Below are 235,381 nucleotides of genomic sequence, written 5' to 3'. Positions count from 1 at the left end.
CTAACCAACTGAGCCACCCAGGCACCTCCCAAGATAGTTTTTTTATGATTAAATTTTCTTGGTATACCTCTGAATGTTGGAAATGAGAATAGAATTTAAAGTATGAAAAAAAAAAGAATTTAAAGTATGCAATTGTATGGGGCGCCTGGGTGGCTCAGCTGGTTTAGCATCTGCCTTAGGCTTGGGTCATGATCCTGAGGTCCCAGGATTGAATCCTGCATTGGGCTTCCTGCTCCACAGGGGACCTGCTTCTCCCTCTCTGTCTGCCTGCCCCTCCCACTGCTTGTGCTCACTGTCTCTGTCAAATAAATAAATAAATAATAAATAAATAAAATTCTTTTAAAAAATCTGCAAGTACTTTTATAATAAAAAATGCTTTAAAACATAAAAATGGATCTGTTTCCATAGTTATCATCTAAGCAGCCTTTCCCTGATGTTTGCTCAGCTCTCTGGCTCTCTATATTCCCTACCCTCTCTGCTTGTGTTTTCTCTTGTGTACACAACACTTTCAGTTAGGGTCCCAATTTGAGTGGCCACTGCCCTCTTTACTAACAAATACATCCTCCCTTTTCATTCACTTCCACACTTTTGTATCCTCCTTCCTTATCTCCTACTCTTCCCTAATCTATTCTTCCTACTCCAAAGACAATTCTAGTCACCAAATTCAATAGCTGTTTCCCCAGCCCCAGATTCTTCTTCTTCTCCTTCTCCTCCTCCTCCTCCTCCTCCTCCTCCTCCTCCTCCTCCTCCTCCTCCTCCTCCTCCTCCTCCTCCTCCTTGTATTTATTAGCCCCAGACTCCTTGATGATTCTGTAGATTTGGCATTGCCAATCAATTTCTTCTTCTCTCTGTTCTGAGAGAGAAGAAGAAATTCTTCTGGCTCCTGCTCCTTATCTGGTCCTACCTGTAACTTTTCTCTACCTACCAGCCATGTGTTTTCCTCCCCAGAGCCTGCCTTAGCTCCATACTTTTCCTTTCTGCAATAGCTGGTTATGGAGGATTCCCCACGATTTCAAAGATCTCCTCTCTGTGGATGACTCTCAGATCTGTAGCTCAGACCTCTGAAATTTCATTTGGGGCTTTTGCTGGAGGCAATTACATGGGCCTCCCCTTGTAGTCTAGGCTTACTCACGGAACCGTGACCTCAGGCTATTTGGATTTATTATCTGGCAGCTACTTGCTTCCAAAGAGACTGTTTTAGCAAACAAGGTAGAAGCTCTATCACCTTTGTGATCTAGCATAGGAAGTCACCTCCTTTCATTTTTGACTTGTTCTATCAGATATAACAGTTTCCTGGGGACTTTGCCTTTAGAAAGGGCAGTGGCAAAGTTCTAGAGGAGTATGTCGGCTGGACAATATTGGTGTTGCCATTTTTAGAAAAATACAATTTGTGGCAGTGTATCAACCAGTATTTGTTACATACTAAACTTGTTTCTGGCTAAATTCCTTCCTCCTTCCTCCCCTCAATGATGTTACCATCAACTTCAATGTTTCTATCAATGATACAATAAAGGTGAAACTTTGTTATTACGCCTGGGTAGAGTAGGCCTTCCTCTACTGTTGTAACTTTAAAACCAGTATTTAATGAAACATTGGAAAGAGAGGGTGAATGCAGGAGAAGGGGAAGACACCCTTCCTGTGGAGTAGATAATCAAGAATTGATTTGATCCTGTAGGTATTTACCAAGTGTCTACTGTGTGCCAAGACAACACCAACTGCTGAGGATGTAAAGTCAAATACTCCTTCCTCCTCCTCTTTTCTTCTTCCCTTAGATTTGGTTCCTACTCTCTACAAGCTTATACTTTGGGCCTAAAAATGTGGCTAAGGCGCTCTGAAACACAGTTTCATAGTTACTGATAAAGTTACAAATATCATCAATTCCATTATGAGTTATTTACCCAGGTGAAATAAAAACCTATATTTACACAAATACCTGCTTGTGAATATTTATAATGGCTTTATTAATAATCTCCCTGGCTGGAAACAACTCAAATGTCCCTTAGTGGGGGGAATGGATAAGCATATACATAGAATGAAATACTACTCATGAAAAGACGAAGGAGGAAGGGGAAGGAGGAGGAGGAGGAGAAGGGAGGGGAGGTGGAAGTACTTAAGGAGGCAACAGTATGGCTGAATCTCAAGTGTATTACGCTAAGTGAAAGAAGTCAGCCTCAGAACGCTACATACTTTATGTTTTTATTTATATGATATTATAAGCCAAAACTATAAGGACAGCGTTATTGAGGGATATTATTGAGTGCATGGTGGGACTATTTTGTACTTCAATCTTGTAGTATTACACACATCTGTATGCATTTGTCAAAAGCTGCAGAATAGCCACTAAAATGCTAAATTTTACTGTATATAAATTAGACCTTAATTATATATATATTTAAATAATATCTTACATATTTAATTTTATGTATATAGATAAAATTACAGGCACAGATGGCATAGCATCAGAGAGATGGAGGTAGCATGGCAAACTGGTTAGGCACTTGGGCTCAGTAATCACTCGGCCTGGGCTATAAGGTCACGGCTGAGATTTAGAGAAGGCACTTCTTCCAGGTGCCTGGTTGGCTTTCTTAGTGCTCCAAAATACCATTGCCAGGATTACAAGAGAATGAAAGCAAAGCCCTTAATGAGGTGGTTAGTACGTAACAAGTATTAGCATTACTTTTTTTCTTAAAAGTAACAGTTTAGGAGGTAAGGTCTGTGGTCTAAGGGAGGGGATTAGAAACAGCTTCACAGAGCAGTAACATATGATTTAGGTATTTATTTATTTATTTATTATTTATTTATTTATTTATTTATTTATTTAAGGTTTTATTTATTTGACACAGAGAGAGAGAGAGAGAGAGAGAGAGAGAGAGAGGTGGAGAGAGTACAAGCAGGGGGAGCAGCAGAGGGAAAAGGAGAAGCAGATTCCCTGTTGAGCAGGGAGCCCAATGTGGGGCTCGATTCCAGGACCTTAGGATCATGACCTGAACTGAGGGCAGACATTTAACCAATTGAGCCACCCAGGTGCCCCTGCTTTAGGCTTTTAATGATGAGCAGGAGTTATGCAGGTTGGTAAGAAGTGGGCCAAGTGTTAGGAAAGACATTGTAACAGGAGGGAAGAGCATCTGCAGAGGCCAAAACAGAATGGCATATTTGAGGACCTGTATTTTAATTTTTAAAAGGTTTTATTTATTTATTTGAGAGGGGAGGGGAGGGGAGGAGCAGAGGGAGAGGGATGAGCAGACTTGATACTGAACACAGAGCCTGATGAGGGGCTCGACCCCATGACTCTGAGATCATGACCTGAGCTGAAATCAGGAATGGGATTCCTAACCATCTGAGCCACTCAGGTGCCCTTGAGGACCTTTAAATATGGGCATATCTGAAGCAATATGTTCAGGGGAAAGAGGAAGGAGAGGGGGACAATGCAAGCCTAGGGTTCAGCAGAATGAGACTGTGAAGGGTCCATTTGAGATTCTGCATTTCTAACAAGCTTCCAAGTGATACTAATGCTACTGGTTCATTGACCACATTATGAGTAGCAAGGACATAAAGATCAAGGGAATAAAGTATTGCAGAAAATAGGGAGTTGTTAATCACACTGAAGATGGGAAAGCACCAAGTCAAGACTGCGACTGAGAAACTAGCTACCAACCTGTAGGTTGGGGATATCTAAGAGCAAGCCCTAGGTGGATGAGTCAAAACAGAAGCCACATTGGAGTGGTTGATGATTGCTTGCCAGGCATGGAAATTGGGCAAGTGAGTAGAAACAACTCTTTTGGCTCTGAAAAGGAGCAGAGAGGTAGGGAGGTGGTTGGAGGCAGAATTGTCATTTTCTACCATTAACTTTTATAGTGGAAGACATTCGAGTATTTTATTTTTTATTTTTTGCTTTTTATAGTAAGCTCTGTGCCCAACATGGGGCTTGAACTCACAACCCAAGATCGAGTTGTATGCTCTACCAATTGAGCCAGCCAGGTGCCCCAACTTTTGAGTATTTTACAAAACTGCTGAGTGGCGCTTGGGTGGTTCAGTGGGTGAAGCAGCCAGACTCTTGATCTCAGCTCAGGTCTCTATCTCAGGGTCATGAGTTCAAGTCCCTCCTGGGGCTCCATGCTGTGTGGAGCCTACATTAAAAAAAAAAAAAAAAAAAAGGCGGTTGAGAGGGATCCTGTAAAAAAAGGAGGCAGTTGGATGCAGAAGGAAAAATGAGATGACTTGGGAAGGGTTGAGTTCTCAGATACAGAAATAAAAATAAAGGACGCCCAGTTAAATCTCAATTTCAGAAAAACGAGTGACTTTTTAGCGTAAAATATGTCCCCAATATTTCTGGGCGTCCTGTATCTTATCGGGAAGCCACATCTCAAGACTCTAGGATGCACTCCCGGGTCTACCAGAACCGTTCCCCAGGAGAGACCCTGCTTTGAGTCTCAGCTTCTGTCATTTCCCCATTGTCTCTGGGACGGCACGGGGGCAGGGAAATGCTGGGTAGGTAGAAAGGTGTGGAAAAGTTCTAGGGCTGAACACCAGCTCGTAAATGATGAAGAGCTTTTTGAACTGCGAACGGGTTCCGGATTGGGCGCACAGCGCGGTGAGTCACAGGGCCCTGGCCGGCGCCCAAGCGCGGACACCAACTCTACTCAACTCAAGGGCAGGCAGGGAGCTCCATCCCGGGGACGCGACCGCGCCTGCGCCCTGCCGCGGCCCCGCCCACTCGCCCAGCCTGACATCCGGGGCTCGCGCAGGGGCGTGGCTAGCGGAGGGGGGCGGGAGGCAGCGGAAAGGAAGGATGTCGTGGGAGGCTGGAGAAGCGGGTAGGGAGGCGAGGCGGGGCGGGGGCGGGGCAAGGGGCGTGACGGAACGAGCGCGCTGTCACGTGACGTGCGTGGCGACGTGTCGGCCATCTTGTGTTGTTGAGGCTGAGGACTGACTTGGGTTCTGAGAGACTCCCTGTCCCGGACCGCAGGTAACCAGCGACTCCGTCTCACTCCCCTGCCCGGCTCCGCTGCGCGCCCCGACTCCGCCGTCTCCCACCACCCCACACGCAGCGTCCCGGGCCCGCCGCCCGTGCTCGCGTCCCCGCCGCTCTGGCCGGACCCGGCCCAGCCGCATGGACACCCACAGGCCGCCCCGGCAGCGGCCGCGGCCGGCTCGGGCGTCAGGCGAGGGGACAGGTCAGGTGCGGGGCTGCAGGGTGTCTCCTCCCCGGCGACGGGCACGGCGGCCGCGGGCGCGTCTCGGCCACCGCGCCGGGGGAGGGGGCCCTCTCCTCCAGGGCCCGTTGGCATCGCTGGGGGAGCCGAGGCAGGGAGGAGGGTGGTGGGGTGGGCAGTGTCAGGCCGACTTGCTCAGGGCCGGAGGGCTCGCCTCCCGCTGCCCGCCCCCCAGGCCGGCCCCCCGCCCCGCCTGAGGTGCCCGGGGCAACAGCTGCTCGGGCCCGACAGCTGCGCCCGGCGTCCCTCCTCCCCACACCTGGCCTACGGGAGGTGCGCCTTTGCCTTCCTCACGGAACATCTGCACCGGGGAGACTCCTTCCGTGGCGAGAGGACTGGGTCTGGACCAGGCCTGAGGCAAGGTGGAGCCATAATCTGAACCTGGGACGGAGGTCGGGAAAGTCGAGCCCGAGGCAGCTCCGGGACCCCGAACACTCACGTCAGGTTGAAATGGGTTGAAATGGGCATTATTAGTCTTTTTTTTTTTTTTTTTAAGTGTCAGCAGTTTCCCACGAAGCACTTTGAATACTTCAGTTTCGTGACAGAAACATAAATCAGGTGTATCTTTCCGAGCACAGAAGGGTGTATGAAAGAAGCAGCTTGTAGGACCGTGTTTGGGAAGCAGTAACGTTGCTTTGCATTCATGTGGCACTGTGGATATTTTTCTTTTTTTTTCCTTTTTTTTCTTTTCTTTCTTTCTTTCTTTCTTTCTTTCTTTCTTTCTTTCTTTCTTTCTTTCTTTCTTTCTTTCTTTCTTTCTTTTTCTTTCTTTCTTTTCTTTCTTCTTCTTCTTTTTTTTTTTCCTCTATCCCTGAAAGTCAAAGCACTTAAAGCACACCTAGTTTTCTCTGTAAAGGAAGGTAAGTATTCCAATTAAACGTAAAAGAAATTGAGGACCGGGCCAGAAGCTGTGAAGTTTCTTATCCAGCGTTAGAGATCTCGGGTTCTAGGCAGTTTGGATTCCCAGTGTTGTGTGCAGGGGAGATACTGTGTCCCTCTCTGGTATTTCCTTGTTTAGATCCTCATGATTTCCTCATGATTTCTTAGATTTAAAACAGTTTTCTCTTGTCAGTCCATTTCTGTGCATTTAACTTTTCATCCATCGAATATTTGGAGCTTTAGCCTCACGGCGTTTGGTTAGAGCACAAAGGTGTTCCTTCGCTCATTCATGGATGGTTTTATGTGTAATTAGGGTACCAGATTTTGGAGTGCCCAAACCGGATGGAATATGTACTTTTTTGTCACATCAGATGTTGACATCCGTAGAGGACACCGGGAAAAAAAATTTAGAAGTGGTGTGTATCTGGGAAAATGTCACACAGTTCTTCTTTACATTTAACACCACGGAGTACACTGGTAATGGTAGTGATTTATTGGGAAAGAAAGGGCTTCACACCTTCTCTCTACTTGATAGAGCGTTTTAGAATTTTGAGACTGAGGCGGCAGAAAGGGACTATGTGCTTTTATTCATTTTATTTATTCATTCATGCATTCATTTATTTGACAACTATTGAGACTCACTACACTGTTGGGTGCTAGAACCAAAACAGACATAAAATTCCTTTTTCAGTGGAGCTCATTTCCAGACAGATAAATAAAAGCTCAGGTAAAATATATAGTGTTGTGGTAAATGATGTGGAAAAAAAAATGAGACAGGGAAATAGGATGATAGGGATTTGAGGGTTAATGGGGGGGGGGGGTTTAGTTGATTTTAAGTGCCCTAGGAAGGCTGCGTAGAGAAGCTTATGTTTGAGGAAGGACCTGACACTGGTAAAGTAGCAAATCCTGTAGCTATATGGAGAAGGAACGCTGCAGGCTAGGGAAGCTAGGGCAAACATACTGAGGCAAAAACTGAGGTGGGAGCAGGTCAGGTGCTGGGAAAAATATGGAGGCTAGTTTAGCCAGAGAGCCACAAGCGAGAGGGAGGCTAGTAGAAAATGTGTATCCTTCTCATTGGTTCTAAGTCGAGAGGGGTAATTCAGTGACTTAGAAGTTTTTTCTACACCTCTTGCAGCTGTAAGAAAGGGAGATGAGATTCTGGAGATTTGGGCCAATATACCCAAGTCCCCTTCCCTCCATATAACACACCCCAGTTTGGAAAAATTCAGGCTGCTCATATAACATATTTTAGGAAGTTGTCATGAAATATCTCTCTTAAAAGTTTTTAAATGAGGTGGATGATAAACTGCCTGAAAGATTTCTCAAAAGGAATGGCTTTCTTTTCTTTTTCTTTTTTTTTTTTTTAAAGATTTTATTTATTTATTCATGAGAGACAGAGAGAGGCGGAGACACTGGCTGAGGGAGAAGCAGGCTTCCTGCAAGGAGCCCGATGTGGGACTCAATCCCAGGATCAGACCCTGGGCCAAAGGCAGATGCTCAACTGCTGAGCCACCCCGGCATCCCCAAAAGGAATTGCTTTCAAAGAAGGGGATATTTGGAATACTTCTGAATATTTGAAAATGTAGGGAAATTCCTTTGAAGTTTAGACACATCATTAAGAAATATAACCTGGAAGAGTGATTGAATCAGCATATTACATTGTTCTTAATCTGATTAGTAATAATTAAATTTCTCTTAATTACTTCTGTCCAGCCTAGTTTTAAATTCTTCAGGGTCTCTTCTCTAATTTGTATGTCTTTTATAACATCTTATATATGTAGAACTTTTTGTACTGAGTTTATTTCTCCACTTTTACCTTTCAGACTAGTTCCCCAATTCTTTGATAATAGGCTTTTTTCTTTGGAAAATTTTTTTTCTATTTCCTTCCAGCTTATCTCCATATGCTTATTACTGAGCTATCAAAAATGTTTTCTTTCATTTTAATTCACCTGAGGAATTTAATATTTTGATTTTGAAATGCTTTTGCTGGTGAGTCAACTTGCACATATGAAAAATAATTTGTCATAGCTTGCTTGAAACTCATGAGAAGAAAGGAATTACAACTTCAAGGTGTGAGTGGAGCTCCTTGGCTAAAAGGAGACATAGCAGTAGTAGGGATGAGGTGGTGTTTTGACAAATTGCCTTTTTCCTTCTTGTTCCTTTGTTGAATTTTTGAAATGACATTTCCATATTCTGTCTTTGATGTCATATCAGCTCATTCGTTCTCATGACTCTGCATTTTAAAACTCCATATGTCTGTTTTGTTGTTGTTGTTGACTTTCACATTGGAAGATGACACTACTGATAGTGATTGCTCCCTGGGAGGACCTTTTTGGTGAAAAGATTATTACTGTCCCTTTTACCCTTACCTTGCTAAAGGATCTTTGATTTGTGCCATTTTCAAAGACTGACTTCATTTGCGGTTCTTCATTATCCCCTGTTGATTAAATTTTCAGTATTCTGTTTTATTGTATTTCTTATAGATAATAGTGGGACCAGTCTCATTAGGTTGAATCTACAGCCTATGTTGGTGTTAATCCGGGTATTTTAGAGGCAAGTTAAATGTCCGTTTTCCTTCAGCAGTTTGAATTGCCTTAATATTATTTGGTCATCATTGTAAAACTCTGAACCTAAGCCTTTGTCCCCCCTGTAACCCTCCTCTAGGATTTTATGCTGATAGAGTTCTAGGATTTCCATTCATTTTTAATGCCATGAAAAGTTACTTTTAAATATAAAAGTATTTTCATTCCATAGGGAATCTTACTTAGAGTTGGAGTCATAATATTTCTTTACCTGATTAGCATTTTTTTAATTTTTTAAGCACTCAGATGACTGAGAAATATAGTAGATTGATTAATTATACAGGAATGCAGAATGATACCTTTGTTAAATTGCCCCCACCTTCCTTTTTTTTTTTTAAATGGTGTTTTTTTTTTTTTAAAGATTTTGTTTATTTATTCATAGAGACACACACACACAAATACACACACACAGAGGCAGAGACACAGGCAGAGGGAGAAGCAGGCTCCATGCAGGAAGCCCAACGTGGCACTCGATCCCGGGTCTCCAGGATCACACTGAAGGCTGCAGGCGGCGCTAAACCGCTGTGCCACCGGGGCTGCCCTTTTGTTTTAAGATTTTATTTACTTATTTGTGATAGACGCAGAGAGGCAGAGACACAGGCAGAGGGAGAAACAGGCTCCCCGAAGGGAGCCCAATGTGGGACTCCATCCCAGGATCCCAGGAACTGAAGGCACTGAGCCACCCAGGCCTCCCGCTCCCCGCCCTTTTTTTTAAAGTAAGCTCTGTGCAGAACTTGGGGCTTGAACTCATGACCCCAACATCAACAGTAGTGTGCTCTACTGACTGAGCCAGCCAGGTACCCTGAATAGCCTATAATTTTTTGGTGAGGTTGAGGGAGGAGAGGGAGGAGGTTTGAAAAACAAAAGAATATTCACTTAATTGGCCACAATTAAGCTTATAAAAATATTTTCAAACTATCGTATACTACCTACTTCAAGTAATTAAAGTATACACTTTTATATTTTCTTGTTGATCATAGTTTCATTATAAGGAAATTGAACTTAATTTATATTTATAATAGATATTCTAGAGCTTGTTCTCTTGAGTTAGGCCCAGAGATGACTTTAATACCTAGTTCTCCCCTTTTCCTTCTGCCTGCCCTTATAGTACATTTCAGTTCATAAAATTGATTGACCTTTTGGACAGTACAATAACATGGCTACTTTTTTGCAAAATTAAATCAAAAGGCAGAAGTGGCTTAAGTTGCTTTCTTGCTGTTAATAAAATTATCAACTTTAATTTGTAATTTTTGGTTTTTGACTTGTAGCATTCAAAACATTGTTTGATTTTAGCTGAGAAACCACTTGAAGCTACTGTGTTCAGTCCACTTCTTGTCATTTGAAATATCACCATCCTGTGAATTTTTAAGATGCTGTCTCAGTAGAGCATTGAAAGTAGGTTGTGATTTTGCATCTGAAAGCACACCTGGAGCTTTGCTCCTTGGGCATTTTGGCAGTGGTTATATTTTTGGGTCACTGATGATTTGCATAGGATACATCCTGTATTACTGTGTTGCTGGCTGTTATTTTTCTATCAGGTATGTTTAAAAATTAATACCAAATCCCCGTAATGTGGTTTTGAATGAAAACTGCAAGTAATCACTTTCCTAAACTCCGTATTTCCTAAATTCTCATTTGTTAGCTTCATCCGATTAGAACTTTTGTTGAAAACATGTATATTTTGGTCCTACTCCAGAGTTACTGAGGGAGACTCTTTAAAAAATGTTAGGGAAGTGGAAGCTAGTTTATAAGCACGCAACATGATTCTAGTATTTTAGCCAGATTTGTAACCATTTCCTTTTAAAACTATTCATGATAAGAAATTATGTTTTTAAAGTTTCCTAAAAGATTGGTTGTTGGGTCAATTATTTTAATACTTTTGTTATTTACAGTGTTAAAAGGACCTGAATAAAGTCTGCTCACACCTCCTGCTGTGAACCATAGCAGAACTTTTGAACAGGTGAGTGTTGAAGGGAAGCAGAGAGCTGACTGCTTATGCAAACAGATAATTTTTGCATTTAAAGTTTCAGGAGTTATTGTCTTGTTTTTTCCCTGAAGTTACAGGTAGTGATAGAAACAACTTCTGAGGTAGTCCTCAGATTCCTTGTGAACCATAAGAATAATCATGCCATTTCTGCATTGATCCTGGTATGGAATTTGTGTCTTAAACTGTTGAAATGATTTTCTGATGGTGTGAAACAGGAAGAGGAATGCTTTGGGGGCAGGAGTTAAGGAGGTATCTTTACAAACCCAAGGGCTATTGGCTTTTGTGAAGGACACAAACTAGAAACTAGGAAGCATTCAGGAGCTGAGACGGTCCAGGTAGTGCTTCCCTCTCTTCCAGATAGTCAGTGTCCTCCCCTGGCCCCTTTTAGTCTCCTCTCCCTCTCCTCCCCCTCCCCCTCCCCCTCTCCCTCTCCTCTCCCTTTTTTCTTTTTTCTTTTTTCTTTTCTTTCTTTCTTTCTTCTAATCTTTTTAGCCTGTTTCAATTGTCTTTTCACAAGCTGGCCTTTTTGCTTTAACACATGGAAGAAAATCACCACTTCATTCCTGGACCCACATAAGAACTCAAGCTCTAGTGTCATTAGCCAACTGGTTACCACCTCATTGTCCACACTTCAGATTCCTGGGAGGGAAGATTTGGTTGGTTTGTCCAGTTCTCTATCATTGGTTCAATTAGTATGGCCATAGGGTTGGAATCTAGAAATACATACATCGTTGAAAGATCCCACTCCTAAGAGTCGGTGCAGGTCTCAGAGAAGGTGTGAAGTTGGCTCTTCAAGGCAGAAACCCACAGAAACTTCTGGATGTTTTTCCTTTCCTAGAAAAATTTCTTATAGATAGCTTGGCAGTTTCAGCTTATATGCCCTGAAGAGTTAAAATATATGTATATCTTTGGTCATTGAGGCCCAGTAGGTTTCACCAAACATCCCTGTTGGAATTTCCTAGTGCAGTGTTTTAACGAAAGTTCTTGATTTAGGGGGTTCAGAGAAATGTCTCCCCCCCCCTTTTTTTTAAGATTTTATTTACTTATTCATGAGAGACACACAGAGAGAGGCAGAGACATAGGTGGAGGGAGAAGCAGCCTCCATGCAGAGAGCCTGATGTCGGACTTGATCCCAGGACTACAGAATTATGACCTGCATCAGTCAAAGGTGGACACTCAACCACTGAGCCATCCAGGTGTCACAGAGAAGTGTCTTTGATAAAGGTTTAGCAAATGAACATAAGTAAGAGGCTTGGTTTGTGGAAAAATTCATTGGTTATTTTTCATTGATTGCTTTCATGAATTTTAATTTCTTGGTACTTTTTTTTTTTAAGTTTCTTGGTACTTTTTATAGTATTAAGCACACTTGAGTATTAGGAAGCCATGGAGAATTTGAAGGGGACTTACCTTTTTTTTTAAGATTTATTTGAGAGGGAGTAAGAGAGCATGAGCAGGGGGGAACAGAGGGAGAGAGAAAAGCAGATTCTCCTCTGAGCAGCAAGCCCAACTCAGGGCCCAGTTCTGGGACTCCAGGGTCATGACCTGAGCCAAAGGCAGATACTCAACTGGCTGAGCCACTCAGGCGCCCCAAGGGGGGAGATTCTATATGTGAACATATATTCACATTATTTGAATGGTAGCAGGGATTTCCACTGTTAAGAAAGAATCAGTGAGATATTGTAAACTTTTATATTAACATGTTTTTGTATTCTAGAATTATTAGGTAACATTGAAGCAAACTTATTTTTAGAGTATTTATTTGACAGTGTGTGCCTGCACATACACACACATAAGCAGGGCGAGTGGCAGGCAGCGGGAGAAGGAGAAGCAGGCTCCTTGTGGAGCAGGGAGCCTGATGCAGGACTCATCCCAGGACCCTGAGATCATGAGGGAGCTGAAGGTAGACACTTAACGAACTGAGCCACCCAGGCACTCTGAAGCAAGTTTTTTTTAATGGAGCATTTTGAAGCCCTGTTTATTATTGTTTATAGCTTGTATGTACTTGGTGACATCTAATTACTTAATTTTTTATGACTTGAATCTTGTTGGTATATTAGCATATTGAGATTTTTGATGCAAAGCCTAGAGATTAGTAATTAAGGGTATTGTAGAGTGATGTATCCAGTGACAGGCCACAGATTTGACTTCCTATAATACTTTTTTTCAGATAGTTTCTTTAGCAGATTGCAGCTGAATTTATTTATTTTAAGATTTTATGTATTTATTCATGAGAGAGAGAGAGACAGAGAGAGGAGCAGAGACACAGGCAGATGGAGAAGCAGGCTCCATGCAGGGAGCCTGGCATGGGACTCGATCCTGGGTCTCCAGGGTCATGCCCTGGGCTAAAGGCAGCGCTAAACTGCTGAGCCACCCGGGCTGCCCTGAATTCATTTTTAATGTAGAATAGCTCTCTTGTATGTTTTCTTTCTTTTTATTTTCAAATATTTTATTTGTTAGAGATCATGAGTAGGGAGGGAGGGCAGAGGGAGAAGCAGACTCCCTGCTGAGCAGGGAACCTGTTTTGGGACCTGATTCCAGGACCCTGGAATTGTGACCTGAGCCAAAGGCAGACGCTTAACTGACTGAGCCACTCAGTGCTCTCTGTATGTTTTCTTTAATCTGGATTTTGAGGTAAAGTATATTCAGGCTTGTTGAGTTAAGGATTTGTGAGGTTTAAAAAGATTTCCACATAATCTGTAAAACTTCTATAGTCTCTGGGGTTCCTTTTCTGGAAAACATTGGCTTGTGATGAAATTATCAAATGACATGATAATGTTTATAGCATTGTAACTTAGAATAGCTCACCGGTTGCTAATATTGTTCTTTCAACAAAAAGGGGGAAAAATAAAAATGTTTATATATTGTTCAGAAGCTGTGAGGAGAATGACAGCTTTTCTTCTTATAGTGATATTGTGGCCAAAGAACATAGTGATATGTTCTTTGGGAACAAAGCTCCTTTTATTCAAGTTGTCCTGGGCCTGGAGGAAGTCTTGGGAACTCTGGTCTCATCAGTATTGGTTCTTTTGTTCCAGATACTGATAGGAATTAGCAGAGGTACTGTCTTGGTACTTTCCAATTGGTAAATCATGGGCTCAGGCTTTCAAGGCATTGTTGGATCGGTGGGCTTTCGTGATTAGCTCCTTGAGAGCTGAAGTGATACTGCCCAAACCACGGCCGATTGAGGGACTGGATGTGAAGTTATCCTGCAAGATCAGTGGGTCAGAGAGCCTTAGTTTATGTTCTGGAATCTGACACACTCTTTAGTCTTTTATACTACTTCCACCATTGTTTTTTTTTTTATTTTTTATTTATTTTATTTTTAATTTTTTTATTTTTTTTAATTTTTATTTATTTATGATAGTCACACACAGAGAGAGAGAGAGAGAAAGAGAGAGAGAGAAAGAGGCAGAGACACAGGCAGAGGGAGAAGCAGGCTCCATGCACCGGGAGCCCGACGTGGGATTCGATCCCGGGTCTCCGGGATTGCGCCCTGGGCCAAAGGCAGGCGCTAAACCGCTGCGCCACCCAGGGATCCCTACTTCCACCATTGTTAATGAAGTTTTTGATAGTGTGTTAGGAGAATCCATTCCTTTCCCTATCCAGATTGCTTACTATATTCTTTTTTTTAAAAGATTTTGTTTATTTATTCATGAGAGACCCAGAGACAGAGAGAAGGAGAGACACAGACAGAGGGAGAAGCAGGCTCCATGCAGGGAGCCTGATATGGGACTTGATCCCAGGACTCCAGGATCACGCCTGAGCCAAAGGCACATGCTCAGCCTTTGAGCCACCCAGGCGTCCCTGCTTACTATATTCTTAATTGATGTGGAAGGGTAGAAGTTTAAGGATAGTGGAATAGAGTGGAAGATTGGGAAAAGGGGTAAAAATGACTTCCACAAAATAAATTCCTCTGAAAATTGCAAGGAAATGAAAAAAGTAAAAGGTAATCAAGCAGTGTTGAGCACTGTATCATGTAGTGAAAAGTTTGTGGCCTTTGAAGTAGTAAAGTTTAGGTTTAATTTTTTTGTTACTAATTACTTGTAACTTTAGGGAAATAAGTTAGCCTCTTGCAGTCTTATTTTTCTTACTTGTAAAGTTTCTCTTTCTTTTCTTTTTTTGTAAAGTATATTTTATAGTGATTGTGGGAATTAAAAATCTACAAATGCCATGTGTAATGCCTGGTACACAGTATATGGGCTCTCAGTAAATGGTAGATTTTATGATTGTTATTGCTATGTAAATAGGTAAATTTTGATTATAGAATTTCATTTTTATAATCTGAATAGAGACATCAATGAGTTTTGTTTGTAAGTCTTTTTGGTTTTGTTCTCAATCCAACAAATGTTTGAATAGGTGCTTTGTGATGAGTCCTGGGCCAGCCATAGTGGTAAGCAAAACACACAAGGACCTATCTTCATGGGCTTTGCAACCTAGTGAGAGTCGATCAAAAAATCCTATAAGTAATCTTCAAAATGGGAAAAGTCTCTCTGTACTTGAAAAAGATACATTTTTAAGACCTGGATACTTTTTAAGTATTTTGGATACTTGATGTTCTTGTTGTCAATGATATTTTATGTTTCTTGATAGGCTTTTCAGGGTATGTATGTTTGTTGTAAGTTAATTTATGTATTTCTTTGGTTGTCATTTTTCCTTTTTCTCTGAGAGAGACATTCTCATCTTTTTGATCTTAGGACTGCTTTATCCTTTAAAAGCTAGAGGACCAACCCCAAAGAGCTTTTGACTTTTTAGTTCTCTGTGTTCTTATTGAGAAATTTAAAATGATTTATTCAGGCAACCCGGGTGGCTCAGTGGTTTAGCGCTGCCTTCAGCCCAGGGTGTGATCCTGGAGACCCGGGATCAAGTCCCATGTCGGGCACCCTGTGTGGAGCCTGCCTCTCCCTCTGCCTGTGTCTCTACCTCTCCTTCTGTGTCTCTCATGAATAAATAAATAAAATCTTTAAAATAAATAAATAAAATGATTTCTTCATTAAAAAATAACAGTAATCTCATTACATGTTAACGTAAATACATTTTTAGTGAAAAACACCTATTTTCTAAAATATTTCTAAAAAATTTGGTTGAGAAGAGTTGCATTGTTTGAGCTCTTCGCAAATTGCTTTTATGTCTTTATGGAAGGCAGCTAGATTCTCATGTTTGCTTCTGCATTCAGTCAGTTGCTGTTTATTAGTTTGGTTGAAATATATGAAGGATATTCATCCTCACAGAGTTATATGTATATTTGGAAAAGGAAGGAGTATTTTAAAAGCTTTTTCAGATAATTGCAGATCTCCTTTGTACACCAAAATTCAACAAGTAATCGTTCTTTTTTTCATGGGACTTGATCCCAGGTCTCCAGGATCATACCCTGGGCTTCAGGCGGCGCTAAACTGCTGCGCCACTGGGGCTGCCCAACAAGTAGTAGTTCTTAAAAGTTAGTTGTAATGTGAAGTCTGAGTTATACCAACACACTTTTTGTATTTTGTTACATTAAAATCCACTGGTCTATCTTGCACCTTAAATGAATATTTTATATAACAGAGTATCAAAAAATTGCATTCATTTAAATCAGTACCCATTGAGAAAGCCTATAATACTGGGAAAGTGTAAATACTGGAAAACCACCAAACTCATGGTGGTGAATAGTTTTCCAAAATTCTAATTTTGCTTGAAAGCTCAAATTTTATTATTGGCAACGAGTACTGATAATTGTTTCTTTTTTTTTTTGAAGTGACAGTGTCAATTTGTTCATTTGGGAAAAAAATGTCTGCTAAATACCCAGGTCTGTGTGTCAGTTACTCTTTCACTGCTTTGCCTGGCCAGTTCAGTGCCAACACTGAAAAGTGTAAATATCTTGGTATTGTTATAGTTTTGACATCATGGATACCATGAAAGACTTTCAGAAGACCTTACTTTGAGAATTGCTACTCCAAGGAGTAGAACAGTTTTCAGTGTTCTATTTACATATGATACATAGGGGTTTTGTATTTGTTTTTGTTTGTTTTTTAAAGCATTAAAAAATAAGGGATTTGAAATAGAAACTGGAATAAATGTATTGAAACTTTTTAGATTTCAGTGAGGGTTTTTAGTGCTGGGTAGATATGGATTTGTTCCTAAGTTGTGATCAGTTTTAAAATAGTTTCAATAGTCCTATAAAAACAGTCTTCACATCAGCACTCTGACAGCTTTCTGCTGTGATGGAAATGTTCTATAAATTTGTACCATCAAATACTGTAGCCATTAGCTGCTTGTGGCTGTTGAGCATCTGAAATGTGATTAGTGTGACAAATCGCATTTTATTTTTTAAGATTTTATTTATTTATTAATGAGAGAGACAGAGACATAGGCAGAGGGAGAAGCAGGCTCCCCACGGGGGACTTGGTATGAGACTTGATCCCAGGACCCTGGGATCACAACCGGAGGCAAAGGCAGAAGCTCAATCACTGAGCCACCCAGGTGCCCCTTCCTTATTTTTGTAGTAGTCTTTTTTTAAAGTCATCTTTATTTTATTCTTAAACATTTATTTAGAATGAGAGAGAGAGAGAGTGACAGAGAGGGGAGGGGCAGAGGGAAGAGAAAGAGAATCCCAAGCAGGCTCCACCCCCAGCATGGAACCCAATGCACAGCTCAGTCCCACAACCTTGAGATCACCACCTGAGCTGAAATCCACTAGTTGAGTGTTCAACCTACTGAGCCACCCAGGCCCCCCTAGTAGTCTTTATTTTTAAGAACAGTTTTAGATTTACAGAGAAAATAGTACAGAGATCTCTCATATATACCACACCCAGTTTCCCCTATGAACATTTTGTATTACTGTTGGTGGATTTGTTACAGTAATGAACCTGTACTACTACATCATTATTAGTTAAAGCTCATAGTTTATTCAGATTTCCTTAGTTTTACTTACTGTGTTGCAGGATCCATCGAGGATACTGTGTTACATTTAGTCATGTATCCATGGCTGTGATAATTTTTCAGACTTCCCTCTTTTTAACAGTCTTGACAGTTTTGAGTTCCTGGTTAAGTGTTATTGTAGAATGTCTCTGTTAGAATTTAGATGTCTTCTTCATGATTAGAGGGGGCTTAAGGGTTTTGGGGAGGAGGTCCATGGAGGTAAAGTGCCACTTTCATTATGTCATTTTAAGAGCACGTACTATCTGTGTGATTTATCACTGTTATTATTACCTTGATATATGATTGACTTTGATTCCTTGTCAGGTTTGTTCACTGTAAAGTCACTCTTCCTTCCCTCCTTGAGGATGTGAATTAAATTTTAATTTTTGCTTCAGGTAGCCACATGTGGCTAATGGATGCTGTTATATAAGATAGCAAGCACAGTTCTAGACAATGCTCCTCTGTTTTAGATTTATTATTTATTTATTTTTAATACTTTATTCATGAGAGACACACACAGAGAGGCAGAGACATAGGCAGGCAGAGGAGGAAGCAGGTTCCATCTGCAGGGAGACTGATGTGGGACTCAATCTAGGGACTCCAGGACGCCCTGAGCCAAAAGCAGGTGCTGAGACCCAGGCGTCCCTAGATTTATTTTTTTTTTAAAGATTTTATTTATTCATTTGAAAGAGAGAGAATGAATAGGGAGGAGAGGCAGAGGGAGAGGGTAAAGCAGATTTCCTGCTGAGCTGGAAACGTGACAAGGGACTTGATCCTGGGACCTAGATAGCATGACCTGAGCTGAAGGCAGATGCTTAAACTATCTGAGCCACTCTGGTGCCTCAGTTTTAAATTTTATCCAAAACTTTATGTAACATTTTATTTTTAAGTAATCTCTACACGCAATGTGGGACTCAACTCAGAACCCTAGGATCAAGAGTTGCATGCTTCACTGAGTTGGTTAGGCACCCCTAACATTTATTTTAATCAATTAAAAAAAGATCATTTAACATATAAAATGTTACTCTTAGAATGCATTACTATCTGAGGGAGGCAGTTTATTTTTAGTAAGCTTAGTCTTTTTTTAAATTCACCTTTTTTTTGAAGTATAATTTACATAGAATAAAATACCTTCATTTTAAGTACACTCATTGTTACATTTTGATGAGTTTTTTTTTTAAAGATTATATTTATTTATTCATGAAAGACACAGAGGCAGAGACCTAGGCAGAGAGAGAAGCAGTTTCCATGCAGGAAGCCTGATGTAGGACTCGATCCCATGACTCCAGTATCAGGCCCTGAGCAAAAGGCAGATGCTCAACTGCTGAGCCACCTAGGTGTCCCAATTTTGATGAGTTTTGATAAATATATATTCTTGAATAACATCACCACAATTAAAATATGTAACATTTTCATCACCCATGGAAGTTTCCTTCTACTTTTTGAAGTCATTCTCCCTCCCCCACCACTGAATCTATTTTCTGTTAGATTTTGCTGCTTCTAGGATTTTACATAAATGGAATTATTCAGTATGTATTCTTTTTGGGCCTGGATTCTTTTGCTCAGCATAATGTCTGATTCATTCATGTTGCTGCATGTATCAGTAATTAGTTTTTTATTGCTGAGAATGTTAGGTATAACTGTTACAGTATTTATCCATTCATCTGTAGATAAACATTTGGGTTGTTTTTGCTTTGGGGCTGTTAGGAATATAGCTGATCTTAGTTTCATGGCATGGGTAGTTATTCAGATTGTGCTGGATTACAATGCTTATCTCAACACTGTAAATTAGAAATCTAAATTTCTTTTAGGATGAGGAGAAAAGCCAGCAGAGAATCTATAATTTTTTTTGAAGATATGCCATACAAAGGGTAATTAATATAGAAATAAATAGTATTTTGCCAGGTTTTCATATATAATATATGGTCCAGATAGATATAGATAATTCTTTTGATTTTTGATGATTTTTCTGGGAAAAAAGTTCTCTGTTCCTTTTCCTGGGGTTAACTGTTTAGTAATAAAATAAATAATTGAAGCCTAATTTTGCTTCATGAAGTTTTGTCATCAATAAATATGTTAACAGATCATATTTTCAAACTTATTAAAAAATGATTGCATGTTGGAGCACCTCAGTGGCTAAGTCAGTTGAGTGCTTGATTTCAACTTAGGTCACGATCTTGGGGTCCTGGGATCAGGCCCAGTGTTGGACTCTGTGCTCAGTGGGGAGTCTGCTTGTCCCTTTCCCTCACCCCGTGCCCTCTCTCTTCTCCTGTCTTCTTTCTCTAATAATAATAATAATAATAATAATAATAATAATAATAATAAATTTGCATGTTAGAGCACCTGGCTGGCTCAGTCAGTAGAGCATCTGACTCTTGCTCTCAGGGTTGGGAGTTCAAGCTCATGTTGGAAAAAAAAAAGTTTGCATGTTTAAAAATGAAGATCAGATAAAGGAAAAAGTGTTTTCTGCTCTAATGGGGAGAAGAGTTTCCTTTTATTTCTGTCAAAAAATGTTTTAAAGTTTGTTTAGTAATCTCTACACCCAAAGTAAGGCTTGAATTGACCACCTTGAGATCAAGAGTTGTATACTTCACCGGCTGAGCCAGCCAGGCACCCTCTTAAAATTGTTTTTAAAACTGAGTTAATAAAAACAAAACAACAACAACAACAACAAAAAAAAACTGTTAATATTCAAAAGGATATTAACTTTCTTTTTCTTTTTTAAGGATTATATTTATTTGAGAGGGAGTGTGTGAGGTTAGCAAGAACGGGGGAGGGGACAGAGGGAAAGGGAGAAGCAGGCACCCTGCTGAGCAGAGAGCCTGATGTGGGGCTCTATCCCAGGATCCTGGATCATGATCTGAGTTGAAGGCAGACGTTTAATCAACTGAGCCACCCAGACACCCCAGTATTAACTAACTTTCTATGACATATATGTTGGGGTTGTAAAAGTATTTCATACAAACCAGGCAGACACTTTTTGTGAGAATTAAGATCTACTTTGTCATAAAAATTATTGAAGAATATTATTGCAGATTATGAAAATAGGGATAAAACCATTAATCTCACCTCACTAGTATCTCTTCGTTGCTGTCTTCTCTTTGTGTTTTAATGACACGAGTAATTACACTCTTGTGTGCAAGAATGTATGTTGCACTGTATTCCATAGAGTGAATGTGCTGCTTTTATGATTGCTTCCTTTCTTTATAAAGATGAGTGATGTGTGTGTGGATCTTCCTTCATGGTTCCTTTTCATTGTCTTATTTAGCTTTTTTTCTGAAGTTAGAAAAAAAAATGCATTCTGAGACCTACATATTTTAGTCTAGTGACTGAATCTTGCTTCATTTTATTTTATTTATTAATTTTTAAAAGTAAGCTCTACCCCCATTATGGGGCTTCAATTTATCATCCCGAGGTCAACAGTTGGATGCTCCAGGCACCTGGGTGACTGAGTAGGTTAAGCCTCCAACTCTTGATAGTGGCTCAGATCTTGATTTCAGGGCTATGAATTTGGGCCCTGTGTTGTGCTCCGTGCTGGGCATGGAGCCTACTAAAAAAAAAAAAAAAAAACCAAAACAAAAAAAGGCACATGGGTGGATCAGTTGGTTGGGTGGTTGACTCTTGATTTCACCTCAGGTTTAATCTCAAGGTCATTGAGTTCAGGCTCCACATTGGACTCCATGTGGGGCGTGGAGCCTGCTTAAAAAAAAAAAAAAGGAGTTGCATGCTCTATGGATTGAGCCAGCCATGAGCCCCCTTTTTCAACCTTTTTAAAATTGAGGTATAAAATATAGTAAATAGTACACAAATCTTAGGTGTGTACTTGGAAAAGTTTCGCATGTGTATATACTTCTGTATTAGATCTGTATAGCGAACATTTCTAGTACCCCATAGCATATTTCTCCTTCCTGGTCATTAGTTCTACTTCCCTATGAACATATTTCTGACTTATGTCACTTTTTGATTAGTTTATCTATTGAACATCTTATCAGAGGAATCACACAGCCTGTGTTCTTTGGTGGCTGGTTTCTTTCATTGAACATGATGTCTGTGGAGATCCATGCAGTATTGTTGTATCAGTAGTTGATTCTTTTCTTTTTATTGCTGAGTGTTTTGTTTTATGAGCAATTTAACTTTTCTTTTTGAAATAATTTCAAATTTACAGAAAAGTTGCTGAAAATTGCTAAGATTTTTTGTGTTCATGTAGTTCAGTCACTAGTTTTTAACATTTTCTGTATTTACTATATTATTCCTTTCTCTTTGTATGTATGTACACATGTAATTCTTAACATAATTTATAATATATCTTTTTAAAATAATACATAACATTTTATGTAAGTTTTTTCTGTTCCATTTGAGAGTATGATACAGACGTCCTGGTTCTTTTCCTGTAAATATTTCAGTGGTAGGTTTTTTTTTTTTTTTTTAATTTTAAATCATTTATAGACTCCTAAGCAGGCTCCACACCCAGCACATGATCCTCATATGGGGCTCGATCTCACAACCCTGAGATCATGACCTGAGCTAAAATCAAGAGTCAGACAGATGCCTAACTGACTGAACTATGAACCACCCAGGTGCCCCTATTATTCTTAAGTAAGCTTTCTGTCCAGTGTGGGGCTTGAATTCAAGACCCTGACATCAAGAATCCCATGCTCTACCAACTGAGCCAGCCAGGTACCCATTTAATGTTATTTTCTTTTTCCTTTTTAAGATTTTATTTATTTGAGAGAGAGAGAATACCCATGTGCATGCATGAGCAGGGGTTGGGGGTGGGGAGGGGCAGAGAGAGAGAGAGAAGCAGGGAGCTTGACTTGGTGCTTTGAACCCAGGACCTCCAGATCATGACTTTGGCAGAAGACAGATGCTTAATAGACTGAACCACCCTGGTACCCCTTCAGTGTTGTTTTCTAAAAATAAGAACATTCTCCTTCATAATCACAGTAAAATTTTCAGTCATAATTAACATTGACATTATACTATTACTTAATCCAGAACTCTTATTATTACAGTTGTCCTTTAAAGTTGGTTCAAGATGAAATTAAGAATCAGAGGCACCTAGGTTTTTTTTTTTTTTCTTTTTCTTTTATTTTTTATTTATTTATGATAGTCACACACAGAGAGAGAGAGAGAGGCAGAGACACAGGCAGAGGGAGAAGCAGGCTCCATGCACCGGGAGCCTGACGTGGGATTCGATCCCGGGTCTCCAGGATCGCGCCCTGGGCCAAAGGCAGGTGCCAAACCGCTGCGCCACCCAGGGATCCCCGGCACCTAGGTTTTTATACCTCTATGTTTCCCTTAATCTGGGATGATTCTTCTGTCTTTTTTTTGGTGTCTTATGACATTGATATTTTTGGAGAGTATAGATGATTGATTTTGTGTATCAATTGAGTATATCTGATGTTTTTTCAGGATGAGCTTCACTTTATGCATTATTGTCAGGAATGTAACAAATATTGCTATGTTCTTCTCAGTGCATCACATCAGGAGGCACATGGTATCAGTTTCTCTTTATTAATGTTACCTAACTTAGTAGCAGCCAGATGGAAGAGATGCATAGGGCAAGGTATATGGGAAGGGGTGCAGAGCTTCAGTGCTCTCTCTGGCATACCACCCTTTCCTTGAAAGCTCCACTAATTGTTATTTATTCATCTGTTGGTAATTTTTTTAAAAAAATATTTTATGTATTTATTCATGAGAGACAACAGAGAGAGGCAGGGACACAGGCAGAGGGAGAAGCCTGCAGGCTCCATGCAGGGAGCTCAACGTGGTACTTGATCCCGGGACTCCAGGATCATGCGCTGGGCTGAAGGCAGGCACTAAACCGCCGAGCCACCCAGGGATCCCCATCTGTTGGTGATTATTTGCCGTGATAAACATAGTAGCCAAATGTCAGTTTTTGGTAATTGTGTATAAAGCTACTATGAATATCTTTGTCTTTTGGTAGATACTTTTCTTGAATATATATTTAGCTGTGTATTATGGGATCATGGGAGGTAGGCATATATTTAGATTTGATAAATATTGCCAAACTATTTTCTGAAGTGGTTGATATAATTCGCACTAATGGAGTTACTAATGTTGTGTTATCTTAATCCAGATCTGGCTCAGGTAAAAATAGTTTGCTGCTGGAATAGGGACAGAAGTCTTCATTTATTTGGGACTGTGTGTGTGAAGAGTGCTGGAAGGGTAGCTCTTTTTCTTTGCCTTTGGGAAAATGGATGTAAAGAAGTGTCAGGGCAGATTCAGGTTCCTAGGTGTTCATTTTGGTATACTATGCATAGTACTGGCTGGACTTCATTCCAGATTTGTCATATTTTTTTTGGGGGGGGTAAGTTTTACATATCCAGGAGATGGAGATTTGCAGCAGCAGATAATTTTTATAAGATTCAGGAGGTTTTATTTATTTATTTTTAAAGATTTATTTATTTATTCATGAGAGATACAGAGAGAGAGGCAGAGACACAGGCAGAGTTGGAGAAGCAGGCTCCATGCAGGGAGCCCGATGTGGGACTTGATCCCGAATCCCAGGATCACACCCTGAGCCAAAGGCAGACGTTCCACCACTGAGCCACCCAGGCGTCCCAGATTTAGGAGGTTTTAAAGGAGTACATATTTTGAGTTATTAGTAGTGGTAGCTAATCACGTCGCAACTTCTGGAAGCAGTATCATGGAACACTTTCAGAGTTGAACTATCAGCTGCTGTTCAGATTCTTTTTTTTTTTTTTAAGATTTTATTTTATTTATTCATGGGAGACAGAGAGAGAGAGGGAGGCAGAGACACAGGCAGAGGGAGAAGCAGGCTCCATGCAGGGAGCCCGACATGGGACTCGATCCCAGGTCTCCAGGATCACACCCTGGGCTGAAGGTGGCGCTAAACCACTGAGCCATCCAGGGATCCCCCTGCTGTTCAGATTCTGATTCTACTTTGGCTTCTTCCTGCTGTGTTTCTCCAATTAGGACTTAGACTACATAGATCTGTAGCTCCTTCCATGTTCATAGTGATTGTATGTGTCCAGAAGTTATCTGGCTTCTTGACACTGCTAGGTTGTGACAAAATGAAGCACTTTGGGCAGCCTGGGTGGCTCAGAGGTTTAGCACTGCCTTCAGTCCAGGGCCTGATCCTGGAGACCTGGGATCGAGTCCCATGTCAGGCTCCCTGCATGGAGCCTGCTTCTCCATCTGCTTGTGTCTCTGCCTCTCTTTCTCTCTCTCTGTCATGATAAATAAATAAAATCTTAAAAAAAAAAAAACACTTTATGTCATTGTGTACACTTTATGTCCTTTTCCAACTACTTTCTCAGAGGTTTGGATGCTTCTATATTTCAGAGATGATAGGACCAGGACTTGTTCTCAGAATTCTTGAAGCTTGCTAACTCCACTGTGCCATGTGTTACTGTCATCACTGGTCATGAGATGAATGAAAGTCTATGTGGTTATTTATCCTTTTTGTCTCATTTTCATAACCACTGAGTTTTTTCTCTGTTGACCCAATCTCATGGTTTTGTTCCTTTCCAAGAACTTTTACTGAGATTTCTGAAGTGTCATTTTTGTGTGTTAAACCTTTCATATGTTAAATTGTTCGTAGGATGTTTTCCAGTGTTATTAAGGTAACTGAAGCCCACTCTGCCCTGATAATTTTGCTGTCTCTTTAGCCCTCTGAGGTTACTAGTACATTTCCCTGCATAAAAGTAGCAGTGTCAGTAGGCAGAATCAGAAACTTTATTCTCTTCCATTCATGGCCTGTTCTGTTTCTTTGCTAGAGTGATGACCATTTAGCCTGGTTTACTCCTATTGTCTCTATGTAATTACTACTCTGCTTGAACACACATTTTCTGATGTATGTATGTATATAAACTGTACCCCTAATGTGGGGGTTGAACTCACAGCCCTGACATCAAGAGTCCCATGTTCTACCAACTGAGCCAGCCAGGTGCCTCCTCTCACCACATTTCTCTAACTACTCTACAAATCACCAGTGACTTCATTGGTAGGAGACAATCTTTATCTTTTTTGCTTTCAGTGTTTGAAACTTTTAAATTCTATAGAAAAAGAATTGTGCCAGTTCTTTATTGTATACATAGATTAGAAACTTACTAGGAAAATAATTATCTATAATTCCACTGTTCAGAAGTAAATATTAACATTTTGGGGCATATTTATATATATCCACTAAGGATATATTTTAGAATGTGTTGAATGTTATATTCTCTGTAGTCTGTAACCTGCCTTGAACACTTAATATGTTGTTGACGTCTTTTTATGTCAGTGAATATAGTTACTATTTGTTGTCATCAGCACTCTATAGGTACGTAGGTCTGGCTTTCACAATATCTGCTCTATTTCTAACACCTCACCTTTCCTTTTAGCTCTTGATAATTCATTCTCCTCTTGGCACCTTGATCTTCCTAAAATACAAGTTTTATCCTAGACATTTTCTTGCCCTAATCTTTTTATAGCCTTTCATTGCCCCTGGGATATAATATACTAAGTCTTCTATAATATGGCCACTGATTTACCAGTCTTCACTTTAGTTTTTAGCCCTTTTGAACTGATAGATAATCTCCCCAGAGACCCTGGCTCTTTCTCCCATCTGTTAGAGTCAGTGAACATGGAGAAAGTGAGAGTCCATGATAGGGTGAAAGATTAGTGCTGGAGATCTCTAACTATGTGGTCTTTCTCTTCTTGCCAGTATCGTCCTGCATTGTGTTTGCTGGGCTTTGTTCTTATCCCTTGAGCTTGTCCCCACTTGGCTTCTACTTAGGGATAGTTTCATTCAGTTTTTGGTTACAGTTATGTAGATTTACTTCCAAATCTGTTTTCTCATCCCCATCCTCACTCTGTAGTGGAATTCAAGGTCTATAATAATGGTCTTTGGGGTGTTTCCTCAGGTGTGTTGATTTTGACCAAAACCATGAGTGTTTTTCTCTCAAATTTTATTTCTTTTCAATTTTCTTTTTACTTTCAAGCTTTATATACAGATTCAAAAAGCACTGTTCGTTGATATTGACTCCCGTAGTTTCCATTCCACTTCTGCATCCTCTGTGTAGATTTTCCTTTCCAGAGGGACCAGAGCTGCTTCTACTTACAAAATGGAGTAGATACTTGAATGGATCTTTGGTTTTATGCAGGTCATTGTAAGGGAGGGAGGGCAAGGCAGTCCTTCCAGGGCAAAGGATTGGCACAGAAAAAGAAGGAGAATGCAGTGGAGAGTATAAAGTTCTCATTTGGCCTTGAGTTCGGAGGTGAATTGAGAAAGTAGGGATTATCAGATTGGTGGGGACCTGAAATACCAAGAATTTTGACCATACATGGTAGGTTTAATTGACCATTTTACAGAGGGGTAAGCATGACCAGAATAGTATGTTAGGAAGATTGATCTTGTTGGATGTGAGTACTTAGTGATTTAGGGAAACATAAATTTCATTGTAATAATCCAAACGTGAGTTAACAAAGGCTTAACTGTAATGAAAGAATGCAAGAGAAATCTTGAAAAGGAAATTGACCAAATTTGAGACAAAAATGACAGGATATAAGGAAGCAATGAGGAAGGAGTTGCATATGATTCTGTGCTTTTGAGGCTGGCTGATTACTGAACTATGAGAACAATGGTACCTTGATCAGTTTTTGTTGAGGTAGATATCTAGGTGGAACAGGCAGCTGGAAATAGCATCTGGGTCATGGGAGAAAAAAATCAAATCTGTATCATAGTGTGGGTGTGTGTGGGGAGGGGCTTCCCTAGGGAATAGCAACTAAATAGGAAGGAAATGAAGATAGGAAAAAACAGTACCAGTGCAATGCTGGTCATGGAGGAGAGTTTCAAGAAAAGGCAATCTAGAGAGGTAGAGCACAGCATCCAGAGTCTGGTTCAAATCCTGACTTGCTGTGAAAATTCAGGGCTGTTTTCTGATGGTGACAACATGTAGCTCAAGGTGAACCCTATGCATTTCAGGACCTCACTGCATCCTTAGAAAGGACAATTGAGAAATACACCCAGTTTCCATTCTAATTTATAATGCAGAGGTATTGAGTAAGATAGTCTATCTAGTACATATGTAAATACATTAGAACTGGGCTCATTTAAATGGATGTGGATGGGGCAGTCTGAGGTGGAGAATTCAGAATTAGAGATTATAGTACTATAAGCTTTTGAATTAGATTTCTTCAATGGTTGTGACTCTTAGGTTTCCTTTTTTAATTTATAAAGGAGAACAAGTAGAAGACCATTCTGAGTAATGTAGTTGTCTTCAGTTGATAATTAAGTCACGTAGATTATTATTCTTAGGTCCTCAAGAGCTCTTCAGAAATCTTAATAGAAACCATGTTATAAATGGTAGTTAGGTTTCCAGCCTAGGACTTTAAAAAGAATAGCTTTTCATGTTTGCACTACCTGAAAGGTTTATAGGTGGAATGGTAAAGAGGACCAGAACAGGATTTCCTTGCTTGTTCCTTACAGTCTAAGTCTAGTCTAAGGCTTCTCCTGTAATTCAAGACTGCTCCCTGCAGTTGGGAAGGTTAGGTGTTACACAACTCTAAGGACTCCGTTGGCATTCTTTGTAGTAATGGTGCCCACACAGTTTTGTGCTTCCAAGACTTGTGTGGTGGCCTTAAGGTAGTAATTGAAAGGGGGAATTAAGAAAAATTTTTTTAAATACAACTATCAAATAATTCAGTTTTTAATTGAGAGTCATTTGCCTTGTAAGTTCAGTCTGGTTCAAATCTTGACTTGCTTTATAAATTCAGCATAAATATAAAACTGACTGTTTTCCAGCAAAGTTCCACAGGGTTTGAGTATAAAACATTTGGCTAGATGGGGTTTAAAATGGTAGTAAAAACACTCCTTCAGGATGTTTTGTATTACAATAAAGCCTCATAGTTGATGTAGGTCCACATACTTTTTAAAAGCACACTGAATTGATTTATGCCAAATATGGTCACAGGGCTAATTTGTAAGCCTTATACCTGTATTGATTTACAGTGGGTACTTACTTGGAGTCTGATCAACAGTCTCTTGACAAGTCATTTCAGTTGGAATGTACCATAATTTAATTGAATCTAGTGTGCATCGGTTGTGAGATTGTTAAAAAACATTTTAAAAAAGATTTTATTTATTTGAGAGAAAGAGAAAGTGAGAAAGTGCGCATGTGAGCACAAAGGGAGAGGGAGAAGCAGACTCCCCACTGATCAGAGAACCCAAAGCAGGGCTTCTTCCCAGAACCCTGGGGTCATGACCTGAGCTGAAGGCAGACAACTAACTGAGCTGCCTGAGCACACCAGTGAGTGTCTTCATGTATTATTAAGGAAGAAATCATACTGTGAAGTAAGCTCTGCCACAGTTTTTTAATTACTTAAAATTTTTATTTTACATTTTTTCCCTTCAGTCTGGTAGTCTATGACAGCTCTTATTTGACATTTTTTAGATTCAGAAAACATTTTTCATAAATTGTTATTTTTTTAAAGTAATATCTACATCCAAGATGGAGCTTGAACTCATGACCATGATCAGGAGCTACATGTTCTTTTTTTTTTAAGATTTTATTCATGGGGTGGCTGGGTGGTTGAGCATCTGCCTTTGGCTCAGGGGTGATCCTGAGGTCCTGGGATTGAGTCCCGTATTGGGCTCCCTGCAGGTAGCCCGCTTCTTCCTCTTTCTCTCTCCTTGTCTCTCATGAATGAATAAATAAAATCTTAAAAAAAAAATAAGTTTTATTTGTGAGAGAGAGAGCATGTGCGCACATACAAGTGTGTGCATGAGTGAGCAAGCATGAGCTGATTGAGGGGTAGAAGGAGAAGGAGAAGCAGACTCCCTGCTGAGCAGGGAACCTGATGCAGCACTGGATCCCAAGACCCTGAGATCATGAGCTGAGCCGTAGTCTGACGCTTCACCCAGATGCTCCATGAGTCACATACTCTTCTGACTGAGCCAGTCAGGTGCCCATTATTTTACATTTTTAAAAAAGTTCCTTTAAACTTATTTAGCAAATAAGTCTAATAGATTTTATTATATGATATATATTTTATATATATGTTACAGAGAAAATAGAAGTGAAATAAATTGTTAAGATATTCCTCAGATTCCGACATATTATGTCTGACTCTTCTACATCATGAAGAATCTAGGATTATGGAAATTTCTTTCCTCCTTCCTCTCCCTATCAGTGTAGGGTCATGTCATTAAGGGTATTAATGATGAAATGTTTCTTGGGGGAATGCTCCATTGTTTTCTCATCAATTTAAAATTCAAGATTTGGTGCTTCTGAAATTTTCAAAAGCAGTCTAAATTGTTTAATTTTTCCCTCTTAAGTACTTGGGGCTACTGCATGTGGCCACATGTGGGTTGTGCATTGTCCAGTCTCAGCAGGAAACTCTAACAAAGTTTATCTGCATTTGGTTCTTTTCCTCAAGTTCTGTAAAGCACTTAGAATCATTTATTTGATGATGAAAACTTACTTCACTAATATCCCATTGCTGTATTTTCTTTCTTTTCTATTATATATATTACATATCATTTCAATTTAGAATTATTTTATAATCTTTTTGAAGACATTTTAAGCAGCAGTTTTAAAAATCAGATACTAGCAACAATACAGCTGAAAGGATGATAATATGAATGGTTATGATGACCAAATTTATTCCAGACAATGACAACTTCCTTTGAGCTAAGAGCAGTTGTAACAGGATACTAATTAAGATGTATTCTAATTTCAGAGAGGTTAAAATGTGCAAAACCATGTGTCTTAAGTGTTTTTTTTTTTTTTTTTTTTTTTTTTTGAATCACCAGTTGCTTAAGAGGTGGGGAGGGCACTAAGATCTCAGCTCTAGTCTGGTGTACAATCTTGAGGGGTCAGGTAGCAGAGAATCAGGGTTAAATTAGAGTATGGGCGTCTCCCTAGGATTGAATAACCTCCCTCAGGGTTGAAATAGGGCTAGAAATACCTTCCAGGAATGGGGACAGATAAATTATTTTTTATTTACTTTTATTTTTTCTGCACCCTGCTGAGTTTTTCTCCTTTTTCTCCTCCCCTCCCAGGGTAGACAAAATAATAGCTGATTATGGGCATTAACATATTTTTATTTTGCCTTTTCTGCATTTTTGACTAATTTCTGGTTAATATTTTTATGCAATCTCTACACCCACAACCGCAAGATCAAGAGTTGAATGCTCTACCAACTGAGCCAGCTAGGCACCCTGAAGCATTTTTTTTTTCTAGTTAATTATTTTTAGATCTTCTAAATAGAAATAAGAGTCAGGGTAATGTGACTTTATCTTGGAGATATTTACAATATATTTATAATATTTATAGTATTTCTCATTTTTAAGCTCTGATGTCTTTTCCCCCCCAGCTTTACTGAGATATAATTGACACATTATATTGTCTAGGTTTAAAACATGTAGTGTGTTGGTTTGATATGTTTATATTTTGCAAAATGATTACCAGCATAGCATAAAACTAATACCTCATTCCATCACATACTATTTCTTTCTTGTGAGAATATTTAAGATCTAATCTCTTAGCAGCTTTCAAGTGTATAATATGGTATTATGAGTTGTAATCACCTTGCTGTACATTAGATCCCCAGAAGTGGAACTTTGTATCCTTGGACCACATATCTCCCTATTTTTATTTTCCCTGCCTCCCAGCCCTTGGTGACTGCCACTCTGTACTCTATTTCTCTGAGTATGGTGTTTTTAGATTCCATATAGAAGTAATACCCTACACTATTTGTCTTTTCCTGTCTGACTTATTTCGCTTTAAGCTCTGATATATATTTTTTTTAATATTTTATTTATTTATGATAGACATAGAGAGAGAGAGAGAGGCAGAGACACAGGCAGAGGGAGAGACAGGCTCCATGCCGGGAGCCTGATGTGGGACTTGATCCCGGGGCTCCAGGTTCCCGCCCTGGGCCAAAGACAGGCGCTAAACTGCTGAGCCACCCAGGGATCCCCTAAGCTCTGATATTTTAAAATGGCTTTTGAAAGGTCACTTAGGAAATTTATTACTGAGTTATTTTAACTTGATGGTTCAAGATAAATTTTTTTTAAAAGAATCACTAGTGTGTAAACATGCTAAACAAAGTGGGGAGAGTTGTAGCAGAAACTATAAGATAGAAAGGGAGGATGCCTATTTTAAGAATCTTTCATATACCTCCTGGTGATTAGAGAGCCATTGCAAGGGAATAATATAAATTAAAATGTAAATCTGTTACTCTTCATTTACTCCCTATTGCTCAATGGCTAATGAAGAAGATCCTTAATTTGGTCCCTGGTGCCCTGCATGGTGTGTTCCCACCTATCTGATCAGCTTCATCTTAGACCATGCCCCCTTTCCCCAGATAAACATAAGAAGACGGTGAATTGAAATGTAAGGTGGATTTATAAATTTCACTTTGCCTGTTACACCGTTATGAACAGGGATTAAAAAATCCCATTCTGGTGGCTCTAGTTAAGAGGAGCCAGGGAATAAGTAAAAAAACTCTAGCTAGACTTTCTGGATCGGAATTCTGCATTTACTCTTGATTAATTGTATGGAGATATTTTTCTCTTTAACAGGTTTCTCCACATATAAAAATCTATTGTAAAAATACGGAAAATAATGGCAGCGGAAACACAGACACTGAACTTTGGGCCTGAATGGTGAGTTTTCACAATCTCATCCTGTTTAATATTGGATATAGTACTAGTATAGTAGTAAGGTATTTGTACAGATGTTGGGTGGTTTATAAATGTACATGTTTTTGAGACTTTGATTTATCCTAGTTGAAAACAGTGTAGCTTGTCTAGGAATAAATTACATTTGGTTAATGACTGCATTCTGTTTTTAAAACTTTCTTGATCTGGCCATGTAATGATAATGGGATTTTCTTGGTCTGGTTTTGCAATGATAATGGACTCCTTGCAGTCCCACCACCCTAGCAAATTATTTGCTTTTTCTTTTGAGCCCTTGTCTAGGTGCATATAAAATTTTTCATAAAATTGTAACATTTTTATCTGTATTTGTTTTCTGCTACAATACTGTTTTGTGAGTGCTGTTCATAGACTTGTTTGAAAACATAGTTTTTATTGAATTACTATTTGAGTTTTATTTTATTGATGGGCCAGGGAGGTGGTCCAGAATTATACTGGCTATTAACTGTAGCCCATCTAAGATTGATATAGCATTTGCCATAATAACAATTAATTGACCTTTGAGTCTCTTACAGATGTGTTTGGACCCTGAATATGGAATTCTCATGGAATTTTGAGATCCATCACATTGTAGTGTGACTTTCCCCCCCTCTTCTTTTCCCCCCAATGTTGGTGATTGAAGATCCTCTCATCAGTGGCATGAATAGTTGTTTTTTCTATTCAAATCTTGAGCCAGAGGCAGTGTATATAAAGTGGATAAATTGGAATGGTATCGTAAACATTCTTGATTGTTCAGGTGAAATATGATTCAGACTTCTGTAGTAACTCACTGCTTGAGGACACTTACTAACTTATTTTATGCATTTATTTTTATATGTAATTCCTAAATTTTCTTGGCCCCTTATAGCTAGCATTTGGAGACTGAGGAGAAATCACTACTTGAAGTTCTAAGAACTGATGCAGCTTCTCTACTTTGAGAATTTATTTTGGAAACATTGACTTAATTAATGCTGTACTTATTTGAGGTCTTAGTTTGTATTTTAAAAACAATTTTATTACCATATCTATATATGTTTCTAAAGAAATTAAGAGATTACAAGTAAGCCAGAGGAAGGTAACATCACCATAATTTTACAGTCCATGATAACCACTGTAAATAGGTTAGTTTATTTTTCCAGGTGGTTTTATGTATGCTTATTTGTATATATGTACATTATTTTCACAAAAACGGGATCATACTGTACATTCAGCTTTGTAACCGGCTTTTAAAGAATAACCACATGAAAAGTATCTTTTTTTAATCAATAAATGTTTTCTATTATCTGAAATGGTGGCATTGTATGATGTACCATTGTTTATTTAACTAGTCTAGATGTAGCATATATAGGCTGTTTTCAGCTTTTCATTATAATGAAAATATTTTTGATGAAATTCTTTATTCACAACTTAATAACTTTCTTTATAAGGTGGTTTTAAATCCATATAGCTCACTTTGTAAATCATTTTGTGTGTAACTCTTCTGCCTTTATCTAGAATTTGTAACTGCTTCTTTTGTATTTACACACTTTCTTTCATTGTAAAAAACATGATTAAAATTGTCAGCTAATTTAAAGAAGTTGCCCCCTTCCCCCACCTCACCCTTTAAGAAAAAGAGACAACACCAGGAACTTAGCTTGAACCAAAAAAAAAAAAAAAAAAAAAAAAAAAAAAAAAAAAAACACAAAAAACCCTGCTGGAGATGTTCTAGAGTCAGAACACATTTAGCTTGATGTCCTATACCATAGATTGGTAAACTGTGACCCGTGGGACTATAAATAAAGTTTTTATAAGTGCAATTTTATTGAACACAGCCACACCCATTTTTTCCCCATATTACCTGGCTGCTTTCATACTATAGTGGCAAGGGAGTAGTTACAACAGAGGCCATCTGGCTCAAAAAGCTTAAATATTTACTCTCTGGCCTTCTACAGAGAAGTTTTTTGGCCCCTGCCCTAAACCATGGGTTCCCAGTCATTTCAGTGTGTCAATGACCCAGTCTATCAATAGCGCCGTACATTTTTTCATTGGTACGCTGAAGTTTTTTGTTTGATCAGTCCAAGTTTTGTACAAAATTTGAATTGGAGTAACTTTATTAGAGAACATTTACTAGTCCCATGCTTAAACAAAACAGTAGCTTTACCTAATTCTTACCAACTTCAGGCATTTTTAGAGCTTAGGAGCCTTCCCATGGTCATCTGAAGTGCCGTTAAACTGAGGAGTGGAGGTCTAAGTAGGCACACTATCTGTTTGGTATCATCTATCAAATTTTTTTCTGGCAAAGGGAATATATGAGACCTTTAAGTAATTCAGATAATCCTGAACTAGAAAGCTGCAGTGTGAATAGAAGCTGCTGTATTTCTCTGCATGTAACATTACATTCATTGTGGAGCTTGAGGTAAGGGACTGTGTCTGGAATACTTGAGAATCAAAGTTTAGAGTGATTGCATTCCGTCAGGGTGTAACTCTGAACCATAGAGAAACATTTAGTGATACTTTATTCTATTTATTAAGATCATTATTTTTATTATGATGTTAGACAAATGTTCAATAAGAGATGAATGGAATGAAGAGATTTACTGGTACTTGGGACAGTAGTAAAGTTGGGAGAGTGTTGAAAATTGTGGTAAAGACAGACCATGAATGACCATATAAGTGGACTTTTTAAGGTAGGTCTGTGAAAGCATTAGATCTTAGCTCATTTCTATGTTTAGAATAAAGAAATGTATTATATAATCACCAATTTTAAAAAGTGTGATAGATTTAACAGAGGAGTAAATAGTTTTTAGGAATAAGACAATAGTTTGTTTTTTTTTAAAGATTTTATTTATTCATGAGATACACAGAGAGAGAGAGAGAGAGGCAGAGACATACACAGAGGGAGAAGTGGGCTCCATGCAGGGAGCCCAATGTGGGACTCCATCCCTGGACTCCAGGATCATGCCCTGAGAGGAAGGCAGATGCTTAACCGCTGAGCCACCCAGGTGTCCCCAAAGCAATAGTCTTTACTCAAATGTTACCATCTTACACCTCTCTTGACTATCTATACAATACCTTCCCCTTATTCCCTGCCTCCCTTCTCTGATTAATTTTTTCATCATGGTCTATATCCAAATAGAACATGGCATTTGAACATGGCACATATCCAATAGAACATTTTACTCACTTATTCTCTTTATTATTTCTATCCCATCCTCCAGTTCCCACTAGACTGTGAGCTCCACTGAGGGCAGGTCCTTTGGTCTCGATTTTTGTACAATTTATTCACTGCTGTATCTCCAGTTCCTTCATTATAGTAGGTACTCAATAAATATTTGTTCAATGAGTGAATGAATTTTTGGAAAGTAAAGTTGATTTTAATGTTTTGTTGTTATAAATATGTGTGTACATCCTTGAACCGTTTTGTTTGTACTGCTGTTTATTTATTTTGGAATAATTCCTTGGAAGTGGAGTTATTAAATCAAAAATTTCATTTTTAAGTCTTTGGATGATGTATGTTATGGACAGATTGACTACCAGAAGGATTGTGTGAATTTAATTCCCATTCCCTGCCTGTTTACCTCACCCTTGACAAAACACTAAGTACTACCTTAAGAAAAACAATTTTTGTTTTGTTTTGTTTTAAATCTGGTAGATTCAGGTTTTTTGGAATTTTTTATTTCACTAACAGAGTAATTCATACTTATTCTGGGAAACCTTGGAGGAAACAGTAGTACAAAAAGAAAAATATCTAAGTTATCCTTAATTTTACCATCCAAAGAACCATTGCTAACATTTTGGGTTGTATCCTCCTATTCTTTTCTTTTTTTTGCAAATGTTTGTATGTATATTTAAAGACATTTTGAAAAAACCAAGTTCATTATTACAGTTTTATTTGGGGATTTTTTTTTCTTTGAGGATTATAAACGGATAAATGTAGATGATAAAGGAATTTGGCATAGGGGGAATAATTGCAGATATTTACCTGGCTTTATGGGGAAGGAACCAACGAATCTCCTTTAGCTTTTCTTCTATCCCATCTCCATGGCCTTAGGGAAGTTTTCTCAGGTCTTTACTGGCAAGAAAGTGAGGCACCTCTTTACCCCAAAGCACTTTGTTTATACTTATGTGAAAGTAGCTACATCTTTGTGTTGTGTGTCTGTGTTTACTCAGAAAAGAACAAAAGAAAGGCATTGTATTTCTCAATTTTGGTAAGCCCATTGTTTACCTTAGCTTGCCGAACATAGGCACTTAGTAGTAAATGTTGGATGAAGGCATTTGAGTCTTATGGGGTGGGCGAAATGAGGGCAAAGAAGGAAAACTTGACATTGCTAGATTACTAGTATCATCTTTGTGGGCTTGTGGGTAAAATGAGCAAAATTCTGGAGAATGGAATGCATTATTCATCCCAGTTTTCAAAAAGAGTGAAAGACATCTGTGTGGTCTGGAGGGATAAATAATTCAATATTATTGAGAGGTATATTTTAGAAGAGAGTATTAAGATTTGCTTAGAAAACATTTCTCATGTGCCTCCTATGTTCTGTGTCTTGTGTTAGGTTCTGAGGCAACAAGGTTGAAATGACCTGGTACCTGCTTTTGAATGATGTAGTGAGGAAGCTGACACTAAATAATTTCACTATAATATCAATGTGTAAAGGAAGTGTAGTGAAGTATAGGATATTGAGCTACTTATTTGATGTCTGTAGATCTCTCATCCTTCATACTTTTCCAAAACTGAGCTCATGAGTTTTACTGTTTTTATTAATTTATTCATTCATGAGAGACACAGAGAGAGGCAGAGACTTAGGCAGAGGGGGAGAAGCAGGCTCCCCATAGGGAGCCTGATACAGGACTGGATCCTCTATCCCAGGACCACGCCCTGAGCCGAAGGCAGACACTCAACAGCTGAGCCACCCAGGCGTCCCGAGTTTTACTGTTTTAAATTTCTTCTTTTGTTTAATATTAAATACCACAGTCTGCCATTAGCTCAAGCTCGAAGTCTTGGAGTTACCCTGGGTATTTCTTTTACTTCTATATCTCTACATCTAGTCCATCACAGTGCTGTGTCAGCTTCATCTCCAACATATCTCTTGAATCTGTTAATTTCTCTCCACCTGCATTGCTGTCACCCTAATATAAGTATGATTACAGGAGTGGCCTAATGTTTTCTGGCTTCCATTCTTCTCATTGTTCTTCCTATAGTAATCTTAAAATATAAATTGGGTCAGGTTTTTCTCCAAAATCCTTTAGTAACTGTATGTCTGTACTGTTTATTAGCTTTTTCTTCCCCTAGCCAGTTAACTCCGTTAAGGCTCAGCAGGTACTTGTGTGTAGCCAAGATCTTGAGGATTTCTCTTTCTCCTCTTTTCCCCTTATTCTCTTTCCAGCTACGCCCCATCCTCCTCATTCTGACTCTTCCTTCTCCTTCCACTTAACCTCTCTGCTCCCACAGCAGCCTTCCCCTCTCCCAAGTGAAAATGGCTTGAAAAAATATTCCTGATAGCAGAAAGGACATGTATAAAGACAAAGGGGTAAGAAATGGCAAGTTTAAGAGAGGAATTCTGAGACATTGTCTTTAGTGTGAAATGTGTGAGAGATGAGCTTGGAGGCAGCTTTTTTTGCGTTAAGAAGCTCTTGATTTATTTGATTGTTATATGCCAATAAACAATTGTTAATCAGGGAACACCTTATTCAGGCTTGCATTTGAAATATGTTTGTAGTAGTGTGGAGGATGAACAGTGACTAGCTTATATCACTTAGGATGCTGTTGTAGCAGTCCAGGTAAGAAAGAAAAGTGTGGACAATAATGGGTTAGTTGATCCAGGGGATGGCTTAAGAAATTTAGGATCTAAAACTGGTAGGATGTGGTAATTGGGTATGGAAGATGGTAGAAGGTGAGGAGTAAAGGATGATTCCCAGATTTTTTTTTTTTAAGATTTTATTTATTTATTTATTCATAAGAGACAGAGGCAGAAACATAGGCAGAGGGAGAAGCAAGCTCCCTCTGGGGAGCCTGATGCAAAACTCGATCCCAGGATCCCAGGATTATGACCTCTGGTCAACCACTGAGCCACCCTGGTGTCCTTGATTCCAGACTTTTAATTCTGAGGTTGAGCAGATGGTGGTCTCCTTATTACCCACCTTAAGTTGATAAGGGGGGTTGGGATGAGTCAGCTGATGAGTAGGGTTTGGGACATGTTAAAGCTAAAGCTGTGGGGTCTCTAGGTGGTTGAATGTGGAAGTCTTAAACTCTAGGGAAGTCAGAGCTGGAATTGAGAATCAGGAGCTTACCCAGAAATGGTTTTTGACCCCTACATCTTCACATATCTACATTGACATTCCAAATTGCTTTCATAAGCTAAGTTTGGATTTGGGACAGTAATTAATATGTGAAGACCTTGGGGTATCATGGAGTTTTAGAAGGTCCTGCTAATGCTACCTGTCAGTTACTACTACTCATACTAGACCTAGGCCTCTTGTGTTAAACAGATCTCAGTATGACCATAAAGGTGAAGGTGACAAGGATAGGAAGCTGCCCCTTGGATTTGTGTGGGTTATTGATGAACTCTACTGGAGCAGTGGAGTTGTAGGGGAGAAGCCAGATTATGCTGGTGTGGTTTTGTTTGTTTCTTTTTTTTGCACTGGGTTTTGAAGTGACCTTGAAGTGCAGATGTGGAGATGGTTCTGAAATGAAGAGGAAAGATGAGCAATGATGCATAACTAGGGGGAATGCTGCATTACAGGAGTTTTAAACATATCACTATTAGATGTATTTAGAGACTAAGGGGAAAGCAAATAGGGATTGAATTTCTAGAAGAGAGAGTTGTATGGAGCAAGATCCAGGAGAGGTTAAAAATCACTGGTGGGAAAAAAAAATCACTGGTGGGTTTTTAGGGAGGGATATTACCCAAGTATGTTTTTAGCTTTTCCAGATATCTGTAGGTGGGGAGGGACTTGAAACAGGATTTGTCGATTATTGAGTAGAGCACAGTTCTCCTTATTCAGCCTATCTTAGTTTGAATTACTCTCAGTTTTCCTTGGTCTGTTCTTTTCACAATATCTGGAGGAATCTCTTGAGAATGCACTCCGGTTACGTTACTCTTAATAGATCTGGTGCCTATAAGAAGTATTTGGTGCTTGACATTGGACATTCAATCCTTGGGCAGCAGGACGTGGGGGTCCATTGGAAGGGAATCAGGGTCATGAGTGGATTTGAAACCTTATGAGGAACAGATGAAGAAATTAGTAATGTTGTGCCATGAGAAGGAAAAGTTATGAGACAGTGTGACTATTTGCCAGTACCCAAGTGATTTTCATTCCAAAAAGCACCTAGTTGTGCCCTCTAGTGGTAGAAACTATTGGCGAGCATATTGGTTTAGTTATAAGAAAGATATTTTAACAGAATTTTTTTCTAAAGATTTTATTTTTTAATTTATTTTAGACAGCGTGTGAGTAGGGGGGAGGGACAAAAGGAGAGTGAGAATGAGAGCTTCAGGCTGACTCCCCGCTGAGCATGCAACCCAATGTGGAGCTTCATCCTGCAACTCTCCGATCATGACCCCAGCCGAAATCAAGGGTTGGACACAATCAGCTGAACCACCTAAGCACCCCTAAATATTTTTAGTAAAAAACTATATATATTTTAAAATTAATGTTTGGCAGACTAAATGTTGGCTATTTTTTTTTTATTTTATTTATTATAGTCACACAGAGAGAGAGAGAAAGAGAGAGAGAGAGGCAGAGACACAGGCAGAGGGAGAAGCAGGCTCCATGCACCGGGAGCCTGATGTGGGATTCGATCCCGGGTCTCCAGGATCGCGCCCTGGGCCAAAGGCAGGCGCTGCCACTCAGGGATCCCAATGTTGGCTATTTTAAATAAAAATTTGAGATTTTATTCTTTTTAGTCATGAAAACTTAGGTTTGAGTCTTTGTTTTGCTGGCTGTAAATGCGGGCAAGTTGTGTAACCCTCGTCTGTTAATTGGGGTTGTTGTGAAGCTGAAATAAAATGAGGTACTGCATGTGTAAAATTCACAACCTCAGTTCTCAGTGGATATTAATTCCACTTCTTCAGGAAAAAAAGCCCAACTTTACATGAATTTGATGGAAAGCAGTTTCCTGGAAGGTTCATCAGCAGTGGTTGGATCACTTCTTCACGGGCATGTTTATTTGGTTGTCCCAACCTGTCTTACAGGACTTGAACTAAATGACTTCCAAGTCCAGGAATAACTGAAAAGAAAACAAAGATCAGTTATTAGCAATAAGCACTCCCAGCACCCAGATTATACTTTTAATATGCATTAGAGAGAATCAGGCTCCCTGGAGAAATGGCTAATTCCAAATCTGAAGCAAGAAATAATACAGGTTATGCCTGGAACATACTGATATATCAGGTAGAAAAGAAGCTGTTAAAGACCCTTAGGGTTGTGTCAGAAGGATTTAGGAGAGCCAGTCTGAATAGTCTCCCATTGGTCAAAGGTAAGACAATTTGCAGGGTACCTGGCCTGCTTGCTCAGTCAGTGGAGCATTTGACTCTTGATCTCAGGGTTGTGAGTTAGGTGTGGAGCCTACTTAAAAAAAAAAAAGAATTTGAATATTGTTAAGAATAATTGTTAAGAATAATTAGTTAAGAATAATTTAACTTTAATTAAAAATAATTTGTTACCATTGGAAGGTGCTAGTAAATTAAGTCCCTATTTTGAAAACCAATTGAAAAGAATCAAGACTTTTTTCTTTTTTCCTATATTAACTATACTATTGGGGAACAATACCAAAAAGTATAAGAGAGAAGCTTCTCCTTGTAGAAATACTCCAGCTAATAAATAAGGAATGATAGAATATAGTCACTTTGTAACCTTGTATTTATTAATGAATAAATTTAGGGACCTAGGCCTTGGTTATCAGAGACTGCTAGACTCAAAAAACCAATGAGGCAGTCTGTGCTTCCTGATGGCAAAACATAGAAGTCTTTCCAAATCTGATCAGGTCTTTATATCCAGTCACCAATGTCATTAATGCAGAGAGCAGAGAAACATGTTACACTATATAGCACAGAGATAAGAATCAGCAAAATCCAGACTAGAAAAAAATCCGTTATCTTTTAGAACATTCTGAAATATTTAAAAATGAAAAACGTTTCTTTAAAAATTCCCTCAAAAAATCTTGAAAGCAATTTCCTTCAAAAAATCTTTGAAAGCATATGATTTCCTTTGAAATAGAATCAGAGTAGGGTTAGATGGAGTGGTAGAAGTAGCAGGGTTGGCCATGGGTTATTGATTTGGGGGCTGGGTGAACAGTATGTGGAAGTTTGTTATGTAATTCTTGGTATTTTTATATATGTTCAAAATTGTCCATAAATGTTAAAAAAAAAAAGTGAGTAGAAAGATAAGATAGAAACACTGAAAAAAGACCCTATAGTCTTTTACTAATATGTCCTCCCGCCTTTTCTGGAATTCTGTTGTACATGTAAACACATTTTTATATTCATGTGTATATAATTTTTGGATAATATGCAAGTAATGCTCTTTTATTAGTTCATATTTTTAAAAGTGTATAGTGTAGATCATTCCCTTTTTTGCTTATGTGAATAAAGCTTAGCAATTTGGGGAATATATTTTATTTATTTATTTTTTAAAGATTTTATTTATTCATGAGAGACAGAGAGAGAGAGAGAGAGAGAGAGAGAGAGAGAGAGGGGCAGAGACACAGGCAGAGGGAGAACCAGGCTCCATACAGGGAGCCTGACCTGTGACTTGATCTGGGGACTCCAGGATCAGGCCCTGGGCCAAAGGCGGCGCTAAACCGCTGAGCCACCCAGGCTGCCTGGAGAGTGTATTTTAATGCTTCCGTTGAATTTTCCTTTAGGCTAAATCTGAAGTAAAGTATCTTAGTGCCTTTTATTCTTGATACTTACTATAGAACTTCAGGCAGCCCTCAGATAAGGAGTTATTGCTGATAGTTTTGCTATCTGCTGTTTGACACAGTGCTGCAGTGGGATCTTATTTTTGCCATTTTTTGCTGAGGTTGCCCTACCCTTTTTTTTTTTTTTTTAAATAAAAGCATCTTACAAATATTTCCCTTTCCCAAGTTCCATTCCTCTTGGAGTATATTTTTATTTTTTCCTAGCAGTAAATATGGCTCAAATTTTTTTCTTACACTTTCACCCTTCACTGCATTTTCAAATTCAGTACACTGATTCTTAGTTGCTTTCAGTAAAAATCATGAAATACTATAGGCATATAAAACTATAAAATTGTAGCATTTCTATACAGCATGAATGAGAAAATAAAACATTGCATTTAAAACACCCTTTATACTCTCCTTCCCTTTGCAGATAGAACCTTATCTTGAATTTTATATTTGTCAATTCATGTTTGTTTTTATACTTTTGCTATGCTTTATAGTGTTTTTAAACAGTATAAATTTATTTGCAGGTTTACATGTATATCTTTTTATAGGCTTCTATGTTTGCTTTTTCTTTTATTTAGAATACTTTGTTATTTAACAAATATTAATGTTTTATTAAATGTTAGCAGATCATTCTTTGAAGTGGTTGTTTCATTGCAATCCTACAGAAACTGCTTGAAAATTTCCATTGTTTTACATCCTTAACAACAATTGGTATTCCACATTTGTTAATTGGTACCGTCAGATTCATTAGTTCTTATTAATATGTGTGAAGTGATTCTTCAGTTTCGTTTTAATCATGTTACTTTTATGATTTCGAAAAAGTGTCCCCTCTTCACTCCCAGACTTCTCAGGAACATGCCATCATATTTTTTAAGTAAGGAATTGCCACAGGGTTGACACTTCATTTTTATATTTTATGTTTCTCCTATTCTAGGCTCCGAGCTCTATCCAGTGGTGGGAGTATCACGTCCCCTCCTCTTTCTCCAGCTTTGCCGAAGTATAAGTTAGCAGACTATCGTTATGGTCGAGAAGAAATGTTAGCACTTTTCCTTAAAGATAACAAGGTAAAAAAACAAAGTAAAGAATTTAGAATTATGAATGAGATTTCAGGATATGTATGGTGATGTATTGATAGATGAGGTACCTATAATTTTTCTCTTTTTCTTGGCTTTGAAACCTGCAGTAGTTGACAGAATCTTCTAAGTGTAAGGAGCTCTGTATTTCTTAGAGAAGACCTAAGATTTTGTTACAAGAGTGGAAAGCTTCATGGAAACAGGAAAATCTTCAGCACTTAATACTTTGTCTAATTTCCTCCTAATGTCTCCTTCATGTCTAGTTCTATCCCAGTTTGCTGGCTGAGAAATGCCATCACCTTGCACCTCTTACTCTTCAATTGGAAGTTAGGAGTGAGAAGAGGAGCTGTTTCTCTTCTTCCCCTTTTTGTGTTAACTATAAACAATTTTTAGTGGAGAGAACATGTTAAAATATATCACAGTTGTGTCACTTCTAAATGATCGAAACCAAAACAGTGTGTAAAGTACACTTACTATCTGACTAGTGAGAGATAATATTTTCCATTTTTTAAATATACTTTGTTTTTACTATTATTAATGGATTGGGGATCTCAAATTTTAATGATGATTGCTAAGGACAAATTGTGAAACTCTTTAGTACCTTGTTCCTTGAATTAAATATGGGGATTTTTACTCTTCCACTGTGCACTCTGGAATACCAGAGTTAGTGCTGTATATCAAATCTGAATGTGGTGATCTGATGGGAGGAAGAGGAAGTGACTGGGGTTTTTAATACTTGACCCTCTGAGAATATGTAAGTACTGCTGAAGGTAATTGTGGTTGACAAAGCTTTACTCCATATTTATAATAAACAGCAAGAGATAAACCAGACAGTATTTTTTCTTGGTTTATAGTTTTTGTGATTAGAGGGACAGCATTAATTTCATGGTCATATGTTTGGTCATACAGATACCTTCAGACCTTCTGGATAAAGAATTTCTGCCTATTCTACAGGAGGAGCCCCTGCCTCCGTTGGCTCTTGTACCCTTTACAGAAGAAGAACAGGTTTGTGACTAGCTTTGAGCCTTAGGTCAAAACCTTATTGCTTTCCATTGAGTCATGAAAATAGGAAGTTACTAGTTAGGCCCTAAGGCCCTCCATCCCCACTGGTCTGCTTCCTTCTTTCTGTTTTTGTGAAAGTGTGGATGCCTGTCTTAGTTGATGAGATTCTTTTTTAGTGTTTTATAGAGGTGAGGAAATGTTTCTAGATCCTTGAGGATGGGAACCTTATAATTTATTTGAGTAGAGAGCTATTTTTTGGGGGAGATAGGGGTTTCTTTTCAGAAAAATGTAGTTTTTCAGAAGTAATTAGCAACCTGGATTCCCTTGAATGCATTCTACCACTGAAGGAAAATATAGATCTTCAGCCCAAAATGTGCTTAATAATGGGTTCTCTGTCACCAATTTTTGTTTATGATGTGAGAAAGTTAGATTTTGGGGCTGGAAAGTAGATTTTGTGTTGTCTTTATTTATGGTGTGTTGTTTCCAAACATAAATAAGAGTTTCTGATTTTAAGGAACTTATGGTAATTGTTGTAAAACGGAAAAATAAGAACTTTATTGGAATGCTGGAAGGCCATTTTATTAATTCATTTATCTTTTAGAGATTTATTTATTTATTTTAAAGAGAGTGTGTGCTTGCACAAGGGTGGGGAGGGGCAGAGGGAGAAGAAGTTAATCCCAAGCAGAGTGCATGCTGAGTGTGGAGCCTGGCATGGGGCTTGATCCCACTACCGTGAGATCGTGGCTTGAGCTGAAACCAAGAGTCAGACGCTCAACCAACTGAGCCACCCAGGCATCCACGGAATGCCACTTTATGTTTATTTATTTATTTTATTTATTAGAGACAGAACAAGAGTATGAGCTGGATGAGGAGCAGAGGGAAAAGCAGACTCACAGCTGAGCAGGGAACCTGGGGAGGGCTTGATCCCACGACCCTGCGATCATGACCTGAACTGAAGGCAGACACTTAACTGACTGAGCCACCCAGGAACCCTGGAATGCCACATTAAATGAAGAATCCTAATTTCTTTTCTTTTCTTTCTTTTTTTTTTTTTTTAAACAGATTTCTTGAGGGGCACCTGGGTGGCTCAGTCAGTCAGTTAAGCATCTGCCTTCAGCGCAGGTCATGATCTCAGGGATCTGGGATCCAGCCTGTGTCAGGCTCTCTGCTCAGTGGAGAGTCTTCCTCTCCCTTTCCTTTTACCCCTTCCCCACTCCCTGCTCTTGCGTGCTCTCTCTCTCAAATAAATACATAAATAAAATCTTTAAAAAAACAAAAATACAGCTTTCTTTTTTTTTTTTTTTTTTTAAATATTTTTTTTAAATTTTTTTTATTTATTTATGATAGGCACACAGTGAGAGAGAGAGAGGCAGAGACACAGGCAGAGGGAGAAGCAGGCTCCATGCACCGGGAGCCTGACGTGGGATTCGATCCCGGGTCTCCAGGATCCCGCCCTGGGCCAAAGGCAGGCGCTAAACCGCTGTGCCACCCAGGGATCCCAAAATACAGCTTTCTTGGGACAAAATTCGTATATCATAATGTTCACTCTTTTAAACTATACAGTTTGTTGGGTTGTATAACCATGAGTTATATAACCATCACAACTGTCTTATTCCAGAACATTTCATCATTACTTTTTACAATAACCCTGGATGTTTCCTTTACACTCTTGCCATAGTTTGCAGGAGGAAATCACTCTATTAAGAAAGAGATGCTTATTAGAAGCTCTCTGTTACAACTATGCTAAGTTCTAAGAAAGGTGTGATATTAATCTTTGGTGATTTTCATTGCCAGTGTCATAAACAGTTTTTGTTTTGTTTATAACTTCTTCTGAACTAGGTTAGTTTTGTCTTTATTCATGAAACCCAGTATCCTTTAGTATCATCAGTGGATATTTTCATTGTCAAAAGTTGTTTGTTTATTGCTATAAAAAGTACACAAGAAAAGGATACTGTGGCCAGTGATGGCTGAAAATTTCCTTTTCAAAATTGGGGCCAGTTTCCTTTTCCTTTTTTTTTTTTTTTTTTAAATTTTTATTTATTTATGATAGTCACAGAGAGAGAGAGAGAGAGAGAGAGAGAGAGAGAGAGAGGCAGAGACACAGGCAGAGGGAGAAGCAGGCTCCATGCACCGGGAGCCCGATGTGGGACTCAATCCCGGGTCTCCAGGATCGCGCCCTGGGCCAAAGGCAGGCGCTAAACCGCTGCGCCACCCAGGGATCCCCCTTTTCCTTTTTTTTTTTTTTTATGATTTTATTTATCCGAGAGAGAGAGAGAGAGAGAGAGAGAGGCAAAGACACAGTCAGAGGGAGAAGCAGGCTCCATGCAGGGAGCCCGATGCAGGACTTGATCCCAGGACTCCAAGATTATGCCCTGGGCTGAAGGCAGGCACTAAACCACTGAGCCACCCAGGGATCCCTAGTTCCCTTTTCAAAAAGATTTGACATATGGCAATATTTTGGTTTAATTTTTCTTAAAAATATTTTTACTATGAAGTCTTTCAAGTAGATAAGTATAGAGAATATTATCACAAATACCATTATGTTTATAATTGAGATAGAGAAATCTTAAAATTATTATGTATTTGTGGGGTTTTTTTTTTGTTTTAAAAATAAGATTTCTCATATTGTGGCTGTATTCCACCCTTCCTTCTTTCCCAGATATTACTTTGAATTGGATAATTTTTCTCATTCATGTTTTAATATTTTCATTACATGTTTGTATATCCATATGCCATAAAAATTTCATTTTACAGGGTTATACATTTTATTTTATTTTATTTTATTTTATTTTATTTTATTTTATTTTATTTTATTTTATTTATTTATTTATTTATTTATGATAGTCACAGAGAGAGAGGCGCAGAGACATAGGCAGAGGGAGAAGCAGGCTCCAGGCACCGGGAGCCCGACGTGGGACTCGATCCCGGGTCTCCAGGATCGCGCCCTGGGCCAAAGGCAGGCGCCAAACCGCTGCGCCACCCAGGGATCCCCAGGGTTATACATTTTTAAAAAAGTTTTTAGTATCGTTTTTATTTATTTGACAGAGAGAGCGCACAAGTAGGACAAGAGGCAGAGAGAGGGAGAAGCAGGCTCCCCTCGGAGCAAGAAGCCCAATGTGGGACTTGATCTGAGGACTGTGGGATCATGACCTGAGCTAAAGGCAGATGCTTAACCTACTGAGCTACTTAGGCGCCCATATTGTTATTTTTTAAAGATTTTACTGTTTTTACTTATTTATTTCTAAAGATTTTTATTCACTTGAGAGAGAAAGAGAGAGAGAGAGAGAACATGCACACACATGAGCAGGATGAAGTACAGAGAGAGAAGCAGACCGTCCAGTGAGCAAGGAGACCGATGCAGGGCTCCATCCTAGAACTCCAGGATCATGACCTAAGCCAAAGGCAGATGCTTAACTGACTGAGGCACCCCAGGTGCCCCAAAGATTTTATCTTTTTAAATCTCTACACCTGCTGTGGGACTTGAACCTACAATCCTGAGATCACACGCTCTACTGGCTCAGCCAGCCAGGTGTCTCTAATGATTTTATTTTTTTATTATTTATTTGTTTATTTATTTATTTGATTATATTTATTTATTCATGATAGATGTAGAGAGAGAAGAGACACTGGCAGAGGGAGAAGCAGGCTCCATGCTGTGAGCCTGACGTGCGACTTGATCACGGGACTCCAGGATCGCGCCCTGGGCCAAAGGCAGGCGCTAAACCACTGAGCCACCCAGGGATCCCCATAATTTTATTTTTAAGTAATCTCTGCATCCAACATGGAGCTTGAATCTCTAACCCCGAAATCAAGAGTCACTCACTCCACTGACTGAACCAGCCAGGTGCTTTTAAAGGGTTATGAATTTTATTATTTTATTATTTTTTATTTTTTGAAAGATTTTATTTATTCACGAGACACAAAGAGAGAGAGAGAGAGAGGCAGAGACACAGGCAGAGGGAGAAGCAGGCTCCATGCAGGGAGCCTGACATGGCACTTGATCCCGGGTCTCCAGGATCACGCCCTGGGCTGAAGGCGGTGCTAAACCACGGAGCCATCCTGGTTGCCCAGGTTATGAATTTTATATTGAAGATGGCATACAGTAGTTTTTATTCTGTAGTTTGATTTTTTCTTTCAATAATGAATTTTAGATTTATCTGTGTTGATACACATAGCTTTAGTTAATTCATCCCTTCTGTTTAGTATTCCATGTGTAAGAAAATCCAGAGTTTTTTCCAGTCTCCTCTGGTTAGAGATTTAGGTTGCTTTGAAATTTTGCTGTTGAAAATTATGCTGCAGTAATTATTCTTAGAACCTGTGTTTTAAAATTGAAATGGTTAGATTTGGTTCTTTTGTGTGTGTGTGTTTTTAAAGGTTTTATTTATTTTAAGAGAGAGCACTAGTGACTGGAAAGGGGCTTGAGGGAGAGAGAATCTTGAGCAGACCCCATGCTGACCCCAGTGTGGGGCTTGATTCCAGGATCCCGAGATCATAACCTGAGCTGAAACCATCATCAGAGGCTCAACAGATTGAGCCACCCAGGCACCCTAGTTCTGTGTGTGTGTGTGTTTAAGAATTTTATTTAGTTACTTGAGAGAGACAGACAAAGATAGTGGCAGAGAGTACCAGTGGGGAGGAGAGAGAGAAGCAGACTCCTTGCTGAGCAGGGAGCCTGGCTTGGTACTCCATCCCAGGACCCTGGGATTGTGACGTGGACTGAAGGCAGACACTTAACTGACTGAGCCACCCACATACCCTTTTTGGTGTCTCTTTAAACACACAGATGTGGGTGATATAATGTGAGTAATGCTACATTAGTTTCTATAGTAATTTAAGCGATTTTGCACTGTTACCAGCTGCATATGTGAGGTCTCATTTTTTTATGTAACCCTCTAGCTCTTGATTTTTACAGTTTGGCCAAAACAGTGGCTGTGATAGTTGTTTGTGGCTTTTTTTTTTTTTTTTTTTTTGTATTTCACTAGTCACTACCAGCTTGAGTACCATTTCATATCCCTGTGGTTTTTGATTTGGTTGTGTTCTTTGTCCATTGTTTTACTGGGTTGTCTTTCTTGTTGATTTTACAATTTCCTTATATTTTCTTTAACATCAACAAAATCTGTTTTTTTAATCTTATTTTTTTTAATAAAAGGTACTCAGGGGTACCTGGGTGGTATAGTTGGTTAAGCAGCTGACTCTTGATTTTGCTTTAGATCATGGTCTCAGGGTCCTGGGTTCAAGCCCTGCGTTAGGCTCTGTGCTCAGTGAGGAGTCTACTTGAGGTTCTCTCTCCCTCTCCCTCTGCCCCTCCCACTCAACGCTTGCTCTCTCTCAAATGAATATTTATATTATATTTATAAAAAAAATAAAAGTTACTCATATTTACTGTAAGAAATACAGAAAGGTATATAGGAGAAAAATCTCACCATGTAGAGATTCTTTTAACATTTAGTATGTTTTATTGTAGTCTCTTTCCCTTGTGTATCTTTAGTTGTGAAAATATACCAATACAGACTGAATCCAACAGCATATTAAAAGGATTATACAACCTGACCAAGTGGTACTTATCCCTGGAGTGTAAGGGTGGTGCAACTAACACTAATAAAATGAAGGAAAAACACTTGATTTTCTAAATTGACACAGAAAAAGTTTTTGACAAAATTCATCACCTTTCCTTTTTTTTTTCTCTTTCTTTTTTTTTTTTTTTTTTTTTTTAAGTTTTTATTTAGTCATGAGTAACACAGAGAGGCAGAGACATAGACAGAGGGAGAAAGAAGCAGGCTCCATTCAGGGAGCCTGATGTAGGATTCGATCCCAGGACCCCAGGATCACAATCTAAGCTGAAGGCAGACACAACCGCTGAGCCACGCAAATTCATCACCTTTCTTGATAAAACTCTCAACTCTTGTTGAACTTACTCTTGTTGAACTCACTCTTGTTCTCAGTGAACAAGAAATAGAAGGGACCTTCATCAATATGATTAAGGGCATTTATGAAAAACCCACAGCTAACATCATTCTCAGTTGTGAAAGACTGAAAGCTTTTCCCCTAAGATTGGGAACAAGACCAGCTTACTTGCCTTTACTACTGATATCCAACATTGTGCTAGAAGTTCTAGCCAGAGCAGTTAGATGAGAAAAAGAAATAAGAGGCATCCAAATAGGAGAAGTTAAACTGTCTATTTTTAGGTGACATGATGCTATAAATAGAAAATCCTAAACACAATCCCACATACAAAAAACTATTAGCACTAGTAGATGAATTCACAGTTGTAGGGTACGGGATCAGCACCTCAAAATAAGTTATTTCTATATGCTAACAATAACAATCTGCAAAAGGAATTATGAAAAGAGTTTGATTTACACAATAGCATTATAAACAGTAAAATACGTAGTAATGAATTTAACCAAGGAGATGTAAAACTTTTTACATAAAAACTCTAAAATACTTTTGAAAGAAATTAAAGAAGACCTAACTGAGAAGGCATCAGTATTCATTAAGCCTTGGAAGACTTAATATGGCTAATCAGTTTATTGTTTCTGCAGTTCCCACTGAAACCCCAGTGGCTTTTGGGGTAGAAATTGATAAGCTGGTCCTAAAATTCATATGGAATTACAAAGGACCCCAATAGTCAAAATGATTATAAACAAGAACAAAATTGGAAGGGGCAGCCCGGGTGGCTCAGCGGTTTAGCGCCGCCTTCAGCCCGGGGTGTGATCCTGGAGACCCGGGATCAAGTCCCATGTCGGGCTCCCTGCATGGGGCCTGCTTCTCCCTCTGCCTGTGTCTGTGCCTCTCTATGTGTATCTCTTGTGAATAAATAAATAAAATCTTAAAAAAAAAAATTGGAAGACTCATACTTGATTGCAGATTTTTCCACAAAGCTACAGTGAGCAAAACTGCAGTATATAAAAAAACAAGCAAACAAAACTGAAAAAACTACAGTGTAAGGATAGACATATAGGTCAGTGGAGTAGAAGTACAGAAATAAACCAAATTTTTCCATACACTAAATTGCTTTCAAGAAGCTTTGTATGAGGATATCTCTTCTGTTTCACTGATCCATAACTATAGCATTTTACTACTACTTTTGCCATGTTCAGCATTTTTATTTTTCCAGATTTATTTTTTGAATAAGGAATAAATTATGTGGTTTGAAAATAAAAATTTACAGAACAGTATGCAATAGGAAATCGCTTTCCCATCCCTTCCTTTAGCCACAAGTGCCCCTTTCCTAAAGGCAGCAAATGTTAGTAGTTCATTGTGTATTTTTCCGAGGAAATATTAAATACGTCTTCCGCCTTTTATACAAGTGATGGTGTACATTAAGCATTGTTCTGAACTTTCAATATTGAGTATTTGTTTTGAAAAAACTCTACAAACTTGGCAAAATATTTTTATTGTTTTAGTTTGCATTTCTTTCCCAGTGTAAAGTTTTTCAAATGTTTATATTTAAGTTTTTGTTTTTGTCTTTGTTGATTTTTCTTTGAAGAGTAGTCTTTTTCTAGTTTATACTATTTATGTGAGCTAGCCCTAATCCAACCCTGTTTTCTAAATTTTAAAATTGCACTTAATGCTTTAGTATACCAATTTTAATCTTTTGTGAGTATCTTGGAATTTTTCAGGTATTTATACATATTTTTAACAATTTCTTTTTTTCTTTTTTTTTTAAGATTTTTATTCACATGAGAGAGAGAGAAAAAAAGCACGAGTTGAGGGAGGCACAGAGGGACAAGCAGATTCCCCACTGAGCAGGGAGCCTGACATGGGGCTTGATCCCAGGACCCTAAGATCATGACCTGAACCAAAGTCAGACACTTAACTGACTGAGTGACCCAGGAAGCTCCTAAAGTATTTTTTCATGGAGGCCTGGTTTGCATAGATAGCCTGCCAGGGGCCACAGTGTTTTTTGAGCTTTTCAGTGTTTTTTGAGCTTTTCAGTGTTTTTTTTGTTTTGTTTTTGTTTAACCTAATCTCTACACTCAGTGTGGGGCTTGAAATCATGACCCTGAAATCAAGAGTCCCTGCACTCAACCCACTGAGCCAGCCAGGTGCCCATCTTTTTATTTTTCTTTTAATTATTTTCTATATTTCTTAGAGTTTAAATGAGCCAGAAATGCTTTTTAATAAGTAGGGAGGAAGACTTGCTTCTAGTTACCAAAACATAATATACTTTTAATCAACAGAATGAATAATTTGATCATCCAGAAATACCGTGTAACACTTTAAGAAGTTAGTAAGTTTCAAATAAGTTTTTTGAAAAATCAAAGATTATTCAACAAAGTGCTGCTGGGAACTTGGTTAACAATTTGAAAAAGAGTCAAGTTAAGTTTGCACTATACCTATACAATGAAAGTAGCCCTGGAATGGTAAAGTAATAAATCTTCATTCTGCTTTTATAGTGGAAAAACTTATTTTAAGGTGCTAATAAGGTCTGGATAGGTATTATAATTATGGTGGTCACAGAAGATCATCAGGATCTATCTTTGAACTCCTTTAAAGTTCAAAGGATATCCTGATACTATTTGGTATCTTTTGTTTATAAAATATGCTGGAATAGGAGTGCCTGGGTGGTTCAGTCAGTTAAGCCTCAGACTCATGATTTCGGATCAGGTCATGATCTCATTGGTGGTAAGATTGAGCCCCATGTTTGGCTCCATGCCCAGTGGGGTCTGCTTGAAATTTTCTCCCTCTTCTCTTCCCACTTGCATGCATGCATCTTATACTCCCTTTCTCTCATTTTTTTTTTTTTTTTTTAATGCTAGAGTAGGACAGTGCTTAAAGCTGGCAAAAGATTCATTAGCATTTTGATGTTGTCCTTTGGATGACCAGGCACCCCCTTTAGGGATTGTTTAGATATTTGAAGACTAGAATTTTACATACTTTTTTCACCCCATGACCCTTAGGAGGGGAGATGAATACTTCTAATAACCCAAAATAGCTTCCTGGGATGCCTGGGTGGCTCAGCGGTTGAGCTCCTGCCTTCGGCCCAGGGCGTGATCCTGGGGTCCCAGAATCGAGTCCTGCATTGGGCTCCTTGCATGGAGCCTGCTTCTCTCTCTACCTATGTCTCTACCTCTGTCTTTGTGTCTCTCATGGATAAATAAAATCTTTAAAAAACCAAAATAAGAGCTTCTTGCTGCATATATTAAATTTAAATATTAAATTTCCCAAAGTTATCTTTTTTTTTTTTTTAAGATTTTATTTATTTACTCATGAGAGGCACAGAGAGAAAGAGAAGCAGAGACACAGGCAGAGAGAGAAACAGGCTCCACGCAAGGAGCCCGATGTGGGACTCGATCCCAGGACTCCAGGATCATGCCCTGGGCGGAAGGCAGGCACCAAACCACCAAGTCACCCAGGGATCCCTCCCAAAGTTATCTGAAGTAGGTACTTAATCTTTAAAATGCAAGTTAAGGGACACCTGGGTGTCTCAATTTGTTAAGCATCTGCTTTCTGCTCGGGTTGTGATCTCAGTGTCCTGGGATCGAGTCCCACATTGGGCTCTCTGCTCAGTAGAGTCTGCTTCTCCTTTTCACTCTCCCTCTGTACTCTCCTCCGACCTCAAATAAATAAAATCTTTTAAAAAATAAAATGCAAGTTAATTTTGTGCTCTTTCTATATATGCGTGTGCTTGCATGTATGTATAAAACAGACTAGGAAAAAGGTGTTTTGTTTTTTTTTTAAAGTTTATTTAAGTAATCTCTACACCCAACGTGAGGCTCAAACTCACAACCCCAAGATCAAGAGTTGCACATTTTTCTGATTGAGCCATCTAGGTGCCCTGGAAAAAAGTTTTCTTTTTTCTTTTTTTTGGAAAAAAGTTTTCTTAAAGCAAATTTGTTGCTTAAACATCTCGTGAATTGTTTTGGTTTGGGATTTCCCTTGTAGGTATTTTGAGAAGCATGACTCTTTACATAGCTGCTACCTACTTTATTTTTTTTTTTTTTAATTTTTATTTATTTATGATAGTCACAGAGAGAGAGAGAGAGGCAGAGACACAGGCAGAGGGAGAAGCAGGCTCCATGCACCGGGAGCCCGACGTGGGATTCGATCCCGGGTCTCCAGGATCGCGCCCTGGGCCAAAGGCAGGCGCTAAACCGCTGCGCCACCCAGGGATCCCTGCTACCTACTTTAGATTGTTGTATTTTATTTATTTGACATCAAATTACTTTATGCATTTTGGATAGATAATACATTTTATTAAAAAAAATTCAAGAAGCACATATAGTGAAAAGCAGTTGTGTAAGTCACCTATTGTTATTCTAACTAACTGTTGTTCCTCAGGAATAGCCACTGTTTCCATTTTCTTGTGTTTCCTCCCAGGGATAGTTAATAAGTCTGCAACTACTTATATATTTATTCCTATAAACAAGCATGAACATAAATGGCAGTATGTTGTGTACATAGTTCTACACTTCACTGTTTTCACCTAAACATCTATTGAGGAGATACCAAATACTCCTTTAGCTTTTAATGTGTCAGACACTGTTCTAAGCACTTGTCATGTCATGTGTTAAGTGCTGGCAGCAACCCATGAAGTAGACGTAAATATTGTTTCTATCCACTTTATCTAGATGAGGAAAATTGGCACAGAGAAGTGGGGCAAAGGAACCACAATTCAGTTTCAGGCAATCTGGCCTTTCTGTACTCCTTATTATAGCTATGCTTTTATATCTTTATGCATTTGGTTGATGATATGGAATTTGCAGTTTTTGTGGATCAGGATTGATTAGTGAGTTCATATGGTTCAACCTAATAAATAGAATTGCCTCATTTTTTTAAGCAATTGCACTGAATTCCACATGTAGATGGCCATTCTTTTTTTTTTTGGGGGGGGGGTCAGGTCTGTGCCCAATGTGGGGCTTGAACTCATGACCCCAAGATCAAGAGTAGCATGCTCTAATGGACTGAGCCAGCCAGGTGCCTCAATGATTTTTAAGTTGATACTTAGGTGGATCCCAATTTTGATTTTACAAACAGTACTGCAGTTAAAGATCTTTCTGTTTTTGTGATTTTTTTACATGTTATAAGAGAAGTGTGTCAAAGGGTATAGACATTTAAATCTACTTTTGAGAAATTGCCTTTCAGAGATGATAGAAATTTGCACTTTCAGTTGTAGTATGTGAAGATGTAGGAAAGAATATGCAAGTTTCTTGTACCATATTGACAGGTACATAAGAGTTTCATACGTGTTTGGTAATGTGTTCAACTGCATGGGATCTTGGCATACATGATGATTTAGCTCTGAGCTCTGTTTTTTTTTTTTTTTTTTTTAAAGATTTTATTTATTTATTCATGAGAAACAGAGAGAGAGAGAAGTAGAGACACAGGCAGAGGGAGAATCAAGCTCCATGCAGGGAGCCTGATGTGGGACTCAATCCCAGGACTCCAGGATCATGCCCCAGGCTGAAGGCGGTGTTAAACTGCTGAGCCACCCAGGCTGCCCAGAGCTCCGTTTTTCTAGTGTTAGAATATATGAGTAGATTTTGGGACTTCATAGTCTTGCTTATGACCCTGAGATCATGACCTAAGGTGAAATCAAGAGTCAGACACTTAACTGCCTGAGCCACCCAGGCGCCCGTCAACCCAACTCTTAAGCCTCACTTCTTGCCCCTCTGCCAGGAGGGCCCTTAGCTATAGCTGTGCACAAGTTGCATTTTCTTCATTGTACCACACCTCTGCATTTTTGCACAAATGTCTGTTAGGTTCTAAGTGTAGACAGTATTCAAGTAAGGCTATATTCCATCATTTTCTGAGTTTAAAACTCTATTGCAAAATTCTCCTTCAAATACTCAGGATGTTTATATTTTGTAAATCATTTTCAAGATTTTAAAATTGCTTCTTGCTGAATTTTTCCTAAGACCTATGTATTCCATTTATCCAGGAGTGTCAACTAAACGTATTTTTGGCTCCCAGGCTTCCTGTGTTCTTGAGTCTTCCTCTTCATGTTTGAAGGTTTCCCACTCACTACTGTCTTACTATATTTGACCCTACCCAGATTGGCTGTGGATGCAAGTTCAGGCTTATGACTGAGAGATTGGGGTTTTGTTTTTTTCAACCTTTCCTTTCTTTTCCCCATTAAGATGGTTAACCATTAAGATGGTTAATCTTATTTATGTAGATTCTTAGCTGGCCCTTATTTATTTATAATTCTTGTTATTCTATTAAATGCTACTTGGAGTTGCTAATTCACAGTAGTGAGCAGAATGAAGCAAAAATGATTATTTCCACCTTATGCTATTCTTTGTGACCATCTTGTTTCCACCTTTCACTAAAGAATCCTTTCAAACTGGATTTATTTTCTTTTTTTAAAATTTTATTTATTTATTCATGAGAGAAACAAAGAGAGGGAGACACAGAGACACAGGCAGAGGGAGAAGCAGGCTCCATGCAGGGAGCCTGACGTGGGACTCGATCCCGGGTCTCCAGGATTACGCCCTGGACTGAAGGCGGCACTAAACCGCTGAACCACCACCCGGGCTGCCCTCAAACTGGATTTCTTTACCAAGTTTTCTCTATTTACTGTAATGCATATTTATCTCATCTGCTTCTGGATACATTTAGCACTTAGAGATTATCTAATATTTCCACATATTATAGTAAATATAACACATTGGTGGTCAGCATTTGTTGATCTGCAATGTTAATTTGAGATTTATAGGTAAAATCAAGTTTTAGATCATCTTAGGATGTGGTGTAGTTATGGTTAATGAGATGCCATGTCATAGATGAAGTGTGAGACAGGGAAGAGCAACATACAGTTTTATCCGTTTCATCCATTTTTTCTTTTTTCTTTTTTTGGCAGAGAAACTTTTCCATGTCTGTAAATAGTGCTGCTGTCCTGAGATTGACAGGACGAGGAGGAGGAGGAACAGTGGTGGGGGCTCCTAGAGGTCGAAGTTCTTCAAGAGGGCGAGGTGAGCTTTCACGTGGAAGACGTAATAACAGAGGGAGAGAGAAGTCACTTTAAACATATTTTTATTCTTGATTTTTAAAAAACAGTTCTTTGACATTAACTGTATACTAAGTGTGCTGAACCTTTGTTTTCTGAACCATTTCTCAGTGTATCTGTTCCACACTGCCTGATTTGGAACAGAGGAGGATAATTCGTAAGTGTGAAGGATTCTAGATGGTCCTAGTTAACTTTGGCAAAACCTCATGCATATTCCTCATGCCCAGGGAGCCTTGCGTTTTGCTATAGTGCCCTAAAGTGCCTCGGCTGCTGGAGCATCACTGAAGTCCCTGCAGGCCTCTGTAACAGAGTTTTTATATAAGGCAGTGTACCAGGAGTTATCCCCAGCCAGAGAGAATCTTGAGTAAAAGCTGTCTCATCAGTACGAGGGGTATTTTAGAGGTAGAGCAAAAGATAATAAGCAGTCACTTATTTAACCTGTAGTTTTATAGATTTGTGTCTCAGAATAATTATTATTTTGATATTACTTGTTTTTTTTTTTTTTTTCTATTTGCTCCACTTTGTGTTCATTGATTTTCTGCAACATAAGGGCATTCTGGATGTTTGTAATATATGTATTCAGCATTTAACTCTTAAGATGGTTAAATCATAGCAGTAGCCTAAACATATGCTGTAAGTTTTTGAAGAGGTGCTTTAGAAGTGGAAGAATTGGATATCTACAAAGCCAGAGGCTGTTGTCTCCACATACCGTACCACCCAGATTGTCGTGATTGAGTGTGGAATATCTAAATTCTTTTTTCTTAAAGCTATGCCTTATGAATAGTTATTTACACCCAGTCTTTACAGAGACTGTGCTTTCCTGTGAAGAGGTTGCTTTCATTTATTCAAAATGTGGGAATAATGAAGAAGCTAACTAAATTCTCTACTTGTAGACCAGGTACATTACTAAGGTATACGTGGTTTTTCCTTCTGAATTTGTCAGTTTCTGGAACAGCAGTTTTTAACCTGCGGAATTGTGAGAAGTACCTCTGCAACAGAATACTGGGTGGTGAAATTTAGGCATGTGTGTGCTTCAAAAGCTCCATAGGTCATGGAGATTCCCACATGTAATTAGGTTCCATTGGTCCAGAATTCATTTGAAATTTTGCATCTGGGTGGTGTAGTAATGTTTTGGAGATGGCTCTGGTCCTCTCCTTGGGTGTTACTTGTGTTTTTCTCCGGTAAGCTGGCAGCAGGGAGAGGTTACACTCAGGCAACTTTGCCTATTGTGCTCTTTAGAGTAAGTCCTACAGAGGTTAATACTCAAGAAGTGTGGCCCATAAGCAAGCTGTTTCATTAGCCTCAAGTCATCACCAACTTTGTGTGCCGCAAATACCAGTTTTCCCTAAACAGTTGTTAAAAAAATTCCACATCAAGAAATAAGTGAAGAATTGCCAAATTCTCCCTTTCTTTGAACTGGAGGATTATCATATATCCCACATTCAGGATTTAAAGAGGGTATGCGCAAAAGATAGATACTGTGAGAGAAGTGGTGACTTAACGCTGATGTGAACAAATGGCATGAAACTATTCATATAAATGAACTGACTTGGAAAAATAGTTCCAACAGCATTGTCCCAACTGTGATTTCCAATAATTTCATAACACCATTTATCTGGTTCTGTTTTTTTCACTTAGTACTTAATTTTGACTTACGCTTTAAGTAATGGTTATTATGGCTTTGTTTTACACGGGCAGAGCTAATATTAGATGATTATTTGGCTCTTTTTAGCTTGAGGAACCTTTGATGTGAAAATCGACTGACTTCTAGATTTCTAAATATCATGAACTAGTAAAATTTAAAACAAATGGGTGGGGAAACAATAAAATTATCATCTTTCTATTTTATCTGGTTAATCTGTTTAACAGTACAGCAGATCCACACAATGGTCAACCACCTGGCTTTGTCATCATTAAATGGAAGTATGTGTGTATGTGTGTGTATATATACACACATATATATATTTTTTAAAGCAAGTATATTTTATTCTCCCAAAATAATTAGGTGAAATCTCAGACAGGGCAGTTCTTTAACTATTTAGCTGTGTAAAAGATTCATCATGTTATATATACTTCTTATATGAGAATTATTTTTTTTTGAGAACTATATATATGATTTTGGTCTTTGTACTTTGAAGATCGTTCCTTATGTTTTACAAACTGGAGAGCTCTAGAACCTGATTCTTTTTATGTGTCCACTCATGAATCTTAAGTCTGATAAGGAGGACCAGTACCAATGCTGGTTATAACTGGCAGAAAATACTTTGTGGTGTGCTTATTTTTCTGGTAACCTGAAGGCTATTGTTTATATTTAGATTTCCAAAATAAAACTCACTTTCAAGATGTTATGTACTTAATGTACTTAATGGTACTTAATTTGTTCTCTTCAGAAGAGAAGACTTTCACCCTATAAAATCATCATTGTGGGAGATTATCCCAGTGTTACGAAACAGTTTGTGTTATATTGTTTTAGGATTTTAGATAAAATGTATACATTTCCTAAGGAGAGAGGTACTGAAACTGGGAGTTGACATAAAGTTAAATTGACAGAACTAGAAGGTAATTTAAGATTATTATAGTTTATACCTAGTCCTCACTTCCATTTTATAGATGAAGAAATGGATTACCTGGACTAGTTAAAAGGGTGCCCATTGTTTCCTAAAATTACCCACATGTAATTGTGTGCATTTCATAATAAGATTGTATAAAGTACAAGTATATTCTGAGTCAGGTTTTGATAAATTATAAGCAAGAAGTGGAAATCCTTTGTGGATATTTGCAATAATTATTTAACTCAATTGTATTTAGCTTGGAATGCATTCAAACTTTTGTTCGAGTTTCATCATCATTTTTCTTTGGGTGCCTTTACACTGGTAAAGAAGTTGAGCTACGGATGATGGCTAAGATTTCACCTAAGTACAGCCATAGACTCCTCTCCCTTTTCTAGTTTTCTGACCTGTGTGTTGAATACACGTGGTGCACAATAGTTGAGAAGACCTCACTTTGCACAGAAGGTATAAAGCTAAAAGTTCATATGGTTTTCTGTCACCAGACCAGCAATTGGATGTATACTCTTCCTGACCCTAACTGTGCAGCTTTATCATTTATATAAGTGGAGTTATTTTTATAAGTATTATTCTTTGGCATGCTTTTGTCATTCAACGAGATAATGTAGATTTCTTATGTCAGCATTTTATCTTCTGTGGCTTCATAGTGTTCTATCAAATTATTTTATCAGAATTTATTGGCCGATCCTTTATTGATTAGGTTGTTTCCGGTGTTTAAGGTTGCAATGAACACCTTTATACATATGTATTTGTGTGTTTCTGTTAGGATAAATTGTAGTTAGAATCATTGAGTCAAATTTTGATAGATTAACCTCATTGCCTTCAATAAAGGCCAGTTTACACTTGAAGGCCTAGAGCCTCTTAATCCCTGCATTCGGCACATTTTCACCACCAGCCCACTGTTTCAAATTCAGTCTGGATGCTTTTCTTACTTGAAGACTTGAGCAAAGGGGAAAGAGTGCCTTTGTTGCTGAGGAATATGCTTTAAGAAGTTAGTTCTCAAAATTAATAGAGTTTGACCCTATTAAATTATTCTTTCTTTGGAGTTAGATAAATTATTTTAACATTTGTGCTTGGCTTTTATACGTTATCTGTTCTCAAGCTCTCCAAATCTTTCATTTTTGTTGGAAATAATCCAATAAAAGGTCCTATTTGTAGTAATAGTTTATTGATCTTAGAATTTTACTGTTGAACTTTGGTATTAAAGAAATGAATGTTGATACTGTTTCTTGTTTGGGACTGGGACTCTTCCATCTGTTTCTAACTTGTTTCTTTCAACTTCCTGTGGTCTAGCCTCTTCAGTGCCAGTTTTGGTCTTTCAGGTAAAGATCCATCAGATCTTGCTAAATGTTTAAATGTAGACCTCCTCTTTATGGAGAGACAGAACTTCAAGATTAATCTTTGGTGTTGAGTATTTTCCAAAGTTGACATCTGAGTATCATTTTTTTCTGTTTTCTTATTTTCAGGCAGAGGCAGAGGTGAATGTGGTTTCTACCAAAGAAGCTTTGATGAAGTAGAGGGTGTGTTTGGTCGAGGAGGTGGCAGGGAAATGCATAGGTCACAGAGCTGGGAGGAAAGGTAACTAAAAGATCCAGATCTTGGTATAAAGGTTTCTTGGTGTAAAAAACATTTTTTTCTGCTTTATGCAGAGGAGATACTTTTGTATATAGTTTCTAAGATTTCATTTAAAAAATGCTGTTAATTGAGTATCAATCTGTAAGAATTTTTTAACAGATCCTTATTTAAAGGATGAAACATTCTAAATAAATAGGTTCATATGTTAGTGCCAGCATGGGTATTTCATAGTTTATCACATTTGCTATTTGATTAGCGTTCAGTGGGAGGCATTAACAATTGACATTTTATTGTTTGTTGCTATTAGTCAAAGCATCTTCTCTGTTATTTGTGAGTTTTTGTGATGTTTGTTGATGAGGGAGGGCAGTTGCACAAAGTTGTATGTGCAAAGATGTCCACTGTGATGATTATAATAAGAAAAAGCCAAACAGCTTAATATCGCTGTGGTTTCTTATATAATGATATACCCACACAATAGAATATTATATAACCGTTAAAGTTAGGATGATTTTGAAAATATTTAATGATGTGGGAAAACACATTCTAAAAATATAACTATAGCATATATGTAAAATTATGTATCTAATTTAAAAAAGAACATTTTTTCTGGGTAAATAGAAGCTAGTTAGATTTTGGTAAGTTAGATAGTGGATATTTTTGTTTTTATCTTTGTGCTATTTTGTATTTTCCAAATGCTACAATAATTATGCATTTGTTTTATTTTATTTTTTTTTTTGCATTTGTTTTATAATTTGAAAAAGAAAGCATGGTATTAGAGAAAGGGCAGTGGGTGTCACAGATGGAAAGTCTATATATTACTCTCAAGTCGTGTTTGAAACTTATTTTATCTTTTCTAGAGGTGACAGACGTTTTGAAAAACCAGGACGAAAAGATGTAGGTAAGGCTTGCTTACTGTTTTGAAGTATTTTTATCTAGACTTCCATGATAATAGTTCGTGACAAGGCTCAAGGATACATTTATTAAAAATTAACTCATTACCTGTACCTCTCCAGTAGATGGAGTTGTAGCATTGCTTGCATTAATAATTCCATGGGAGGGCTCTGTTGCATGAAACTAGGGGTGGTGAACACAACCATTAGGATTTACTTGGATTAGCTTTTTAGGTTTGTGTGTTCTTGGGAAGGCATATATTCTTTATTAAGGCTACCTTGTGAACTGAAATTTCAGTCTGTTAACTCCCTTTTCCAATGTAGATACATCTCAAGGGTGAGAAGAAATAGGAAAAATGCTAGAATGCTTGTTTTCATGTCAGAGGGCAAGTGCTAAAACTTTGAATGTTTTTACTTTAGTCTTTTGTTCATCTGGTCTTTTTGATGTATAATCTTTCTTTTTTCTTGTTTTGAGATGAGAGCCCTCAAAATAAATTATAGTTAAGGTAGCCACTGAATTAGAAGGTATGTAGTAAGGGAATAAGATTTCCATGTTTGTGCTCAATTAATCATAGTTTATATTAAAAAAATCTATAATGTTAAGATGGGCTTTCTGACTGATTAAAGGTACTACCTTCCAAACTGCCAGTGGGTAGTAATGTCTGAGAGGAAAAAGAAATGCCGATTCACAGTAATATTGGAGTTATGAAAATCACCATGCAAGATCCAAATTCCTACAAGTACCAGAAAAGGTCTACAGAGTGTGATTATATCTGACAAGAGTAAATATTTCTCAAAGATATGTTAAATATGTAAATATCACTCACAGGCTGATTTGCAGATTTTTTTTTTTAACACTAAGTAGTTATGGTAGTCAACTTTGCATCACTGTTTTCATATCAAATTCATTTTTTCAGTTATTTAAACTTCTTATTTACTAACATGGCATCAGGAATAATCAGTTGTATTTATATTAATGAAAAGTTGTTAAATGAGTAACACAAAGAAATTTAGAAGACTAGGTAAGTTATTGCTATTGAAAGGCTTTACTTGTGTCATAGACTATTGGATAAATACTATCTTGGGGCATTTGTTTAGGACTTTTGCTTCTATCCTTTTCTGATTCAGTACTTCTCCCAGTGAATATGGAAAGATAATGAGGGGTAGTTTGGAGTACAGGGTTTTGAGTCAAAGATCACCAGTAATCTAAGTTCTCAGACATTCAGTAGTTTCATAGTAAATGAAGGTAAGAATGCCTTACAAAATTTTTGGGATTAAATAAAAGTATACGGACCCATTTATTTGTTTAATAGTTATTGAGTTCCTACTCCTTTGATAGGCCCTGATAGGCCCTGTGTTAGGTGCTATGTAAATAGTCCCTTTTTTTGGATGACATTGTTGGTATGTGACCAGATTTTCAAACTATACGGTTTTTAGAGGGATAGCTATAGAGTAGAACTGCTGGGACTTGAGATAATTATTAAGATGGAACAGAGATCAGATCTAATCAAATGGAAGTTTAACAGAAAATGCCAAGCAAGTCTTGCATAAACTCTAGAATTGAAGATATGGAGTAATGGCATAATAGCATCCTGCTAGGGAAAGGCACAGCCTTCTCAGCTGACTGCGGGATCAGTGTTAACCAGCAGCGGGATGGTGCCGAGCACAGCATTTACTAGGACTGAAGTGTCCTCATGAGGCAGGCGATAGGGGTGCCTGCTGTCTTTTTTATTGACACAGAACAGCTTAAGTATTGTGTGCAGTGGCCATACCCAGAAGGGATCCATATGTTGGAGTAGGATGCTTAGGGCATTTGAAGCCTTGTGATGGGGAATGCATGAAGGAAACAGGGCTGTTTACACAGCAGACAAGATTGTGGGCAGGACAGGGTGGGGAGGAGGGTTTTTAGGGTTTCTCTCTACAAATATTTGCTTAACAGTCATAAAAGAGGAATTAAATTTGATCTGTATGAGTCTAAAGGCAGATTTAAGGAGGCAGATACTCGACACAATCTTAAAAAGGTCTACTAGAGTTGTCTGAAAAGGGTTTGGGTTGTCTTGGGAAAGCAGTGTGTTCCCTGTTAAGACAATAGCTTGATTTTTAACTGTTTTACACATAGTTATATTTGGTGGTTTGGATAGAGTGTAAAGTTTCTTTTTTATAATTGTTTTAACTCTTAATTCAATCTAGGTTATTTCCCCAACTACTATTAAAAATATAAGTCTTTTTCTTTGTCACCCTATAGGTATATCTGTGAAAAGATGAGTTCCATAAAACTAAGTTGATGTGAAGTTGTTAAGAATATAAAGAAAGTTTTTCCTATTAAAATATCAGGGCAAGTTTCACAAATATATATATATAAATAAATCATAGTGGATTTTACTGAATATTTTTTGATAAGATGCACACTTCAGGTTATATTAACTGCTAATAATTCTGAGCCTTTCTTTTTATAAGCAATCCATTTTTGTTGAAAATATTATAAAGAGATTTGTTCCTAATTGTATCTTGCACTCTTCAAGAATGGCAGTTCTAAACTAGATTGTTGGGATAGAGTGATATATATATATTGGTGAGTTGTGAGATGTTTTATGACCTCAAATTAAGATTTGGAATACTGAAATTTCCAGAATACTAAAGGTTCCAGAATGACTTGTTTTTAAAATTAGTGATGATTTATATCATATATTTGCTGCTTATATGAAGAGAAATGGGTGTGTTTACAGACATCTGGGCAAGAATTGTGCATATTCCCTGTGAACACACCCTTGGGACAATATGGAGGTGGAAAAGGCCTTCAACATTGGAATTACAATTGCTATTCAGTAGGAATTAATTGCTGCAGAGGGAGATCAGTTCCGGTGATGAACTTGTATGATTCTGTGAGGAGGAAATTGAAAGATCATTAAATAAAAATTAATCCAGTTGATACCAATAGGTTCATCTCAATGTGTTACCAATTAGTGGATTTTGGTGTGAAATACTTTAGAGTAGACATAAAAGCCTTTGATTATAAGGCTGCTTCTAGCAGTAGTAGGTATTATGGGCTTATACATATATAAAACCAGACCTTATGATATTTAGTAACTACTTGTCTAATTTGTTGGGATTGTCATGCTGTCTATATTAGCTTCCTAAAGCACTTCTAAAGTGAATTCCATCGTGGTCTTCCTAGTCAGGTATCCAAGATAGCATTACTGGGCTCCCAGGTGCCCCCAGGTTAGTGAGCTGTACAGCCAGAAATTAGAGCTGCTGTTCCCACCTCCCAGGTCTTTCCCCCTCTGTCCATTTGCACTTCCTTCTCTTGAAAGGATAATGGTATCTTGGCAGAAAACTTAATCCTTAATGTAGAAACTGATTTTCTAAAGTAAGTGAAAGAATCATGAACAGTGCTTTCAGAAGCTTTTCAGCCACCTAGACAGAAGTTTTTGATTGCATTTCTTAGTTGTCTGCTTGTGAAACATTTATTAAATAGCATTAGTATACCAACAGAGTTGTTTTGGGGTATATGTGGAGGAAATCACATCTAGTTTTCAGATGCAGAGCTTATATATACATAGTGTACTTTGAGAGTTCTGTGACTTGAATGGAGAACATGCTGTGTCTGCAGGGAGCCTCATCCCAGATCTTGCTCACTTTTGTCACTTTGGGCACCTTCACTTAATGGGTGGAGTTGTGATCTGTGTAAGTGATGTAGAGCTCTTAGGAAAAAACATATCATGTAAATCTTTGATACTACTTTATTTTCATAGATTATGTGAATCTGGTTACTTTATTATAGAAATAAGAATTCCTACTGTCTGTATGTGTTATGGCAGTCCTGGGTTGGAAAAAAAAAGTCTGTTGGAAAAATTAGCCTTCCAGAATGCCTAAAGTTTCCAAACAGCAGAAGTTTACCATAATTAATTTCTGTGTTCTTGATATTTTCTTAGACCACTACAGAGTTCTTTATTTTCTTTTCCTTTTGGTCAAAGAATAGAAAAATGTGACTTGCTGCTCTGTCCTGCTCTTCAGAACTGATTGCCTTTATAGGCTCGTGTTTATTTTATGGAATGATTCCTGGCTGGGTCATCACCAGTGGGGAGGGGGAGGGTTAATCTTTCACTTTTCCTACTAAGACCTGAGTAAGGGAAGTTATAGAAAAGAAGAGCAGCCACAAATCTACTTGAATTCTGATAAGGGTGACTTTTTTGGGTTTTGTTTACTTTGAGGACAGTTTATTATTTTTTTAAATCAAAATGAAAAGCATGCAGAGAATGGTTTTAAATTAAATTGAAGGTACGGGAAAAGGGTTCATCTAAGTATATGTAAAATAGAAATTGAAGCAGAGAGAGCATAATTTTCATGGAGTATTAGACTTGGTAAGAAATAATAGAGTTTATCTAGTCCAACCTCCTACTGGTGAATAAACACTCATTTTGTGTTTATAGAAAAAACTATTTGAAGTTGGAAACAGGAATTTGGGTTTGAAAATACTTGTTGCCTAATTTTTTGTTTTATCTATTGAAGATGTTTTTCCTATTTGAATTATAAGTAACTGAACTTTTATATCTAAAGCCTTAAATATATTTGCATTTATGAGTTACTTAGGGTGTCCTGTTTTTTTTATACCACTGAATGGATCACAGGTAAGAAGGGAATGTTTTTACTTAGGTCAGAAGTCATTCAAATGAATCGTTAATTATAATTTTTAAATCACTATTTGATTATTATGCAAGCTTACTTTATAGGAGATAGAATTTTGCATCTCCTTACAAAATTACGGGTTGCATTCAGGCTGGAGCTCTTACTTGATCTGATCACTTTCTGCCACAAATACATGAACATGTGCATGTGTTTGAGTGTCATGCTCAAATACTTTTAGAGCTATGTATAAATCTATATACTTTGCTGTTTTGTGTGTGTGTGTGTGTGTGTGTGTGTGTGAGTGTGTGTGAATTTTTGTTTTTAGGTGGTAAAAATTGAGAGGGTAATACTTAACTCCAGTTTTGTTGTATGAAGAACCAGAGGAATGATCTTTGTTGTCTTGCAAAAATAAGAGTTTTAAAATGATGTTCATTAAATATTGTGAAATCATCATTCTACACAGGGAGCTAGGTTTAAGACTAGACTGTTGCTTCACTTGCAGATGAAAACGAGAGATTGTGGTTGATTTTAGAGTTCAGCTGTGTTAAACTTTATTGTCCCATTTTACCTTCATTAGTGATAGCATACCACTTTAATATGAATCCATCAACATTTCTGTATAAATACCTGTTATGTTGAGATGCATTGATTTCAGCAGATAACCGCAGTACAGATTTGTAAGGTAGAATGTTATATTTCCAGAATGTGTATTGTTAGCCTTTTTTATGGGCATAGGCTTGATTACTATGATGTAATCAGATAGATGTAACCAGCATTGAAAAAAAAAGAGAAAACATGAGATATGATGAAGGAGAAGTAGCTGCATAACTGACTGGGTATATTTAATACATTAAAAAATAGGGTGTCATGGAGACGTCTTATTCTGTCAGTCCTGTTTCTGAGATCTGAAAATTGTCCATGCTTTGTCCATTGATATGGATGTCCATGTCAGTCCTATTTGGGCTCTTGGAGACCAGAGGAGTTGGAAGTTCAGGAACGGTCTTGTCAAAATTCTCCATCTTGATTTGATATTCACCTTTGGAACCCCGGGTCAACAGAGACGCAAAACAGTGATGTAACATGATCTCGGAGGGTAGGTAGGACGTCCTCCTTTGGCATATTTCTCCAGTGCCTTCCTGCATTGCTGAGAGGAACACAACTAATTCAAAGTGGGGAGGATTTTCATGCTGGAGCAGAGTAGCAAGAGGACTTGATGGTATAATGGAGTGATAGTAGGTTAGTGGAAAGATAAAGAATGGACATTCCTCAGAACTGATGCCATCAAGGTGGAAGTCCACACTGGTCTGGTTGAGTTCACCATTTTCCCTTTCCTGATAGAGTACAGCTGAGACTCGGACACTAGTCAGAGGACTAGGTCGAGTGTTGGCCACTTGGAAAATTAGATTAGGTTTGCCATCTATGTGAGCTACTACTGCTAAGTCCGTAAAGCGAATTGAAAAAGCTCGATTTTTTGGCCGGGCAATCTTCGCCACAAAGGCACCTAAATTAGAAATCAGTGAATTTTTTTTAGAATGAACACTTGAAATATGAATACTATTTCCGAATGAGAAGGGTGTATCAAATAGTTATACGCTTCTACTCCAAGTGAGTTACGAATTGATGAATACATTGTTAATTTGGATAGTCTCATTTGCCTGAAGAATTTTCAACATGTACATACATCCTTATTTTAAAACTATGATTTCAGGAGGCTTAAACAGAATTCATTTTGTTACATAGAAATGTAACTTTGTCTTTTCATTTCTTACAAAATCAGAGAATGATCATTTCTTATATTTCTACCCCCAATTAAAAAAAAAGTAACAAAATAAATGAAATTCATCTGTAATTAGATTATTTCAAGTTGAAGTAGAAATTAGATTCAGAGTCGAATGATTTGGGGTGGGAAGGGGACCAGTAGAATGACTGATACATTGAGGAATTTTTTAACTTTGAAACTTATACAACCTCTTCCCTCCCCTTTATTTTATAAGGCTTTGGCTCTAAAGTGTTTTCAGTGTACATTTATTTATTTATTTATTTATTTATTTATTTATTTATTTATTTATTTATTTTTTCAGTGTACCTTTAAAAGTGCATCTTCTGTGCCCCCAAGCTGTAGGTCAGGATTTCTTAACCATTTTTGTGCCACAAATCTTGTTGGCTGCTGGTGAGATCTGTGGTCCTCTTATCATAATTATGCTTTAAATGCATAAAGTAAAAGACATACGAAGGAAACCAAATATATTGAAATCGAGTTGAACATTTAAAAATTTATAGTACTGTATGTGCTTTAAAATGCCTTAAACAGCAAAATATAGTGGCAGGTTTAATAGTATACTTTGGGGAGTATTGTAGTGTGATATGAAAATATCAGTGATTGCTGTTTGAATCAGAGTTATGGGTATGCTGATACTATTGTTTTTGTTGCCTATGTTTATAATGGAAGGAAATGGTAATTTTCAGGTAGGGGCTAGTGACAAAAGAAGTAAGTTTTTCCTAAGTTCATGAATCCCCTAAATTTTATCTAATGGCTGACCAGTTTAAGAACTTGAGTAGGGAAGTTAAGTAATTTGTTACAGGTTACAGAGCCAGTTGGCAGCACACTGGACTTCATTCCAGGTCACGCTTCATTTGGCTCATTACTTACCTTTTCAGATTATTATTGCATAGTATGTTAAGGCCACGTTTTCTTTTTGATTTGTTTTTTGATTTTTAAACTATATATACACACCATTTACAAAAATGACGCCCTACTTAATTACAGGAAAGTTTTATGTGTTACCAGGTTTATAAATAAAATTTCATTAATCTTTGTGGACGTATATTCAGTAAGAATGTGTATACTTGATCTCTAAATATAATGCTGACTTTGGTGCTCTGGGCTTACTGATAATGAGTAAATGTTGAACAGATAAACTCAGAGGAGGAAATTTTAACCTAGTAAAGAAAATCAAATTCTTCTGTTAGGTAAAATGATTGTCAAAATGTGCATTTAACATATTTATCCACTTATATGACAAAAGTATTTAGTTTCTCTGAAAAAAAAATGCCTTTTAGACTTTTTGTTAATATTCTTTTTGTGTAAGATGTTGCTGCAAGTTAGTGTCATTAATAATCCCTTTTTTCTTAAGGAGTCCAAATAGGTAAAGTTTAAGCATAGAGTCAGGGTTCATATAATTTCATCTCTTATTCCCCTAGTCTTTCTTCAGTCTTAGATATTACTGGCTGATAATGCAAATGAATTATTCTATACCACAGTTGCTTATAATTGGCTATCCCTTCTCCAAACCACTTGTAATTTTTTTTTTTTAAAGAACAAAAACAATTACCTGTGATAAAAGCCTCTAGCATGAGGCCTAGGAGCATTTGTATGGCAAGTAGGGCGATTGCACTTGGACAGTCACCACTGGGGAACATGGTACCATAACCAATTGTGAGTTGTGTCTCCAGGGAGAAGGAGAATGCAGCTGTGAAACTGGTGATGTACTTCACACAGATAGTGTGGTTTTCAGGTGGGGCATCATGATCTAGTTCCAGATCACCATTCATCTCAGCTAGAACATACCAGAGCACTGCAAAGACAAGCCAGTGGACAACAAAAGAAGCAGAAAAGACCAACATCATCCAGCGCCAGCGCATGTCCATTAGGATTCCCCAAGCATCTCGCAGATATGCAAGACCTCTTTGAGCACCATCCATTTGAAGTGTGCTGTGGCCATCCTTGGTGACCATCCTCCGGTATCTCTGAGTTAGGAGAGGAGCAATAACTTTGCAATTACTGCCATCCATCTCAGGCTGTAATTTCTGAAACAAAGAATAAATTAGTAAGCTCTTAACTGTTTTACAGTTAATATTAATTCTGAGACCTCATTCACTTTCTCCTTTTTTTGGAGAAAAAAAGGCTACTGGGTAGGCTTTCCCAGTCTAACAGCTCTTTTTCTCTTCACGTAAGAGAAAAGAGACAATGACTTTTTGACTAAGCCATTCATTTGTTACCTAATCATCACTTGCCTTCAGATATCTCTTATTGTTTCCTTGAATGACTGTTAAAATATTGTTTGCTATTTTAATATTTCCAAGTATATTTCAAAATCCTTAAAGCTTGGGGTTATGGTTCATGTCCCTTTGATATCTTTGTCTCTTGCACATAAAGTATTTATTGATTTGACTAAACATTAGTGTAAATAATGTTTTTATAATTAATATAAATAATTCATAATTTAAATGAATAAATTAAATATGTGTGTTCCTTTATGTAAATAACTAGAAATCATTTGGAAATGCAGTGTTACACTGCAAATGTTTTGAAGCTGAATTCCATGCTAGGACAGAACTAAGCTTTTAGATCCATAGTTCTAATGTATGATTTTTAATTAGCCTATTGAAAGTTTTATGAATAGGCTTTGTTTTTGTCACTTTGTGGCCATTTTCATGGATTCTTTCCTTCTTTGTCTAATGCATTGTCATCCTCTGAATATTCTAGATTCTGATTAGATTGTGGAATGGGGAGAACATTATTTTCTTAGATAAGTAAGAAATTCTAGGTAGAGGTTCCTAGGTAATACTAGTTTTGAAAGTAAGTAAACCAGAGAAAAGCTTCAAGTTTTCATTAAACTAAAATACCAATGAACTAAAATAACCATTAAGGCACCACATGGCCATTTTTGAAAGATAATTAATATAATTAGTTTTTAGCTGTAAACAGTTCAACTATAAATCAGTGGGTGTGTTTTTCTCTGGTGAGAAGAAATCTAAGGTATGCTTTCTGTGTGACGATTTCTATGTCTTAAGACTTTTATGTGGATCTCACAGGAACAGACTGGGAAGTGCGGCTTTGCTTTTTCTTTCTTTTTGTCACAATGCAGTGCTAGGAGTTTACGTTTGACTCTTTGCCTACCTGCTTCCCTCAGAAGTAGATGCTGTTGAGAGTATTATATATCCCCTTCCTATGTTTTGTTTTGTTTTGTCCCTTCCTATGTTTTGAATGATGGTGACACTTAAAGGGAGTAGAGGCATTGGAGCTAAGTTGTTGGTTGAGTTTGCTGGATCTTTTCCTGTGTCTAGGGACTTTGGGGCTGTGGAGACTGCCTTCCTGTGATAATTGGAATTAGACATTGGCTAGTTGGGTATGTTATTTCCCTTTCTCCTTGAGGCTAATTTAACAGATATCAGTGATATTAGAGACATTCTCTTGTATTTTCTTCAGATTTGAATTACTGATGGAACACTGGGATAATGGTTAAAATTTATTTAGAGTAATAACCATTTTATTTTATTTTTTTAAAGATTTTATTTATTTATTTATTTTATTTATTCATGAGAGACACAGAGCGAGAGAGAGAGAGGCAGAGGGAGGCAGAGGGAGAAGCAGGCCCCATGCAGGGAGCCTGACGTGGGACTCAATCCCCGGTCTCCAGGATCACGCCCCAGGCTGCAGGTGGCGCTAAACTGCTGCGCCACCGGGGCTGCCCTAACCATTTTAGTTTCATATTATAAACTTAAAGTCTTAGGTCATTAATGCTTTATAATTCATTATTCTGACAAGTAGTCTTTATTATTTAGTGTATTTTTTTTCCCTTAACATAGCTACTTAATGACTCATTTTGCTAGATTCTTTAAATGTTTTAGGAGACCTTATCTCTGTCCTTTTGAAAGTAACAACAGCAATAATTTTCACTGTGCTAGGTATCTTCATATTGCATTATCTCTAATTCCTTGGTATGTCAGCAGGATAGACCTTTCTTTTGGGTTTGTTCTTAAGATTTATTTGTTTATTAGAGGCAGAGAGAATGTGAACAGGGGGAGGGGAAAAGGAAGATAGAATCCTCAAGCAGATCCCCGCCGATCGTGGAACCCTGTGGCAAAAGTGGATCCCAGGATCCCGAGATCATGACCTGAGCCAAAATGAAGAGTCAGACACTTAACTGACTGAATCATCCAAGTGCCCCAGCAAGATAGACATTATTATTCTGTTTCTCAGATGATGTCACCAGGGGTTAGGCAGATGGGGGCCTTAGATTGTTTGTAATATTATCCTCGTCTGGCTAACTTTACAGGTTAATTTTCTTACTACAAGAAGCTAATTTTCTTACTACAAGAAAGTTTGGTGAAAAAAAAATCTTTCCCAAGATGATATATTTATTTATTTACTATATTTACAAGATAGTCTTTGACAGCCATATTTTTAGCTTCTAGTAGATGTTCTTTCAGTCCCCATAACTATCTCAAGTATCTGTCTTAAACTATTGTTGACTTCACAAATGATTCTCATGACAGTAATGATTAATAATATTGGCCAATATATATTGTTTACTATGTGGCAGTAATAATACCAAACACTTTCAAATGCCTAGTGCAGAGTAACTTCCTAGTGTTAGCTACTTTATTATTATTATTAATAGTGTTCCTTAACTTTCCCAGTAGTACCATTGTAATTTCCATTTTACAGATAAGGAAACTGAGGCATAGTGAATTTCCTAGGATCACAAAGGTAGTGTTATTAGTGAATCTCACACCAAGTCCATAGTCCAGAGTCAGTGCTTCAAAAATAGATATTTTGATCCTGGTTAGCCTTTTGTGAAGAATACTACGTTCCATTTGACTAGTTTTGTTTAGGAGTAATTATAGAATATTTGGGTCTTTAGGAATGCTTAGGTTCAGACCTAAGATTTGTGGTCAAGAAATATATTTTCAGTTAAGGAAGACATCTTGTAAAATTTGAAGATCACAATTATTATGTAGTCTAATCTTCTGAATATTATAGACCAGTACAAATTAAAATGTGGAGAGGAAACTTCTTACATAGCATTGCCAAATTTGTATTTTACCAGGTGAGAAAATAATTTCTAGAATATATCATACTAATTTTATAAAAGAAAAGCCATTTTGACCTTAAAAGAGAAAGAAGGATATAATAAATGTTAATTGGATTCCTTCAGAAAGGTTGTGAATCACCACTGTATTGTCCTTAATGGTTTCTTTTTCTTTTCTAATTTTTTTTCTAGTTTTTTTTTGAGGTGAAATTGGTATCCGACATTATATTAGCTTCAACTTGTTGTTTCTTGCTTCCCATCTGTGTGAAAATGCCCATGATGGACCTTGTACTCTAGTGCATATTGTACTTTAGGATCCACTGTCCTGGTGAATGCTACTAATTGCTGATTGTTTAACAATAGTTTTTTGTAGGGAGAACTTTGTGATTCTTGATTTTCACCTTAAGTTATTAAGTTCTAAAACTCATTACCTAGGGAGATAGCCTTTCTGTATATATTATAGCTAACAAAATTATTATTATTTGGGCTTTTTCAGGATTGTTATTACCTACAGCTTTGTAGCACTTACTCTGGGCTTCAACAATTTCATTCTTTTTCTCTTGGAATTAACTAAATATGTGAGGAAAAAAACCTGTGAACAGGGATGTCAAGGCTAATATCAAAACACCTGTGAACAGGGATGTCAAGGCTAATATCAAAACAGTGAAGCAGTCTCCTTTTTATATATAAGGCTTTGCTGGATCTTTTTAAAATTGTGTTGGTAAGTGGAGTATTCTCAGATTTTGATCCCCATTTAACGATTACCCTGAATAAGTCCATCTTTGGATTTATATAAAGAGTATGGTTTAGTATAACTAAAACAAGGTAGGGAATCTAGCTGACCATGCTCTGGCTCTGTTGGTTACATAGCTGTGTCAGCTGGGCAAGCCACCCAGTCCCCTTGGCCAGGCTTCCTTATATTAAAAAAAGAGAGTCAAAAGGAAATTAAATAATACGATCTTTTAAAATTCTACAAGTTTTAAAATTTATTTCTATTTCCCTCAACTGACATAGGTTTTTTTAGATTATTTTTTTTTCTTCTTTCTCTTATGTATTTTACATCTGCTTGTGTGGTATTTGAAAATTACATTATTGTTGCCTGATACATGTAGATTTTTCTCTTCATCAAATTTAAAAGTGACTGACAGGCATCATTATATTTATACTATTATATTTCCAAGTAATTTTCATATCTTTCCAGGTGTACAAATACCCTTTGATTATGTTTGTCTTGGTTTGTATTTATATGATTCTTACTAACTGATCCCAATAGAAAATAGAATTGAAGCTTGAGAAGGTTTGTTTTTTCTCTCTGTGTGTGGGCTGTAAAGTATTTGCTCATTTACAAACTTCGGTGGATAAAAACACTACTTTATAAAAATGATAGTTTGGCTGCTTCGGTGGCTGTCTAAATTATGGATTCGTTTTACTCATTTGGTTTGTAGTACTTAAAATTATATCTTTTTTGTTGCCATGTTGTAAGGTGGTAGTGTAGTTCATATTAAACAGTTAAGATAATAGGCTATAACTACAAATGTTAAATGATCACAATATTACTATGTATTTGTTCACATCTAGTGTAAAAACTGATTGTATAAAGTCTTAAAGTCATCTCTCCTACCCTCTATAATTGGGGCAAACAGTGTGAGTTCTCTCTTATATAAGCTCAGAGAATCTTTTATATTTTAATTTCTTATTTGTAGAAGCACCTACTAATTTTGGTAATTCTATGCTTAAAAAGACATTTAAAACTAGATAGTCATCACTTTTTTCATGGAATAAAAAAATTGTGTGTGCGGAGATTGTTTGTTCTTGTATACTCATTTTGGGTTTTTTACTCCCTTCCAAAAGAAAGATATCTATCTGTCTGTCTGTCTATCTATCTATCTATCTATAATCCAAGGAAGAGAGGTGAAAATAAAAAAGCCCCTGAATTTTTTTAGGGCCTTTCATTTCTGCTTATTTCTGTATTGTAACATGGGATTGGTGTACATTTAATAAAACAAGAAAATTTCTAGTAATGCTTTCAGTAGGGCTATTACTCCATTTCTAAAATTTAAGGAAAAAGAATAAAGAACCTTAATGTATGACCCTGAAGGTAATATCTTTGTTTTAAAAATCTATTGGCAATATCTAGCTCTGTCCCTATTTGCCACTCAATTTCTTTCTGTTCCCCTTAAGGAAAGAAATAAGAATGAATATTATTTCATGTACTCACCAGTACTTTTGCTGGGTCAGTCTGTGTGCACAGGTAGGTCTTGAGGAAACTTGCAGAGTCTGTCCTTTTGATAAGGTAACTTTAATCTACAAGGCTAGCTTGTGGGTTCTCTTCTTGGACTGGATTTACAGTTCACATTCCTCTGTTTATAATGTCGTGGGGGCTAGTTTCAGCTGAAGATGATGTGATTGGTCACTTAGTCCGCAGGGGGGCCAATGAGCTCTGATCATGTGGAAAAGAATGCTGGTTTGTTAGGAGGTCTTTCTTTACCCAACACAAACCTTAACAATTCTGGAGAAAGCCTCCAGAACTGACTTGGAGAAGGGGTGCATTTTTTCCCTCTAATCAGGACCGGTCTTTAGTAAGTTTGCATAATCTTACTTAAGAGTTTATTTGAAAGTTCAAAGGGATAAAATTCCCTGCAAGATTTCCTTTCAGCCGTCTTTCCTTATATAGCATGTTGAAGTGTGAGATACTGCCTTTACTATTCCTTTTTTTCTCCATTTCTATAGGGAAGGTTTCCTTCGATAAGGACTTTTAAAAAAGCATGAATTAATTAATTGATTTTATGAGTTTTCTTTTCATATTCCATCTCACTAGAATGGCTGCCACTAATTCTAAAACTGATAATATAGGTGATTTAGTTACCTGAATTTTTGGAAGGGAGGGACAAGGAGACAGGCCTTTCTTCTTCTTCTTCTTCTTCTTCTTCTTCTTCTTCTTCTTCTTCTTCTTCTTCTTCTTCTTCCTCCTCCTCCTCCTCCTCCTCCTCCTCCTCCTCCTCCTCCTCCTCCTCCTCCTCCACCTCCTCCTCCTTCTTCTTTTTAAGGCTATGTGCAGAGATCTTAAATAAGAATAGATTTAATTGTTTGGTACCTTGCACTTATCTTTAAAAAACACACCTGTGTCAAGGAGCTGAAGAATTATCTTAAGGCATGCTTTAGTAATGAGGATGGTTTCCTGAGAGGTTTATGGGGTTCAGGGTACAGAAAATTTAACTTAACATCTAAATAGTGTTTACCTAGAAAACGCCTGTGATCTAACTTGTAGCAACCTTAAAGTGAGCTGTGGGATGGTTTTGTGTAATGCTTTTACTGAGCAGTACTTCTCTCCACCTCTGTTAGCTGCTGATTTTAAAACTTTGATCAAATGTCACATGTAAGAGGATCTGAGAAACAAAGGCTGTGATTGTTCAAAGTAAAATCATGGAAGGCCTGCTGGGAAAATTATTAATGTAGACCAATATAATGCTACTTAGAAGGTGAAATCCGTCTTTGTAGATTCCTTCCCCTCCCCCACAATTAAAAAGAAAGTATTAATTCCTTCTTTGTTCTGTAATGCCAAACATTTCAATACAAGTTCAGACACAGCATTGGAAACTTTGACCTTCAGAACTAGAGAAGGTAAAAGCATAAAGTAGGGACTTGTGAGGGTGATGCTTATTCCCTGTACACACTGGTAGGGAATTATACTGTATATCAATTGACAGTTGACTGGGGAAGAAAAAGCCTTAGCAAATACAGTGTGACACTGCCTTTTAGAAAGTACAGGAGTGTATCTGCCATGTGTCTCGCATCAACGTTATGATAATTAAGATGGTGAAGGATTTTACCAAACTTAGAAGCTTCTTTCCATAATATACTGTTTCAGAATATATTAAGGCAGAAATGATTTGGCGAGATGATTGTCAAGAAAGAAATGTCTCAAGTGAAGAAGGGTTCTGGTTTCTGAATTTCTGTAATTTAAAAGTCTTGCTGTGGTTTATAGACCATTCCTATTTGCTAATTGTGTGGATAGTAGACCAGCTTTGGAGTGTCCACTCAGGTGCACAGTACTCCCATTTAATAGTCTGAGGAGTACTATTCATTTCTGTTTGAGATTGCCAGGTTAGCTGAGATGAAACTGATCTTGACATAGATGGTATATCAACTTCACCCTAAGACACATGGGCCCATCTACACAGAATTACTGACTTTAGTTAGAGATGGTTCTAAAACATTTCTTTTATGAATGAACATAAGTGGTAAATATCTGTTCTTTGGTTTATTTTTTATTAAAAATTATAATGATTAAGCAAGGTGCCAAGACCAGATACATTGTTCTATATTAAATTCAGATCTCTGTCCCTAAAGGTATTTGATTTTCTTTCTGGCTAAAGTAATCCAGTGTATAGTCCATAACTATACCAACTTGTACTTGAGACTAACAGATGCTTTAGTTGGAGTATAGTGTCCTGCCTATGTACATGGATAATCTTTCAACTTTAAAACTTTAGCCGTGTTCTATGTTCTTTCTTATATAGTATACCTCGCTTTCTTTAGAAGATGCCTAGTCCCTTTTCAGTTCTGCGTTCAAGTCCAGCTGCTGATCGTCTTCTTCCGTAGAGATTTGCGGCAGTGTTAGGGTATATACCATCAGATGACTGAACATGAGGGTTCAGTTAAAAAAATACCACAAGAGGTATTTTTTTTCAAGGAGATTTTGATATGCTGCAGCCCCTCCAATCTGTCTCTTCCGGTCAGGGATTGTGTTTTCAGGACCAGTGTTAATGAGTGGAGCAGATTGTAACCTCTCAGGGGTTAGGATGGGAGAAAAGTTACACATCTTTGGATATAAAACTTAAACTTCTCCATCCTAGCCATCCTGAGTTTTGTTTACAATTAATTGTGGGGAAAAAAAGTAAATACTAACACCTGGATGGGATTTCCTTTCACTATTTTCTCTGGTGTTAGAAAATATTTTTAGTGTTGATCAGAGAATGTATATCTGAATAGAGGAATACAAAGTTTCTTACTAGAAAAATTTGCACATAAACAAGCTTCAAAGTCTGTCCCATAATTCCACTTTTGCTTTTGGAGTTTGGGTACTTGTAAGTTCCAAGTCTCACAGCTGTAGATTTTATTGGCTGAGTGCCTCTTCGCTCCATCTGAAGTTTTCCATAAACACCATTTTTGGCTGTGAGTCAAACATGCACACAGGTGCCCTTTTACTGCTCTTTCTCCTTAGGAAGTCTACTCAATTAGACCAGACTAAAACCAATATTACATTTTAATTTAATTTAATTTTTAGAAAAATCCTATTCATACTTAATACATTAAGTCAGAAACAACTAAGTATTTACTGCCATTGGGAAAATGTTTATATATGTCATACATTTGCATTTTAGCACCTTTTGTACATTCTTAGTTACTGTTGATATAAGATCATAACTTGTATTATATAGATTGTATAGTTTGATTATAAAACAGTCATATTTGCTCTTTTGAATAGAAGAAAATACATTTTAAATTTGTGTTTCTTTATCTTTTGAAGGTCATAGATACCTTTAAGACTCTTACAAAAACCTTACACCTTTTTCCCTGATAAAAGAAAGCATGCCAGCATAATATTTACTTCTCGTTCAAGGATTCATGGCCCCCAAGTTCATTTATGGACTGTAGGTTAAGGAATATTTGGGTCAGCCATTAAATTTGTAAATTATTCAGTTATGTTTACTTTTCAATCTTGTTTACAAGTTTTTCTGTTAAGATTATAAGAAATCAATTAAAATATTTGCTTACTCAACCTTATTATTGTGCTGGTATTATGGAAGGAGGAGGACTTTGGTTTGAAATGCTGAGGAGGGCCTTGTGGGTATCCCTCACTGGCCACTGTGGAATTCTAGACTTTGTAGACATGAAAGGAACTTTATTTTTTTTTTTTTTAATTTTTTTTTAATTTTTATTTATTTATGATAGTCACAGAGAGAGAGAGAGGCAGAGACACAGGCAGAGGGAGAAGCAGGCTCCATGCACCGGAAGCCCCATGTGGGATTCGATTCCGGGTCTCCAGGATCGCGCCCTGGGCCAAAGGCAGGCGCCAAACCACTGCGCCACCCAGGGATCCCTGAAAGGAACTTTAGATAGCATCCTCTAAGTTGCCTGGGAATGGCTTTTAATATTTTGCTTTTTTTTTTTTTTAAAGATTTTATTTATTCATTCATTAGAGACATGGGGACAGACAGAGAGGCAGAGTCACAGGCAGAGGGAGAAGCAGGCCCCATGCAGGGAGCCCGATGCAGGACTGGATTTTGGGTCTCCAGTCATGCCCTGGGCCAAAGGCAGCGCTAAACCGCTGAGCCACCCAGGCTGCCCTAATATTTAGCTTTTATTTTAAATTAGACCAGTAATACACAAATTATATGCGTTTTTTTTTAAGATTTTATTTATTTATTTATGACAGAGAGAGAGGCAGAGGCAGAAGAGAAAGAGAGAGAGGCAGAGGAAGAAGTCAGGCTCCATACAGGGAGCCCAACATGAGACTCGATCCCAAGACTCCAGGATTATACCCCAGGCCAAAGGTGGCGCTAAACTGCTGGGCCACTGGGGCTGCCCTATATGTTTTTTTTTTTTTTTTAAACAAATCATATAGATCAAATTCTCCTTGAGATTTTCACTCTCAACTCAAATCTACACAAATAGAAATATACTGTAATCATTTAAATGGTTAAGGACTTATTTGGATGTTTTAGAGCAATTCTTGAATTCAGTGTAATTTTTAGTTATATTAGTAGTAATTGGAAATTATTGTATTAGATGGTGCTTGAAGTCATTTTTTTCCTCTCAAAAGAATTTCTCAAGCGAAATTTTTATATTGAAGAATGGGTCTTAACATTTCTGAGGGGTATGCTTTTTTTTTTTTTAAGATTTTATTTATTTGAGAGAGAGAAAGCAAGAAGGCAGTGGGAGGGGCAGAGGTACAAGGGACAAGCCGACTGCACGCTGAGCATGAGTCCAGTGTGGGGCTGGATCTCATGACCTGAAGCTATGACCTGAGCCAAAACCAAGAGTCTGTTGCTTAACTGAATGGAGCCACCCAGGTGCCCCAAGGGATATACATTTTGACATAATTTCTGCTGGAAGATTAACACATTTGGTTCCATCTTCCCCTTTTAGAAATGTCAGTAGTCGTTGTCTATATAAGCTGTACCATGCATAGTATGTCTGTTGCCCTTTTAGAGTTTGTTAGACTTTGATCCCAGAGCTTTCTCTTCATTAGTTTTTCTGTAATTTTTTTTGCTTCTTTCAATGGATTAAGTCTGTGAGTAAACCCAGGTTTAGGAGTTTGAACACCTGTGTTCTATGTCTGATTTGGTCACTACTTAGCTCTATGACCTTGGGAAATTCCCCCTATAAGTATCCCTTTCCTCACAGAACAATTGAGGTGATGATGTTTAACTTAACTCTTATGATTGTAATAAGGATTAGTTGAGATAAATGGATGCATTTTGTCAAGGAAAATTTGACAAATTTTAGGTTATTTGTTTACATGTGTGTCCCTGGGCTGTGGACCTGGGGGATTGATGCTATGTATAAGTTTCTTCTTTATTTTTAATCCTTCGTCTTTAATTGTGTTTGTCCATAGAGGAAAGCACTCATAGTGATGTTTGCTAGAGGTTTGAGTAAAACAGGTAAAAATAGGTAAAGTTAGTACTCATTTTTCAGGGATAAGATTTAGTAGTGCTTACTAAAGTTGAATATACCTCATTTCACTCCTGGCAATTTCACTTTTAGGTATAGATCAACAGAAATACAAACATATACTAAATTTCATATTCAAGAATGCTCATAGCAGCACAATTCATATAGCAAAAAACGAAAAACAACTTCAGTCAGCAGCAGAGTCATATATTGTGGTCTATCTACACAATGAGATCCTGTACAGTTGTGCAAAAGAACAAGCTGCTCTTCTCTGTAACAATGTGGATGAATCTCCCATAATTGTTCCTGTAAGAAGCCAGGCATAAAAAAATTTAAACAACAGGCAAATCTAATCTTTGGAGATGAAAGTCAAAAATAGTGCTTGCTTTGGGAAGGGTTGACTGGAGGGACATGAAGATTTTTGAAAGCTCCTGATATTTTCTTTTTTATTTCTATTTCTATTAACTTTTTATATTTTAAGTAGGCTCCATGCCCATTGTGGAGCCCAGTGGCAGGGCTTGAACTCATGATCCTGAAATTAAGACCTGAGCTAAAATAAAAAATTGGACCCTTGGCCAACTGAGCCACCCAGGAACCCCAGATATTTTCTTTTTCTTTCTTTTTTTTTTTAAATTATTTTAAAGGTTTTTTTATTTATTAATGAAAGAGAGAGAGAGGCAGAGACACAGGCAGAGGGAGAAGCAGGCTCCATGCAGGGAGCCCAATGCGGGACTTGATCCCGGGTCTCCAGGATCGCAACCCAGGCTGAAGGCGGCGCTAAACCTCTGAGCCACCCGGGCTGCCCGATATTTTCTTTTTTATTTTATTTATTTATTTTTAGGGTTGTTTGTTTGTTTATGAGAGACAGACAGAGAGAGAGAGAGAGAGAGGCAGAGACACAGGCAGAGGGAGAAGCAGGCTCCATGCAGGGAGCCCCACGTGGGACTCAATCCTGGGTCTCCAGGATCACGCCCTAGGCTGAAGGTGGCGCTAAACCACTGAGCCACCGGGGCTGTCCTGATATTTTCTTTTTAAAATCTTAGTCATGTGGATGTATTTGCTTTATTGAAACTCTTTGAAAGTACATTTGTGATTTATGTACTTTTTGGCAAGAATTGTTATACTTCAATAATAAGTTTTCATAAAGGAAGGAGGAGGAATGGAGTGAAGTCCACTTAAAAGTTCTTGAATTTCTCTCACCTTTCTTTTATGCATATGACAGTGACTCCCAAAGGCGGAACTCCACCTACCTTGCACTTACATGTGGGATGTTTGACATGTCAGAACTATATTATTCTGGCTTTCTTTAGTTTACTGGAGAAGTTGTCATCTTAATCTTTCCATTGAAGACATATCAAAAAATATATTGCAGTTGAGGAAATAAGCACTCAGTAACAGAATTTGAACTCCTTTGTTATAGAATTTTTGAGCTAGAATGGGCTGGTGTTCCTGTAAATTCAGGCAGCCTTCTTAACACATACTTTTAAATTGGGAATTGGGTCTTTTTTTTTTTTTTTTTTTTAAAGTGAAGGTGTATAGATCAGAACTGCAGCCAAAATTTAAAATCACATGTAGTGGGGATCCTTGGGTGGCTCAGTGGTTTGGCACCTGCCTTTGGCCCAGGGTGTGATCCTGGGGTCCTGGGATCGAGTCCCACATCAGGCTTCCTGCATGGGGCCTGCTTCTCTTCTGCCTGTGTCTCTGCCCCTCTCTCTCTCTGTCTCTCATGAATAAATAAATAAAATCTTTAAAAAAATAAAATCAAGTGTAGTGACTACAAGATTTTTATTCTTTATTTAGTACTGTGCTCTTCTTTAATCTTTAAGATACCTGTTCAGATTGGTTTTGGGACAAGGTATGACATAGTCATTCAAAGATTGTGAGGTACAGGTTGAAAATTACAAGATGATTTTCAAGAAGTAGAAAACCCAGATTTTGTTTCTTCCTATATTTCCCCTACTTTTGCCCTATTCTTCTTTTTTTATTTTTAAGTAATCTCTATATCAACGTGGGGATTGAACCTACACCCCAAGATCCAGAGTTGCATGCTCTTCCAACTGAGGTAGCCAGGTGCCCCTGCCCCATACTGTTTTAAAATTTTTTCCTATTCTTAGGTACTAATAGGAAAAATATATGTAGGACTGACAAGTATAAAGGTAAAACAGTTTAGGAAAAAATGTAAACCACACAAAGGGACATAAAGTCAGTAAACAACATGAAAAATCTTTGATACAAAAAATTCATATCTGAGCCATATTAGTGTACCACTTTACAACTATTACAGTAGTAAAAGTTTTTTAAAAAAGGATAGCAGCACTTAGTATCAATAATGTGAAATGGTGTGTTGATTTGACCCTTTTTTTTTTTTGACCCAAAAAGGCAGTGGATGAAGTCTGTCATCTGACTTAGTAATTGCATTCTTTGAAGCTTTTTCGGAAGACATAGTTCAGAAAAGCAGGTATTTCTTGCCTCATTATCTATAGTTCACAAAAAATTGGTTATAAAGTAAATGTCCAGTCAAATAATCTAGTAGATTATGCTGTGGCAGCAAGAGCTACCTGGTATGTACCCATTTGTATAATTAGGAAGATGTATAATCAGAGAGGAGTATTTGCTGTGGATGGAGAGTAGATTACAGAATAGTAGGTATATTGATTGCAACTATGAAAAAATATAAAGTTAGGTAAAAGCCAACAACAGATAGGGTTCTGTTTCTAAAACTGATGGATTACTAGTACTTTTATTTTTAATTTTTTGCAGTGTATCCTCTATTAGAAAAAATTAAAATCATAGTGACCAGTTTTTGATAAGCATTTTGCCATTTGTGCTCTTTTGCTTGCTTTGCTATGTTCATTAGTTTTTCAAGGCTTAGTGTAAAAGTAGGTGAAAGAAAGTAAGTGTTTCATCTAGCACATCCATCATGTGATTACTACTGTATTCCCAAGTCATTGCATGGTACCTGGCACAAACTGCTTGTGACTGATTATATTGGTTTAAAAGCCATTTCCCATCATTTGTCTATATATGTTTCCATTTTATCTATGTATTAGGGATTTTTTTTTTTTTAGATTTATTTCTTTATTTTCAGGGAGAGCATGGTGGGGAGGTACCAAAGGAGAGGGAGGAGAGAATTTCAAGTAGACTCCCTGATGAACATGGAGCTTGATGCAGGGCTCAATCTCATGACTCTGAGACATGACCTGAGACAAAATCAAGAGCCAGGTGCTTGGATGCTTAACCAACTGAGCCACTGAGGTGCCCCTGTATTAGGGGTTTCTTTAAGGTTTTTTTTTTTGTGAGTACAGTTACAATTTTCATCAAGTCATGTAATATATGTGGTACTTTGTAAAATGGGTTGCCCTTCTTATTCTGAATAAGGGAACCTGGGATGCCTCCAAACCCAAGACAGACATGGGATATATCTGTATTTGAATTCATAAAACTTAGCACTGAATGTGCAATAAATATTTGTTGAATGAGTGAGAAGATGAATATTTGAATCCTGTCTATGCCATTTAAATAGTGTGAATTTAGACAGTTCTTTTATGTTATCTTTTTGCTTCTCAGTATTTTTCCAAAAAGTAGGAAAAATAACTTCAAATATTGAGGATTGTTATGAAGAATAAATCAGATGATTGAGTGTTTTGCATTGTTTTGTTTAGATGAGTTTTATCATCTGTGGCCATGTAACAAGATACTTCAAAACTTAGCTGAAAACAACAAACATTATCTCAGTTTTTGTAAGTCAGGAAGGAACAGCATAGTTGCTTGGCTCTGACCTGGGTCTCATGAGTTTGCAAGGCTGCAGTCAAGGTGTCAGCCAGGGATGTAGTCATCTGAAGGCTTGACTGGGTTGGATTCACTTCCATACTCACTCATGTGGCTGTTGGCAGGCCTCAGTTCTGTGCCATGTGAGCTTCTCCACAGGGCCGCCTCATGACATGGCAATTGATTGTCTTGGAGAGAGCATCCTAAGACTGATGGAAGTCAGTAATTTTTAACTTAATATTGATGCTGACATCTTACTGCTTCTGCTGTATTCTGTTTGTTGGGAGCAAGTCAAGTGCAGCTCACACTTTAAGCGAGGGTATTATGCAGAAGTCAGAAGGGAGGGCTTGTTGGGGGCTTAGAGGTTGCCTTCTATAATAAGAAAGCAGGTAGTATTTTGCCTAGCAAATTTCCAGATATTTTATCCTTCAGGAGAATAATATGCGGTAACAACCTAATATAACTGTTGGATAAACAGGATATTGAATCTTAATACATGTGAAATGAAATATAAGAGGATGACCAGAAATGAGAATTCCCTCATTTTCATATGTAACTGTACAACTTTCTTTCATTTTCATGGTGGTTTAGTGAAAAGAATTGAGGTTATCACTGATGTACATGTAACTGTTTAGTTGTTATAAATGGAAGATATCAGTGTATGTTTTGGATTTTCAACTAATTTAATGTGAGATTTTATATAATTTGTTATGAATTATGTAAGCACATGTGGGATGATGACTAAAGAGAGAATTTGTTTGCACAGTTTGGAATTATCTTGTTCTTTGAAAGTACCAATTTAATTTACTTGGTATACCAGGCTCTCTTTCTTAATGGAACTCTTGACTGGCCTTAGGTTACACATAGCTTTGCATTCTGTTCAGAAGCAATTTGTTGTATGCCTATCATGTAATAGATGTTAGAGTAAATGAAAATGAAAAATTATAGTTCATACTGTCTGCTTTTGAGTTTGTTTATTTATTTATTTATTTTTGGCTGAAAGGTAGGTTGAATTTTACAGATATCCTATTTGGGTAGAATTGCTAGTAGAAGTTGATTAAATAAATTAAAATACATCATATAATTAAAAATCTTGTATGACTTTTAAAAAAGCAGTATGTGCTGGTAAGGTAGGTTGGTTCACGTTTCATTGCACCCCCCTTTTTTGGTGCATGTATTTGTTTAAAAAATAATTGTCCCGTCTGTGACTGTTGTACTCTAAGAAATATGTCTAATACTGGATGCATATGTCTGCAGCTCTGTTGCTCAATACTGCCTGAGCAGGCACATCTGCACATAAGTGTGATCTCAGCCGTCCAGTCTGTTTTCAGAATCCTTATTGGCTGAGGCACATGTTTCCTTATTTTCATTACAGGGAGACCAAATTTTGAGGAAGGTGGACCAACATCGGTGGGAAGAAAGCATGAGTTTATACGATCAGAAAGTGAAAACTGGCGTATTTTTAGAGAAGAACAAAACGGAGAAGATGAAGATGGAGGTTGGAGACTAGCTGGACCGAGACGGGATGGAGAGAGGTGGCGTCCCCACAGCCCTGGTAAGGCTCCTGCCGAGGGAGTGCAGAGACCAAAATAAGGGAGTATTTGGTGGAAATTGTGTACCAAGTAAGCAGAAAAGATGAACTAGAAAGAAAAAAAAAGAGAGAGAGAGAGAGAGAGGACTCAATTATTTCTGTCATTACACTTAGTCTTATCACTACAAAAAATACTTCAGCATGAAAATTCCCCAAGTCTCTTCAGTTGATGAAAATCATTTTTATTTTTCTGGAGCAAATAGTGTAGTTTAATGGGAAGCACCTGCCTTTAACTGCAAAAATGTGAGAGGGTCTCCTTTGGTTTTATCTAACATTTAATCTTTGTATTTTTACCAGCATGCTTTAAAACTTAAAATGTGTAATTATGTGTTCATTAAAAATATGTGCTCTTCCTAAAATTGGTATTTTTCCTATATAATAAAAGATGTATTTTTTCAAAAAAAATTTTTTTTATCCTAAGAAAGTGATTTATGCTTATTTGAAGGATAAACTCTAAACCTAGGTCAGAAACATAATCACAAGTTCATTCTTTTGTCCTAACTTTAGAGAAAGGAGAGAGAATAGTAGTGATTAGTGGTTTTGTAAGTTCTTCTGTTTGACTCTTAAGAATGCCTCAAACTGTTCTTCCCTGACATTAGATATGCTCGTAATTGAAGACACTGGTGCTTTGTGTCAAAGTTCATCCCCTACCAAAGTGCTGATTCCATGCCTCATGATAATCAGATGCCACTGTAGTTTGAATTGTGGGGTCATGCAGAACTGAAACGCACAAAGAGTGTATATTTGCCTTATGAATTTCATTTGCCTTATGAATTTCATTATTTTAGCTGTCAGCCATATGCCAGAGCAGCTCACTTTTGTAGAAGAAATCATAATTAAACTGTTTTCATGTACATTTTATTTTATTTATTTTTCTTTAAAGATTTATTTATTCAGAGAGAGAGAGAGGCAGAGACACAGGCAGAGGGTTCAGAAGCAGACTCCAAGCAGGAAGCCTGACGTGGGACTCGATCCCGGGTCTCCAGGCTACACCCCAGGCGGCAGGCGGCGCTAAACTGCTGCACCACCGGGGCTGCCCTTCATGTACATTTTAAAATCAAGTTATTGGGACGCCTGGATAGCCCAGAGGTTGAGCGTCTGCCTTTGGCTCAGGTCCTGATCCCGGAATCCGGGATTGAGTCCCATGTCGGGCTCCTTGCGTGGAGCCTGCTTCTCCCTCTGCCTATGTCTCTGCCTCTATCTCTGTGTCTCTCATGAATAAATAAATAAATAAAATGTTTAAAAAAAAGAAAATCAAGTTATTAGCAAAATCACTAGCCTCAGTCTGAGTAAACATTGTAACAAGCACTCAGAGTGCTTTAGGTAGTTATGGATAGGTAGAAACATGGTGAAGTTAATCTTTGGATAGAGTTTTGATGCTTTTACCCCAACTCCTCATGGTTGCCTCTTGGGTGAGTTTTCTGTCATGAGTGGGCATTGTTTACATCACAGTTATATAGGCAATTCTCATGAGTCTGTGTGCTGGGCAACCAGATGTTATAGTTCTCTTCGAGGCATCACGGCATTTTGTGCTGAGCTTGCCTGTAAGCAAAAGGGTTTGTAGACTATGTTCCCAACAAGCACTCAGTGAAAGAATGGACAGGGTCTGGACTGAGCGAGAAGAGAAATTCCAGCGGATCAAAAACAAACAAGGTGAATGTTTTGGAAGACCGACAGTGTTTGTGAGCCCAAGTGTCTGATGCCGATTTTATTAAAGGGAGTTAGTTAAACAAAGTAAAATTTTAGTGTATTTTCTACCACTGACCCTCTTCACCCCAACAACGTAGATTTTAGATATATATTGTCTTTTTCTTAAATCTTTCTCCCTGATACTCGATTTCCATGTCCAATTTATTTGTCATTAACTTAACAATTTCCCCCAATTTTTTAGTGATACATTTTTAAAAGACAGGGTGAAGTGTATAATATATGGGGCTAAAAAAACACTGGAAATAAGCATTTTTTAAAAAGAAGACTATCTGCTTTTTCAAACCAGCATATTCAAAGTTAAGTCTGATTATATCGGTTGTTATAAATTACCCTTAGCATTTCTTAGATTATATTTATTCTTCTATGATTTGATTAAAAGTTTAGTGATTTGGGATGCCTGGAGTGGCTCAGTGGTTGGGCGTCTGCCTTCGTCTCAGGGCGTGATCCCGGAATCCTGGGAACGAGTCCCACATAAGGCTTCCTGTGGGGAGCCTGCTTCTTTGTGTCTCTATCTGTCTCTATCTCTCTCACTCTTTCTCTCTCTGTCTCATGAATTAAAAAAAATAAAAAATAAAAATAATCTAAAAAAAAAGTTCAGTGATTTTTTTTTTTACTATTTTTTATATTATAAAAATTGTAAAATTTTGGTATTGTAAGACCTTAAAAAGCAGTGGTTAGTCTTCATAAGCTGGGGATGTGTCTTATCTGCTACATTTGGTTAAGTAGGACTCAAAACTGGATATTATGGGAGATGGGACTATTAAGGACAGCAAAGCATCCACTCTGGGAGCTGAACTTAAGAAACTCAGTAAGAGGAAAACATGAGCCAGATGCCTAGAAGGATAGATTCCTATCATGGTGCATACTTAACAGACAGTTTAGAAATGATAGTAATAGAGAGAGTACTCTGGAATTCAACAGTTGATCATGAATACTTCCTTTGAATAATGATTCGAGGTTTGCATTTAAGCAATCTGGATATAAAGTTCTTTAGTTTTCATAGAAGTGTAATAGCTATAAGTAAGTAAAGGATGAGGAGGAGTATGTGAATTCTGTTTTCTTAGCTTTTTTTGTGAATGATTTATAAGTAACTACTACTGGGCATTTTAATGTTTTGCCTTCTCATTTTCAGTTTGAGTTTTAGATTGCTGGTTTTAGCAAATTGGGCCTTAGTAGTAAGAACATTGAACTTTGGCTTTTCTTTCGTGTATCTCCTACAGAGAAAGCAGTCAAAAATAGAAAATTTTAATAGGTTAAAACCTACCTCTCCTTTTAAGACACTCAGACTTATGTTTATCAGATATTAATAACTTTTTTCTTAAAAAATACCATAACTGGCATCTTTTATTCTTAGGCAGTCTTTTTCCTGTTGAAAAGTAGATGTAAAAAAAAAAAAAAAGTAGATGTAATAAACCGTATACTAGGGTGGATTTAGGAATGTCCCTGGGAATGCTATACAGAAATAAAAATTCCCTAGGGAGAGTTAAGAGAGGAGAGTAAATTGTGGATGCTATTGTGGAAAAAGTAGCAGAGGATGCAAAATTAGATTCTAGTTCTGCCTTGCTATTATGCAAGTTACTTCTGTCAGAGTTTTTGTTTCTTAAACTGTAGAATTAGGATAGTGGGCTGTATAAAATCTGTGATATCTATCAGTGCTGTAATTCCATGCCTTTTTCTTGGGAATCAATTACAAATGGGATCTTGGCACTAGCAAGTAGGCATGATGAATTTGATATTAGGAATTGACACAGGGAGTTGTTCTTATACATCAAGAATGATATTTTTGGAATTCCTGGGTGGCTCAGCTGTTGAGCATCTGCCTTTAGCTCAGGGCATTATCCTGGGTCGATCCTGTGGGATCGAGTCCCACATTGGGCTCCCTTTGAGGAGCCTGCTTCTCCCTCTGCCTGTGTCTCTGCCTCTCTCTGTGTCTCTCATGAATAAGTAAATAAAATCTTAAAAAAAACAAAAACAGGGATCCCTGGGTGGCGCAGCGGTTTGGCGCCTGCCTTTGGCCCAGGGCGCGATCCTGGAGACCCGGGATCGAATCCCACATCGGGCTCCCGGTGCATGGAGCCTGCTTCTCCCTCTGCCTGTGTCTCTGCCTCTCTCTCTCACTGTGTGCCTATCATAAATAAATAATAAAAAAAAGCACTTGTTATAAAATAAAATAAAATAAATAAAATAAAATAAACAAAAACAAAAACGATATTTTCAGGAGAAGAAAGAAATGTGTTAAAGCCTGCCAGAGGGAAGGCATGGACTTGAGCCCATGATATCCAGTGGTATAAGCCTGGGCTAGGAGTCTGCCATGTAAACGGCAAATCAGCATTTCAGTCAGATATCTAAAGCTTATCCAAAATGTATACTTTGCATAAAGTGCTTTTTAAAAGTGATTTGTTTTAAATTGATCTTTCAAAGCTTTAGAGTATGTTGTGTGGCTCAGGATTTACTGAAGATAACTACTGTTGTCACTTAGTGATGTCGTGTGTATGCTGAGCTCTGAATTTCATTTAATTTGCTTAAGTTTCTCTGTAGTATGTTGATTATTTAAATGCACAATTGATTATTTCTTTATTTTCTATTCGCAATTTTCTTTTTCAAGAAAATTTTATGCTGTCATAAAATTTTTCTAAGTTTTGTATCCTCCTCCTCATCCCAGATGGCCCTCGTTCTGCAGGGTGGCGAGAACACATGGAACGACGGCGAAGGTTTGAGTTTGATTTTCGAGATCGGGATGATGAACGGGGTTATCGAAGGGTGCGCTCTGGCAGTGGAAGCATAGACGATGACCGGGATAGTTTGCCTGAGTGGTGCTTAGAGGACGCTGAAGAAGAGATGGGCACATTTGACTCCTCTGGAGCATTCCTCTTTCTAAAGGTAAGAAATCTGTTTTAAATGTCACAATAGGCACTGACCTGCCACCAAAGTTCAATGTATTTTGAGCTTTGGCTTCATTTTCTTGATACAGAAAGTACAGAAAGAGCCAATTCCAGAAGAGCAGGAGATGGACTTCCGGCCTGTGGAGGAAGGTGGGGAGTGCTCTGACTCTGAGAGCAGCCATAATGAAGAAGCCAAAGAACCTGATAAGACAAATAGGAAAGAGGGAGAGAAGACAGATAGAGTAGGAGTTGGTAAGGCTCATTGTCGTCTTTTACCTTCTTTTCATCAAACCGAAAGTTTCATAAGTTAATTTAAGAATGCTTCATGTTCCAGAAGCTAGTGAGGAAGCATCCCAGACCTCATCATCATCTGCAAGACCAGGTACTCCTTCAGACCATCAGCCTCAGGAAGCACCGCAATTTGAGAGGAAGGAGGAATCCCAAACTGAGCAGACGGAAAAAGCTGAGGAAGAGGGTCAGACGGAAAATAGCCTGCCAACCAAAGTACCCAGCAGAGGGGATGGTATGTATTTATGAGAGTAGATAAGCTAAAACAGGATTCTACTCAGGCAGGCCAGTGATCATTGATAGGTTTCTGTTTATGCCTCATAGAACTCCCAGTGGTAAATTATTAGAATAGATTATTTTACCAGTAAAGCTAGTCATGTGCTGCTGCCCACCCACATATGTGTCCTTCCCCAAATTCACCAAAGAGAAGAATCAAGAGTGCAACTCAGGAATCTCACTTTCTAGGATGTTAAGATATAGCCATCTTCGTATTAGTTGAGCAGATAGGATTTAGGACCTTCTGCAATAATTTTATTTCCACATCAGACGGGTGACCTTCCTTTTTTCATATAGTGGTTGGGTCTATGTCCCGAAGGCACACCAAATTGCTGCTGTTCCAAATGAGGCCATAAAGAACATGGATGAATCTGGGGAAGTCCTACCACTTTTGCTAGAGAATAAGCTTAAGTATATCCCCTTCTTTAGTGTTACTGTTTTTATTTTAACTTGATAATATATCTTAGTAGGCAGTTTTTTTTTTTTTTAGTAGGCAGTTTTAATGTTCGCTTCCTTGTTTCTTCTTGTGCATATTTAAAAATAACATTGTAATCCTTCATGTTAAAGGGGTAATTGATTGAGTCACAATAAAAAAAAAAAATCACACCTTTACCATGGCCTGCAAGCCTTTGCGTGAGCTAACATCTGCCTGCCTCTACGGTTTCAGTGCCATCTCTATCTCCTTTGTACTCTGTTCCCCAGCCTCACAGCCTACTAGGTCCTGACGTGAGCCTTGCTCTTTTGTCTCCTTGTCTTAGCAAATACTGTTACCTGTCCCTGAAACTCTCGCACCCAAAGTTCTCAAACTAGGTTAGCGATCTTCTCTTGTTTCTTAAACAACCAGCACTATTCCTGACAGAACAATGCAGTAATACAAAAATCTGTGTATTACCTTTTTCCCTAATAGGCTAATATTTTGAGGGTTTAAACCAAGGATATCTTTGCAGTGTTTTATGTCTAGAACAAAGCTTAGTGAGTGGATTCAAGTGCTTGAATCTCTCTCAGGCACTGTGGGACTTGTCCGTTTTGAGACCTGTTTGATATGTAGTTTTTTCAGTTATGGTGTACCCCAAATTACTTGCGGTTCATTCTTGTGAATGTGCATGCCTGGGGCCTTTTTCTTAGGAGATTTTAGGATGGAGTCCAGACATGTGTATTTGAGAAAGCTTCATAGATATGTATTAAGGATTAAAACTCCAGGTTAATATTCTATAAGGGGATAAAACATATGTATGTTAGTCATCTTAGGGCAAAATTCCTATTTAAGAGGGTAAGTAGGGGATCCCTGGGTGGCGCAGCGGTTTGGCGCCTGCCTTTGGCCCAGGGCGCAATCCTGGAGACCCGGGATCGAATCCCACGTCAGGCTCCCGGTGCATGGAGCCTGCTTCTCCCTCTGCCTGTGTCTCTGCCTCTCTCTCTCTCTCTCCCTGTGTGACTATCATAAAAAAAAAAAAAAAAATTAAGAGGGTAAGTAAAGAGTAGCCAGAGAAAAATCTTCAGAGGCAAGAGTGGTCTAGACTAAAGGGACTATGAGGAAGGAAGGAGGTTTAGGATTGGACTGCTGAGGTCAGATGATGAGGACTAGGAAAAGGCATTGGATTTGGGGACTTCGAGGCACTGTTTCTCTTTGGGAGAGAATCTGTATTGGAGGGTGGAAGTGGAAGTCACAGTGCAGCAGGTGTGGGTGATGGTGGTGTATTGGCTGTTCTTTTAAGAAGTTTGGCAGAGAAAGTAAAGAGTTCCTGAGAAGAACAGGAATTTGGAGAAGCTATCTGTAATTGAACAAACAAGGTTTCAAAGGGGAAACTGCAGTTGTATCTAATTACTCCCATCCCCTTTCGCTTCTTAAGAGCCCGCATACTGAGAGGCTAGAAATAGAGACCAACACAACACAGAACCTCTTTTGCAGTCTGTTCTTTTTTTTTTTTTTTTTTTTTTTTTAAGATTTTATTTCTTTCATGAAAGAGAGACAGACAGGCAGAGGGAGAAGCAGGCTCCATGCAGGGAGCCTGATGTGGGACTCAATCCCAGGACTCCAGGATCACGCTCTGGGCTGAAGGCAGGCGCTAAACCTCTGAGCCACCGAGGAATTCTGTTCTTTTTTTTTTAAAGATTTATTTATTTATGATAGACATAGAGAGAGAGAGAGGCAGAGACACAGGAGGAGGGAGAAGCAGGCTCCATGCCGGTAGCCTGACGTGGGACTCCATCCCGGGACTCCAGGATCGTGCCCTGGGCCAAAGGCAGGCGCCAAACCGCTGAGCCACCCAGGGATCCCCAGGAATTCTGTTCTTATTGAGAAGAACTTCCTGCACTGTCCATGTAGACTCCCAAGTGCTCTTTATTATTCTAAAGACTGTAATGTATTGAATTATATTGTCACCTGAAATAGGTATTTATTCAAGATAATTGCAGATGTGTTTAGTCAAAATTGATGAAATACGACATTTTTGAGAAGATTTGCAGTGCTGTTAATGGTCTGCTATATGGAGACATAAGAAGGGATTAGACCAATTCTGTTTGCTTTCAAGAGGGAGACATACAACTAGATGCTCTAGTGACACAGACAGGCACTGTAGAAGGACCTTCTAGATCCCTTTTAATCCTATGTTTTGTCATCCTGTAAAGGTACTTCTGTCATTGTAGGGAGAAATAACTATAATTTTCCATAAGAAGTAGCTGCAGTTGTTCCTGACACGTTCACATTTCTGTTGAGCCCATTTAGCGAGCAGCCTAATTTGAGGATACATTCTTCATAAGAATCTCTAGTTTAAAAGGTTTTCATGTTTCTGTGTTTTTTTTCCTTTAGAAATGGTTTCTGATGTCCAGCAGCCCCTGTCACAGATTCCTTCAGATACAGCCTCTCCTCTTCTCATACTTCCACCGCCTGTTCCCAATCCTAGTCCTGCCCTCCGGCCAGTTGAAACGCCGGTCGTAGGTGCTCCTGGTATGGGCAGTGTTTCCACAGAGCCAGATGATGAAGAGGGTCTCAAGCATTTGGAGCAGGTAAAAATTGTGTCATTATTTTTTTCTCCTCCCAAACTACCATAAAAATTGGAAAGCATTAAATGAATCTTTAGAAATAGAACTTCTGTGCGCTAGATTTTATGTACTGGAAAAGTTGTTTGTAAATCTGGTATTTTTTTGTATGAGTAATTGTCTTTCAAATCATTTCATGCTTATAAGTTTCTGCTATGTAGTAGTCATTGTGTCAGGTTATTTTTTCTCTTCTGAGGTTGCCCTTAGCTGTTTGCTTTTCTTTTTTCTTTTTGGAAATTAATGGAATGCCAAAAATGGCAAATACAAGCAGCTGTGCATGGGCATAGCGTCTTCTGTATTTTTGCCTGAAGTGTAACTGGGAAAATAGTTAAACTCAGGATATTAGCATTTTATTCATGTCTCTAGATTTCCCTAGGATTAGATATAACTTTGTTATATGTGAAGTAAATGGTAGCTTATTTTCTATAGAAGAATTTCTCTTTCTTTGAGATGGAGTGGTTGTTGGTGGCAGGAAATGCTTGAAGAGAGGAAGTAGGGCGATGTCTTAGTAGAATTGTAAAAGATTATATTTGTAATTGATTAATTGGATCTTTATTGTATTAACACCTATGTTTTTATAGGTTTAGTTTATATGCTTCAGGACTGACCAATGGCTTATTAAATAGTAATCTTATTAGTGTGTTGATTAGAAGCCTGGCCTTTGATCCATACCAGTTTGTGTTTTAATCTCAGTTTGGTTTGCTTAATAATTTTGAGACTTTGAGCAAGATTTGGCCTCTCTGAGCCTTAGTTTTCCCCTCCATAAAATGGGGACAGTATATATTTCATGACCTTGTTGGAATAAGTCATGGTTGCCTGCTGTGTTTCTTGCACAGTAGTACCTTTCATAGATCAAGTCATTCATAAAAGGTAGACATTTTTATTACATGTACAAGTATTAATTTGGGATTATTTGTTTCCTTAATCCTTTTTTTAATCCTGTTAGCAAGCTGAGAAGATGGTGGCTTATCTCCAAGACAGTGCACTAGATGATGAGAGACTGGCATCAAAACTGCAAGAGCACAGAGCTAAGGGAGTCTCAATTCCATTGATGCACGAAGCAATGCAGAAGTGGTATTACAAAGATCCTCAGGGAGAAATTCAAGGTAGCTTGTTCCATTCTACTTGAAGCCATTACCTTCAGATTCTGTAAGATGGTCATTATTTAATGTTAATTTTCATAGTAGTAGAAACAATCCATTTTCCAGGTTTTCTTCGTGTGTGTGTGTGTGTGTGTGTGTGTGTCTGTAACATGTATACATACATACGTATAGAAGGCATTTTTATAGGTTCCTCCTATAGTACTTTACTATACTTTCAGTATAGTTTCAGTGGGGGAGGGCAGTCCAAATGAAAATTATTTGAATACAAGGTGGAATGTGATTACTAATAATTTAGGGATGTAAACAAAATACTCAAGACCCCTTCAGTTCTGGCTTCCCAGCTGGTTAACTAGGCAGGTGAATTCCTTATGTTCTTTGTACTTCAGTTTCCCTCCCATAAAAGGGTGATGGCAGCAGTCTTGGAAGACCTTACTTGAATGTTTCACTGAAGTGGGGTTGATATCATAAATGATAAACAGCTGTTAAAAACATGTGAGAAAGGATCGTACTGTATTATAAACTAATCCCTTAAAAGATTTGTACAGTGCACAAGTTAGATTAGAATGGGGAAAGAATGCTGTAAAAGACAATTTGTTGATTCTTCGTTTCTGCTTTTGAAATCTTTGTTTATAACCTGAAATTGGTTGACTATATTAGTGTCCATTTCATGATAGTGTTTTACCAAGTATACCCTGTGACCCCTCTCCAGTGTACTAACTCCTTTTCCATTCGCAGTCTCATTACCCTTTCCCCTTATTCTCCTTCATAGCATCGAGTACTGTCTGGTTCTGTATATATTTGTTCATGATCTGTTTATATTCCTGTAGAATGTAGGTACATTGGAAGCAGGACTGTGCATATGTTTGGTTTTTGTTTTTGTTTTTTTTGTTTTGTTTGTAAAACAATCAAAAGTGTTTATTCAGTGTTTTAGGGATTGCAACTGGAGAGACAGAGTGTGCCCCCAAGTTGAGGACTGTGTGTTTTTATTAAAACACATGGAGGTGTGTTTTAATTAAATTTACCTTGAGACAATTGTAGCTTCACATGCAGTTGTAAGAAATAGTAGAGATTTTATGTTACCCAGTTTCTCACACTGGTAATCTAATGCAAAACTATAGTACAATATCCAGCCAGGATATTGACTTTGATATAGTCAAGATTCAAAATGTTTCTAACGTGGAACTTGAATAGCCGCGTACATTTCCTTCCCACCCTTGCCCACTCCTTAACACTTGGCAACCACTAATCTATTCCCCATTTCTATAGTTTGTCATTTCAAGAATGTTACATAAATGGAATCCATTTCCATCCAATGGAAAAATGTTTTTTTTTTTTTTTTTCCACTCGGCATAATTCTCAGGAGATTGATACAGGTTGTTAAATATATCAGCAGTTTCTCTTTATTTACTGAGTAGTACATCCATGACACGGATATAACATAGTTTAACCATTTCATCCATGAAGGGTGTCTGGGTTCCTGTTTTCGGCTTTTTTTTTTTTTTTAAGATTTATTTATTTTAGAGAGTGCGCATAGTGGGGAGGGGCAGAGGGAGAAAGGGGGGAGAATCTCAATCAGACTCTGTTCTGAGCACAGAGCCTGATGTGGGGCTCGATCTCAGAACTCTGAGATGACTTGAGTCGAAACCAGGAGTCAGATACTTAACTGAGCCACCCAGGTGCCCCTCATTTTTGGCTATTATGATAAAGTTGTTAAATATTTATAGGTAAGCTTTTGTGTTAACACAACTCTTCATTCCTCTGAGATATAAATACCGAGGAGTGCAATTGCTAGATTGTATGGAAATTGCCATACTGTTTTCCAGAAGGGCTGAACCATTTTGTATTCCCGCAGCAATCTATGAGTTACTTGGTTTCTTCATATCCTTGACAGTATATTTTTTTATGTTAGCTGTTTTGACATACTGTGTAGTGATACCTCATTGTAGTTTGGGGTTTTGAGCATCTTTTAATGTGTTTATTGGTTGTTTATTCTCTTTAGTAAACTGTTTCTTCATGGTTTTTTACCCGTGTTCTAATTGTTTGCTTTTTTTTTTAACCTTTGAGTTTTGAGACTTCTTTATATATATAGATACTAGTCCTTTGTTAGATATGTGGTTTGCAGATATTTTCTCCCATCTGTATCTTTTTATCCTCATAACAGAGTCCTTCACAGATCAAAAGTTTTAAATACTGATGAAGTCCAGTTGATCAGTTTTTCCCGTTTATAGATTGTGTTTTTGGTAGTAAGTCTGAGACAAAAGAACTCTTTTCCTGGCTTCAGATCCCAAATTTCCTTTCCAAAATAGTTTATAGTTTTTGTTTTACATTTAATTCTCCAATCTTTTTTTTTTTTTTTAAGATTTATTTATTTGAGAGAGAGAGGAAGCCAGGAAAAGAGGCAGAGGGAGAGAGTCTCAAGCAGACTCCACAATGAGCAGGGAGCCTGATGTGGTGCTTGATCCCACTACCCTGAGATCATGACCTGAGCTGAAACCAAGAGTCAATTGCTCAACTCAGTGTGCCAGCTAGGAGATCCAACTCTATGATCTATTTTGAGTTAATTTTTGTGTAATGAATGGGACTTAGATCAAAGTGGGGTTTTTTTTTTGCTGATGGAAATCTAGTTACTCTGGAACCGTTTGTTGAAAACCATCTTTCCTCTTTCAAATTGCTTTTGTATCTTAGTTAAAATTCAGTTGGGCATATTTATGTTGGTCTGTTTCTGTGTCCTCTATTCTACTGATCTGTGTGTCTGTCTTTCCACCAATATCACAGTCTTGATTATTGTAGCTATATAATACATCTTGAAATTGGATAGACTAATTCTTCCCCTTTTTTTCATCCTAGTTTATTTTTATCAAAATAGTTTTTAGCTTTCCTAGTTTCTATACTTTTCCATATAAATTTTAGAATAATATTATCTATATTTACCATATAAATAGATTAAGAAATCTATATTTAAATATTTTGCTGAGATTTTAATAGGAACTATGTTAAACCTCTGTTATTTTGAAGAAAATTGACATCTTTCTCATGTTAACTTTTCCAGTCTATGAGCTTGTGTAGTTTTTAGAATAGATACACACTCTATTACATTTGCATCTACTTGATTTTTGAGTAATTATAAATTTTATTTCAATGTCTTTGTGTTCATTGTTACTACATAGAATTGAGTTTTGGATGTTTCTCTTTAGTCTGTGACCTTGCTGAGTTCATTTATTAGTTTTAGGAGTTTTTTTGTGGTTAATGTTAGATTCTGTAGGATTTCCTTTGTAGACATTAGTGTCATCTGTAAATAGCAACAGTTTTTTGTTTGTTTGTTTCCAACCTATATCTTTTATTTCCTTTTGTTGCTTTATTGTATATTCCAACACTATGTTGACTGTGATGAGTGGAAGCAGATATACTTGCTTTTTCTTTCCTATGTTCCTATTTTAAGGGGAAGACATTCAGTCTTTAATAATTAAGTGTAATGTTAGTTGCTGGCTTTTTTTTTTTTTAATTTTTATTTATTTATGATAGTCACACAGAGAGAGAGAGGCAGAGACATAGGCAGAGGGAGAAGCAGGCTCCATGCACCGGGAGCCCAAAGTGGGATTCGATCCCGGGTTTCCAGGATCGTGCCCTGGGCCAAAGGCAGGTGCTAAACTGCTACGCCACCCAGGGATCCCCGTGCCACCCAGGGATCCCCAGTTGCTGGCTTTTTATAGATATCCTTTATGAAGTTGAGGAAGGTACTTTATTTTTTGAGAGTTTTTATTACAGTTGGTATCGGATTTTGTCAAATCCTTTTCTGTATCTGTTGATATGTTCCTGTGATCTTTCTTCTTTAACAATTTTAGTATGGTGGATTAAATTGGTTACATTTTGAATATTGAAGAAGCTTTACATCCTTGGAGTAAACCCCTTTTATTCATGGTGTATAACTCTTTTTATATATTGCTAGATCCTGTTTGGTAATGTTTAGTCAAGGATTTTTGTGTTCATGAGGCATGTTGTTTTGTAGGTTTTTTTATATATATATATATTCTCTGTTTTGTAGTTTTTTTATATATATTCTCATTGTCTAATTTTATTATCAGTAATATTAGCTTCATAAAATGAACTGGGAAATTAACTCCCTCTCCTATTTTCTGGAAGATTATTTAGGGTTGGTGTTAATTTTTCTTTAAATGTTTTGTAGAATTCTCTAGTGAAACCATCTGGGGACTTCTCTTTTGGGAATTTAATTTAATTTAAATTTAATTTTAAAATAGGCCCTATGCCAAACATGGGACTTGAACTCACAACCTTGAGATCAAGAGTCATATGACTGAGCCAGCCAGATGCCCTATTTTTGGGGAATCATAAAATTCAATATCCCTAATAGTTACAGGGGCTATTTAAATTATTGATTTAATATGAGTTAATTTGGTAGTTTGTGTTTTTGATAAATTCATCTATTTCATCTATGATGTCAAATTTGTGTGGGTAGAGTTATTTGGAGTATTCCCTTATTTTCTTTTTGATATTTTTAGGTTCTCTAGTGATGGCCCCTGTTTCTATTCCTGATCTTGGTAATTTGTTCATTTCTCTTTTGTCATTGCTAGTCTTGCTAGATATTTGATAATTTTATTGATCTTTTCAAAGAATCAACTTCAATATTTTTCACTATTGTTGTTTTCAATTTCATTGAGTTGTGCTCTTTATTATTTCTTTCTTCCTTTTTAGGGTTTGCTTCTCTTTTTCTAGGGTCTTGAGGGTGGGTGCTTATATTACTGATTTGAGACTTTTCTAATGTAAGCATTTAATACTGTGAATTTCTCTTTCAGCACTTTAACTGAGTACCACAAATTTTTATACATGTATTTTCATTTTCATTCAGTTCAGTGTACTTTTTTTTCTTAAGAGAGAGAGAGGTGTGGGATTGCAGAGGAAGAAGAAGAGAAAATCTTAACCAGGCTCCATGCCTATCATGTGATCCTGACTGGGGGCTTGATCTCAAAACCTTGAAATCATGATATGAGCCAAAATCAAGAGTTGGACGCTTAACTGACTAAGCTACCCAGGTGCCTCCAGTTCGGTGTGTGTGTGTGTGTGTGTGTGTGTGTGTGTGTGTATATATATATATATATATATATATATATTTTATTGCTCTTGAAACCTCCACTTTAAAAAATATATATTTAAGTAATTCCTATACTATATTGAACTCATGATCCTGAGATCAAGAGTCATATACTCTTCAAACTGAGCCATCCAGGCCCTCTTGAGACTTCCACTTTTACTTGTGGATAACTTGGAATGTGTTTAGTTTCCAAGTGTTTGGAGTTTTCCTGTTGTCTTTCTGTTAATGATTTCTGGCTTGATTTTATTGTGGTTGAAAAACACACCGTATATAATTTCAGTTTTTAAAATTTTTTTGAGACTTCTTTATGGCTCAGGATAGTTCATTTTGCTGTATGTTCTATGGGTACTTGAAAAGAATGTTTATTTTGCTCTCTGGAGCATTCTATAAATATCAGTTGGACCTTGTTCATTGATGGTTTTGTTGAGCTCTGTAATCTTGTTGGTTTTCTGTCTAATTATATCAGTCGTTGTGGATATGGTGTTGAGGTCTTCATCTGTAACTGAGGATTTCTCTGTCTTTATAGTTTTATTAGATTTTGCTTCATGTATTTTTGCAGCTTTGTTTGGTGTATACATTTTTATAATTACTATGTCTTTTTGGTGGATTGACCCTTTGTTAATACATAATATCCTCTCTGTCTCTGTTAATTTTCTTTGCTTTGAAGTCTACTTTATCAAATACTAATATAGCTATTCCAGCCTTTTTTCCCCCTTAATTAACACTTGCATGATATATCTTTTTCTATCCTTTTCTTTTTTTCAATTAAAAATGGTTCTGTTTTTATTTTTTATTTTTTGTACATTTTTTTGTTGGAGTTCGATTTGCCAACGTATAGCATAACACCCAGTGCTCATCCTGTCAAGTGCCCCCCTCCCAGTCACCCCATCCCCCTGCCCACCTCCCTTTCCACTACCCCTTGTTCATTTCCCAGAGTTATATCCTTTTATTTTCAACTTGCCTATATTATATTTAAAATTACTTTCTTGTAGGTAGCATATAATTGTGTCATATTTTTAGTTGTATATATTGGGTTATGTTTTTTGTTACTGATGACTTCTCCAAATTTGGGATACATGAGGTAAAATGAAAAGTCAGGGAATTCACCACCACTATATGGTTCGTTAGGCTCCAAGGCTCTAGCAAGTCTGCTTTTTTTCTCTCTACTCTTCAGGGTCTTTTTGTTTCTTTTGTATATAATGTGTAGGGTTTTTTGTTGAATTTAGCAGAAGGAGCAGGGACAAGTACATCTATTCTCTCTTCCCAGAAATGGATGTTCTAGGGCTTTGTTTTATTTACTATTGTATTCCCATGGCCTAGACCCATATAATTGGTGTTCAGTAAATATTTAGTGAATGAATGAATGAATGGATATGAATCAGAGTGCATTTGTTGTTTTTACTATAAAATATTTAATTTTTAATTGTAAAACATCTAGAGAATGTTAACACCACCCTCCACCCCCATGCCCCTGGCCAAATTTAGTCATACCTGGGTAAATAAACTGCAATTTATCTTAATTTAATAAATGGTTGCTTATACTTTGCTTAACCTTTAATAATCTGGCAGAAAATGAAAATTAGAGAAAAGCATATTTAGCCTAACTACATGTTTATATTTATGCCTAAGTAATACGAAATCTAACAAAAACACTCATTTTTATGAATTCTGACAAATGAATTGTAGAGATCAAGTGAAATGGAGATAATTACACTTCTTAAAATAATTAAAGTGCCACAGAGAATTTGGGATGTAAAGACAGAAGTCTTATTTCAAAATCATTTCTGTTGCATTTTATTAGTTAGAAGCCTATTTAACTGCCTCTGGGGATGGATTAAATTAAAATATCATACAAAATATTTGATAGACCTCAAACAAGTTGTATCTTTGGTTAAGGATCAGACTCAGGAAATATTTTTTTCGTCTTCAGTCTGAAAGGATTTTTATTGCCCTTCTGTTTAATTGGTGCTATTATAGGTCCCTTCAATAATCAGGAGATGGCGGAATGGTTTCAGGCGGGTTATTTTACTATGTCTTTATTGGTGAAGAGAGCATGTGATGAAAGCTTCCAACCTCTTGGTGATATCATGAAAATGTGGGGAAGGGTTCCCTTCTCTCCCGGCCCAGCTCCCCCTCCTCATATGGTAAGTACCTTACAGCTCTCTCAGAACACATAAGAGGTGCAGAAACACTTGCTTCTCTTTGTAAACACAATGCAGATGTTGCATCTTACAAGGAAGAAACTGCATTTTTTGAGAGTAATTGAAATGACAATGGACAGTCTGAATTGGGGACTGCATACCTAACTATAGTGATCTTTTTAGAACTCAAATACCTGTGTTCGCCCTCCAATCCCTAAATTCTAAAGGAAAACCTTCAGTAGCTTTCTTCTAGCAGGTGTGGAATAAAGAACATCTTACTCTGTCTTGCCTACCAGGTCCTATGTGTTCTGGCTCCTAATTTTCTAAACTCACTTCAGAGCTTTTAACTTTATGTATTGTGCTTCAATTCTGTTGACTTCTTAGAGTTCCTTTTTGCATCTGGTTAGAATGCGCATTCTCCTCTTTCCCTTCCCTTCTTCCCTCCCCTCTGTTTGCCACTTGGTTGCTGACTCATAAAATTCCTAAATTTTAGGTTTATCTTAAAGCAAATAAATGTTGCTAATAAAAAAATTTAGTGCTTTGGAATATTTTGAAGATTTTTTTCTTTTTTTAAATATTAGTTACTGGTATTGTAACTAAAAATTGATTCATAATGTAACATACCTCGTATACTGGCACTGGAATATCTTTGAAAGGGAAAATTGTACCTCTCTGCAGCTGCTTCTCCCTTCTCCCTGTAGAATTCCTTTTGGAGGGCCTCAAATCTGTGCTTTATGTTTCCTTCTCCAGGTTGGAGTGTTGGGTGGCTGCAGTAGTCAGAAGTGGCCATAGTCAGACACCTTTAGCGGGAACACTGGGTCACTGCAATAACAGTCACCATTGATTTATTCATCAGCTACATAGTGAGGGCCTGTGCTAGGCCTTGTGGTGGGTTCGAGATGAGGGCAAATAGGCCTCAAACTCTATGGTCAAAGGGGTTTATAGGTAAGAACAGTGGCCATCAAACTTGTTTGGCCACAGCCTGTAGGAAAATAAAAGTGAGTTTTACATTACTACTCTTTACATTCATAACCATATGTATATTTTTGTGAAAGAAATTTCACAGAACATTTTGTGCCATGCACATATTTTCTTCCGTCCCTCCCTTCCTTCCTTTCTATATGAATGTTTATCTTGACCTAGTAATCAGTGTCACAATCCACTGATGGGCGAAACCTCCTATAATTTGGAGAGCAGTGACAAGTTCTAGGTGAGGGAGATTATTTCTGACATTTCTGTTGTAAATCCAAAGAAAAATTATTGTATAAACATTTAACTTATATACCAAGTTTGAGCTTTATTTCCCTTTTCTGAATTGGGATGAGTTATTGTGCATGTTTCAGTGCTGAAAATTCATCCCTTGGAGCTTGGCATGGTTGCTCTAGCCCATTTCCTGACTTCCAGGTATAGGAGCTGAGCCTCAATTAGACTTACTTAAGGGGCAGAACCATGGCAAGCTCTGTTTCTGTCAGCTGTTATTGTCATTGCCCTGAATAGCACTGGTAAGAGAGTTCACTTTGATGATGAATATACCTTGAAATGTAGGTTTTTATGTAGACATTTTAGATTAATCTAGTGTAGCTTCCACCTTCCCGTATTTAATGGAAAAGAAAAATGTTCCTGAATTTGAAATGATCTCCACCCCCCCAAATTGTGTATCAAATATTTTATTTCAAAGCCTACTTTCTGTATAATAAAGAGATAAACTGTTCATTAATGACTTGCCTTAGTCTGTTTCACCCTATGTCTTAATTATTTGTTACCTTATACTTCACATTTCATTCTTTCTCCCAATTTTAACTTTTCAGAATTTAAATTTCCAGCTATGTTATTTGAAAATACAAACTAAAAAAACTGTATTTTTTCCAACTCATGATGTATTAATAGTAATAGAAACACCAAATTTTAGGGTTGACAGTTAAAATTTTCAAAGCTCTTTCATATTCCGTTAATTTAAAACTGCTCAGCATCTTTGACAAGACATATATCTACATTGTTCTCTATATTCATTAGGGGCCCTTGTAAAATTCCTACTGTCACATTAACTTCTGTAATTTTACTCCTGTTTTGTCCTATTTCTCTAATTTCTGCGTGATCTCCAAATTTAGAGATCACTTTTAACATTGGGAAATAATATATTTTTTAGTTACAGTAATGACTCTGGAGTACAGTATAATATTTAGCTTCAAGGGTAGGAGGGGAGAACAACTGCTGAAATGAGGACCCCTTTCCCACCATAGGGAATCTCTTAAAAATGCAGACACCACCTCCTTCCACTAGATGGCATTGTTTAGCCTTTAAAGAACTTTGTAAGAAAAGCATTTGGGGCATAAAGAGAGAGTGGCTTGTAAAGATCTGAGATTGACTTTGCTTTCAGATGTATGTAGTAAATGGCTTTTAGGCTCTTTGCAGTTTGTTCAGTGGTATTTCTTTCCCCACCCCTTCACTCCTAGGGAGAGTTGGACCAGGAACGACTGACCAGGCAGCAGGAGCTCACTGCCTTGTACCAAATGCAGCACCTTCAGTACCAGCAGTTCTTAATACAGTAAGAGCAATAATACAGTAGGGTACCCTGCATTATTTAAAGTGCCTTTATTTAAAAAAATTTTTTTTGAAGATTTTATTTATTTGAGAGAGAGTGTGTACACATGAGTTGGGGGGAGGGGCAGAGGGAGAGGGAAAAACAAACTTCCCCCTAAATGCGTAGTGCCATGTGGGCTCCATTTCAGGATCCCAATATCATGACCTGAGCCGAAACCAAGAGTCTGACTCTATTGGCTAAGCCTCCCAGGAGCCCCAAAGTGCCTTTAGATATAATCTCCCATGTTTTACCTTTTATAGCAGAGAACTAAAAGTTTATAAGATACTTCAGTCACCCAGTTAGTGCCATGTTACCACTATATATTTGGAGTTTGGTCTTACCTTTATAAGTACCAGAAATTTACAGAAAGTGACACATTAACTATAATTTTGCAAGCTCGTTAGCTCCTAAAGCAAGAAACAACAAGCATTTTAAGAATTAAATGGCTAAAAAAAAAAAAAAAAAAAAGAATTAAATGGCTCAACTTTGAATGCCAGAGAAAAAACATAATTGAGAGGGCAGAGAAGAAGTAAAAATTTATACTGTACTGTTAGTAGTGATGTGGAATAATGGCAAAATCACTTGAATTATGTGTCCTTTTGGTAGAAGCAGTAAGATTTACTGTCATCTGGTGCAAAGATTGGCAAACCAGCTTGGTCCCTGTTGTCATGAGCAGGTTTTTAATTTTTTAATTTTTTTAATTCATGAGAGACATAGGCAGAGGGAGAAGCAGGCTCCTATGGGGAGCCTAATGTGGGACTCGATCCCAGAACCTTGGGATCACGCCCTGAGCTGAAGGCAGATGCTCAGCCACTGAGTCACCCAGGTGCCCCATAAGTAGGTTTTTTTTTTTTTTTTGTTTTGTTTTTTTTATTTTTTTTTTCATAAGTAGGGTTTTATTTGGAACACAGCTACACACATATGTTGGTGTGTTGTCTATGGCTGCTTTTGCACTGCAGTGGCAGAATTAAATAGTTGCATGTGGCCTGCAAAGCTGAAAATATTTACTGTCTGGCTCTTTACAGAAAAAAATTGTTTACCCCTGATCTAGTGAAAAAAATCTTAACCTAAAATTTTCTAAGCTGAAACATAAATTTTAAGAATCTTTATACAAGTTATTTTTATTTTTGCAAAAGGTGCTTCATGTGGAAATAGTTTGAATCTGTTTTATTTTTCATTTGCTTTCTGACATTAGTTTTGAGGAGTTTGCTAGTTTTTGACATTTTGTAATTTTTCTTTTTTTTTTCTTGCTGTACTCTTTCATCATGTTATCTAGAAGTTCAGTTTTTTGACAGAATGACAGAATTTTCTGTATAACTATCATGAAGAATTGTTAAAATTTATTTGATAGCTATTTCTAGTGGTTTTTTTGGGGGTGGTAGACCAACCTTTGCTTTTCAGTATCTCAGTAAAGTGCACTAAATGCGGATTGACAGGTTACACTTTATTTTACTTTTTGAAGACAGCAGTATGCACAGGTTTTGGCTCAACAACAGAAAGCAGCTTTGTCTTCACAGCAGCAGCAGCAGTTGGCACTTCTTCTCCAACAGTTCCAGGCCCTGAAAATGAGGTTGGTCATCATTCCATGATGTGTTAACATTGTGTGTGTGTGTGTGTGTGTGTGTGTGTGTGTGTGTGTGTGTATTAAAGAGAAGAAAGGAAATGTTGGTATAATGTATGAACTCTGGTATCAAAATACCCACACATGGCACATGTGTGTATTATGTGTAAAAACAGAATATAGCTTTTAAAAATAATAACTAAGCTGGCAATAAACCATTTTTGGTCTTTGTACTAATAGAGGATAAATTTGGAATAAGAATCACAGAATAATGAGAACATTGAAAAAGCAGTATATTCTTAGAGAACCAACAACAAAATTATAGTCTAGAAGTTTAATCTCCTTTTCACCCATGAGAACTCAAGAAAGATATTCACACTGCCATATAGAGTTAAACTCTTCCAGAACCCAAAAGCCATTCAGATAAGTCTGAGGAAAAGGAAATTATGCTAGAAGTCTTAAATTTCTGTAGTTTCAGATTATCATTCAGGGCAATACTTGTATATTTCCTTCAGAGGTATCGATGACCTTCTTAAAAATCTTACTGTCCAATTTGACCAAAACCTTCTACATTTCTCTCTTGAGTCCTAACCCATCTAGTGAGGTAGGCAGGTTAAGCGGTAAGGTGCCAGTTTACGGTTGGATAACTGATACACCAAGAGATGAAAGGACTCAGTTGACATACTACACAGAAGACTTCAAAGGAATAAAACGAAGACATTTTGACTTAGGGTCTATGGATTTTTCATTATAACAAGCTGGCTCTGTTATTCTTACTGACATATTCTGTTTTTGTTTTTTGTTTTTTTTTAAGAATATAGGTATATTCCTTTAGAAATCAACATTTGTTAATACCTTGATTCCGGAAGGGTGATAACTGGGCCTCTATCTTTGTTCTTCTCCTAAATACTTCGGTGGTGTTACATTTTAGTTAAAACAATGAAGGAGTTTTCTGGCTAAATAGATGGGAAAACCTGCCAATAATGTAGAAATTCCTCTTTATTTTTGCAAATGACAAGAACAAGTTAATTTTTTTATTTCCCTTTTGCAGAATATCTGATCAGAACATCATTCCTTCAGTAACTAGGTCTGTGTCGGTGCCAGATACTGGTTCTATCTGGGAGCTTCAACCAACAGCCTCACAGCCTACAGGTAAAAATTTAGATTGGCCTTTAGGGTAGCTCCAAGGATTTAGACTTTTATTTTATAATTCAACTTTTAAAAAATATGTCACTTTTGAACCATTTTATATTGAATATTAACAAAAAGTCTCATTTTTTAATAGATACCAGCAAAGGATTGAAAAATATTATTGAAAATACACTGTTAAGGATTTGCCAGAAGTGTTTAGTAGATAAATTTCATGAATTTGAATCAGCCTCTCTCTTTATGTTGCTCTACCAGTGTGGAAAAGTCTTTTAAGGGATCCCTTTGCCTGTGTCTCTGCCTTTCTGTGTGTGTGTGTCTCTCATGAATAAATAAAATCTTTAAAAAGAAAAGTCTTTTGAAATATTCTTTTTATTTATTTTGCCAGAGTGGGAAAAAAAAAAAGCTTAAGTAAAAACATTTTTTCTTTTGAGTGAAGGATTAATATATATAGCTTAACACTGCAGGCAACCAGAAGTTTTGAGATGAGAAAAGGCTGCTTTAAAGTGAGCACCCTACCTTATTCTCCGATCTTTTTGCATCAAATTAGAAATTTTGGGGCTGGAATTTTTTTTTTTTAAGTCTTGATATTGGTGGAACACTTATGGTTTTTAAGATTTGATAACCACAGATGTGGGTAGTTTGAACCATGGACAGTCCTTACAAGAGGTTATAGTTGGTGTTGACAATTCTCAGGAACCATAGGCATTGATGGATTTTTCCTTTTTTTTTTTTTTTAAGATTTTATTTATTTATTCATGAGAGAGACAGAGAGAGAGAGAGGCAGAGACAGAGGCAGAGGGAGAAGCAGGCCCCATGCAGGGAGCCTGATGTGGGACTCGATCCCGGGACTCCAGGAACACACCCTGGGCCAAAGGTGGCGCTAAACCTCTGAGCCACCAGGGCTGCCCCATTGATGGATTTTTCTTAAAGCCCTTGAGCTTTTCAGGCTGTAGTTCTCTTGCTAATACCGATCCTGGGGATTATAGCAGGAGAAGGACTGATTATCATCCTTCATCAACTTTCCCTACTCTGTGTACCTTATTTTTTTCTTGGTAGCCATTTATAATTATGATGCTAAAATATTCTCCAGTTTTGGGGGAACTGTTTGTAAATACCTTATTAAGCAGTTTCTTTCTTTGGGTGTGGAATGATCAAGGCCTTTTACAAATAGTCCGTTGGTTTTCTACAACCAATAATTTATAGTACAGAAGTAGGGATATAGGGAATAGAGAATGCTGGAAAGTGATGTCAGCAAACCTTTTGCTGGCAATAGGAAAATAGACTCAGAAATCTTTATCTGTTTACTACTACTTCATCTGACCTTGTGCTGTCAGCAGGACCCATTGTCATTTGTGAGATCTTCCCAGCCTTTCCAGAGGCTTCCCTAGCTCCAGCTATACCTCTTTCTCTCTCTTTGAAGTGAAATTTCACTTAGCAGAACATTAACCATTTTTAGATGAGCAATTCAGTGGCATTTAATTCATTCATAATATCGTGCAACTACTTAATGCTCGCTCTCTAGTTTCACAGTTATATACCTCTCTTGACCCCACTCTACTGAGTGTGCAATAAGAGTTTGTATGGCTGCTGGGAATGCTGTGGGCTTTGGGATCATCTAACACACTGGTATTTAAATCCTGGCATGGCCACATGCTTGGTGTGTGTCCTTGGGAATGTTATGGAACTACTCCTGATCCTTAGCTTATTCATCTGTAAAGATGAGGGATATGAACAGATACAGAGTTGGTTTGTTTTAAGAGAGAGGGAGGGGAGGGAGTGGGAGAGGGGCACCAGGAAAGGGAGAGTGGGGGGGGGGGGGAGGAAGGAAAGGAATCACGCCCAATACCGGGCTCGATCTCCTGACCCTGAGATCATGACCTGAACCAAAATCAAGAATCAGATGCTCAACCAAGTGAGCCACTCAGGTGCCCCTCTTACAGGGTTTTTGAAGATGAAATTAGTTTCCTAGCAAATGCCTGGTAATTTATTTCCTTCTAGATGGGCGAAGGATATTGATTTAAACCAGAGTTCAGTGGCAGTTTAGTCTGCCTAAAAGCACTATGATGGAGCTCATTCAGGGACAGGGAAACAGCTTATGCATATATATATATATATATATATATATATATATCTCCACATATATATATGGAGAGTTTATATATGGATATGTGGAGATATATATGGAGAGTTTATATATGGATATGTGGAGATATATATAAAAGCTCTGATATCCCTCACTTTTTTCCTTATTGTTTTACAGTTTGGGAAGGTGGTAGTGTATGGGATCTTCCCCTTGACACCACAACTCCAGGACCAGCCCTTGAACAGCTTCAGCAGATGGAGAAGGCCAAAGCTGCAAAGGTCTGAAACTCATTCTCCCATAGCAGTGCTTGCTTTCCACCTGTAGGACGGCATTTGTTTACTGATGTCTCTCTTGCTAGCTCTACTTTTTCCTGTTAGTTTACTGTTACTTAGTGGAATAAGCACATTCATATTCCATCCTTACCATTCCCTCTTCTCCCAAAAAAGACCTCAAACAATGAAAATTAGCAAACTAAATTAATTGGTTGTTGGTTGACACATTAATGATTATGATCATATGTATACTTTAATTACATTATTTATGGTATAAACACTTGCTAAACACTTTCCTAAGACCTAGGAAAATATGCACTGCATTGCTTATCAGATCTGTGGCTTGAGTTTTCACATTGAATCTTTATAGTGGTGTTAGTTTACATTTCTTACTGTACCCAGACATGTGGTTGAAAAGCTCAACATTAACATTAAATCCTGTGTTCCATTCACGTCTTCTGGAGTAGCAGGAAGTCTTGAATTCTGGTTTTTATTACTTGTCAGCTAAGGATGTCTTACCAACAGTTATTGCTGTTTTAATGATTCTCAGTCCTCATGCCTCTGGGAGAATCTTGTTCCTATTTTATACTTAATGTGTTCTTATCCTCTGAGGTAGTGGCAGTCTCCTTAGAGGGTCCAGAATGTAGAAGGGGTTCATGGTCAGGGTCTGTCTCCATAAATGAGTAAGAGACCATAATTCAGCTACTTCTGGAGAGTGTTCTAGTACTGTAGTGCTTTGTGCTGGGAACATGTAGATGATGAGGGATAGGAGCCTGCAGTCTTTTGTGTCTGGGTGTGTGTGTGTGTGTGTGTGTGTGTGTGTGTGTGTGTGTGTGTGTGTTTTGAAGTGGGTAGAAGGCAATGACACACAGGTAAGTAACACAGTTACAAGGGTGGTCAGGAAAGCATATGGGCTAGCTATTCTCACCTTGTTGGAGAGGTGGGCATCAGGAATTGTGTGACGTTGATGGACAGTACTACCTGCACTGACTTTCACTTGAAGAACAGTAGGATTTAATCCAGTTAAAGGAGCCAGTTCCTGTAAAGGCTCATAAATGCATGAGAACATACTGGCTCAAGAAGCAGCTAAATAATTTGGTCTGGCCTGCTGGGGACATTGTGTGTCTGAGGGATTGATTAGTGGAGAACAAGGAGGCTTAGATAAGACAAGCCAGTCATGAGAGTCCTTACACATGTCCTGTTATAGGGTTAAGGTTTATTTTCAGGGTGAAGGATGGTATTAAATGTAAGCCCTGGAGTGATTTATTTTGATGGAACTTAAGATGTGCTGGGGAATGTGGGCAAAATGGATGCTGGGAAACCAAGTAAGGGACTCTTAGAAATGTGGATGAGAAAGTGAAAGCCTGAACTGGCATGTGGCAGTGAGATTGGAAACTGGGTGCTGGATTGGACTAGTAACTAAGAACTATAAATTATAGAACTAGTTAGGAGATTGATCTTCAAATTTTAAAGAACTGTGTTTTTTTCACATTAGCAGCTTTACAGTGTTGCTAATGAAAACTTGTAGACACACTATTAGATCTTGAATCAGAAAATTCTTTGTAGGGATGAGCACAGAAGTGCCACCCCAAGAGAGTTCTGACATTACTCTCCTGTTGGCCACTTTCTCCTATGTCTAGGCGATGACATGTGGTAGTGTGGAGTGAGGAGGAGAATCCATTCAGTTTAGAAGAGCATGACACTGTTGTACGTACTGCGACACAACAGAGCTGAGTTCTCACAGAGCTAGCTTCATTACTCAGTTGCAGTACAAGCAACAGTGAATGGTGTAGTGTCTGCATCTTCTGGCTTCTCCTAATGGTGCTGGTCAGTGATGTTGGAGTGTTTCTGTGCTTGGCTTCAGGTTTCTTAGAGTGTTTTCTTGTAATCACAGCTAGAACAGGAGAGAAGAGAGGCAGAAATGAGGGCAAAACGGGAAGAGGAGGAACGAAAGAGGCAAGAAGAACTCCGGAGACAACAGGAGGAAATTCTTCGGAGACAGCAGGAGGAGGAAAGGAAGAGGCGGGAGGAAGAAGAGCTCGCCCGAAGGAAACAGGTATACCTTGGAGAACACTGCCCCAGAATTAGCCCTGAACCACATTCTCAGTTCTTGGGAGCTGGTCTCTCAGAGGGAGTTAATGGCAGGATTGGGATTAAAACTTTAGGAGATTCACTCCTTTAGAAGAAATGTCTGTGACCCACTTGTAGCTCCTGGGGGGGGGGGGTAGCTTCAGTCCTGGTACATCACTGAAGTTGATTTCTTTTGAATATTTTTAGTTAAATTGTAACTAAGTCTTTGTTTAAGTATTTATAACCAGTGATGAACAGTTTTCATGCATTTTGGCTGTTTGTATTTCTTTTTTGGGGATTCTCTGTTCCTGTGCTGGATCCCTTTTTCTGTTGGGATTTTTACAGATCCCAGTTGAAATAGTCTGCTCTGTAATAGCCCCAAAGTCCAGCTTTCTCTCACATTTCATACCCATTATCGGCCCCAAGAGGTACTCTGTGAAGAATAGAAGGGTCCATGCTGAGATTAGATTTGAACTAATATTTCTTAGAGTTACACTCTACACTAGCATGTAAGGGCTCTAAGAAGTATTACAGTAAAGAATTCAGTTTAATTCTGTGTTGCTCAGTATTTCGTAAATTATTTTGATGGTGAGACCCTTTTCTTTGTACTTGTATGGGGGACTTTGTTCTTCAGAACACGTTCTAAACTACACAGCTTTATTCAGTAGCTAATGGAGAAAATAGGACTGACTCTTAGTGTAGTGCTATTTAACTACTACTAATTTATCTTATTTATTTATTATTATTATTATTATTTTAAGATTTTATTTATTTATTCATGAGAGACAGAGGGGACGAGGCAGAGAGGTAGAGACACAGGCAGAGGGAGAAGCAGGCTCCCTGCAAGGAGCCTGATGATGCAGGACTCAGTCCCAGGACACCGGGATCACAACCTGATCGTGTTCAACCACTGAGCCACCCAGGTTCCCTTGTTCATTTATTTTTTAGGTAGAAGACCTTGTGTGTGCACTAATATAGGGATGGTGGGGGGAGGGGAAGAGGGAGACATACATACATACATACATACATACATACATACATACATACATTTATTTATTTATGAGGAGGTGGGGAGGGGCAGTGGGAGAGGGAGAGTAAACTCCCTGCAAAGTGCAGAGCCTGACATGGGGCTTGATCCCACAACCCTAAGATTATGACCTGAGCTGAAATCAAGGGTTGGATGCCTAATGGACTGAGCCAGGTGCCTCACTACTAATACTTTAAATACAAACTATTTTAATTGTTGATATGTGTACTTCCCAACTCACATATTTACTTTTTACTCTAGATCCTGGCTGTATTCTTTTTATATTTACTGTTAACAGAGCCTTAGCAACACATAGTCTCTATTCAAATTATACTGGAATATATATATATATATTTTTAAAATTTTTATTTATTTATGATAGTCACAGAGAGAGAGAGGGGGGCAGAGACACAGGCAGAGGGAGAAGCGGGCTCCATGCACCGGGAGCCCGATGTGGGATTTGATCCCGGGTCTCCAGGATCGCGCCCTGGGCCAAAGGCAGGCGCCAAACTGCTGCGCCACCCAGGGATCCCTATAATGGAATATATTGATCAAGATCCAGAGTTTGTTTCTCTCTCTCTCTCATACACACACACACACACACACACACACACACACACACACACACACATCCACCTGCCATTTTTCTTTTTAAATTTAGGAAGAAGCTCTGCGACGCCAAAGGGAGCAAGAAATTGCATTAAGGCGACAGCGAGAAGAGGAAGAAAGACAACAGCAAGAAGAAGCTCTTAGGAGACTGGAGGAGAGGAGGAGAGAAGAGGAAGAAAGACGGAAGCAGGAGGAGTTGTTACGCAAGCAGGTGACAGATGGCTTGCTCTTCTCATTGCTTTTTTGAAGCTAGGCATTTGTGATTAGAAAATGTTTGAAGAAGAGGATAGCCTATTTTACTAAGAGTTATTATAAGAGACCTAATTGACCCTCAACTACTTTACTACTTCTGTAATGACTATCCCACAGGTAATTATGAAAGCTGGATAAAATATCAAAGAACCAGCCCCACCCCCACCCCCATACCAGAGAGAAATCTAAAGAAGTCCCTACCCTTTAAAAAAACCAAAAGAGAGATCTGCACTTTACCCACTTTTGCCTCAGAGTACTCTTGTTTTTTCTAATGTGCTCTATTAAGTGCTGCTTAATATTTTCACAGACTGTGCAACAGTAGGCACTATTCCAGTTTTAGTCCAGCCAGGCCATTCTGCCACTACAGGCAGCCAAAACCACTAAAGCATTTCTTTTTAATGTTTAAGAACTTAGATTTTTTTTTTATTAGTAGACTTTATTATATTAGAACAGTATTAGATTTTCAGAAAAATCTGGATGATAATATAGTGTCCTCTATTATTTTTTATCTTACATTAGTATGGTACATTTGTCACATTAAACCATTATTGTGTTGTTATTAACTAAAGTCCATAGTTGTTTTTTTTTTCCACATTTCTTCAGTTTTTTCCTCATGTCCTTTTTCTTTTCCCAGATCCCAAATCCAAAGTACTACATTTAGTTGTCTCCTCAGCTGCTTCTTCACTTGACAGTTTCTCAGGCTTTCCTTGTTTTTGAGGTCTTTGGCAGTTCTAAGGAATTCATCTGATGTTTTTCTCACAATTCAATTGGATTTAGGGGTGCTTAGAAAGTAGATCACACAGAGGCAAAGCGCCATTTTTTATCACACTCTATCAAGGGTACATATTAATAATGTGACTAATTACTGCTGGGGTAGACTTTAGTGACCTGCCTGCAGCAGTGCCTGATAGGTTTCTGTACTGTAAACATCACTCTTCTCCCCATGCACTGTGCTCTTTGGAAGGAAATCACTATGGACAGTCCACACATACACATTTAGGTCGACACAAGCTGGATGTTACCTGCTTTTGCCTAAGTCCTTAACTGAAGCTCTTTGAGCAACCTAAATTCTATTAGAGGTAGATAGCTTCAAGGATAGATTGTATGTCAGTCGATTCATCATTTGGCTTATTCATGTGACAGTTAACATTTTTAGTTAAAGTAGTTCATGCCAGTTACTGTGCTTGTTTCCCAGTGAGGTATGAAAGTTTTAAAGAAATTGTTTCTGTCCTTAAGCTCATAGGTTATGTTGGTGATGATTATACAGGAAATAAATGCCACAGTTAGGATACTTTCAGCTGCAAAACCAAAATATTCACCTAAAAATAGTTTAAACAACAGATCGCCTGTCAATGGATAAGGTAGTTATACATGACTTCAGTAACTCAGTGTTATCATTAAGGATCCAGGTCTTTTGCAAAGTTGTACTCTAGTGATTTTGGTGGCTTGACTTTTGACTTTAGATTTTTCACCTCATGATTAAGTTTTGGATACCATACCCTTGTACAGCCTGCAAGCGAATGGTCCCTCTCTAATGCTGCTTTTGTTTCAAAAGAATACCTTCTTGGGGATGGTGGCAGGGTCGAGGAAGAAGAAGAATACCTTTTCTAGAAGCCTTCCAGCAGACATCCCTTTGGCCTAAATCATATCACATGGGTGGCCCTAGTTACAGTGGAAGCTTAAAAAGTGAAATCTGGCATTTTAGATATCTGAGGTGACTGATCTTCTGTCTGCAAGGAAGAAGCCTGAAAGGAATCATTTTTGGATAGGAAATAGTTGTTGCCATGGGTGGGCTAGGAGCAAACAGAAAAGGGCAAGGTATAAATGGACATAATGAAATGGCAGAGGGGAAGTCTACCTCCTAAAAGGCAAGGCTAGGGAAGTCCTCATAGAGTGGTCGATATCTGCCCGGAGTTCTGGAGAATAAAGAGAAATGTACTATCTGGATAAAACACATCATTATAGGTACAGTAAGCAGATTCTGTGAAGGAGGACAAGGAGCGTTCCAGAGGGCACATTGCAATGGTTTTTGAAGAAGGAAAGTAGAAGGAAAATGAGCCGAAGTACAGGACAGATAGTAGAGGGATAGACAATAGGTCAAGGAGAGATGTGCTCAAGGACCTGTGGGCTACAGGGGGTGTGAATCAGTGGTGAAATTTAAATGGTCTTATAAGGTTGCTCTGGTTCCAGAGCTGGTTGAGGCTTTCTTGGTAATCTGTCTTTGCAAAGTCCTGGTGACTCTTCAAGCTCAGCACCCTGAAAAGCTAGCTCTGCCTCCGCATAGGAACAGTTTTCAGAAGCCTTTACTGCAGTTGATGGTGATCTCTTAGGTCAGCCTTTTTTTTTTTTTCTTCTTTTTTTTTTTAATTTTTTAATTTTTTTTTAAATTTTATTTATGATAGTCACACACACACACACACAGAGAGAGAGAGAGAGAGAGAGAGAGAGAGAGAGGCAGAGACATAGGCAGAGGGAGAAGCAGGCTTCTTGCAGGGAGCCGATGTGGCTCTCGATCCTGGAACTCCGGGATCATGCCCTGAGCTGAAGGCAGACAGTCAACTGCTGTGCCACCCAGGCATCCCTCTTAGGTCGGTCTTTATCACAAATGTTTGAAGTGACATTCCTTTTATGAAGATATTAGCAAATAAATTAAAAATTTATCCTGTAAACACGCTGAGCCTTTGTAGCTACTGTAAATGTATTTTAAAAGAAAACTGCTTTTTGTCATCATAAAGTTTCTGCTTTCTCTGTTACTTCTATAGCTTTTTAACAGAAACCTTCAAAAATGATTCAGATTTTTTAAAACACAGTTAAATTTTATTCTCTTTTATTTTTCCTTCTTGGAAGGAAGAGGAGGCTGCAAAATGGGCCAGGGAAGAAGAAGAAGCCCAGCGTCGATTAGAGGAGAACCGGCTGCGAATGGAAGAGGAGGCAGCCCGACTCCGGCATGAAGAAGAGGAGCGGAAGAGGAAAGAGTTAGAGCTCCAGCGGCAGAAGGAGTTAATGCGCCAGAGGCAGCAGCAACAAGAGGCTCTCCGGAGGTTGCAGCAGCAACAGCAGCAGCAGCAGCTGGCTCAGATGAAGGTAAAGCCTTGACACCAATCATAGGTGCTAGTTGCTGATATTTTTAAGATACTGGCATATCAGTAGCAGGAAAGGAGTGTGCTTTCTTTAGTATTGAATGTTACTACTATTTTCCCCCCAATGTGGGGCTTGAACTCATGACCCAGAGATCAAGAGTCACATGCTCTACTGACTAAGCAAGCCACGCATCCAGCAAGACTTAGTGATTGTCTGGATCTGAGGGACAAAAAGGCAGAGCTGGGGTGGCTCCTAGATAGTAAGCCTTCAGTAACCCTAAAGTCTTGACATTAATGATGGAATGGGAGTAATTGGGAAGTGAGCAGCTGTATGGCAGGGTCCAGATAACTTTACATGTGATCTGTGGTTAGCAGTATCCTAACTGCTGGTTAGTGTCCCCTATCTTCACCGAGCTCATAGAGAAAGACATATAAATAGGAAATGTGAATAGAGTGTTGAGTGTAGCAGAAGAGGTGGTATCAAGCAGTAGTGTATAAGCACATGGGAATTTGTTAAGAATGCAGAGTCTCTGGTCCCATCCCAGACTTCCTAAATCTGAACTTTTGAGGGGTGAGGCTCAGTAATCTATTTGGAAAAGCCTCCAGGGGATTCTTATGCTTGCTAAAATGTGAGAAGCACTATCTACATGGGAAGCTTGGAAAGGCTTTCTGGAAAAAAGATAACTTTTAAGTTGAGTCATTAGGGAGGGAAAATTAAAAACAAGAAAAACGCCACACAGGCCACTTGGAGAGTGGAAGGGGTTTTTGAGAGAGGAGACATGGTATGAGCACAGGAATGAAATATAGTAATACTGCGGTATGTTTGGGGGAAATTTAAAAAGTGAGTTACTGTTGCTTGTGAGTACAGTACAAGAGAAATGTGGTTAGGGTCCATGTATATTAAAGAATTAAGACTTAAAGATATGTGAAACAGTGGACTACTGAAGTATTTTCAGCTAGGAAATTGCACTGTCAGATTTGCAGGAACAGATATTAGTCACTTTTAGAACTAAATGGAAGATGGATTTAGAAGGAACAGAGCTGGTGTTCGGCAGAGTGGCTGTGAGGGGCTGGTGGGGTTGTCCAGGTACAGAAGAGGAAGGCTGTAGTGGGATTGGAAAGGTGGAGTTGAAGATAACTCTCATTATTGAGTGCTTGCTTTATGTCAAGCACTGGGCCACAGCTTTGCATATGTTATATAGGTTCTTCTTTATATCCACCGTTAAAAGCTTAGGTGTGGATACCTATGTTCTGCCAAAGAGAACATTTTTTGTTCAGGAGCTGAGTTGTTTGTCGTGGGTCCAGCTGGGGGTTGAGCACAGAGCCGTCTATTAGAACCTGTGTGTCTATGGCTCCAGAGCCCTCAAAAGGCTGTCAGAAGACTTTTCTTAAGAGGCCACATCATAGACTGTGGTGACTGATAAGAATATGGGATGAGGGGGAAGACAAAGGCACGGGTAATTCCAGATTCTCAACTTCTCTGGCTGTGTCTTTTGTGTGTATCTGGTTTTGTCCTGTTACCCTCCAATAAATACTAAACATTCTGAATGAAGATAAAGGACTTGAGATGGTTATGAGGAATTGCTTAAAGGTTCTCTTGGGGAAAAAAAAAGGCATTAAAATCGGTACCAAAAAAAAAAAGTTCTTTAAAGATGGCTTTATTGAAATAATACAACTCATGCCATACAATTGAACCAGTTAAAGTATACAATTCTGTAATTTCAGTATGGTCACAGGTATGTGCAACTATCACCACAGTGGATTTTAACATTTTCATTACCATCCTCAGCCCCCGCCCCCCGTCCCGACGAACCCACTGGCTATCACACCCTATGCCCTATTCTCCCCAGCCCAAAGTAACCCTTTAATCTACTTTCTGTCTTTATAGATTTGTCTATCCTAGACATTTCAGTTAAAAAAGAATTGTATGCATTTTGTGACTGGCCTCTTTGAATTAGCATAATGGTTTCAAAGTCCACTCATACTGTAACATGAATCAGCACTTCAATCCTTTTTGTGGCTGAATAATATTCTGATGGACATGCCAGCTTTTGTTATCCATCAGTTGATGGACATTTGAACTGTTTGTAATTTTTGGCCGTTATGAATATTGCTGCTATAGATAAATATTCATGTATATGCTTTTATGTAGATGTGTAATATAAACCTAGGAATGGAATTGCTGGATCATATGAGAACTATGTATTTAATGGTTTGTGAAACTACCAGACTATTTTCCAAAATGGCTGCACCATTTTACATTACCACCAGCAATATATGAGGATTCAAATTTCTCCACATCCTCATTAATCCTTATTATCTGATCTTTTGATTATAGCCGTCCTCATAGGTGTGAAGTGATATCTTGTTGTTTTGGTTTGTGTTTCCCTGGTGACTAATGATGTCAAGTATCTTTTCATGTGTTTATTAGCTATTTATGTGTTTTGGAGAAATGTCTCTTCAAATCCTTGGCCTTTTAATCTAGGTTGTCTTACTGAGTTTATAAGAGTTTTTTATATATTCTAGATAAAAGTCCCGTGTCAGATACATGATTTAAAAATATTTTCTCCTCTTACTTGAGTTGTCTTTGTACTTCCTTGATAGTGTCCTTTGATGCATAAAGTTTTACATTTTGATGAAGTTCAATTTTTTTTCTTTTGTTGTTTGTACTTTTGGTGTCATAACTAAGAAAATACTGCCAAATCTGAGGTCATGTAAATTTATTCCTATGTTTTCTTAAAATATTTTTGTAATTTTAGCTGCCAAAATAAGATCTGTGATCCATTTTGAATTAATTTTTGTTAATTGTATGAGGTAAGGGTTTGACTTCCATTCTTTTGCATGTGACTGACTATCCAGTTGTTCTACACTATTTGTTGAAGACTATACTGAATGGCCTTGACATTTGAGTTGAAAATCAGTTGACCATAGACCTGTGACTTCATTTCTGGATTTTGAATTCTGTTCAGATGATCTATATATATATATATATCTGTCATTATGCTAGTAACACACCCATCTCGATAGTTTATTGCTTTAAGTTTTGAAATCAGGGAGTGTGAGTCCTCCAACTTTGTTCTTTTTCCATATTGTTTTGCTATTTTGAGTCTATTTCGTTCCAAAAGGATCGTAGAATTAGCTTATCAGTTTCCACAAAGAGTCCAGATGGGATTTTGACAGAGATTGCCTTGACTCTGTAGATCAATTTGAGGAGTTTTGCCACCTTAACAATACTGTCTTCTGATCATAAACGTGGGATGATTTTTATTTAGATCTTCTTGAATTTCTTTCAATCTTATAGTTTTTAGAATATAACTTTTGTAGTACTTCTGTTAAACTTATTATTTTGTTCTTGTAAATGGAATTTTCAAAATTTCATTTTCAGATTGTTCATTGTAAGTGTATAGATACGCAATTGATATTTGTATATTGAGCTTGTATCCTGCAATCTTGCTGAACTGCTTTATTAATTGTTTTGTAATGGATTCATTAGGAATTTCTGTACACAGAATTTTGTCATCTGCGAATAGAGATGGTTTTACTTCTTCCTTTCCAGTCTTTTATTTCATTTTCTTACCTAGTTGTCCTGGCTAGAATCTCTAATATAATGTAGAAATGGCAAATCAAGTATCTTTGTATTGTTTCTGATCTTGGAGGAGGAAGCATCCAGTCTCTCACCATTAAATTTAATGTTATCTATGGGTTTTTTATAGATGCCCCTCATCAAGCTGAGGAAGTTTCCTTCCTTCTTTGTTGAGTATTTTTATGCTGAAAGGGTGTCTATTTCCCTCCTCCTCCACCCATGTGTATACTTGTACTTTCTCACTCTCTCAAATAAATAAATAAATAAAATCTTAAAAACAAAACGTTACTATCAGTGAAGGCTTGACAGTGGAGATACAATGTAACATCCATAATATCTAATGTTTTGCAGATAGCAATGTAGGAGATATATATTTTTAATTACCTTTCATTTGAGTGATCTTATTTAAGATATAAATTAATAATTTGGAAGTTCTTAGTCTCCTAAGGAGATTTTCAAATGCACTCAATAGAAATGGTGAATGAGATTTTTAAGAAATATCTTCCATGTCTACATCCTGCTGTAATGTCTGTACCATTTTTTCTTAAAACTGTTTTCCTTTGCCTCCAAGAGGAGTTTGAATAAGATGATGTTTTGCTTGATTTTGATGTCCTGAACTTTATGTAATTATTTTTCTTTAATCTGTTGTTTATTATAAATTTAGCTTTTTGTTTGTTTAATCTTTTCATCTCTCCATCAATAGTTTTATTGCATCAATAGTTTTATTCCATAGCTCTCATATTGGACAGTTCTTTCTACTGTATTTCTACATTTTTCAAATTCAGCTGAATTATCCACTGTAAGCTTTTTACCAGCTCTTTTATGGAATGCTTTAGTCCCCCTGACCTTGTGATGATTGCACCTCTCTTTAAAGTTTTTATGACACTTGAATTTACAGAATCTGAATACCTTGCAATCATTGCAGACATCATGCCATGCTGGGTGTAAATGAGTCCTGAACAGAACTAGCACTTCTCAATACACATGTTGAAACTATGTGGATTCCCACTGACCAAACGCCATTCTTGAACAGAAGTCTGAATGTCTTCTTACAGGTCTATTTAGCTTGTCTATTTCTTCTTGAGTAAGTTTTTGGTAGTTTGTCTCTTCATAGGAATATGTCTCCTTCATCTGGGTTATCTAATTGATCAGCAGACTGTTGGTCATGGTATTCCTTTATATTCCTTTCTGTAAGATCAATAGTGATGTTGCCCTTACTCTCCTGATTGTAGTAATTTGAGTCTTGTCTTTTTCTTGGACAGTCAAGCTAAGTCAATTTTGTTGATCTTTTTAAAGAACAAGCTTTTGGTTTTATTGATCTTTTTCTATTTTATGTTTCATCAGTTGCTTCTAATTTTATTATTTCTTCCTGCTTGCTTTAAGTTTACTTTGCTCTCTTTTTCTAGTATCTTTTTTTTTTTAAGTATTTTGTTTTTTTATTCATGAGAGACACACAGAGAGAGGCATAGGCAGAGGGAGAAGCAGACTCCTCAAGGGGTGCCGGATGTGGGCACTTGATCCTGGGACTCCGGGACCACACCCTGAGCCGAAGGCAGACACTCAACCACTGAGCCACTCAGGCATCCCTTTTTCTAGTATCTTAAGGTAGAAGGTTCATCTTTTGAGATCTTTCTTCTTTCTCAATATTGAGATTTGCAGTTATAAATTTCCCTCTGAGTATTGCTTTAGCTGCCACCCATACGTTTTGCTTTGTTCTTGTATTCATTGGTTATATAGAAGTGTTTTGTTTAATTTCCACTTATTTGTGATTTTCCAAAATTTCTTTGTTACTTCTCTTTCCATTGTGATCACAGAACATACTTTATAATCTTTTTCTTTTCCTTTATTTTTTTTTTTTTAAGTAGGCTCCACATCCAGTGTAGGGCTTGAGCTTGAGTCACATGCTCTACCGAATGAACCAGCTAGGTGCTTCTATTTTTCCTTTTAAATGAATTATTGAAGTTTTTATGTCCCAAATTTTACCTTCTTTAGGTCTGTCCTGGAGAATATTCCATGTTTCTTTGAGAAGAATGTATATTCTGTTGTTGGCTGGCATGTTTATATAGATGTCTTTTAGGTCCAGTTGGTTTATAGTGTTGTTCAAGTCACCTAGATCCTTGTTGATCTCCACCTAATTGCTTTGTCTATTATTGAAAGTGGAGTATTAATGAAGTCTTTAAGTATTATTGTCTAAATATTGTCAAGCTACTGAATTGTTTATATTTCATTTCTGCCATTTCTTGTTTATTTTTGTTTTGGTGCTCTGTTGTATTGCCCATATGTGTTTGTAATTTTTTTATCTTCCTGCTGGATTGATCCTTTATTATAATTAAATGTCTCTATCTCTAATAACTTTTTTTAAAAGTAGGCTCCATGCTCACTGTGTAGCCCAGTATGGGACTTGAACTCACAACCCTGAAATCAAGACCTGAGCTGAGATTAAGAGTCAGCTGCCACTTAACAACTGAGCCATATAGGTGCCCCACCATTTTTTTGGTTTAATTTTAATTTTAATTTTATTTTTTAAAAGATTTTATTTATTTATTCATGAGAGATTGAGAGGCAGAGACTCACAGGCAGGGGGAGAAGCAGGGTCCATGCGGGGAGCCCAGTGTGGGAATCGATCCCAGGACCCCACACCCTGAGCTGAAGGCAGATGCTCAACCACTGAGCCACCCAAGCATCCCATTTTTTTTTGTTTTAAAGTATATTTTGTCTGATAATGATATAGAACTTTCTTGTGTTTGCTGTTTGCCTGATATATCTTTATCTATGCTTTCACTTTCAACCTGTTTTTTATACCTTTGAATATAAAATATCTCTTCAAGACAGTATAGTTGTATCTTATTTTTGTATCCAGTCTGATAATCTCTGCCTTTTGACTTGATTCTTTAATCCATTCACATTTAGTGATATTATTTATCTAATTGGATTTATGCCTGCCATTTTACTTTTTGTCTCTTATGTCTTTTTTCTCTCATCTTCCTTTACTGCTGCTTTTTTTTGCATTAATATTTCCCATTGTAGCATTTTTAATTCTTTAATGATTTAAATCCCTGTATGTTTATTATATAACTTTATTTATCTCTTGTTTTCTTCATTTGTACCTCTGAATTCAAGTTACCATATGGAGTGATTTACTTATTAGCCCAATACAACTTCTTTCCCATTTACCTCCGTCTGCTAGCAAGAAATCCTCTGAATTTACTGGGAATGTCTTTATTTCACCTTTATTTTTGAAAGACCTTTAGTGGATGTAGAATTCCTTGTTGATCATTTTGTTCTGAGGACTTGGGATATCTTATCCCACTGGTTTCTGGATTCCATTGTTTCTGATGATAATAAGTCAGCTATTAATTTTGTGAGATTTCTCTTGTAAATGGCAATTTGTTTTTCTTCTTGCTGCTTTCAAGATTTTTCTCTTTGGCTTTTAGTGTTTTTACCATGATAATGTCTTTTTGTGGATCTCTTTATCTTGTTATAGTTAAGCTTCCTGGATGTGTAAATTGATGTTTTTAAATAAATTTCAGCCATGATTGCTTCAAACATTTTTTCTTTTCCTTTCCTCTCCTGGTACTTGCATTAGGCACATATTGGTGTACTCAGTGGTATGTCACATTTCTCTAAGGCTCTCTTTGTTTCTCTTCATTCTTTCTCCCTGTTTTTTGGATTGTGTAATCTCTATTGATCTGCAAGTTTTACTAATTTCTTTCTTTGGCCAGTTCAGGTATACTTTTAACTCAAGGTTTTTTTTTTTTCATTTTACTTATTAGTGGGCTTCCAAGCTTCAGAATTTCCTTCTGGTGTAAAAATAATCTCAATCTCTCTCTCTCTCTCTCTCTCTCTCTCTCTCTCTCTCTCTCTCTCTCTCTCTCGATATTCTTTATTTGATGTGACATTGTCATCATGCCTTCCTTTACTACTTTAATCATGGTTTTATTTAGTTCTCTGAATATATTTGTAAGACTTTGATGTTTTTGTTCATTCTGACATCTGGTCACCCTCATAGGTGATTGTCGGCTTTTTTCCTGGTGTATAGGCCTTTCTTGTTACTTTACATGTCTCATAATATTTTGTTGGAAACTGAACTTTTTTTTTTTTTAGATTTTATTTATTTATTCATGAGAGAGAGAGAAAGAGAGAGGCAGAGGGAGAAGCAGGCTCCATGCAGGGAGCCCGACGCGGGACTCGACTCCAGGTTCCTAGGACCATGCCCTGGGCGGAAGGCAGGCACTAAACTGTTGAGCCATTCCAGGGATCCCCAAGGAAACTGGACTTTTTTGATATCATTGTCATTAAAGGTCCTACACACCCTATCATTTTTAAATTCTTTTTAAAGATTTTATTTATTTATTAATGAGAGAGAGAGAGAAAGAGAGAGGCAGAGACACAGGCAGAGGGAAAAGCAGGCTCCATGCAGGGAGCCTGACATGGGACTTGATCCGGGATCTCCAGGATCGCGCCCTGGGCTGAAGGTGGTGCTAACCCAGGTTACCCACACACTCCATCATTATTTGTTTTGTGACTGATTGGATTAATTTAGTGAAGTCCTAGTCTCTCTCTACCTAATAGGGTGAAGCCTCTGCTGCTGCTCTTCTGGGAGATGCAGCATTTGGTTTGCCCACAGTCACTCTTGGATCACTGTTTTTGGCAGGACTGTCTTTGATTATCTTTTTCTACATCTGACCTATACTAATTGCTACCTGAATTGCTCTACTGTTGTCAGAAGTGCCCTGGAGCATAGATTGCTTCATAGACTGACCCAGTCAAATTCAGGTTTCTTTGAAGAGAGACTTCCTGAGGTCTGTTTTTGCGATTGTTTCTGACACCGCCCCCCCAACTTCTTTTAGCTCTTTCCTTGGTTCTCTGAGACCAAATAGGGGCCCACAGTTTAATCTGCATCTCCAGTGAATCTACCAGTCTCTGCCTAATTGCCTTTCACCCAGCCTCCACTGTTTTTAAAAGTGTCCTTTGGCTTGGACTCCTCATTCTCCACACTCTGTTACAAATAACAGGAACCATATTCTGATCTTTTTCCCCTTATCTCCACCCCAAGGCAAAAATCTCTGAGTCCCAGCTCGGGCGCTGGCTACAGTAGTGTACTTTACTGAGTGGCACTCATGCTGAGGAATTGAGTCCTTGGGGGAGGAGCAAGAGCCTCAGGTTTTCTTGGCTTCCTTCTCCTAGAGGCATGGTGGCCTTTTGAGCTAGGGCAGTGGCACTCAGGGCCCTGGTAGTACCAGTAGTACTATGCTCAGGATTGTTTCCACCCTACTAGTTGGAGGCTAGGCATAAGAAGAGAGCCCTTACCTTTCAGCTGTACTTGCCTGTAACTTAGCCTTTGCAAGTTAGCTGTAGCCAGGATGGGAAATGCTGGTGTTGTGCTCTTTGCGGGTAGCCGGCCCACTGACTGGTAGCTGATGGGGGAGAGGGAGGCCTATGTTCTTAGTGACATTCATCTGGAGTGGAGTTTCAGTCTGGCTGAACTGGGAGTTGGGAGAGAGTAGATCTTGGTGCAAGTACCACAGACTCTCAGTTCTTATGGAATTTTGGCAGATTTTCTTGAATAAATGTTTCTTCATTTGCTATATTTCCTTATGTTCATTTCCAGAGGCTTTCTTTTAAATGACTTTTTTTTTTTTAAGGTTTTATTTATTCAAGAGAGACAGAGAGAGAGGCAGAGACACAGAGAAGGAAAAGCAGGCTCCCTATGAGGCGCTGATGTGGGACTCGATCCCAGGACCCCAGAATCATGACCTGAGCCAAAGGCAGATGCTCAACCACTGAGCCACCCAGGCGTCCTCCAAAGGCTGTCAATAATTTTCACCAGTTTCGCTGGGGAGAGGGGCCTACAGAACCCTTGCACTCTCATACTAGAAGTATAACAGTTTGAACAGTTGTTTTTAAAAATAAAATAGTGCTAAAAAGTAAGGTAACAATATCAGCAGAAGAAACAGTAAATTTTCTTAAATCACTGAAGGATTTTAGGCATTCAGTGGACACAGAATGTACCAACCTCTCTATTTGTATGATTGATAAACTGCAGTTTTCTTGAGTGGGCAGACAGGATGCTGGTTGAATTGGGAAATGTCCTGAGGCATTGATGGAGTGATGGGCTATTATTTCCTATGGACAAATAAGATTTAAGGAAAATAATAACTATGTGTAGACATTTGTCTGCCATGTAAAGAAGACAGATTTGTTCTGCATTATTCCAAAGGGCAGACCTGTGAGTCATGAGTGTTGAGTACAGTGAAGTATATTTTGGCACAGCAAGTGGGAAGATCTCAGAGGTGCCTGAAAGGGGAGGAGGCCATTTGGCAAGGGGGTACATCTCTTCTGCTGCTGGCTGAGGTTCTTTTTTTTTTTTAAATTAAACTTAATTTTATTTTATTTTATTTTACTATTTATTGATTGATTGATTGATTGATTGATTGCTGGCTGAGGTTCTGAAGAGGACTGGGGAATGTTTCCCGGGGGTATGCTAGGGTGACACATCCGCTGGACTTACAGGCAACGTTGGAAGTTACTGGCCAAATATCTTCATCAGAGTTAGAAAATACACAAATTCTTTGGCTTCACCTTTGGATCATCTGATTCACTGAGTGTGGGGCCAACGCATCTGCATTTTTACAGGTCCTCCTAGATGTTGCTGCCAGGTTTGAGATCTGTTGCAGTATTTGATCTTGATTGTGCCTTCCACTGTGTCATTTCCTGTGGATAATATGAATTCACTTATGCTCGACTTTGCCTACCTACCCTCCAAGTCTTTCTCTCTTAACTTCCCTCCTCCCCTCTCCCCCATTACAGCAGGGGTGCATTTTGAGAGAAAGGTACCTACTACCTATTACATTGGCCCCCAGATGTAAAGGATTGATGATGTTCTGTAGCACTGAAGGTAATATTAGTACTCATTTGGTAATGTCAGTAACAGTTTAAATTGTACCCTTATCCAAACAGCTCTAGGTTTAGAGATTTCTACTGAAGAGCCATTCTCCTTTGGGTTTCTTAAGCATTTTATTGGATCCGTGTTCATGTATTCTTTTTATTAAACATACTTCAAGTCTCATTAGATTTGTGTTTTGTTACTTTGTTAAGAGCCACAAGATATCTCAAAATTTTAGTGTAGCTTTTTCTGGCTTGGAAGATCAGGAGATTCCCTTAGAATATCAGGTGTTTGAGAACATTAAAATATTCAGGACTTGAACATTTATACTCTATTTTAGCCAGTGATTTTAAAGGTACAAAAAATAGAATTATTGATTAAAAACAGCTTGGTGATTATGACTGGAAGCTACAGTCTGGCTAACTGACTTTTTCTTGTAAAAGACTGATTAAGAACTGATTTCATGAGAGAACTGATTAAGATGTTCACCACCTCAGCTTTCCCTTCAGAAATCTTGTCCTTAAACTTTCACTAGAAAGTAGCATATTATGTGCTTTATTTTCTCCTTGGATTAAAAATTTAATGATTCTTCTGTCTACTCCTTTCTCTTTATATATTGCTGTATATGTCAATGCTGGATATAACAAATTTGTAATCCCAAAAGGTAGGTCAAATAAGTATATTGTATATATTTTAAGCTCTAAAATAATCTTAGGTGTGGAATAGTGACAATAATTTTATTTTTTTTAGGAAAGATTTTATTTATATGAATAGTAGCATGAGTGGGTGGAAGGGGCAGAGGGAGAGGGAGAATCAGGCTCCCTGCTGTGCAGGTCTCATCCGGAACTGGAATCCTGACCTGAACTGAAGGCTGACACTCCAAACAATTGAGCCACAGAGGTGCCTCTATTGACAAAAAAGACCAAAAAAAATTTTTTTAAAGCAAACTAAGAGAATTCTAATATGCAAAAGAATCACAGGGGGAAATTTGAATTGAATGTTATAAATGGAGCTGAAGGAAAACATGAATGTATCTTGTACATAAATGTGCAGTATTGCCTCTTGTTTTTGTTTCCTGTGTAAATTTCCTCACAAACTCTTTTGCCTTCCTTTTTTGTTAGCTTCCCTCTTCTTCCACATGGGGCCAGCAGTCCAATACAACAGCATGTCAGTCCCAGGCAACGCTGTCATTGGCTGAAATCCAAAAACTAGAAGAGGAACGAGAACGGCAGCTTCGAGAGGAGGTAAATTTTAGAAGTAAAAGCGGTCTAGTCAAACACTCTTCCAGAATGGCTGGTGTGCGTTATGGGTGAGGTTAGTAAAGATCATAATTATTGTCAGAATTGCTGTGTATCTGAAATGGATGTTCATTATTAAACTCTTTAGCCTATAATAGGAATAACATTAAGATTAGGGAACATGAATGTTCATTTACCTTAAATATTTTGTTGTAGCTCTTGAAGAAGTAGCTCATAAATAAAAATAAATGAGTTTTTCAGAATTATGGCTTTATGCAGATATCCTTCTTATAAATTTGATTTTTAGAATACAGAATACATTTTTTTTCCCTCTAAGGATACTGGGTTTTCTGACTAGCTAGAAAAACTTAAATATGACAGAAAGAAAGTTTCTCTGCTTATAAGTCTATATCCTGAAGCTTATCATTAGGATTAAAAGGATACGAAAGTGTGAAATAAGAGGGAATAAAGGAAGAATACAGGGCAGCCCCGGTGGCTCAGCGGTTTAGTGCCACCTTCAGCCCAGGACAAGATCCTGGAGCCCCGGGATCAAGTCCCACGTTGGGCTCCCTGCATGGAGCCTGCTTCTCCCTCTGTCTGTGTCTCTGCCTCTCTCTTTCTCTATGTCTCTAATGAAGACATAAATAAATAAAATCTTTAAAAAAAAAAAAAGGAAGTTCATATGTATTTCATTTCAGTGCTTAGCCAAAAGTCCTACTTAATTTTTAAGAATTTAAAAAATTGGATTTGGTCTTTTTATTCTCCTCTTGGTGTCTCTGGTAGTTTACATCTTTTTTTTTTTTTTCAGCAAAGTAGCTAACCCTTTCGTGTTTAACTTTGTATAGCTGTTATGTATTTGCATTCCACTTACCATACTAGACAGTAGTAACTAATCTTTTTTGAAGACCAGAATCTTAAGCTAGCTCCTCTTGTGCAATAGCAAAGACGCCAGCAGAGGGAACTGATGAAAGCTCTGCAGCAGCAGCAGCAGCAGCAGCAGCAGAAACTCTCTGGATGGGGGAATGTCAGTAAACCTGCAGGCACTGCGAAGTCTCTCTTGGAGATACAGCAGGAAGAAGCCAGGCAGATGCAGAAGCAGCAGCAGCAGCAGCAGCACCAGCAACCAAACAGAGCCCGGAGTAATACGGTGGGTTCATCTTCTTTTCCTAAGCACTCATTGTATGGTTTGGAAGTTCTGTTTTCTGACTTTTGTGGACTCTGTTTTTCTTATTTTAGTATTGTTAACCACATCATTTGTCTCTTCTTCTTTAACAGCATTCCAACCTGCACACCAGCATTGGGAATTCTGTTTGGGGCTCTATAAATACTGGTCCCCCTAACCAGTGGGCATCTGACCTAGTCAGTAGTATCTGGAGTAATGCTGACACTAAAAACTCCAACATGGGATTCTGGGATGATGCAGTGAAAGAGGTGGGACCTAGGAATTCTACAAATAAAAATAAAAACAACACCAGTCTCAGGTAGGGCTCAAAATAATCAATTCTGTGCTTCTTTGAGGGTTAGGGGATGGGGCGTGTGGGAAGTGGGGTACTGGGTGGACAGGGAAAGATAGTTATTTAGTTTTTGCTTGTTTTCATCTGTGTCCAAGCATGGGAAGTTGTAGTTTGGTGATTGCTTTCTTCCCCATGGAAGCACATCTGAATTTTACTAGGGGCTCTTTGTACTGCTAGGCACTTAGTCCATTGCCTGTCACATGGTAACCACTTAATAAATATTAGGAATAGTATAGTGTGTGTGTGTGTGTGTGTGTGTGTGTGTAACATTTCTCTAAGATACTCTAGATCTTAGCATTTTTCTCTAAATTTATATTTTAAGTTAGCTAAACTATAGTGAGTATTACAAACACCTCTCTAATGACCTTAAACCTATTTATTTTTATGATAGAGTTCCACTTCACCTTTGTCTTTCTTTCCTCAGTATGCAGTGTTATTGAATGAGCATGGGTTTTAATGATAAATATGTGAACTCAGTTCCCAGCACTGCCACTTACTAGCTGTGTGACCTGTGTGACCTTGGGCAAGAGGGAACCTTTTTGAGCCTCAGTTCCCTCATCTGTAAAATGAAGATAATGACTTCATGGGTGTGTAGTTGTACAGATTAAATGAATACATAAGAAGTAGTTAGTGAAGTGCCTGGCACATAGTAACTACTTAATAAATGATAGTGTTGTCAGACTGTTTCTTCTTGTTTGAGGGTCTAATGTATTAAGAATAGGACTCTAAACAACTGTCAGCTTATTGAGCAGCTTTGCCAGGCACTGTACTCTAGGCTTTTGCATACAGTATCTTTATTCTTTGTTGATAATCCAAAGAAATATTAGTACCATTTTACAGATGAGTAAACTGAGGCTTAGCAAAATTTTAAAACTCACCAAAGGGCACATAGGAAGAATTTAATCATTTCTCTGGCAAGAAGCCCTGTCTTCACAAATGAGAATATATTAGCTGAGGCTGCATTATAAGAGGGTACTAAGTCCCTCTGTCCCCAGTCCAAACATTTGAAGGTTTTTTGGTTTTGTTTTGTTTTTTAAAATTCTTTTTGGAACCAAACATTGGATTACTGGACAGCCATCCAGTGTTGGCAAGACGTTATCTGTTTATGGTGTTGTAGTATAATCATATAGTAACAGTTTCTGGGAATATAATATCGCCCTATTGTTTTGCTTTAGTAAATCTGTAGGTGTGTCTAACCGGCAGAATAAGAAAGTAGAAGAAGAAGAAAAGTTGCTGAAGCTCTTTCAGGGAGTAAATAAAGCCCAAGATGGATTTACCCAGTGGTGTGAGCAGATGCTTCATGCCCTTAATACGGCAAATAACTTGGATGGTAAGAATTGGGGAGGGAAACCCAGCATGTGGAATAGCAGAGCAGGACCCACAAAGAGGTTGACAATTTGGAATGATGGGCCAAAACTCAGGAGGTGAAAGCTAATGGAGATCAAATCCTGTATCTACCACAAGAACTCAACTCTCTAATGGTATAATAAGTACTACTTGTGAGAAAAGTCCTGTAATATTGTGCTCAAATAGGTTATCTGTGGTTGCCACAAAGTAAATGCTATCTCAGGCTGTCTAAAAAATGTGCAGGGCAGAGGAGGTCATAGTTCCATATAGGTCATTTAATGGGGGACATTGCCAGGCAGTCCAGCTCCAAAGAAACATAACTTATGGTGGAGACAAAGGTTGTCATGGGCAAGAGAAGGCTGAAGTGATGTGAGATCTTTCCCTTCCTGCCTTTGGGGGATGGGGGTGGGAATCGGGAATCATGTGACAGAGCAAGTAGACTTATTTTATGCACAAGGAAACTAGGACCAATGACTGGAAATGAAAAGGTTTCAGTGCAATTTGAAAAAAACTTGCTAATTATTAGTTGATCACAAAGAGAATTCTTTGCCTGAGATTGAAGTGAGTCCTTGCCCCAACCTCAAAATGTTTGCACCAGAGACCAGTCAGCTTGATGTGGAAGGGATTCCTATAACAGATAGGCTACTTTGAACTCGTCCACCTCCAATGATTTAATTAAAACCAAGAATCTTTTAGAAACAGAACATTAAAGGAATGGAAGAATTCCTTTGCAGCATTGTAACAAAATCTTATGTTCTGGAAGAGCCAGGGAAAAAATAACAAATAATGGCCAGCTACCATTCATTAAGCACCTATCATGTGCTAGGCACTTTCTAGCAGTTAGCATATGTTATGCCAATTATTTAACTTTTGCAGTAATTTCATAAGATACTTACACAATGTAGGTAATATTATCCCCATTTTATAAATTAGGAAACAGAGGCTCAGAATGGTTAAATAACTCATCAAGGTCACACAGCGAGCAAATTTCAGAGTCAGGATTTTAACCCATGTCTGTCTAACTCTTGATACTTGTGCTTTTTCTCCCACACCACACTGCTTGTATGTTCATTTGATTCCTCTCTAAACATAACGTATGTCAGTGAAGTGAAAGTTCCTAGAGGGTATGACTATATTCTTAGTATCTGTCAAGGTGCCTGATACACATCATAGCACTTAATAAATATTGATTGGATTTAAGGAAAGAAAGAATGAATTTCCAGATAACTTCGGTCTTAGGCAAGCAATTGTTGGAGTCAACATAACATTTAGTGAAACTAAACATGCATTAATATGTCTTTGTTTGACTCTGTGCTATTTGAGATAATTTTGGGCATTGCAGTGACAGTGGGCTTTTTTTTTTCTTTTTCCTGCAGAGTAGCTTAAAGAATATTTAACACAGTAGCTATATATGTTTTAAGTTTGCATCATTAGAGTCAGCAGTAGGTGTGACAGTATATTAAAAACTGACACTGATTCTTATACAGGTGATATTTCATTGTTACTCTTTATTTCTTTTCTTCTCTCATGTTGCAGTTCCCACTTTTGTTTCTTTCCTGAAAGAAGTAGAATCTCCTTATGAGGTCCATGATTATATTAGGGCCTATTTAGGAGATACCTCTGAGGCCAAGGAGTTTGCCAAGCAGTTCCTCGAGCGCCGTGCCAAACAGAAAGCCAGCCAGCGGCAGCAGCAGCAGCAGCAGCAACAGCAACAGCAGCAGCAGCAGCAGCAGCAGCAGGTATAAGTCCATGATTAGCGCCATGCCCCTGTGAGCAAGTAGTAATAATGCCTTGAAGCATTGAGCAACCAGAGAAATGAAAACTAAAACAAATGATGCCATTTTTGTACATCAAGTGACCATAGCTTCTTAAAATGAGGTAGACTTGATATTTTCAAATGGCATGTCCAGCTTTGTGAATTTCCCAAATGGCCTACTAGTTCCTTTCTCCTTGGTTCATATATGTGCCTCAGTCAGATTGCAGATTCCAATTTGTCACAGATACATTTTTTGAATAGTTAGAAACATTTCTTTGATAGTTAGAAACCTACAAATCTCCAGTGCTCAAGATGCCCTGTACTCAATATTGACAGCACCTTAGCATGCTGGATATGCCATATATTGTTGATAGGGATGTAAAAGGTATAATCCATTCTCATGATTTGTGGTAGTTTGCTTTATAAAGTTGCCACAAATGCTGAATTAGCGAATACTGAACTTTTGTTCCAGGGAAAACGCCCAGTTAGGTTTCTAGAACTTCTGGACATAGCCTTTTTTGTCAGCTGATCAATACATTACCTTGTTTTATGTGTGTTTCTGTTTGAAGATGCCTTATTTACTATATTGTTGATTCCTTGGACTCAACTCCTGGCCCCCAGCACTACAGCTGCTTACCTAGCACCTGCCTTTTCTCCATAAGCATGTCACAGCCTTTTTGGAACACTTGATAGCACTTAACACTTGGGGGCCATTTTAAACAGTGACAGCACTAACAAGCAAAAATGTGAGCCTCATGACATTACGGAAACTGAAAAAAGATGATCGTTTTTATTGTATGAGAGCGGAGACAAGAAGGTGGAATACTGTCCTGTCCCACCTCAACTGGGAATGTGTTTCCTCAGGCAACTCAGGTTTTTTACTGCTCTGGACATTCACAGTTCAGGAAAACCATAAAAGCACTGCAAGTTTTGATTTTTGGGGTTACGGATAAATTGTAGCCAGTATGTAAATTTGGAAATAGGAATCTGTGAATAATGAGGATCAGTTGTACAAGTTTTCTGAAAGATGAGGTGGCAAGGCTCATGGAGAGCTTAAGAATATTCATATCCTTCAATCCTATAATTCTGCCACAGATAATGTTTGTTACAGCGGTCATTTCTGGGAATATAAAAGATACAGTGAAGTACATTAAAAATCCGTTTGGGTGGATGGGTTAAACAAGGATCAAGGGAAGGAAAGTAAACAGCACTAGGAGGAATAGAGAATCAGAAGGGAAAACATCGTCTTTACATTTGTGAATGACTGCCCCTGTGTGCTGAAATTGGAGGTGGGGGCCCACACAATGTGTGCATATACACATGTAGCCAGGCTCGTCCTTCCATGGTCATTTCTCTACTCTTCCTTCTCATCCCCCACTGCCACTACCTGTTCCTTCAGCTAGCTCACTGAATCTGATCCCAGTTTAAAATGAATTGTTCTAATAAGGGCAACACTAAGTATGAATGGCTGGTAAACTATTTTGTAGTTGAACCAGTTGGTAGAAAGTATATGGATATTTGGGGACCAGAGATCTTCTGGGATTGCCAATGGGAATAAAGTACATAATAATTTTGTTTGGTAACATACTGCCAGCTAGTCTGCAGCCTCTGTCCTCTCTGTCCTGGGGCTCAAGACAGGAACCTTATGTTTTGGTAGGTGAGTGGTGTAAATTGCTTGAGTACAGAGGTCTATTTGTGATTATTTGCTGTATATTTAATTTCATAGTGGCTGGAGGCTCTATGTATACCAGAGAGGTTCTGACAGTTGTGTTGTCACAGTGGGGTGGAAACCTAGAGCTACCAGGATAGGCCTTTTGGAGGCACAGAGCTTAAGTGAGATGTCTGAATCTAAATGAAGGGAAAAGATGGCTCAGTGGACTTCTCTTGGTTTCATTATTACTGGAATCCATGATAGGCTTTCTGTTTTTAATCTCATACTTGATAAGGTGAGGACTAATCAACCATGTTCCTGTCGTGGGCCATACTTGCATCTATTGTGTAACCCCAATTGTGACATCTTCTCTCACAGGACTCTGTGTGGGGAATGAACCACAGTGCACTCCATTCAGTATTTCAGACCAATCAAAGCAACAACCAACAATCCAATTTTGAGGCCGTACAAAGTGGCAAGAAGAAGAAAAAGCAGAAGATGGTCCGAGCAGATCCCAGTTTGTTAGGTGAGCAAAGCCAAAAATCTCAGCTGGGAGTTAGAGGTGTGCAGGTTATAGCAATTTCCTATGTGAATCTCCTGATAGAATGTTTTTCATAAAGGGAAATATTTCTTATACAAAATTAATTTTTTAAGCCACTTCAAAATAAGTAATATTTACTGGGCACGTCAGTGCAAGAATGATGCCTTGTGTGCTATAGGGAATAAGAAAAGTAATGACTTATACTTGTGTGATGCTTTAAAGTTTGAAGCCTTATTTCATATATTCTATTAATTTCCCTAGAAGGCCTTTCAGTGTAGTTGGAAAATAATGCTAATGGAGAAAAGGAAAAGTTGTTAAAACTTAAATGCTGATTTGTATAGAAACTGACCATAAGTCTAATCAGGTATTCAAACAACTAATATTTGCTGATATTCATTATATATGTGTGTATATGTATATATATATATATAGAGAGAGAGAAAGACAGAATATATATATATATATATATATATATATATATATATATATATTCAGAGTCATTCTGCATTATGAGATCATGTTCCACTCTACCAGTGAGTAAACCAAGGCCCTGAGGGTTTAGAACATTTTCCAAAGTCACACCATTATTTAGCAGTGGGGCTGGGATTTCAGAGAAGGCCTGTTTTCTTTCCACTCTTCTGTTAGCCACAACTATTCACGTCTAGCCTTGAGAACCAGAGTCTTCACATAAGACAGCTTCATGGAAACAGTGACACCAGAATTAGGGCTTTGAAAGACTGGCAGGAAGGACAGGCAGTGGTGTTTCTGGAATAATAAACAGTCTAGGCAAGCAGATGCAGACTGCTTGTGTTTCTTAAGTTGGCCAAACAGCTTCACAGACAATGATGAAATTAAAATGATTCTCTGTTTCTGAGTGTCAAATAGACTATTAAGAACTATGTTGTCCAGAGTAGAACGATTATATTGGCAAGATGGCAGGTTGGAGTGTTGGCCCAGGCAGCGGGCTGTGGTATAGACCAGGTAAAAGATCCTGGTGGCCTGGAGAATAGGTAGGGGTTTTGGTAGTAGAGATGGAGAGGAGTTAAAGATGGGTTTCAGAAACTTAGGGAACTGAATTGGCTGACAAGGGGAATGGAAGGCTTTGGGCAGCAGGGTGGGTAGTGCTGCCATTTGCTAAAAGGATGAGCCCTGGAAAAGGGAGCAAGCTTAGGGGGATAACAACACAGTGTTAAAGTGTGTTGTGTGGGTCCAGTGTGGACCCAGTGTGGAATGCCTATGGGACTACAGATGGAGATCCCCTTGTGAAAAAGTAGAGAGCACAGCAGGAAGGAGATTGCCATCCTACCTTGCCCACAGTAGGGTCTCTGCCTTCCCTCAAAGTTCTCCTACAGTGGAGAAAACAAAATGTTAGTAACAGAAACTTAACTTTGAGGATTGCCCTTTGGAACTGGGGCCTGAAAGCTGGCTTGGGAGCAGAGAGAGACCTGGTGAAATTCTGTTTTCTTCTGCCTGTCTCAGAATTGTATTATTAAGTTACTTATTTTACCTGCCTCAGAAATTTATGTTAAGAATGGATGGAACAGTCTAACATTTTACCCAGCTTTGACAGAAGTGGGTGAAAATAGATTTACAAGTGCCTCTGAAATTCTGGGTGTGGCTTCTACCAAGAAGCCCTTGTTGCTGTTTAGCTGTGTGGCACAGGAACCGTGGACTGTCAGGGGGGTGAGGTAAAGTTCTCTGAATTAAATATTCAGTCTGATTCCATCTCCATTACAGATACCAGAAAGAAAGGGACTTAAAACTCTCTTTGGGGGAGTGAGGGTTATTTTAGGAATAGAGTTTAAGGAATACATATTATGTTGAGGAACAGAAAAAAATATATAAGGAAAAGGGAAATAAATATTCAACAAAGTATTGAGAAAACTCACTTGTGTAGGCTTGGACCTTTTTATGAAAATGTCTTCTCAACTGAATCTCTATCTGAAAATTGCTCTGATGATTACTAACTTCTGCCCCTTGCCTACTCATTTCCACTTACTGCTATTTGTTTTATTGATTCACAGATTGAGAAAAATTAACAAATGTCTGTCATTCACAGTTCCCCGTGTACAGAATGAGACAGTTCTAATTTGATCCAAAAGCATCCATTGAGAAAGTAGTCACTAATTAAAAGAGAACTTTGCTTCTAAAACAGACCATCAGGGGATCCCTGGGTGGCTCAGCAGTTTAGCGCCTGCCTTTGGCCCAGGGCATGATCCTGGGGTCCTGGGATCGAGTCCTGCATCGGGCTCCCTGCATGGAGCCTGCTTCTCCATCTGCCTGTGTCTCTGCCTCTCTCTCTCTCTCTCTTGCTCTCTGCCTCTCTCTCTCTCTCTCGCTCTCATTGATGAATGGATAAAATCTTAAAAAAAAAAAAAGATCATCAGAGAGGCCCAACCTCATTTTAATAATCCATCACCTCCATTGTACTCTGTCTTCCTGTAGTTTTTAGAGCTGCCAGATGCCATTGTGAACCAACATCCATTACTTAGATATGATAGATACACACGATGGCTTTTTTTTTTTTTTTTTAGATTTTATTTATTTATTCCTGAGAGACACAGAGAGAGGCAGAGACATAGGCAGAGGGAGAAGCAGGTTCCCTGCAGGGCACCTGATGCGAGACTCGATCCCAGGACTCCGGGATCATGACCTGAGCCAAAGGCAGACACTCAACCACTGAGCCACCCAGGAGTCCCAGTTTGTATTATTACATTTCCACTTTTATCATGTAGCTTGTTTTTATTGCAGTTTATCTTTCTTGAGATACATGTGAAGTCCAAACCCTGCTTCGAAATAGAGTAATAGCTCATTTCATAGGCTGTTTGGTCTTTATGTTTTTATATTTATCTAATTAAATTGTTATTTCCAAGTAGGGACACTAAGCCTTTTGTTATTTTCAAGGAAAAAGTCGTGGGTTGTGGGAACACTGTTGATGAGTAGAACTAAGGCTGGGGTTTGGAGCCCTAGCCTCTCCTAATCTTAGGCCTTGTAAGCAGCTTTTACCACAACTTCCTTGGCTAATAGTCATGTTTACATTTTCAAATCGTGATATTTTGAGTCAAGAATAAAATATAATTAAGCTATTTTTATTATGTAAGACTTTTTTTGTTTAGTACTACACTTAAAATGTGTCTTTGTTTGAAAACTTGAACATTAAAGAACAAAAAGGAGGGAGCAGAACACAATATTAACAACTGCTTTTAGGTAGGAGAACATTGCCTGTTTACTTCTTGATATTCAAATAGCAGCTGAAACAGTTTGAGATTTCATTTAGGGTGGATGAACTGAAAGCTTTTTGAGAGCCACTCATTACAAAGAAGCTCTGTTAAATAATACTTTTTATCAATGTTTGATTATGGAGTTAATAGAAAGCTTACATGTGGTAGATGGAATCAGATTTTCAAAATGTTGGTAGTGTTTGTGAGGACTGCTCATTGCCTTCAGTGGTGGTGCTCATACTGCTTTCTCTAAACCAGATTGCATTTTAGTTAATCAGTATGGCGGACTGAAATTTTTTCCTTTACAAGTCTACTTATAATAGGTTGATTTGAATAAAGTCTATCCTGTGATAGAATATCTAGGGTTGTAAGGATTTGGTAGTGGATCTTCCCTAAAACACCCCCTACCCTTAAATAGCAAAAATTCTTGGCCAAAATTTTGAAAAAACTTTTGACCCAATAAGGGGAAAAAGTATTCCCAGTTGTGAGTGGGACTGAAGTAGTACTACTACCACTTAGATGTCATAGTCATATGGTTAGATAGTTACAAAGTGTTTGATGTGTGTTATTCCTGCCCCCCCCCAGCCCCCATCTCTGTTAAGATTCACCTCCTGAATGAACTTTCCCCACTAGCCAGCCTGTCTTAGCTTTAACACATGCTCACAGCCCAGATTCTTCTCAGGAATCTCTGACGCATTAGTTTGCAATTCTTTTTTTCCTCCCTACTTAAATTACACCAGAACCCTAAGAAATAAATAAAAACAAAGAATCTCTCATCAGAAGAGCAGAAATACCGCTCTCCAACCTTTATCCTTCCTTCTTCTTTTCTTTAGTATCCCTATGGCATACTAAAATGCAAGAGACTTCTATTCTAGCCCACTGTCTGGAATTCATCCCCACGATTGTCTGGGTGTGGTCACTCATTGCCAATTTTTTCCGGCAGGATTTTCAGTCAATGCTTCATCAGAGCGACTCAATATGGGTGAAATCGAGACTTTGGATGACTACTGAGCACCTGCCAGTGGACTGGCCTTCCTTCTCCTCTCCGCTGACCATGGATTCTCCACCTTTGGACACAACACTTACTCACCATTTCCTCTTTATCACTCTGCAACAAATCACAGAACCGATCATCTCAGGCTTTTTCTTCTAGCCCTTTGTGTCCAAGATTCTTTAAACTGTTTTTGTTGGTGAGCATCTCAGACTGTAGATAAGTGGACTGGACCCTGTGTCTTGGGGGTGGCAGTTGGGATTACTCCCCAACAAGGCTGATTTTGGGCAGCACCTGTTTACTGTGCCGTGATTTCATCTACTGTGTCCCAGAAAGTGTGTTGGGATCTGCCAATAGCTATTTACTTTCTTATGTCACCTTTTTCCCTTCTATTTCTTTTCTTCTTCTTTTTAACCCCCTCCCCCACCCAAGGGCAAGGGGTCTAACTGGTGCAATCATGAAGAGAGTTAATGGTAACAGACATTGGCCAGCAGCACCATGCCATGAACTGTGACTTGAGTGTCCAACAAGACAGTCAGAGCACCCCCAGTCTGAAGGTTGCATTGCCACTGCTAACTTTGGGATTGCATCAGAAGAGGCCCTGAGTGGGGTGGAGTTTAGATTGGATTGGTTTGATGTTGCACACCCCTCGCCTGTTCTTTCTGAACATCCTTTCGGAGAAAGGATTCATGTTTTTCTTCATTAGATAGTGACTTCCAAGCAAGCTGACTTCTCCCCTAGCATATGCCAACCTGATTGGACAAAGGAAACCCTATGGCCTGGGAGAAGGACTTATTCTTAATTTTTCCTTTCTTACAAAAACTGATTTTTCCCATAAATATTTTTACTTCAGAGGACTAGGACCAGTTTGTTTTGGGCCTTTCTGCTGAAAATTTGTCTCGTTTAAGAGGCAGCTAGGATCTTTACCATATGTATGAATTTGTATAATTTCACTTTGGATAGGGATAAACTTTTGCTTCTGATAAAAGCCCGGAATTTCATCTGGTTCCTCAGAGCATTGCGTGTGTGTCTTACTGTGGCCCCAAAAGGTTTTGTTTAAAGATTCTGGAGTGGCAAGTTGTTTGCCCTTTCTGAAAAGAAAACATACAAAACCTGACCATCTTTAAGACCTTCATCCATGGGAAACCACTACACAGGAGAATGCAGTGGGATGGAGGGGATGGGAGAGAATGGGAGAGAGAAGCCTGGTCTGGCTTCTGATCATGGCCTCCTAATACCCCTTCACTTCAATTATAAATGTATTCAAGCCCTATTTATAAACAAATACTCTTCCTGCCTCCCCAACCCCGGCAGAACATCACCTGGAATTGCCAGTCACACTTTGGTCTGGAGCCATTGGACCGTCCGTCCCTGTGTGAAAAGTGCTGTGGTTCGGGTGGCTCCTGGTAGAGCACCTTTTCTTTCTGTCATCATTGCCTGAAGAAGGCTGGAGTTGCTCTGAGAGCATTTTGGTTTTGGCTGATTATATTTGGTTTCTATTTTTATTCTTTTGGATCACCATTCTCCCTATCCCTTCTTGCCTCCTTCCCTCCCTCCCTCCCAAACATGTACAATAACTATACAGAGACTGCTACAAACTTGTATATAGTTTTTGGATCAAATAGCATGAGGAGATGGGGAACCATTAAAAGTTGGGACTCCTGCTCTCCTTTGCTTTGTAAATTCAAAAGTGGGGGGTGGGGAAGAGGGATAGTTAAAATGTTTACAAAACTTTAAGCTCCCTCGGAATTTTGCCAGTGTGGAGGAAAATAAAAAAAGAACTTAAATAAAACGTGGTGGTATTCTGTCTGAGTGCCTCTTGTACTCACCTTTGTCAAGGCTAAGTCTTGCACTAAACCGTTCTCTTGGCACCGTGGAGACGCTCCAGACACGTGAGACCCTGAGACATGGAGGCAGCCGTGGCCTTTCCTGCCAGGGTGTGGAACACTGGCTGGTTCTGTATTTGGGAATGTAGAGGTCAAGATAAACATGGTAAGTTTGACCAAAAGTCTTAACTCCTTTCACTGTCCCTTTCTGCTGACTTGTGGATGGTCTCTTGCCCTCATACCACAGACACACCCTCTGAATGTTCCTTCCAGAGCCTACCCACACCTTCCAAACTGGACTCCACTGTGTGCTTGTTCAGGGAAAATAAAAATAAATTAAAAATTAAAACACAAACATTTGGGGTGGGGTAGGCAGATTTGGGGTAGCAAAGTCATTTTTATCACGGAACATTGCATTTACTTCACCAAGAACCTTGCTTCTACTTGAGGAATTTCCCACTTAGTGGAAAGAAACCACCCCTCCTGCTCTTTCTCACATTCTCATCTGTTCACGGACTTCCAACTACCACATTCTGTCCCTTTCAATAAACTTAATTTGCTAATTATCTTAACTCTTAGTTTTAAAGTATTTGTTTTGTACATGGTTTGCTTTTACTTAATTTGGAGGCTTAAAAAAAAGAAGACCATACCCATACCCAGACCAGATAGCTTTATTATGGAGACTTTCCCCTAGGTGGTGTTCTCAATACTGTTGCTGCATTACAAATTACTCCAAACTTACTTAGAACAACCTCTTCCTTTTGCTGGTAACTTTATGAGTCCTTATTTTAGGGAAGGGCTCAGCTGGGGAGTTCTCCTGTGAGGTCTCCTGATTGTGGCCATATGTCAGCCAGGGCTGTGATCTTAGAAAGATTTGATAAGGTTGGCCAAGATGGATCACTCATGTTAGTGGCATTCGATTCTGGCTGTTGGCTGGGAGCTCAGCTAGCTTCATAGCTAGAGGAACTATATATTCCTCTTCAGCGTATCTTCAGAGTAGTTGGACTTAGGTGGCACTTGGCTCCCTGCCAGAGGAGAACCAAGCAGAGACTGCATCACCTTTTCTGCCCTAAACTCAGAAGTCATATAGTGTCACTGTCAAAGTCCTCACACAGCTACTGAGACTCGGGGCTGGAAACATGATACCCTTTCCATCCTGATGGCAGAAGTAAGGTCACATTGTCGGAAGAGCATGTGGGGTGGGAGATGTCCTTGCCATTTTGGGTAATTATCTACATAAAATTAGTTTATGCATATACATCAAGGAACTTTAATTCTCCATTGGCTCTGAGCTGAGGGATTACTTTAAATCCCTCAGGATAGATTAATAGTACTTCTGGTTGCTTTATCTTTTAAGCAACCATTTTATAAATATGTAGTAGTGTATCCTTCTACAAACAGTATTTTTTTAATTGATCAGGTAAAGAATTGGAATTTTTTTTTAAGATTTTTATTTATTCATGAAAGACACAGAGTGGCAGACACAGGCAGAAGGAAAAGTAGGCTCCATGCAGGGAGCCCAGTGTGGGTCTCAATCCTGGGACTCCAGGATCATACCCTGGGCCAAAGGCAGGCGCTAAACCGCTGAGCCACCCAGGAATCCCTGAAATTTATTTTATACAAAGTGCCCTCTCTGCATTATTAATAAAAATAATAAGTCTATATGGCTGACAGAAATGCTACCGTGAAATGAAGCTATTTCTCTCCTGTGCTTCCAGTGTGTGGGAAGTAGAATTTCCTCACAAGAGCATCAGGCATGCACACTCCAGACAGAGTAAGTTCTAACCAAGAGCATATTCCAGATGGAAGCTGGAGCTCCTGGTTGATGGGTTTCATGGAGCAAAAAGAAACAGCCCAGCTCTGGAGATGGAATTGGCCCTGCTTTGAGTATAGGCGGTTCCTAATGAGTCTCCTTGCTGGGAGGGTGGGGAGCCTGGGAACCTCGAAGCAGCCAGATGTGTGATGTTTATTTTAGGGATGTCATTGGATGTCCTGGGAAGGAAGAACCTATACAGCTCTTGGTAGTGCCACTTGTGGACTAGGAACCTGCAAGGGGGGAGTTTCCCTCTGGGGATTAGTCATTGGGAATGTTTTGCAACTAAAACAGCATAGCTATGCTTCACTGTATGGGAGGAACAGCACATAGATGCCAGGAAGCAAGGGGAGAGAAGTGGGCTCTTTCCCTCACTGCTGCACTGTAGCCTAAAATCTATAATTCCCCCCATTTTGTTGCTGGCAAAGGGATGACACCATGAGGATGAAACTCATAATAGCTTCAATACTCAGTTCAGGGACACCTTGGTAGCTCAGTGGTTGAGTGTCTGCCTTCGGCTCAGTGCGTGATCCCAGGTCTGGGGATTGAGTCCCTCATTGGGCTCCCTGTGAGGAGCCTGCTTCTCCCTGTATCTCTGCCTCTCTCTCTGTGGCTCTCATGAATAAACAAAATCTTAAAAATTCAGTTCAGATCTTAAGCAGAGCCATAATTTCTTAAAGATTGTTTCCTTTCTCCTCAAGTGTAGGAGTGGTAGATTAGTGTCCTTTGACTGAAAATTACTTTTTCCTTTGAATTCCTCTTTTAGAGCAAGAAATGGTCCTGAAAATTGTTGGTGGATTAGTATTAGGTTTGGTTGCATATAGAAGGTGAAAAGCAAAGTGACTTAAACAAGATGGTTTATTTCTCAAGTGAAATCTAGAGGCTGGCATGTTGCTCAGGGACCTGGGTTCTTCTGTTTCACCATCCTGATTGTGGCTTCCATACTCATGGTCACTCGTGGTCCAAGGTGACTACTAGAGCAACAGTCATCAAGCCCAGTATTCCAGGCAGGAGGAGGGAGTGGGGTGACGCAAAAGGAGCACTCGTCCCTGCTTAGTCCTCCATAAATAGGAGCTTTTTTGGGAGTCCTTCCCAATGTCTAAAGTCTTATTGGTTAGAACATAAATATGTAACTATAGTTCGTTGCAAGGAAGACTGGAAATTTGGAGATTTTAGTTGACCGCTTTTCCACCCCAAATACCATTGGGGTGCTGTTTCTAAGAACTGGGGAGAATGGATACTGCATTGGTGGTTAGTCTCTAACAATAATTTGCTCTAGTTTTCTGTTTTGAAGTTGGAAAAATTGGGGATCATTTGTACACATTGATCATGGGAAAGGAAATCTAGCAAACTACCCCAGTTTGGTCTGTGGACTGAGAATCTCAGTGTTTTCCAATGAGGAGGTTCTTTTTCCATTCTTGTGCAGATCTGGGGTACCAGAGCAATTTCCAAAGGCCCAGCCTTGCTGTATTTGGCATCTCCTACTTCTGCACAGAGTCTGGATTTGGGGTGGTTTTTTTTTTTTTTTAAGGTATTCTGTGGAGTGAACCTGCAACTGGTTTCATGAATGGAGTTGCTGGAGTCAAACTGTCAGATATGAATGTTGGTCCTACCACCTACTTTGGGCAAGTATTTTTTCCCTATCTGCAAAATGGAAACTATCAAGTGGTTATGATCAATAATTTAAAATGCAGGGGATCCCTGGGTGGCTCAGCGGTTTAGCGCCTGCCTTTGGCCCAGGGCGTGATCGTGGAGTCCCGAGATCGAGTCCCATGTCGGGCTCCTTGCATGGAGCCTGCTTCTCGCTCCTCCTGTGTCTCTGCCTCTCTCTATATATGTATATATATCATCTCTCTCTCTCTCTATCATGAATGAATGAATGAGTAAATAAATAAATAAATCTTAAAAAAAACTTAAAATGCAAGTGCATAGTATAGTGCCCAGTGCATAAAATACTTGATAAATAGTGTTTGTAGGCCATTTTGCCAGAGTGGAGGGAGTTTGTAGGCTCATGTAGGCTCAATACGGTAGACTATTACTAAATAGGGATAAAATTTCTCTTGGACATCTTAATATTAGTGCATAGAAGTAGCCCGCAGGGAGGCAGTGTGGTACAGGTTCTATATGAAGCTGTATGTCAGCTAGCACCAGATCATCTGTGGAACTTGAATCAAAAATCATTCCTTAAGCTCCATGACCAGAGTTTCTAATTTGGAGTGGGACCTAGCATTGGAAATTATTTTGAAGTACAGAATGGGCAGTCTGTGAGTAGAGAAGCGTTGCCTACCTGATACTGCTCTGACCTCCAGAGTTTGTGAGTGCGATCTGTGTGTGCATCTGCACATCTTTGCAGCATACAGCCGACCCACTCTGTTTTCAGATTTAACACTTGTGTTTCAGCATGGGTTCTGGATGATATATGATAATCAACCTTTGCAGTTTTCCTGAAGCAGAGTTAAGTTGAAATGCAAGTATGGTGAGCCTCATATAGGGCTTAGTCACTTACCTAATTTTCTGACTCTCTAGTAACATGAAATTAAGCCTTAGATGGCTCAGGGTCCCATCATAAAACAAATATTCAGTCAAAAGAAATGGAAATATGTTGGTGTTGAAAAGGTTAGTAGCAAAATGGATAAAGGTAAAGTTACTGAAGGATTGATCAGTAGTTGTAGGGAAACCATTAACTGGATCATATTCAGTGATCCCATCAGTCATTCTGTCCATTTCTAGGTGATTCTTTTTTTTTAATAAATTAATTTTTTATTGGTGTTCAATTTACCAACATACAGAATAACACCCAGTGCTCATCCCGTCAAGTGCCCCCCTCAGTGCCTGTCACCCATTCACCCCCACCCCCCGCTCTCCTCCCCTTCCACCACCCCTAGTTCATTTCCCAGAGTTAGGAGTCCTTATGTTCTGTCTCCCTTTCTGATATTTCCCACACATTTCTTCTTCTAATGTCTCTCCAGTTCACTTAACAATCTCACCTGGATACTGTGTGTGTGAACATGAATATAGAAAAATTGGTTTATATATACAAATATATAAAAGAAGCAAGGAGAAGGGCCCCTGGCCGGCTCAGTTGGTGGAGCATGCAGCTCATGATCTCAGGGTGTGAGTTTGAGCCCCATGTGGGGTGTAGAGATTACTAAAAAATAAAATCTTAAAAAAAAAACCCTCTTAAAGAGTAATACCACCTAAAATAGGCAGTGAATAACATATACTTAGCTGCTATAGTTCTTGTCTCTGTACCAGCTCACAAGCTATGGGTGGTAATGTACAACTTATTTCCTTCTCATTCCATGTTCTTTTGCCCTGAACCTTCATTCTCGAGGGGTCTGAATCCTTAATAGTCCTGAGGTTATTGCAACTTTTGTCTTTAATTAGCTTCCCCCCCATCCCAAGTTCAGGTTTTCTTTTTAATGAAAAATTTCAAACCTACATAGAAGCAGACTAGTGTTAGGAGTGTCTAGGAAGTCCCATGATCTGAGTGCCAGCAGATTCTGTCTAGTAAAGGGCCCTCTTCCTGGTTTGCAGACAGGCATCTTGCTATGTCCTTGGGTGGCAGAGAGCTCATGTCTCTCTTTATCCACCTTTTGACATTGATTTATAAAGAAGAATTTATTTTTAAATTAAGATTTTATTTTATTTCCAGTATAGCTAACATGCAGTGTTATATTAGTTTGAGGTGGACAATATAGTGATTCTGCCATTCTATACATTACTCAGTACTCATCAGAATCAGTGTACTCTTAATCCCCTTTACCTATGTTCACCCATTGCCCCCTACCCCCGCCCCAGCTCCCTCTGGTAACCATCAGTTTGTTTTCTCTAGTTAAGAGTCTGTTTCTTAGTTTGTCTATTTTTCATTTGCTCACTTGTTTTGTTTCTTAAATCCTCGTGTGAGTGAAATCATATGTATTTGGTTTCACTTAGCATTATACTCTAGCTCCATCCACGTGGTTGCAAATGGCAAGGTTACATTCTTTTTTATGGCTGAGTACTATTCCATGGTGTGTGTGTGTGTGTGTGTGTGTGTGTGTGTGTGTGTGTGTGTGACATCTTTATCCATTCATCTATTAATGGACATGGGCTGCTTTCATAATTTGGCTATTAAAGACAATGCTGCTGTAAACGGGTGCATATATCCCTTTGAATTACTGTTTTTTTTTATTCTTTGGGTAAATACCCAGTAGTGTGATTACTAGATCATAGGGAGGTTCTAGTTTTAATTTTTTGATGAACCTGCACATTTTTCCACAGTGGCTGCACCAGTTCCATCCTCACCAACAGTGCAAAAGAGTTCCCCTTTCTCCACATCCTCACCAACACCTGTTGTTTCTTGTGTTGTTGATTCTAGCCATTCTGACACATGTGAGGTGATATCTCATTGTGGTTTTGATTTGCCTTTCCCTGATAATGAGTGATTTTGAGCATCTTTTCTTATGTCTTTTGGCCAGCTGGATGTCTTCTTTAGAGAAATGTTCATTCATGTCTTTGTTGAGTTGTATCAGTTCTTTATACATATTGGATACTAGTCCTTTATCTTTCAATCTTTTTTTAATTTTTATTTATTTATGATAGTCACAGAGAGAGAGAGAGAGGCAGAGACACAGGCAGAGGGAGAAGCAGGCTCCATGCACCGGGAGCCCGACGTGGGATTCGATCCCGGGTCTCCAGGATCGCGCCCCTGGGCCAAAGGCAGGCGCCAAACCGCTGCGCCACCCAGGGATCCCTTATCTTTCAATCTTTTAAAGATCATCTTTCCCTTTGTCAGGGCCCTACTCTCGTGACCTAATTTTTTTTTTTAAGATTTTATTTATTTATTCGTAAGAGATACAGAGAAAGAGGCAGAGACCGGCAGAGGGAGAAGCAGGCTCCCTGCAGGGAGCCCAATGTGGGACTTGATTGGAGAGTTCTGGGATCACGCCCTGAGCCAAAGGCAAATGCTCAACCGCTGAGCCACCCAGGCGTCCCCCCTCATGACCGAATCTAACCCTAATCACCCCCAAAGGCCCCATTTCAAAGCACCATCACTAGGCTTCAACATAAGAATTTGGGGGGACACAGTTACAGCAACTGGTATTAACAAACTCCTACCTAACATAATCCAGCTTCAACAATTGACATTTTACCAATTTTGTTTTATTTCACATTTTTATTTTTTTTTTAAAGGAAGGTAGGGAGGGGCAGAGTGAGAGGGAGAGAAAATCTTAAGCAGGCTCCATGCCCAGTGTGGACCCCGACAATGGGAATCAGTCCCACAACCCTGAGATCATAACCTGAGCTGAAATGAAGAGTTGGACACTTAGCTGACTGAACTATCCAGGTGCCCCCTTCTTAGACTATTTTAAGACAAATTCTAGATATGTCACATATTTTAATGTGTGCAGTAACAGATAAGGATGCTTTTTTTTTTTTTTTTTGAGTTTTGTTGAGCCAACATGCGGCTCGAACTCACAACCCTGAGATTGAGAGACACATGCTCTTCTGCCTGAGCCAGCCAGGCACCCTAATGAGTATGCCTTTTAAAAAAAAAAAAAAACAGGGATGCCTGGGTGGCTCAGCGGTTGGGTGTCTGTCTTCAGCTCAGGGCGTGATCCTGGAGTGCCAGGATCGAGTCCCACATCGGGCTCCCTGCATGGGGCCTGCTTCTCCCTCTGCCTGTGTCTCTGCCTCTCTCTGTGTGTCTCTTGTGAACAAATAAGTGAAATCTTTTTTTTTTTAATAAGTAAAATCTTTAAAAAAAAAAAAAGACTATATGCGAGTATCACATTACCTGTGTTGATAATTAATATCTAAACCCATTCCATATATCATTTTCTCATATTGTCCTAAAGGTGTCTTTTTTAAAAGTTTGAACCAAAATCAAAATGAAGTTCATTTGGTGCAATCCAGTTCCTCCTCAAAAATGAAATTGAAAAAGTGGAATCATTTATCCATGGAACATCCTATATTGGATTCAGCAAGCAGCATCCTTTATAGTATCAATTAACTCATCTCTCTCACATTTTCTGTATATTAGGAGTCAGATCTAGAGGCTTGACTACATTCAGATTCTCCCTTTCCCTTCAAGGAATACTTAATTGCTGGCATGGTGTACATCCTGTTGCATCCCATCAGTCATGTCAGCAAGTAGTTTTGTCTGGCTGTCCCATATTTTCCTTAATGTCAGAATTCATCAGTCTGTCCCATGGCTGTAGAGTTGACTCACCCATTATAACCGGTCTGTTGTTGACCATTCATATAGCAGTTTTAACATTCCTCAATGGTCATTGTCTAGATCCTATTATTGCATCATTTGTCATTGAAAAATAGTGACCCTTGGGAGGAAAGGGAGACCTTATTTTGAGTAATTCAAGACTTAGAACTTGGAAGAAGAGTGGAAAGAACTCCAAAGTGATTTTCACTCCGAACTGCTAACGTCTTACCGTATCTGCTTTATCAGTTTTTCAGGATAATCCGTTTTTCTTAATGATGACTCTCTGTATTTATTTATGAACCATTTGGAAGCAAGCTGCAGACATGTCCCTTACCCCTAAACATTTCAGGGTGTTTCCTTGAAACAAGGACATTTTCTTATATAACCACAGTGTAATTATTAAAATTAGGAAATAAATTATATAATGCTATTAATTAATATTTAGGTTTCATTCATATTTCACCAATTGTTCTGCTAATATCTTTTATAAGGAGAAAACAAAAAGGTGCAGTATGCTATCCATGATCACTTTCTGTATTTAGTCGGCATGTTCTTGAGTCTTCTCTAATCTGGAATGGTTCCTCTGTCTGTCTTTGTCTTATCTGGACATTAAGGATGTAGGACAATTGTTTTGTTGAATGCCCCAATTTGTGTTTGTCTGGTGTGTTTTCTCAGGATTTGGTTGAGATTATGCAATTGGGCAGGAATAATACAGAAATGATGTTACGTCCTCAACGCGTCATAACATATGATGATGTTGGTTTGAACCATTACTGGTGATGTTAATTCTAATCCCTTGATTAAGGTGGTGTCTGCCTGGTTTCTCCACTGAAAGGATTTTTTTATGGGAGATACTATGAGACTTTGTAAATATTCAATTCCTCATCAAACTTTTAAAAAAAGGAAGAAAGAAAGAAAGAATGAATGAATTTATTTAAGAGAGAGCATGCGCATGAGAAAGGAGGAGGAGCAGAGGGAGAGGGAGAAGCAGGCTCTCAGCTGAGCAGGGAGCCCAATGTTCAATCCCAGGACTTGAGCTAAAGGCAGACACTTAGCCTACTGAGCTACCCAGGCACCCCTCCTCATCAAACTTTTATTCACTAGTTTAAGCAGCCATTTATTCTTGCTTGAACAATGAATACTTGCCATATTTTCCTTTTATACTTATTAGCACTCTGTTACAAGGAAGAGCTTTTCATGCACACACACACGTGTATGCACATACCCATGCATGCCTGTGCATACACTATAGGTTAGAATCCTGATAGTATTTTTCATGCATAGATTGTTCATTTGGTGCACCTCCAACTTGGCTCTCCCTCATTTTTTGAGCACTTCTTTCTTCATGAGATATTCTAGACTCATCACCTACTTCTCCTTTCCCAGATTTGGAATTAGCCATTTTTCTAAATCTGCTTCTGCAAGGAAGCCTGAAGATTTATGAGTGGAAGAGTCTCAAATTTGAGTCTACCCAAATATCCCCATTCCAAATCTCAAGGTCTCGCTCCTGTCCAATCAGTGCTATAGGTTTCACCTGAGAGAATTGACACAGCTGTGAATTCAAGACTGTAGTTCTGCAATTCACACAGATTTGGGGCCTGATCTGTAGCCAGTTATGCCCTGTATCCACAAGAAATAAGGTTTTAAAAAAGATTTTATTTATTCATGAGAGACAGAGAGGCAGAGACATAGGCGGAGGGAGAAGCAGGCTCCCTGTGAGGAAGTCTGTAGGACTCAATCTCAGGACCTCAGGATAATGACCTGAGCCAAAGGGATATTCTCAAACACTGAGCCACCCAGGTGCCCTGAAAAAAAGATATTTTTTAAAGACTGTCACAAAAGGGTTCTAGTTCTTGATCATGACTTGGCTTTCAAATTTAAAGCCTGAACTTGTCATTTTCTGTGAACACCCACTACAGTAAAACAGTAGCCAATTCATTTCACTGTCCTATTGATCATATCATCATCACCTCTATAAACATCAAGTACAGTATCTACTTGATCTTTTAAGCCTTGCCTTCAGTAGGCACTTCATGCAAAACAACCACATGAGTCTTAACATATGGCATGCCACATGTTACCAGATCAGATTTTCTACTGGCAATCAGGTCTTCTGTGCATTCAAACTCAAACATGGTGGCAAGCCAAACTCAGAAACACATCTTTGAGGGCCTGTTTCTCAGGATCATTCCAGGTGCAAAGCTCTGTATTAGGATCTGACTTGGAAACAGGATTCACTCTAGGTATTTCAGACAGAAGATATTTAATGCAGGGATATATTTTAAGGATGTCTAAAGGACTGAAGGAGTAGAAAAGGGAAAAGGGAAGGGAAGTTTACTTATAAGTTGACAACTGCACCTAGACAACCGACATCAGCCAGGGCTGAAGAAAGATTCCTCAGAGGCCACAGCACTTTTAACTAATGCTCCTGGAATTGGATTTCAGCTGCCTCGCAAGGACCCAGAACCTGTACTTCCAACTTTATGTGGCTGCCCCCAAAGCCACCATCACCTAACCTGAGTCCCTGATGTTCTTAGAGCTGTCAGAGAGTGTCACTTCTCCCATCCGACCTTGTATCTCACAAGTGCCTCCCATTAGCAGGTGCTAACAGGAAGTCAGCTAGAAAGGAAGTTTCAAGTGTCATTGAAAACTGTCATTTTGAAACTGTAGTTATCTGACTACATTATGCTGCTTCATTACATTGCAGGGCACAAAAAGTTGAGGATGGGAGCCTGGGGAGTAATAAGGCAACATACATGAATAAGCAAGTGAAAAGATGCTCAATGTTAACTCCATCCCAGAAATCCCAATGGATTGAATCCAAATACTGAGTTCCTGTTGCATGCTGGGCATGGTGGTGCTAGGTTCTAGAGATGCTTTGGTGAACAAAATACAGTCCTTGCCGTCCTGGGATTTATAGTCACATAGTGGAGATAGGCATACTATAAACACTTCATCTAATGGCAATATTACCTCTATCTGACAAAAGATTTTTATTTTGGATACACACACAACCCAAACAAAAATAAATGTAAAAAGATAGACCACTCTAATAAATGGCAATGAAAATTGAACAGACCATTCACAAAAGAGGATACTCCTTTGGTCGCTGAATATGAAAAGGTGCTCAACTGTGTTGTTAGTCATGGAAATGCAACCACAATGAGGCACCATTATATACCTATCAAAATGACTAGAAAACAAAAGACTGGCATTGCCAGGTATGGGTGAGGATGTGGAGCAACTGCTTACAGTACTCATAAGAGTATAAACTGGAACACTTTGGAATAGTGCTCAGCAACATCTGCAGAAGCTAAACACTACCTACCCTCCGACCTAGCAACTCTGTCATTAGGTTTATAACCAAGAGAAGTTAGCGTGTATTTTCACCAAAAGACATGTACAAGCATATTTATAGGAGCTGTATTCATAGAAGTTCAGACCTGGAAATAACCCAAATAGACACAGGTAAATGGCAAAATGGATAGAAGCATGGTTAAGTTGTGACATATTCATATAACCTAATACTACTATTCAATAAAAACAAAAAAGCTGCTACATGCAGCAATGTATATGAATCTCACAGAATCTCGGACAACAAAAAAGCCAGTGAAACAAGTTCATACCCTATGATTCCATTTATTTGAAGTTCAGGAATAGACAAAACTCAACTATAGTGACAGAAGACAGAATCGTGCTTTGGAGGTACTGATGGGTGGACACAGGAAGGATGCTACTGATGTGCTGGAAATGTTCGATATTGATTAGGCTGTTTGCCCTGGTGTATACATTCATAAAAGTTCCTCAAACTGTAAACATAAGATTTGTGCATTTCACAGTATATATGTTATTCCTCAGAAAATTCACCAAAAAAAATGGTGAAAGAAATGAGAATCTTATGTATATGTAAGTGCTAGAAAGAAATTAAATGATGTGATGGGTAGATGGGAGGCTGACTCATTAGGACTTGAATGGTGATGAGATAGGTACATACTGAGCTGAGGGACTGCCTTTTGGGAGATGGGATGGCAAGTGCAAAGGCACTGTGACAGGGCCACGTTTGCTGTGTTGGAGGAACCTAGTCAAGGCCAGTGGACTAGAATAGCAAGCAAGGCCAAGGGAAGCCTTTAAGGTGACTTTTCTAAGGCCAGGGAGAAAGCATGAAGGGTGTGAGGTAAGGGGTGCTGGCAGTACTTTCTGAGAGATTAGACAGGAGTAAGGGAGAGAAAAGCCTTTGATAACTTTTAATTATGTGGCTAGGACATCTGGGAAGATCTGGAGCTGGGTTCCACTGACTGAGCAGGACTGGAGAGGCACTGGAGTCAGGGTTGGTTTGGACACGTTAAATTACATATACTTTTTAGATACCCATGGAGCTTTTGGGGAGGCCGTGGGTGGTCCGGCTGAAGTTCTGCACCACACCCAGGGTGGGCACAGATGCCAGGAGCACACAGGTGGTGTTTCAAGTCTCAGACACCTGAGAGAACAGAGAGCAAGAAGAAGAAACAAGGCAAAGTTTAACGACATGAACTTTTCTGGAAAGACTAGAGCTACTGAGGGTTTGGATTGAAACTGCGTTAAAAGTGCTTCTTTCACAAGCCCTGACGAGTGCTGTCTCCCCACCAGGCGTCGGAGCCCAAGAGTGAGCTGACTCTGTGCAGTGCTGACTGCCTGGGCTTCAGTCTCTCAAGCCAGGGCCACAGGCACTAAAATGCAGATCCCAGGGCCTACCCATGACCCCCTGAAACAGAGTGCTGGAGGCATCTGCATTTTCCAAGTAACTGGGTGAGTCTTTTGCACACTGAAGTTTGAGAATCTTTCTTCCAGTGGTTGAGTATGTGTGTGTGTGTATGTGTGAGAGAGAGAGACAGAGAGGGAAGGAGGGCTGTGGGGAGGGAGAGAGGAAAAGAGAGAAATTTCCTCTTTCTTTCCCCCTCTCTGAGGGTGGGGCTACTTTGGAGTTCAGGAAAGCAGTCGGTTCTGTAAGCTTTGCTCTGTGTGTGTGTGTGTGTGTGTGTGTGTGTGTGTGTGCGCGCGCGCTGATGTGTGGGGGGCGGGCACGGTGTCCCAGGAGGACAGAGTTTGCATTGATGAAAACCCTTCCCAGCCCTTTGATAGCTCTTTCCCGCCGCTCTGAAGTTAACTAGCTCAGTCGTCAGTGCACCCTGCTCTCCAGCTGCGCACCCTCACAGGCCAGGATGGCATTCTGTCTGGCCCTACGCATGGCCCTGCTGCTCCTCCCCGGGGTCCTGGCCCCCGCAGTGCTCACAGGTAAGGGTGCTCCCTTGACTCTGCTGCCACCAGCCGCCCAGGGCCAAGAAGCACCTTGGGCCACATTCTCCATTGCCTACTGGGCAGAGGCCCTTCATAGGAGATGGGGCAGCTGTTTGGGGCGATTCTGTGGAGGGCTCCTATGGATAGGCTGCCAGGAGCCGAGTCGATGTCCTGGGAATTGCTAGCCATGGGGACGATGGCCCGTGAAGCAGGGGGGTGATTTACGGAGCAAGGCCAGGGACGTTAGCTGCCTGGGGGACGTGGGGATTACCCCAGCATGCTAAAATCTGAAGGTTTCAGACCTGGGAGTCAGGAGCAGGCATCAGGCACAAGGCAAGCGGCTGAAGGACCAGAGGCCCCAGGCTCCTAGGCAGAAACTACAGAGCTCTGTTGTTTTACTTTTCAACCCTGCAAGCCCTTCTCTGCTGGCTTTATGAAATGTCCTTCCAGAGTGAGGACTCAGTTACTATTCCCAGCCCATGAGAAATTCCAGAAAGAGCAAGGGCCTGAGACTCCTTGGCAAAATCATGATGAGGACACTGGACTTAACCTTGCGGTGGCAGGCTCCCTGGACCTGGGGCATGGTGCTAGGGCCCTCTGCTGGGAGAGGCTGGCCCCATCCAGCTTCAAAGCTCAAGAGAGAAATAGCACAGACAGGTCCTGAATGGTCTTCGTCCTGGAAGAAAGCAATCTCTGTTGGCCATGAGGAGAGCCAAAATAGAAATATTTCAGGGCCCCTGTGTGTAAGGCGGTGGGTGGGAGGGGGTCCTGGGCTGGAGAAAGGTGTGGGTAGGAGACCCTGGGAGACCTTCTCTGCAGCATAGGCTTTGGGGGAATGTCTGTGGATCTATCAGGGTGGCAAGTGGATGCCAGCCACCTGAGCATGGCGCGGGGGAGAGTTGCTGGGGGGTGTGAGGCCTAGTGGGACAGCCACACACTCAGGCCCACACACCAGGGAGAAATGGGTGATGGTGAGTTGCTTGTGGGCATGCAGGCCCCTCTAGATGCCCTAGGAAGAAGCCTGGCTTTGCTTCTGGCTGTGTTTACCAGCTGTTTCTCAGCTTCTCTGTACATCTCATCTGTATCACGGTGATAACTGCAGTCAGTAGCTCTGCCTCCCTTGCAGGGGACCATAGGACTACCAAATTCAAACATAAGAGCTTTCAGGATGGGCCAGGCCTCCTGTAGCACCCAGTAAATGTTGGAGACATGACTAAATGTCCCCAGCCCTTCCTCTGGGTGCAGGGTGGTCTTGGAACAAAAACACCTCCTCGTGTAGGCTGAGAAGGTGCCCAGCCTCCCTTTATATGGGAGATGAACCAGTTGGGCAAGACGGGCTTGTGTGATGCCCCAGGAACTGGGAGAGTGACCTGAATGTAGGGTGGCATCTTCTATGGACTAGACCTTGGGACTGTGGTCCTTGTAAATCCTCCACACCCACCCAGCCCCTGCCCAGTGGTCAAAGTGGGTAGAGGTGAAGGTGCTGGCGCCTGCCTGCCCAGGTTCTGGGGCTGCCTGGGGAGCTCCTGTCCACTTTCTTGTTCCCTGAGTAGCCAGCTCTCCCTGCCTAGGATACTGGCCAGAAGCCCTGGATCAGGCTGTGCATACACAGGCTGGGTGGGTGGGCTTTGTCTGCTGCCACAGGAATGTTTGGGGACGTGTTTGGCATCTCTAGGACCTCACCTGGCCTCACCTCCCTCCACGTGTCCTACCAAGAACAGGCAGGCCAACTCCACCCCGGAGTCTTTGGGGTTTTGGCTGGCTGTTGTTCTTCCTGCCGTTCTGTGAGGGAGGATGTTTGGGAGGTTCTCAGCTACCCCACTCTGGGCTAGAAGCTCTGAGCAGGTGTGTACAAGGCCTAGGAGGCCCCCTGCCCTTTGCTTGGTGGGCTGGGGTCCTGCAGCAGGCATGCAGGGAAGGAGTGGCTCTGTGGCTGAGGTCCAGGTCCAGCCTCCTGGCCTCCCTGTCGGTTGCCTGTGGCTGCAGCTAGTGGGGCAGGGGGAGCAGGCCAGGTTGAGCAGGCGGGAGGCCAGGGCAGCGATGAAAAGGCCCTTCATGGCTGGCACAAAGGCTGTCTGTGAGCTTGGGTGCCTGGCCTCACGGCCCTGTGGTCAGAGCGAGTGTTAAACAAACCTATTTACCGAAAGGCAGGGCGGCTGGAGGCGGTGGGACCAGGGAAGAACCCACTGTGCCCGGGCTTGTGGCAGGGTCACGAGGCCCCCCGCTTCTCCTGGTTTCCTTGGTCAGAGTTACAGGACGTTGCTAACCCTGGTCTATCACAGGTCCCCCCCTTGGTCCTACCCGTCTCTCTGTTCTCACTTAATATCCCATTGGGGCTCACAGCTCACCTTCCATACCTGGGACTCTCTCCTCCATGACTTTGCTTGTGTTGGTCCCTCTGCCTGGCTTTGTTTCCCTCATCTCCACTCTTTATTTTTTTTTTATTTTTATTTATGATAGTCACACAGAGAGAGAGAGAGGCAGAGACATAGGCAGAGGGAGAAGCAGGCTCCATGCACCGGGAGCCCGACATGGGATTCGATCCCGGGTCTCCAGGATCGCGCCCTGGGCCAAAGGCAGGCACTAAACCGCTGCGCCACTCAGGGATCCCCATCTCCACTCTTTAGATGGGCCCTCCTTCCAGCAAACTCCCTGACAGCTGCTTCTGTTTAGGGCTCTCCAAGATACAATGGGGCGGGGGGCGGGGTGGGGGAAGGTGGGTTATTGCCTTTCAACTTTGTTTTCTCCTTTTATTATAGCAAATTGAGAAAATACAGACATGTAGATGAGGATAAGAAAAGGCTCTGGCCTCTTCCTGGCACCTGCACCTCCTTTACGAGAAGGCTGGTGGCTGAGTCCAGGCTGCAGTTCTGAGCCTATGCAGATGCTGGCAGGCCTCTGGGGGTGTCCCGTGATGGTCAGCTGCAACAGAGGTACAGCACACAGATCTACCTGGCTTGTATCCGGCCAGAGGGGCCCTGGGGCCAAGGCAGCAGCTGACAATGGCAATGCCAACACAGTTACTACTTGTGTAGGCCAAGGAGAGGCACGGTCCAACTCCCATTTCACAGATTGGGAAGTGAAGTCAGGGAGTGGGGAGGGAAGTCAGTCTCCCGGGGTCCCAGGGTGACGTTGCAACAGAGGCTTTGGACCCTGCCCTTTTGGTTTGGAAGCCCATGGGTTCAGCCCCTCAAGCTTTAGGGACTGGTTTGGTGTTGGAGGAGGGGTTGCAGTGGGTACACACGGCAGGGATAAGGTGGCCTGAGCCAGTGTGTTTGGCAGGGAGGACCCGGCTTCTGTGGGGAGCAGCAGAATAAGGGTGGGTCATCGGTCTCCCAGAAGGGGAGTAGGCCTGAGTGTGCTCCAACTGCCCTGGTCAGAGGGCCTCTCTCCCCAAGATGGCTCTTGGGCTCTGGCAACAGGCAGAAGGAGATGCTTACCTGGGCCCTGCTAGCTCCAGGTAGCTGATTCCCCCCAAATACTACTCAGGTTGGCTGGGCCTGGTACCCAGGAGCCCTGTGGTAGCCTTCCTGCCATGGGTATACGAGGAGCAAGTGGGAGCCAATGGTTTGTCCATTTACCTGGAAAGACAGGCAGTCTACGAACCCCAGACCTCAGAGCCTAGTAATGGGCATACCCAGGCTTTTTCTCTGGCTCAGCTCCTAGGAGCCTGAGGCAAGCATGTCTGGGGCCCGGCACTTTCCATAGCAGCCACAAGGCTTGTAGACCCCCCCCACCCCCCTCCCAGGCAGTGACAACGGGGGCCTGACAGGGTTACTCTCTCACCTTCATGGGGTGGTCTTCATAGTTGGTAGGGGGTCAAGGCAGCCTCTAGACACCAGCATTTTGGTTCAGCCTCAGGCCCTGCCAGTGAGAAGCTTCCCTCACACTGTATCCCAGGGACCTTTTGCCCCTGGGAGATCTGCTTTGCCAGGGTATTTCCTGAAAAGGGATGTCAGCTCAGGTAACCCTTGGGGAACAGAACAGTGGTCCCTGCCTGCAAGCTGAGCCTAGACCGGATCTAGCCCAGGCCTGAGAGAGGCTGCAGGGGCAGGGCCTGGGGAGACCTGTACAGTATGATTGTAAAGAGCTTTTAAATTTACATCAAAGTTTCAAGAATAACCCAGTGAACTCCAGTAGATTCTTAGATTCACTTTTGCCATATTTGCTTTTCTTCCTGTCTCTCATCTACCCAGTTGACTTTTCTGAATGTTGACCATTTGAGAGTAAGTTGTAGACATCATGCCTTTTTGGCCCTAAATGCTTCTAAGAACAAGGATGTTTTCTTACATAACGAGTCAGTTATCCAAATGAGGACACAGACATCGATACAGTACTGTTCTCTAAGTATATTCATTCTTCCTCAGTAAACCCCGTAGGACCCCTCATCCAGGAATACATGCTGCATTCAACCTCCTTGGTCTCTAATCTGGAAAAGCTCTTCAGCCTTTCTTTGTCTTTCATGACCTGGATGTTTTTGAAAGCATGGTTATTTTAAGACTGACCCTGAATTTGGCTCATGTTTCCTCGTGATTTGCCCCAGGTGGGCACTGTTAGCAGCAAAGACCCAAAGGCACCTCTGTGTCTTCCCGGAGAGCAGCCTTTCTCTGCAAGCCTGAGTCTGAAAGCAGCTTGTCCCTGGCCTGTCTGTACCAGAGGGAGCTCTCAGGGGTGAAGCCTCTGGAGGAAAAGGTGCCTTGGGGACCTGCAGGCAGGCTGGCTGGGGCTGCATGAACTACACAACTTCCCTGATGGTTTCTTGGGAAGTGTTTCCTGCTACTTCACTGTCCAGGGGTTTTGGAGTCCCAGCAGCACCCCTCAAAGGCACCCCCCCCCACAAGCCTTGGTTTCCTCAACTCTGAGGCAGGGATACAACAGTTCCTAGGCACCGAGCAGCTGGAGTCAAAGAGATGATGTCTGTCATGGTGCCTGCTGAACCCATTCTAGGGACTGCGTGGGGCTCAGCGTCTCTGGATCACAACTGAGATTAGGCACTGGCCAGCCCTGACCCTGCTAAAACCGATGTTCAGGGCTGGGGTGGGGAGCCCAGAGACTGCCTGCCATTCTGGTCTTGAACTTAAACTGGGTGGCTGGGGCCTCCTGTCTGGGAAGGATAGATGGGTCCAGGGTTGGGGTAGTGCTGTGGGACTCCTTGGACCAGGATCCTTGAGTGTGTGAGTGTGTGTGTGTGTGTGTGTGTGTGTGTGTGTGTGTGTGTGAAATTGGCATGGGCTGGCATGGCGGAGGTGGGGATATGGGGCTGCAGTTGTCACACAGGCCTCTCAGTCTCAACCTGCCCCGTTCCCTGGAGCCCCCGGGTGCTCTAAACCTTGCTAACTCCCAACCCAGGAGCAGAGAAAGGCCTCTGCAGAGAATGCTGCACAGGGACTGATGTGCTGACTGAGCCCCAGCTTGTGTGGGGGCAGGGGGAGCATCGGCCCATTCCTGGGGCTTCCCTTTCACTGACCACAGACACCCCTGCCCATCCCTCTGGCCCTGTTCTGTATGGAAGCAGCAATGTCCTGGCCTTGCAGTTTCTTAGGATACAGAGTCACCTTGGGGTTTAAGCCTCAGAACACGGGGTATGTGTGCGCACTGGGCCCCATGTCCTGCGGGCTGTGTGGCTCTGTCCAGGTTAGGGCAAAGGCGGGGAAGCAGAGGAGGAGTCTGCCTCTCTTCCCCACTTCCTGGGGCTCTGGGTAGGCAGGGACCCTGGTTCCTGTGGGGGGAGAGTCGTCTCACCCCCTTCTGGCCTCTCCAGGGTCTTCTGGTCTCCAGACCTGTGTCTGCCTTGCAGGGGGAGGGTCCCTCACAAGTATCGGTCATGTCACCCAGGCCTATGGAGCCCGGCAGTTCAGAGGAGGGATCCCAGGTGGAGGCCCTGCGCCCGCCCACGGTCCTGAAGCTCTGCGGCCGGCCGGCGGCTCGGGGTCTTCCCAGCTGTTTTCTAGGAGACTCTGTTGGTCCCCGTCTCCCTCCCTCGGCCTCCCGTCCGTCTGTCTTCACCGGCTTGGGCTCGGGAGCAGTCTGGCGAAGTAGGGGCTGAAACGGGAGGCCGCTGCGGTCTGACCCCAGGGGCGGGGCCACGGCCCGGTAGGCCCTGCCGCCTGCCCCCAGCGCCCGTCCTTGGCCTTGCAGCCGAGGGCCCGCAGGAGCCCGCGCCCACCCTGTGGAACGAGCCCGCCGAGCTGCCGTCGGGAGAGGACCCCGTGGAGAGCACCAGCCCCGCGCGGGAGCCCGCGGCCACCGGGCCCCCGGTCCCCACCGCCACGCCGAGCCCCGAGGACAGCACCGCGCGGGAGCGTCTGGACCAGGGCGGCGGTACCTGCGGGAGGCGGGCCCGGATGGGGGTGGGGTTACGGGGGGGGGGCAGAGCCTTGGGGGTGGGGGGCGCGGAGCCTTGGGGGGCGGCGGGCCGGGGGCGCGGAGCCTTGGGGGGCGCGGATCCTGGGGGGCGGGCCGGGGCGGAGGGGTTGGGGGGCGCGGAGCCTTGGGGGGCGGGCCGGGGCGGAGAGGTGGGGGGCGCGGAGCCTTGGGGGGCGGCCGGGCGGAGGGGTTGGGGGGCGCGGATCCTGGGGGGCGGCCGGGGCGGAGAGGTTGGGGGCGCGGAGCCTTGGGGGGCGGCGGGCGGAGGGGTTGGGGGGCGCGGAGCCTTGGGGGGGCGGCCGGGGCGGAGAGGTTGGGGGGCGCGGAGCCTTGGGGGGGCGGGCCGGGGGGCGCGGAGCCTTAGGGAGGCAGGCTCGGGCCGGGGGTGGGGGGGGCGGAGCCTGGGGGGGCGGCGGGGGGCGGGGGTTGCGGAGCCGCGGGGCTGAGCCGCCCTCCGTCCTCCGCAGGCTCGCTGGGGCCCGGCGCCATCGCCGCCATCGTCATCGCCGCCCTGCTGGCCACCTGCGTGGTGCTGGCGCTCGTGGTCGTCGCGCTGAGAAAGTTTTCCGCCTCCTGAAGCGAATAAAGGGGCGGCGCCTCGGCCGCGGCGCGACTGGCTGCAGCCCCGGGGGCGCCCCCGTGTCTCAGTGTGTCCGCGCGTGCGTGTGTGGGCCAGCGGGGCGGGCGGCTCCCACCCGTGCGCGCGGGGTCCCCGCTCGGCTGCCCGCGGCCCAGGCTTCGCCGCCCCCGCCCCCGCAGTGCCCGAGCGCCCCGGGGCCGCCCGCTGCGCCGAGCCGCGGACCGCGGGGGGGGGGGGGGGGGGGCAGGGCGCTGGGGTATTTGGGGGGCGCGGCCGTCGTCTGACTTGGTCAGCCAAGCCCCATGTGCCAGCTCGGAGCGCCAGGCCCGTCCCTCCAGCGCCCCCGGGAACTCCCCCCCCCCCCAGCCCCAGGAGCAGCCCCACCGCCGCCCCCACCGCCGCCGTCCCAGGCAGCCTCCCTCCAACCCCCCCGCTTGCCCCTGGCTCTCCTTTCTTGGTCACGTCCTTTATTTCACAGGCTTCCCTGGGAAGCCTCGCTTTTATAATTGAGATTTAAAATAGTGGCTGAGCTGCTCCGGGCACGGCACGACAGGGAAGAAGCAGAACTACATCTCTTTGCAGTGGAAAAGAAGACTAGAGGCGGGACTGTCTGCGCCCCAGTGATGGTTTGATCCCTTGGGTCTAGGTGTGGGTGCTGGTGGAGGGAAGCTGTTCCTCCTTCTCCTCTGATTTCACTGCTGTTTCTAGGGACTCTTTTGGCCTCCTTAGCTTCCTTGAGCTCCTGATCACTTCTGCTCCAGCTAAGACCAGTTTTCTCCTCCTGGATACTCCAGATGGGCACTGGCCCAAAACACATGAGGGTTAGAAGTTTCCACTTATGAAGGACTGTTCTAAAACTGACCAGTTCTCACGAAACTGTTTAAATTACTTCATTCCACGTAACCTCTGGTAACCAAAGCCCTAGTTAGAGCAGCTGATCCAAATCAGCATGCTGTTCACCAGCTTCAAAACGCTTAACTGGACAAGGGCCAGGACCAGTGGTCACCCCTCCCCTTTGTCCCAGGGTCCCCCACCCCCAAGAGCAGCATAGGGCCAGGAATGGCCCCTCTCCCCTGGCCCCCTCTCCTCAGAGACTTAAGTGTGGGTACTCCCCCTGGGGGTGTAGCACAGACGCCCTATGAGCATCAGTCAGTCAGCCGCTCCCTGATGAACCAGAGGGTTGCACACGTATGCACCTTCCAGAAATCCATCCAATTCTCCAAGGGTCTCAGGTCTCAAGAATGCCAAAAGCCATGTTGTGGCCTGTGAGAAGATGCTACAAAGTTCCATTTGATCTAAATCCTGGGCTAATGAAGGGCCTGTTCTGGCATGGAGGAAAGTGTGTCCTGGCAGAAAGAGTGTGGTCTCAGGCAGGCAGGGTTGGGAAGGGTCTGATTCCAGACGTCCACACTCCAGGACAGAGTCAGGGGTGGGGGGTAAGGAATCCATGAAGGTAGCTTGGGCTGGGGGAGGAACCGCATTTGGGTAACTTGCTGGCACCAAAAGTGGGAAGAAGTGCCCAAGGTAGGAAGTGACTGGCCAGGTAGGAAGCCCCAGCCCCATGCCTGATGTTAGATCTCCTGTGGGATTGCCACCTACTGATTTTTCTGATAGTCCTCTATGGTCTTCCAAAGCTGCGTTCTCACTTCCACTCCAACTCCTTCAAATAGCATCTTGTTTCTGGAATCCTTCCATAAGTAGAGGCCCAAATCTTTTTCCAACCTGAGGTCCTAACCCTGGCTGCTTTTTCCTGTCTTGGAAGTCACCTCAATCCCTTCCTTTAGGACATGCCTCCTCCACTGGCCTTGAAAGGAGTTCCTCTTTCCCTGCCCAGAACCAAACACCTCATTCCTGTGTGCAGCAGAGCAATAAAGAGCAGACCTTCACCTCCGTTATTTTATACATGATGCTTCTTTTAATGCAGCCAAAAATGATATTTGCTTTTCTCGGAACCAAAACCGATACAGGATGCAGTGACCAATTCATTCCTCACAACACCTGGGCTCCTGAAGGGGCCAGAAGACACAAGTTACATCCAGCTTGTCAGGGAGCCAGAGGTGGCATGGGCCCTCGGCCAAGCTCTGGTAGGCCTGCCATGAAGCAGGGCCTGGCCGTGCAGCCAGAGGCTGGCAGAGGCTTGGGGAGGGGGAAGACAGAGGCGTTTGGTCTCTCAGTCCTTTGAATCGGAGACCAAGGGCTGCTCATCAAGCTCAGGCAAGGGCGATCCATCTGCACGCCTGGTGGATTCTAATGGCTTCCAGGGTAGAGAAGGACAAGTGCGGGGGGTCATGACAATCCTTCCAGCCTGCCCTCGGCCAGGGACACTCTTCCAGTGCCTGGGAAGGCCCCTGGAGCATGCTGGTCCACTTCCACCCCCTCTCAGAGACAAGGGGGAGAGGTGGCAAATACTGTTTAAAATAGACTTTCTCGTTTATAAATGCAGCAGAGGAAAGACGTAGGCACCCTTTCTCCAGTTGGCAAGCGAGGGGGCCGAGACACAGGGGCACTCAGCGCGTGGCAGGGAGAGGGGCGGGGGTGGCCCCTGCACAGGCACTTGCCTTCCCCCAGAGGCCTCCACCGTCCGTGGGGTTGGCCTGCCCGGCGCTGCTGCTGCTGCTGCTGCTGCTGCTGCGGCCCGCCCGCATCCTCCCGCCAAGCTGGTGACCCGGGCCCGGGGTCATTGCCGATTTCGGCTGCCCAGCTTCCTGCGATCCTTGTTCTGGCTGCGCTGAGGGTCGTCCATCTTGTGGACTCGGAAACATTCCTTGAGGTTCTGGGACCGGATCTTGGGATTCAAGATCTCCTCAGTCATGGAGCTGGGGAACCAGCCTCTCTCCTGGTCATGCAGACGCTCGCCAAAGATCCACCCTGTGTAGGGATGGGTCGGGGAGGGTCAGGCCGTGGGGGTGAGGGCTGAGGGCTCCCATCCCTGCTGGGATAGAGGTGAGGAAGATGCACGAGCCCGGCTGGCCCTTCCAGAGAGCACCTGCTCGGCGAACCGCCGCTGGACACGCTCAGATCGTGTTTTCCCCTCATAAGCTGGGAAAGCACTGCCCTGACACCCTCCTGGAGGAACCCGGTGTGTCCCAAATGTATGGACTTTGGAACCCATTCCTGAGCCCTCAGCAGCTGTCTGCTGCTCAGAGTGAAGCCAGGCTGCCCCCAAAAGGGAGAGGCATCCGAGCGGACCACGTGGTGTCTCAGTGCCACCGTCTTGTTGGGCAGCCTGCCTCTGAGCCTGGGCCTCGTGGTGGCTGCTTCTGCACATGGGGCTTTGACGCCCCCACCTTCTCCCTCAGACTGGCACAGGGTCCTGGGGGCGGGGAGGGGGTGGCACGAGTGGGGGTGCGCCCAGCCCCCGGCCTCACCATCTTCGGTCTTTTCCAGAATGTTCAGAATGTCGGCCAGCTCCAGTGTCAGCTCGTCCGGCTGCTGGGCCACATACGGGTGCACACACTGGACCTGGGGACAGTCTGAAGGGAGGGAGGAGGGAGGTGACACGTCCTCATCACCAGGTCACCCGTCCTGCTCCATCCACAGCAGGCCCTGGACACACACACTCACCCCCCACCCCGGGGGCTAGCAGGGCAGGTGCGCCTACGCCTCACGTTCCCACAGCAACGGGAAAGGGTCTGCTCAAGGGACAGGAGGGTCTGGCTCCACAGAGAACACGGTTAAAACAGGGGCTCTGGAGGAAAACGATATGCGGATAAAGGGAGGAGCAGTCCGGGAGGGGGACTTCTTTCGGACTTCAGGAGCAACTTGTCAGGCCTGGGATGTGGTGCCGGGAGCCAGTTTGGGGGGCAGGCTTTGGGGGGGCAGGCCCTGGAGAGCACAGCAGGGCTAGCAGCTTCTCTGTGAGGCAGGTGGGCTCGCCCCTTTATATCCTAGAAGATCTTCACGGCTGGCAACCCCAGAGAGCACTGGTGTTTGCCTTTTGGGCCCACATTCCTCTTGGTTTCTTCGTGGCACCTGTCACTTAAGACTCAGGGACTTGTTTCATCAACCATCCACACGTTTGGGAAGCCCGGTCACACCGAAGTCCTCCATCGGGGTTGGCGCACAGGCCCTCGGAGCAGGGGAAGCAGCCACGCGGCCTCTGGGCTGGCTGGCTCGGAGGAGCAGAGGCAGAGAGCCCCCCCCCCCCCACCTGCTTCCTCCACCCTGAGGGCACTTACCCAGCAGCCGGGAAGTGAAGGAAACAAACTTGGTTCTCCGGTTGGGGGCCAGTGAGGTCATCCAACGCTTCATCTCACTCCTGGGACATGGAGGAGGACAATCGCCGAAGCCACAGAGCAAACCACCCCTCACTTCCCTCCGGGCCTGGTGCCAGGCATCCCACAAGACCGCAGCAGGACAGCTGGGGGTGCCCAGCATCCAGCGGAGAGGCACGGGGCGCCCTACTGAATCTCCCTGACACGCGTGCCACCCCAGGGGCACCCCTGAAAGCCGCAGTCTCTCAGACACATTGTCTGGGCGGTGGCAACTGGTCCAAGTGGACCAACTGGGCCGAGGTGGGTGGGTGACCTGTGAGCCCTGTGGGAACGGAGAGCCGAGCACCACACGGGGCTCACAAAACCTCTCCCCCCGCCGATCTCCGCTGTCCCTCCCCGAGCCCCGGGGCTGCGGGGCAGGCGGCCTGGCTGCTCAGGCGGGTGAATGGACGGCCCCGGGCCGCCCAGGGTGTGGCGCACTGGTCAGCGAGGGCCCGAGGGTTCTACATGTCATCAGGAAAGAGAGGCCCTCCTGGAGCCTGAGGCCCCGAGGGACACCCCGACTGGCGGCAGCCCCTGGCAGAAAGCCTCCCCTTGGGGTCTGGGCGGCCGGTGGGCCACCAGGCATGTCCTGAGCCCCGGAGCCTTGCTCCACCTGGGAGGGAGACCCAGGGGCACGGCTGGCGGCGCACGGCACTCACTGAGAGGACGCCTTCAGCATGTAGGTGGCCTCCCGGTCGTCCGCGTTCTCCAGCAGCCGCAGGATGAACACGTTGGCCAGCGTCTGGCCCTGGTCCTCCAGCTCCTCCACCCGGAGGAGGCCCCTCGGGGCCGAGTCAAACACTTGGTACTTGTCTCTGGGGACCCAGGGCGGCAGGGTGGGTGTGTTGGTCCCCAGGAGGCCCCAGGGAACCCCCACCCGCACCCCCGGTCCTGCTGGCCCTACTGTTCTGGCCACTCCTCACCTCATCCTGGAAGCCCCCACCTGAACACCGGTCCCCCCACCCCCAGACTGCCACCTGCCAGGGTGACCGGTGATGAGGAGCTGGCCCAAGCCCCAGCTCTCCCTGCCGCAGGGCAGGGGCCCAGCTGCTCACCCGGGGATCTGCCGGCAGATCACCAGCAGGTCGTTGAAGAGGAAGAGGTAAATTTCCCGGAAGAGTTTCTTGGTCCGCAGGGTTCGGGAGGTCTTGGGGCCTGACATCTGCTGCAGCTCACCCTGCTTCAGCAGCCAGCGGGAGTGGGAGATGATGGGCACGGACTGGGGGCGGAGGGGATGGGGTCAGAGCGGCTGTGCCCCTCCAGGCCTCCTGGGGCTCTGCCAGCCTCACTGGAGTCCTAACCCGAGGACTGGCATGGGGGCACTGCCCGGGGGTGGGGTGGGTAGAGCCGTCCTGGGTAAATGCAGGTAGAGCAGTGCATGTGTGTGCACACACGAGGGTGTGTGTCGCTGTGTATTTGTGCTGGGGGCAGCTGTGCATTTGTTGTATATGTGTTTGTGTGTACTTCTATGTATATGTGCTTGTGTCTAAGTGTGTCTATGTGGACTCGTGTGTACACCTGGGTGTATGTGTGTGGGAGGGGGCACCTGTGTGACGGTTGTCATTCCCCACCAGGCTCGGCCCAGCAGGGCAGAATCAGAGCAGGAGCCAAGTTCACAGCAGAGAGGAGAGAACTGGGTGCCATGGGACAAGCAGGCCAGGTCTGCAGGTACCCACTGCAGGGCTCAGGGGGAGGCTCCTGGCACCCAGCGGCCAGACCAGCAGGTGGAGATGTGGGGGGAGCCCAGAAGCCCATATCTGCATCCTCAGCCAGGGCTCACTTCCTAAACACAGCAGGACCTCAGGGACCCCCATGTGCACTGTGTCCTCATGTGTCACCAGAAACCTGGGTCCTGGGGGCTCTCCGTGCTCACAAATACCTGAAGCTTTACATAAAGTTGGGGAGGTCGGTAACTGTGGTCAGATTTTCAGTCCTCCTCCCCCCATTTAAGAATCCCTGGAATGGTCCCTGTCACGTGCTTCATGTCCACTAACTGCTCAAGGTCACACAGCCAAGAAACGAGAGCATGTCACTCCAGGGTCCTTGCACACCATCTCTCAGAAGATAAGCACAGGCCAAGGGGATGGCATGGTCACAGGGGGCAGGCAGGGTCAGCGAGAGGTGTCAAGAGAGACGTTAGTGAAGGTGACACTGCACTGAGACACAAGGGGGGCCAATCATTGGACTCGACCAGGGACAGATACTCCAGGCCAGACCGGCTGGGGACACGGGGATGGGCACAGGCTCACCTTGATCTTAAACTCCATCTTCTTCTGAATGCTGATCATCTGCTCTGTGCGGCTCATTTTCCTGACACCCTCGTTGCACGCTTTTACCACCTGGCATCAGAAGGGGGACACATGAAGCCAGGTGCAGCCAGCTGTTCGCGGCCCCTGCCTTTGTCCACTCTGGCCCCAGGGCGTGAGCAGACACTGCCTGCAGCCGAGCCTGGCTGGCCTGCTGTCGGTTATGGCTCGCGGTCCTCATTGAAATCATTAAAAAATTGCAGTAATTTTACATGAGGAGCCAAACCAGCTTAGAAACCACAACCCCTTTTTGCAAAGATTACAGGTGTACGTGCCAGTTTGCGAGGTCAAGCACCCGCAGGTCAGCCGTGAGGTGTGGGATAACTGGTGAACTTTACCCTCTTCTTTTTATGAACACTTGCTCAATTTTTTTTCTTTGTATTGAACGTCAATTACTTTTATCAATTAGGAAAAAAAAAACCCACCTTTGTATTTTATTTAGTTTTTCATGGGTTTTATTTTTACGTCATCTCTACCCCCAACAGGGGGCTCGAACCCTGAGATCAAGCATCACATGCTCTACTGACTGAGCCAGCCAGGTGGCCCTAAAAATACACCCTTATTAATAAGAGAAGTAGGGACGCCTGGGTGGCTCAGCGGTTGAGCATCTGCCTTTGACTCAGGGCGTGATCCTGGGGTCCTGGGATCGAATACCACATCGGGCATCTTGTGGGGAGCCTGCTTCTCCCTCTGCCTGTGTCTCTGCCTCTCTCTGTGTCACTCAGTAAAATCTTTAAAAAAAAAATAAGAGAAAGGTAAAGTACAAGAAACACAAGTATAGCTTTCATTAGAAGGGAAAGAAAGGGAGGTGACAGCAGAGGAGAACTTAGGCACCAGGCTCTCAGCACGGTTGCCGGCACAACTGAGCGGCCCCTGCACCTCGGCCTGAGCTGGCTTGGGGCCCCAGCAACACCGGGAGCCACACGGATGGATGGCACCCAGAAGGGACACGGACGCCATCGCTTCCAGCACCGCCCTACCCTGCTGGCGACGCCCAGGAGGAACCGCTCCTCCAAGAGCGAGGACTGGACACGGCTTCTTCACCTGGGGCGGGAAAAGCAGGGCCAGTGAGTCCTTGGGCAGACAGGAGGGGCGAGGCAGGGGGAGGAGGTGTGGGGCGGAGCTGTGTCAGGGCCCAGAGCCAGATCCAGCCCCCAGGTCCGTCCCAGGGCAGGAAGATGCTGGAAGCAGGCTGGGACAAGCCTGGGGCCTGAGGACGCCAGCCGCCTGCAGAGGGGGCAGCTGATGAGAGAGCCCGGCGGTGGGTGGCAGTAGAGGTCACCTCGGCTGCTGCTGGTCGGGCCCTGGCTCGGTGACAGCAGGGGCGCTGTCAGGCCACATCTGCTCTTTTTTGGCTCTTTTTAGGTGAGTTTTTCTTTCTTTTTTTTTTCTTTCTTTCTTCTTTCTTTCTTTCTTTCTTTCTTCTTTCTTTCTTTCTTTCTTTCTTTCTTTCTTTCTTTAATAATCTTTACGCCCAACGTGGGGCTCGAACTCACCACCCTGACATCAAGCTACCCCACGTCTGCCTTTGGCTCAGGGCATGATCCCGGAGTCCCAGGATGGAGTCTCACATCAGGCTTCCTGCATGAAGCCTGCTTCTCCCCCTGCCTGTGTCTCTGCCTCTCTCTCTCTCCATGTCTCTCATGAATAGATAAATACAATCTTAAAAAAAAAAAAAAGCAGATATTAAAACAAATTTGCAATTTCCAAAGACACACGGACAGGGGAGAAAGCAGGACCAGACGGTGGGCGGCAGGTATCCGGACAAGGAAAACAGTTTATGGAGGAAGAGGAAGCACAGCTCACCATCTCCAGTTCCTTGTGGGCCTCCAAAGCAGTGCACTCGCGCTCAGACCTTTCTTCCACTCTCTTCAGAATGTTCTGAGCACAGGAAAATCTGTTTTAATTTGACCACATGTGGCCTTCCCTCTCCTCCTGGCCCCCATGGACACAGGGCCTGCCCTGCCCTGCCCCGGGGGAATGCCCTCATCTCCAAGTCGCAGTGACCCTGAGACTTTGTTAACCCTCCTCTTACTGGTGAAAGTGCCTTTTTTTTTTTTTCCAACCGTTTCATTTTCTTGGATTAACAAAATGATGCTCTCATCACCTTTGCCTCAAAACGTGCTTCCTGGAATGGCTCCCTGATGGCTCCGGACCACCATCCGGCCTGCCCTTGCCCCGCGTTTCCTCAACACAACACTCAGCTAGGTCTTGATCTTACTTTTGTTGGTTTTCGTTGTAGAAAAATTAAGATTTTTACATATCTGTATATGCTCTTTTCCTGTAATTTCTTCAAAGTTTCTCCGGTCTTCTGTTTCAGTTTTTCCAAGTTAAGAAACAAATTTCACACGTAACCCCTTCAATGACCAGCGTTCTGGGACTTGGGTTTGTGCCCCCTGAGCTCTCTCATAGCGCTCTCTCTGGCCGCCCTGGGCATCGGGGTGGGGCGGGTGGGATTGCTTCCTCTGACGCCCTCCTCTTTGGTTTCAGGCCTCTGGGCCCGGTGCCCCTGGCCCCAGGCTGTGACCTCTACTCCTTATTGCTGCTGCCATGGAGCTAGCCAGCTGCCCCAGGTCTTTGGTCTCCCCCCGTCTGACCTCTGAGCTCCCCTCACTGTGGCTTGCAGGTCATCCTCTCAGCTGAGAGCCATGGCCAGGTCCACACCATCCACTCCCCTGCGGGGTGGACCGAACAGCCCAGCAGCATGCAGCAGGCCCCGGGGTCCCCACTGTACAGGTGATGCCCCCTGCTCCAGGCTTCAGGAAATGTCACCCCCTCCCGGCTTCCCTGGCTCCAGCCCGCCTGGCCTTCCTCCTGCCTCACCCCTATTCCTCCTTGGGCACCGTGTCCAGGGCTGGGTCTTGGGACCCCTTTCTCTCCTTGTTTGGTCTCTCTTGCTAAATGCCACCTCAATGCTGAGAAGCCCTGCACTGACTTCACCCCTTTAACTCTGAACTTAGGGACTTGCTTGCTCAGGGCTCTCGAGCTCAGCTGGGTCACACCCAAACCCCCGACTGCTCCCGACCCTGTCTCCCCACCTTTTTTTTTGTTGTTGTTCTTCTCCTAAAAGATTTCATTGGATCAAATAGTAGTTGTCTTTCACTTCCACTAAAACCAAAGCTTCCCAAGCATAGAAACCTGTGGATATATCTGTGACCTTTGGCCCCAGGACAGACTAGCAAAAAGTAGGCACAGTACTCAAAAAATTGTTTGTGGTATGAAAGAAAGGCCAGTGCAGACGCAGACCTGAGCCATCTTCAGGTTTTGTTCATAACTGTTTTAAGACAACTCATCCATCCAGTCTGCTCTCCCACAGTTCAGATGGGGAAACTGCTCCAGCTTAGACTCTTCCTCCCTCTTACCCGGAGTAGCAAGCGGGCACCTCAATTCTGATTTCCCTCCTTCCCTCCAGACTCTCCCCTCCTCCCTACCCCCCACCCCACCTTACCCCTTCCCCCAGGCCAAGCTGCCTTTGTCCAGTAGCTTCCAGACCCCTTCTGCCATTTGCACTCCTGCTCTCCTGCCCATCACTCTGCACAGGCAGCCTTTGCGTGCTCTCACAGAAGGCAGTTATCAGGCGACTCCCCGTCCTGCCGAGGAATGAAGCCAGCATCTTACCTGGTCCCTCAAGGCCTCAACTGACCTTTCACCCAATCTGCACTCACTCCTGTCAAGTTCCCTCAGCTCACCACTGGCCTCCTGGCTGTGAGCCTCGTTGCCCCAGGGCCTTTGCATAGGCGGTTGCCTGTCACCTGAAGAGCTCTTCTCTGTCAGCCCAGTCTCTGCTCAAATGTCAATTGTCTGAGAGTCTTTCTTGAGCCTCCCCAGCTGACGGTGGCCAGGCAGTGACCCCCTATCAAGTACCCCGCTTCACTGTCCTCACAGCCATGACCACCTCCTGGTTTGTGTGTGCTTGTCGATCTCTCTCCCAGACTGCAGCTCACTGGGAACAGGGGCTGAGTCCCCCACTGCCTTAGGATTTGTGGAAAAATTGAATTCCTAGAAAGCTAGCAGAGACCTGGAACAGCCAAAGGCAACGGCCTGCAGCGAGAGAGGTGTACGCAAGCCCAGGGCTCGTGGTACCTGGATCAACAGCTTGAGGCGCGTGATCCTCTGGAAAGGCAGGATGAGGAAGGAGGACAGAGGCAGCCCCCTGCACTTGGGGTCCAGCTCCAGCTGCGCAATCAGCTCCCGAAAGGCCGCCTTCTCCTGGCTGGGGACACGGACACAAGGGTCGGTCTCGGGCGCGCAGGAGGCGTGAATCGGAAGTGCGTCCGCAGCCCCGGAGGAACCAGACAGCCCACGGGCACCGAACACACGCTGACTGCTTTTCATGTAAAATAAACCGTTCAGGTACAAGCCAAATAACAATAGTGGCTTCACAGGCCTGGCCCATGAAAACGTAGCAAAAGATGCCATGTGTGGGAAGGTAAGAATTGCTCGTGTGGCCAAGTCCATGACTCAGGCGCACAATTCAGTGATTTGCCCAGCAGGGAGCCGTGGCAAGGTGAACCCACGTAGTGACAGAAACAGCAGCAGGCTGGGGGCAAGGGCCAGAGGGACTTGCGCTGTGCCTGCCACCAGAGATGTCCCGTGTGCAGGCGCCTGGGCAGGGGGCAGAGAGGGGGCCGCCTAGACCACGGCCCCAGGGACACCTGCTCGCCGCCTTTCCACAGATGCCCTGCCCGAGGGGCACCCCAGGGTACCTGGGCCCTGTCCTGCTGTATGCTGGCTTCCTTGGTGTCTGTCCTCAGAACTAGCGTCCTGATCCCCTCCCATCCGTTTTCAACCCCCAAACGTCCCAAGCCCTGAAAGCTCCATTTTAAAGCATCCACGAGTAGCTACGTGGCTTGATGGCAAGCCCAGTGAAGCCGAATGCCAGATTGTTGCTTCCCAGAGAGCTCTTTGGTGCTCCGGAGTCGAGCTAAGAGCACATCACTGGTTAAACCGTCACCGAAGCATGGCATAGAAGTGTGAAATGTTTAAAAGAAGCAAATTGACTGAAAAATCACCTCATCGACTGGAACTCCAGGGAAGCTGACAAGCGGAGAAGTGAGTAATAAAGTCAAGGGTGTTGCTGGAACCCCACAAAGGCTCCCCCGCTGCCCCATCCTCACCTTTGTCTCTATCTCAAGCCGTCTTCCTGAGCCCTTGGGCATTGGGGGGGTCCTCCCAGCCTCAAACCCTCTCTGCCAAACCTCATGGAGCTCAGCCTGCCGCTCTGGACATGGGGCTGGTGGGTGCCACGGCTGCCTGTGTCGGGGTCACATTCCCCTAGTGACCCTGACGCCCCGGGCATGTGCCAGGCTCGGGTACTCTACTGGGAAAGCAGAGGACCAAGGACCACGGCTGATGTCCCCGTGGAAGTGGTGACAGCCCGCAGCCCGGGACGGGGACACTCACAGCAGCTGCTTGTAGGTCCTCTCCTGGTAGGTCTGGTTGCTGACGTAGGTGATGTACACGGAGAAGTGGTTGGCCGCGTAATGGTACACGATGTCGCACACGTCCGAAATGACGATGTTCTCCTCCATCCGGCGCTCCAGTTCCAGGAGAAACCTGCAGGGCGCGGGGTGGGGGCAGTGGCCCGGGTTAGGGACACGCAACAGTGACACTCAGGACACACCTCCAGCCCCTGGCCCGGCTCGGACAAGGCAACGGACGCGGCAGGACGTGATGCCCACACTGACGGCGTGGTTGGTCGCATCGAGGAATTATCTGTTCAGTGTTTTCAGGTAATAGCCTCAGGGGTATTTTTTTAAAAGAGAGTGAAAGAGACCTTATGTGTGACACACACACTGGTGAGCTCCCTGATGAGGCAACAACGGGGATTTGCTTCAGAAGGCTCCCGGGGTGCTGGGGAGGGGTGGGGTTGCGAGCAACTCTAGATGCTGGGCTGGGGGTGGGCTCAATACGCTCCTGTCTCTACTTCTGCATGTTTGGAATTCTCCACGATGAACTATAAGTAAATACATAAATAAGGGACGCTTGGGTGGCTCAGTGGTTGAGCATCTGCCTTCGGCTCAGGGCGTGATCCTGGGATCTGGGATCGAGTCCCGCATCGGGCTCCCCACAGGAAGCCTGCTTCTCCCTCTGCCTGTGTCTCTGCCTCTCTCTCTCTGTGTCTTTCATGAATAAATACAGAATCTTAAAAAAAAAAAAAAAACGCAAATAAAAAGACTGCCTTCCCTCAACAAGGTGAAGCAGCAGAGGCCAAGGGGTCTCTCAGCAATCCTGTGCCTGAGCCTACTTGGGAGCTGCCATGAGGAGGAGTGCAGAGGAGGGGCCCACCCGGGGGCCCACAGAGCACCAGCAGCACCCCAGGCACCCCAGAGGTGGAGAGGACCCTACTGCCACACCACAGCTTCACATCCAAACATGTGCCATTAGACCAGCTCATCCAAAAGCTGAGTTTTGGGCTTTGAGCCGCAGATTTCCAAGGCCTAGTGAGAAATGGTCAGTGGATCTTCTATCCTAACAGTACAATTTGGCATCCTTTTCTTCTTTGCAAGAATCAATTAATGGCTGTTTATTCTTCCTCCAGTTAAGCTCCTCCCATCCTTATAGGCAACATGTAAGCAGAGTTCCAAAGTCACCTCCACATATTTTGGAGAGAGAAGGCCTAGGTCCAGGACAGGGGTTCTGCAGAGGCTCTCAGGGACTCTTGGGGCCCTGCATGCACCAAACCAGGACTTTAGGACACCAGTATAGAGAGCAGCTTACACGGACCCCCTGGACCCGGTCAGGACACCCACCACACACCTGCCTGACTCTGGGGGACACGTGGGATATCTGTGCTGTTGGGAGGGAACCTGCAGATAGGAGGCCTGCTCAGGGGGACGCCCTGGCGGGACAGGAGGCAAATGGCTGGGTTTACCTATTTGTTTGTATCTTACTATAGATAATTCCAAACACACAAATGTAGAGAAGCCAGTGTAACAAGCACTCGCCACCAGCTTCAGCCATGCCCCACGTGAGAAGGTTCTGGAAGCCAGGCCCCACGAGGACCAGAGCAGGTGGCTCACCGTTCACTGACGGCCATGACGTCCAGGACGTTGGAGAAGAGGATATGTGCCTCAGACGGGTGCAGGATCTTCTTCAGACGCTCATTCTCCATGAAGTGAGACACGAGCAGGCTCAGGCTTTTGTAGTAGGAGGCCTCAGAAGTGACCAGCTCGAACATGGCCTGTGTCAGGACAGAGAGGCAAGAGGAGGGCCAGCGGTCACCTCCCAGGCCTCACCTTGCAGGAGGGCGTCTCCCTGGCTCCCAGTCAGAGACACAGAGAGAGGCAGGCCTGTGTGTGCAAGGGCGAGTGGACTAAGGGTGCTTCCACACGCCGGCCGCAAGGGTCCCTGCATAAAAGGCAGAGAGAACGTGCTCACGGCTCGCTATATGGAAACCCGGAGACCTCCTAACATCCGGAGCACGGAGTAGGTGAAAACCCAAGAGGTCAGGCATATACTGGAGCCCCAGCAACTGCTAATGGTGACGCGGGTGGTCTCCTGGTGCAGAATGGGCGTGAAAATCGGTATGGAGGGCCTCCCACCTATACACCCCCAGGGATAGCTGGAGGACACAGGCCACCGTGTCAACCACAGACAGCAGGAGGGGGTGCATCTTTTATCTTTTCACCCTTTAACTTGTCTTTATTTTTTTTCAAAGATTTTATTTATTTATTCATAGACACCCAGAGAGAGAGAGGCAGAGACACAGGCAGAGGGAGAAGCAGGCTCCATGCAGGGAGCCCGACGTGGGACTGCATCCCGGGTCTCCAGGATCACACCCCAGGCTGCAGGCGGCGCCAAACCGCTGTGCCACCGGGGCTGTCCTAACTTGTCTTTAAATTGAAAAATGAGCATCTATTATTTCTTCCATGGTCTAATTTCATAATGTAATCGATAAAGCAATTTTCATTTTGAAAAAGAAAAAGAAATCCAGAATCTGATAAGCTCCCTGGAGGCAGCCTTATTCTGTATCAAGCCTGTTACCTGGTCGCTGAGCCTAAAGCACACAGCAAAACCAGTCGAGGCTCTGTTCTCTCCAGTGAGGAGCTTCTCTGCCGTGAGGGCCCACCTTCCCCACCTTACTCCCAAGCAAACCGATGACCCTTCCTGAGGGCGGGTTCAGGTCCCACAGTGGCCGCCCAGAAGGGACGGTGTAGTGGGGTGAACTGTGCCCACCCCACCCCCCAAAGCTGTGTCTGTGTCCTAAGCTCTGGCACCAATGACTGTGAACTTATTTGGGAAAAAGTTCTTTGCAGATGCAAATTAAGGATGTCCAGGACATCACCCTGGATCGAGAGTCTAAATCCAACAACAGGCGTCTTTCTAAGGGAGCCATGTGACACACGATGGACTTCTGACGCGGAGATGCCCAGAGGAGGCCACGTGAAGACCAAGGCAGAGCTGAACATGTGCCCCATGCCCAGGGCCGCCTGCAGGTGCCGGCAGCTAGGAAGGGCAAGCGGCTCCCGGGAGTCCTGACACCTTGGTCTCAGGTCTCTAGGCCTCACAGCTGGGGGAGAAGAGACCCCAACTGTCGCGAGCCACCTTGTTGGTGCTGATTTGTTACAGCAGTCCCAGGAAACTACCAGACAGATGGAGCAGCACAGGGACTCTAGTCGTCAGCACAGGGACTCTGGTCCTCCCTGTGCCCCCACCACCCCATATGTCACTGCAACCCCCCCCCCCCCCCCCGGCCAGAGCCCTACCAGGGCTCAAGGAAAGTGGAGCTCCAGGGCCCAGGAAGGACGGATGGAAGGAGACAGGGAGGGACTAGCATTTGTTCTAAAGGCACTAGGAATCTTCCCGGGTCCCCCAGGAACGGCGTACGGGGGCTCCTGTTCCACCCAAAGGAACCAGAAGCAGAGGTAAAGTAACGCCCTCAAAGTTACCGCTGGGTGGGCGAAGGGCAGAGGCTCAACCCAAGGGACTTCTGAGCGCTGGGCTGGGCCACCACACTGCCCCGTTAGACGGCAGGCAGAGCAGGGGTTACAAGAAGCGACGTGTTTGCAAGTTGGGGACCCCCAAGAGCATACACCCGCCCAGCAACAGGGACAGAGTCCACAGGGAAGTCACTCGGGGTGGCCCAGCAATCAGAGGCCGGGCCACCGCGGCGGAGAGCCCACCTGGTGCCCCAGTGGGTGCCCCCAACCTGGGCCGATGGGAGCCATTGCTGGAGCCTCTCTGGAGCCACCCCCAGGTCGCGGCGGCCAGGTCCACTTGGCGGGCGAAGCCACGGAAAGCACATCCTAGCGGCCTCCCTGGCGGCCCCGCACCCCACGACCCAGCGCTCGGCCTGCGACGGCACCACGGGGCCCGCGGGAGGTTTCTCGGCCTGCGGCGCGGGCATCAGACCACCTCCCTGCCGCTACGCTGCGGTTCGCTAAGAAGATGTCAAGCCACCGCGGCTTGCAGGCTCTAAGCAAATACAGCAACCCGCCGCCCGCACAGGGACGCGGCCGAGTGTCGCTCGGAGGACGAAGCGCCGTGCCCGCCACGCAGCCCCGCGGAGGGCGCGTCTCCCCGAGGGCCACCCCTGCACACCGCACCGCCTGAGCCCGCACCCCTGAGCCCACCGCGCACCCCGCTCCTTCCGCACACGCCATCCGGGGGGGTTGTCCCATCTGATGGTCACGTCGCTCTCCCTCAGTCAAGCCTCTGGGTGCAGCGCGGGGCTGATGGGGATCCGGGCCCTGCGTGCTCTCCGCACTCTCTCTCATTCCCTCACTCATACATCCACTCATTCACGCGTTCGCTCACTCACTAATTCACTCATTAATTCACTCACTTGTTCACTCACCCCCTCATTCATTCACTCACTCATTCACGTACTCACCCCCTCATTCACTCACTCATTCAATACTCACTAATTCACTCACTCACCCATTCACTCATTCATTCACTTACTCACTCATCCATTCACTCACTCACCCCCGCATTCATTCACTCACTCACTCATCATTCACTCATTCACTCTCCCCTCTGCTCTCATGTTTGCTGAGCACCTGTCTAGGCACCAGGGATTTAGTAGTGAGCTTGGCCAACTCCCTGCCACCATGGAGCTTGAATCCCAGGGAATGGGGACAGAGCAGACAGGGAGAGGTGTTTGTGGGTGTATGTATGTGTGCGTGTATGTATATATGAGTGTAATGAGTGTGTGTATGAGTGTGTGAATGTGTGAGATGTATTTATATGAATGAGTATCAGAATGTGTATACAAGAGCATATACATATGAATGTGTATGAATGAGCATAAGAACGTGCTGTGTGTGTGTAAAAGTGTGTAAGAATGTGCACACGTTGCTGACCATGGGGCACTCCTTGATAAAACCACTGCTCCGTGGCCACGCAGGCTGAGGCCCCCTGACCTGCCCCCCGGCTGCTGTGTGACACCCTCAGTGGGGCTGACGCAGGATCCTTAGCCTTGGGGAACACTTGGCTAGACTGACCCGAATTTTATGAATCATGGCTCGTCTCTCAATGCTGCTTAGTGCTCAACTTAGTATCCTGTTTGATTTCCGCCAATTATCCTGTTCCAGTTTTTTTCCCAGCCTTGCCACTACCAAGCCTGTTCCTGCCTGGGTTCTTTTCCAGGGGTGAGATCTGCTCAACTCTGGGTGCTGCTTTGGAGGGGTCAGTCCAGGTGGTTGTGGAATCGGCAGGGACTGAGGTGGCCCTGGCATCCGGCACGGGCAGCTGAGCAGCAGAACGGTCAAGGCTTCTGCCTTGGAGTTAGCCAGACCTTTGCCAGGATGAGAACTGCTTTAAGCAGCTAAGCCTGTTCCCATCGTGCAAAACGGGAACCACAGTCCCCAGCTGATAGCCGTCAGCCTGGAGCCCACCCATCTCAAAGCACCTGCTGGACGCTGGGGGTCATTACAGAGTCAGCATCGGGGCGCTGCCCTCACAGGACTCAGCTCCACGGGATGAAGCTCTGACCAGAGGGGTCAAGAGGGGCTTGTACTAGGAGGTGACACTGGATGTGACAAGCCCATTCCCAGGGGCGCAAATGCTCATGCAGAAAACGGATGTGCGCGCCTGGTGGGACAGCGGGGGCTGGTGGCCAGGCCATGAGAGGACCACGGAGGAAACAACAAGCTCCTGTTTCCATCTTTGAGTCTTTCCCCTGCCCGCTGTGTGGGCCTAAACCACACAGCTTTGTTTTCCAGAGTCCAGAAGGGCTGCTCCTGGGCGCTGAAGGTGTTCACACCACTTCCCGAGTTGGCTTGTGGACGAGAAGCCACATCTGGCTCCCTGCAGGCTACCGCACTTAGAAGACACTGGATCATATTTTTCTCAGTAAATTTAGACTTTTCTCCAAAGAAAGGAAACAACAGAGAGAAATCACTGATGTCCCAGCTGGGACAAGACCATCACCGCTCCGTCTCACATGAGCTGACTGGATTTAGCTTCGGCTGGCAAGCATCTCCCCCTTCCTGGAGCAAGGCCAGAGACACCTGAGCCTGCAGACCCCAGGCCAGCACTGCACCCCTTGAATACAAGATACTCCGGAGATGCACAAAGCCAGGACCCCTTGCTAATGCAGGGTCGGCCACGGGGGCCACTTGGGGTTCACTGGGGTGCTGTAGGCAGCCTCAGTACTGGGGGAGTTGCAGAGTTAGGACCACCTGGCCATGCTGTTCAAGCAACACATTGGAAGAAACAAATGAGACCCCAGCCCATCAGCAAGGGGGATGAAAGAGGAAGCAGCGACACCAGGAAAATCCAGGGGAAACCCTAACCTGCTTCTGATTGAGGGAGGTGAGAAACCAGAGCCAAAACCCACAGTGCTGCTCGTTAAGAACTCACTTCACTCACCCGTCAGTTGCTGTGGTCTCAGACAGTTGAGCTTGTGTCACAGTTCATCGTCCGCCATGGGTCCTCGGGCTCCAGCCAGGCAAGCTCGCTGCCCCAGTGCTCCACGCCCCGCTCCCACACGGCCACTGGCATCGGCCCTTGGTTCTTCCACCAGCAGGGCACGGGGGGAGCAACCCCCTCCCTTGCTCTGCACCTGCACCGTCTCCTTGTAACTCAGGACTCTCTATGGAACCCCCCACACGGCACATTTTGTCCTGTCCTGACCTCCGTGTTAATGGACCACAGCCGTCTGAGGCCACCACCTTCCCTTTATCGCGATATGGTCATGTGACCTGAGTCACAGGTCCCCCTGGATGGAAGCTGCCCCCAGGACGGAAGCCGTCCCACCGCCTGCCTCCCTGCCACTGCCTTCAGGTGTGGCTTCAGCACAGCTGGGAAGCAGAAGCAGCCCCCTCCCCCACAGTCCCGGTTTGGGGGTGGGGGCTCACCTCTTCCCAAATCCCAGGCTATTCCCAGGACAGGCTGTCCATGGCGGCTGGATCTCAGCTCCCATCTGAGCAGGTGAAAGGAACAAAATGGGATCTTCTTAGGTAGACTGCATTTTTCCACCTGCTTGGGACTGAATTGTGTCCCCCCAAGCTCATAATGTTGAAGCCCTAGCCCCCAGTATGACTGCAATTGGAGATGGGGCCTATGAAGAAGTCTAATGTGATCATAGGGGTAGGGCCCTGATCCCCTATGACTCTGTCCTCATGAGAAGAGACAGAGACACCAGGGATGCAAGCCAAGGACGGCGGTCCCATCAGATACCAAGGCTGCCGGGACCTCAATCTTGGACTTCCAGCCCCAGAACTGCAAGAAATCCATGCCTGCTGTCCAGCCTCCCAGGCTGGGGCAGTCGGTTATGGCAGCTCAACCTGGTCAAGGTACCACCTAATTTCCCATCCAGCTCCAAGAACTGTGGCCCTTCCATCCTCTGGGCCGACATTCGCAAGCCATTGGACTGGATGTGGACTGGAAGGCAAGGCCAGGAGCCCCCTCCCAACACAGGACACACACCTCTCAGGGAACAGGGAAAAGTTGGACATTATTCCAAGTCACTGGAGCAAGGCCTGGGAGCAGAGTCAAGAGAAAAGAGACATTCTCTGCTGCAGGTCCTGCGTCACTGGGGAGACTCAGACCCAACAGATGACTCTTCACCGGTATTCTGTGAAACAGCGTGCGCGACTTCCAAAAATACCGCACCGGAAGACAAAGTTCATTTGGCAAGAACTGAGGACCATTCCTGCTGCCCCCACCCCTTGCCAGAATGAGGCATTTTCTCTCCCTAAATCCAGGAAACTCTTGGCTTGGCCCTGCTTCTTGCTTGGTCGCCATGCTCCTGCTCAGACACAGACAGGTGCAACACTCCCCTGGTGAGCGGGGATCATGAATACCCTCGTCCGTGCAAGGTTATCAGAGACACACGGCCCCAGGTGCAAGCAACAGCTGCCACTCATCAACACCCAACAGGTGCCTGGCGTGATGCCATGTGCTTGTGACACGTCACCTGACTCGGTCCTCACAACCCTGGAGGTTTCCCAGATTGTCCCCACAGATCAGGGTGCTAAGGTCCCATGGCCTGCGAGTGGCAAAACCAGGGTTTGTCCTTTTGACTCCAGAGCTCTGTGCCTTGACTGCTCTGCTACGGAACGAGAAGCCCTTCCACGCAGACACCAAGTTTTCCCACCAGCCCAGGGCCCAGCGGTGCCAGGCCAGCACCCTGCGTCCTCAGAGGTGGGCCTGCTGTGATTTGTACAGAAGCCCCCTCCCTCCTACGCTGGCCCCTGTAGACTGTAGACTCTCTCCAGGTCCTTAATCATCTGCTTGTTAACGTGGTTCTTTCGAGTAGGTGCTTCATACATTTGTTAAAGGAAAAACCTCCACAGTAGCGCTCTCATGCGAACCAGTCCTGGTTTACGGATGACACACTCGTAACTTCCACCCACGGGATCTGCTCCCCAGGGCCCCCTGCTCCCCACGCTCGGAGCACCCACATCTGTTTACAAGGACACCACTGGCTGCATTATACGTTCATCCTTCTTTCTAGGCTCCTGCTGGCCATCCAGTGTTCGATCCTCTCTCCTGGATGGCTTCCTAAAGTGGCAGGTACAGGAAACTCAATGCTCCAGAAGCTTACTGGCCACCTGCTGAGAGCTGGGGGCTGCCAGACACTGGGGATCCCGAGATGACCAAGACCCGCCCATGCCCCCTCGGAGACCCTCGGAGACCCTTGGCCCAGGAGACCTCAAGCGTGGGGAGCCAGACTTTGCACTGCCACCCAGACCTCAGCTCAGTCATTCCATAAACCTGGACCAAGAGCCACCTCCAGGACGTGATTGGGCTCAATGCTGGGGACACAAAGGCACAGAAGCATGCTGTCACCAAGGATGCAGCCTGGGCACGGCCGATGACAGCTCAGCGGTGACCCTGACAGTGAAGTGGGGAAGCAAGGAGGGGGCCGTACCCCAGAGGCAGGAGAAGCAGGCAGCCGGGGAAGGGTTCTGGAAGGGGCTGAGAGTTAGCCAGGCAAAAGTGGGGGAAAGCCAACATGTTTGTGCAAATGCAGATCCCCAGGCCTCGCCCCGGGTCCACACATAACCTGTCTTTTAACAAGATGTCCCAGTCCTCGTGAGGTGTGGCGGTGACTGAGGACCCTGGCACCCGAAGCTTCTGCAAGTCACTTGGGAGCTTTCTTACTTGTCACTCGGAGCTCCTAAGTGTTAGGGCACCTGCCCGATGCCTATCTTTCCTGGTACATTTGCTTTTAGCTGGAGGGTGGGAGGAGACAGAGAGGAAGCTGGGCCATAACGCCAGGGGTCTCCTTCTAGAGCACCCCACTGCCTTAGAGATTGTGGGGACATAACCCATGGACACCCTGGTTCAGACCCCTCGGTCCAGTGTCCAGGCCCCACGATGTGCCAGAGGGAGTTATGGCCACGAAGGCTGGGCCTTATGCTCCAGATGACCACACGCTTCCTCCCTCCTCCGGGGCTGTCACAGGAGCCAGGGTGAAGGGTGGCCAGGCCCGTCCATGAGAGGCTGTGCCTGCACTTTGCTCTGGGGCCTTGAGTCCTTCTGTGCCAGTGTGGCCACCCCCAGCAGATGCCCCTCCATGCTCCAGGCTGGTCCCTCCCCTCCACGACCTGACTGGAACAGCACAAAGCTTTGCCCACTTCTGGGGCTAGCCCAATAATTCACTATCACAGGTATTAAGGTGGCTGGAAGTGACTCCAAAAAGACACTCAGTAAAGAACAAGCTCCTGAGAGTGTCTCTCTTCCACGAATGATGATGGATCAGATTCCAGAGCGCACACCTTGACCCGCTGCAGTGGGGTCTGCGGGGTCCACACGAGGCCTCGGCCATCACACGTCACACAGCGTGGCGACAACGACCTTGGGGTGCTGCTGCGGGCCTAGGGCTCACATATGAAATTGTAGCTTCCTGCAGCCCTGGGGCGGGGGGCCCTGAGCACCCCTAACGTAGGTATAAACTTTAAAAAGACACAATCTTACAACGACGCCTCACTCACAGTTAAGAGAAATGGAAATTAAAACCACAACGAGATATCGCTGATTATCTAGCACATCAGTCAAGACAAAATGATGGGCTCATGTACAGTGGTGATGCGGAGCGAGCACCCTCATGCCTCAGTGTGAAGACAGCATCTCCCAAAATTTAAAAAGCAGGGAACTCAACTCCTCAATTCCACCTGGAAGTTTCCGTGGTAATCCACTGCAAGGATTTCAGTTTTATATAATAATGCATTGAATGTCCTGGACCCGCAACATTTCTAATCGCAAATAGCCATCCGTTGGGGGGCTGGCTAAAGAAATCAAGAAACATCATAAACAACAGAGATCCATAAAGGAAAGAAAGAAAAGAAAAGAAAAGAAAGAAGGAAGGAAGGAAGGAAGGAAGGAAGGAAGGAAGGAAGGAAGGAAGGAAGGAAGGAAGGAAGGAAGGAAGAAAAAAGAGAATGGGGCGCTCCATTTGGGCCGATGTAGAAAGATTTTCAAAACATTTTACCAAGTTGAGAAAGCAAGCACAGCACATAACCACGTAATAGCAGGTTCACCATGTGTGCGGCACACGGACGCCGCCCTCGGGGACCAGGCACAGAGGAGACGGTTTTTCACCGTAAATCCATTTACTCTTTTTGCACTTTTCATCAGGTACGTAAGTTATTTATCCAAAAGATTCCTTTCAAAAATGACAAATGCTAACATCACTTTGTGGCAAGAATTACAGGTGTTTATCATAGGACAGGAGCTGTGTGATGTCCTGTGTCATGGCTATCGTCCTTAAACCGTGGAGCAAAGTCCCTGTCCCTCCTAACTGGAGACTCATTTGTTGAATTGTTAAAGTTTATCCCAAAGAGACAAGTATGTGGTTCAATGAGGGTTGGTGAACAAAATAACAATCACGATTTAATTTCTTTCTTTTTTTGAAATCTTTTTTTTAAAAAAAGATTTTATTTATTTATTCATGAGAGACACAGAGAGAGAGGCAGAGACACAGGCAGAGGGAGAAGCAGGCTCCATGCAGGGAGCCCCACATGGGATTCAATCCCGGGTCTCCAGGATCACACCCTGGGCCAAAGGTAGTGCTAAACCACAGAACCACCCAGGCTGCCCACGATTTAATTTCTTGATAGAGGTACATCATATTAGGGTGCCTGGGTGGCTCGTCGGTTAAGGGTCTGCCTTTGGCTCAGGTCATGATCCCAGGGTCCTGGGACTGAGTCCTGCACAGGGCTCCCTGCTCCTCGAGGAGTCTGCTTCTCCCTCTCCCTCTGCCTATAGCATGCTCTCTCTCTGTCAAATAAATAAAATCTTTATTTAAAAAAGTACATCATATTAAAAACCCATAATTTTCCTCTAAAATGGATAGTTTTTTTTTAAGTACATTAAAATTCTAAAAAAAAAGACAAACCAAAAAATGTATCCTGTTTTGGAGGTTGAGCGACTGAGATCATAATAGATCCTGATAGATCCCCTAGGAGGCCCACACAGGATAACCACTGGGTCCCCTCCCTTCCTGCCCCTGGCAGGGTGACGCGAAGTCCTGACTGGGCACCCTAGGGCTGTCCCGCTGCAATAAGAACCAGCCTGTGCAGGCTGCCCCATGGGAGTGTCTGCATGACCTGGTTTCCTTGGAGATACTCAAAATATCATTCCCTGCTCAGTTTTTGAGTTGTGCACACCCAGCTCACCAAGATCAGGGACCAAGGCACGTCTGTCTTTTCTATCCCCTTTGCCTAGACAGGTTCCTGGAGCTCACTGGGGACATGGGCCATGCCAGCCGCAGGAGTGACCACTCCACGTAGTGTGCTTGGGCGGCCCCTCCAGGTTCTCCATTCTTTCTCAGGATGCCGGTGTCAGGCCTGGTGAGAATCAAGCAGTGACTGATGCTTCCTTCAGTGAGGTGAGGCCCCCCCGGGTCCCTCCCCTTTGCTTTTGACTCTCCCTCAGGACCATTCCACGTTCCATGGCTTTCTGGGGAAGCCCCTGCCCTCTCTACAGCTGCCTCCCTCTCAAACCTTATAATTTGAACGTACGTCTGATTATTTTCTCAAACTCTTGTGTTCTCAGACAGCAACCCCAACACCATTCCAGGCAGGAGGGTGGGAATCGAGGGCTACAGGATAAGTTTAAGAAACAGAAACTAAACCGAGAAAATCCTACCTGACGTGTTCCAACTTTAGCTACCTAATTTTTACTTAGAAAAGGAGGGAAACATACAATTTAGTTCTTAAATCCCAGTTCTTCAATGACTAAGACATAGGCCTACCAAAAGGCCATCATTTTGGGGTATTTTCCTTGTGTGAACAGTAGTTCATTGCAACCTGCTGCTTTTGTAGCTAAGGAGAAAAAGATGTTCCAACAACAGATTGAGCTGGTGGTACCAGTTGCCTGACTTGCTTTGAAAAATGAGAAGATCTAATGCAGAAGTCACTGATTTGGAACAAAAAAGATCTGGAGATCTCACTGCTTCCCTTGCCAAATATTAACAAAATAGAAATTCACATTAAGCTTTTTAAAATAAATATGAAAAGTCAGACCAGGGGCATCTGGGTGGCTCAGTCGGTTAAGCATCGGATTCTTGATTTCGGCTCAGGTCATGATCTCAGGGTTGTGGGATGGAGCCCCACGTGGGGCTCCGTGCTCAGCATGGAGTCTGCTTGAGATTTTCTCCCTCTCCCTCCCCCTCTGTTCCTCCCACTGCTCACTCTCTCCCTAAAACAAATAAAATCTTAAAAAAAAAAAAAAAGACCATAAAGTCTCAGAGCAAGACACATGGCCTGTGCGCCCCTGTGATTTTCTACTGCATGTGACTGTATTTATTGTTGGGTCATCCTAGTTATTTAAATATCTTTACTGGATCTATTAGAAATGACGAAAATGTCATTTATTAAATCTATTTTTCCATGCCAATTCTACTATAGATGGAATGCTTTATCCTGCCTTTATCTTTTAATTTTTTTAAAAGATTTTATTTATTTATTCATGAGAGACACAGAGAGAGGCAGAGACACAGACAGAGGGAGAAGCAGGGTCCCTGCAGGGAACCCGATGTGGGACTTGATCCCAAGACCCTGGGACCACGACCTGAGCCAAAGGTAGATGCTCAACCACTGAGCCACCCAGGTGTCCCTATCTTTTAATTTTTTAAAAAAAAGCTTTTATTTATTAGAGAGAGAGAGAGAAAGCAGGGAGAGGGGCAGAGGAGGAGGGAGAGGGAGAAGTAGACTCTGTGTAGCGCAGGGCCCACCACCACAGAGCTGGATCCTACAACCCTGAGATCGAGACCTGAGCAGAAACCAAGAGTGCATCCAGGTGCCCCTCTATCCTGCCCTTTAAAAACTTAATGTGTCATAAATATTCACCTTGTTCATTCTTTGAAAACACATTTTTTTAACATGCTTTTCCTGTGTACACTGTCTTACTAAGTAGTTCCCCTATCATTGGGCATTTTGGGTTCTTCCTCCCATTCTTCCCCTAATTTTTGCTGGAATCAACATCCTTATAAACAAGTATTTGTGCATATTTCTGATTATTTTTCAAGATAAATTTCTAGGAATGGTAACACTAGACAGTGTGCAAACATACCCTTGTAAGGGTCTGGTACACACATTGCTGTTTCCTCCCTATCAGTGTGTTTGAGAGTACTCATAGAAAAATCTACCCAACACCAGGTTTTAAATATATTTATATTTAAAAGTCTCTGCCATTTGAAATGCCTGTACCTCAATGTTGTTTTAACTTGGACTTCTTTGATTAAACCAGTGAGTTTGATCCCCCCCCCCCGCTTTAAATTTAATCACCGGCCACTTGCAATTTTCCTGAGAATTGTTCTGTCCATTTTTCTTTGGGATACTCATCTTTTTCTTATTGATAGAGCTCACTAATTGATCGAGACCTGGGTTTTGCTCACACATACAAAGACAACTAAGTTTTGGATGTTTATCTTAGAATCAGCCATTTCCCTGAAATGCCTAATAAAGATCCAGTGCTTTTGATTCCCTCAGGATTTTTAAGTAGGCAGACATCATCGGCAGGTAAGGGTGGCTTTGACTGTCCTTGCTTATGCTTTATCTCTTATTTCTTTCTTTTTTTAAAAAAAAATTTATTTATTTATGATAATCAGAGAGAGAGAGAGAGAGAGAGAGGCAGAGATATAGGCAGAGGGAGAAGCAGGCTCCATGCACCGGGAGCCCGACATGGGATTCGATCCCGGGTCTCCAGGATCGCTCCCTGGGCCAAAGGCAGGCGCTAATCCGCTGCGCCACCCAGGGATCCCTTATCTCTTATTTCTTTCCTTGTTTTGCTGGACTGGCTAGAACTTCCAGAGCAACACCGGTGTTAGCAAGCTTCACTGTCTTGCCTTGATCTCCACCAACAACAATTCTTCATTAAATGTGATCTTGGATATAGACCTATGAGGTTCTTTATAAATTTCCAAAACTATCCTGAGTTTTGTTTAAATGGAAATAAATGTCCTATTTCCCTTTTCAACGTCTTTGAAGGTCAGGGTGTTCTTCTCTGGCCTATTGATAGGATACATTCTGGCCCCAAACTTCATACCATCTTTGCATTCACGCATATGTGTTCAATATATGTTATTCTTTTTTCTTTTTTAAAGATTTAAATTTATTTATTTGGGAGAGAGAGAGAGACAGAGAGCATGTGTGCGCACAAAGGCGTGGGCAGAGGGAGAGGGAGAAGCAGATTTCCCACTTACGGGCGCTGCCCTCACAGGACTTGGTTTCATGGGATGAAACTCTGGCCAGGGGGGTCAGGAGGGGCTTGTCCTAGGAGGTGACACTGGATGTGACAAGCCCATTCCCAGGGGACGTGGGAGCCTGACATGGGGCTTGATCCCAGGACCTCAAGATCTTGACCTGAGCTGAAGGCAGACACTTAACCGACTGAGCCACCCAGATGCCCCCTCAATGTATGTATTTCTTTTAATATATCTCCAGATTTGATTTTCTTATGTTTTATGTAAATTTTTGCCTTAATTCACAGTAAGACAGATCTAGGTTTTGTTTTGGGGGTTGGGGCGGCGGGGGGGAAGTGCTTCTTTTGTTGGATTGAACAGAATGAGGACAATCTGTTTCTTTTCCTCTTTCCCCCCTTTTATGTTTTAGTTTTTAAATTAGTATGTGGTAAAATTGACTTTTGATGCACAGTTCTAAGAATTTTAACACGGGCATAAGATCCTTGTAACCAACACCATAACCAGGACACGCAGGGTTCCATTACTCTGAAAAAGCCCCCTGTGCTCTCCTGTTCTGGTCACACCCTCCCCGCCCTCATCCCTGGCGATGACCACTGATCTGGCCTCTGTCACTGCAGCTTTGTCTCGTTCAGCGTGTCCTACAGATGGAATGACATGGTGTGTAACCTCCCTGATCTCCTTCACTCAGCAACACGCCTTTGCATTCACCTAGCTGGTGTATAGCAATAGATCTTCTTTTTAGGACTAAGTAGCGCGCATCGTACAGACTTTCCAGAGTTTATCTGTTAAAGGCTATTTGGTTTGTGCCCCGTGTTTGGCTATTATGAATCGAACTACTATAAACATTCACCTGCAGGTTTTTGTGTAAACCTAAGTTTTTATTTCTATAGGGCAGTAGTTCTCAACCATGAACTACTTTTGCTCCCCAGGGGACCTTCAGCTAGGTCTCGAGTCATTTTTGGTTGTGACAACTGGGGGTAGGATTTTACTGGCATCTAGTAGCAGGGACCTCTTACAACGCACAGGAGAGCCACCCCTCTGACAAAGAATGATCCAACCCCAGATGTCATCCTGTCGCTTTTGAGACGCTGCCCTAGGTAAACACCTACAACTGGGACCTCCGGGCTGTATGGGGTCTGTGTCACTTGTAAGAAACCACCAACTCTTTTTCAGAGCAGCCAAACCATTTTGTACTCCCACCAGCCAGGTACATGAATTCTAATTGTTCCACAACCACACCAGCACTTGGTATTGTATTTTAAGTTTTTTAAGCTAGTGTGATTATTATTATATTATTATTATTATTATTATTATTTGAAGAGGGTTTTTTTTTGGGTAGATTTCTTGAGATTTTTTTATATAGACAATCATCATGTCCTCTGTGAATAGGGGCAGTTTATTTCTAGCTTCCCTGCGGACTTTCTCTTTGACTCAAGGATTACTTAGAAACATGCCCCTCGATTTCTAAGTGTTTGGAGATTTTCCTGTAACCTTTAGGTCACTGATTTTATTTTAATTCTATTACAATTGCAGAACATACTTTGTATGATTTGAATTCTTTTCAATTTGTGAAAGTGTGGTATGGTCTGCCTTGGTGAATGCTCTGTGTGCACTTGAAAAATAATGCACGCTCTGCTAGGTGTTGAGTGGAGTGTCCTAGAAATGCTATTAGTTCCAGTTCTTCAATACCCTGACTTTTTCCATGTCTCCTGGTCCCACTGATTACGGAGAGAGGAGTGCTGAGTGTTTAATGAGGTGGATTTTGTTTTAATGTGTGTGTGTACTACAGGGACGCCTCAGTGGCTCAGTCATTGCGCATCTGCCTTGGGTTCAGGTCGTGATCCCAGGTTCCTGGGATGGAGTCCCATATCAGGCTCACCTCAGGGAGCCTGCTTTTCCTTCTGCCTACGTCTCTGCGCCTCTCTGTGTCTCTCATGAATAAGTAAATCTTTAAAAAAAAAAAGTGTGTGTGTGCTACTGATCAGATTTGGTTAGAATACCTTCAACCAAATGGTTTGTGTATTTCCCTCTTTTCCATGCTCTAGACCATGGGTCAGCAAACCATACCCCATGGTTTTTTGGCCAACTATAACCGTAAAAGAAGTTTAACTGGAATGTCTATCCCTTCACATGCTATTAGCGGCTATGACATTACCATGGACAGCCGAGCAGTTCTGAAAGGCTGTATGGCCCACAAAGCCTAAAATATTTATTATCTGGTCCTTTAAGAAGGGGCGATCCCTGCTCTAGATCTTTCCTGACCAATATAGTAGCAACCCATGGCTCTCAAAATGGAAGTTAGTTTAAATTACATAGAATTAACCATTCTGTCCCTCAGTGGCAGCAGCCATACTACAAATGCTTGATTGTCACACGTGGCTGGTGACTTTGGAAGATGCAAATGTAGAACATCTCCAACGTTGCAGAAAATTCTGCTAGACAGCAGTGTTCTAGACTACTCCAAGTGACAGGGGCTCTTTGTGCTTTGACCACTTGGCCCAACTCAGTCATCTGGGGGCAACATCTCTTTTGTAGATTTCTTTTGGTTACCTGATATATTTTGGTGTTTAAGAAATTCTTATTTTTGAGTCAATTTTTGGTAGCTTATATTTTCCTAGAAAGTCATTCATCTCATTGCGACTTTTACGCAGGATCTATTGATCTCTACCCTATCTGCTTTCCTTCAGATTGTGTGTGTGTGTGTGTGAGTGTGTGTGTTTCCCCCTGAATGTCTCAAGCTAACATCTTAGCTCGCTTAATTTTGTATTTATTCCTTATTTAACAATTAAAGCATGTAAGGTTGTGAATTTTTATCCAAATGCAGCTTTGGGGGCACCCGGGTGGCTTAGTTGGTTAAGCATCTGCCTTGGGCTCAGGTCATGATCCTGGGATGATCCTGGGATCATGGCCACCCCACCCTCAGGGCTCCCTGCTCAGCGAGGAGTCTGCTTCTCCCTCTCCCTCTGCTCTTCACCCTACTTGTGCTCGCTTTCTCTCTCTCTCCCTCTCTCTTTCTCTGTGTCAAATAAATAAATAAAATCTTCAAATTCAGCTTTGGCAGCATTCCATGTTTTCAAAATGTAGTAATCTTCCTCATTATCCTTGAAGTAATCTATAAATATAAGATTGATTTTCTTATCTCAAAGGTTAGGAGCATTTTAAACATTTCTGATTTGAGGTTTTTACATTGTTCAAATTTATTTTCTTGTTTCACTGCACCCTAGTGAGAGATTATGACCTCTATAATTTTAGTAAATATTTATTGAACTTTTTCTTGTGGCTTAATATATGACCACTTCTCAGTGGTATTTATGGATACTGGGAAATAGAAGATTGCTTCTCTCAAGCATATATTTCTGTCCAACAGAAATTTTAAATTTATTAGTAACCATTTAGTAGCCATTTAAAAAGGTAAAGAAACAGGAAAATTTTAATATAGTTTATTTAATCTAACATATCCAGAATATGATGTCAGCATGTAATATAAAAATTATTAATATGGTACCTTTGCTTTCTTTTCATTTGTACTAAGACCTCAAAATTTGGTGTGTATTTTCTACGTTTACCATGTTTCCATTAGGATTAGCCATATTAAGTGTTCAGTAGCTGCCAGTGGCCAGTGGCTCCTGCATTGGGCAGCACAGCTGCCACAACTATAAAGTTCAGTAAAAATATTCGAGTCCACTGCATTACTTTTTTTCAGATTGCTTATATCCATGTTATGTCCCACTCCTACAGAAATAGTGTAGCGTGTACGGCAACTTCTGCTCATGTTTCTGACAGACTCCACTCTATCTGGCTGCCATCTCATAATAGTTGGCAAAATTACCTTTTCATTGTAAAGTGAACCTCTTAGGAATGGCCTTCCTAATCATAGACATAACGTCCAGAAGACTAGGTTTTAAAAAAGAGAAGAAGACTGGCAGGTTTTCTATAAAACTGATGAGATATTTTTATGTGAAAAGAGACACCACAAAGCAAGGCGGCACTTAAATGCTCAATTGATGTCAGTCTGTCCAGCTCTTTATCTTGTTAACTCATTTATCTTCACAACCCTGTGATGCAGTACTAGGATTATCCCAGTTTTACAGATAAGGAAACAAGAGCATAGAGAGGTTAAGTACTTGCCCAAGGTCACACAGCTAAGAAGTATCAGAACTGGGATCCAAACTCATGCTACATCACTTCTCCTACTACACAGAAGAAAACATTTTAAACATATTTAAAAAATGTAAAACCCAGAATGTATAAAAAGCTGCCATCCACCAGGAAGAGAAATAAATATAAACTACCCAATAGAAAGAAGGGCAAAGGATAAGAACAGGCAATTCGTAGACAGAGAAATGGAAACAGCTAATACACATGTGAAAATACGCCCAATTTGCAAGTCATCAAGGACAGATAGGTTAAAAGCAAGATACAATTTTTCATCCAACAGATGGGCAGATGGGAGGAGAGATCAAGAAGTCTGCTAACCAGGCTCAGGGGCTACGTGAAAATGGCCTCCCTTCACATCCTTGGAGTATTATCAAATTTGTCCTGCCTTTTTGAATGGCAACATGGCTGTGTCCACCCCATTTATTTATTTTTCTAAAGATTTATTTATTTGATAGAGAATGAGAGAGCGCTCACGCACAAGCAGCAGGGGTGGAGAGAGAAGCTCAAGTAGATGCCACCCTGAGCGTGGAGCCCCATGTGGGGCTCAATCTCACGACCCTGAGATCATGACTTGAGCCGAAACCGAGAGTCGGACACACCACCCACCGGGGTGCCCCTTGTCCACCACCGTTTAAACTGCACTTCCCTGACCAGCCACAGTCTCCCACCAGCTCACTGAAGCGCCTCCCAATCAAGCTCCATGTGGCCACTTGCTGAGTCAATGGCTCGGCTTCCCTGCAAAGCTGTGCGGGATGCGCTGAGCGCTCTGGGCAGCAGGCTGCTCTCCAGGCCACCTGTGCCCGGCCACCTGCGCCAGGCCACCTGCGCCAGGCCACCTGCATGCTTCTCTCCCCACCTGCGAGCCCCTTGTGGCGGTCTTTGCTCTGATTCAAGCCAGCAGCGTCAGGACACAGGGAGTTGTCTTCATGAAAACTAAACTGCAGTTTCTAAGTCGCTAAAAACCAAAATCAAAATCAAACAGCTGTTAGATAAAACAAATGTAAATGGAAGGGGGGAGCCTCAAAAAAGTCTGTAAGGATTTTGCACGTAAGAGTCTTCCTAAACGTCTGAACCCCCAAACCAGATGGTGTCTTAGGTCCATCCTCTATGAGGAGAGAGAAAATAGACATGGTGAGTCCTCGGGTGAGAAGCCAGGAGGCAGACAAGGCCCGTACATGTTGGCACTGCAGTTTTTAAATGATGAAAATCTATAAATGAGTAGCTTCTTTACTTTTAAAACATTTAAAAAATAGAGCGATACCTTTTATCAACGTCCAGGATACCTTTCTCCATACAAAGGACTCGTCGTTCCCTTTGTTAATTCATCCCAGATTCCACTCTGTCCCACGATATAACGGGTCTAGATTTCTAATCAGTGGGAGGATTTCTGTCTTTCCATGGAGGATTTAAGCAATTTACGCTCATTATAACGGATAACATTTGCTATGGACTCCACTGCCTTATTTTATGCTATTGGGGGTGGGGGGAGCTTTTTAACTGTTTGCTCTTTTAGTACAAAGGCCCTGCTCTCTCTGCTTTGAGCTTTGCTTATGTCGTAGAAGGCTTATACCATGTTTTAAGTTCTACTAGGGTTTATCTCTAAGCTTTCCAAAGGACTGAAAATCTTTACTTCTCTAATTACCAAGGTAAAAAAGAAGCATTTCCCCCAGAAACTGGTATTTGTTCTGGGGACTAAAGAAAAAGGCCCTGTGGTGGTGACACTGTGTGAAAGAAGCTGAAGACAAAATAGTATTATAAAATTCTTTCCATATGAAAGTCAAAGTTAGGAGCGGTGAGCCCTGTCTGTGGCCAGGGGACCCCGAGGTAGGAGGGATGGACAACTGCAAGGGGACTTCTCCACGTGTTCTGGCACCTTCCATGTGGTTGCTTCTCTGAGTAGGGCTCCCCTGCTCCAGGGGACATATCTATCCATACCCCCCCATGTGCATCTTCTTTTCCGGTGGGCGGGGGGGGGGGTTTGCAAGTGGCTTCTTTATGTCTCCTCCAGGGTTTTTGTGCAAAACTAGGAGAAGCCACATCGGGAACAGGTGGCTACACATGATTTACATCAGGTGTTTCATTAAACACTCCTGACACAGCCCTTTCCGGATCCCTGCTCACAAGTCCCAAGGGCCTGGGTGGATCCCTCTCGATCCTGCCAGGTGGCTGTGCACAAACCAAGCCTCCCCATACCTTCCCCAGCAGGCGCAGCCTGGTCACCAGCGGTCGGTCATGAGCGGTGCATACAGGTTACTTTTGTCTTTTAAATAAACGAGAGGAGCAAAGGTTTCGGTGGACTCCAGGGCAGGAGGGCGGGGAGGCCAGGGCACCCGGGGCTAGAACCAGTTCCAGGACAGGCTGGAGGGGCGTGTGGGTACAGCACAGAGAGGAGGACTGTGGACTGAACTCAATCTCCTCCTTTCCCCCTCTCTCGCCACTTTTGAAATCTCGCGGTGACCACACACGGCACATCCCTCCCCACCGTCCTCTCCCCTTACTGCTGATCACCGTGCTCCCATCTCTAGATCGCGGGCTTTCTCTCTACTCCCGAGTGATCTTTGCCCAACTGGAAGGAACACGCCGATGTCCCAGCTACGCACTTCTGTTACTGTGACTCCTTCGTGGATCCTCCCTCCCGGCCAGTAATAAACCCTTAGGCCGCCTGGCGCTTTTGCCTCAGCCTAGCTGATGTGCAAGGTGTGCCTGGACCATCTATGTGGTGCAGCAGGACAGGAAGGCCCTGGATTTCCACACCGGTCCGCTCACCTTGGGTTCAAGGGCCTCTGGAGCAAAGTGGTGGACATGGGCCACAGATGGCCCCCGAGCTCCCTCCCGTGCGCCCCGGGAACACCCGACAACCTTGGGCTCCCAAAGGATGCCACCTTGCTCCCTGATGAAACAGCTCTGCTGTGCACGCCCAGCACTGGGCTGAGCTCTCCTAGAAGCAAACGAGGATGGTTTGTTTGTTCTGTTTTGTTTTTGGTGCCTGTGAAACAACGTGCATTTCCCTGAGTGTTCTGGATGGCTAAACCCACCAGGAAGCGTTCTGGGGAGCCTGCAGGGCGGGGGGGGGACCCCTCACGGAGGAGGCCTCCCCTAGTGCATGGAACCACCTGTCCGTTCTGCACGGAGCTCCCACCCCTGGGCAGCCCTTTACCTCCTGCAGCTTGATCTCCTCGGGCTGGAGGATTTCCAGCACCCCGCTGCTCTGGATCTCAGGCAGGTCCTGCCAGAGGTTAAATCTCGAGTGGGGGTTACTGAGGAGGCAGATCTGGGGCAGAGCCTTCCTCTCGGGCGGGCTTGCCGGCTCGTCCTCCTCCTCCTCCTCATCCTCCTCCTCTTCTGGGGTCTCCTCGCTGGCCAGGGAGCCATGGGCATTGGCGTGTATCTCTGCATCCTGCTGCCTCCTGGTTTCAATTTCTTGGAGCGTGGATTTATCTCGGTATTCCTGATACAGGAGCCCTGAAATCAAAACAAAATCAAATTTGATTTGAAGAAAAAGGGACAGATTTCAGAGGCACAGCTTTCCAAATCACTAGGTCAAGACGTGGTACTCTCACCGAGGGCAGGGGCCATGCCTAGGAGAATGGAAGGAAAGCCTTCCTCCCCAGAGGGCTCTCCCCGGCCCAAGGAACTGCCACCGTCTTCATTTCTTGGGGATGATCAGCATATGGAAGATTCCCCCCCACAAAAATAAAGAGATCCCTGAACGCATTAAAAATCTGGTCACACAAATATGTGGCTTTCCCCACACACACTTGGCAGACTGCTCGAGTCTAGAACTTGATGTGTTGATAACCAAGGGGCACAGTTGATGGAAATGCCCTAATTATGTTTCAACATCCCAACAGGATGCTTTCCCTAGCCTTAAGTGCTTCAATATTAAAACTCGAGCATGTTCATTTGTGAAATGGGAATAGTTGTAGATTCTCATTTTGAAGGAGAAACCGATATTTCATCAGCCTTAGGATTCAAAAGGGGAGCATTCTTTTTTTTTTTTTTTTCTTTTACAGTTTCAGGCTTACTTCCCTGACCAATTGTACTTAGAGTAAATGCATTTTAAGTCTCCAAGGAGACTTGGGGGTACATATGAATCAGCACAAATGTAGCATCTCCGGAGGGAAAACCCTGATTTCAGACATCCTGGCTGCCAGGTGGAGGGACTGTCTCTTCCCAGCAGAAAAGCTTCAAGGACAAGGTGGGAGGAAGGGGGGAGGGGGTCTCGGCCCAGGAGGAGGAAAGGTGGGGACTGGGTGGATAGGGGGTCAGGCCCCTAAGGTCATGTCTGCTGGCCATGCCATGGAGGTGGCAAAGTATCCTGTGGGCAAGAGAGAGGCCCCGAGAGACCTCCGGCAAGCAGCTCCGGTCTCCATCTTCGGATGAGTGTGGAGAGGAAGAGAGATGCTGTGTTAATTCCCCAAGGGGGTGATGACGGAGGCCCAAACCGCATGTGGTGGTGCGGGATGGAGCCACGTGCCTGGTTCAGGGAACAGTATTAAGGCACAAGACGGGTCCTGGTGTCTGCCTGGTGCTGGGTCACGAGTGATAACCAGGTGGCCAGCATGGCAACAGGGTCTGGTGGCCCCAGTCAAGGAGACAAGGAGCCCAGGAGGAGGGTACAGCTGAGGGATGGGGGGCAGCGGAGAGATCCAGGTGCACCTGAGGGGCATCCAGGTGGGGAGGGCCGGGAGGCAGCCAGCCGAACATTCCGGTCTGGCCTGCAGTCAGGGGCCCCTTGATAGTCCACCTATAAAACAAAGATGATTTTCCCAGGAGAATTCTAATTGGGATAAACGTACCACTTGTAAAGCACTTTCTCTTACGATGCAGTACAAACGCTATTATTCCTTTCTTATCTAATTGTTAAATATATCTAAACAGGAAACGAAGGAAGGAAGGAAAGCAGACGAACTTTGAAGTCCTGAACGCGGCTGGATAAATTCTATTCATACACGGAAACCCAAGAGGCCCGCCCTGTGGGACTCATGAGCTCGCCTCCCATGCTCCGTAACGCTGGGTTACGAAGCCTCTACGGTAAGCGTAGCATTTACTTTAAAAAATTAAGATGCTGTGATTTTGCCGAGCTCCATTCCAGCAGAATATAAATGAAGGTGATCTGACAAAGGAAGGAAGAAAAGCAAAGCCCCGAGTCTCTGTTAAACGTAATCCGGACTGAAGATCTATGAAGACAGAAGCTTCACGTCGCTACGTAACCGGGTTCAGTCGGGAGCCTGAGACCTAACTGTTGTGCTGACTTTGAACCGACTCGTCTCCCGTGATTCTGGTGCGCGTGTTTACAGAGGTTTAAACGGAACCAAGTTTCCACGAGTTGACTTGGATTCGATTTTCAAAATGTGAATGAGCCTCCCACCTAGCAGGTACTCAAACAGTCACTGGATCGGACACCTTTTTAAAAAAGCAGCTTCGAGGGCTCCTGGGTGGCCCAGTCTGCAGAGCATCCGAGTCTTGATCTCAGGGTCGCGAGTTCAAGCCCCATACCGGGTGTGGAGCCTACTTTAGAAAAAAAAAAATGCAGTTTCTAAGCCTCACCGAAGCGTCTAACCAATTTGGCATCTTTTTGAAGGTTCAAAAATATGTCTTATACATGCTATCGTCGGCACATCATGGATAAATACTATCTCCAGCATCTCAGTGTGATACATATGGTGAAAAGAGACAAAAATATCAGCATTGTGGGTAGCTGGGTTGAAAATATTAATTCTGAAATCACATTGTGGTAGACACTGTTGGCTGCCTCTCCTCTATCCCCTCACACCCCGTGTTCCCAGCTGGCAGGGGAGGGGTTTTGTTTGGGCGCTGACCCATTCCGCGCTCCGGGAAGTGGGAAAATGTTGGCTGACCAAAACCCACTGTGACACTATGTTGTACACCTGCAACTAATATTTACACTGTATGCTAATCAGAATCTTTAAAAATTTTTTAAAAAATAAAACCTTTCTCTAAAAACAAAACAAACAAAAAAGAAAATATTCTTTAGAGAGCTCTCAAGTATAATGAGAGCTCTCAGTAGCATAATGGCTGGCCTTAGGGACTCCCTTCACAAGAGAAAAATCACAGAAATTAGGCTTAAGATTAGAAATAAATGTCCACATCCAATGTAAATTTCCCTTAAAATCTGGCCTCGTCTGCCCTATAACTCTACAGAAAGCACTCAGCCCTAATCTCTAGGTTCAAAGTGTACACGTTGCTCACGTCTATACCAAAAGCCAGGAAATAAATTTAACAGAAGCGCTTGGGGGAAAAAGAAAACCAAACCCTACAGTGATATTTCCCTCCTTCTTGCCAGTGGTGGGTTTAGGCATGAACATGACACAGCCTGGCCAAGGAGAGTAAGGGGACATTTTACATCTTTCAGAAGTGCTTTCCAGTCGGTTAAGCATCTGGTTCTTGATCTTAGCTCAGGTCTTGATCTCAGGGTTATGAGCTCGAGCCCCACTGTGAAGCCTACTTAAAAAAGAGAGAGAGAGAGAGAGAAGAGCTTCCCCAAAAGACGTCCCTCCTCAGTAGACACTTAAAGAAAAACTTTTCTTTTTTTGCTTTTACATGTGTCTGTCTGTGATGCCTGGAGCTGTGGCAGCCATTTTGTGACATAAAGTGCAAATGCTGAGAATGATGGAGGGAAAGGAGCTGGTGGGCAACTGCTTGGCTGACTGAACCAATTCCAGAATTTTCTACCTCTGAATGAAAAAAAAAATACTGCCATTGTTTAAGCTTTTTTTTGGCTGGATATTCTGTTACTTTTAGCCAAAGACTCCCAAGACAAGTAGTTTCCGAATACCTCTTTCTGAAGAATTTAGAATATGAATTTAAACACCAGTTTTCCTGGAATTACTGTGACTACAAAGAGTTATCTGACACACTGTGTAACCATTGTTCGTAGCCCGTTTATTTTTATTGGTCTTAAAATTCAGATTAATAGTGTAGTCTTACCTGAGGAGCTACATGTTAACTAAATGTCTATACTCATTGTTCTATTAATATGTTTTCCTATCTCATATTTTATACATTCAGCAAGCACAACTTTATGTGAAAATTAACTTTTACCAGTAAAATCTTGCACCTGGTATAGTATATTCATGCAGATATACAAGACCCAGTTCCCATCTTTCCCACTTAAAATGTTTTGTACCAGGCTGGCTGTGCTGCCCTGCAAAAGGGGTAAATTCCTGGCTCCTCTTGCCAAAGCCCTGGAGTCATTCAAAATCTCACTTTCTAAAGAGAATTTTTTTTTCTTTGAATCATTCAAATACAAGCTTTTAAGGGGTGGGGGGTTCGTTGATTTTTTAGTGAGCACCTTGTATGCGTCAAGCATTTATTAGCTCAGAGACGACGACAGTGCCCACACACACATGCAGGGTCTCAGGGTTTGTGATCTGTAACAACGGTTGTGTGCCGTGTCGTGCACAATCCTGGAGAAACTCTGTTCTGGCCTCAGTGGGAGGCAATGCAGGACCTACCACAGCGGTCTACAGAATGCCCATACATGGTTTCCACTTTCCTCCCCGCTTAATTCTACTGTGACTTGCGGAATCGGTCCTTTCCTGATAACCTGGCAAAGGCTTCACTTCGTTCCTAGAGCTGAAAGCAGGTGGGGCTGTTGTAGGACTCTGCTTAGCACAGGCCCCACGTCCACAACGAGGGAAGTGAGAAGGTGCTGACAGCTCGTGCTGCCATCCATCCATCACAGCTGGTGAGCCACTACTATGGATCCAGCCCAGGAGCCGGAAAAAGATATTCACCAGTTACACCAGCACTTACTGGAGGGGGGAGAAAAGACTCGTCAGTCCCTATGCTTCGCCACACGGGGAACCAGGGCCAGCATGCGTGGGCACCAGAGCTCAGGGTCCCTGGCTCTCAGCTTGAAGCCTGTGCCACTAGCCTAACAGGACCAGCTGCCTCCAGGAGAGCTGTCTCCACACGCCCGGGATTGCTGACGAGAGCCTAGCCCTCTGTGAGAGGAGGCATGGAGCTCTCCGCCTGCACTCCACATCCTTCCCAGTTATGACGCTGATTTTAGCCACAGAAGATCCCTTTCGAGAGGGTGGAAGTCAAGGTCTCTCCAGCGTCTGCCAAGGCAGAGCTGGTTTTCCTCACTACAAAGGGACAGGGAGTGTGGCAGGGAGGTGGGAGAAAGAGGTGGTGTTGAGGCCTCTTTGTTTTCAGATCGGCCCCCCTCCATCACCCCCCCTCCAGCACCCCAGCAAATAAGGAGGAAAAACTGCCACCATCACGGCCACCAGCCAGCCTGACACCCAGGGGGCCTGGCGGTGACAAAATTCCTGGAGTCAGCAGCAGCTTCCCAGCACGCGGGGTGCACTCCACCCCCTCAGCTGTGCCAGGGGCTCGGCTCCTCTCAGGGATCAGTCTGGAAAAACCCTTCCCAGGGAAGAGTGGGCCGGCCCCAGGAGTCTCCCGAAGGCAGGGTCTCCTGGGGCGACACAAGCTCCACTGCCACTCCAGACACCCCGCAGCTGCCTGAACGCCGGGGGTAGAGAACGATGCTGATGTATTTGGGAGAGGACATTTCTGAACCTAGAATTTTAATTGAACGAATAAACTGCAGCTCTGACAACACCAAAGAACAAAAAAAAAAAAAAAAATTTTTTTTCTAAGCAGCCGGTATGAATTTTCCAAACGATGGAAACCCACATTAACCATTTGCTGCCAACCCTGGTGACGGTGATGGGAACTAGTTTGCTATCATTAGCAATTTCTGACTCCTAAGTCCAAGTGCTCGCCTTCCTGGGACGCCTTCTCCATCCACTTTCTGCATTCACAGCGTACTCTAGCTGCAGCTGTGCAGAAGCCAGACGCACACAGGCCGTGCCCCACACCTGGGGCCTCGTTCCTGGAAAAGCAGGTGAAACCAGGCTTGCCTTCCTGACCCAGGGGCCTCTGGGACCGCCCCCCTCTCTACTTTGCCCTTCCTTCCACTGTGCAAAGTCCCCCAGGCCTCCTCCTCCTGAGGGGGGTCTCTGCAGAAGACTTTCTCAAGCTTTGACGTCATTCCAGGTTTCCCCCAGGCCCCTGCCAGGCCAGGTTCGGGCAGCACTGTCTCCTGCAAGGCCCAGCAGCACCTCACCCCTGAGATGACAAGGGGACAGCGGGCCCTCCCCCAGCGGAGGGCTGGGCGGCTACAGCTCTTCCCAGAGCCGGACAGAAATCCATTTGCAGAAGCCCAATTATGCATCACTACTGAAATGTGCCAGTCTCACCTACGGAGCCACTTCGAGCCAAACATGTCCCAAAACGTTCCTTAGCCACATCAGATACATGTGCTCCCGGAAGCGCAAGGACCTCGGGGGCAGGGGGACCGGACCGCCGGGTCCGCGCTGAAGCCCCGCCGCCGCCGCCGCCGCCGGGGACACCCACCTATTTGCTCGATGAGGTTTCTCCAGGAGTCGGCGGGGATGGGGTGGATCATCTGCAGGGCCTCGGTGAGCGTCGTGGGGCTGTCGGCCAGCGCCGGGCACTCCTCGGGCGTGGCCCCATTTCCCGGGGTGGAGGACGACTCGCTGCCAAGAGCAAGGAGGGGCAGGGCCGGTTATTTTCAAGCAACGACACACGTCGGCCGCCGGCGGGGGCATCGGCACAGGTGGCCCAGGCCCGCGGGACCCTCCCTGGACGGCCCGGCCCGAGGCCGCCCCGCGCCCCCCGCCCCGCCCCGCCCCCGCCCCCGCCCAGGCCCTCCTCGTCACCGCAGCGGGGTGCGACCCGGTGATTCATGCCCACGCCAGCCCGCCCCAAGCCTTCATGTTTTCGGAGCCCGGAGCTCGCGGGCAGGCGTCGGAAACTTGGCGCGCCCCCCGCTCCCCGCCGCGCCGCCCGGCCGCCCCGACGGCCCGGCCCGAGCCCAGCCCCCCGCCCCCGCCCCCGCCCCGCATCCGAGCTCGCGCCCCAGGCCCGCCGGGGGGCGCGGGGGGAGCCCGGGGCCGGGACCCGCGGCGGCCGAGCAGGGCGCACCCCCGCCCCGGGCGCTCCGGCTGCACGACCCGCGCCGCGGGGGGGGGGGGGGCCGGGGCGCGCGGGGTCGGCGTCCGGGCCGGGGCCGCGGCGCGCGGGGGTCGCACGGCCGCCCGCCCTCACCTGCCCGGCAGGTGTCCCGCCGCCGAGTCGCGCGCGTCGCTGTCCGAGGTGGAGCTGTCGTGGTCCACGGCGCAGGCGGCACTGAAGGCTGCGGCCAGCAGCTCCATGGGGGCCGGCGGCGCGCGGGCGCTGGGGCCGGGTCGCGGGCCGCGTGGGGGCGGGGACGGGCCGCGGGCGACGGGCGGCGGGCGGCGGGCGGCGGGCCACGGGCCACGGGCCACGGGCGGGCTCCGGGACCGGGTCGCAGCGCGCGCGGCTGGAGCCGGAGCTGCCGCCGCCGCCGCCGCCGCTGCCGGGCGCTCCCGCGGGCGGGCGCGCGCCTGGAGGCTCCGGTTGCCACGGCAACGGGGAGGCGGGAGGGCGCGCGCGGCGGGGGCGAGGCCGGGAGCCCGGACTGGGCGCCACCCGGGCCCCGGGCGCTGCGGGCCCCCGCGCCCTGCACCCCGCCGCGGCTGCGCTCGGCCCTGGGAGAGCGGCCCGCGGGGCCGGTGGGGGGAGGGGCCCCCAGGCTCGAGCTCGGAAGGTACCGGCCACGTGCCCCCGAGCCCCGCGCCCCTCGGACCGCCGCCCCGCCCACGGGCGCATCCCCGCCCCGCCCCGGGACACCCCACCCCACCCCTACCCCACCCCACCCCACCCCACCCCACCCCACCCCGCCTCTGCTGCCGGGACCCAGCCTGGCGGAGCGCGCGTCCTCACCTGGGGCGCGGGGGGGGGCCTCTGAGGGAGCCCGAGGTAGAGCCTGCGGTCCTAGGGGAACCCTGCACCCCTGCTCCTGGCCGAGACTATGGAGGGGCGGGGGGGGGGGGCGGCGCGCGTCTTCCCTGCGGGTCTGGCCGCCCTCGGGCACCCAAAGGTCCCGGTGGCCGGCGCTGGGTGTGTGGGAGCGAGAAGAGGAGAATCAAAGCGCCCCAAACTTCCACCCGGTTTCCCCCGCCTGGTCCCATTGAGCCTGGCGACCCGCACCCCGTGTTAGCTAGTTCAGTCCACTTCTGACCCCCAAAGTCGGCAGAAAGGGGTAATGGGCCCGAGCGGAACGTGAGCCCTCATCGGCCTGGCAAGGCAATCTGGGGGGACTTTCCTCGGTGTCCTTCGCCGAGGCCAGCCTGCCGCCCCCCCCCATGGGCCCTGGTGACAGCGGGGCCAGCGCCTGCAGAGCGGGGTGAGAGCGGAGTGGAAACCCTCCTCCGCACCTTGCCCCGCACTTAAGTTCACAGATTCCTCCTTTGGGGCTGCAGATCCTTCTGGTGGGAAGGCCTTAGTTGCTGGGTAGCTGGTTGGCTCTGTGGGGTCCCTTGGCCAGCCATCCCGAACACCCAGGTCGTGGTAACGGGGGGAGCTGGGGTGCGGTGGGAGGCGGAGGAAGGAAAGCAGCTTGAGGGGAGGCTTGTAGTAGCCGGAGAACCCCGCGGGCCCTCCCACAGCTCTGACTCTGGGAAATGGTACTCCAGTTGCCCCAGTCCCAATGCCTAAAGCCGCCACTTCACTCTTGGTCCCCTCTAGGGCCACACTGGACGGCTCTGATGTCTTGCTCTGAAGGCCTCTGATTATTTGCAAGGCAACCACCTGGTCTTCTCTTTTTCCAAGCCAGAGGCCTTCGTTCCTCGACTCATTCCGCAGATCCCACACAACCCTCCCTGGAACTCCACATTTTCATCTGCTCTCTGGCCCTGCCTGCCTGGATGCCTCCCGCACATTCTAGTGCGCTCACAAGTCCCCACTGTCCCCAACAGCCAGGCAGGAGATAGGGCGGAGCCGGAGAGCTGGCCCCAACCTTCTTCCTTCACCCCACTCATCAGTGCCTCACTGAGCCCCCTGGATCCTTCAAAGCAGCACCCCTGCCCCTCTGCATTTGGACCTCTCCCCAGTCCATCCCTCTCTCTGTCTCCTTTCTAAATTACGGGTCTGCTTCCCCGCTTAAATTCCTGCATTGCTGTCCCATCACCCCCCCCCCCCGGGGCACTATACCAGGCTCTTCACCAGCATCCGGCTCCATGCCTGCTTCCTTGGGGCCACTGCCCTAGCTGGCTCCTCTGAGGCTTTAGCTTCACAGTTTTCCAGGCTCTGGGCTTTGCAAGTGCTATTCCCTCTGCTAGAACTCTGCTCCCCTGGTAGTCCTCACTCCTGCAGGTGGAGGCGCACTGGGGCGCCACCCCCTCCCCAGGTGCCATCCCCTAAGTAATGGGCAGCATTACCTGGCACTGTAATTCTTTGTGAATAGGGCCATCCTTACACTAAGCCATGGGCCCCTCCACAGTGGGCACCTGGTGTCTTACTCATCTTTCATCCGGGCGCAAGCTGGAGCACAGTGTGGCCAATCACTAGGACCTACCTCTTAGGACGGTTTCACCAGCCCTTAAATTTGATGTAACACTAAGTTGGAAGCTGTTACTTTCACACTTTGCTCCACCAAGGGGAAAAGATTCATTTTTTTTTAAATCAGAAAATACTCAAGCGAAATTACGTATATTAAGATGAGCATAATAAAACCTTCCAATTGAAAAAGAAGCTAAAAATATCCTCCTAATTATAAAATTGGTTTAGAAAGTCACTGAGTTCTGAAGGCATATAACTTTAAGCTAAATCCCACACATTCTCTTTCCTGTCATATTTGGTGCGTATCAGGCTATTAGTAAGATCTCCATTTAACGAACATTTGTTCAGGATCATTCACAAAGTATAGATCAATATTTCATACACACACACACACACACACACACACACACACCTGATTAGTACATGGTAGGTGCTCCGTAGGATTTGCTAAGAAATTCATAGTATATTTTGAAAAATATTCGGTTATTTTATATACTTAACCTAAACATTGTTTATTTCTTCCTTTGGACTATAAAAGGTAAATATTGGAAACACAGGGGATTCTTATTTATCCTCTGCTTTAGGAACCTTCATTTATATTTACAAAATATTATCTTATTCTGAGGAAGAATAGGGAGAACCAGAGGAAATTTAGAAACGATCTCATCCAACGCTTTTCTTTTACAGAAAAAGCAGCTGAGCCAGAGGGTTAAAATGACAAGCCCAAGATCACACAGCTGGCTAATGGCAGATTTTTGAAGTCTGTGCTAGTAAGTATGCTATGTTCTGTGGGACAAAGGAAGTGCAAATTTCTATTCACGTATTCTAAGTGTTTTTTAGGGTCACATGGTATGTCACCAGGCTCTCGAATGTGAAGACACATTTATATTTTTAAATCTAGTAGGAAAATGACTTGGATTTTTTTTTGTTGTTGTTGTTTTGGTAGTAAGAGGGTAATCCTTACATATACATTGGAAACATCTAGAAACAGGTGCTTGATAGCTTTTAATTAAATCACCTGTATCTTCTACAGCCACAAAGACAGTAGGTTATTTTTGTCACTCTCTAAAGACTTTTTAGTTGCTTTGAAAATCAACACATTTAAACTAGGTAGGCAGCCCCAACAGTCAATCCACAGGGGGCTACTGCCTCAAGGTTAACTGAACCCCCCAAATTCAGGGAGAGAGTAGGAAAAACACAAAATGTGCCTCTCTCACTGCAGTGCAGCTCCAAGAAACCCGGAAATCCATACCTGATGGATGGAGTTTTCTGCAAGACTTCCAAAAGGAGATTATTCTGTTGGGGGTTTGGAAGTATTTTACTGGTGAGGTGGAGGTGGAGTCCTTTCTTTCGTTTTGAACATGAAGATAAATCGTAAGTGTGGAGTTGTAAATATTATGGAAATAAGTTAAAAACAATCAGTTTAGCTCTTTGTGGTAAAGAATTGATCTTATCCAAAGAGAGGTTTATTTAGCCTCTGTCTTGGGCTCCTGAGAGGTGATCTCTAAGCCCCTGGGATGGTATCTGATAAATCAGAAGAGTGACTTTGCTGACTTGGAGACCTGGGAACAGATAAGGTGGGGGCTTTGGGCCAGGTGATCATAGCTCAGCCTCCAGAGGGGCTGAAGACTGGGTGGCCAACTCATTCTAGGTGATTGAACCCCAAGGAAAACGCTGGACCCCAAGTCTCAGGTGAGTTTTCCTGGCTGTGACACACTGCTGCCCAGGAAGAGTGAGCACTAGCACTGTCCATAGCTCCGCTGGGCGATGACAACTGGAATTCTAGGTGGAACTTTTCTGGACTCTGTCCATGCATCCCTTCCCTTGGCTGATTGAAGTCTGTAGCCTTTCATGGAATAAGCCATAACTGTGAGCGTGACAGCTCAGTGAGTTCTGAGCCCTTCGACTGAATTTTTGAACCTGAGCGGGGGTGACACAAACTCTGCAGTTGGTGTTGTAAGCTGTCCCCAGATGTCACTAGCCTCTACTCTGATTTAGAGTCCAGTGGTTGTGTTCCCTCAACAGTCTTCCTTTCCACGATGTCTTGTTTTCTCCTTCCGTGTGCCCTAAGGATTACTGCCAGGTTAGTTTTCCTTGGACACGTCTGATCCCACACATCTATCATCTTCAATGGCTCCCCAGTACTTTGCTGGTCATTTGTTGCTGGAGGAGTTAGTGTACAGTCCAGTCTGTGACTGCCCTGGGTGAAAGCTGAGTCACCCTGAGAGCTCCTGGTCCTACTCTGTTAGTCCTCCCTGTTATCACTCACTTGCATTGTTTCTCTTCCTAGTGAAGCTAAGATTTGAGGAGGGGAAGCTATGAGGATGTTATTTATCTTTACATCCCCGGCACCCAGTACATCCAGGAGGCTTCAGGAAATAGTAAGGTAGTTACTCAATAGTTGGTAGGTGTTACATTGACTCATCCTTGGTTCCAATCCTTCTTCTAGTTGTTGAAGGTGGCATCGGCATTCCCTTGGTGTTTCATCTTGCTCTTTGGCCAGTGAAGATATTTCTTTAACTGACCGTTTTGGGAGCGAGCAGGCTTCAAGCTTGGGAGAGGTAGCTGTGACTTGTTTTGATGAGTCAAAAAAAAAATCCACTTAAGCTGGATTCACTGTTTTGGTAAAGTGAGGAGTATTTTGAGTTTCTTCTTTGATATGGTTGCTATGGTGGACAGTCGTTACAGTGTGGGTTAGATAGGGAAAAGCTCAGAGGGGCGAAGAGATGCATATGAACCTTTGTCTGATTTAAGGAGCTGGGCCAGCACTGGTTAGGTTTCAGTGATCACGGGAAGCCGGCTTACTCGCTAGACTGACATTGCTGCGCTCAATGACATTTTCGGAATCAAAAATAGGTGGCCAAGCTTTGCTCGACTTCCAGATGTGAGAGGCAGCCTGGATGATGTTGCTTGGCTCATGAAACATGGGATTTTCCCAAGCATTCTGATGGTTGATGTGTCTTTATAGTGGCCTTTAAAGGCTGGGACAAATCCTGGCCATGTCTTCAATTATGAGACACAGACAATCGTATGGCCTTGATAGAAATGTGTTTCTAAAAACTGGCTCCCCAAAATAACTCCTGGATAAGAAGCTGTAACACTTGTGTCTTTATCTGGAACTGTGGGAAATGAGAGAAGATTTGGGCTGTGGATTTCTTTGCAATATTCCTAACTGAGGAGCCTGGGACATATAGGGTCCAAGAATTTTGGCTCTGTGTGATATCAGGGCTTTTGACTGATAGGAACATCCTGGATAAAGGGATCTAAAGAAGAATACTGCTATTTTCAAGATATATTGAGGCTGAAATCTAGAATAATTAGGGAGTTGCCTCAGTACACATAATTTACATTTTAGGTTGTGGCCATGGGGGTTTACACACTCTTAAGTTGAAACTCAAACTGTGGAGGAATGACTAGCCCACCTCCTTCCACTTAAATTTAGTTATTTTAAATTACCTTATAAACTATATGGTTATATCTAATTTAGTCCTATATGTAGTATGTATAGTGTACTATACAAATAGGAATTTTTATTAGTATCATTACCACTTAGGAAGCCTACATTTAGCACTAGAATACATTCACTGTTGTAATGGAGAATTTATTGCCTTGATCATTAACCAAATGTAGCAAAATCATATAGGTATGAAATGAGAAGGATGTCCATTCATAAACAAAGTACTTGTAGGAATGGCATGTCATTAACAAAATTAATAATTAGAAATTGGTCACAGATTATTCCTTGAGAATTGCAAATAATCGGACTTTAGAAAAGTATTTTCCATAACGAGAAGTAAGGCGCACGGTAGCTTTTCATTTTCTGCTGAAATCAATCCACCGCACCCTTAACATCCAGTGGAAAGAACGTTCTTTGTTGAGTCACCAGGAGTAAGGTTAAGGATTTCGAGTCTCAGGAAAGGGCTCATATGTGTTTGCTGGAGAGAGATCACTTTAAAAGTTGTTAGGGATGAGAACAAGATGTGCCGTCAGACCTACTGCCTGGTTCAGGTCTTCTGCTGCCCATAATAATGTTCACGGATATGCCTTTCCCCCCAGAAATTCAAAGGTTTTGACTACTTTTGCTATTTCTTTTTCGAGGACTCTAGTCAGGGAACTGGCGACCACGGTGTACAAATTAGCACCAAATAAGTGGATGCTCTCATCAAGAGAAAGCAGATGTTTCAAAAACATATCAGATACACAGCAACGAAAGAGTCTTAAAAATGAACAGCCAGTGTTAGCCAAGACTTGGAAACTATCATTTGCCTCTGGGGGTGGGAGTGTGAATTGGTACAACCTTTCTGGGGGGCAGCCTGGCAACCCGTATCATAAACCTGCAAATGTTCATATTCTCTGGCAAAGAGAATCTATTTCCAGGAATACAGGCTAATAAACTGTAAGAATCTGTGTGAAAAAAAATGGCCATAAGAACTTATATTCTTTTTTTATTAGAGTTAATAAAGAGTTTAATAAATTAAAAATAGCGAGTTTAATAAATTAAAAATAGCGAAACATTGGGAGCAACTTAACTGTCCAATAACAAGAGATCGACTATTTTAAATTAGGACGTACCTTTGAAGCGGAATATCATTAAAAACGATTTAGAAAATATCTAATAATCTGGAAAGCTGTCTGTAATATATTGAATGGGAAAGCAGAGTCCCGAACTGGATGGTAGTGTGATCTTATTTTGTTTATAAACAGGCTTCTGTACACAGAACTTCAGGCACACACACACATTGGAAAGAGGACTGCGAGAAGGTTCACGAAAACATTTCACAGTACTTGCAGTTAGTTGGATTCTCAGGGAACTTTCCTGTTTTTTATTGCGTGCTTAAAATTGTTTCTACAATAAATGTGTCACTTATGTAACGAGGGGGAAAAAAAGTTACTTTCAAAAACATTAGTCCCTTAAAGTACATGAATGTAGAGCATGGATTTAAAGCACTCACATCACCGGAGGGAATCCTGGTGAGGTTGAGAAAGAAGGCTGAGCTGTTGTGTATTCTCTAGATTTCCTTGGGGGAAGGGTGCAGGGGGACCTCAGTTCATTACATAAATCTTGTAAAAAGCTCTTCGGTTTCCAAGGAATCATGAATTCAAATTTTACAGTAGATTACTTCCTGGCATCTCTAAAACGAAAGCACTTCCCTGATAGTCTCATGTGTCTGGTTAAAAATAGTTCCTTTTCTAGAAATTCCCTTTTCCTCCTATCATTCCACATGTACCACTTCTGACCAGAATGCTTTTCTGCCTTTTCCATTGAAGTCATGGTGTCATACAGGAGTCATCAAAGAAATCACTGCCTCCCACCAAAGGCAGGTCTCCCTAACGCTCCAAGCCCCTTCCCTGCCCCTACTGCTTGGCTACATCCCACCCGTGTTGCTAGTTCAAATGCCGCCTCCTCCATGAAGCCCATCCCCAATCCCATCCCATCACTGGCTGTGTTCACTCACTTTTAGCACCTCACCAGGCCTTCTCTTAAAGTTTGATTACTTTCTTCGAGAATTAACTCTCTGTCCTATGGGACTATGCAAGGAGACAGGAGTCAGCCTGATTGATGTCACCTCTCTTACTGTGTGAGCAGAGACCTGGTATGTCCTGGAGGCTCTAGACTTACTTGCTAAATGGAGCTGGAGTTGAGGGAGGCTGGAAAGCACACAGACATGCTTTTGGTATCATCCCAGTGCCTCTGGATAAATTACAGTCTTAGAGACATCTCTTGGACCCTAGTCCTTTACCCATTGAATACAAACCTTCCCTTGCTACTTACTCTCTAGAAAGTTAAGTGCACCTCAGTGAGATGGCCATTGTGACCTGGGGGGACCATCCGTTTACCAACAAAGAAATGAAATTTCACTTTTGTTTCTTTACCTATTTACTGTTTACCCCTCCCCTGAGTTGACCGAAGCTTCTTTTCCTAACTTTTTAAAAAAGATTTTATTTATTTATTCGTCACACACACACACACACACACACACACACACACACAGAGGCAGAGACACAGGCAGAGGGAGAAGCAAGAAGCAGACTCCCTGCAGGGAGCCACATGGGGAACTGGATCCCAGGACTCCGAGATCACACCCTGAGCCAAAGGCAGACGCCCAATGCTGAGCCACCCAGGCGTCCCTTCTTTTCCTAATTTTAAACCCATGTCTCATTTTTTCCATGCAGTGGAAAAAAATTAGTGCATGCTAAATTATTGCTATTGCTAAAATGTTGTTCAGCCCTCGGAGTAGCTTTTATTTGTCACAGAGTCAGCAGGATCTCTAGGACTGTTGCTCTGTTACATTTAGGGTAAAAAGAGTCTTTAATAGTCTCTTTTCCCTTCTTAACCATAAGGATCTTTTGTAGGGGTCTCATAGGATGGTCTCAAGCGCACCAGAAACACCATCTTCCTTTTGAAATTAGCATTTGTTCTTAAAAAAGAAAGAGACTCTAACCTGTCATCAGTTGAGTGTTTTCTCTTAGAAGTGATGGATTCTTACCAGGAGAGAGGAAAGCCTCCTTGACGCAGTGAGTCAGAGAAATGACAGAAGAGAATGGAACAATTCTTTCCCCTTGAGAACACCTTCCAACACACGATGTCCCTTCCTTAACCCAAGGCCCTCCTTTCAGCACTCACTCTACCTGCTGTGAGTCTGCATTGATGGTGCACTGGTCTTAAAGATGGAGCACTCTGAGTTTTCAGGACTGAAATCCACTGTTCTTATCAAACGGAGAATCTTCAAGGGAAACAGACATTCATATACATCGCTGATGAGAGGGCAAAATTGTCCAACCTCACACGGAAGGGAATTTGCCCATAGCGACAGCAGCACATACAGGCAAGTGGACTGAATGTTTATATGCTCCCAGTTCATATGCTGAGATCCTAACCCTAAGGTGATGGCATTTGGAGGTGGGGCCTTTGGGAAGTGATCAGGTCATGAGGATGGAATCCTTGAGAAATGGGATTGGTGTCTTTATAAAAGAGACCCCAGAGAGATCCCTTGGTTTGGTCTTGGATTTCCCAGCTTTCCAGAACTGAGAAAACTGAATGTCCTTTATTTTTTTAAAGGTTTTATTTGAAAGAGAGAGAGAAAACAAGTGGGGGTGAGTGGGTGGGAGGGGTGTTGGAGGGATGGGGCAGAGGGAAAGGGAGAAACAGACTCCCCGGCTGAGCAGGGAGCCTGGATGTGGGACTCAATCCCCGGACCCTGAGATCATGACCTGAGCTGAAGGCAGATGCTTAACCAACTGAGCCACCCAGGCACCCCCTAAATGTCCTTTATAAGCCTCTGAGGCTTTGCTTTGGTATTCTATTATAGCAGCCTGATGGCATGAAGACACCTTGCCCTTTGCTCCAGCAATTACATTTCTAAGAGTAATTAGGCAAGTGGACTGAATGTTTATATGCTCCCAGTTCATATGCTGAGATCCTAACCCTAAGGTCATTCACTGCATCATTATTTTTTTATAACGAAGTATTGGAAAGAACCTACCTACCCAGGAGACTGGGGAAATACATTATAAGGAAGGCACACAGTGGGGTACTAAGCAGCTGGACACGAGTCCGGGAAGTCACTCCTGAAGTGACAGTGAGGTGATTTCCAGCTCTGTGTCAAAGAAGCAACATATGAAAAAGCTTAGGTGGTATGTGATCTAAGGAAGGGGAAGTTACACAGGTGCACACGCAGGCTTTTTGTTCTGTTTTATTTTTTCCTTATCTCAAAAAAGAAGTTCAGGAAGGAAAACAGAAAGGAGTAAAGTTGGTTACTTTCAGCCGTGGGGGTGGAGGGTGAGACTTTGCCGGGCGTACCTTTTCGTAGAGTTTTGACTTGTAAACCATGTAGATGTTTTACATATCCAATTAATAAAAAGTCTGAAAGTCTGAGGAATAACCAAACTCTGGAATTGAAAAGAAACTGACATAAATGAACCTAAGTAATTATCAAGCTGATAACAAAATTACACAGAAAAAAAATTAATTCAAGGAATTTTTGAGTATCATATTCTATACCGTTACTGAAAATCTATCTATTCTGGGACTAAAAAAAAAAAAAAACAAAACAAAACAAAAAAACAAAACCAAAGGAGTTCTAAACTTTATGCAGTCGGTGGCGTGGGTTGAATTGTGTCTCCTGAAAAGATGTGCTGAAGTCTCAGCCTCTGAAGGTGATGTCGCTTGGAAATAGGATCTTTGCAGATGCAGCGAAGTTAAGATGATGTCATACTGCATTAGGGCAGGCCCTAATCCGATAGCAGGTGTCTTTGTAAGGAGAGAGGAATTTGGACACAGAGACACAAAAACTCGCAGATAGGAGGACACCGTGTGAGTACGTTGGCAGAGGTTGGAATGATGCATCTATTAAGCTAGGGTCAAGGGTTGCCAGCAGCCCACAGACACTAGGAAAGAAGCATAACAGACTCCCCTATGGCCCTCAGAGGGAGCATGGCCCTGCCAATGCTTCGATTTCAGACCTCTGGCCTCCAGAACTGAGAGAGAACCAATGTATCTTGCTTAGAAGCCACTCAGTGTGTGGTACTTGGTTACAGCAGCCCTGGGAAACTAATATGGAAGAGTTGTTGGCACAGAGTCGGTGTGAAATCCTGTAATTGTAGAATAGAGAAATATCCTACAATACACTGCTTTTGACAGCCAGGGCCCTCTCTTTTAGAAAAGGGAGATGCAAACACGGAATGGGGAGAGCAAAGAGGAGCGCTGTGTGTTGGACTGGATGGAGGGTATCCATATGAGCACAGGTGCACACACTGTTTCTCGTTTCTCGGTGGTGTGCCCTGCAGGGTCCTAGAAGCATTGACCTGCCAGTAGTAATGAGATGTTGGTTTCCAAATACTGTTCTGCACTAACAGGAGCCAGGGCTCTTTGGAGAAGTGGCTGAGTGCAGGTCTAGGATATACAAAATATAAGAAATTATATAAACTATCTTGCTGCGTCAGAAGGGAAGGGATATATCCAAGAGACATAGTAGCCGGCTAAAAGGCTCCTACTGGTTGCATTTGTGACAGTTTGAGCATCAAAAGGGATATGACAGTAAATGGCTTAAAACACATTGAAAAAACAAGAAGCAGATCGAAAATAAGCCCATTATGAACTTATACTGATACTCAAAAACAAAACAAAGGCGGGGTCTTCTTCACAGAAACTATCACCTAATATAAGTAGAAGGAACACTAGAACATTCCCATTTTGCAATTCCCAGTGGAATGGATAATTCAGGAAGGATCATTAATGGATGTTAAAAGCCACCGAGTTAACAGGTTATTAGAAAGAAGCTTTTTACACGGTTTCAAACCATCTCCTTACAGATAACTTTTAATAGTTGCTAAAGGAAAAATCGTACCTTTTCTTCAGAACAATCTGGCAGCTTCCAAATTAACTAAATGATCAAACTTCGCATGGGGAAGAGTGGACCAGCTGACACGAGTGCCTCCTGATGGGACACAGTTTGAAGTCTGCATCACCTGGATGCACTCCTGCTAAAAACGGTTCAGCTGAATCTAATGAAGCGTCCAGCCCTGACTTCCCATTTAAAGAACGTAATACAGGCAATAAAAGGAAGAAGTTAAAACATCGCACCAGGAGGCAGGCAGGCAAACGCAGGTGCTGCAGTCGGCAAGCCTGGATTCTCAAAGGGTCGGGCAGGAAAACAAAAGGGGGAGATGTTTTAGATTATAGGAGTCTAAAGAGAGCAAACTGACAAATGCAGAGCTTGACACTTGGTGAGATCTTGATTCACAGATCCCAGCTGTGAAAGACATTTTGGGGGACGATCAGGAGAAATTTGAATGCAGATTGGATTTTAGATAGACTATGGCGTGACTGTGAATTTTCTTAGGTGTGGTGATGACATTCTGGTTGCGTAGAAGAACGGCCTTATTCTTCAAAGCTGTATGTACCCTGGATTTTTTAAGTGTGAAGCGTTATGATGCCTGCGATTTACTTTCCTATGGTTTTAGTGGAAATGGAGGAGGGAGAGAGAAAACACAGGTATTAGGGCAAATGGGAGTTCATTGTGCTATTCTTTCATTTATTCTGTTTCCATTTTTTCTTTATAAAAAGTCGGGGGAAAGGAAAAAATATTTAGAGAAACAGCCCATTTGGCTTAAAGAAATGTATGAACGATCAAGTTTAAGTGTAGTCGGGTGTAAGGCATAGAATGTTGAGTTTGGGATGATACAGAGGCCAAGGGAATGAAGCAGCATTTGCCAGTCACCTTGGCAAACTCAGGAGCTCTAGGGCCCCGGGACCCACTGGGATATGAACCCCACAGAGGTAGAGCTTTTGGCCTCCTGAGTTCACTGCTAGATCCCCAGTTCCTAGAGCAAAGCCTGGATCATAGTAAATGCCCTCAAAACACCCACCTGGTGAAATGAAATGTAAATAGCCCAGTGATAAACATCTTTGATGTCTGATGATTTTTTTCAGGATAGACTCTTGGTCAAAGATGGAGCATTTTTATTGTCTTTCACTTATATTATGAAATTCCAAACAGTTATACTGGTCAACACCTAACTAGTGTCTTTTCTCTGCATCCTTTCTAATAGTCAGAATTTTAAACGATTTGCCAATTTGATACATGAAAAACGCTATACTGTTCTATTTCACATTTCTTTCTTTTCTAGTGAGGTTTTTGTTTCTGTGTTTCTGGTTTGTGATGGTTTTGCATTGTTCTTTTTTTTTTTTTTGCATTGTTCTTTTATGACTAATCTTTCCATGTCTTTTGCTCGTTTTAATTTTAGGATGTCTGTGTTTTTCTAACTGATTTTAAAGTCAGTGTGCCATGTTGTTTGTAGGAGCTTTTAAAAAACAAACAAACATGGCCTATTTTGTAGGAAATATCAAAGAATTAGTGAGAGCTGGTGGTTGCTGAGTGGAGGGCAGTGGGGTCAGCCCTCCAGCCATCCTCCCTGGCCCCCCTGGGAATCCTCACTCTACTCTCCCACCGAGACGAGGGTCTGGGGGAGGCAGAGAGGAGCCTCACAGGGTCTTCTGGGCTAGCCCCTGCCTTCAGGCAGCCAAGACAGTTGCATCATGATTTTATAGAAAAGATGTTGGAAAGACCACCAAGGGGGCATCCCGCGGATGGGGTGGGGCTCGGGGGAGACTCCTCAGTCCCGAACAGTTGCTGAGACCTCCCGTCACTTGCAGGAGGGTCCCTGACCACCGCCTGTCCCCTACCTGGCTGAGGCAGTTTGATCTGAAACCGTCACCATCAAAACCAGACTTGCCTTGTCTGCTGGTTCAGTCTTTTTCTCACTAGCATATGATCGATTTCACCACATGCTTCCAAAAAAAAAAAAAATACAAGGAAGGATAGTCCACAAATTTATATCAACTGCCAACTGTTCAGTAATTTATTTATCCCCCAAGTGACTGCTGAGTATCCCCTATCTGCAAAGCCCTGTAGACAGTCAGGCCTGAGCACCCGCTGTGGCTGGCCGTTATGGACTTTAACGATTACGGACCTTAACGATCACTGAGCAGAAACCCCAAAACGTCACATGAGAAAATACCAATAATGTTACATCAATAGCTTTCAGAAAGATTACTCTTTGAGGACACATCATTTCATCTTTATGGTCTCCGAAGGATTTATTTAATTGTCTTTCATAGAACAGAGGCCTCATAAATAATTTTTGAAAAATTTCTAGGCAGGTGACATAGTCAAAGCTGTAAACTTACAGTTTCTTCGTTTCAAGGTTACCTTAATGAATTATGGGCATGGCAGGATGTCTTTAAGAGTCTGATCACTCGAAGGGGAAATTTTAGTAAGATGAGATGTCTTGAATTTTCTTTTTTTTTTTCAAGGAGGCTAGGTTTTAACAAGGAGTATCTTAGGTCAGATTCCCCTGAGGCAAAGACTGGCACTGATGATTCATTAAGGAGGAGCTCTCAGGGAAAGTGCGGGGAGCAGGGGAGCAACCAGGGAGGGGAGAGTGTGAAGCAAGGAAGTGCTTCCAGGCAGAGCCATCTCAGCTGCCCCACAGGGGCTGTGTGTGTGTGTGTGTGTGTGTGTGTGTGTGTGTGTGTGTGTGTTGAAGGGCTGGTAACCCTCAGGCATGGGGAACATGAGAAAGTCAGGTGGGCTTACAAGGACTCCATGCCATGGATCTTGCCCAGCATCTGATGTGTTTATGTAGAATTTACCTTCTAGCCCAGTTCATAGAATGTTCCCAGTGAAGTAGTTATCTACTGCTGTGTAACAAACAGCCCCAAGACTTTGTAGCTTACAGCGATGTCTCTTGTCTCATGTAGCTTCTGAGGGTCAGGAAGCCTGGCACTCTGGCTCAGCGTCCCTGATGCCCACTGTCCTTTGTGACCTTGACTTCAATTCATAACCATTCTGTCCACCTGTCTGTTAGAAATGGTCACAAAGTCCAGGCCACGCTCAGCGGGAGGGTGTGGACACTGGGTGCTGGCATTTGGGGCCACCTTGGAGGTGGGCTCCCCCACACTCCGCTTGCCAGAGAAGTTCTGAGGACACCCGGTGTTGCTGCCGCATCTTGTGAGTTTGACACTCGCCAGAACTGAAACTCCAAAGTGGGCAGAGATGCTGTGTCCTTACTGCCTCTCCAGTGGGCCAGCACTGCCCCATCCCAGGGCTTCCTGCGGCCCTCTTTAGGTGGAGCCGACTCTGGGTAAAATGAGCCACCCAGGAAGGGCTCTTCTGCCTTGACCTCCAATCCTGCCATCTCATCTCTTTTGCTCACACACAGGGGGCTCTTTGTCCCCAGCCCAGGGGTGATGGCAATCTCTTGGCAGACAAGTGACTTTGCAAGCTGGGAAGATGCTGACTCCTGGTGTAATGTTTAAACTTGGCCAAAATCGGGCTTGTTCTTCTTCTACGGCACAGAGTCAAGATCTCGATTTGGGTTTTATAGTTGCATGACTGGCAGGGTGAGGATTTAAGAGGCCCACAGTGCCAATTAGCCTTGTCAGAGAGAAGAAACGAAGCGGGCAGTGTAGCACTCCATTTGGGGCGCCCTTACCTGCAGGGCTCCGAGGGCCACATCACTGGCTCTTTGCTCTCTCTGGAGGGCCCCCTCCCCGCCTGCTCCAGTTCCCTGTGTGGGTAGAAATCCCAGTATATCATTTCTGGGCAGAACCAGCCGTTTCTCCTATGGCTCCTCACGCTGCATGAAGGGTGGCATGCTCGATGGTACTGCTACAGTCAGTGCGACAGGGAATTTTGAGCACAAGTTTTTTTTTAAAGTAAGCCAGAGGCAGAGCTGAAGGGTGGAAGGAAAGCACAAAATGATCAGGTCCAAGCACTGTGGGTGAGGGTGGTGCAGCCCGGGAATAAGACCTGGATCTGCCTTCAGCCCAGGGTGTGACCCCGGGTCCCGGATCCAGTCCCACATCGGGCTCCCCGCAGGGAGCCTGCTTCTCCCTCCGCCTGTGTCTCTGCCTCTCTCATGAATAAATAAATAAAATCTTTTAAAAAAAAAATTGCAGAGGGAACTCAAGCTCGCTAAACTCCGACAGGCATTTATTTACTAAGCACCTGCTGTGCTGCAAGCACCATTTTAAATGTCATCTGTACATTTTCCCATGTATTTCTCACAACACTGTGGAGCAGGTAATACTTCTAATTTCAGAAACTTTTTAAATCAATGGCATTCACTGTGTTGTCTAGAACTCGCTTTCTCCATCAGTAGGTACAGGTGCTAGGACTTTTGGAAGGTGACCTATCAGAGAATCCTGTACCTTTAAATGCAGATATTGATTGCCCTCACAGTGACTACAATGTTCTTCTAATTGTAGATTACGAGAAATAGTGTCATTTGCCAAATAACATTTCAGGACATTGTGTTTTCTTACTTTGGCATATTTTTGCTGGAAAGTCTTAGACACACAATCAATTGCTTTAATCAATGTATCTTTGAAAAGGTATTGGTGTGTTTGCTTTTGGTATTGATAATTTAAATTTGAGACAGCTACGCCTATACAACCAACATGGTTAAAATGAATGGATGAACAAACAAATGAATAAGTAAGTCCAGAGGATGGCTGACATATACTCTTTCATGAAAACTGGAAGGGGGACAGAGTTCTCAGCATCCCTGTCCTCTGCTGGGGTTGATCTGCCCAGAGTCAGCATCTTCCCTAGAAGAGCAGTTCTGGGTTTGCTGCAGGACATAGGCTGTCAAGGCCACCATCTCCTCCATGGAGCGTGACTAAGGGGATTGGGTCCTGGAAAGCTTTCCAAGCAAGAATGCATCAAAGTTACACAGCTGAGGCCCAACAATGGGCTCCTGGATCATGGGTTTTAGGACATTGGGGCTTTCTGGGAAACTGCCAGGGGCAGTAGTTGCTAAATGTCCCCCTGAGTCACCAAATAAGGAGTTTTCTGATAGAAATCAGCACTTAGAACAGTGAAGGTGCTCAATTAATATTCATTAAATGAACATATAAATGGATTCCCACGGTTTGCATGGGCGAAATGTCTACTAAAATGAATTATGTTTGTTTTAGAGCAGCTAACCACAAAAACATTCTTCCTATTGACATATGGATAATAGAGCAGATCATCTATGAAGCCAACTGTTCAGGTCTGCTGTGCACAGTAGCTCAGGCTGTGCACTGCTCAACTCCAGGCTGCCTTTTACATAGATGACAGTGTGAATGGTGCTATCTGGAAGTGGGTCCTGGAATAACATTCATGACTTAAAAATGGATACTTCATTCTATCTTCTCTGACAGGGGAGGCATGAGTCCAAGTCATTAATTCATCTATTTATTCAAATGTCTTAGGCCTGGGGATGTGACCATGAACAAAGATTCCAGCCCAGCTCTCAAACTAGTCACCATCTAATAGAAGAGACAAGTGGTGGGGAAATTAAAACTAGGATCCAGGGGATCCCTGGGTGGCTCAGCGGTCTGGTGCCTGCCCTTGGCCCCAGGCGAGATCTTGGAGTCCCTGAATCAAGTCCCACATCGGGCTCCCTACATGGAGCCTGCTTCTCCCTCTCCCTGTGTCTCTGCCTCTCTCTGTGTCTCTCATGAATAAATAAATAAAATCTTAAAAAAAAAAAAACTAGGATCCATGATGGAGATATTATATGGTGCTGTGAGAACTCAAGAAAGGGGTTTCTTATGCAGCCTGAAGCAGAAAGCGTAAAGGAGGGGTGGTGGGTTAGGGGAGGCTTTCTGGAAGAAGCTGAGACCTGAAGGAGGAATAGAACTATCTAGGCAACATTGCGGGGAGTTGGGGAGGGGGCGGTGTTGGAGTATAGCAGGTACAAATCATTGAGATGTAATAGCAGGTAGCACATGTGTTGAGTAGCCATCATAGTCCTTGGTGCTTTATAGATATAACTTGTTTTACTTCTATTACTTATAATTAGTTAAGCATGTTTATTACCCCCAACTTAAAGATGAGTAAACTGAAAGAAGGAATGACTAAGTAACTTGCGCTGTAAATGGTGGAGCAAGAGTCAATCCTGGGAATCTAGATGTGGAGCCTGTGGTCTTTTATTTTTTCCTCAAGACTTTTAAATTCTCTTTTTTTACATTTTGAAAGAATCTCAAAAATTACAAGCCCAGTTGACCCTTGAACAGCATGGGTTTGAACTGCATAGGTCCCCTTTGTAGATTTTTTTATTGCAATATAATAATGTAAATGTATTTTCTCTTCCTTATGATTTTCTTAATAACATTTTCTTTTCTCTAGTTTACTTTATTATAAGAATAAGAATGCAATATGTAGTATACATGCAAAATAGGTGATAATCAACTATCTTATGTTACTGATAAAGCTTCTGGCCAACGGTAAGATATTAGTAATTAATTTGGGGGGAGTTAAAAATTAGATGTGGATTTTTGACTGCATGGGAGTTGGCGCCCCTAACTCCTGTCTTTTTCAAGGGCCAACTCTACAGCACAAAGTAATGTTTTGGGGTACTTTTCCTGAACCATTGGAGAGTACGTTGCTGACCTGTGTCATTGTCCTCAGATCCTCCGACACTTCTCAGTGTATGTTTTCCACAACCAAAGACTAGCTCTTATGTAACCAAAATATAAACACCAAAATCAGGAAGTCAACTTTGATACATTATTGGTTACTAATGCTCAGATTCCATTCAGCTTTCGCCTATTGTCCCAATAATGTCCTCTATAGCAAGAAGATCCAATGTAGGGTTACTCATTGCGTTTAGATGGCTGGCCTCTCCGGGTTTCATCAGTCTGGAAATCTTTGCTCAATTTTTGTAACCTCAATACTTACAAATATTTCAGGCCACTTATTTTGTAGAATGTTTCTTGATTTGGATTTTCCTGATGTTTTCTGTGCTTAGATTCAGATTTTGCATTTTGGGTGGACTACCTTGTTTAGTTTGGCAGGGTTCTGAATTTTACTGTATTCTTCTGTCCCAGGTACAGAGGCAGTTTGTCATGTGCTTGTATATGCTGGGTCTGTCGGAGTATTTTCTTGTTAATACCCAGCACTTCTCCTTTATGCTAGGAGGTGATTGCGGTATGGAGAGAGGAAGGATTTATTTACCCGATGCCGATGCCGCATGCTGGTATGAAGCTGATCCAGGACTCCAATTCTGCTCTGAGTTTTTTTTTTTTTCTCTTGCCTGTTTGGGGACCCTCCTGGGCCTCTGAAGGTCAGAGAGGTCGAGTCTCAAAGATCAGAGAAACAGGCTTCCTGGGTCCCCTCCCCCAGGCTTCCACATCCTTCCCAGAGACAGCCCACAAGGTAAAAAATGTTTAATTAAGAATTCAAAAGAACTAGAAAAAAAACCCACAACCAATAAGATACAAGATAATGACTAACAAAAGAAATAGAATAATTAACATTATGCATGAAGGATAGATAGAACCAATAAAGTAATTTTAGAATGAAAGTTAGGTTGCTGAAAAAGTTAAGGTTATAATCAGTCAAGCAAACAAAATAAAAGGGCATTTGAAGGATTATAGTCAGAAAGAAATTGGAAATAAAACAATAAGTTAGAGCCAACAAATCCCCAGAAGCTTAGGGATTTAAATAGTAAGATAAAAACAAAGTAAAGGGGGAAAAAAGGGGATTTGACATTAAAGCAAATCCAGAAGCCATGAATTTTAATAGTGGTCCTAATTATAAAAGGAAAACATTTAAAGGTGATTAAAATAGAGGGAAAGTTAGAAGGAAGATAAAAGGGCAAAGTAAAGAAGTTTAAAAATGAAAAGAATGATAGCTAAGATAAATCGGCATAACTAAAATAAGGCAAAATTAACCCAAGGGGAAAATTTAATAAGTGGGAAGGTGTCTGCAGTTTAAAACACTAAAGATGTAATTATGAGTGGGTAAAATCCATGCTCCAAGCCCAGCCCAAAGGCTATTATTATTATTGTTGTTATTATTATTTTAAATGTTAAGGGAGTCAGCAAATCCCAAAGGCAGCCTGCTTGACCCCTTAAGATCTGAGCTCCTGTTTCCTGAGCCTGTCCATCACCGCGGGGCGGGGCCACGCCCATCTCTAGCCCCGCCCAGCCCCTGGCCCCGCCCCCAGGCCTTGTGGGCAGGTGGGGCCGTGCCCTCCTTCAACTTACTAACAGGGGGAAAAAGTTCAGAACTGCTGAAAATAAGATTAGAGCTGTCAGAAATACATGAAATTAGCTGCATAAACTGTGAAACATAAGCCACAGTTATATTTGTTCTGAGACAGGGTAAAAATAGAAACAATTTCAGAGATAGAAAATTCAAACCTCATCAGTCACCGTCTAAGTGGCCTGAGATCCTTCGAAGGCTCTGCTGTCCTTTGTTTATGGTCCACAGACTGGGTGGGCAATCCCAGGGCCCCAGCCAGTGCCCAGGTTGGGGGAAGCCAGAGAGGAAATTAATTGCGAAGCTCTAGTTGCATCTTTAGTGCTGAGGGCGCTGGGCCTCCTCTCTTACCAGGGGAGAAAGTGGGCTATTTCCAAAAGGCAGCTGGGCAAGCCAACCCCTCTGCGCTAGAGATGCTACATTCTTGCCAAAACTGCACAGTATTTATCCATCCTGGCGACACTGTAACCCGGCTTTGCAAGAGCCTTAGTCTGCACATTCTTGGTCCCCTGCTGGACCAGTCTCCACAGATGTGTCAAGTCCTGCAGTAGAAACCTCTGCCCAGGGAATCTGCATTCATTCATTCATTCATTCATTCATTTATTCATTCATCAATCTCATCAGTAGGTTGCAAATATTGAGTTCTTCTGGTGTGTCAGATGTGTGCTAGGTGCTCAGGAGGGAACGAAATTTGACATGGTCTTGCCTGCAAGACCCTGCAAGGACCCTACAGTTAATGCCTCCCAGGCCTCCGTGACCAGCAATGAGAGCTGATGGTTCTCCCCAACCTTCTGGAGGAGAGGACATAGGCAAGGAGGTGGGGTGGCCTGGAGGGTCTCCTTATTTCAGCTCCTGCCTTTTTATTTTATTTTTTAAAATAAGCTTTCGCTCTCTCTGTGACTATCATAAATAAATAAATAAAAATTAAAATAAGCTTTCAAAAAATTAACATAATAAAAAGTAAACTTTTTATTATGGGAAAATCCAAACAAATACTAAAGTAGATAGAAATAAATGACCTCCCCCAAATACTTTCCACCCAGCTTCAATAGCTATGGACTGGTGGCTTGCTTCCTTGCATCTCTACTCCTACCTGCCCCTTCCCAGGATTATTTTGAAGCAAAACCCAGACATCATATCATCCCATTCAAAATATTTCATAATGTATCTTCCAAAGACAAGGGCCCTTAAAAAAAAATAACCTCGGGATCCCTGGGTGGCGCAGCGGTTTAGCGCCTGCCTTTGGCCCAGGGCGCGATCCTGGAGACCCGGGATCGAATCCCACGTCGGGCTCCCGGTGCATGGAGCCTGCTTCTCCCTCTGCCTGTGTCTTTGCCTCTGTGTGTGTGTGTGTGTGTGTGTGTGTGTGTGTGTGTGACTATCATAAATAAATAAAAATTAAAAAATAATAATAACCTCAATACCCTTCATACACCTTTAAAAATTAACAGGAATTTCTCAACATCATGAAATATCTGATCTGTGTTCAAATTTGCCTGGTTGTTTTTGAAGCTTTCCTTCCCAGAGTGTTTGTTTGAAACTGGATTCGAATAAGATCTACACAGTACAGTTGTTAATATCCCCTTCTTGTTTTCTCCTTGCAGTTTATTGAGATGTGGGGTCATTTGTCCTGTTCCATTGTTTGGATTTTGGTGGATGCATCTGCACTGTTTTGTGCCTGTTTCTTTCTTTCCTGTTTCTTGTAATTCCGTAGACCTAGAGGCTGATTATAGTCAGGCTGCATTTCTTCAGCTTCTCTATTGCCTCAAATGACTGACTAATAGCAAAACTCAAAAATAGTGTCCTTGAATAAAGGAGGCAGCCCCAAACCTGCAGTGACTCAATATTTATTTCTTACATTTACAGATTTTGTAAAGACTATGAGACTCTCCTAGTAACAGCTCAAACTAGCATTTATGAACATCTGACAAGCTGCCCCCAGGGTTATGCTACGTGGAACTTGTACATTTCCATGGAAACATGTACAGTTTCCAATATGGAAACCGTTCCTTGCCCTATATCAGCCTTCAAAGACTCACAATGCCATGCCTGAGTCCTTGGTGTCAGTGGAGGATTTCATGGCAATGACCATTTTGGAGATGGAGCCAGGAATAACAGTTACAATATTTAATAATCAGGAGGGCCTGGCTGAACCAGCTGGAGCAGAGTTGCTAACACTTAGTGAGGCTGCCCCTGTCTGTTCCCTGAGTGTCAGCCCTAGGATGATTCTAATACCTAATGCAGACTGACCATCTGTGGAATAATGAACTCCTGCAAATCCCTCAGAGCACTGCCAGGAAAAGCAAAGGTATTTTCAGTTGGACGGTCAGTGGACAAATATTTTAAGCATCAGCCTGTTCAGTTCATGCAGAAAAATTGTCCAACATGAAATTCTATAATGTAGTCTAATTTTATGTAGAAATGTCTTTATAAAAGCACATGTTTGAGTTCTGTTCTTTTCCTGTATATCTATATATACATATTTATCAATTTATTTTTTTGTGATATGAAATGATTTCTGGGACTAGAGCCCTGACTTGTGACATTGCATCTGTAGTAAAGATCCAGTGTGTAACACCTTGACTTGAGAGGACCTCTGAGGGACCAGTCTGGCAATGGACTGGGGTAGGAGGCGCCCTGTGCCTCTGGGCTCTGTGAGCAGGTTAACAGGAACACCCTCCTTCTTATAGCCAAGTTCAGCCTAGCAATACCTTCATCTGGGACAGCCTGGAGAGAGATCATGGAGTGTGGAGTCAGAGCCTCTGGATTCATGATCTAGTTGTCTCACTAGCTGTGCAACCTCAGGTAACCCGGTCATCATCTTTTGCTGAGACTTAGTTTTCTTGTCTTTGAGTTAGGGATAACCATAAGAGATTTAAAGAGACAGCACACATAAAGGCACTAAACAAATGTTAGTTCCCTTTCTGTTGCCTTCTTTCTAGCACATCTGTCCATAGTAATTGTACTTCCCTCTAGCCTGTGGCGCTGTGACACCCCTGCTGTTGGCATATGGAAGAAGACTTGCAGAACATCCATGGGTATGTTGTGGACAATTCTAGAACCTTCGGGCAGGCACTGACTACGAAAAACATCACACACTCCAGAGTAGCACCACCTAAGCTTCTTGCAAACTGGAAGACTGGTTTCTGGGCCATTCGGGGTTTTGATGGACCTCAGTCTTCTAATCTACTCTAATCCCTACTCCTGCTGCTTGCATTCTGCAGCTTCTAACCTCACTCATGTCCCCTTTGGCATTCTCTTGTGCAGGAGATCCAGACTCTACTATAGTCGATATGTTTTGAGTGCCTGGCTATCCTTCACACACATCTCAAACATATTCTTAAACGTGGCTCCCACTGATGCAGTGTGAATAGCCCCATTAATCCTATCTTCTCTTCTTTAAACAGATTGACCCAGAGATAAATACCTGGCCAACCAGATTCTTTTCCTTAGAAGTTCTTTCTAAGAGACACAAAAGGAAGTAACCATTGGCTGTGAAAAATCAACCTGAAAAATCATACTATCTATGGCTGCCATTTTGGGTCATACACAAGCTGATAGGTAGTGAGAAGAAGCCGGTGTGAGGAGAGAGCAGGAGAATAGAACAAGCCATAGAGAGAAGTAGTGAGAAGTGGAGCCCACAGCCTTCAAGAAAATGAGAAAGTGGCTCTGGTTCCTGATGGCTTTTCCATCTCTGTCAAGCTGGGCTTCACTCTTATACTTGGATGCTTTGGGATTCCAGCATCCTTATAATATCCCTCTTTCACTGAGCAAGTTGAAGTAGGTTTCTGATCCTTGCAATCAAAGCATTGTTGACCAGGAACTAAAACGAGGATATTACTCCCAACACCTCTATTCAACCTGTAGTAGAAGTCTCTGCCAGTGCAATAAGGCAAGAAGAAACAAGTAGAAGGCATGAAGATTGGGGAAAAAAGAATTAAAGCTATCTTTACTCACAGATGGCAAGATTGGGTGCATAGAAAAATCAAAGAAATATACAAATAATTAGAACTAATAAGTGAATGTGTCAAGATCACAGAATACTAGGCAGCTATGCAAAAGTTAATTATGTTTAAACTGCCAATAAGCAATTGAAAAGTGAAATTACAAATCATTTAAAACAGGATCAAAAGCATTAAATACTTAGGCACCAATGTAATTAAAATATGTGTAAATCCCCTATTACAAACTACAGATCATCACTGGATTAATTTAAGGAATATCTAAATAAACAGTAGGTTAGGACATGTTCATAGATTGAACAATTTAAGGTGCTAATTTTTAGGTGTCAGTCATATCCAAATTTATCTATAGAGACAATGCAATCTTAACCAAAATCCTAGCAGACATTTTTTTAGAGTAGAAATTGACAAACTGATTCTAAAATTTATATGGAAATGCAAGGGACTTAAAATAGCCAAGACAATCTTTAAAAAGAACAAAGTAGGAGAGCTTGCATTACCAGATTTTAAGACTTAGCACAAAGCTACAGTATTTAAGTCAGTGTGATATTGGCATAAGGAAGACACTTAGATCAATGAAGCAGAATAAAAGTCCTGAAAAGACCCACATGTCTACAGTCAGTGGATTTTTTGAGGGGAAAAAAAGCACCAAGGCAATTCACTAGGGGAAGAGAAGGTTTTTTGTTTTTTTGTTTTTTTTTTTTAATAAATGACACTAGAGCAACTTGTATGCATAAACCAGAGATCTAAATGGGAAAGCTAAAAGTATAAAGCTCTTACAAGAAAAACCTAGGAGAATATCTTTATGACTTAAAGGAGTCAAATATTTCTTTTTTTAAAAAGATTTTATTTATTTATTCATGAGAGACACACACAGAGAGAGAGAGAGAGGCAGAGGGAGAAGCAGCTCCATGCAGGGAGCCTGATGTGGGACTCGATCCCGGGTCTCCAGGATCAGGCCCTGGGCTAAAGGCGGAGCTAAACCGCTAAGCCACCTGGGCTGCCCAGTAGTCAAATATTTCTTAATTAGGACAGAAAAGGAAAAACACAAAAAACAATTGATAAATTAATCTTCATCAAAATAAACATTTCTGATCATTAAAAGATAGGAAGAAGCTACACTGGTGGATATATTTGCTATATATATATATATATATATATATATATATATATATATATATATATTTGACTATGGACTTGTATTTAAAATATATATAAAGAACTCCTACAAATGGGACGCCTGGGTGGCTCAGCAGTTGAGCATCTGCCTTCAGCTCAGGGCGTGATCCTGGGATCTGGGATCCAGTCCTTCATTAGGCTCCTCACAGGGAGCCTGCTTCTCCCTCTGCCTATGTCCTGCCTCTCTCTCTCTCTCTCCGTGCCTCTCATGAATAAATAAATCTTAAAAAAAAACTTCTACAAATTAATAAAATTTTAAAATAGGCAGAAGACTTGAACAGAATCTTCACAAGAGAAGATACACAAATGGCCAATAAATATATGATAAGGTGCTCAATATCACTAGTCATCAGGGAAATACAAATTAAAACCGCAGTGAGAAACCACAATATGTGAGAATAGATGCCACTACAAAGACCAACATTTCCAAGCATTGCCAGGACCTGAAGTGACTGGCACTTTGATATCTTGCTGGTATGAGTGTAGAATAGTCATACTGTTTTGAGAAATTATTTGGCTCTTCCCAGTACTGTCAAGCATATACCTATCCTAAGACTCAGCACTTCCACTTCTGGGCACACACTCAGAGAAATAAGTGCATACATCCACAAAAAGACTGTCTAAGAATGCTCCTAGCAACTTTATTTATAATGGTCAAAAACTGGAAACAGTCCAAATATCCAACAGAAAGATGGATAAACAAATTGTGGTACTTTTCTTAGCAATAAAAAGAGCAGTCTGATATACATACATTTGAGGAACCTCACAAATGGTATGTTCAGAAAAATAAGTCCGATCCCATAGAGTGCACACTGTATGATTGATCCCACTCACACGAAATTCAAGAACCAGCAACACTAAGCCAAAGGTGTTGGAAGTCAGAAGATAGTTATACCTGAGAGACTTAGGTGCTGACTGCAAAAAAGGGTCTTAGGGAGCCTCATGGGACAATAGGAATGTTCTGTTCCTTGATCTGGTTGATGGTGTTAAAAAGAAAACCAGAGGCCCAAGATGATGCCACTTACATTAAGAATCCGAGTCAGTAAACCAATTCTCAACACCTAACCTAAGAACCATTTCAACACTGCAGGGATATAACCTGTACCTGGTCAGTCAGGAATGTTCTGACCGGCACAGATAAGGCGATCTGTCACAGGGTCCCTCTCCATCCCCTAATGGAAGATGAGGTAATCCACCAACTAAAACTCTTTGTCCCCAAATGAAGGTGACCTCCCCTGAAATAATCCTTTTTTTTTTCTGTTTCTGATATTCTTACATTGCCTTGAAAAAGTTTTCCCTTCGTGTAGCCGTTTGGAGCTCCCCTCTACTTGCTAGATGGGGTGCTGTCCAATTTGTGAAGGGATTAATAAAACCAGTTAGAGCTTTAAAATCACTCAGTTAAATTTTTTGTTATGTAACAATGGTCAAGTGGGTGTATATGTATATACAAATGTATTGCTGTGAAGTGAATTGTGCCCCCCGCACCCGGCCAAATTCACATGTGGGAGCCCTAACCCCCAAGTGATAGTAGTGGAGGTGGGACCTTTGGAAGATAATTAGGTTTAGATGAGGTCATAATGGTGAAGAGGAAGAGGCCAGAGTTTGCTTTCTCTTTCTGTCCAGCATGTGAGGACGCAGGAGAAGGTGGCTGTCTGCAAGCCAGGCAGAGAGCCCTCCCAGAACCTGACCACGCTGGCACCGTGATGGTAAATAAATGTACTGCTTAAGCACCCAGTCTGTGGTATTTGTTACGGCCGCTGAGCTGACTGATACATTCATCACGCCATATGCCCAAAGTTGGTACATTTTGCTGTAAGATTTCCTTCAATGAGTCCTTTTAAAATTACCTTTATGAAAACAATAACTATAGTGACAATTACAAAAAAGAAGGAGAGGATACTTGGGGCTCTGCACGAGGTGGACACTCTACATCCTCAGTTGCTCCCAGTCTTTGTACCATGGAGGGTTCCTTCCTTTCCTTTCCTTTTCTGTTCTGTTCTCTGTTAAATTTGGATCATGAAGCCTGCATTTACATGCACAAATCTAGGAGACGGAATTATTTTCCCAACTTAGAGCAAAAGGCCTTCAGCAGGAGTGGATAGGTACGGACCCTGGGGAAGTGACTGTGGAAACGTAGCAAGACATGCTTGGACTCGACCATGGCACTTTGAATGAGGGACACAGTGCACGAAGGTGGGGACACAGGATGTGGACCAGAGTAGGGATTGCATTTCTTTACACATAAAGGCCTGAATCTCCAAAGGAGTCTGAGCCTGGTGCTGGTGAAATGAGGCTCCATGTGCACGGCACACACTAGTGGTACCCCAGACATGTTATGTCAAACACACCCTGATGTATGGTGGCTCCTGTGTTCCCAGGAGAATTTCATATTTTGGTTTTTACCTTTAAAAGCAATAGCTCAAAGCCCTGGGAGCCCGATAGCCCATCAGGAGGATTTTTTCCTCCAGAAAACTTTTTCCATAGCAGGTACATTGTGACTTACCCTGCCATGGAAATCCAGTTCAGAAGACATAATAGAAACAATGATCATGGTGGGGATCCCAAGACTGACCTAAGTAAGCTCTCCAGAATCTCTGTCCTCACTAGGCCGCAAGACAGCAGGAAGCCCAGGGCAGCTGGACTGGCTAGGGTGCAAATAGCAAGGGGTTCCAGTTTTCCACTCTACACCCCACTTCCACCTGCTTGCGATTGGCACCACCTGTCCTGTCCGGGCCTTGCGTGAAATCTCAGGCAGACTGCAGGCAGAGCTTCTCTGGTCACTCTTAGGGTACAAACAGATGGTGTCTTTTGCTCAGTATTCCAGAGATCACCCCAGAATTACTACAAAGTACCAGCAGCCCTCTTCTCCCAGTGCAGTCCTGCCACAGCTGGGAAGCCTCTGGATCCTGCCCCCCTAGCCATTGGGCCCTCAGAGCGGGACACTCCTGGGGGATTCTCAGAAATACCTCATTGGGGGTCTCTATCCACAGTTCTTGGGCATGTGCAAAGCTCTCAAGTGGCCACTTTATGACTCCTTGGTGGAGTCCTTTTCAAAGTGGTTCATAACTGGTTTCCTTCCTTGAGGTCCACACTTGACTCCAAGAAAACATGTGCCTCTGCCTTGCCTTTGGTTGGATGCTCCTCACTCCCTGCTCAGCCCTCTCCTCCCCTCCCATGAGGCTGTCGGCCAGCTCATCTCTAGATGTTCCCAGGAGCAAGCCAGCTTCTGGCCCTTGTGTGCCCCAGATGTCAGAGATTTCCAGGTGGTTCTCTTGAAACCCACCTCACTAGGGTGAAGATGGGGGATGTGATGGTTAATTTCAGATGTCCACGTGGCTGGGCCATGATGCCTAGACGTGCTCAAATATTATTCTGGCTGTTTCTGTGAAGATGTTTTTTGAGATTAAAACACTTTAATCAATTGGCTTTGAATAAAGCAGTTTATCCTCCACCATGTGGGTGGGCCTCATCCAAACAGTTGAAGGTCTTTGTCCAAAACAAAACCTGCTGGCCAAGTTCCATAGCCTTATCCTCTTTTTTTATTGATTATGAAAATATGGAAACATTTGTATACTGATCTCTTCCCTTCCTCACTCCCAGGGGCCTTCTGCTGCTCCTCTGGGACTCTGGGACTCCTGCTACAGTGTTGGGTCCTGCTGGTCAAATATTTGTACTGTCACTCCTGCCAAGCGAGCCCTGGACGTGAGGGATGAGCGACTTCATCCACTGTCTCTTGGTGTGTCCTGTGTGGGTGGGCGGATATTTACAGTGTTGTTCTTTGGCTCTTACACCAGAACAGAGGCAACAGGAAGCAGCTGCCTTTAATGTAGAATTATGTGTAAGTGAACTAGGTACTCATTTATTCATATCAATAAATTCATATTTTTATCAAAGTATTTACATTGTAGTATATTGTAGTACCTATTTGAATTATTAAATTATATATAATATATAATTTTATATAATAAATATATAAGTTAATAAATTATATAAATGTATAAGATGTATAAACATTTTAAGTATAAGTCTATAAAATAAAGGGCCTGTGGTCAAAGCAGTATCAGGAAGTGAAAGGATGCCTACCACCTGGTTCCAGGATGAGATGCTTAGCCCATACTTCCCCGGTACAAATATAGGAATACTATTTCCTTGCAACTATCCAGGGATTTGTAGGAGGTGTGGCATTTCTAGGAATTTAGCTTAAAGAAATAACGAGTGATGCGTACCAGGATTTTGCCACAATGATACTTATCATAGTGTGGTTTACAAACCAGCAAAAAATGGAAACTCCCTTGGGTCAGGGATTGCTGTTGCCTCTCTGTATCCATTCTCCTTTATTCCTTAGTATGGAACCAATTTACTGGAGGTGGAGACAGACCTGCTTTGAAAGAGACATACATTTCCCAGCTTCCCTTGCAAGTGCAGGTGGCCATAGGACCCAGTCAGTTTGGGTCGATGAGGTATAAGCACTAGTTGTTGAATGGGCTTCAGGGAAGCTCCTTAAAAGGAGAGCAGAGTAGGCTGGCATGTGCCCCACCACCCTCTGCTTTCCTCCTGAACTGTGGCTGTGATGGCCGGAGCTCTGGCAATCCCCTTGACAGCTGCGTAGGAGACTGGGTCCCTCCAGGCATGAAGGAGCTGCTGTCTCAACCCCCCAGGCTTCCTCCCCAATAGATCTCTGTCTCCTTAAGCTGTGCCATTTGGGCTTTTTGGTTACATGCAGCTAAATTTACTCCTAGCTGCTACAATACCCAAATGCCCAAGAATAGTAGCATGATTAATGAATTGCAATCTAATCATACTATACTAATCATACTATAGATTATTTTATAGTCATTGACCGATTGTGTAGAAAAATATTTAGTAACATGCGGAAGTATTTTTGATATACTATTAAGTAAATTCAAAGACAGGATATAGAGTAAATCGCATTTTATGAAGAGAAAATAGTCATAAACCATATAAGGGGATAAAAAGCCTCGCAACAGTTACAACACATTAAAACCTCTCTGGTGGTGGTGCAATACAGCGATTTTCCTTTTCTACTTCTCGAAATCTGTAATATCTACAATTTCCTAGTTTTGTGATGGAAGAGTGACAATCGGTAATTTTTTTAAAAAAAGAAGATTGTGGAGTCTTTTTGTTTTCTTTTTTGTTGTTGTTGTTTTTGTTTTCTTTAATATGGGTAACACGTTACTTGAAAAAAAAAAATACCTAAGACGCGCTTGCAGACCTGCCAAGACTTTGCCACAATGGTCCCCCCTCCATACCTGGTCATTAACCGGCCCCTCCTGCTGTTTGTTATCTCTCACCTTGTTCTCTTGGCTCCTGGGTCTGGCTGTTTTGGGATTCTCCACCGAAGCATTCTGCTCTGGGGCGAATTCAGGGTCAGGGGCTCATTTACAGACTGTCCATTTTCCAGTGAATCTGTGACATTTAAAAAAGGCAGGGAATTAGAAAATATGCATCTCCCCTCTTCCAGGCAGTTCTCTCTGTGACAGGGACAGTAGCAAGTTCACCCTGGGAGGGGGCAGGAAGAGGAGTGAGGAGGGCTGTTCTTCCTCTCACACCCTTGGAGGGGAATTTGCCACGGCTTGCACGTATTTGGTGACCTGGGATGCCGTCTCTACAAACATTATGATTATGATGCAAGAAACTTCATGTGCATACGTGTGTGTGTGTGTGTGTGTGTGTGTGTGTGTGCAGTCAATGGCAAAAGAATATTAGAAATGAGATTGCAAACTTAGATTCAGGTCTCAGAGGCCAAGAAAACCAGAACTACCAGTGTTCTTGTTTCTATTGGACAAAAATCATTTGCAATTCATCAATCTTTTAACATCTAACTTGACAAGGTCCAAGTCCCAATCACTATTAAATGATAAGTCAAGCTCCCACCCCTGGAGCGTCAGATCACCCGTGGGTGGGTGATCGGTCAGGTTGTGTGACTTTGAAAAGGCTGCCATTCAGCAGAGCTTCCCCACGCAGTCACAAACTGTGAACCCAGAGCACAAACCTTCTTTTGTCGTGTGGGAGTGGGCCAGAGAAGCCCGATGCCAGATGATCCGTTTTGTCTGCTTCTTGGAGGCAGAGCAGGGGTCATTTTCCCCTTGGACTCTGGATCAAGCAGCTCTGGGCTGTCTTGGGGGTTAGCTCCAGGGAAGTAAAACAGGGAATAACTTTAAAAATAAAACTCTCAGTCTGATGAAAATATTTATGGTCTGGACATCAATGCATCTTTGAGGGTGGCAAGAAGTGAAGTGACCCTTGTTCTAGTTACTCTGGCGTCGGCATTCTCGGCTTGGCTTGGGAAGCCACACAACTCTTTCCACCTTGACAGGGTTCCCCTCTCCAGCCTCATCTTAGATGCAACCCCACACCCGCCTTTGCTCCTGCTCAGAAAGACTCCCGGCTCCTGACCCTGGGCAGCCGTATTTGCTTTTCTGTCTGCTTGCAATGCTCTAACCCTGCAAGATCCGATAGGACCCCTGCTAGCCACATGGGGCTAGTATGCACTTGAAATGTGGCTAGCGTGACTCAGGAAGTGAATTCTTCATATTTTTTTTGAAAGATTTTATTCATTTATTCATGAGAGACACAGAGAGAGGCAGAGACACAGGCAGAGGGAGAAGCAGCCTCCCCAAAGGGAGCCTGATGTGGGACTCGATCCCAGGACCCCAGGATCATGACCTGAGCCAAAGGCAGATGCTCAACCCAGGTGCCCCGAATTCTTCATTTCTTTTAACTTAATTTAAATGTAAATGTAAAAACCAATACTCAATTCAGTTACTAGAAAACTTTTAA

The 235,381-nt window shown here is 42.4% G+C and overlaps 4 protein-coding genes and 1 pseudogene across 10 annotated transcripts; 2 read left to right on the top strand and 3 right to left on the bottom strand.

Annotated features, from left to right (window-relative positions):
• Positions 1-4,897: 4,897 nt before the first annotated feature.
• GIGYF2 (GRB10 interacting GYF protein 2) lies at positions 4,898-142,406 on the top strand. 7 transcript variants are annotated; one of them, XM_055346006.1, is made up of 29 exons: positions 4,898-4,966; positions 10,567-10,634; positions 32,107-32,190; positions 43,038-43,167; positions 44,086-44,181; positions 56,984-57,095; positions 61,164-61,275; positions 62,130-62,170; positions 86,424-86,603; positions 91,030-91,229; positions 91,321-91,483; positions 91,566-91,754; positions 94,605-94,801; positions 95,781-95,940; positions 103,022-103,188; positions 105,639-105,730; positions 107,229-107,336; positions 108,379-108,479; positions 110,737-110,837; positions 112,726-112,887; positions 114,590-114,748; positions 117,637-117,873; positions 129,460-129,582; positions 130,517-130,723; positions 130,852-131,057; positions 132,266-132,420; positions 133,974-134,176; positions 136,223-136,370; positions 140,550-142,406. In XM_055346006.1, the coding sequence occupies exons 3-29, from the start codon at positions 32,150-32,152 to the stop codon at positions 140,615-140,617; spliced, it is 3,858 nt and encodes a 1,285-aa protein (XP_055201981.1). In that variant the 5' UTR covers positions 4,898-4,966; positions 10,567-10,634; positions 32,107-32,149; the 3' UTR covers positions 140,618-142,406. The 7 variants fall into 7 exon arrangements, with proteins under 7 accessions (XP_055201981.1, XP_055201980.1, XP_055201979.1 ...); XM_055346005.1 differs by having other exon boundaries at positions 136,220-136,370; XM_055346004.1 differs by having other exon boundaries at positions 91,012-91,229; positions 91,569-91,754.
• KCNJ13 (potassium inwardly rectifying channel subfamily J member 13) lies at positions 67,606-70,649 on the bottom strand. The gene is made up of 2 exons (XM_055346009.1): positions 70,121-70,649; positions 67,606-68,289 (listed from the first exon to the last, which is right to left on the bottom strand). The coding sequence occupies exons 1-2, from the start codon at positions 70,578-70,580 to the stop codon at positions 67,667-67,669; spliced, it is 1,083 nt and encodes a 360-aa protein (XP_055201984.1). The 5' UTR covers positions 70,581-70,649; the 3' UTR covers positions 67,606-67,666.
• LOC129523306 (probable ribosome biogenesis protein RLP24) lies at positions 121,900-122,438 on the bottom strand (annotated as a pseudogene).
• A 75-nt stretch (positions 142,407-142,481) lies between the features above and the next one.
• Positions 142,482-162,725, top strand: SNORC (secondary ossification center associated regulator of chondrocyte maturation). The gene is made up of 5 exons (XM_055346010.1): positions 142,482-142,589; positions 155,065-155,223; positions 155,546-155,709; positions 161,851-162,033; positions 162,546-162,725. The coding sequence occupies exons 3-5, from the start codon at positions 155,637-155,639 to the stop codon at positions 162,653-162,655; spliced, it is 366 nt and encodes a 121-aa protein (XP_055201985.1). The 5' UTR covers positions 142,482-142,589; positions 155,065-155,223; positions 155,546-155,636; the 3' UTR covers positions 162,656-162,725.
• Positions 162,726-164,550: 1,825 nt separating this feature from the next.
• Positions 164,551-203,759, bottom strand: NGEF (neuronal guanine nucleotide exchange factor). The gene is made up of 13 exons (XM_055346357.1): positions 203,587-203,759; positions 202,873-203,015; positions 196,637-196,941; positions 176,243-176,403; positions 174,624-174,776; positions 173,304-173,433; positions 171,027-171,101; positions 169,164-169,253; positions 167,970-168,133; positions 167,574-167,729; positions 166,837-166,916; positions 166,027-166,131; positions 164,551-165,526 (listed from the first exon to the last, which is right to left on the bottom strand). The coding sequence occupies exons 1-13, from the start codon at positions 203,691-203,693 to the stop codon at positions 165,336-165,338; spliced, it is 1,860 nt and encodes a 619-aa protein (XP_055202332.1). The 5' UTR covers positions 203,694-203,759; the 3' UTR covers positions 164,551-165,335.
• Positions 203,760-235,381: the final 31,622 nt, after the last annotated feature.

The sequence above is a fragment of the Nyctereutes procyonoides genome, unplaced genomic scaffold (genome assembly GCF_905146905.1).
Source record: "Nyctereutes procyonoides isolate TBG_1078 unplaced genomic scaffold, NYPRO_anot_genome, whole genome shotgun sequence".
Lineage (NCBI taxonomy): Eukaryota > Metazoa > Chordata > Mammalia > Carnivora > Canidae > Nyctereutes > Nyctereutes procyonoides.
This window is presented reverse-complemented; position numbering and strand designations above follow the sequence as displayed.

What these genes read in the sequence shown, in the direction of transcription:
- SNORC (XM_055346010.1), top strand. Translation starts at nt 155,637, where the DNA reads ATGGCATTCTGTCTGGCCCTACGCATGGCCCTGCTGCTCCTCCCCGGG. An exon ending in GGCCCCCGCAGTGCTCACAG is followed by an intron (nt 155,710 to 161,850) that starts GTAAGGGTGCTC and finishes TTGGCCTTGCAG; the next exon opens with CCGAGGGCCCGCAGGAGCCC. An exon ending in GCGTCTGGACCAGGGCGGCG is followed by an intron (nt 162,034 to 162,545) that starts GTACCTGCGGGA and finishes CGTCCTCCGCAG; the next exon opens with GCTCGCTGGGGCCCGGCGCC.
- NGEF (XM_055346357.1), bottom strand. Translation starts at nt 203,693, where the DNA reads ATGGAGCTGCTGGCCGCAGCCTTCAGTGCCGCCTGCGCCGTGGACCAC. An exon ending in GCCTCAAGCTGTTGATCCAG is followed by an intron (nt 171,102 to 173,303) that starts GTACCACGAGCC and finishes TCCTGTGCTCAG; the next exon opens with AACATTCTGAAGAGAGTGGA. An exon ending in TCTGGAAAAGACCGAAGATG is followed by an intron (nt 165,527 to 166,026) that starts GTGAGGCCGGGG and finishes ATCCCTACACAG; the next exon opens with GGTGGATCTTTGGCGAGCGT.
- GIGYF2 (XM_055346001.1), top strand. Translation starts at nt 32,150, where the DNA reads ATGGCAGCGGAAACACAGACACTGAACTTTGGGCCTGAATG. An exon ending in GACAGATAGAGTAGGAGTTG is followed by an intron (nt 91,484 to 91,565) that starts GTAAGGCTCATT and finishes TTCATGTTCCAG; the next exon opens with AAGCTAGTGAGGAAGCATCC. An exon ending in CAGCTCCCCCTCCTCATATG is followed by an intron (nt 103,189 to 105,638) that starts GTAAGTACCTTA and finishes CTTCACTCCTAG; the next exon opens with GGAGAGTTGGACCAGGAACG.
- KCNJ13 (XM_055346009.1), bottom strand. Translation starts at nt 70,580, where the DNA reads ATGGATGGCAGTAATTGCAAAGTTATTGCTCCTCTCCTAACTCAGAGA. An exon ending in GCTAGAGGCTTTTATCACAG is followed by an intron (nt 68,290 to 70,120) that starts GTAATTGTTTTT and finishes TTTCTAATTTAG; the next exon opens with GTGCCTTTGTGGCGAAGATT.